This window comes from Chenopodium album, chromosome 7 (assembly GCF_948465745.1).
Source record: "Chenopodium album chromosome 7, dcCheAlbu1.1, whole genome shotgun sequence".
NCBI classification, from domain to species: Eukaryota; Viridiplantae; Streptophyta; class Magnoliopsida; order Caryophyllales; family Amaranthaceae; genus Chenopodium; species Chenopodium album.
In genome coordinates this window covers 1,720,462-2,008,072 of record NC_137840.1, presented here as the reverse complement: position 1 = coordinate 2,008,072, position 287,611 = coordinate 1,720,462, and the positions used below count along the sequence as shown (strand labels likewise).

Sequence of the window (287,611 nt, the reverse complement as noted above, 5' to 3'; positions counted from 1 at the left end):
CCTTATCAGATACGATATGACCTAGGACTACTCCCTTTGTCACCATAAAGTGACATTTTTCCCAATTAAGAACTAAGTTGCACTCTTCACATCTTTTCAAAATTTTAGCGAGGTTAATTAAGCATGAATCAAATGAAGAACCATATATGCTAAAATCATCCATAAAGACCTCCATAATAGATTCTATGAAATCATTAAAAATGCTCATCATACAACGTTGAAATGTAGCGGGTGCATTACATAAACTAAAGGGCATTCTACGATATGCAAAAGTGCCATAAGGGCATGTAAAAGTGGTCTTTTCCTGATCTTTAGGGTGAATCGGAATTTGGAAAAATCCCGAATACCTATCCAAATAGCAAAAGAATTTATGATTGGCTAACCTCTCAAGCATTTGATGTATAAAGGGAAGGGGTAAGTGGTCCTTTTTAGTGGCGATATTTAATCTACGATTGTCAATGCACATACGCCACCTTGTTACAGTTTTAGTGGGAATTAATTCATTCTTTTCATTTGTTATCACAGTCATCCCACCCTTCTTTGGCACTACCTGCACAGGACTTACCCATTTGGAGTCAGAAATAGGATAGATAATACCTGCATCAAGTAATTTCATAACCTCCTTCTTGACTACTTCCTGCATTTTGGGATTTAATCTTCGTTGGGGTTGAATGCAGGGTTTGTAATTTTCCTCTAGATGTATCCTGTGCATACAAAAGTCAGGGCTAATACCCTTGAGATCATCAATACTGTACCCAATAGCCTTCTTTTGGGTTTTGAGAACCCCTAGAAGTTGGGAAGTTTGTAGGTCAGTAAGTGCAGTACTGATGATCACGGGGTGTAGTTCCTGTTCATCCAGAAAAATATATTTTAAATGAGAAGGGAGAGTTTTTAGCTCAGGTTTCTTGACCTCTGCAGGTTTTGATTCCTGAACTAAATTTACTACCTTCATTGTTTCCTTGGGGCTTAACTCTTTTAAGGAAAGAGCCTTTTCAATATCTTGTACCTCATTACCCCAAACGCTTGCATTGTCTCTAGATAAATTCCCGCAGAGAACTTCCTCTAGGGGATCTTTCGCAACAACTTGTGGCAAGTTATCATCACAAATATCATCCATTATATCAATTATATCAATGTAGCAACAATTTTCCTCTAACATAGGCCCTTTCAAAACCTTCCCTAAATTAAAAGTAACATTATCGTCACCTACAAAAAGGGTTAGTTTACCATTTTTAACATCAATGATTGCTCCTGCAGTATGGAGGAAAGGCCTACCTAATATAATGGGTATTTGTGTGTCCTCTGCCATGTCTAAAACAACAAAATCAACAGGAATAAAAAATTTACCAACTCTGACAGGTACGTCCTCTAAAATACCTAAGGGGTATTTTACCGAACGGTCTGCCATTTGCAAAGTTATATTAGTAACTTTTAATTCTCCCATATTAAGTTTAGCGCAGACAGACGATGGCATGACACTGACAATAGCACCCAAATCACATAAAGCTTTATCAATAAAAACATTCCCAATATGACAAGGGATAGAAAAACTATCGGGATCCTTTAATTTAGGAGGGGATTTGTTTTGCAATAAAGCGCTACACTCCTCTGTGAAAGCTACAGTTTCTACTTCATTAAAGGCCCTTTTCCTAGTCAGAATGTCTTTCATAAATTTAGCATAAGTAGGAACTTGAGTGATTAAGTCAGTAAAAGGAACCGTTACCTGTAGGTTTTTCACAACCTCTAAAAACTTACCGAATTGTTTATCAAACTTACTCTTCAGTTGTCTATTAGGGAATGGAAGTTTGATAACCGGGCTATGCACATCTCCTCCCTTATCCTGCGATTTACCCTGCACAGAAACATTAGTAGGGTTAGTATCTATTTGTAGCCCTGCAGGGCTAGCAGGATTAGCGTTTGGTATAGAGGAATCTAGATCAGGAACTGGTCTATCTTCTTTTGTCATAGGAGGTCCATCATAGTGTGAACCACTCCTTAGAGTGATTGCATTGGCATGATCTATAGGATGGATAGGTTGTGATGGTAGAGCTCCCTGCTGACGGGATTGTAGGGTAGATGAAAGTTGTGCAATTTGATTGTCCATGATTTTATTATGGGCTAGGATAGAAACAATTTGCGCGTCCCTACTCTCCATGTGCTTTTTCATATTAGCAAGTATTGCTCTAATTTCTGTCATGGCAGGGTCGGAAGATGATGAGGGTGATGCTTGGCTTTTCTGGCCGGAATTAGGATGATAATATTTTTGCTGTGGTGGGGTTTGCTGTTGTGGTTGTTGTGGAGGTGGAGGGTTTTGTACATTGGTGCTCCGGTATGAAAGATAAGGATGATTTTTATAACCGGCATTGTAAGAATTAGAATAGGGGTTATTCTGCCTATAGGTTTGAAAGGCATTAACTTGTTCCATAGAGCTCCTACGATCTTGCTCCCAAAGACCTACAATTCCACAATTTTCACAAAAAGCTTCATTGTTAGCAACAGCAGAAACATTAGCTACAGAGTTAGGAGCAGCAGTAAGATTATCTAATTTTTAACAAATAGACGTTAATTGAGCTTGCAAAAAGGATACAGAATCGACATTATGTTTTCCTTTATTTGCAAACCCTCTCGGATTCCCATATTGGGAATTGTGTATTGCCATGTCTTCGATAACCTGTCCTGCATCGTCCACATTTAAATTCATGAACCTCCCACTAGCTGCAGAATCTAGCATTGATCTAGAAGAATTTCCAAGACCATTATAGAATGCTTGGATCAATTGCCATTGTGCTAGATTGTGGTGGGGGCACTTTCTCTGTAGATCCTTGAACCTCTCCCAAGCCTCATATAACGTTTCGTCGGCCTCTTGAGTGAAGTTCTGAATAGCACTCCTTAGCACCGCTGTTCTCTCTGCAGGATAGTATATATTATAGAAATTCAAAGCAAGAGTTTCCCAGTCAGTAATACCAAGTGCATTTCTATTCAAACCATTAAACCATAATTTAGCTTTGCCACATAATGAAAAAGGAAAAAGAATCTCCCTGATTTGGTCTTGCGTGACCTTGGCTTGTCTAATGGTGTTACAATATTGCGTGACCTCGGCAGGAAAAAGAATCTCTTCGACTGTTGTCCTCCTCAGAACCCGCCAGAATTTGTCTATAGAGTTTCCTTTGCCTATGAAAAGAGCGCTCGATCTCAGGGTCGAATGTGATGTAACCTGATCTGGAACACCTGGGCATAAACAAAGAACTAAAAGACAAATATGAGAATTGCCTCAAAGAACTAACGTTCTCTGAGGCAAAAGAGGATAATCTAGACTACAAAAATAAAATCAAAAAACAAAAATAGAACCGTTTCCCCGGCAACGACGCCAAATTTTGACGGGGTAAAGTCGTATCCCCTAATAAAAAATAATTACCTAAGTCCTCTAACTAAAGTAGATAGGGAAGTAGGGTCGAACTCCACAGGGAAACAGGTCTTTCTATTCCTAATTAATTATTATAGTCTAAATTATCTAAATAACCAATATTTTTGTGAATAAAATCTAAACTACGGAGAATAAGGTCGAAGGGAATAAAGTAGGGAGAAAATCAAATACTAAAAGGCCTAGGGAATAGGTTCACTAATAAACAATATTCCAGGTCAAATCATAATAAGCAATCATCAAGCATTGGTTAATCAGATTATAAAGGGCTTTCGCTACGTATTATAATCACAGAGTTAATTTACCGGTATTAAATCTCATCTGTCGAATCTCGACTTAACCATTTAAAAATTAATCCGCCTATTGAAACTAAGCCTAAACATCAATTCTCATCTGTCGAATCTCGAATTAATATTGCTAAACTCAAACAATTAAATCTGGCCAAACCTAATTGCATAGCATTAAATCAATCAATAGGAAATCAACCAAGCATTGATAATTAACAATCACAATTACCCCTTCATATCATTTATTAGATCCCCATAAACCCTAGAAATAAAACTACTCACGCATAATCATAACTAAACTAATCAAATAAATAAATAAAAGCATAAACTAAGAAGTAAGAAAAATAGCTGAAATTAAAAGAGAAGAAATTGTTACCAAAAAGAAATCTGGAATTAATGGAAATAATTAAGAACAAAAGTTGAGAGAGAATTAAAGAGAGAGAAATATTCTAAGTAGAGAGAGAAAGTCTAAGAAAGAAGGTAATCCAAAATTACGTAAAAAAATCGTACTTAAACGTTTCCTAAAACGAAGATTAAAACTAAACTAATCAGGCTTGATCGGGCCCGCCTTTTTCTTCGCGCTCCTTCTCCGCAGCATCGCCCGATCGTGCTAGATGCTCGCACGATCGGGCGCGCTATAAGCACGCACAGCACCAACGCCGCGCCGCGCCCGATCGTGCAACCTCTTGCCCGATCGGGCCCTTGCTCCACTTTGAGGCTCGGACTTCGATTGGGCTTGATTTCTCGGCCCAATCCGGATTTCCTCTTCGGGTCTTGAATACTCGGTCCAAATGCCTCGGGATTCCAATTACCGAGCCCTTAATCACCCGCTCGATGACTCTAACCGGCTTTGGGCTTCAAAGATGGTCGTGCACTTCTAATTCCCGTAGTCGCTCCATGAAAAACCCGAGAAAATGCTCCAAAGGCGCAATTTCCTACAAAACTCAACAAAGACTACGAAAACACTAGAAAACACAAATTAGTAATAAAAGTGGCTCGAAAGAGCCAAAAACACTACTAATTATGGCCAAGGGACGGGGGTAAATTACTATATAAAATGGACATATCATTGTGTGTGTCCTCAAGCCAAACAACATAGGGATAGTTTTCCAAATAGTGATAGTAAAGCTACTCATTTTTTTGAATTAATTCATTGTGATTTATGGGGGTCGTATAAAACTCCCTCTACTTGTGGTGCACATTATTTTTTGACTTTGGTTGATCATTATTCAATAGGTGTTTGGGTTTATTTATTAAATAATAAAACGGAGGTTTATTTCGCATTTTGTTCTTTCTTTGCATGATTGATCATCAATTTAGTGTGTCTGTCAAATTGGTGAGAAGTGACAATGGCACTTAGTTCAATTGCATGCTTCCATATTTTAGAGAACATGGCATTTCATTTCAAGTCCCAATTTGCCAATTTTTTATTTATTTAAGGTCACTTCTTTAAAACAAGTTACTATAAAAAGTCCTTTCTCGTAAATTTTCCATATTTTATCTAATCAAGATCCTTGATAGTAAATGCAAAATGCATTAGAAAGCCTGCTTAAGAGCCTATTATGTACACCTGAGGTCATTTGCTCATTCAATTAATAAATGAGTAAAATATATCGTATTGCTCATTTGTTGATTGAATGAGCAAATGACCCCGGGTATACGGTACATCTGAGTGTATATAACAAATTCTAAGCCTACTTCAATTGAGCAATGAGAGCTGGATCATAACTAGTAACTAATAAATCATTAACATGAGCTACTATGTGATTAAATTAAACTTAATTTTTTTTAAAGAATGATTAAACTTAAATTTTTTTATGTGACTACTTAAAACCAAACTCTATTACAAATTTGTACAATTCCTTTCTTAAACATGTCTATGTGCCACGTGTACTAGGGCTATCAAACGAGTCGTGTCGTGTCAGGTTCGTGTTCGTGTAGATATTAAACAGGTTGATAAACCTTCAACCCAAACCTAACTCGCTCATTTAATAAACGGGTTGAAAACTCTTGACCCAAACCTAACCCGCTTATTAAACGGATTACTGAGGAACTTTTTACCCACTTATATGTTATTAATTATAGAAGACTTTAAAGTGAAACGAACAGTAGTAAATTTGTCCACTTAAAACCAAAAAAAAATTCCCACAATTTGTTTTTACTAATATATATATACACACACACATACACTACCAAATTATGTATGTAGTTATGACTTAGGAGGGTTAGTAAGAGTGACTTACATTGATTCAATTATGTTGACTACTTCAATAGACGAGTTAAGCATGTCAGATTCAAGTTATCGGGTTTACGTTCAACCCATTAATATAATCAAGTTATGCGTGTCAGTTTCGGGTTGAAAATTCAAACCCAAACCAACCCATTAAATTTCGTGTCAGGTTCGTGTCAACCTAATTACTTAAAAGATTTGAGATTTCTTGACCCAGACCCGCTTATTTCGTGTCGCATTCGTGTCGGGTCATCGTGTCGTGACAACTTTTTCTGACAACCCCAATATGTACTCCTTTTCACACCAGTATCACGCCAAATCATCAATCAAACGACAATCTTTAGCATCACGCCACTTCATTTTTCAACAATCTTTATCCATGAGATCAAAATCTAAAAATGCATACAAAGTTTGAACACCAATCCTCATTGAAGAAAATCACATTTATTATTATTAAATAGATCATGTATTATTGAATGAAAATCACATTGAATGAAAAACACATTTATATATAAATATATACACTCAAGTATTATAATGTAGAATAGAGAAAAAAAATCCAAAATATAATTTATCATTGTCATTGTAATCTAATGTACTCAAAATTTAAAAAACCTCATAGTTCTTTCAAAGCGTCTAATATAAAAAGGAAAGTATTCGGAATATTACCTCGGAGCAAAACCAGCGTCAAACACTAGTTATTATTATTAAAAAATTCAATAAGCATTTTTTTTCCACTGAATTACATTTATCCAAAACGTAAACTCCTACACAGTTTCTATTGTTTAAATAAAGGAAATTTTGTCTAGAACTATTATAAAGATAGGGTCATTTGTGAACAACTACTCGTTTTTTTATTTATTTTATTTTTATTTCTGTAGAACTACCCCCAAGTTATGAAACGTTTGAGTAGCACTACCTAGTAACGTTTTCCGTCCAATAAACGCGTTTTGATCCTCTTTTTCCACCTAATTAACTCCCCCCAACTATCTTCTCGATCTCCTCCTCTTTCCTCCCTAATTAATAATTTTCTTCATCAACTAACAACCCACTGTCACTCATGTATTTCTTTATCAATCCATTTGAAAAATTTGCATCCTCTTCTACCAGATGCAACATCATAGAATTTATAAGCCAAGAATCCACGATGTGTCCAATTTTGGTGGAATGCCAAAATTGCACTTGTTTGGATGATATTGCAAAGTGGATTGACATCCTACCATTTACAATGGGCAATTAGTAATTAAAATGCAATTGAATTCAATCTCAAAACAAAAATAACTGAAACCCAGAACTCAATTGAACCCCAAAACCCTAGAAACCAAAACCCTCAAATTTATTTGAACTCATAAACCCTATCTAAATTACTAAATTTAAACCCTAATTATATTAATTGCATTTAATTAAAACTTGTAACATATTGAGCGCGGGGAAATTAGGTCGTTGATTAACTTCCTCACGGCTAAACAGAATTTATTATAATCCTAAACTAACCCCTAAACAAGTCTAGTGGTAAGTTCGGAGTCGAACCACAAGGAACAGTAATGTTAGATTGTTCTCGATCTAATGCTTAAGTTACGCCGAAGTCGGTTTATGGATAGTGGACACTACAACTACACTAACACACATATAAAGAACAAAATATTATAAAGTCTACTAGGGGTAAAAATCCACTTGAACAATTAAAAAGTTAATGAGAATCCATTTGAAAATCAATCATGCAAAGAAAGAATTAAAATGAGAATTAATTACACTCAAGAGCAATCTCTCAAATTCCTAGCCTAGATCCCTCATTGACTAGGTGCATAGAAGAAATTTACCCAATATGCAATCAAATATAACAATTCTAATTCACAATCCCTTGTCAAACTAGAACTAATATGCAATTAAGTTTGCTATCATGGGAGATCAATCCAATCTAAAACAAACAACATGCCATCATCAATTCAATCAATTTAATCACACAATTATCATCAAATTTATCTCAAATAACTCAATTAACCATTACAAAGCTTCACTCAACACCTAGTAGAAGGAAACCTACTCAAACATGATTAACAAAGCAATTAAAGAAAGCATAAAGAGTAAAGAGAGTAAGAATGCTCATTGATATAAGATGGAGATCTTCAAATCATCAAATTCCTCCTTTGATTGTCCAAAATCCATGAAAACCATTGTGTTTCTCACTTTCACTCTCTTAAATTTGAGAGTTTCTCTCTCTAAAAACCTAAAACTAATCTAAAAACTATTGAAGAAATGAATTCCTCCCTTTAAAATGAGCCAAAAAAATCTATTTATATCTCTTACTAAATTGCCTAGGAAGCTCCGCATAGGAGTGGGCGCTCCTAACTGTAGCAGTGGGAGGCAGAAACATCCAGACAGTTTGGAGCGAGTGGTCCTCACAGGGTGCGCGCCCGCTCCTTTCGGACTGGGGAAACCGCTCAGATTCAAATGAGCATGTCTCTCATGATTTACATCGGAATTGGGCATATGACCTGCCGTTGGAAAGCTCTCGAGATAAGATTTCATCTCCAATTGAAATAACCCCAAAATGTTTTGTAGATAAAAAGATATAGGCATTTGAAGTTTGATCTTTGCAAATCAAGTGCACATTTCTTCATTACTTGTTCTTTTATGTTTTATATTTCTTCAATCTTGAGCAATGAACTTATCCAAGTGTTCCTAAACATAAGATAAACCAATAAAGTTTAATCTAATGCCATAAGCAACCAAAATATGCAAGAAAAGCCAAAATTGAGCAATAACGACATTTCACACGCAAACATGACAAATGTAGTAAAACCTTATTAAAACCAAGTAAAAAGAAATAAAAACTATGAAAAACTAACTAGAAAACTCCTAAAAATAGCGACATAAATAACACTTGTCACATATACAAGAAACAATGAATTAAAAGAAAAGTGTGAATCATTACCTAAATTACTAAGAATTTGTATTCAATTGTTTGATTATCTTCTCTCGGATTTTTAGGGCGATAATGGAGGGAAAATTAATTAGGGAGGAGAGATGATGAGATAAAGTAGTTTGGGGGGGAGTTAATTAGGTGGGAAAGTGAAAAAGTGGGCCCCGATAACGTCTTAATTGGACAGAAAACATTATTGAGTAATGTTACCCAAACGTTTCCAAACTTGCGGGTAATTCTAAAAAAATAAAAAAAAGAGGGTTAAAAAATGATCCTATATTTGGGGTAGTTATAGACAAAATTTCCTTGAATAAATAGTACTTTGTTCAATTCATATTAGTTGACACATTATATATAGGCATGTTTTCCAACGCATACTTAATTGTAAATATATTTAACTATGTATTAGCAAACATAATAAAAAGTTGACATTTGGGAAGTTGATATTAATCTAACAAGACCCACATAATTATGTTTTTCTCAACACTGAATCACAAAATAGAAGTCAAAGTAAGTTACGTGAATACTGCACAAAAGTCCAAACGTGTCAATTAAAAGAAATAGAAGATATATTATTATCAATTATTAATGAAGTAACTAAATTTTATGGTCTATCTTTTCATATTTGGATACCATACATATTGACTCATTGAGTATTGATGTGGATATGATAGTTAGAGTTATTGATTACTAGATACGGAGTACTTGACTCGATAATCGCGATGGTTTGGATACCCGACCCATGCTCACCTTAGCACAGACCACCGATTGTTGGTTAACTTGTGTTAGCCAGCTTACCCTCCATGGCCTATTGGTTGCCAACTGAAAAAGTATAGGACTCCGTTGAGTGAACCCAACTGTGAAAAAGTGAGGTAAGTGAGGTAGCATTTGTTGCTTTTCCCTTTTCCCTTTTCTTGCATGACAAGATTTCAATTTTATTCTTAATTCCACAATTACTTAGTTTTTGGACACATTTTTGAAGCTCAAAATTAGTAGCTCAAGAACACTGAAGGGGGATTCTCACTAATTCAGCTCAACAATTTGCAATAAGATCGGTTCGTCCTCTAATCTTTCGCAGGTATAATCTGTTTTTCTCATTGTAATAGATTCAATTTCTGAAGAATTTTCGATTGATTTCTGATTCAAAATGATAAACCCTAACCCTAATTGTTCCTTACTTTATCGATTGATTAATTACCTAATGAATCTCGATTGATTCACAGGACATTTGTTTTTCTGCTATAATTAAGGATGTTTCTCACCAGGTAATTAAATTGAGTTTTGAAACATTGATTGATTTATGTTGTAATTCATTTCGAATCATTTATGGGTTTTGACAAATTCTCTTATTTGTTCATGTTGTTGCCAATGAAGGACTGAGTATGACAGAGGAGTCAACACCTTTTCTCCTGAAGGGAGATTGTTTCAAGTTGAATATGCAATTGAAGCTATCAAGGTATTTTTTTTGTTGGTTTTTTGTGTGTTAATGTGTCATTATTGTTGGATGGCGTGACCGGGATCATCCCCGGTGTATGCGATACGATTTTAGTGTTAACATATTCTCTAATCTTCATCTGAATACAGTTGGGTTCAACTGCAATTGGGATAAGGACTAATGAAGGTGTTGTGCTTGCTGTCGAAAAACGTATCACCTCTCCATTACTGGTATATTCAACTTACATGGTTACTAATATTTATCAAGAACAATGTTAATGTTAAACCCTCTTTCATGCCTATTTATTTTGACTGTGTCAGTATGCCCCTTTTGCTGAAGTAGAAAGTGGAAACTTTTGCTGCAAGGGATCTTCCTTTATGTGAATTTTTGTTGAATATAAGCGGTAATGAACTAGCATTCATAGATGGATCAAAGCATTCAAGAGATAGCAAGAATGCCAACACTTTACATGTTTCTAGCGATTCACATGGCATCAACAAAAGCCGAAGTGAACCAAGTTCTCCTAGCTTCTCCTCCAGATAGACTAAATAGGATTTGAATAGTTTGGTTTTTGCTTGATGAAAGAAGTTATAAGGGTGAATGCGTAGCTATTGGAAAATTGCTTCTTGAACTTAGTTCCCGATCAATAAATTCAAGTTAGATGTATACACGTAGGGTGTCGATAGGACTCTATACTTGAAGATGCTCTGGAGGAATTTTTGGGCATCATAAAGGCATAAATCAATAAATGTACTTCATTTTGTTTATATTTATTTATTTTTGGTAAAATGTTTTTGCAGAGTGAAAGAAATTATAAGGCGTGTGAGTGTATAGCTTTTGATTAAAAACGGCTACTTGAACTTGGTTCTTGGTCAATAATAATGAGGAAAACGTGTGTACTGTGTATGTAGGATGTCTTTAGGACTCTAGAGATGGAAGTTTATATTTTCATATACAAGTGACACTTCTTTGTTGAGAAAATTGGTGAATACTATTAATAATGTTGGTCTTCTGGAAGCAAAAGTGTATGCAGTAAAGACATTTTCTTCCCATAGTTAATTGTTTATTTGTTTGCTTTCTGGCTGCTTATTATAAAACTTGGGTTACTTCACATCAGTTCTACTGAGTAGTGAATCAATTTTAGGATTTAACAGATGGTTGAAGTTCCAAAATTTCTTTCTTTGTCAGTTTTTTTTGGGTCTGGCAAAACATCTTTATATTTAGGCCTTCCTCTTGTGCCCCATTCAAAAGCAAATTTATTTGGGATCGAATAATTAAGAGGCTAAAAAAAAGCCTCTTTTTGGAAATTGGGCTGCAAGATATTGTACATTAACCTTATTAAGAGGAACCCTTGTATGCTCAAGACAATAATGCAAGCAACATACTTATACTACCTCCGTTTTGTATTATGTGCAACAAAGTCCTTTACACGGACTCCTAGGCAATTTTTTTTTATGAGTATTAAATGGAGAGAGAAAGATAGGGATGCATGTGATGAAGAGAGAGAGAGAAATGATAACTTAAAAAGGGAATAAAACATTTGTTGCATTTAATGTGTAACATCCATTTTTAATAAAGCACATAATATGAAATAAAGATAGTAGAAAATTTGTAAAACATCTTTTCACGAAGAGAAAACTTGCTGGTGTAGTGTATTTATTTCCAAGAAGTTTGGTCTAATTGAAAATGAAAGCAACTTCAAAATTGAATTTAGTTTGTTGTTGATATTGAATGTAATTTTCCAGAATAGTAAACGTATTAGAGATCATTGATAAGGGTGGTTATTTTTCTGTTGCTAAAAAATTCATTTACTAAAATAGTTTCAAGGGGAAGATGGTTTTGGCATGACATTTGGTGTAGAATAGCCTTTATAGGCATTTGGTCCACAAGCTGCTATGTGTTTGGAATAAGGAATGAAACCATGGGGGTATTTGTTTGGACCTTGATACTTAATACCAAATGTTTGGTAAATATTTTGGAATGGTTTATTTTTTTTATTTTCTATTTATTTATGTATTTTTTATTTTAAGGTTTGGTATGAGCAAAATCCACTTCCCTCCTTGGTTTTCTAAACCCCACACCTTGAAGGTTTGAGGTATGGGTTCAAATTTACAAATTTCTCAAACACACACATGGTATGAGTTTTAGCCATTCTAAACCCATACCATATACCAAAATTCTGTGAACCAAACATCCCCTTAGAGGTTTAATTTCCAGATCTATTGAAAATTGTGTTGCTTAAGGAGGCAATTGCTTACAAGGTGGCAACATAAAAGATTAATCAAAAAGCATTGGCTGTTTATTTTCAAATATTCAATCTTAAGGATTCTGTATACTTTCTTTTGAGGGAGAACTTGATGGAAATAATTAAACTATGTTCGCTATATGATGGGAATGGTTCCTTTTCTGTCAAGAATTTTTGCAAAGTTTTTTTAAGAAATTTTTGTCTTGAATTTCTTGCCAATGAAATTTGAAAGATGAAGGCTTCTCAAATTTTTATGTATGGATAATAGGACTGTAGGAGTCAATAAGAAAAATAAAAGACCCCATAGATAATGTTCTGGAGTTCAATCTTGCTTGCCTTTGTTTTCTTAAATGAAGAGGAGAGTCTGTTGCTTAACCTCATCCCTTTCTATTCTTGGATTCTATTTCTTTGTCACTGATCCTTAATTTTGATTGGTATGAGTTGAGTCTCATTCTGTGAAAAGTGTTCTTGAGGAATGGAAAAGAAGGATGAAGAAAGGTTTGATGGCTGATGAGTGGATAATGTTTATGTTGGCAGTCTGGCGGTGGGCTTGGATTGAAAGAAACAGCAGATTATTGAGGGTAGAGGTTTCTTGCTTGGTTGACAGTTCAACTTTTCCTTTTGAGTCTATTGTGTTGCTAAAGACAAGTGTTAGGTTTTGGCTATACTTGACTTTAGTCAAAATTGTAGATAAAATACTATATGCTTGAGTTCATGATATTTTCGTTTTCTTCATGGATATATGCTGTCTTTATTTTTAGTCACCAAGTATTCTACACCATGTAAGCATGAATCCAGAATAAATATTACCTACACTATTAGACAACTATAACTTGCAAAGAGAATATAGACCTAAAATAGGATGAAGGACAGTGTTGGATTCATCATAGTGAAGGTTTAACTTCTACTTGTGAGGTTGTTGTCCTTTTGACTTTCCTTCCCTTAATGGCTGCGCGATGATATAGAGAGTGTTGATACAAAACAATAACAGCTCCACTGTCTTTGTTTGATGTTACACACCTTTCAATTATTCTGAGTTCCATGGGTTAATTATGGAAGAATATCTATTATAAATGCTAAGCAAAAAAGTAAGTTGGCTTCTGTTAGCCATCTTCTAGATTCTTAAGTGACAGAAAGAGGGCTTTGAGTCTTTTGACCATCATGAGAGCCTTTTGACCTTCGATATTCTCACAATAAGAGTAAAGCATTAATATCCTAGGCTCTTTACATCTCGGAAGAAGATTTAGGAAATCATAGAGATTGCTAGTTGCTTGAAAATTTTGTGAAATTCCAGCATAAATTTCTGGTTAAACATTTATAATTTTGATTGCTTAATGCCACTAGGTATCCTTGACATGGAACAATTAGGTAATATGCTAGTCCTGCCAATTATATTAACTTAGGAGGCAAAGATTTGATATTAATTATTTTTTTCTTGTTCACGTTGTGAATTATGGTGATTCAATTTTTTCATTGTGTGAAAGATTGATTCTTAGCGTTACTGTCTTTGAATTTCTTTCAGGAGCCTAGCAGTGTTGAAAAAATCATGGAAATTGATGAGCATATTGGGTGTGCTATGAGTGGATTGATTGCTGATGCTCGCACACTTGTTGAGCATGCAAGGGTGGAGACCCAGGTAATTTAACATCTTTAGTCATTGGTTTATTGTGAACTTATTTTATAAGTGCAATATGGGCAGAAATATTATTGTTTTGTTCCATTTCCTTGCAACAGAATCACAGATTCTCTTATGGTGAGCCAATGAATGTTGAATCTACCACACAAGCTTTGTGTGATCTAGCACTGCGCTTTGGAGAAGGAGACGAAGAATCAATGGTGAATTGCCTTTTCTTTAAAACTTTAGTTGACTTCCTTCATCCCTTGTATTTGCAGCTAGGAGGTAGGCTGTATTGTTTCATTATTGAATAAATCTATGGAACTAGGATGTAGTGCAAGTATTAAATATTCAAGCGGGCATTCAAAACGATTGTGTGTCATGGGTATGTGCGAATTGGGATCACTTCTCCCTATCTCCCCAACGTAAAGATAGGAAGTAATTGAAAAATTGAAGTAACTATAGAAATTGTAGTTGTTTCTCATTCTTGCCCCAAAACTACATAAATTATTTAAATAAACTGTGGAGAACTTGGGTTTTATTCCACCAATGATGCTAGATGCCACATAAATCATTATGTATCTTTTAGTTTTGTTGCTGAACAATTCACACAAATCAAGTTTTTTTTTTTTTTCATCTTAAATTTGGTGTTCGGGGGAGTTGGAAGATATGAGTATGTTTTAGTGCATTTACTGCAAAGACTAGATTATGAAACTCCTTTTGTCAAAAAAAAAAAAAAAAGAAAAGATTATGAAACTCCTGGATTTTGCAACAGGGTAGTGCTCTCTCAGGAGATGTTACCTACCCAGAATCTTACTTTAGTAAACTGTCATTTCTTGATTCTGTGTTTGTAGAGAGCAGTTCCAGCAAAGCTTTAACAAAAAAAGCTTCATCTTCTTGGTGCCAAGTGCTATTCTGAGTAGAACAATTGACTCCAGCTACACTAGCTATATAATCTTACTACTTCCAAAGAAGCCCATTTGCTGATTCCCTTCTTTCCCATTACCCTACTGCTTGTTTCTTTCACCCCCCTTCTATGGTGATATGAACTCCTATAATTGCGTTACAGAGAGTCAATGTTTCCTCTACTGTAGGGATCTTTCTGTCCCATTTGTTTCTAATGTAAAACTTTATGTATTTGCAGTCCCGTCCTTTTGGTGTATCTCTTCTCATTGCAGGTCATGATGAAAATGGACCCAGCTTGTAAGTGTACTTATTGGATATCTTGTATATGCAGAGGATATCTCTTAGTTTTTGGCATGTGATCTACTTGTTTTTTAGGGCTTTTTTTGATGTAAGATGAAACTCTTTCTCATACAGGTATCATACAGATCCATCTGGTACATTTTGGCAGTGCAGTGCTAAGGCTATTGGTTCTGGTTCTGAAGGTGCAGACAGCAATTTGCAGGAGCAATATAGAAAGGTATGTCCACTGCATGTTATGTGGTATCTCTCACATAGGAGTGAGGTGAACTGGTTACCTTACCATAGATGCTCTCGGTGTTGCTATTTAAACTTTGAATGTCAAGTTTTATTTTGATAAGGAAATGATATTATTGAAGTATAAATGACCAAAAAAAAAAGCGCACCCAAACTTGGCTAATATTACCGGCTAGGGTAATAGTAACACTACCAAACAAGAGTATCTCCTTTTAAGGTTTTCTCAATTGAGATGCCTTTTATAGAGTTAAACTCTTGCAAAAAAAAAAAAAAAAGAAAAAAAAAAAGAAAAAAAAAGAAGAAGAAGAAGACCTACAGAAATCCATGTGTACAAATTATTTCAGGCACCAATTAAAAAGTTACTAACAAGGCTCCAAAACTGGTTCTTAAAGGTAGCAATAAGATAATATCATTCTATGAGCTATAAATGACTCCCTCCAATCCTATTTGTTCATTTCATTTGGAATCGGGAAGAAAAGTAAAACTTAATGATAGAAACAATTTAAATAATACTCCCTCCATCACTTTTTTTGTCATGTTTATTTTGGGCTTTCCTTTGATGGTTACATTTCTAAAATTTTCTAAAGTAGAATATTAATTTTATACATTTCCCCCCATATTTTCACATTTCCAATACACTTATCCTCATATTACCTACTTCCAATGCAACTATTTCCAATTACCAAATATTAACATAACCCCAAAGTAACTATTCCATTTATGTAAATATTTATCTACTCCCTAAGCAAATATTTTCATTTACCAAAATGTTTATCTAATTCCACAACAAATATTCTCATTTACAGACATCCAAAGTTTTTTTTATTTTCTTAATATCCGCGTAAAAAAAAACAAATGTAACTGTAGAAAAGTAATGGAGGGAATAAAGACTACTTTTTACATTAAACTTAAATTAAGAAAAAAAAGGGACATGGTAGTTGATATGATGATTGGGAAGACCGAATGATGATTAAATAATTGGAATCATGCATGAGGAAATTAAGTTAGATGGAAATTGTTCTTAAAAGTTGTATGGAAAAGTGAAAAAGGTACTCTCCTTGTTCCTAAAAGACGATTACATTTGTTATTTTAAGCGCTCGTCTTTACTGATTATGTTTTAATTATTTCCTACTCCCTTTGTTCCTGAAGAAGGTTACGTTTGGTGGTTTTTCACGGTTAATAAAGAAAATAAGAAAGTGGAAAATAAGTTTGGTTGCGAACAATCTGAGTCGAGCTGAGTTTCAATCTGTTCATAAGCTTGATAAGAATTATTCGTGTTCGAACAATCCCGAGCTTGAACGAGCTTTTAAAAATCTTTTTCAAGCTTGGCTCGTTAACAATTTGGCTTGTTCGAGTTTTGTTCACGAACACACTCGTTTGCATTTCGAGTATAAATTCAAGCTTAAACAGGTTTAAATCGGGCTTGATTATATAAACGAGCCATAGTTTATCATCACAAAAAAGATTTCTTTTAAGTTTTATATAAGATGTTTCCTTCGTTCTATAGAAAAAGGTAATAAAAGAGTTTTCATGCCTATATGTAATGAAATAATAGGTACTCTTTACAAATATGTATGAGTAAAAGATATATAAATTGACCGAGTTTTATTTAGGCATGAAAAAGCTTTTAATTGAACTTAAACGAGTAGTTCATGAACATTATTGAGCCGAACATGATGTTGTTCGAGCTTTGTTCATCTGTTTGACGAGCTTAAGACTTTTGTTCAAGCTTGTTTGTTAGTTTAACAAACGAGTTTTGATCGAGTTTTGACTGAGCTTGTCCGCGAGTAGTTCATGAACGTATCAACTCATTTACACCCCTAAAAATAAGTGTTAAATTAATTTTGAAAATAGAAATATTTGTATTGGGAGTAGGTAAATATTTTTTGTAAATAAGAATTGATGCTTTGGGAATATGTAAATATTTTGATAAATGGGGATAGTTGCATGGAAAATATGTATGTATGTGGGAATTGTGTAAAAGATTAATTGGAACATAACCATTAAAGGGGAGCGCCAAAAAGGGCAAACGTTAACCCTCTTTTAGAATGGAGGGAGTAGATTAAAATAATTAATTTTTTTTACACATTTCGCATATACATACATTTTTTTCATGTAACTATTCCCGTTAATCAAATTATTCTTATAGTCCCGATGCGATTATTCCTATTTACAAAAATATTTACCTACTCCCAATGCAAATATTCCTATTTTCAAAGTTGATTTAATTCCTTAGTATTTGATATATGTGGCATCCAATTATTGCTTTCCACCATCTTATTTTCACCTTATTAACCGTGTAAAACCACCAAACGTGACCTTTCGGGAAGGAGGGAGTAATAGATTTTGGCACATTAACCAAATAATTATAGGGATGGGAGTATTTTGACCATATATTGAAAGATTTAATATGAGAACAACTTTTGATTCTTCCTATTTGGAAACGGGAAAAACAAATAGGATCGAAGGGAGTAAAAAATTTGTGTTGGAAATTGTCCTGTTTATTTCATGATACTAACCCAAATATTGAGCTTTGCCAGAGAACTATCTGATCTCCTTCTGCTCCTTAAATTAACATAGTTGTTAATGCTCTTAGATTGAGATTGGACAGGTGCTGTCTTCCAAATTTTCCTTAAACCTCTAAGAGTCTAAACTTTAAATCCCTTAAAGATAAAATCTCTTTGTTGTGAAACAAATAACTCCGTATCTCGGTACTTTAATTACAACAATAGCCAAGCATCTGACATTCTAAGTATTCCTTTTTCTGGCTGTTGGTTCTGCAAGTTATGACCAATGTTAAATTGTCTTTAGTTTTTGTTCCAGTGAAAGCATTTATCCTTTTTTGGGAGGCTCTGACCTTCAAATAAAATTTGGGACAGGAATATATTGAAAATTATTTGATAGGACCATCTATCAAATATAAGATAACACCTTCTATAATTGTATTTATGGGAAATCACCTTTTATGTCAAATTTATTAAAAAAGGTGCCTTTTCACCAAATTTTGGTAAATAGTCAATTCTGATCATTTTCTCCTCCTTTTTTGTACATGTACTCTTGTGCATGATTTGCTCTCACAATTAAAACTTAGTCTCTCTTAGGGGTTGCTCTGGAATAGGTGTTTATTGTAATGGGAGGGTGAAAAAAAAGTAATAATTCTGAAATTTTTTACAGTTGTGATCTGGGTAACCTATTCCCCTAAATAAGGGGGTCAATAATTACCCACCTCCCCTACTGTAACCGTTTCCCTAGTAAAAACAAAAAAAAGTTAACTCTCCTCTGCTATTATCTTCTATATACTATCTCCTCACCTCCATATCTCTCCGCCATTATAGCTGCCCAATAGAAGCAGCTGGCCACCATCATAGCTACATGACGAAGCTCACCAATGCCGGCGAATAACGAACAAGTACCTCAAATTGGAGCCATTGGTTGAACAGAGTTGATCTAAAGGTTAGGGCTTTTGATCCTTCCAGTGAGGCGATGCTCGTGGTGTACTTAATTATATCATTGACATGGTGGTTGCCGCCGATGGCCCTGAAGTGGTAGTCCTTATCCCAAGATTGTTGTCAAAACCTTAAAAAATGAAAAATTACCCCCTCAATCATCTAACCCATTAAATATTTCTTGTCTTCCCTATCTTTCTTGTTCAATTCCCAAATCTAACATATATTGAATTTCCAGCCCAATTAGCATTTTTTTTTTGGGTCAAGTCAGTTTACGGGTAACCTCCCTTTGCCATTCTGTCAATTCTCTTCCTTATATGGTCTGAAACTTGTTTCTGGTTAATCAACAGTCCACCATTTCATCTGTGCAAAATGAAGATTGCATCTGCATTGTACGAGTCCTAAAGGCTTGATGGTGCAGAGTTTGAAGGCATTATAAGTGAAACAAACGGTTACACATTGCAAAATTCAAGTCATCAAAATTTTTTAAGCCCAAATAAAACAATTGAAGAAATTTAACACTATTACTTGTCAGTCAAATGTCCTGCCCAAATTACTGGGATCCCTTCAATTAGATTTTTTTTCCCCCCGACTCTTGTGTTAAGATAAGGTGAATGATGAGAGGAAATGCTCTCTTGTGTTCAAATACAAGCAGCGGAGGGGTGGGAATTCAATGGTGTTGAAGTTAAATAGGGAAGAAAGAAGAGATTATAGCCAGATAGGCTAGTGATTGTGGGGGAAATGGGGTTTATATTGTGAGCGTATTTCATGTGCCAGTCATTATGTTTGACTTGTTTAATATATGGAGAAAAGGGAAGTCAAATGTCATATGTTAGACTTGTTCGCCGGAATCAGGTGAAATGGTGTCTTTTTTATTTTTAACAGAATTGACATAAAAGGTTTTCTCGTAAAACTAAACATAAAAGCTCTTGTTCAACAAACTTTGATTGGTGAAATAACTATGATTGGCTGCTAGAAACACTTAAACATACACGATTACACAGTATATATGCTTCTCCTAATAAGAGACTTTGAAAAGTCCAATAAAATTGAGAACCACCTCCTGGTATCCTACTTAGCCAACAATTTTTCTGCTTCCTTTGAAGATTCCAGTTATCAGAAAGCCTATTGACAAGAAACCTGAGATTCAGAAGATGGTCAAAAAGTTGTAAATAGGATTAATCCTATCTTCTTGTTTTCTTTGTTGCTTGGTTTCTCTAATTACCTTGCTATACCTGTGTTGGACATTTATGCAATACCTTGGATCTAGATAAGTGAACAAAGCTCTAAATTGTACAATCTGCTAAAGGAGGTAATCTACACAATATGGAATCCAGAAGGAATCCACAAAAATTCTATTAATATTATAAAACAGTAGTTATGGAGTTTGAAAGCCTTTCATTGTAGTATTTGTGAAACTATATCCACCAGGCTCTTTGTTTTTTCCACAACAGGATTTGACATTTCAAGAAGCTGAGACCATAGCTCTTTCGACCTTGAAGCAGGTTATGGAGGAAAAGGTATTTTTTCGCCCTTGATTATAGTTTAGTTGTGAGAAAGGGTTTGTGTCATTGGTGCTCTAACAGTCTAACACTCTAACCCTCCTTTTATATTGCAGGTGACACCAAACAATGTTGACATTGCTAAGGTTTCCCCAACCTACCACTTGTATACTCCTGCTGAAGTGGAAGCTGTCATTGCTCGCCTATGAGAAGCACCCTACTTTCAACTGCCGTTCCTATCTTGAATACTTCCTATTTGACCGGCATTGATATACTTTCTAGAGCTTAGATTGGGGAAATGATGTTTGCTTCCTTCTGAATTAGAGAAAACGTTGCCGGGGACTTATTCGAATTCTTATTTGAATGTATTCAAAGTTACTGTTAAAGAACTCAGTACTTCCTATATGGCCGGCATTAATATGCTATCTAGAGCTTAGTTCGGGGAAATGATGTTTGCTTCCTTCTGAATTAGATACGGTATGTTGCCGGGAACTTATTCGAATTCTTATTTGAATGTATTCAAAGTTGCTGTTAAAGAACTTGAGATAGGAACTTATTGCTAAATTTTTATGCTTCCAAGACCTGCTTGCCATTTTCAATTATTAAGTTTCATGTTGCTTGATTAGTAAAGAAGTTTCTGATCTCACTTTATCAACCGCGAGTTTATGAGGATTTTTTTAATGCATGATCTAGCAATCTACCAGCAACTTTTCCCAGATAAGTTGGTGATAATCTGTTTAGAGGGTCTCATGACTATCATCTCAAATGTTTTGGAAGCCTTGTGAAATACGTAGTACATCTTTCGTTCTTTTATGTTAAATCTTATTCATCTTGCTAGTATTAAAAGATGAGTTATGAAGTATTTCTTTTGTTCTTTTATGTTATCTTATTTATTAGTCAATCTAGATTCACGCATGACATGTATTGTGAAATGGATGAACTAGTAGGAGCATATTGCATTTTCGTACTGTTGGAAGTAACTGTTACTAGCAAATCTCCTATATAATTCTGACCAGCACATCTTGTAGCGAAAAACTAGTTATGAATCTCGAAAAAATTTCAAGGCACATATGGACGAGCATTACATTGTGGAGGCACATCACTCCTTTGGGTGTGTCCAATACCTTTCAGCTCACCAGGGCCATTGTTGTGGTTCTATAAGCTTGCATTTTCACGCACAAGCGCTGTAATTGGTTTTACCTAAACTATGAAGTCTGTGGAGCATGAATGGATATGTATATTGTTGCTTACCATTTCAATCTTTAATATGGAGGCAAAACAAATTATATCTTTTTGCGATGTTAATCGATTTTTATTGCAAAGCATATATAGATTTCTTTTCCATCTTATACATAAAAAAACTGCTCCATATCCTCTCCATTTTATGAATTTTTCTTGTCCTTGATTCTAAGCAAATTAAGGGATTAGATGAGCATACTAATCTGACGAAAATGCATTCATCTCATTTTAGTTCGACTGATTGTCCTCTCCTCATTTAATTGTGTGCTTGCTTGGAGAGTCCTCCTTTGAGGAGAGTTTCTTTGGAGAGTAGGGATTAGCCTGCTGTTCCGTTGTCAAAGTGCTCGAACGTGTCGGGGTACTTTGGGCAGTTGAAGATGCACTTGGGGGTGACTGGCATTCATTGGCTAAGTAGTCAAGTGCCACCACAATGTCGCTCATACAGGGTCGTAGGTTTGGTTCGTCGTTTAAACACATGGAGGTAACAGCAATCAGGTGACGGGCAGAGCGGGTAGGGAACTTCCCCCTCAGCCGAGGATCTACTATGTCAATGTACTTTCGTCGATCTTTCAAATAGGGACGAGACTGCAACCATTTGAAGATTAAAGAAGTTAATTTAATGATCAAAAGAGACTTATTCTTGCTTCACGTAATGAAAATTAAAATTTCAGCTTTTGAATCTTACCCAAACAACTATACTCTGATGGCCATGCCTCTTCGTAATGTCGAATGCCTTCCTTCCTGTAACAATTTCCAATAAGACTACGCCAAAACTGAAGATGTCAGATTTTAAGGTAAGTTTTCCAGTCATAGCATATTCCGGAGCACAATATCCAAATGTTCCCATCACCCTTGTTGACACATGAGTATTGTCATCCATAGGACCGAGCTTTGCAAGTCCAAAATCCGAGAGCTTTGGGTTGAACTCGTTATCCAACAAGATGTTGGCTGACTTGAGATCGCGATAGATTACAGGTGGCTTTGCAACACAGTGTAGATACTCTAGTCCGCGTGCAGCACCAGCAGCAATCTTTACCCGCGCATTCCAATCCAGGGCATCTTTGTCACTCTCAAGATCTAGGAAAAAATAACAATTAGAAAGCGAAATGACATTACATAATGATAATGATCCATGAAACAGCAGTAAGAAACTTAAATTGCTGTCTTGTTTGTGACAGGAAAACATGCAAATGGTTACCGAAAAGATGGTCAGCCAAGCTGCCCTTGGGCATGTACTCATAAACCAAGATTCTTTGATCGCCTTCAGCACAATAGCCAATCAGAGTGACCAGGTTTTCATGATGCAGCAAGCTTAACATCAAAACTTCAATGATGAACTCCTGATTGCCTTGAAGGCTGTCCAAATTAAGCCTTTTAGCAGCAATTAACTGTATAAAAAGCAGAACAAAAAAAGTAAAGGGGCGATGAGGTAAGAAAGCTGTTACTATATATATCAACACATCACATAATCACATTCCATAAAACTGGAGACGCCTTAAGCTAGATCTTTTTATCATAGAAACTTTTCCTGCAGAAAGTCGCAAACAGAGAGACGCCTTAAGCTAGATTTTTAGCTTAGCTTGAGGCTTATATATCAGCAGTGAGCTAACACTTTCTTTCCTCTCTTGAGGTTATGACTTCAAAGATATGTTCATCTAAAACTTTGATTTTCAGAATTTATTCAGCTTATTATTTCCCTTTTCGGATCATAGGAAGGGGTATGTACAAAATAATGTACAATTATTGAAACAGTTTATTTTTATAAAACTTGTTCTTTTTATCATTGCACAATGAATTATATTTGAACTTATAATCTTCCATAAGAAAATCAACAATAAAAATAACACTAAACGTACGAAAAAGTTGGTTCTGCTAGGTATCAGTTCAGATTCTTCAGAATTTTGCACATATAGCTAAGACTCCATAGCTTTTCCTCATTCTTTTCCTGTCATTAACAACTTCAAAGGATCCAAATTGAAAAGAAATCATTTATAATGAAAAGATCGAAATAAGCTAACTTCTTTCTCAGTTTGTAACAATTTCTTTGGGGAAATTCCCAGTTTCTCATGGTGAGAAACAAATTTTTTTCTCATGGCATTTTCGTGAATAAATTAACAACTTTTTCATTATTGTGGGCTCCACAATTGAATAAAGTTGAATAAAGTTGTTGGTTTATTTACGAAAATGCCATGTGAGAAACAAAATGATCACATCATTTCTTTGTAAGTCAATATCAGCAGACATCAGCTATATAAAAGACTGGTGTAACAACACATGATCACATCATAAAATTAAGCCTATGAACAAAGGTTGAATTCGAAATGCTTGAACCTGGTGTAAGAAATTTTAATATGGAAAGGTAATTTACCTGTCCATTATCCAAACGACCCTTATAAACCTTCCCAAAGCCACCTTCTCCGATCAAATTAGACTCCCTAAAGTTCTTTGTCGCGACTGCAAGGTCTCGGAAACTGAAGCTCTGAGCTGCAGTGGCATCTATTGTATCAACCACATTCTGCTTATCACCTAAGGACCCTGTTTTTCTATCATGATCTGCATCAATTTTTAAAGTAAGATAACACCAAAATTTAATTTGAATTTTAGAGTCATGACTAAGTTTTTATATAGGTCTCACCTGCATTTTCAAACTGTGAATTTTCCTTCCCATCTGCATCAAAATGCACTGGTTTGAAAAACAACTCCAAAAATGTTTTCAAAATTATTTTCAATCTTACACATCATAACATCTAATTTCACAAGGATTTAGGATATTCTACATTTTTACACTCAATTTTCTGATGGAAAAAACCCTGAAATTTCATAAAATTCTACAAACAAATAAACACTCACGTACAATGTTTTGTGTTACACTTATGATTTGTAAATAAATTAGATTAAAAAAAAAAAGTGCCCTTACAAAAACTTATCACTCATGTTAAACAATTTCTTTCCTAATCTAATGTTATACTACGTCCGTTACATATTATTTGTAACGATTTGACATAAAGTAGAGAGGAAAATGTCTAATCGTTGCAAATAATATGTAACGGAGGTAATATTAATTCTAAGTATGGGCATAACACATTGAAAGTGTGTCAACCACAAACCTTTCACACCCGGGTTCGAGGATCACTGCCCACTCGCTTAGAGCCCAAGGAAAGTCGCCTCCCTCCTCACCCATGTACATGACCCAGTCGCTTAGGGTCCAAGGAAAGTAACCCCCCACCCCTTCCCAACTGAATTCAACCTAGTGACCCGAATTGACACCTCAACCTAGGAACCTCCACATTGGGACGACTGGGTACCGTGACCCACAAACCCGAGTTCGAGTATCATAATCAACTCCCCTAGAACCCCTAAGTCCCCCCAAGATAAAAGTGCATGTATTTTCTTGATAAAAACAAATTCTATTGTTTTTTTCTTCTTATTATTAAGCAATTAAATGGCTTTAAAAAAAAAAATCAAATTATAAATTAATAATTCGCAATTACAACAAAATAAAATTAAAAAAAGGGAGAAGAAGAGAAACCTGGAGTGTAAGAATAAGAGGGAGAATCAGGATTAAAGAGCCTCTCATCTTCAAAAGGAAACCTCTTTTTGGGTATATTTATGCATGAAAAACAACTCATAATCATCTATTACAAGCCCAGAATTATTTGTTTAATTAATACTCTGTAATATCTGAATTAATTATTTATGAAGATGAAAATATTAATGTGTAAAGATGGAATTTTCCCCTTCAAGGGGAAGGGGAAGAAAAGAAAATTCAAATCCCCAGAATTCAAAAAGAAAAAAATTGATATAATTTCTTTTGCTCCCAAAATAATCAAAAAGAATGAACACTATTTCTGGGTATATTATTTTGAGAGGTAGACCATAAAATTTGGAATCAAAATAAGAAAATGAAAAATAAGGGTTTAAGAATATAAGAACAATTATTTAAGGTTTTTTTTTTTTTTTTTTTTTTTTTTTTTTTTTTTTTTTTTTTTTTTTAATTGAAACAAAGATTGTAAAGTTGGTAGATTTATTTAAATTAGGAAAATAATCATGATTATGATTATGAATATTGATTTGGAATCTACCAAATAATTAAGGAAAGATTAATTATTTTTTTTTTTGAAAGAAGGAAAGATTAATTATTTGAGTTAAGAGTACAATTAGGTACTCAATTCTTCCTTTTTTCACCTTTTAGGTACTCAATTTTTTTTGCTTTGCTTTTGGGTACTCAAAGTGATTTTCAGGTGAACTAACTCACCACTAACTCATCACTAACCATGCCTAATTAAAAAAATAATATTTTTTTTAAAAAAAAAAAATTCTTAACTTTGATTCATAAACTAGCCGTTATTACTCTATTTAAAGGGGCATGAACTTGGCCAAAAAATACCATAAAAACACCTGCAAAACACTAGCAACGCACCATGTTTTCTTAACAAAATTCATCCAAAACGATTTTCCCTGATTCAATTTCAATAAAAAAAAAAACAAAAACAGCAACGCAGAAGCTGTAGCAGTACACTAGCAACAAATATCATCAAAACAGGTTCATTCACCATGTCTATTTAGGCACAAATTCTTCAACAAGGTTTTCCCAGATTTTTTTAGAATATATATATATATATATATATATATATATATATATATATATATATATATATATATATATATATATATATATATATATATATATATATATATATATATATATATATATATATATATATATATATATATATATATATAACAGAAACAGAAGCTGCTGCTAGGTTCTTCCCTTGCTGCTGCTAGCTTAATCCAACAACAAACAACAACAAAGCAACAAATTTAACACAAGAAATCGACATCATCAATTTGTTCAAAAAAACCCCCCAAAAATCGAAAACCCTAGGTCGCAAATAACATCAAGAAATGGGCAAAAAATTCAAAATTTATATCAAAATATCAACATAATCCATGAGTAATTGAGCTTACCTCAAAAAAATGGCGGCTTTTGGTGTCGTTTTCCCCAGAGTCGAGCCTAAGCTTGCTCGTGTTCTTCGACAATGACGCAGCAAATTTCCAGAAAAGGAAAGAATAAAGGGAGCAAAAAGGGGGAATAAAGAATAAGAAAGGGAAAAAAATTAAGGGTGACCTGCGAATTTTTTTAATCGGGTGGGGCCCATTTTCTCTTAACAAGGTACTGAATTCTTTAACCAAAGGTACTGAATTCTTAGGCTGATTTATTTTTTTGGCCGGAATTCTTAACTCAGTACCCAAAAGCAAAGCAAAAAAAAATTAAGTACCTAAACGGTGAAAAAAGGAAGAATTGAGTACCTGAATTTGTGGTTAACTCTAATTATTTAATCAAAGATTACTACGCGGATAAAGAGTGCAATTTTTTTGTAATATTTTTTTTTCCTAATTTTGAAGTCATGTTTCTTTAATTCCTCTTTTTTACTCGCCACATATATGTCTTTAGCTAGCTCATGGGTGAGGAAATTTGAGTTGTCTTAGCTCAATATTCAAATGTTTTCCCTATAGTCTCTCTTTTGAGTTGGACCAAAAACAAACGAATTTAGGTTCAAATTATTTCGAACCATTTTATTTTAGAGGTAATAATGCGTTAAACTACAGACATACTAGCTTAATTATCCTTGTATATGCTTTCTTCGTTCTTTTATCATTACACCATAGACTTTTGACATACTTTTTTCTAGTAGTGGAAAAAAAAGAGGGGTAAAAAATACAAAATTAAGCATAGGATATAAATATAAACTAACGAATAAGTGTTAAATATATACTCCTAAAGTAAACATTATGGAGTATTAAAGTTATTTATTTGTTTCCCAAAATAAATATGGTGTTTTAAAAAAAAACTATTGGAAAAAAACATATGAGTTTTTTTTTTTATAGAAAATAAAATTTTCATAAATATTACTACACCATTTATATTTTTGGAAATACCATATTTATTTTACGAAACAAATAACTCTCTTCACGCTGTAAATACCTAGTACTCCAACACGTAGGGTGTTTATAGCATGAACAAAATTATTTGCCTCCTAAAATAAATATAGTGTTTCCAAAAAAAATATGGTGTAATATTTATGACAATTTTATTTTTTCCAAAAAAAATATGGTGCAATATTTATGAAATCTTTCTTAAAAAACTTGATGCAATAATTAAAAAAACAAAAAAAAAAGTACGAGTTATATCATAATTAAGTTGCATAATTGTATAGTTGTATGTGTCTTATTTAAATTTAACGTCAGTATCTACAGCTAGGAGTTATGCCAAAATACTGATGAAGATTCCAATACGTGGGATCCAACAACAACCACTACTTACAAGTCAACGGTAAAAAATACAGTAATTACGAAGAATTAGTATCATACATAAATTTACATAGCTTAAGTTTCCATAATTAAGGTAATATAATTTCATCCTTCCGGCTATTTGAAAAAACATAGATAAATATCCTAATTTCCACATCCTCTATTTGATGCCTTGATATTTACCTCTTAACCGATACTCCATTGTTTTATTATAAGGGGCAGGTTGGGGTTAATAATCAAAGGGAAAGGGAATGAATATGCCTCATTCTCTTTGTTGTTGTTTGTTTGTCATTTTTTTCATTCTCTTTTACCCATTTTTATTTTTGACTTTACCCAAAATCCTTCTATCTTGATTCCCCACCCCTCCTAGCCTTTTCCATTCCCTTTCCTAAGCCACCACTACACACACCAGCCACTACCTCACCCACTTACCCCCACCGCACAACCACCTCGCCGGAGCTCGCCTAGTCCTCGTCGGGTGTCGCCGGAGCTTGCCCAATCCTTGTCGGTAGGTGCCGCACCTTCCCATCTCCAAATCAGAACTCGTCGCACCTCCCTCTAAAGAATTCTCCCTTCCCGGAAAAACTTAACTCACCCACGAAAACCCATCCTCGTCCCCTTAAAACCGCCGGCCGTCACCTCCCTTACCCTCGAAACCCTAGCGGCTAGGGTTTCTAGGGCAAGGGAGGTGACGGCCGGCGGTTTTAAGGGGACGAGGATGGGTTTCTAGGGTTTATCGTGGGCAGGGGGAAGGTTTTTGTGGGCAGGGGAAGGTGGTTTTCCGGGCGGCGAGAGGTGGGGAAGGTGTGGTGACGGGCGGCGATGGTGGAGGAGGTACGACAACGAGCGGTGAGGTGGTGGTTGGGCAGTTGAGTGGTTGGAGAAGTCACTACCACCAATGCACAACCCCTCATTCCCATGCCTTTGATTTTTAAAAACAAACAACATAGTATAAAGAAAGGGTTTCATTCCATTCTCTTTGATTCCCTTTGTTCATTCCATTTTGTTTACCCCGTGTGAACCAAACGGCCCCTAAGTATTGTCAAAGAAATATTAATAAAGGGTAATAGCCTAATAGGATTTATATATATATATATATATATATATATATATACTCCATCCGTTACATATTACTCGCAACAAAGAGGTATTATTTGTGTCACAAGTAATACCCCTTTGTTGCGACTAATATGTAATGGAGGGAGTATAATAGATTATTAGGTTAAGTCCCGTGCCATCTACGGTCATAATTAAATTTTAGAACAAATAAATAATAAATAGTGGTGTTAATTCAACAATAATTTATCCAAAAAATTATTTGTAACAAAATAACTTGAATTTTAGTTTAAACCAATTAGGGGTGACAATTCGGGTCAGCCGGTCGAGTTCGAGTCAGATTTCGGGTTATGCTTAGAAGCTATCAAAAATAGTGTAAAATTTAATATAATTATGAAGTATGAAATTTAGGTCAAATTATGCTTAGAAACCATCAGTTTAAGGTTTTGGTTCAGGCCAAAAAAAAAAAATGTTTTATACTCTATCAAATAATTAGATTTAATTTTCCAATATTTGTTATGTACGTTTGTACGAAGCATACTGTAACAAAATGATTTTGTTTTTATAAACGTTATGTATAATTTTAAAATTTATACAAAGAATATATGCTACCAAAATGAATTTTCTTTTTTAATTAAAATAAATTTTTTTTATCACATGATAAAAGTTAGAGAATTTTTTTTATATAAATACGTAAAATTAAATTTTTTTACTCGTATCCATTGTCAATCATGCATAAATTTGATATTTAATGGTGAATTGAAACTATATGTAGATAGTATTGTGGAGTATAAGAATAATATTGGAAATTTTAAAAGATTTTATACTACTTTTCACATTATTTCTGTTTTGTGAACGATATGGTTGATGCGGTGTATTTTTTTTTTTTTTTTGACGGAAACTGAGCAAAGCTTTATTAAGCAATCAAAGTGTTTAAATCAGCAATTACAAAGTCAGAGATGCCCAAAGGGACCTCCTCCATCCATACTCTAAGCTCAGTAAAGGAAGAACTAATTTTAGCTAGTTCGTGAGCAACTCGATTTCCACCTCGTTTCACAAAGGAGAAAGAGTACTCCTGGCATTGAAGAGCAAGCCTCAAAATGTCATGTACAATCAGACCAAAAGCAGTGGCAGGGGCATTCTTCTTCTTCAGATGGTGATGAAGTTTCAAGCAATCTGTTTCCAAACACACTCTATTGAAGCCCGACTCCAAGGATATGGATAAGGCGTGTCTCATCGCCAATGCTTCAACAACATCGACATCATAATTACCTTTAAGACAAAGGCAAGTCGAGGCAACAACATCACCAACTCTGTCCCGCATTACAGCACCCATCCCCACCTGATTCGAGCCAAAAATTGCTGCGTCCGAATTGATTTTGATCACTCCTTCCACCGGTGGCTTCCATTGAGATTCAAACTGCTGGGGATTTGAGGACGAAGTAGAATTCTCCAATGCACTTTCATAATCACCCACCATTCCCACAGCCTTGTGGATGGTTTCGCTAGAATCTTTCTTTCTTCCATCAAAGACCCATGCGTTTCTCCTAAGCCAAACACCCCACAAGATACTCCAAAACAAGTTCCACCAATGGGGGTCTGTATAATGCTTTCTCACACCCACACACCACTAAAAAAAGGTGTCGCCCTCAAAATTTCCCACCTCCAGCCTCAACGGAGAACAATACCAGATTCGCTTCGCCTCTTCACATTTAATCAACATATGCAGGGCACTTTCGACACCGTTTCCACACATAGGACAAGTAGTATCGATAGGCATAGCGCGTTGGGCCAAACTGTACCTAGCAGCGACAGCATTCTTCATAGCACGCCAAGCAAAAAATTTTACTTTAGGCGGAAGCTCAGCATCCCAGACCATAGACCAGTCTACCTTGCTCACTGTAGTCCAATTCGAGGACGTATCATTTTTTTGCTCAACAGTGAGAAGGTTGTAAGCACTGCGAACTGAGTAATTCCCATCCTTCGTATGATGCCACACCCAAGAATCCTTTCTATCAAACATTGGGATCGGGATATTACATATTTCATTCACTTCCACCGAAGAAAACCGAGCCTCAAGAGTCTGAATATTCCAGCATTTGTCAGACCATAAGTCACGAACAAAAATGGGCTCCCCTTCTTCCAGCCTTTGGCTACTGCCTACCCTAAAATTCGGAAGGTTTGGGACCCAAGGATCCTTCCAAATGTGCACCGTAGATCCATTACCAACTGCTTTTCTCACCCCTTTAGCAAGAACCTCACGCGCACCTGTAGGGAATAATTTCAAGCCTTTAAATCCCACTAGCTTGAACCCCACTGTGATCATACACTAAAGTACGGTGGCGTCCAAAAGGGAAGAAGATAGAGCAAAAGAGTCGCCAACAAGTTTTTAAGGAACTTGTAAACCGTTCACGAGGTGAAGGTTACACCCCTTAACGATCCAAGAGATCGTCAACTCCATAAGGTCATGAACCAAATAAGGGTTCGGGGATGAAGGTACAAATCCAACCTAAAAGAGATTGAACCTGCCCTAATAATAGGCCTCTACTTTATTCTGATCGTATTCATGTGCGCTTTTCAATTAACATGCAATCAATAGGATTAACCCTAAACCTGTTTATCTATGTTGGTTGAATTTAATGCACAAATAAATCTATTATTGGCGATCACTTGAATTATAATCACATTAACCCAACAAGATTATTATTATCTTTTACAAGTACAAATTCTCTTTAAACATGCATAAAAGGTGTGATCAAGCAATAACAATAAATAAGCATCAAGCAACATAATAAATTATCAATATAATAATTATAACAATAATAAAATTATAATCATAATCAAAACAATTATAAAAATAATCATAGATCATGTTAAAGCATAATAATAATAGCAAGATCCTAGGCATGATACTAACAAGATTAATAACAAACCCTAGCATGTCACTAAGCAATAAAAATCAAATCTTTAGCCCTAACATGATACTAACAATCATAAATATTAGGAAGAACATAGGAGACATCGCAGGAATCATAACAAGCATATTTGATATTATAACCTTTTCCCTAAACATGATACTAGGAATATCATAATAATAATATAAACATGATTTCTACATCATAATATCAATGAAAACCATTAAAGCACTTACTTTGATGCTTCGTACCTCTTTCTAATAACAAAATACACACGTTAGTAACTTCAAGGAAAATAATAAAACAAAACAGTTAAATTAAATAATTGAAAGAGAGATTTGGGACCAAACCCTCAGAAATTAAACCTTTCACGTCTAGGGCGAAGGCAACTTCGAATATGGCTAGGTGTTTCTAGATCTTGCGAATGCGGAATTTTGTATGAAAAAACAGAGATTTAGAAAGAAAGAATTGAATGTTTTAAGAGAGATGAATGAATTAAAGAATGCTAAAGAATTAATGATTGTTGATGAGAATTGATGATGAATGGTGAATGAAAACGGAGTTTTTAATACGATATTTATAAAGAAAATCAGCCAAAAAGATAAATTAAACAAAACAGAGTCTGACGCTCAGAAAACAGAGCTGGCGCCAACCCTGGCTAGCTGGCGCCAGGCACCAACACTAGCGCCAGGCGCCAGGCCTGGTTCCAGGCGCCAAGGGCTGGGGTTAGGCGCCAAGACTGATTCCAACGCGTTTTTGAAATTCCGATAAGTTTACCGTACTGGAGGATAAAATAATATAATTTCCTCGAAAATGCTATTTGATTTTGATTAAAACTCTGAAAAGTCAACGAAAGTCAATTTATCAATGCTAATTGAATTAGGAATGAAAAGAACCTTCTAGAAGAATCTAGAAGACTAAAACCATTCCTAATTGCATTAGGAATGATAAATCATATTAGGCCCTCCCCTAGATCATTGGGCCGTACATAAAGCTCAAACCGGGCCCAGTTTGGTAAATTGGCCATAACTTCCTCAATATTCATCGGAATTGGGCTTATAATATATCGTTGGAAAGGTCTTTGCAAGCCCTATCCAACTACACTACTATTGGACCCATATTATGGACCAACCAAACTGGATTGGCTGTTTTCTTAAAATAAGTTTTCAAAAACAGAGAGAAGAGAAAAGAAATTAAAACTATCCGCAACACTAGACTTTCCACACTTTCACTTCATTCGATTATGATTCGACGTGAAAGGTACTCATCACTGGGTTTGGTTTTGGGGAGACACAAATGGGTGTCTACAACACCCATGATTGATCTCCAAGTATAGCTTGCATTCGCTTGTATCTTGGCTTCCATTAAGGTCGTATGGGGAAAGTACTTCCCTTTTAGTACTCTAGCCACGGAAGAGTCTTCATTCGACAAAATACGCCAGGCTTGCTTAGCAAGGAGAGCTTTATTAAAAATTTTCATGTTACGAAAACCCAAGCCCCCTTCCTTTTTTGACACATATAGCTTCTCCCAAGCCACCCAACACAGCTTCCTCTCTTCACCTTTTGACCCCAAAAAAATTGTCGACACATTTTTTCAATCCCATTTAGGATGCTATTTGGGATCGAAAAACACTACATTGCATATGTTGGAATCGCTTGGGCTATAGACTTGATCAAGACCTCCCTTCCTGCTTGTGACAGAAAATTCCCTTTCCACCCTTTTAGTTTCTTCCAAACTCTATCCTGAATATTATGGAAAACCTGTTTCTTCGAACTACCAATGTAAGTTGGAAGCCCGAGGTATTTTTCATGTCTTTCGACGGCCTTAAAAGATAACTTCATCTGAAGCATATTCTTCCGTTCTTGATCAATGTTTCGGCTGAAAGACACCTCTGATTTGTCCATATTCAGTTTCTGACCATAAGCCACTTCATAAGTAGAAAGGATTTACAACACACTCTCCACCTCCTCCTCCGAAGCTCTCACAAATAAAAGACTATCATCTGCGAAAAATAAATGAGAGATAGGATTGACATGTCTCCCAATTTTAATCCCATGAATGATCTTCCTATTCTCGGCATCCCTAAGCAATGATGACAATCCTTCGGCACACATGATAAAAAGGAACGGCGATAGGGGATCCCCTTGCCGTAGCCCCCTACTAGGTTTAAACCTCCTCGACGGTTGCCCATTCACCAAAACCTCAAATTCTGCAGAGCTTACACATTTCATTACCAGACTCACAAAAGATTTCGGCAGTCCCAATTTAGTCATCATTTTCTGCAGAAAAACCCACTCCACCCTGTCATAGGCCTTACTCATATCTAGCTTGAGACCCAGAAAGCCTTTCTTCCCTGTCTTTTTTTCCGGAGATAGTGAAAGCATTCATATGCAACCATAATATTATCTGTGATCAAACGCCCCGGAACAAACCCACTCTGCGACTCGTGTATAATGAGCGGGAGAACTAGCTTTAATCTATTAGCTAGAACTTTGGTGACTATTTTATATATAACATTACATAAACTTATAGGTCTATAATCAACAGGAGACTCACAATCATTTTTTTCGGAATTAAAACAATATGAGTCTGATTAATAGTACCTATATCACCATTATTGTTCAAAATCTCAAGCACTTTCTCAATCACATCAACACCAAACACATCCCAAAATTTCTGAAAAAAGATTGCAGACATACCATCCGGCCCAGGGGCCTTTGTCGGGTGCATTTGAAAAAGAGCCACACGAACCTCCTCAGCGTTGAAAGGGGCTGCCAGGTTGTTGCATTGCTGCTCGGTCACAATTGTTTCCACCTTTTCAATTACAGGCTCCGACTCCACTATACTATTCTCGGCAAAGAGTTATTCAAAATAATTCACAAAAACCTCCATGATCTGATCTTCCTCCTCGAACTCTATACCCGCAGCATTTTTTATTTTTTTTAATGTTGTTTCGAGCAACTCTCTGCTTGGCCTTCGAGTGAAAAAATGTGGTATTTTTGTCACCATTTTTGAGCCAATCTTGCCTACTCCGTTGCTTCCAGTACATTTCCTCCCTTCTTTCAAGCTCATCCATCCTATCATCAATTGCACGCATTTGGGCAATAATTTCCTCCGTTTGGGGTTCACCCATAAGATGCTCCATTTGCCCCCTACATGCTTGGAGTTCCTTCACAAAATCCCCAAATTTATCCCTACTCCACGCACTAAGGTTAGAAGAAGTGAAGGCAATTTTTGAACAAAGGTCACCTCCCCTATCCCAAGCATCGGACACTATTCTTGCACAGTTCTCATCACGGAGCCACATCTCTTCAAAACGGTACATTTTTTTCTTCTTCTTTTTTTTCTTTGGCATATGGAGATCTTCCTTGATACACAAGAGTATGGGCAGGTGGTCTGATCTTCGTTTGGTAAGATGAGTAACAAACAAAGCCGGGAACATGTCACACCAAGAACGATTTGCGAGGAACCTGTCAAGGCGTTCCTGGATATTTTCATCTCCTCCTCTATTGTTTGTCCATGTAAAATCATGGCCAAGGTACCCAAGGTCCTCCAACTGACAATAATCCACCGCTTCTCTAAGGATATCGGCTTCCTCATCACAAAAACTTCGCCCACCCATCTTCTCACTCGACTGCAACATTAAATTTAGGTCCCCTCCGCACAACCATGGGCTGTCATAACTATCCCACAGGATTTTGAGCAACAGCCCCGTTCTAAATTTGTTTTCATCATCCGGAAAACCATAGATACCAGAGAATCTCCACCTCTCTTGCTGGTTTGAGACAATTTCAGCATCAATATGGTTTTAGGAGTAGGACGTGACTGTGACATTCATCGAATTATTCCACATCAAAGCTAACCCACCCCGTCTCCTCCTTCCTTCACCTTCACAATCTACCACCAAAGCACACTCAAACTTCGTTTTTTGTTTTATTTTTTCAAACTCGAAAGATTTCAGTTTTGTTTCCGAAAGAAACACCATTTGGGGACATTCAAGAAACACTATACGTTTCAAAGCATTAATTGAAGGAGTGCCCCCCAACCCCCTACAATTCCACGAAATGATGTATCTCATTTATCACCGAGAGCCCATTGTGTGGGGCTCGCCACTTTGTCAATTGAAGTTCCTGTAACTCTCATTTTTTTACACACCACACTCTCATTAAGTATATTGTTCTCCTCAATACTACCCTCCTTTGACTCCTTCCTTTTTACTCCAGCTATGTTCAAGCTCTCCTTCATGTTATGATCATCCTCCCTCACCATACGCTTCCAACTCTTTCTATGACTCACCTCTTTTGTGGCATTGTTCTCCTCCCTCTCAAGGGTCTGACTACCCCCTTCTACAAATTCACCACTCTCAGAAGTGAAGAGCTCATCACTTCCCTTATTGTTTTGAAAGACTTCCTCTCCCTCCTTACTAGTTAATCCCACATCTTCCAACTTATTCAGAACTTCCTCTACATGAGCCGCCTCAACTCCCTTCTCCTTTGCAATTGTTTTTGGTTTAGTCACAAACAGATTTTTAGCACAGCTACCTCCCTTTCCTATGCTATCATCCCTCCTTCCTACATTATACTTCCAAGGAGACGCTTTCAACCAACTTCCAAATGGCAGAGCAGCTTCTTCGACCTCCCTATACTCCTCACAGTCCTTGATTCCATGACCCATCATTCCACAGTAAAAACAGAAAAGGGGTGGTTTTTCATATTTGACATCGAACGCTTCTTCGATCCCCCATCTCATCTTCAGCTTCACATATTTAACCAACGGCTTGCGCACATCCACCATGACACGAAGCCTAATGGATTTGTCTATCCCTACCTGGGCAGCAGCATCTAATTTAACAAAGACTCCCAATTTGTTCCCAATTTTTTCGACATTTGCTAAATTCAATCTACCCTTTAGAGGTAGATTATAAACTCGAACCCACATAGGGAGATGGAAGAGTTCAATGTCCGAAGGCTTCACCGAGTCAATAGTATCACCTAAGACTAAAGCATGTCTATCAAAGTGCCATGGTTGCTCATCCATAACACGTTGTTTGTCCCTCCAGTGATAAAATTGAAACAAGAATCGATTTTTACCAATGTTCGAAATATCAACTCCATGTTTAGGTTGCCAAACTCCTTTCATAGTTGCAATGAAAGCATTGACATTAACTGTGCGATTAGTCCAGAGATTACCTACAAGGGCGAGTTCAATTCGCGCTTCCTCATCCTCTTCCCCTGTATCGTCCCAGACAATTGCTTCATCAGAATCCTAGCTTTAATTGCAAATTTTCTGGATTTCCATCATCGTCTTGATCCTTCTCCACAATTGTTAGGGTTTGATTAATTTCCACCATAGTAACAGATGCACGAGCACAAAATTTGAGAAACAAAAAGCAAATCTCGACTGCAAATCGAGACAAACCTCAAAGAAAGAGGAAAACCTAGCCAAAAACGCTAGAACAAAACCCTCCCAAGGCACGACCTAGAGGGAACTCTCTTATTCACGATACGTACTTATAGGAATAACTTGTAAGTACTATTCCTCGTTGATACGGTGTATATATTTACTATGTATACATAAATATTACTCCTATGATAAGAATATTTAAGAATGTACGGAGTATTAAAATATAATAATTAAATAAGGAAACAATTATATAATAAAATTAAAATATAATATAATAATTAAGGAAATAATGAAATTGGCGGGAAAAAAATGAATGACATATTATAGGTTCGCTTTTAGTATAGGTTAATAGATAGATAGATAGATAGATATTTTTACTTTTTCAAAAAGGAAATTTTATCATTGTAAATTTTATCAATGTCCCTAATTTTTTTTTTCCCAAAACAAGTATTACGCTAACCTTACCTATTCTTATTTCTCTATAGCATCCTCTCCTCTCCAAAGCCAAACGTAAACTGCTATTATACTTTAGCTTATCGATCAATTTTTTTCTGAATAAAAATTCTCAAATTTTTTACCGATCTTTCCCAGCCATAATAATGACGACAGTTAGGTGTCCAAGAATTCGTTGCTCCCACCAACAATTTCGTGATGCTGTCAAGATTGAATGCAAATTGAAACTCCTAGAGTTTGAAAGATTGGTTACTTATCAAGTCGACGACGTCGGACAACTCTCCGCCGTACCAATCACATCATACCGTCCCACCGGCAATGGCACCGTATTGGATCCCTTTAACCCTTTTGTGCTCGTTGCCATTCTGATAATGTCAACTTAATTAAATCTTTGGGTCACACTGATGATTGGAGTAATAATTATTTGCAAGATATTAAAGATTATGTTAGTAATAAATTAAGTCTCTCCAAAGAATTTGATTATAATAAGGATTATCGGTATGTATGGGATATACCTGCCTATACTGATCGTGTTTGCGAAGATGATGAGGAATTAAGGGCGTGGGTGGAGCTAGAGTCGTTCGAGGATGAGGAGGTGAAGCCTACCCCGGCAAGCAAGGTGTCTATCGAGGCTTTAACAAGGTCGAGCATCAAGAATTGCGAGAGTACTAATTGTACTATATGTCTTGAACAACTTTATGATAACAAGAAAGAGGGAGTGTTAAAGGTCACAATGTCGTGTGAACATGAATTTCACGAGGGTTGTATTGTTGAGTGGCTTCACACTAGTCATTTTTGCCCTCTCTGCCGGTTTAAATTACCTACGCACGCAAGTTAGTTGTTGATGATGCAAAATTTTACAAAATTAAACACAACTTATGTAAAAAAATTACAAGATTGATCTCAAATATTATTACTTAAGTGTTAATGTGTTATTACTAAAGTCTAGAACTTTTGTTTTTAATTAGTTCGTAGTTTGTAAAATTGTAGGGGGGGGGGGGGGTTGGGGGAAATTAAATATTTGTCTTAAGAGCTTTTGTCTTAATTTTAGAGCTTTCGCACTTTTTAATTTGCCTTTTGTTCTTTGTAGAATTTTACATTTGTAGGAATTTCTTAAGTATCCTAGTATAGATGTCCTTTGCAAAATTTTATTTCAATTCGAGTGAATCTAATATTTAGGGGATTAGTTAAGTGGATCGAAAAAAAAAAAAAAAAAAAAAACTGGATTGTTTATAATAATTAATTAAATTTGCACATCGATTGTTTTTTTTTTCTTTGATTGAAAAAATTGAACTTTGTTTGTTAATTGTGTATTTAATCGTACATTATTTTGTACAAACTCTTTTTTTTTTTTTTGAAAAAATCGATCTTTGTTTCTTAATCGTTATCTTTTCACATTATTTAATTATCTTCTCGTAAAAAAAAACATGAATATTTGAACAATATAGATTTAAGGAAAATTTGTAAATTACCATCCATAGAGGTTCTGTTTTGAAATTACCACCCATTAAAACTTTTATTTTAAATAATCACCCCTTAAATTAAAAAAGTTTTCAGATTACCACCTTTTTTGTAATTCCGGTGGTAAATCCGTTTGAGGGCCCCACATAACGGCTAAAAACGGCGAATTTGACTCTTTTGAATGTTTCCCTCCTCGATTTTTTTTCTTTATAAATTATCCAACATCAATTCACAACTTTTGCCCCAGATTTCATCCAAACTTCCTCAAATTGCAGCTGGTACATGTCTGAAATTTTGGAATTAGGGTTTCTAGGCAATAAAAATGGGGGTTTTCTGCAATTATGGAATTAGGGTTCCCAGGGCTTTAAAATTGGGGGTTTTTTGCAATTAGGCTACATGTCTGAAATTGTAAAGGGTCCCAATTGCTTACTGTAGACACCCATTTGTGTCTCCCCAAAACCAAACCCGGTGATGAGTACCTTTCACGTCGAATCATAATCGAATGAAGCGAAAGTGTGAAAAGTCTCGTGTTGCGGAAAGTTTTATTTCTTTTCTCTTCTCTCTGTTTGTGAAAACTTTATTTTAAGAAAACAGTCAATCCAGTTTGGTTGGTCCATGATATGGGTCCAATAGTGGTGTAGTTGGATGGGGTTTGCAAAGACCTTTCCAACGATATATTATAAGCCCAATTCCGATGAATATTGAGGAAGTTATGGCCAATTTACTAAACTGGGCCTGGTTTGAGTTTTAAGTACGACCCTATGATCTAGGGGAGGGCCTAATATAATTTATCATTCCTAATGTAATTAGGAATGGTTTTAGTCTTCTAGAACATTCTAGAAGGTCTTATCATTCTTAATTCAATTAGGACTCTTTAGAGTTTTAATCAGATCAAATAGCATTTTCGATTGAAATTATATTATTTTATCTTCCAGTACGGTAAAATTATCAGATTTTCGAAAACGCGTTAAAAGCCGGTTTGGCGTCCAGCCCCAGGCCTTGGCGCCTGGAATCAGGATTAGCGCCAGACGCCAGCATTGGCGCCTGGCACTAGCTACTGTTCCTGGCGCCAATGAGCCAGGTCTGGCGCCAAGGTGGTTTTGTGGTCTTCAGACTCTGTTTTGATAAATTATCTTTTTTGGATGATTTTCTCTATAAATATCGTATTAAAAACTCCGGTTTCATTCACCAAGATTCACCAAGATTCACGAATTATCAATATTCATTCATCAATTCTCTTATTCATCAAATTTCCTCATTCACAAATCCTTCATCTCTTTTTTTTATTCTTTTCTCTTTTCTTCAAATTCTTTCTTTCAAATACAAAATTCCGCATTCACAAGATCTTGATACACCTAGCCATATTCGAAGTTGCCTTCGCCCTAGACGTGAAAGGTTTTAATTTCTGAGGGTTTGGTCCCAAATTTCTCTTTCAATTATTTAATTTAATTGCTTTGTTTATTATTTTCCTTGAAGTTACTAACGTGTGTATTTCGTTATTAGAAAGAGGTACGAGGCATCCAAGTAAGTACTTTAATTGGTTTAATTGATATTATGATGTAGAAACCATGCTTAGATTGTTATTATGATTCCTAATGTTATGTTAGGGCGTTTTGATCTCCCTGGTATCATGTCTAGGGTAACTTTAATATCAAGTATGATTAAAAGTATGATGCTTCCTATTTTCTTCCTAATATTAATTCATGTTAGTATCATGTTAGGGCTAAAGATTTGATTTTTATTGTTTAGTGACATGCTAGGATTTGTTATTAATCTCGTTAGTATCATGCCTAGGATCTTGCTATTATTATTATGCTTTAACATGATCTATGATTATATTTATAATTGTCATGATTAATTATGAATATTGATATTATTATTATTATTATTATTATTATTATTATTATTATTATTATTATTATTATTTTTATGATGATTATAATTATTATTAATTATTTATTATGTTGCTTGATATGCATATTATTATTATTTATTGCTTGATCACCTTTATTGCATGTTTAAAGGGAATTTGTACTTGTAACCACGCTTAATAAGATAATTAATAATCTTGTTAGGTTAATTGTGATTATAATTCAAGTGATCGCCAATAATAGTTTATTTGTGCATTAATATTCAACCAACATAGATTAAACAGGTTTAGGGTTAACCTATTGATTGTATGTTAGTCAGAAAGCGCACATGAATACGAGCAGAATAAAGTAGAGGCCTATTATTAGGGCAGGTTCAATCTCTTTTAGGTTGGATTTGTACCATCATCCCCGAACCCTTATTTGGTTCATGACCTTATGGAGTTGACGATCTCTTGGATCGTTAAGGGGTGTAACCTTCACCTCGTGAACGGTTTACAAGTTCCTAAAAAAACTTGTTGGCGACTCTTTTGCTCTATCTTCTTCCCTTTTGGACGCCACCGTACTTTAGTGTATGATCACAGTGGGGTTCAAGCTAGTGGGATTTTAAAGGCTTGAAACTATTCCCTACAGTTTTTTGGCGACTCCACTGGGGAGGATTTCTATTTTAATTCTTGAATTTATTTCGGCAATGATTTAGAATGAGTGGATGAGACTCGAAAAGTTCTAAGTATTTCATGTGCGTAATTTTGATTTAACATTGTGTCATATGCATAAAAAGGTTCTCATTGGAAAGACCATCCGTAATGAGTCAAAAACATAGGATTTTACACGTAGGAAATTTGAGAAATGTCTTTCACAACTAGGACTGAAATAACACCGCGTGAAACTGGATGATTTTATTGAGCACAGAAAGCTGCTGAGGCATGTGGGAAGTAGCGTCAGGGGCCAGAGCTTGGCGCCAAACTTTTAGCCGTAGCGGACGCCAGTATTGGCGCCAAGCGCTACAGTTAAAAGTTGGCGCCAGTCTCTGTTTGCTGGTGCCAATTTCCCCCAATACCGAGCCAGAAATATGCGTTCTAATTTCGACCGGTTTTTCGCGTTGTTTGCTCGATCCTGCTTCCTGATTGAATTTTTTCTCACTTTTCTGAAACCCATATGTGTTCTACATATGGACATAACCCTCTGGGAACTCATGCTCTATCTACCCGATTGAACGCTCCTGGCAACAAAGGGTACATCTGAGAGGTTGAATTCACCAAACCATGGAAGCGAGTTTTTCTAAAAAACTCGCGGTGTTCTATCCACACGCGTTAACCCTTCACGGTTAGGCTTCTACGCGGTGCATCTGGACAATTAACCATGGACCTTGTTTGACTAAACCATATCCCGAACTTTAGAGAACTAGAGCCATGGTTAGGTTGCGAACTCATTGCATCATATTGTGCCTACTTGACTAATTGTGCATTATTTGTTGTGCATATATATTCTATGCTCCTCTTAACCGTTTGTTGATTTGTGTTGAGATTAAAATTAATGACTTACAGAACTTTGCCTAATTAATTAATTAATTAATTAATTTGAGTCAATAAAGTCTTTTTTTTCTCTTCTTTTAATCGGAATCGACCTAGTACGACTTTAGGCATACCCCAGTTGACTAATAATATCGAAAACAGTCTCAAACCGAGGCTCCAATATTGGTGCTAAAATCTGAGCTGTAGCGCCACTGTATGGTGCGTAGCGCCAGACATTTACTAAAAAGTCTGGCGCCAAGCACCATATTGTGACGCCAGTTCTGTCGCTTGGCCGACAGTTTGAATTATTTGTCGAGTCATCACCTACTGTTTATTTAGTCAATTTTCTGTTTAACTCGACTAATTTTGCTGTTATAATGCTTAATTAAATTAATATTCGAGTTTAGGCACTAAGTCCCATGGTCTTACACAAGAGTCCAAGCATGTCACTTACACTCAATACACACACCAATACACATGTTTTGACCATGATTAAGAGAGTCTTGTGTGCGCGCGTCATTTTTCGTCATTTTTTTAGGGGAGTAAGTTGGATATTAATCCTCCAATAAATAATAATATTTGAGTTCCCTAAACACATATACATTATTGCTCCCTAAAAATATGCATACTTTTTTTTCTTTTTTTTACTTTTCTTTTTTAAAAAAAAAAAAAAAAAAAAACCATAAAGTCAAATTGATTCGAGTCAAGTAATTAAAACGCAAATTGGCTTAATTTACAGCGCGTGGTCAAGAAAAGAAGGACGATTAGTCAAAGATAATCTCTTCGTACAAGTCCAACTTTTCGACAAACCTATAGCCCGCAAGAGGAAAGCAAGAGTCATAATGGCAACCCAGGAAGAAGTCAACGATCTCAAGAACCAACTGGCTACTGTAACTGAGACACTGAAGCTTCTCGCACTTAAGATCGAGGATCCCGCGAAGCAACAACAAATGAACCTCATGCAAGAAAACCTAAACAAGTTGTCCAGCGACTACAAGTTTCAAGAACTCACATCCCAAGGGGTCTCGGTGGATAAAGATCTTCTTCCGCAGAAGTTCAGTGCAAACGACATCCCAAAGTTTAGGGCAATCGACAACCCATACTTCCATCTAAGAGCGTTTGAGTCTATAATTCAGCACTTCTTATGGAAAGCTTGTAAAGGAACACCTCTTCTATCGCCATATTACCCCTGATAAGACTTGCTCAATTTGTAATAACCACGAGGAGTCTATAATTCACGCCACTTTTGAGTGTGTTGCAGCAACGGAAATATGGGTTGTCAGCCCCTTTGTTGATCGCATTAGTGATGCCCCTACATGTAGCTTCTGCAAAAGGATGTTGTCGCTGTCTTCAAAGGTGTATGTCGAAAGAGGAGTTTATTACAATGGATGCTCTTGCTTGGGCTTCGTGGCATTGCAGGAACATGAACATTTCCGAGCAGGCCACATTAAATGCTGTAGAGGTGGTGAAAGGATGGGTAAACTTGGTGAGGGGAAACAACAAATATGGTGCGAAGGTAGGTAAGTCTGCCCCCAAGTGTGCAGGTCCCCTAGCAACTAGAGTTGTCTAAATGAAGTTGTGGTGAAAATAAATTGTTATGCTCATTTGGGTGCTGCAACAAGGCTTGGTGTAGTGCTGAGAAACGACCAAGGGGGTCTCCTAGCTGTTGTTGTACGTGCTAAAGGTGCCGGATTTGGAGTTGATTTGGCAGAGGCTGCTGCGTGCCGTTTTGGGTTGCTATTAGCAAGGAGGTTGGGGTATACAAGGGTACATCTCAAGTGTGATGCTGAGTCCGTGGTGAAGGCTATTGTGTCTAAGTCTGAAAGGTTTTTCTCCTATTATTCTGCTTTTTTGATGATATTTTAAGTTAGCGTCTAGCTTTGTTTCATTTTTGTTATCTCGTATTAAGTGTGCGGGTAATACTCTAGCCCATAGTGTTGCAAGATGGGATGTTAGAGATTGTAATGAACGTGTACTTCTTAGTCCTTTTCCCCAAAGCTTGATTACTTTGGCGGAAGTTGATCTACTATAATGAAATTCTCACAGCTTGGTTTCAAAAAAAAAAATAACAACATAAATTTAGGGTTTGTCATTATAAAAATAAGACTTTACTCAATTCCCTTTTTCTATAGTGTCCTCTCCTTTAAGGCTGACATAAATCAAGAATACACGAAGCTTTTCAGTCAATTAATAAAAAAAAGGTTGAATTATTTGGTTGATCTTTTGATTCTTTTCGCATAATAATAATGACAACATTTAAGTTCCTCAATTTTCAATACATGTCAACTCTTCAGTACGTTCAGTTTTACCATTAAAACTAGCTATATTAATCTTAATACGAGGAACTAGAAATGGAGGAAAGTTATGCATTTACTAATGCATAACATTGATTAAAATATTATAAAAGCACATGGTAGATAGAGAAAAGAGGAGAGAGATAGGAAGAGAAAGGCATGTAGGTGGACCATACCTATTTTTTGGTCGGATTGTATCACGTGATGGGGGACCACATGCTGATTGTTCCACTGAAAGTTTATATAGTACCATTGAATCCTCAGTGGTACAATTTACGCATAAATTTAGTACAACTGAATGCATATATAATACCATTATGTGCACATATAGTATCACTGTATATTCAATGGTACCATTTGATCATCCAATGATATCAGAATATTTATTCGTTTGTACATATACATAATTACATGAATACCCTTTGTTATGCATTTCTAAATGCCTAACATTCCTCCCTTTAAAATTCCTCATCTTAATACTAGCCAAATCTTTCTTGCTCTTACCAATTTTATGAAAAACAGAGACATTAGATTTATAGTGGCCCAATTATCGAGACTACTACTTTTCCTAGCTAGCTCAAACCCTTCGAATTTCACACTCACTAAACCAGGTTTGTTATTAATTGGGTGAGTAAGCGAAGAAGTAGGCCCCATTAATGTAAAATTGTTTGAAAAACGTTATTTGGTAGTATTAGACAAACGTTTGCTAACTTACGGGTAGTTCTAAATTTTTTTTTTTTTAAAAAAAGGTATTTAATTAAAAAGCAACCTATCTTTAAGCTAGTTCAGTTCAGCTCCAATCAGTTTAGTTCAGTTTAGTTCGAACCCTTAATAGTTAACTTGTTTATCTAAGCTAATTACATAGTAATAATTATTCCTTGGGTTTCTTGATTATTGATAATATTATTGGTTGTTATTATTGGATACAACATAACCTAAAATAGTTTTATTTTTTTATGTTTTACAAATATTTAATAAATAGCCTGATAAAGATAAATTAACACATTAATTTCCATATTTACAAAATATAAACGTGGAGCTTAAGCTATAAACGTCCCCACCCTTCTAACCCAAAGGTATTTAACAATTTAGCTTTCAATCAAATAAAAATTAATCCCGTCCATTAAAAAAAAAAGTTCGAATTTTTTTATCGTTCTTTTCTTATAATAATAATAATGACTACATTTGAGTTTCCTCAATTTCCTTGTTCTCACGTAAATTCTTGTGATTGTATCAAGCCTGAATGTAGATTGAATCTGAAAGAGTTTGAACGATTGGTTGTCTATGAAGAAGACGAAGTCGGCCAACTTTCCGTCGTACCAATCACATCATACCGTATCTCCGGCAACAACACATTATTGGATCCCTTTAACCCTTTTTGTGGTGAATGCTACTTTGAGAATGTCAACCTAATGTTGTCTTTGGGTTACAGTGAAACGTATTCCAATAAAAACTTGCGAGGGATAAAAGATCATGTTTGTAATGAGATAATTAACTCTAAAGAATTTGATTATGATGGGGATTGTTGGTATGAATGGGACATATCTACTTATACTGATCGTATTTGCGAGGATGATGAGATGTTGACGGCATGGGTGGAGTTAGAGTCGTTTGAGGATGACGAGGTCAAGCCTACTCCGGCAAGCAAGGTGTCAATCGAGGCGTTAGCAAGGTCAATAATCAAGAAATACGAGTGTGCTAATTGTGTGGTATGTCTTGAAGAACTTTATGATAACAAGAAAGAGGGAACACTTAAGGTAACAATGCCGTGTAAACACGAGTTTCATGAGGGTTGTATCGTTGAATGGCTTCATACTAGTAATTTTTGCCCTCTTTGTCGGTTTGAATTGCCAACATCAGTAGCTGATAATTAAAATTGGCTAAGACCAAACACAACTTATGTATATGAGACGACGAGATTGGTTTCGCTCAAAAGTTTGTCACGGTTTACTGGTTTATAATTAGTGTTTATTAGTACTCATCAATTAAGATCTTTACTGTTTAATTAGTTATCTTAATTAAATATTTTCATAGCTACCTATCTTGTTATTTTAGATAATTCTTTGTTGAAAATTTATTCTTTGGAGTATCTATTCCGTATTAATTTCCACAAAATTCTATCTTGATCTTGGTCTATACTTTACAAAATTTAATCTTAACTCGAGTTAGGCTCCGTTCTCTTCAACTTATTTTTGCTGAACTGTAATTATTTACTGGAACAAAATTATATTTGCTGAACTTAAATTATTTTTACTGAAACAAAATTATATTTGCTGAACTTAAATTATTTATACTGAACTTAAATTAATTTTACTCAACTGAAATTATTTTTGCTGAACTGAAATTATTTTTACTGATTTTCAATTATAATTCTTCTTTAAGAAAACTGAAATTATTAAACTGAACTTATTTTTACTGAACTGAAATTATTTTTACTCAACTGAACTTAATTTTACTAAAGTGAACTTATTTTTAGTGAACTGAAATTATTTTTACTTAATATTATTTTTTTAAAGGTGAAGAGAACAGGGTCTTAATCCAAGATTAATTAAGTTTATTGTAATAATGTAAATCTGCAAATATTTGTTATTTGCGTAAATAATTGATGCGTGTACTATCTCTGTTTAACAGCTTATACAAATATTTAGTCTAAATAGTATCATAATCAAGTTTTGTTTTTAATCCTCCTCCAAAAAAAAATGTTTTATTTTTTAATGAGTATAATTATTTCATCCTCCATTTCAATCGCCAGTTGCGCCAGATTGTGTGGGATCTTTTACCAAAACGGCTAATTATTAAATTTAATTCCCAAACTAGCTAATTTATTAACTTGGAAGGAATTTATCTATTTCTTATTTCCTTTGAACCGGTTTGGTTCTCTTTTTTTATTTTTTTTATTTTTATTTCCTTAAAGTTTTTTTTAGTTAAGTTAGAAAATTTAACCAATACACAAAACTACGAAGAACGCAAACAGTTGCAGACTCGCAGAACCCTTATTTCGATCAAAAAAAAAAAAAAAATTAAAACCCCTAATTTGTCATCTTGATCATATCAATCTCAAATATTTGGAATTTCAAGTAGTACTGTTCTATCAAGACTACCGCAAATTTATTCGACGATAAGGGATTTTAAGGTATTATTCATCTTTTTCATGTCTATTAATTGTATACTCGTACTCTTTGTTAATGTCGGCTAATATAAACATTTTGTGTGACTGTTTATTTTGTGTAACTTTTGTAAAAATTGAGAATTGTTGCATATATATATTATGTTGATTGTTATTGTTCAAATTAATGGGATATTTTAAACCACGACATTATAATTTATATAAAATCAAAAATTAAAAAAAAAGAAACTAATTCTTTTTAAATAAAATTAAAAAAAAAAAAAAACATCAAGTGAACCGGTTCAAAGGAATATAAATATAAATAATATCCTTTCAAATCAATAAATTTAGCTAGTTTGGGAATTAAAATTTAAAATTAGCCGTTTTGGTAAATACTTATGTTAAATTAGCCATTTTCGTAAAAGATCCGATTGTGTGTCACTTCGTTGGCTTCCATTCTAACATAGCTAAACTCGAATAATAGGTTTACGACAGATCTGGTGGCTATCTTTAATATTTTATAACTTGAACAAATTAAAAATTTATAACCCTAGCGAATGAACATTCCAAAATAACAACCATATTAAACTAAAATAAAAGTAAGAGTAATATAAACAATCAAATAAACTAACATGAACAACTTTTGAGAATTTGAGATTAATTTCCTAACATATGTTGTGTTTGATTCTTAATTTAACGTGTCGAATCATCAACTTTGCTTGCCGGAGTAGGCCGCTTGACCTCCTCCTCGAACGACTCCCTCTTCACCCACGCCCTTAACACCTCCGTATTATCGCAAACACGATCAGTATAAGCAGGTATATCCCACCAATGCTCCTGACTATAATCTAATTCCTTAGATATAAGACTACTTAACTCATTATAAACATAATCTTTTACTTCTTGCCACAACTTTTCAGAACTTCCATCACAATGACCAAAAGACTTCATCAAGTCAACAATATTAGAGTGACAATAATCACAAAAAGGGCTAAAGGAATCTGTTGCTGTGCTGTTAGAGAGACGGTATGGTGTGATTGGTACGACGGAGAGTTGGTCAATGTCGTCAACACGATAAGTTATCAATCGTTCAAACTCTTGTAAGTTCAATTTACATTCAATCTTGACACGATAATGATGATAGGATGATGGGAGCGAGCTTCTTTTTTGTTGGTGGGAACAAGGAAATTGAAGTAATTGAAATTTAGTCATTATTATTGTTGTTATTAAAATGGAAACGATAGCTCCACAAAATCAAGTTTTATTTTATTTGATTGAAAAATTTGTTACCGATAATGTATTGTGGTTAGAGAGGGGCTGAGGATACTGAATAGGATAAAAAAAATTATCCTCTAACTTGAGTACTAGACAAACTAACTGATAGATATTATATTTACGATAATATTTGTCACAGATTAGGATAATATTGTATATATTTGTGATATTCTTCGTATCGTAAACCCTTATATATATTATTCAATGGTACACACTCCAACCCAAGGAGTTTTCCCGAAATCTAACATGGTATCACAGCTCTAGGTTACGATCTAGCTTCCGCATGTTAGATAATAGATTTATATATTATCTTGTTAATATTCTGTAAAGATATATCGTGTGTAATTATCCTCTCATAATTAGGTTGTAAATACCTATATATATTGATTAATGAGAAACACTCCAATTAAGGAGAATTACACAATTCTACATGGTATCAGATTCTCTCTAGGGTTTTCTATCTTTTTCCTCTAAACCCTATTCGATCCATAGCCGTCATCAATCATCATCACCGTTCTGCCTCCTTCCCTACCGTTCAATGGCCGGTGATGATACCCCCCTCCTCCCCCTCCTCCTCCTCCATCACAACCCCCTACTTTCCATCCGGCTTTCGCCGTCCCCAACATCAAAACCCACATCTGCGTGACCCTTGACCATGACGATTCACAATATGCAACGTGGGTTGAACTCTTTCATATCACAGCTGTTGCTTTCAATGTTTTAGACCACATTGATGCTAAAGTCGCTCGTCCGAGGGAGGTGGATGATGTTACATGGAAACGTTTGGATGCTATAGTGAAAAATTGGATCTATGGAACTATTTCTAGATATCTTGTTACCACAATCATGAAACCGGGTGCAACGGCTCTCGAATTATGGACCCGGCTTGAGGAGATGTTTCATGATAATAAGCATACTAGGGCTGTGTACTTGGAAGAACAATTTGCAAAAACAAAGCTTGAAAATTTTGCGAATATGTCTGATTATTGTAAACAACTAAAGCTTCTCGCGGATAAACTAGCTAACTTTGATTGCCCCGTCTCTGACCGCAAGATGGTTATGCAACTCATCGCGGGACTCACCCTTGGGCGAGTACGACACCGTCGCTGCCATTGTCTCTCAGTCCGAACCAACCCCAAGTTTCAATAAGGCTCGGTCGATGTATATTTTGGAGGAAACTCGTCAGAACAAGCAATCCGACACACCTCAGCACGCCTTAGTGGCCCAGACCTCACCGGCGCCGAACGCAACTACCGCTTCACCGGCGTCTCATCCCTCCTCCGATCAGCAACATGGTGGTCAAGGTCGGGGACGGGGGAAGGGTCGCAACACAGGAAAGGGGAAGGGACGTGGGAAAGGACGGGGAAACAACTCCAGCAACAGCAACAATAATCAACAACAACAAGCTGGGCCCAATAATGGCTCGGCCCAGCAGGCCCCTCAATGGGGAAACCAGCAATGGGCGCCCCCTCAACAAGGCCAGTGGGCTTCTCCCCCTTGCCCATATCCCACTGGCCCGCAATATGCTTACCGTGGACAACATCAGTCCCTTTTGGGCCCACGCCCAACCCAAAATCAGGCATATTACGCCGGACCACCAGGTTACGGTCTACCTATGTCTCCAACTGATTTGGGCCAAGCATATAGTTCAATGAGTCTTCAACCTCCTGAAAACGGTTGGTATATGGACACCGGGGCGACATCTCACATGACTCGTGAGTCGGGTAATTTTTCTAAACTGTTTAATTTGAGCATTCCTCAATATATTTATGTTGGTGATGGCAAACAAATTCCTGTTTATGGTTATGGCTCTACCACTACTCCTTCCCCTAACCCACCTTTCCACCTTAAGAATGTCCTATATGTTCCTAACATTATTAAAAATTTAATATCTGTTAGAAAATTTTCTTGTGACAATTCTGTCTCTGTAGAGTTTGACCCTCTCGGTTTTTCTGTGAAGGACCTTCATTCGGGGACAACTCTAGCTCGGTGCAATAGTGTGGGGGACCTATATCCATTCTCAACTTCTTCCGCTCCATATGGCAATAGTCATCTTTCTCTAGCTGCAATCTCTCCTTCAATTTGGCATCATAGACTTGGCCACCCCGGCGAACCAGTTTTTTATCTTCTTAGAAACAAAAATTTAATTCGTTGTAATAAGAGAAATAGTTCTCATTTTTGCTATTCTTGTCCTTTGGGTAAACATGTACGACTTCCTTTTAAGTCATCAAATACTGTTACTTTTGCTCCTTTTGATATTATTCATATGGATTTATGGACATCTCCTATTTCTAGCAAATTAGGTCATAAATACTATCTTGTGTTGCTTGATGATTTCTCTCATTATCTTTGGGTGTTTCCTCTAAAATTAAAATCTCAAGTCTTTGATTTTTTGCTAAATTTCCGAGCATATGTTAAAACTCAATTTGAAAGGGACATTAAAACCTTTCAAAGTGACAATGGTCGCGAATTTGATAACTCCCCATTTCACAAATTTTGTGCTACTAATGGCATGGTCTTTCGCTTTTCTTGCCCAAACACTTCATCCCAAAATGGAAAAGCCGAACGAATTATTCGCACAATAAATAACATGTCTCGAACTATGCTCTTTCATGCCTCTCTCCCTCCTTCCTTTTGGGTTTATTCGATACACATGGTTGCTTACATTCTCAACATTCTTCCCTCCACAACCATTCAAAATCGAACCCCAACCGAAATCCTTTTTCGTAGATTTCCAACATATGACCATCTACGTATTTTCGGTTGTCTATGCTACCCAAATTTGATTGCCACGGCACCTCATAAGCTTGCCCCTAGGTCTACTCCGTGTGTTTTCTTGGGATTTCCGTCAAATCATAGAGGATATTTGTGTTATGATCTTTCCAACAATAAAATTATAATTTCTCGGCATGTCTTTTTTGTTGAAGACCTTTTCCCATTCTCTAACCTTCAACAATTTAGGAAAAACGATTATGATTTTTTGGAGTCAGCCACACATTCTGATTTTGACACAATGACCTTGCAGCAACTCACCAATGCTGGCCCAAACACACTTCAACCCAATCAGCCCGCAAGCCCAACTCCTCTCTCTACCCCGCCACACTCACCTCCCACAACTCCCTCCTCACAGACTACTCCGCAACTGGGCCGCGGCTTAGCCCAAATTCCCACAACCCAGTTGCGGACCCCCCTGCCCACTCCTCCCATTTCACCTACAAGCTCAGCTTCTCCAAATTCGATCCAATTTGGATCGTTGCCTTCACCTACTCCAATCCAATCCCCTTCCATGCACACTCTCCAACCTAAACACACTATGGTCACTCGTGCTCAAAGTGGAGTATTCAAGCCGAACCCCAAATATCAAGCAAATATTACGGTTCATGCTATTTCCCCTTTGCCCAAAAACCCAAAATTAGCCATGCTTGACCATAATTGGAATTGTGCCATGAATGAGGAATTTGATGCTATAACTAAACAACACATTTGGGACCTTGTTCCTCGACCGGAAGGGGCGAATGTAATTCGTTGTATGTGGTTGTTTAAACACAAGTACAAAGAAAATGGTGAATTGGAGAGACATAAGGCAAGGCTTGTTGTCAATGGGAAGTCCCAACAGGTTGGGGTTGATTGTGATGAGACTTTCAGTCTGGTGGTAAAACCGGCGACTATTCGCACGGTTTTGAGTATAGCTTTGGGTAGAGATTGGCCCATTCATCAGCTAGATGTGAAAAACGCGTTTCTTCATGGTGATCTCAAAGAAACGGTTTATATGCATCAACCTCCGGGGTTTGTAAATCCCGATGCTCCGACTCATGTGTGTCGACTTAATAGGTCTCTATATGGTTTTAAATAAGCCCCACGAGCGTGGTACCAACGGTTTGCTAATTTTCTCTTGCAGATTGGTTTTGTATGCAGCAAAAGTGATAATTCTCTCTTTATTTTGCGACATGGTGCTAATGTTGCATATCTCTTACTCTATGTTGATGACATTGTACTCACCGCTTCCTCAGACAAACTGAAGAGTGATATAATTGCTCTTCTCAAGTCTGAATTCTCCATGACTGATTTAGGGAAGTTGAGTTATTTTTTGGGAATTTCTGTCACCCGCACAAAGGACTCCATGATTCTTTGTCAGAGTAAGTATGCAGAGGAGATTATTCACAGGGCTAAGATGGATAATTGCAAACCGGTTGTTACTCCAGTCGACACTAAGTCGAAGCTCAGTGCTCACGATGGTGAGCCAATGCAGGATCCCTCTCTCTACAGGAGCCTCGCAGGTGCCCTTCAGTACCTCACTTTCACGAGACCTGACATTGCTTATGCTGTTCAGCAGGTCTGTCTGTTTATGCATGCTCCTAGGGAACCTCATTTTAACGCTCTTAAGCGTATTATCAGATATATCAAAGGCACTTATGATCATGGCCTACATTTGTACCGTTCTGCGCCTACGAGACTTACTTCTTACACAGATGCCGATTGGGCAGGCTGCCCGGACACTCGGCGCTCTACTTCAGGGTATTGTGTTTATTTGGGTGATAATATGGTCTCCTAGTCCGCAAAACGACAAGCTACATTGTCCAAATCAAGTGCCGAAGCAGAATATAGAGGTGTTGCTAATGTTGTTTCTGAATTATGTTGGCTCCGGAATCTCCTTCTCGAGTTACATTGCCCCGTTCGACGGGCATCCTTGGTTTATTGTGATAATATTTCTGCTGTTTACTTGTCTTGCAACCCGGTACAACACCATCGTACCAAGCACATTGAGATCGACATTCATTTTGTACGTGATAAGGTTGCACTTGGTGAGGTCAAGGTCTTACACGTTCCTTCTTCTTCACAGTACGCAGATATTTTCACAAAAGGTCTACCTTGCCAACTGTTCTTAGATTTCAGAGACAGTCTTAGCGTTCGTCCTCCTCCCGCTTCGACTGCGGGGGTGTGTTAGATAATAGATTTATATATTATCTTGTTAATATTCTGTAAAGATATATCGTGTGTAATTAGCCTCTCATAATTAGGTTGTAAATACCTATATATATTGATTAATGAGAAACACTCCAATTAAGGAGAATTACACAATTCTACACCGCAAAATTTATTCTTTTCTTCTTTCTGCTTTTTTTTTTCCTTTCCACATCGCACCTGCTTCTGTGTGCTCTTTAGCGGCACTTTACCACCAGTTGCTCTGTTCGCAAACACCCTTCCATGACTAAGGACAGTGAACAACCTCCGTCACCTCCGTCCTCCGAATTTCATCCCGCTCTTGGCGTTAACAACATCAAGAATGCAATTCCTCTCATCCTTGACCGTGAGAAGGTACATTATTCTAATTGGGTTGAACTTTTCGAATGTCATGCCCATGATTTCGGTGTGCTCGATCACATTGATCCTAAAGCCCCTAGACCTGCGGACATCTCCGACGCTTTGTGGAAGCGGCTTGACTCGGTTGTCAAAAATTGGATATACGGCACCATCTCCTCCGACTTGCTCGAGACCGTCCTCTGTAGAGGAGATACTGCTCAACAGATTTGGGATAAGCTCCAAGGTATCTTGCAAGATAACAAGAACACTCGAGCGGTTTATCTTGAGAATCAATTTAATTCGTTGCATTTATCCAATTTCCCTGATATTTCTTCTTATTGCCGCCTACTCAAGATCCTCAAAGACCAATTAGCTAATGTGGATCAGCCTGACTCCGAGAGCAAATTGGTTATTCGTCTTGTTTTGGGTCTTGTTAACACCGACTTCGATACTGTTGCTGCTATGATTCAACAAACCACCCCTCTTCCGACGTTTGAAATGGCCAGGTCGCGACTCCTTCTTGAGGAATCACGGCGTGCAAACGACTCTTCGTCCTCCCCTCAATCGTTTCTTGCTCACCAAGGAGATTCGGGGTCGTCGGCTTCAAACCAACAACCTGCACCGACATGATACTCCGCATCTTTTTAATCTAAATTTATTTATTTATTTATTTATTTATTTATTTATTTATTATTATTATTATTATTATTATTATTTATTATTATTATTATTATTATTATTATTATTATTATTTAAATAAATAAATTATATGTTACTCCGTACAATATAACAGATCAACAGACCCCTTGCCGATGAAAGTTGTATATCACAGCGATATAACTTTGCTTATGGAATGTTTTTAGTTGATTCAATTATTATGTATTCATTAGATTTAAATCTCTTTGTAGATGTCGTATGACTTTATTTATGAATCAATTTATTTCAAAAAAAATATAACATAGATTTTCAGTAATAATAATAATAATAATAATAATAATAAATCAACATAAATAACATTGTTTTACAAATATCTAATAGCATGATAAGGATAAATCAACACATTAATTATTTTCCATATTTGCAAAATATAAACGTGGAGATTAAGCTATCTTAATTATGTCTTAACCTAATGCCTTTTGTTTTCCTATATAAACGTCCACACACTTGAAAGCCAAATGTAAATCACGATAGATTAAGGCCATTTATTAGCTTTCAATCAAATTCTTTTCCCATAATAATAATAATAATAATGACTACCTTTCGATTTCCTGAATTTCCTTGTTCTCACCAACAAGTTTCCAATCGTTGTGATTGTGTCAAGATTGAATGCAAATTGAAGCTCCAACAGTATGAAAGATTGGTTACTTATGAAGCCGACGACGCCGGCCAACTCTCCGTGGTTCCAATCACACCATACCGTCCCACCAGCACTAATAGCGGCGTGTTGGATCCCTTTAGCCCCTTTTGTCGTCGTTGCCACTTTGATAATGTCAGCTTAATCAAGTCTTTGGGTCATAGTGAGGAAAGTTCCGTCGAATATTTGCAAGATATTAAAAATTATGTTCATCGTCAATTAATTCTCTCTAAGGATTTCGATTATAATCGGGATTATTGGTATGTATGGGACGTACCTATTTATATCGATCGTGTTTGCGAAGATGATGAGGAGGTAAGGGCGTGGGTGGAGTCAGAGTCGTTCGAGGATGATGAGGTGAAGCCTACTCCGGCAAACAAGGTGTCAATCAAGGCGTTGGCGAGGTCGATCATCAAGAATTACGAGTGTGCTAATTGTGCTATATGTCTCGAAGAACTGTATGATAACAAGAATGAGGGAGCATTCAAGGTAACAATGCCGTGTAAACACGACTTTCACGAGGGTTGTATCGTTGAGTGGCTTCATACCAGTCATCTTTGCCCTCTTTGTCGGTTCGAATTACCAACTTCAATGGCTGATTATTGAATAACACAATGATCTTTTCTTTGTCATGGTTTAAGTGTTTTACTAATTAATACTCAAGAACTTTTCTTTGTACTTAGTTATTTTAGTTAAATATATTCATATTGACCTGTCTTGTTATTTTAGATAGATTTGGCAATTTGTTCTTCGGTGTATAAATTCTGTATTAATGTCAACGCAATTATATCTTAATCTTTGTCTATCCTTTACAAAATCTGATTTTTACTCGAGTAAATCACATATTCATTAAGTACAAAGAATTGCGTGGATTGTAATAGACATTTGTTAATAATTGCGTGCATAATTCATGCGTGCATTGTCACTCAGGGGCGGATCAACCCACAGTTTTTTTAAAAAAAAAATTATAAGTTTTAATTTATTTTTTTTTAAAAAAAAACAAATGGTTAAAACGAATTTTTGTGAGATAAATAATCACATGTGTAAGTTTGGTGCATTGGTAAGGCTCTGAATAATAGAGCAGCGCGCCCCTCTTATAGGTTCGACTCCTACTGCCCTTATATTGTCAAATTTGTGTTCCCCGGGAAATAATCAAATGACTTCTCCTTTAATTAGTTTACTTGTTGATAAGACTAGCACTGATCCTTCCGGTGGCGTCATCAATGACTTATGTAGAAAATAAGCTGCGAATAGTATGGGTAATCAACTATTGAATGATAATTTAGTTACTTATCTTGAGAGATTGTAGGTTTTTTTTTTTTTTTTTTTTTTTTTTTTTTTTTTTTTTTTTTTTTTTTTTTTTTTTTTTATGTAATCCATCTATTTGTAATAATTAACTTGAATTTATGTATTGAATATTCAATCAATATATGATCATCGTTTTCTTTTATAAGATTTCGAACCCACAGTTCGGAATTCCTGGATACGCCACTGTTGTCACTCAAATTTGGATATTTTCTTTTACAAAAAATAAATGGTGTAATCAGCCTAAATGGATAATGTTCATTTGTCAAAAAGATATTACGGACTAAAAGTTACAATTACAATGGTGATTTGTTAGTAATATAATGATCACAAAAAAGTTAAACCTAAAATTAAATAAAACCCAATTATTGTATAAGAATTAGCGCAAAAATGATCAGTATAAGCACGTATAGCCCAACAATGGCGTACCGACCAGTGGCGGAAATAGAACTTTTTTTATAAAGGGGCATGCGTATCATATGTAGTAATATGTCTCATATAAAAATAGTATGAAGTTTATTGAAAAAAAAAATGAGACTAAAAAAAATGTTAGGGGGAAGCTGAGAACAAAATGTCTATATTTTCAATTAAAATTAGTGCATCTATTGTACAACTAACATAAATTAATGCAATCAATCAATAATCAATAATCTATGGGGGTGTTAAATACCGCCATCCAAAATGATCAAAACCGCCCTTATTTCAAGCAAAATGTCGTTATTATCCTTACTAAACCCTAATTCTTTTTTTAGTTTATTTTTTACTGCCCCATCAAACACCACAACCACCACTTTCTTTCTACACAACCACCACAATCACACAGTAAGTGGCGACAGTCAGCGGAAGGCGACAGCATGCGGCGGCAGGATTTAACAGGCGGCGGTGGTCTGGTGGTTTCATGACCGGAAATTCGAAAAAAGAGGTTAGTTTATCTGTTTTTAAGCAAAATGCCGTTATTAACCTTACTAAACCCTAATTATTTTTATAGTTTATTATTTACCCTTTTATTTTTTACTGTCCCATCAAACACCACAACCACCACTTTCTTTCTACACAACCACCACAATCACACAGTAAGTGGCGACAGTCAGCAGAAGGCGGCGGCAGACACCAGTAGGATTTAACAGGCGGCGGTGGTCTGTGGTTTCATGGCCTGATATTTGAAAAAAGAGGTTAGTTTCTCTATTTTTTAAAAAAAAATTCGATCGTCGTCAACCGGCGTTTAAAATAAAACCGATTGGCCAATTGCGGTTACCGGCGATCAAAACTGGTTAACGGTAGCGGCAAACCGGTTTACCACGCCGGTTAGGTACATACCAGCCACCGTGTTAGTCGTTTTTTAATAGTCAACTGTTTTTAAAACAAAAACTTTGATCTGGATTATGTATGTTTCTTAGAGAGGGGAGGGGGATTATAAGGTTTATGTAGATAATAAATGAATAGGGTAGATGCTGACATAGAGTAAAAGATTTCAAAATTAATTAAGATAATAATATTGATTTATCATTTTGGCTATTTCAAAGACATAAATAAAATATTTTCCCAACTTTCATATCCTCAAACTTATAATTTAAAATCTTAAATAGGCTCAGTTCATATTAATTTATTGTGAAACACTAATATTTAATTTGAGTCACTAATAATCATGGATAAGTTTAGATCAAATATTTAATAGCCTGATATTTCAAAAAAAAAAATAAAAACAAATAAATAAATAAAAACCCTAATAGCTTGATAAGGATAAGCCAACACATTAATTTCCATATTTGCAAAGTATAAACGTGGAGCCAAGCAAATATCATTACTTAAACCTATTCCTATTTTCTATATACTTGTAAATTACTCTCTAAATTATATATCCACCAAAAAAGGCAGCCAAGCATGTTCATCACGCCGTAATTAAGAGTTATGGTAAAACACCATACTAGCTAATTAATAACATGAAAGAAAGCATGAAAAGAAAATGAAATTCTTTACTGTTACTATTACTACAACATACATTATATTATTATTATTATTATTATTATTATTATTATTATTATTTGACAAGATTATTGTCATACAACCAATAGAAAATTAGTGAAAAGTCGAGATATAAGCAGGCCCTCACCCTCTAGTTATAGAAAGCTGATTATTATAATTATTATTGTTATTATTATTATACAATTTGGGCCCCACTCCTCCATGCTTTTTTATTAGGATTTAGAACATAACATAGCTTTTTATATTCAATCTAAAAACAAAAGCAAGTTATTTATTTATGTTATTAAATATCTCAAACAGATAAATCAACGAACACGATTTTATAATTACAATTTGGGCCCCCACTCCTCCAGCCTTTTTCATTAGGATTTAGAACATAACATAGCATTTTTATTCAATCTAAAACCAAAGCAAGTTATTTTTTTTATGTTATTAAATATCTCAAACGGATAAAACAACGAACACGATTTTATTATTACAAAATCCAAACGTGTTTACCCTATTCCTCTATTTCTATTTAAGTAAGCATCCTCTCCTATCTTAAGCCAAACTTAAAAACCTCCTCACATTACACAATCGATCTTCTAGTGATCATAATAATAATGACTACATTTCAATATCCTCACTATCCTTGTTCCCACCAACAAATCAGAAGCTTGCTTCCATTGTCTTCCCTTGGTAATCGTATGAAGATTGAATGTAAATTTCAACTTCAAGAGTATCAAAGATTGGTCACTTATCATGTCGACGACATCGGCCAACTCTCCGTCGTACCAATCACACCGTACCGCCTTGTCGAAACCATAGTAAAGGAACCCTTTAACTCTTTTTGCCCTCATTGTCAATCGGATAACATCAACTTCATCAAGTCTTTGGGCCACTCTGATGAATTTTCCATTGATTTTTTGGAAAGACTGGCAAATGATGTTTTACACAGGATTGAACTCTATACAAAATTAGACTTTGCTCGGAATCATCGGTATTTATGGAGCATACCTAGTTTTACTGATCGTGTTTTCGAGGAGGCGGAGGTCAAGCATACTCCGGCAAGCAAGGTGTCAATCGAGGCGTTAGCGAGATCGACCATCAAGAATAACGAGTATAGTAATTGTGCTATATGTCTCGAAGAACTGTATGATAAAAAGAAAGAGGGAGCGTTGAAGGTAACAATGCCGTGTAAACACGAATTTCACGAGGGTTGCATCGTTGAATGGCTTCATACTAATCATCTTTGCCCTCTTTGCCGCTTTCAATTACCTGCGCAAATTGCTCATTATTCAATCGGACCCAACTTAAGTATATGAGACTACAAAAGTTTGTAATGATTTAGTTATTCTGTATCAAAAGTTTGTAATAATTTAGTTTGTACCCAACAACTATTCTTTTTAATTACTTATTTTAATTATTAAATATTTTCATATTGGCCTGTCTTGATATTTTAGATAGATTATGTTTGCCAATTTGTTTTTCCACGCACTTCTTGATCTTAATTTAACAACTCCAGTAAATTCATATTAAGGAGATTTATTCGGAGTGTACTTTTTTTATTACTCTATCTCTCGACTTTTTTTTCATACCTAATGTAAATTTACACTGCCAATATACTTTTACTACTTATTTATGTTCATTAATTTTCGTGAAAATTTTCTATAAGAGACTGTCATTAAGGGACGGAGGAAGTAGTAAATTTTGTTTCTACAGGAGTATCATTAAGTTGCACTAACACTACAAGAAAAATGGAAATTAGCAACTGATTTTTGTGACTTCCATAATATTCCAATTGCAAAAATTATATTTGCGACTGAAAAAGACGAGTAGTCGCAAATTTTGCAACCGATTTTGCAGTAGTTGCTATGCGGTTAGGGATGTCAATGGGGCGGGGCGGGTCGGATGTTGGTCTTCCCATCCCCATCCCCACCTAACATTTTCATACCCATCCCCATCCCCATCCCCGCGACGGGTCCAATATTCATCCCCATCCCCGCCCCAGCGGGTACAACTCCCAAAACATCCCCGCCCCACCCCCCACTTGGTATCCATCCCCACCTTATCCCCACCAAAGACCCGCCTAATCCCCACCCAAGACCCACCTAATCTTCGTCTCTCAAATATACAATCCTACATAATTAATACGGATTATAATAATAAAAAAAAATTCTCAAAATTACACACCTTTTTAATTATAATATAAGTATAATACAAAGTATTAAAATTAATATTTTATTTCACGTAATTATTTTATAAGGAAAAATGGAATCTAAAAATCCAACCTTTGCACGGTTTGACAATAAAAATCCAACCTTTCATTAATCTCAAAAAAATCCAACCTTTACACCCTACCTTCACCTAAAGATCTATTACCTGTTGATGACCGGTATTTGTAAGTTATATGCCACGTGTCAGCCAATAATAGGTCAATTAACTTTTTAATTGTTAAAAAACAAAAATAATTAAAAGAAAAAGAAAAAAAATCAGAAACCCTTTCCACCACCACCACCTTCCCCTGCCACCACTCCCTCTCCCCCTCCCTCCCTCCCCTGCGTGCCCACAACACCAATCAGCTCACCAGCTACACCAATTAACAACACCAATCACCCGATGAACAACCACACCACTCCGATGAACTCACGCACAACAACATCCCCACAATCACCGAACACGGTATCCCGGAATCTTCATCGACCACTTGACCAGCTCACCACATTGCCACCACAACACCAATCAGCTCACGCACATCCCACACCAACCACCTGACTAGTCTGCAACAACAATGTAATCACCAGCTACACCAATCAATAACACCAATCACCCCCTTACCCTCATCACAAAATCACAATTGTCGCCCAATAATAGCCAAATTAAAAAAATTAATATCATTAATTAAGATCGAACGGTGGTTATTTGATAATTTTGATTTTCGGTGATGATGAGCGGTGGTTGTTCATTTAATGATGAAGATTGATGATGTATTTTGATGGTGTTTGAAAAAGGGAATCAAAGCCCAAGTTGGAGCAGCCAATTCAGATGGAAGAAGAAATAGGGGGCGAGTTTAGGGGTCGAGTTTTGTTGGTGGCTCAGGTGGTCGGGATTTTGGGGTGGTTGGTGTTAGGGCCGGGGTTTTGTGGGTGGTTGGTGTTAGGGCTGGGGTTTTGCGGGTTTCGGGGCGGCAGGAGGTGGGTTGTTTCCGTTTTGTGGTTGGTTGTTGGGGTTGTTTCTGGTTTTTTTGGTGGGTTGTTGGGGTGGTAGAATTGGTGGATTGGTGGGTTGTTTATTAGGAGAGGAGAGAGAAAGAGGAGGAGGAGTGAGAAGGGAAATTAAGAGAATTATAAAAAAAAAAAAAATCCCTTTTTAACTTGTTTAACAGGTTCAAGGTCAAATGGACCTGTCAAAGAAGGTGGGGGGCAAAAGTTGGATTTTTGTGAGATTAATGAAAGGTTAGATTTTTATTGTCAGACCGGCCAAAGGTTGGATTTTTAGATTCCATTTTTCCATTTTATAAAATAGTATAAAAGTATATAATTTTGCTTTTAAAAATATATAGACGTGGGTATGAGGTGGGGATGGGGGCGGGTATGAAGTGGGGCGGAGCGGGTACAACTTAAAATCCACCCCCGCCCCATAACCCATGGCGGGTATGGTTTTTATCCCCATCCCTGCCCAACTACCCACCAAACCAAGACTCATCCCCGCCCCATTGGGGCGGGGATGGGGCAAGTCTCCCACTTAACCCGCCCCACTGACATCCTTATATGCGGTCGCTAATTTGCAATTGATTTTTGCAACTAACATAATATCAGTTGCAAAAATAATTTTTGCGACGGAAAAAGACTAAAAGTCGCAAATTTTACAACTGATCTTGTAATAGTTGCTTTGCGGTCGCTAATTTGCGACGGTCTTATAATTTTTTGCGATTAAATTGTAATTGCTAAGGTTAATAATTTTGAAACCATTTTTTAAAATAAATTTGCGACTACTATTGCAACTAACATGGTTGTCGCTACCATTGTTTTTAAATTTTATTTAAAAAGAAATGAAAAAAAAAAAAACCCTTCGTGTAATAAGTTGTTGCCAAAAAAAAAACCCTTAGTGTAATCAACCCAACCTTTAACCTCCCTTAGAATGCTACCTGGCCCTTGATTCTTTGGAAGCTGTGGTATAGAAGAAATGTCTGTGTGATTAAACAGACCTTTGTTCCTAAACCCTAGTGGCTTAATTCTAAATTTTCTACCCATCCCGTCATTTGTTGCTGCCTTCAAATTTGATATACCCACCAAAAAAAAAAAAAAAAAAAAAAAAAAAAAAAACTCTTGTTACCCCATTCGTTGCTACCTTCAACAACTGCATTTAACACAACAAATTGACCAAACCAAAACCCCAGATTAATAGAAAGATCCAAGCCAAAAATCTCCCATTTTCGAGCACAAAATCGAACCAAAACCCCCCAGCAAAATCGAACACTAAAAACCCCAAAAAAATCGAGCAAAAACCCCCCAATTTGAGCAGAAGTTCGGTGTATAAACCCCCAGCAAATTCGAACCTTGCAAACCCTAGAAAAATCGAACATTTTCCAGCCAAAAACCCCCCAATTTGAGCATAAATTCCAACCTCAACCCCAGCAATTTCGAACCTGAAAACCCCAGAAAAATCGAACATTTTTGAGCCAAAAACCCCCCAATTCGAGCAGAGATTCGAACCTAAAACCCCAACAAATTTGAACCCTTTTTTTCTTTATGAATTTTGTTGATTTAATGGTTGAATTTTGCCACAATCCCAGATTTTGTTTTTTTTTTGTATAATTATTGAGTGAAATTGCTTTAATTAATGAGTTTTTTCTATGAATGATCAATTTTTATTTGATGTTATTGCGGGTATGATGGTTCAAGAGCATGCCGGGAATGAAAAATCTTGTATATGGGTTGTTAGTGATTATGCCGGTGGAGAGTTGAGGGAGTAAATTTTCTGTAAATTAAATGTTATTATATGTGTTGCTGGTCCAATATCCTTGTGTTTTTGCAATTTGCCAATTAAACGAATTTTAGGGTTATCTTTGAGTTTGTTGTCCAATTTTTTGATTAAGTTGGTTTCTATCGCGAATTGCTAATTGATTTAATCTCGATATTAATCTCGAATTTTTGCTTGAAGAACCCCAAACATTGAATTTGTTGCCCTTTTGCTGAATTTGATCTTAAAATTTGCTTAATTCTTCAAGTCTATTTGTGAATTTCATTCAACCCATACGATTTGCTGAATTTCCTCATCCTTAGAGAAGGTCTTTCTCATTAATCTTTTAGTTTTGCTAATTTCCCCTTTTAATTTTGCTTAATTTTTATCTACTTTGCTATAATCCATACGGTTTAACGAATGTTTTGGGTTTTGTCAATATCTCATTACTATATGTTTACTTATTTCGTCAATTTCGATTTTGTTTTGCCTTATTAATCTGGTTTTTTCTTTCTATTCATTCAATAATTGAATCTATAACTCCATTATATAGTGGATGATGTCATTTCCAATCGCTTAGGCCACAACATTACTCGGTCGGGATCAATTCTTACATTGCTGGGTTTGAAAACATCCCACTACCGGTGCCTATCGTGGATGATGGGATTACTCTTCTTTGGGAAGCAAAGGGTAGCTATGTGCAATGGCCACGTGCTTGGGTGAGGTTGATCAACGAGGTAATATTTATTTTGATGTTGTGCAAAATAACAAATCTGCATGCGTACTTACTAGCTTAAACCTCGGCCAAAAATTTTTGAACTCTAATTATCTTTGTTTTGATCAGATTTCGAAAAAAAATCAACCATCAAAGAGAAGGAAGGTGGAGAAGCCTAAAAGCGTTGATCAACCTACAAAGAAGATGAGTGAACAAGGGTCGAAGAGTGAACAAGTGTCGAAAAAGAATTCTTCGAAAGGTTCAGCCATGCAACCTACTCCACTTGTTGGAGACAATGTCCTTCAATCGCTCACTAAGGATTTAACTTTCCTACACAATCGTTTTAGTCATTTGCCTAGTGACGATCCCATTGAAATTGCACTTCCTAAGGCAATGTTCCATTATGATGAGGATGCAAGTGCATGGTTAAACAAACAAGATGTGAAGGAATTTTTAAGAGGTTCAATGCTTAACATTTCTCTCATTCAAATATTCATGAGGTACGGGCACATGCCACTTAAATTAATTATGTTATTCATATTAGTGTTGTTTATCCTTCATATATATATGTCAATTAATTTTTCATTGTAATGCACGTAGAGCACTACGGGAGCACTTAAGTGACACTGATTCCCCTAGTAAAGTTGGGTGGTTATGCCCCAAACAGACATCCGAGACTAGAATCTTACACAACTCCCCCGAGGTGATGTATTATGTTAATCATAGTATTAGGGAATCAATGCGTGCGGGAGACAAGTTCATATTCGCCCCATGTTATGAGGAGTACGTTTAACCATGTGTAATTCAATTCTTTCTACATTTGAATTATTTGTTGTACCCTAATTATTGATTTGTTTGTGTATTGTGAATTTATGTAGGTTTCATTGGTTCCTCATGGTGATTTGTCCTGCTAATAACACAATCTTTCACCTTGATTCAGCTCGATCAACAAAGAAGTACCTCGTGATGTCTGTACTACAAAAGTAAATATAGCTACCTAGTGTTGATTATCTTAACCTAACTCATTTAGTAGTCAAACTAATCAAATTTGAATTTACTTTCCTATAGTATTATGAAGAAGATACATGGTCGTGCTCAACGGGGTCCTACATGGAAATCATCTATGGTAATGCCACATCATATTGTGATTATCTTAATAAACATTGCTAAAACAATTGTGGATTTTATGTGACGTTTAATTCATTTGATTTGTTCCTATGCTAGTGCCCACAACAACATAATGGAGTTGATTGTGGATTATACGTGATGAGATTCATGCTTGACATAGCGACTCATTGTATCAAAACCATACATCTTGATGAGGTACGACCTTAAACTTGGTCATTAGTTAAAAAATGTAGAAAATGGGCAAGTAGAAGTCATTTAGGCCTTGTTTAGGCTATTTTGGATGAAAATGCGACCTTAAACTTAGTAAAATGTTCTTTTTCTGTGATTTCAAGGCTTAGCCACCTATAACTAAGTATAATTGACATGTTATGAGAAAGAACTTGGTCATTTGTTTAAAAATGTAGAAAATGGGCAAGTAGAAGTCAAATAGACCTTATTTAGGCTATTTTGGATGAAAATGCGACCTTAAACTTAGTAAAATGCCCTTTTTCTGTGATTTCAAGGTTTAGCCACCTATAACTAAGTATAATTGACATGTTATGAGAAAGAACTTGGTCATTTGTTTAAAAATGTAGAAAATGGGCAAGTAGAAGTCATTTAGGCCTTATTTAGGCTATTTTGAATGAAAATGCGACCTTAAACTTAGTAAAATGCTCTTTTCCTGTGATTTCAAGGCTTAGACACCTATAACTAAGTATAATTGACATGTTATGAGAAAGAACTTGGTCATTTGTTTAAAAATGTAGAAAAATGGGCTTGTAGAAGTCTTTTAGGCCTTATTTAGGCTATTTTGGATGAAAATGCGACCTTAAACTTAGTAAAATGCTCTTTTTCTGTGATTTCAAGGCTTAGCCACCTATAACTAAGTATAATTGACATGTTATGAGAAAGAACTTGGTCATTTGTTTAAAAATGTAGAAAATGGGCAAGTAGAAGTCAAATAGACCTTATTTAGGCTATTTTGATGAAAATGCGACCTTAAACTTAGTAAAATGCCCTTTTTCTGTGATTTCAAGGTTTAGCCACCTATAACTAAGTATAATTGACATGTTATGAGAAAGAACTTGGTCATTTGTTTAAAAATGTAGAAAATGGGCAAGTAGAAGTCATTTAGGCCTTATTTAGGCTATTTTGGATGAAAATGCGACCTTAAACTTAGTAAAATGCTCTTTTTCTGTGATTTCAAGGCTTAGCCACCTATAACTAAGTATAATTGACATGTTATGAGAAATAACTTGGTCATTTGTTTAAAAATGTAGAAAATGGGCAAGTAGAAGTCATTTAGGCCTTATTTAGCCCATTTTAGATGAAAATGCGACCTTAAACTTAGTAAAATGCTCTTTTTCTGTGATTTCAAGGCTTAGCCACCTATAACTAAGTATAATTGACATGTTATGAGAAAGAACTTTGTTATTAGTTAAAAAAATGTAGAAAATGGGCAAGTAGAAGTCAAATAGGCCTTATTTAGGCTATTTTGGATGAAAATGCGACCTTAAACTTAGTAAAATGCTCTTTTTCTGTGATTTCAAGGCTTATCCACCTATAACTAAGTATAATTGACATTTTATGAGAAAGAACTTGGTCATTAGTTAAAAAATGTAGAAAATGGGCAAGTAGAAGTCATTTAGGCCTTATTTAGGCTATTTAGGATGAAAATGCGACCTTAAACTTAGTAAAATGCTCTTTTTCTTTGATTTCAAGGCTTAGCCACCTATAACTAAATATAATTGACATATTATGAGAAACAACATGGTCATTAGTTAAAAAATGTAGAAAATGGGCAAGTAGAAGTCTTTTAGGCCTTCTTTTTGACCGTTTTGACCTAAGTATTTAATTTTTTACATATTTATTACTCACATGTTTAACTTAACTAATTAATTTAATTTATTCTAACATAATTTATATATATTCCAAGTTTTGCAAGGTGCAAAAGGGAGATCCGTTAACAAGCAAGGACCTTAATGAAGTTCGAGACATGTTGGCATCTTTCATCACCTTCAATTTGTAAATGTGGCATCATTTTGAATTTATACTTTGTTAATTATTAACTTTTAGACTACAATATTGACTAGTTATTAGTATTGTTTGTATTTATGTATATATCACACTTTATTTGTTGTATTGCATTTGGTTTTTAATTATAAAAGTCTAAATATATATTTTTAATTCTTGTTATGATTATTAATAATAATTATATTATGGCAGAATTTATAGCAATAATATGGCAGAATATTATAGCAGGATCAGTTGCAGGAATAATTGCAGGCAAAAAAAAAAAAAAAAAAAAATAGATCCCTATTATTGCCACCGGTTTACCGGTTCAAACCGGTGGCAATAGTCAGTCTTCCCCTCCAAAAAAAAAACCGCGCCATTATTATTGCCACCGGTTAACCGGTGGCCATGAGGACTTTTGCCACCGGTTTTGAATCGGTGGCCATGCGTTGCTTTATTGTCACCCCCCAAATGACCACCGGTTCAAAACCGGTGGCAATGAGGGGTTTTCAACCGGTGGCCATTACATATTTTCGCCTAGTGTTCTCCCCTATTATACCTACCTTTGTATTTTTTCATATCTTTGTGCCATCTCTCTAGGTAATAATTGCAAATTATTGTTGACTTGTGTTTTCCCATACATTTGTACCTGCAAATTAAGTTTCTTAATACCCGCAAAATCAACCCAAACGAGTCGTTATTTCGGGGACAGAGGGAGTGAGTGCTTATATATTTCATGCGTGCATTATCTCTGTTTAATGCTTATGTAAATACTTACTTTGAATTAATAAACAGTCATAGATACATACTCCTTCTGTCGCTTATTGATAGTTCCTTTTAGCCAAATTTTACTCCCAAAATGTTCACCCCATTTGCCTTTTCCAACAACCATCTATACTATATACTAAAGTAATCACTAAGACCGACTATTGGGCTGTGCAAACAGCCCAACAGCACAGGGCCTCATGTTACTTGGGGCCCCAAAATCTGTAAAATCTATTTAAGTATAAAAACAATATACAATGAATAAATGCAAATTATAACAAAGTGGCTGAGTTGATTTTTGTAGCTATTCATTGATTAAGAGCCTCGGTCGGTGGATTCGTGTTCGACTCTCCCCATACGCACCTAAACTCTTTTTTGTCCCCTTTGGTTAAATTTTCTATATTATTTTTGAAAAAAACAAAGTAGTATTATTTACAATGTTTGTATATAGCTTTTAATATGAAGTTTAATTACTTATATTAATTTCTAAATAATTTTATTTTTAAGCTAACAAATTTCATTCTAAATAATTTAAGTTCATGGCAACCGGCAGGTTGAAGGTGTTGATTATAATGAGATGTTTGCTCCAGTTGCAAAGATGGCTACGGTACGTATTTTATTAGTTGTTGATGTGTCATTGAATTGGGAGTTACATCATATGGATGTCCATAATGCTTTTCTTCATGGTGATTTGGATGAAGAAGTGTATATGCAGTTTCCTCCGGGGTATGGTACTCCGACACCTGACAAAGTTTGCAGGTTGTGAAAATCTTTATATGGCTTGAGACAAGCCCCGAGACAGTGGTTTTCAAAGTTGTCGAGTGCTCTGCAATGCAAGATTTTGGGTTTAAAAACTCATATGTTGATTACTCCCATTTTAGTTATGTACAAGGCAGTGTCTCTTTGCATGTTCTTGTACTGTATATGTCGATGACTTGATTATTGCAGGCTCCTCTCATGATGCTATTGTTAGGTTCAAAGCCTATTTATGCAAATGCTTCTATATGAAGGATTTGGGTTTGCTTAAGTATTTTTTAGGCATCGAGGTTGCTCGGAGTCCGGAGGGCATCTTTCTTTCTCAACGAAAGTATGCTCTAGATATTTTGACTGAGGCAGGAATGTTGGGTTGTAAACCTATTGATACTTCAATGGAAAAAAATCATTGTCTTGCACATGCTTCCGGTGAGCCGTTCGCTCATCCGGAACAGTATCGTCGTTTGGTTGGCCGTTTGATATATTTGTCGGTCACTCGAGCGGAGTTGAGTTATTCAGCGCATGTTTTGGCAAAGTTTTTGAGTCACAGGTTTCTCATTGGGATGCGGCCATTCGTGTCTTGCGCTATCATAAAGGTAGTCCGGGACAAGGTATTTTATTGCGACCTATGTCGGATTTACGCTTGACGGTGTTTTGTGATAATGATTGGGCGGCGTGCCCGTTGTCTCGGCGTTCTTTGTCGGGTTACTTTGTTTTCTTAGTTCGTTCCTGTAATCCCCCGTTTTTTAAATATTTTATAAATGAAAATTTATTTTATTTATAATATTTATTTGTTATTTTTCATAATTTAATTTCAAAAGTTTCAAATTATTAATCTGGGTCGAAAATTATTTGAACAAATTATTTTATGCACCTTTATTCTACAATTTATGTCTAATCACACAAGCCTAACCCATTTGTTTACTTAAGAGACTGTCATTAAGGGACGGAGGAAGTAGTAAATTTTGTTTCTACAGGAGTATCATTAAGTTGCACTAATTTAACTAGCCAGCTAGATAATTGTAATTTAATAATGTGAAAAACATAAAACAAGTATAGACAATATTGGACGCACACAATTAATTAAGAAAATTTGGATGAACTTAAGTAAAACTGTGAATGTACATACATGAGGAATTTTTTCTGATGTATGTAAAGAAGAAGAAGAAAAAAAAAGCCTAGTCAGCTATCTAACCGCCAATATTGCACACAATTAATTAATACTTGTTTTTTAAAAAATAAAATAAAAAAAAAATACTTCATATAATATAATGTGATACTTGTTATGGCCTCTGGTCTTGATATGGTTTTAGGTGATTCGCTTGCTTTGTGTTTAGATTTTATCTCGGTTATTTGGTCTCATGTAAAACGAGATGGCACTAGTGTTGCTCATTATCTCGCTAAGCTAGTACCGTTCGGTGCATGTTGAACAAATTTGGGAAAATCGTTATTCCCAAGATGTAGCTCCGTACATTTTGATGGAGATTTTGTCCCTTGATTAATGAATTGCTTTTCTTTTGTTTTAAAAAAATGTGCTACTTGTCAGTTCCTCAAAAAAAAAAAATGTGATACTTGTCAGTTCCTCAAAAAAAAAAATGTGATACTTATTCTAATGCCTAAAAAATATTTCCTTAGATAATTACTTTTTGGTAATGTATGCAATTAGTTTTTGGTATTTGTTCTATATCTAAGTAGCTAAGTTCGGCCAACTTATAACTTATACTCATTACTCATAACTTAAGTGCTTTGACTTACACGCATAAATACATAATTAATCGAGATTTGTAATTTTATATTACTTCAATTCAAAATCACCCTTTTTTTATTGTTAAAAAGGATAGTAATAAGATTATTACAATCCATTTACTCCGTTGAATTTAGTAATTGCTTTCTCAACTAAGATCAAGTTAAGGATAGATTTAGATCAGGATAAAGATCAAGATCAAAGTTGACTAGAATAAATATCAAAATATATAAAATATATAAACAAGTCTTTATTGAAGATATTTAAATTTCTCCCTTCAAAGTAACTAGTAGAATATTATTCAAATAAAAAAATAAAAATAAATAAAAAAATCTTGAACAAACTAAAATTTATAACCCTGGCGAATGAACACTCCAAAATAACAACCATATTAAACTAAAATAAAACTAAAATAAACTAACATGAACAACTTTTGAGAATTTGATATTAATTTCTTAACACTCCAAAATATTGTGTTTGATTCTTGATTTAACATGTCGAATCATCAACTTTGCTTGCCGGAGTAGGCAGCTTGACCTCCTCCTCGAACGACTCCCTCTTCACCCACGCCCTTAACACCTCCGAATTATTGCAAACACGATCAGTATAAGCAGGTATATCCCACCAATGCTCCTCACTATAATCCAATTCCTTAGAGATAACACTATTTAACTCATTATTAACATAATCTTTTACTTCTTGCCACAACTTTTTGGAACTTTCATCACAATGACCAAAAGACTTCATCAAGTCAACAATATTAGAGTGACAATAATCACAAAAAGGGCTAAAGGAATCTGTTGCGGTGCTTTTAGCGAGACGATATGGTGTGATTGGTACGACGGAGAGTTGGTCAAAGTCGCCAACACGATAAGTAACCAATCGTTCAAACTCTTGGAAGTTCAATTTACATTCAATCTTGACATGATAATGATGATAGGATGATGGGAGCGAGCTTCTTTTTTGTTGGTGGGAACAAGGAAATTGAACTAATTGAAATTTAGTCATTATTATTACTGTTGTTATTAAAATGGAAAATCAAGTTTTATTTTATTTGATTGAAAAATTTGTTACGGAGAATATATAGTGCTTAGAGAGGGGATAGGGTTTATATAGATACTGAATAGGATAAAAAAATTATCCCATCTTCCATACATCCTCTAACTTGACAAACTAACAAATGCTTCACCGACATTGTTTTAAAAGATACTCCGTATTTTTTTAATCTAAATTGGTAACAAATCAGTTTATTTATTTATTTATTTTATTATTATTATTATTATTATTATTATTATTATTATTATTATTATTATTATTATTATTATTATTATTATTATTATTATTATTTATTTTTTTAAAAAAAAAACCTACATGTTACTCCGTACAATATTACACAGATTTTCCATAATAATAATAAATAATAAAAAAAAACTTATATAACATTATTTTACAAATATCTAATAGCATGATAAGGATAATTTCCATATTTGCAAAATATAAACGTGGAGATTAAGCTATCTTAATTATGTCTTAACCTAATGCCTTTTGTTTTCCTATATAAACGTCCACACACTTGAAAGCCAAATGTAAATCACGATAGATTAAGGCCATTTATTAGCTTTCAATCAAATTCTTTTCCCATAATAATAATAATAATAATGACTACCTTTCGATTTCCTGAATTTCCTTGTTCTCACCAACAAGTTTCCAATCGTTGTGATTGTGTCAAGATTGAATGCAAATTGAAGCTCCAACAGTATGAAAGATTGGTTACTTATGAAGCCGACGACGCCGGCCAACTCTCCGTGGTTCCAATCACACCATACCGTCCCACCAGCACTAATAGCGGCGTGTTGGATCCCTTTAGCCCCTTTTGTCGTCGTTGCCACTTTGATAATGTCAGCTTAATCAAGTCTTTGGGTCATAGTGAGGAAAGTTCCGTCGAATATTTGCAAGATATTAAAAATTATGTTCATCGTCAATTAATTCTCTCTAAGGATTTCGATTATAATCGGGATTATTGGTATGTATGGGACGTACCTATTTATATCGATCGTGTTTGCGAAGATGATGAGGAGGTAAGGGCGTGGGTGGAGTCAGAGTCGTTCGAGGATGATGAGGTGAAGCCTACTCCGGCAAACAAGGTGTCAATCAAGGCGTTGGCGAGGTCGATCATCAAGAATTACGAGTGTGCTAATTGTGCTATATGTCTCGAAGAACTGTATGATAACAAGAATGAGGGAGCATTCAAGGTAACAATGCCGTGTAAACACGACTTTCACGAGGGTTGTATCGTTGAGTGGCTTCATACCAGTCATCTTTGCCCTCTTTGTCGGTTCAAATTGCCAACCACGGAAGTTGTTGATGACGCAAATTTTTATTGAATTAAACACAAGTTATGTATGTAGTAAATGATATTACGAGGTTGGCTCTCTCAAAAGTTTGTCATGTTTTAGTAATAAAACTCAAGAACTTTGATTTATATGTAGTCATTAGTCACAAATTTTTATACAGATCAGCCATGTCTCATCATTATAGATGTTTGGCTAGTTGTTTCTCAAAGTATTAGATATGTAATTTTAATTGCACGCAATCTTGGTCCTGGTTTGTCTTTTGCAAAACTTTATCTTAACTGGAGTAAATTAAATCCCAAAAGGGATTAAGTAAGGCCTTATTAGTTCACCTTATATTTACTTATTTGAACTGATCTGATCTGATCTGTATGTCAGATTTAACCAAACTTTGACAATAAATATACTATAATCTATACGGAAAAAATCTATCAAGTGAGGTCTTGTTAGAATCGTAATAATGTGCATTTTATTAATATGTGATTTTTATAATTTTTTTCATCATTATGAAATTAAAGATATTTAGCGATAAAAAACTGCACATAAAACGATGATCTGATCTGAACATATTTTTTCTGATTTAAACTTATTTTTTCTGAAATAAGTAAAAATAAGGTGAATTAAACCAGGCCTAAGTGGATTGTAAATTATATACGTAGTATTATTTTTTTTTCAGCTAACTTGACAAATTCCTAATGATTCACATCTTCACCAATATGGTTTTCTTTATAATCGTTAATACGGAGTAAGATAGACCAAAAAAAAAAAAAAAAAAAAAAAAAAAAAAAGGTAATTTTATCATATTGAATTAGTTACTAGTAAATACAATATTAACAACTACATCTTCTGTCTTAAGCTCCCTGGAAGAACAAGGTCATATAACAATGGTTGTTCGATAACAGCTATAAAAATAATCGCAAACTCTAAAATCTACAAAGGTTTTTTATTTCTTTTTATTGACACAATACAAAGGTTAAGTAAACGTTTTAGCGTCACAATGACGGTTAAATTGTAATAATTATAATTAAATTACAGCGTCACAAAATGATGACAATTTAATTGTAATCCTTTTATTAAATTTAAGAGATTTTGTATATTTCCTTTGGATCTCATTTGTCGGATATAATATAATTACTTGTGTAGATTTATTGAAAATTAAATTGCAAAACTAAAGAAAATTAACGAAAAAGGGTCGAAAATAGTCTAATTTCCGAAGAAGTTACACTATTTTCGGCTTAACCAGGAATTTGGAAAAAATAAAACCCTAGAAGAAAGGAAGAGAGAAGAGGAGAAGAGAAACTAGGTTTTTTAGGAGTGGTTTCATATCCCTTTTAATTAACTTGTAGTATACTATTATACTCCGGATTAATCATTTAAAAATAAAAAATGTTATCTAGCTAATTTGATAATGGTCTTGTTTAATAATTACTTAATTAGCTAATGTGATGTAAAAAAACAGGTATATATTTAACAGCTTACAATTAAGTAAGTAATAATATTGCAACTCTATAATTATAATTACCCTGAGCATGATTTATTTGGGTGCGCTCTTTGAAATAACATAAAATAAAAAATCACACATTAGCCGTAGACCGTAGTCCCTAACGACATTATATGGAGTAGCTAACAAAAGTTGTTACTGTAATATCTGAATAACCTGAACCGGCCACTGGACGACTTCTTTACATTCCAAAATACATCAATTATTTTATACTACCAGAAGTTGATTTAGATTTACATCATAAGTCTACGCTTATCATATACTTTGTAGGTAAGTAATTGGGTTGTTCTGTACGATTGGAGAAATGTGGGTAGGCCTGGAGGCACATAGAGCTAAGTCTGGTCTGGTGATCTGCATACTTTACCAAATCAGATATAAATAGAGGGTCATAGCTATTGTAATCCATTCTTGAAGGAGGCATTACAAGTTACAACAAATCGATCTAGAGTCTGCTTCAACTTCCTTCGATTCTGAAGGGAGCTGTAGCATATACAGAAATAAGTAAGAGTAAAGACTAAATACGGTCCCTAAACTATCGTATTTGTGCTGTTTTAGTCCCTCTCTAACTATTTGTGCCCTTTTAGTCCCTCAACCACCTTCTTTGGTGTTTGTCAGCCAAAAGTTGAGGGACTTTAATGACTAAGCAAAAGTTTAGGGACTATGACTCATTTTATTTTTTGTTTTATTATATTTTTTTTCTTAAGAATTTATTAAAAAATAAATCTTTTAATTATTTGTTTAAAAAATATTAATAAAAAATCAGCCACTCTTAAAAAGCTCAGCCACCTTCCCCCTCCCGCTGCCGGCAGCCAGCGCCGGCGACAGCGACCAACACCACCAGCCACACCCACCACACGCACCACCAACAACATAAAAATTCAACAAACTCCACTAATCAATCGATCATAAATCAAAACACCTAATTTATCACAAAATCATGAATTCTACACAAATTATTCAACAAATTGGGCAAAATCATACTTCCTCTACTTCTAAATCATAATAATTAAATAGTAAAATAAATTGATCAAACATTATCAGTTGCCAAACCCACCAGTCCACCACCAACACCACCTTAACACTTTTCCATCACGATAAACTTCACAGACCACCATCACCGTCGTCGATCCTGCTGCCCTCATCTCAACTACCCCTCGACACTCGTCGTCGTCGTTGCTGCCACGGCCCCCATCTAAACCACCACCATAGCCGCCCTCTTCTAAACCACCCCCGCTACCGCTCAACCCTCTTCTAAATTAAACTACCACCCCGCTGCCATTGTCCAAACCACCACCACCACTGTACCACCCATATTTAGCCCTTAAAAATGGCTTAAAATTTTGAGATCTGAAGAAAGAAAATCAAGAAATCCCCACCCTAACCCTAAACCCGCCTAAGCCTACAACCACCACAAACCCAGCCTAAGCCACGCACCACCACCAGCACCACCACCACCACCAGCACCATCACACACGCACAGCCACACCCACCACACGCACCACCAGCACCATCACTACCTAAAAAATTAAAAAAAAAAATCCTCAACGTACTTTATGAAATCTTCAACGTTTGGTTTATATGGTTAAATTCGACCATGAAAACCCCAGATCTGGAGTTTTCATGGTCGAATTCGACCTAAAAACCATTAATTGATAATGGTCGAATCCGATCAAAAGCCCTGGGGGTGGTGGCGCTGGACTTCAAAAACCAAGGACAGAGAATGAGAAGGGGGGGAGGCGGATCGGAGATGATAGAGAAAGAGGGAGGCGGAGATCAGACAGAAAGAAACTTAGGAGATGGAGATGAGAGAGAATTAGAATGAGAAGAGGAGGCTGGGTTTAAAAAAATATTAAAAGATTAATTTTTTAATAAATTCTTAAGAAACAAAAAATGAGTCATGGTCCCTAAACTCTTGCTTAGTCATCAAAGTCCCTCAACTTTTGGCTGACAAACACCAAAAAAGGTGGTTGAGGGACTAAAAGGGCACAAATAGTTTTTGAGGGACTAAAAGTGAGCGTAATATGAAAGTTCAGGGACTGTATTTAGTCTTAATTCAAATAAGTAAGGCTACTTACTCGATAGCAAGAAAGCTGCTACATTAAGTAAAACAGAAGCTGCAAAAAGTACTGGTATAGTCATAGGAATCAGGATATTCTAAGCCATATATACTAAACTAATAAAAAAAATTAGCTAAATAAAACACTTTTTAATATAAATACATAATCTTCCTATACTACAACCATAATTACACTGATCTACGCGTGTTTTTATCATGAATTCCTAATTTTATACAAATTTCAAGAGTGTTTTTAATGTTTATATATAGCCCTCATGGCTATATATAGTATTACCCTTTTTTAATTAATTAAAAATATACATACTATATAGTTAGGCAGGTGAGAATCTTTGCTATGTAACACTTTTGTTTATTTAATCTTCTTAAATATAGTTAATGTATGGCATGAGATTTTTTTTTTTTTTTTTTTTTTACAAATTATTTTATTCAAATAAATAATAAAGTATTTAAAAATACTATAATACAAGAAAACTATAATTCAAAATAGAGAACATTTAAGGTATAGACTCTGAGATAAACACTAGTTTACAATCAAAAATTTGCATCACCAAATTTACTGTGAGCCGAAGACAGGAGCAGAGCTAGAGAGGGACATAGGGGACAACTATCCCCCACTTTTAAAAAAAAACAGAAGTTAGTTTAAATAAAAAATGCTGTAAAGATGTCTTCAAATGTACATGGTGTAGCGGTTAAAGACTTGTATGCAAAAGTTGTAGACGCCAGATAGTTTCATACAAGCGTTTTACTATATTTTTTTAAAAAATTTAATCTATTAGATAGTATCCCTTCCCTTTTTTCTTAATAATTACTCCATATATTTGCATTTTACTATCATAATTTTTTAATCTATAAGATAGTATTCCTTCCCTAATTGTAATTGTAGATTTGCATTTTATTAAGAAAAGTGCATTCAATTATTTGATGTTCAAATTCTCCAATGACCCATAAGCCAATAAATGGTAAATAGGCTTTTTGTTTTTACTAAGGGCTTGTTTGGCATCATTTTTGGTTTTCAGTTTCCTGTTTTTTTAAAAACTAAAAACCAAAAACAGGAAACAAGAAAAAGGTATTTCCACTTTTCTGTTGTCAGTTTTCAAAATTATCATGATTTTAATAAGCCTAAATAACTTTTGATTCATTATGTGACATATATAATATATTTTTAAAAAACAAAAAACAAAAAACCACAGTGATGTCAAACGAACCCTAAGTTATTCGTTTTTTTTTATTATTATTATTTTTTAAAGTTATACTCCCTCCATCCCTTAATTAAATGCCTATTAATTTCTTCACTTATTATTCACATAATAAAGAGAAGTAGACATCTAATTAAGGGACGGAAAAAGTAAAACTTTTACAATTTAAATATTTGTGCGTTACACCATTTTTGTCAAATTAAGTGATGTCCCCCCAGTTGGAAATTCCTGGCTCCGCTACTTGGACAAAGGGAGTAATTGAGTACTTAGGAGTTTGTACACATACTATATGGTTTTTATATTTTTATTGGAGGGAGGACACTGTTTTCATATGGTTAGTGCAACGATTCCAGGTAAAGTGGATTTTACTATTTAAAAGAAAAGACTATATTTTAAATCCACAGAAGAAACAAACAAAGATACTACAGTAGTACAGTACCTTCTTTACCAACTGGCAAAATTTTGGAGAGTTGAAGGCAAAATTTGGTTAACCAAGAGTGTTTCGTACATAGTACATCACCAACTGATCGAAATACCACATTCCCAACCTTTCATCTTCCACCAAAAACATACTTCAAAGGACCAAACTTTAATCTTGTATGGTTAGCTAATAGTATTATTTCATACATCATCAGCTGATTGAAATACTGCATGCCTAAGTTAGTTCTGGAGAGAACAATGAATACTTATGCAATTGATGTTATTTTAAATAAATAAAAAATAAAACAATAAATATCCTTGCTCATGGAATCTTCCACTAAAAAAAGGTTCAAGCAGTAGATGCCTGTCATCATGGCTTGGTAGCTAAGCTGGCAGAACGTACGTACCATAAACATCGAGGACATCTGGCCATGAAAACCTACGTTAATTAAACCCGTTATAGCCTGCAGCTGCTGTTCAAAGATAATTTAGCAGTGCTCAGATCATGTCGCCAAACAAGTCACAGCTTCAGCAACATGAGATTTCCTGGAAATTCCAGAGCACTGCTAGTCTTATCTTTTTCTTAGATTTTAGCAGATGCTTGGAAACAGGATGCTACAACAAACAGTTAATAGGAAACGACAAAAATTCTGCTGCTTTAGATTGTTTAAATACTGATCACGTAGCAAAAACATGCATGCTATTGTGTAGCAAGTCAGATTAAACCAGGATTTTGCAAAACATTAATAACATCATTAATAACATCAAAATAATAGTCAACGCTTTCATCTCAACAAACAAATTTCCATAATGTAATGTCTAACATTGTAACAGGGCAAGAGAAATGAACAGACGAGACTAAACACTGTATAAAAAAAAATTTAACAAAAAAAAAGTAATCTTATTCAGCTCAACATTATTTGATTTATTTCACAATTCACATAAACCTGATCCCGGGCATGAATCTTATCGAGCGACACTTTAGAAATTATATTAATTAAAGCTAACCTGGCTGTCTTACAAAATTGTTGTCACAGAAGATGCTTGCTTTGAAGTCTGTCCACTTGCCAAGTAAACGAATGCAGACCCTGTGATGGAAGAAACATTAGCTAAATGGAAAAGAACACCAGCATATCACATTGATCAGGTTCATCTACCATTACATAATACTGACACAAATATTGACAAAGGGAAAATCTAGCATCACTTTATTCAATTCTTAGCATTCCCTTGCATCTAGCTGGTGTTGACTGATCATTGTAACAACTTCCAGATATAATTCATATAAATTTATTTCAATGGCATTAGATATTTCTGATCAACTTGCATAAGATACAGGAGCTTATTTATTATTATTTTTTTAGAGTTAATCTATTTTGATTTCAGCTGAATAGCACTGATAAGAGAGTATAATCACAAAGCATGCACAAACATTAAGCAGTTTCAAAACTTCAGCACAAATACTTGATACAGATTGAACTATACAGTTACCCTGCAAAGTGGGGCAATGAGCTGTCTTCTACCCTGATTTCTCCTTAGATGAGGGTCTGGTTCCACTGGATTTATGGGCTGTCCTATACCCTTACCCCCCCCCCCCCCCTCTCTCTCCTTTGTCCATTCTGTATGTGGATTATACGCGCCTACCAGACCACTACCCAACCCCTTAATATAATACAGAGCTAACTTAGAATCCTCCCTTATAGTCGTGGTAAGCAGTATGTGTACATTTCCACCACCAGCAAAAGAAAAAAATTAGAAAGTAAAATTATACAAGTAACTAAGCTCACATCACATCTAATCAGATTCAACAGTAAAAAAAATAAAAAAAAAAAACAGATAAAGGGAAAAAAAAAATGTTCCATAAGGAAAACTAAAGCCCACCAAATGTAACTCTAGATTTGCAGGGTAAAAATGGTACAATTATCTAACCCGACATAATATGTTCGTCACATGAACATGAAAAACACATAAGTGCACCCCACGTAAGCAACTAATGTCGCAACTAAAGTAACAAAACCCAAGGAAACGTCTACTAGACTAAGAAAGCAGCAATAAGCTATTCCCATCTGGAATGAATGTGATCACAAAACCCAAAATGATTGATCCTGCTAGACCTTCTAACACTTATTTAGAACAAATGCGATCTAACAAACTAAGGGCCTATTCCAATTTACTGAAAACAACTGAACTGAACTGATTGGGGCTGAGCTGAATTGAACTGATTTGAGCTGAGGTGAGCTGAACTGATTTGAACTGAACTATACTGAAATTAAGCTGAACAAAACAGGCCCTAAGGAACCATAATCAATAAAGCATAAAAATGCTGATTTTTAAAAAATGACATCGATTTCATGCCCGGAAATATTTTCAAATAATCATCATCCTGAAAAATATTGTTGTATGCTGGTATGCTTTACTAAGATGCCATATTGCCCATAAACAGACAGCAGACATAACTAATCATGCAAATACAAATAAAGCTATGCGAGGGAGCTTAGCCCGGTTCAGGAAAAAAGAAAAAAGGACGTTAAGACAATATTTGCATTACAAGTTCAGGTAGGTGCCCCCTTCATAAACACCACTGACTAAAAGTTCAAAACAATTATGCAAGACTGTTCACCATTATACAGATGTTATAGAAGCAGCAGCGCAACATAGTAACATTGCCACGGTTTGGAAGAAGTTACAAATTATTAAACCTTGTCTTAGTTGAGGAAAACCCACTCTTTTGCCTCTACTGATATGGATAGAGTTTTAAAAGGAAAATAACTTCAGAGATCTAAGCATATAATTTTGAGGGAAAATTTATACAAATTTCTTCCAACTTCCAAGTAACCCAATCCAGTTAATTCTTTTAGTAGTACAGTAGTACATAGAGACAGATCATACAGGACAGAATTAACAGGGTTAAGAAGTAACGAATAAAAACAAACTTATTCTATCAAGACAAAACTAGTACATAGGTGGTTCATATAGATCAAACAGGAAAAATTTGCAGCAAAAGAAAATTGCATGCCCTCATACTAAGATATCAACAGAATAGCAGTATAAATAGAGTTTAAAGTTTAGAATTCAAATAATCCTAGAAATAAGACACATTAAAAGCCACTAACATGCATTCAACAAGCACAACAACATCATAATAACAAACTAATTGTCAGAGAAAAATATGTAATTGAAACTGAGAGAAGAGCAAAATGTGAAGGCATGGCATCCTCACAAAGTAAACATAAATTATTATTTTAAAAAAATAAAAGTAAAAAATTAATCAAGCCCAATTCCTCTGTATCTCCCTAACTGACTAATAACTGAAAGTCCCCATCCACTTTAAGACATACATTCATTCAAAAGAAATATCAACTCAACATCAACAACCAAAATAGCCCAGATTTCAACAAATACATACACATATATCTTTCCCTACCTTACATATATTATCAAGACAAAAGCGCACGGCATGATGAAGCAAGGAGAAAACAAGCTAACTATACTACATAATAACCAAACGTAATAAACGATTTACCATGAAACTAATTATTATATTTTTAAAAATAATGAATTAATATTCAAAACAATTCAACAAAGCTAAAGCCTTCATCCCAAGAGGATGGGGTAGACAATATGAACCAAAAATTTATCTCCAACGGAGTATACTAATTTCACATAAAGTACTGAAATTATGCGGAAATCACAGTAGCTTAGCAATTAGATAAGTTACCGCACATTACAATGTAAGAGAAGTGCACACGCTGGAAAAAGAGGAACTTTTTAATTTTGCAGCACTTCAATCACAAAGAAAATTAGGGCATATTGCCAGTGGAGCTGCAACACATAAAATAAATTAGGGCACAAAACAAAGTAACAACAAATTCTGACTTAAAACATCAGCAAATATAAGGAAGTAGGAAAGACAGAAGAGAACTAGCCTTAAGGAAGCATGCATGTTAGCGACTGGATGATGGAAGTTTAGAAACAAGACGAGCCGCACTATAGAGAGGAGAGTAAAGCTGATGTACAGAGAAGGATGAGGTATCTCATTGATAGAGCCTATTCGCCAGATCAAAGACTCGTATTTCACCAAGCTATACTGACAGTGGCTAATCCTCATTTTCAAAAATTTCTACAGTGTAATTTAATCAAAAAGATCTTGAAGCATGCTTTGCTTTTGCAGTTTCCTTGAGGATGGCACCAACAAATCCTGCCTGTTCAAGACAATCAGCACGGTGCAATGCATCTAAAAGAACAACACAAGTTTTGGAATGAATATCAAATCCTTTCTGACGGGCCTCTTCAAAAAGCATGTAGGCATCTAAAGCCCTATTTGCAATGCTTAGCCCTTCTATTGTAGCATTATAACAGGCTGAATCAAGTCTACCTCCCTTTTCTTTAAACTTCTTGAAAAGTGCATAAGCTTCTGTTACATTGCCAGCCTTTGCAAGTCCACAAATCATGGTAGTGTAGGTCACTGCATTGGGCTCTAGTCCTAGTTTCTTCATATCTTGAAGAAATACAAAGGCCTTGTTGAATTTGCGAACACGACAAAGACCATCAATGAGAATGCTATAAGTGAAAGCATTTGGAGTGCATTTCAAATCTTTCATTGACTGAAAGCAGACAAGGGCTTCATTGATCTCCTCTGCCTTGGTCAGCGCATTAAGCAGAGAATTCCATGTGTACACATTAGGTGTCAGGCCATTTTGCATCATTTCTTCCATAATCAGATATGCTTCATCAATTCTACCAACTTTCCCAAAGCCATCAATAAGGCTACTATAAACAGTCACATTCAGAATGATTCCAATTGATTTGGCTTCCTCAAAGAGCATATATGCTTCATCAAGCCTGTCAATCTTTGCAAGCCCGTCAATAACAGCACCATAAGTGACTACAGTGGGCACAGCACCTTTAGCTCTCATTTCCTCCAGTAATTGGTAGGCCTTGTTCACCTTACCTGACTTGCAAAATCCATCAATAATAATATTATATGCACGAGTGTCCAATACATAGCCTTGTTCCTTCATCGAGTAATATATTTGATAGGTTTCACGTGCAAATCCTGCCTTGACAAGACCATTTATCAATATTGAATAGCTCTGTACATCTGGAGCAAACCCTCTAGTCTTAATTTCCTCAAACAATGCTCTGCCTTTATCAACGTCACCAGCTTTAAAAACACAATCCATGTAAGTATTAAGGAGTCTCAGGTCAGGAGAACAGGCATTACGAAGCATTTCCTTGTAAACCTTGTGACCATCTGCTGGCCTGCCAACATTAAAGAAATTCTGGATAAGAGATGTAAATACAACAGCGTTAGGAACATGGCCAGAATCCAACATCTTTTCGTACAATCTGTATGCATCATCAACTCTACCATTGCGACCTAAACCATCAATTAAGGTACAAAATGTTACAGCATCTGGGGTGCAGAATTTATGGTCTAGCCCTTCAAATATGGAACAAGCTTCATCAAGTTTACGGGCTTTACACAAACGATTGATCATAATGTTTACAGTCATAACATGAGGAAATAATCCAGCTTCTCTCATGGCATCTTGCAATTTAAGAGCGGCATCAACATTCCCTAAACTGCATAGCATGTCCATAAGAATATTATATGTTAGAAGGTTGGGTGCTGCATCTTTCTTCATGTCATCAAATAATTTTAAAGCCTCTTCTACTTTCCCTTTCCTACCGAGGCAAGTAAGAATGCAGTTGTAAGCAATCACATTTGGAATTGACCCTTTTTCCTTTTGCCTCTCCAGTAGCATATAGGCTTTTTCAAACATCCCAGCTGAGCCGTAACCCATTATCATGGTGCTATATGCATATGCGCATGGTACTTCACGTCCATCTTCCATCTGATTAAAAAGCTCTTCTGCTTCATCAAGCCTATTAGCTTTGCATAGAACCCCGATCATGCTAGTATATGTCACATCATCGGGCATAAAACCCTGTGCTTTCATTTCGTGAAAGAATTTCCAGGCCATATCCACCTTGCCAAGCTTCCCAAAACAGTCAATGCATACATTATAAAGTACAATGTCTGCCACAAAAGCATTGTTTCTCATCTCATCTAGCAGAGAGAGAACAACATCAATATTCCCTTCCCGGGCAAAAGCGCGAATGACAGTGGTAAACAGATGTACATTTACCTCATAACCTAGCTCTTGCATCTGTTGAAAGAGAGTAAGCAGAAGGTCAGGCTTGTTAACCACAGAAAGAGAGCCTATAAGAGTTGTATAAGCTGAGAACGCAGGTCGGAACTTGAATTTCCTCATAATTTGTATAAAATTGAAAGCCTGATCCAACATATGCGACTTTACACAGCATAAAACAAACTCAACACATGTGCTGTTTGATGGCCCAAAACCAGCATGACTCATCTCCTCTAATATCTCTTCAAGATTATGGAACTGTCTACTTCTAGCCATGATCATGAGGAGAATATTATATGCCTCAGGGCAATGCACTTGGTTAGTGCTCCTCTCAGTCCATCGAAAATATTTTATGGCTGTATTAGCATCCTTCATCTTCTTTAAGACTGCAATGATTAGTTCTTGCTGAGGCTTTTCACTGATCCCACGTAAAGCAGTCTCTACGCCAGGGCCCCAAGGTCCACTCTCCAAGATTTTGCACACATCTTCAACACTTTGGTTTGATAGCCGGACATATCTAGAGCTTCCATTGCTATCCCGACCAGGAGATGTAAGACCCCTGAGCTCCTGCTCGGGATGTTTACCATGCAAGGATGTAAATCTACTATGAATGACGTAGGATAGACCATGCCTATAATCCAAATGATGGATAATTCCTGTGTAGAAAGTAGCATATTAATAGTTGTGGAACACAAGCCTAGTAAAAAATTGGAGACAAATTCAAATTCTAAATAGATATCTCATCATTTAATATACTTCCTCTGCTCAACTTTAGTGGCAACATTAGGTTTCTAACACTATTTATACTCTCCCTTGTGTGATCTATGCAAAAGATAAAATATAGTCTTGTGGGATCTATTTTAATACGTAGTAGTTTAAATTGTGCAATAGCAAGCATGAAACTCGTATTGTTGCAAGTAATATGGAGCGGAGGAAACATTAATTTTGTGTCTAAAAATACTTGCAGAACACCAAAAAAGTGGGAGCAACGAAAAGGGAGGGCTGTACTACACAATTAAGAAATCGATTACAAGTAGCCTTAACAAGTCCAAGCACCAAATTATGTGTGCAACTTTATATAACAGTAATAATACTACATAACTTCCGAAAAGATAGAATAAATGCACAACATAAATCCAGAACATATAAGATCTATTGTGCTTAAACAAAAAAAAAAATTAAAATTGAATTCTCAAGATTTTACCTGAAATACGGCATAGCATGGTTCCTCTTACAAGTATCTGCTGCCACATATATTCCAACCTAAACCATTTTCATAGTTCTGCATTAAAATTGAAGAGTTCTGCTACACTTTAGCAACCAAATTTGGCTCAATTATCAAATTAGAGTCCATAAATCAAATTAAATTCATAACTTGAGTAATTATAACCTATACTTCAATAATCCAGCTGAAAGGAACCTTAATTTGACTCTACTGAATATTTAATTTACAATAAACCCTAGATTGATAAATGACATTTGATTATTAAATAATAAACATTTTACCTGAAAAGATGCTTCAATGGAAGACGGAAATCTCAGAAGACGCTTCAATGGAGAATTAGGAGTACGCTTCAATGGAGGGGAGAGAGGGAGGGAGAAGGATTTGACAACAATGGTGGAAACTCGAAAGAAATTAAGAGAGTGTAAGTGTAGAAGTAATTTATGGCCAGAAGATCGCAGGTTCGATTCCTGTCCCAGGCAGCTGTGCTAATACTTTTGCAAAATTAAATTGAAATATGAGACTTGGTAACACTGACTCAAAATACATGACAACTCGACCCAAAAACCACATTATCATTTTTCCTTAGTCCTAACCGGCTTATAAGAGCAACTCCAACGGCCAAATTAGCTTGACATGCCACCTAGGATTGCAAAGCTATTTTCCTTCGGGCTAATTTATGCCACAACGGTTAAGCTAATTAGCATTTAGATTTTTCAGCTTTATTTTTTAAATAATTAGTATTTTATTAGAGACAATTAATTTCTAAGCTAATTAGCCTAGCTAAGCTAATTTGCTTGGCATTAGCTTGGCCAAGCTAATTATTAAACTATCCTCCAATGGTTTGGCTATTAGCTTGAAAATTATTAAAATTGCAAGCTAGTCCCTAAAAGGAACCATTGGAGTTGCTCTAAGAGCAACTCCAATGGTTGGGAAAATGGACTAGCTTGCAAATATTAAAAATCTTAAGCTAGTAGCTACACCATTGTTGCACATCTTGTTGATTAGCTTTGGCAAGCAAATTAACTTTGTAGAGCTAATTAGCTTGGAAAATATTTATTAGATAAAAAATATTATTAATTTAAAAATAAATTAATTTACAACTTGCTTACCCATTGGAATTAATTTACAACTTGCTTACCCATTGGAGCAACAAATAGCTTGAATTGTTGAAGGTTAAGAAGATGATGTGGCATGCCAAGCTATTAAATAAATTGGCCAACCATTGTAATAATAATAATGAAGGTTAAGAAGATAATAATAATAATAATAATAATAATAATAATAATAATAATAATAATAATAATAATAATATTATTATTATTATTATTATTATTATTATTATTATTATTATTACTACTACTACTACAACTACTACTACTACTACTACTACTACTACTACTACTACTATTATTATTATTATTATTATTATTAGGAAATTTTAGAAAATAACACCTCAAAAAAACCCAAATTTTGATTATAACACCACAATTTTTTTTTTTTCATTATAACACCACATAAAAATCCTAAAATTTTATTTCACCACCACATAACGGATTTGTAGATGAAATCCGTTAGTGGAGCCCATAACAGACACATGTCAATAACTTATTGGTTTTAAAAAAATTATAATAAAAAGAAAAATCAAAAATTAAAAAGAAAAAACCCTAAACAACCTAACCCAGCCCACTGCACCACCGGCAGCACCTGTACGTCCCCCACCACCAACATCCTAACACAAGCCATCGGCACCCCTGCCCCACCTAAACCGGCGAAACCCTCTCCTCCCCCTCCCCGAAAACCACCGCAGCTTCGCCTTGCCTCATAGCTCCAACAACACCAAGTCGAATTCGCACTTCCCAGCCACTGGAATAGCTACTAGCGGTCGAGATCGGCTACTTTAGGGTCGAATTTGACCACTTCCGCCCTAAACCGGCCGATTTCAACTGGAAGTGGCCGTTTTCGGTGGTAGCTAGGCTAAGGGGAGTTGTGGGCTGGGTTAATCGGTGCGTCTGGTGGAAGATAGGCTTTTCAGGGTTGGTTAAGGAGGATGGGGGTGAACGCCAGTGGTGGGCTTGGTGGCTAGGCTGGGGTTGGGTACAGTGTGGTGCGTCGTTGTTCAGGTGGTCGGCTTGGCAGATTTCGTCAATCGAGAGTGGTCGAATGGGGGAGCCGGCAGTGGGTGTTAGGGTGACGGTGGTGGGGCTAGGGGGAATCGGCGCCGGTGGTGAAGGTGGTGGCTGGGTTAGGGTTTTTGGGTTTTTTTTTTCATTTTTTTAATCCAATAGATTACTGCCACGTGTATAATATGGGGTCCATTAACGGTTTTTTGGATGGCGTTAGCAATAAGTGGTGAAATCAAAAATTTGAGGTTTTTTGTGGTGTTATTACAAAAGTTTTTTTTGTTGTGGTGTTATAATCAAAATTTGGGTTTTTTTGTGGTGTTATTTTCTAAAATTTCCTTATTATTATTATTATTATTATTATTATTATTATTATTATTATTATTATTATTATTATTATTATTATTATTATTATTAAAAACAAAACCTACAAAGTCAATCAAATTACAAGAAATTAATGGGGAGCCAAGATACAATTTGGGCCCCCACTCCTCTAGCTATAGCGAATCCAATCCTGTTGAAGATGTGAGCAGCTGCACGAGCACCAATATTTTGAGTCTTTGCGAACGCCTGAATCCTCTTCAGCAACGCAACAGCATCCTTCTCTAATTCCCCCAAAGAAGAAAAGGAGAAAGGAAGAAACCCATAGCCAATAGCCCTGCAACACGTGCCATACTTGTCCCGCTTCCGCTGAGCCGCAACCGACACAACACGACCAGGAACGAAGTCAGACAATCCTGATTGTGTCAATGGAGAAGACCCCGTCAAATCAACACATACAACAAGGCCTATGTCCCAGGAATAAAGCAACACATCTGCTGGTCGAAGAGCCCCGTCATTTCCTCTCGTTAACCTAACGTTAACCTCCTTTCTCGCAGAAATCCCAGAGCGAAAACAAATATCAACAAGGGTATCACGAACAACATTGTGCCGATGTTTAATACCCACCATTCTAGCACAGGACACTACATGATCCCCAAAAATATCCCCGTCGAAAACCCTTGAGCAAGCAGAACACGGTGCCGAAACGGAGAACAATGGAACGCCCAATCTATAACAAAGAACAGAACGGTAAGTCTTACCGTTCATAGTCTAACCCAACCCCGATATTGGGATGACTCGCAACCAGGCCGAAGTTTGATCCCTCTGCTGGGACTTCCATAAGGAAACCTGACGCAGAGATAAGGAGAAAGTGGATGTTGCAGAAGCAGTAACCTTCGTAAAATATATACCTGCCAATTTCTTCATGAGTTTGGGGGCAGAAATCTCACTAGGTTTACGCATAAGGTCAGTCTCCACGGTTCCATTAAAAAGACATAGAGCACCATTGAAGGCTGATCCTGAACCTACAATACCAGAATCACAAAGAAGGGTAGCCTGGAGACCAGAAGACTGCAAACGCAACGCAAAAAAAGCATAGTGTCGAACATCACCTGTTGAATAAACACCCAATCCACCATAAGCAAAGGGCAAGGTGGCAAGTCGCCATTGCCAATCACCAAAACTAGGCCCCGAAGCAATCACAATGCGCACTAAAGATGCCCGAAGAGCCACATCAAAATAAATTTGGGTCGCTTCAAAAAGACGAGGGGGACAAGTGCGCATAGCAAAGTAGAGTTTGGAAACCCCAGTACACGCACGAAGAAGTAACAACTCACATTGGGGATCATCGAGCTTAGCAACAGTATCCATTAGCACAGTAGTCTTCGATACTCTCTTCGAAACAAGCTCACCACAGAAAGTGGAGTCTGCACTGACAGGACCACCAAGCAGCTTAACACCATGCACAAGACGAGCAATATCCGGAGGAAAGACACCTACGAGATGGCTACGAGGGTCCTCCGTGGGCCAGAAAACTTCCGTTTTCTCAACGTTGACATAACCTTACCTACCACCAAGGTATGGTATTATTATTATTATTATTGTTGTTGTTGTTGTTGTTGTTGTTGTTGTTGTTGTTGTTGTTGTTGTTGTTCTTATTATTATTACTGTTCTTATTATTATTATTACTGTTCTTATTATTATTATTACTGTTCTTATTATTATTGTTGTTCTTGTTATTATTATTATTGTTATTATTATTACTGTTATTATTATTATTGTTCTTATTATTATTACTGTTCTTATTATTATTATTATTGTTCTTATTATTACTGCTCTTATTATTATTACTGTTCTTATTATTACTGTTCTTATTCTTACTATTATTGTTCTTACTATTACTATTATTATTATTACTGTTTTATTATTATTGTTCTTATTATTACTGTTCTTATTCTTACTATAAATGTTCTTACTATTACTGTTATTATTATTATTGTTATTATTATTACTGTTACTGTTACTGTTAGTATTATTATTAGTATTATTATTTTTACTATTAATGTTATTATTATTATTATTATTATTATTATTATTATTATTATTATTATTATTATTATTATTATTATTATTATTATTATTATTATCAAAAAACAAAACCTACAGAGTCAATCAATTTACAAGAAATTGGTAGGGAGCCGAGATACAATCTGGGCCCCCACCCCTCTAGCTATAGCGAACCCGATCCTGCTGAAGATGTGAGCAGCTGCACGAGCACCAATATCCTGAGTCTTAGCGAACGCCTGAACCCGCTTCAGCAACGCAATAGCATCCTTCTCTAATTCTCCCAACGAAGAAAAGGAGAAAGGAAGAAAACCATAGCCAATAGCCCTGCAACGCGCCCCATACTTGTCCCGCTTCCGCTGAGCCGCCGCCGACACAACACGACCAGGAACGAAGTCAGACAACCCCGATTGTGTCAAAGGTGAAGACCCCGTCAAATCAACACATACATCAAGGCCTCTTTCCCAGGAATAAAGCAGCACATCTGCAAGTCGTAGAGCCCCGTCGTTTCCTCCAATCAACCCAATGTTATTATTATTATTATTATTACTATTATTACTATTATTACTATTATTACTATTATTACTATTATTATTATTATTATTATTATTATTATTATTATTATTATTATTATTATTATTATTATTATTGTTATTGTTATTCTTATTATTGTTATTATTTTTATTATTGTTATTATTGTTATTTTTATTGTTATTGTTATTTTTATTATTATTATTATTATTATTATTATTATTATTATTGTTATTATTATTATTATTATTATTATTACTATTATTATTATTATTATTATATCCAAATGAGGATATAAAGACTCGGAGAAAAGAAAAAGAAAACAAGAAAAATAAAGCAATAAAAAAAAACCAACTACTTAACTAGCTAGGGAGGAATTAGACGAGGCATAGCCACGCCCCTAATATCCTATTCTAAAATACGACCAAGCTTCGTCGAAGCATTATTAAAAACTACTAATTGAGAATCCGGGACGACTCCACGGTTGGCCAACCAATTCGCCGTGCGGTTGCCTTCTCGATAAACATGTATGACTTTTGTTAGAATATGATAAATATTCTAAAAAATATTTTGTATCGAAGGATATAGTTTGTGAATATTCTGTAAATATCTTTTGAGAATTCCTAATGTGATTAGGTTTCATCGTTGTAACCCTATATATACGAATCAATGGAATACACTCCGATATGAGGATTTCATAAAATCTAACATGGTATCACAACTTTAGGTTTTTCGATCTAGCTCCCGCAATTTTTTATTTTCTCTTTTGAGTTCTTTTTCACTCAGTTTCTTTATTTTTCCATTTTGGTTTCCAAATTCCTTTTATTTATTTTTTCATGGCAACAATTTGATTCAGTCCACGTACTCACTACAATTAATTGGTTTACCAATTAGTTCTTTGTTCTTTATTCCCCTTTTACGATTAATTTGGTGTGTACCTAATTTCTTGTTGCCATCATGAATAAAGATGGAGAATCTTTTTCTTCTGACTTCCATCCTGCTCTAGGTGTTAATATTATCAAGAATCTCATTCCTCTTATTCTTGACCGAGAAAAGGTACAATATTCAAATTGGGTCAAACTGTTTGAATATCATACACACGCCTATAATGTGCTTGATCATATTTACCCTAAAACGCCTAAGCCGACGGACTTATCGGATGATATGTGGAAGTACGTCTTGATTCCATTCTCAAGAACTGGATTTATGGTACAATTTATAAGGATTTGCTTGAAACAATTCTGTGCAAAGGAGCTACAGCTCAACAGGTTTGGGACAAACTCAAGGCCACATTTCAAGATAATAAATCAACTAGAGCCGTTTATCTTGAAAATTAATTTAATGCCCTGCATCTCTCTAATTTTATAGATATATCTTCATATTGTCGACAATTGAAAATCTTAAAGGATCAACGTGCGAATATTGATCAACCCGTATCAGAACAAAAGTTGGTTAGTTATTCGTTTGGTTTCAAGGCTCGCAAACATCGACTTCGATACCGTGGCTGCTATGATTCAACAAATAGAGCCCTTACCTTCGTTTAAAACAGGCCAATCCCGGCTCTTACTTGAGGAATCTCGTCGTGCCAAACACACTAGTGTTGTACCTTCATCGTTTGTGGCACAAACCGGCAACCCTGCTCAACTTGCTACCGCACCTTCCACTCAACATCAGCAGACCCAGCCAGTAGGTCATGGTGGTGACCTTGCTGGTCGTGGTCGCGGGCGTGGCAAAGACCGTGGTAGAGGACAGCAACAACAGCAACCCCAACAGCAAGGAGCACCACAATGGGTTAACTCGCAGCCTCCATGGGCAGCACCGCCACAGCAACCTCAAGCCATATAAGGGGCACCTCAATGGGGTCGAGCCCCGTGTCCATATCCTCAGCAGCAATGGGTCAGTCAACGTCCCTCATATCCTTCTCCACAAGGCAGTAGGTCTCCTGCCCGCATATTTTGCAAGGTCAAGCCCATCTGCTTATCAATACCAGCAAGCGCAATCACAGTCATACTACAATTTGGGCCCAGATTACAACTCGGCGATGACACCTGCTGATCTCGAGAACGCTTTTGCTACAATGGGCCTTCAAAATTATAATCCATCATGGTATATGGACTCCGGTGCTTCTTCCCACATGACTAATAATGTTGATAATCTCTTACCCCTTTTTAATTTGAGCACTAATAATTATATTCAAGTGGGAAACGATCATCGCATTCCAATAACGGGTTATGGTCATTCTAACATTGCAAATAAATCCCTTTCCCTTCGTGATGTTTATTTAGCTCCCCAAATTATAAAAAATTTAATATATGTTCGTAAATTTACCAATGATAATTCTGTGTCTATAGAATTTGATCATAGTGGTTTTTTTGTGAAGGATCTTCGAACGGGGAGAATTCTAACCAGATGAAATAGTACAGGGGATCTCTATCCAGTCACAACCACACCACCAACTTGTCTAGCTACATCTCTCACAGCCCTGTCTTCATCTACATGGAACAACCGCTTAGGACATCCCGGAGCACCCATTTTAAGCTTTATTAGGAGTAATAATTTGATTGATTGTAATAAGGAGCAAGACTCTAATATCTACGTCGGTTGTCAATTGGGAAAACATGTTCGTTTGCCTTTTTATAATTCTAATGGTACTACCTTTTCTGTGTTTGACATAATTCATGCTGATTTTTAGACTTCTCCCATTCGTAGTGATAAAGGTCATAAATACTATTTAGCTTTATTAGATGATTATACTCATTATGTGTTGACTATACCCCTTGCTTACAAGTCTCAAGCCTATCAAACCTTTCTTAATTTTCGACAATATGTTCTTACTCAATTTGAACGTCCTATTAAGTCATTTCAAAGTGATCATGGTTGTGAATTTTTTAATAACCCATTCAAACTTTTTTGTGTCAAAAATGGATTGGTTTTTCGGTTCTCTTGCCCACATACATCATCGCAAAACTGCAAAGTTGAATGCATGATTCGTACGATTAATAATATTAAACGTACTCTTTTATTTCATGCTTCTCTCCCACTTTCATTTTGGAGTCATTCCCTTGAAACGGTTACTTATTTATTGAACATCTTGCCCACTAAAAATCTCAATCATATTACTCTGGCCCAAGCTATTTTTGGTGTCATTCCTTCATATAGTCATCGTTGGGTCTTTGGGTGTCTCAGCTTTCCTAATCTTTCGGCCCCCGCCAAACACAAATTAGCTCCCCAATCCACACCATGTGTTTTCCTAGGCTATCCATCCGAACATAGGGGATATAAGTGTTTAGATCTCTCTACCAATAAAATCATAATCTTGCGTCATGTCACTTTTGACGAAAGCACACTTCCATATCAAAATATCTCTGACTTTCGATCCTCTTATTATGCTTTTTAGGCCAACAATGATCCCTCCCCTTTGTTTCAACGCCAAAATATGTTACATTTACCACCTATTACTCATGAGCAGCCCACTCCACAAGAGACCCGTGGCCATGTCAACTCCCTTACATCCAACCTGCGACCCACTTCACACCAACCAAGCCTAGCGCCAGATGGGAATTCAGCGGCCACACCAGAAGCTGAAAAGCCTCCCCAATCGTAGTCCCAGCGCTTGTTGGCACACAACAGGCCCAACCGCAACCTGCTCATCCCATAACACACATTACCCATTCCCCGAGCCAATCTTCTAGCCCAACTACATACACTCCACCTCTATTAAGAGGAATCACGCTAATCTCCCCAACCAGGCCCATTCCCAGCTCACCACAAATGCAAACCAGATCCAAACATGGGATTTACAAACCCAACCCCAAATTCAGACTAATTGTATCCCTACCCAGCACCTATATAACCCGTTCTCCTTTACCTAAAAATCACAGACAAGCTCTTTCTGACCCAAATTGGAATGTGGCAATGCGTGATGAATATAGTGCTTTAATTGAAACGGAGACTTGGGATTTGGTTCCTAGGCCTACGGGGGTGAACATTATTAATTGCATGTGGTTGTTTTGTCATAAATTAAATGCTAATGGTGATCTTGAAAGATACAAAGCTTGTTTAGTTTGTGATGGAAGGTCTCAGGTCGAAGGTGTTGAATGTGATGAAACTTTCAGTCTGGTTGTTAAAGTGGCCACTATTCGAACTGTGTTGAGTTTGGCTATGGCTCGTAAATGGTCAATTCACCAACTTGATGTTAAAAATGCCTTTTTGCATGGTGATTGGAATGAGTGTGTGTACATGCATCAACCCCCCGGGTTTGTTAACAAGAGGTTCCCAGGTTATGTTTGCAGACTGACAGGGTAAAGTCGTATCCCCAAATCAAAAGTAATACCTAAATCCTCTAACTAATGTAGATAGGGAAGTAGGGTCGTTCTCCACAGGGAAACAAGTCTTTCTATTCCTAATTAACTAAAATAATCTAGATTATGAAGTAACCAATATTTCTGTTTAAATATGAAACTAAACTACTAAGATTGAGAATAGGGAGAAAACAATATATAAAAGGATCTAGGGTATAGGTTCACCAATAAATAATACTACAGGGTAAAACATAGTAATCAATCATTAACATTGCATAAATAACATGATTAACAAACTCTCGCAATTTATTAATCTCCATAGATCTAACAGGCTTTCGCAATTTACTAGATCTAAGTTCTTATTGAAAATAGCCTTTAATATCAAATTAACATCTGCTCGATTCATCAATTTAATATTGCTATACTTTTACAAGCCGCAATTGTAAAGCGTTAAAACAATTCAATAAGAAATTATCATGCAATACCAATAATCAATAATAGTCAATCATCAATGCATCAATTAACCAGATTATAAAGGGCTTTCGCTACGTATTACAATCACACAATTAATTTACCGGTATTAAATCTCATCTCTCGAATCTCGACTTAACCATTTATAAATTAATCTGCCTATTGAAACTAGACCTAAACATTAATTCTCATCTGTCGAATCTCGAATCTCGAATCAATGTTGTCAAACTCATGCATAAAAGACAGGCCTAATCTAGTCACAGAGCATTAAATCAATCAATAGGAAATTAATCTAGCATTGATAATTAACAACAATAAATTACCCCTTCATATTATTTATTAGATCCCCATAAACCCTAGAAATTAAACTACTCACAAATCATCTTGACTAAACTAATCAAATAAATAAATAAAAGCATAATCAAGGGAGCAAATAAAATAACTGAAATTAAAGGGGAAGAAATTGTTACCAAAAAGTAATCTAGAATTAATGGAAGAATTAAGAACAAAAGTTGAGAAAGAATTTAAAAGAGAGAAAAATACTAAGTAGAGAGAGAAAGTCTAAGGAAGAAGGTCCTCTAATAATTCCGTACAAAATCGTATTTAAACGTTTTCTAAAACAATAATTAAAACTAAACTTAATCAGGTCTTCCAAAAACGCGCGCCCGATCGGGCGAAGGGCCGCCTGATCGGGCGCGCCTTTTTCTTCGCGTTCTTCCCAAGCAGCATCGCCCGATCGTGCTAGCAGCTCGCACGATCGGGCGCGCCTCAGCACGCTCAGCCTAATAGTCTTGCCGCTCCCGATCGTGCTAGAGGTAGCCCGATCGGGCGGTTGCTTCTCCTTGAGCTTGGACTTCGATTGGGCTTGATTTCTCGGCCCAATCCGGATTTCCTCCTCGGGTCTTGAGTACTTGGTCCAAATGCCTCGGGATCCCAATTACCGAGCCCTTAATCACCGGCTCTCACCGATCCTGGGCTCCAAAAGTGGTCGTGTCCTTCTAGCGTCCGTAGTTGATCCATAAAGCCCGGGAAAATGCTCCAAGAGTGCAATTTCCTGTAGAATACAACTAAAACTACGAAAACACTAGAACACACAAATTAGTAATAAAAGTGGCTCTAAAGAGCCAAAAACACTACTAATAACGACCAAGGGACGGGGGTAAAACACTATATAAAATGGACATATCACAGACTCCGCAAGGCTTTGTATGGTCTTAAAAAGCTCCGAGAGCTTGGTATCAGCAATTTGCTAACTATCTCTTGCAGATGGGTTTTGTCATTGCAAAGATGGATAATTTATTATTTATCTTCCGCCATGGGAATGATATGGCATATTTGTTATTATATGTTTATGATATTGTGTTGGTTACATCTTCTGATCTGTTACGGGACCGCATCATCTCTCACTTACTGGGTTTTCTATGACTGACTTAGGTCCTTTGAATTTTTTTCTGGGTATTGTTGTCACTCGTACTCCTTCGTATATGCTCTTATCTCAGCAGAAGTATGCTCAGGTTATTTTAGAGCGCGCAAGCATGGGCAGTTGTAAGCCTGCGGTGACTCCAGTGGATACTCAATCCAAGCTCAGTGCAACGTTCGGTCCTAAATTTCATGATCCAACACTTTATCGCAGTCTTGTAGGTGCATTACAGTATCTCACTTTCACTCGCCCTTATATAGCCTATGCAGTTCAGCAGGTTTGTTTATTCATCATGCACGATCCCAGAGAGGCACATAATGATGCATTGAAACGCATCCTGCGATATATTCAAGGTACCATTGATCACGGGTTACATTTATATCCTTCATCTCCTACAAACTTGATTACTTATACTGATGCACATTGGAGCGGGTGCCCAGACACTCGTCGATCGACCTCGGGTTATTGTTGCTTTCTAAGGGACAATCTCGTTTCCTTGTCTTCTAAGCATCAACCTACTCTTTCAAAATCAAGTGCAGTGGCAGAATACAGGGGAGTCGCAAATGTTGTTGCCGAGGCATGTTGGCTTTGTAATCTTCTTTTGGAGTTACATTGTCCTCTTCGCAAGGCCATTGTTGTTTATTGTGATAATGTCAGTGCAATTTATTTATCTCATAACCCCGTCCAGCACCAATGCACCAAGCACATCAAAATAAAAATTCATTTCGTGCGAGAAAAGGTGACATTGGGGCATGTACGGGTATTGCACATTCCATCATGTTATCAGTTTGTAGACATTTTCACGAAAGGCTTACCTCGACAACTATTTTTGGTGTTCAGATTAAGTCTCAGCGTTCGCCCTCCTCCCGCTATGACTGCGGGGGTGTGTTAGAATATGATAAATATTCTAGATAATATTCTGTATAGAAGGATATAGTTTGTGAATATTCTGTAAATATCTTTTGAGATTTCCTAATGTGATTAGGTCTCATCGTTCCAACCCTATATATACGAGTCAATGGAATACACTCCGATCTGAGGAGTTTCAAAAAATTTAACAACTTTAACTTCCCATCGATCGTCCTCTATAAGCTTCTGGCAGTATATGATATCATGCACATATTCCCCTCGCACTACATTCTTCTTCAGAAGAGCTTGCACACAGGTTGCATTGTCCATTTGGACTTCCAGCTTTTCAATTTGTAAATTGCGGGCTATTTCAAGACCTCTAGTGTGCGCAAGAACCTCTGCTCTAAAAGCAGAGCAGTTCCGAAATTGGAAGCAAATGCAGTGATCAAACTACCCGTATAGTCTCTAATTATTGCTCCACCACCTGCCGGACCTGGATTACCTTTCACTGCTCCGTCACAATTCTATTATTATTTTTTGTTGTTGTTGTTACTTGACCCGCTTTGACTTTAACACTATTCACCCCCCCTCCTTTGACCCTCTACTGTGAACAATATGTAAGGAAAAACATATTCATATCGAATCTTTTTGAATTCCCCTCAATAAGTACTATCATAATATATATAACTTTTATAATTTTTACTTATGAAGCATTAAAGCTATTGATCGTTAAACTTTTACATTGACAAGCGTGATAAAAGAAATAGGTCAAGTAAAATAGAACAGAGGAAGTATATTGCTAGCTATGTTTAGACTTTTCCAAAACCTAGGACAGCCAAAGCGCGTGTTGTGCGCGGTATGGCCAATCTTTCGGCTTATTTTTTCTTGGCTTGTGTTTGCACTTGACATGGATCGGAGTTATTGGACTAATTAAGAAAATATATCTCTCTATTGCTTAGCCTTAATTTTTTTTGGCTTGTGTTTGCACTTCACATGGAGTTAATTGTCTGCTATCGAGGGCTCTAATCTTTGAAGTTGTAGGATATTCTGGGGAACCTGATACAACAAGTTGCACCGGTACCCTTATTTAAGTAGTGAAAAAAACAACGTGCTGACACTTTATATAGGAACTTATGATACTAATATAACTTTTGCGCTCATTGACCTGATTGGAAACAACAAGCTACAACATATAGTAGTACAGGGCACATCATCACAATACATAGTAGTTGCATTAATATATTATAGTATTCAAATACACATGATTTCACAATCCTCAAAAGTTAACAAACAATCAGAAAATGAACTCGGACTTAATGCTTCTAACAATTTGGTTTGCTGTAAAATAAACTCTATGTAGCCCCATAATTCCCTTGAATCCTGCTTTCTTCCCCTTTTCACCGTAATTAGTTTGGTTTCCTTTCTTCCAAGTACATCTAGTTTGGCACAATCATAGATTAATATTTTCCACTAGTGGTTTCATCAATGTCCTTTAAACACAATTATGTATGTGTAAGTCATTAATTTTGACCTTCACAAAATTGATTAAAAAAACCCCTCCTACATAAAGCTAGCAACAACCTTTCGTTGTCCAGTGACAAATGTTGTCATGTAATTAAACCAATAAATTACATAAAAAAATTTTAAACTTTATTATTCTATTTTCCATTTGATTTCTAATAAATTGATGGGTTTTAGGAAAAATTACAAAATTACAATAGGGTAAGAAGTTAAACAAACATTTTAAGGGATATAATGATCCATGCACTATTTAATATAAGAATAATCTCCTACTTTTTATAAGGTAGGGAGGGAAGAGGGATTAATTGTGTAATCTTAAGCTTGAGATATACCATATCAGCCCTTTTCCTAAACTTTCGACAGAAGTAAAGGGCTAACATTCTTTTTTTTTTTTTTTTAATAAAAAAAATAAGCACCAAAAGAATTCAAGTAATCACCGTATCATTATTCTAATTTTAAATTACGTGCATGGATTTATACATCAAAGTATCATACTACTACGTATGATTCAAGGGACTGAGTGTTGAGATACTGGGATTATAAATGAATAATAAATTAATTTACTAATGATAGAATATTAGAATCTTATAATGGAGTGCATGAAAATCAAATTGCGCACTTTGTGGTTTATTATAGCATTAAACCATTAAGTATAGTTGTAAAGGCATTAGCCTTTGATAATTGCTTATCTTGTGTCCAAATATATCTTTTGGAATTTGGACCTAATCCCTCTTGTTATAACAAAATCAAACCTCTTTTGTTCCTAAATAATCCTTCATATAAAATAGGATACATCTGTCGATCTTTGAATAATGTTTAGAAATTTGAATTAAGATACCATATGTTTTAATTTTACTGTCAATATAAATTCTTAAATTATTTTTAAAATTATCATGCATCTTCATATACTCTATTGTATAAACATTTTTTTTAGGAAAAATTGATTTTTGCTACCTATCAAACACATCAAATTGAATTTTGCTACCTATCAAAACTTTTATTGAATTTTGCTACCTAACATATGCCCTTTTTTTTAAATTTTGCTACCACTGAACGGAATCCGTTAAGTGGGTCCATAACGACACGTATCGTGTTATTATTGGCCAAAAAAATTAAAAAAATAAATAAATAAAAAAATAAAATAAAAATAAAAAGAAAAACCTAAACTACCCAGCCACCACCCCCGTGCCACCACCCCCTTCCCCCAACTCACCGCACCCCTTGCCGAAACCACCACCCGCGTCGCACCACCAGCCCCAACCCACCTGAACCCTCCCCCTCCCTTTCACGCAACCGCGTCGCCCCCAAAACCGCTAAACCCAAAACCCTCGTCCCCAAAAACGGCCAAGAACCTGGCCTTAAAAGGCCGAAATCGGCCGGTTAAGGCCACTGAGCCCCAAAACCGGATGATTTCGGCCATTTGTGGCCAGATTCGTGGTCGTGGTGGGATCTAGGGTTTTAGTTTTGGTGGTTTTTGGGGGCGACGCGGTTGCGGGAAAGGGAGGGGGAGGGTTCAGGTGGGTTGGGGCTGGTGGTGCGACGCGGGTGGTGGTTTCGGGGAGGGGTGCGGTGAGTTGGGGGGAAGGGGGTGGTGGCTGGGTAGTTTAGTTTTTTTTTAATTTTTTTTAAAAAATTTTTTATTTATTTTTTTAATTTTTTTGGCCAATAATAACACGACACGTGTCGTTATGGACCCACTTAACGGATTCCGTTTAGTGGTAGCAAAATTTAAAAAAAGGGCATATGTTAGGTAGCAAAATAAAATAAAAGTTTTGATAGGTAGCAAAATTCAATTTGATGTGTTTGATAGGTAGCAAAAATCAATTTTTCCTTTTTTTTATACGAGTATTTCTTTAATCTAATTTAATCTTTTATGGGTTGTTCTCTTCACCTTATAAAAATAAGTTAGATAAGGTCTAAGGTCTAATAAGTTCCAATTTTAAATGAGGTGTAATAAGTTTTAATCAATTCCAATAATAAGGTCCAATAAGTTTTATTAAGTTTTAATAAGTTCAATCAGGTCTAATAAGTTCAATAAGCTAAGGTTTGACCTTATACAAATTTGTAGGGAGTTTTGGAATTTTGCCAAACATTTTGGTATAATATTTCCTTCAATTTGGTAATTGAGAAGATTTAGGGCCTGTTTTATTCGGCTTAATTTCAATTTAGTTCAGCTCCAATCAGTTCAATTTAGTCCAGTTCCTAATTTCTTTCTCTCATAAACATGACAAACTTTTAAATAAACGGATGTTCAGTAAATTACTGAACATCCATTATAAAGTGACAATAAAATGTGCAAAAGTTACACTAAAACACACAAAAGTTACCCTAACATATATAAGAGTTATTTATGCTTTATTGATATATTTGACAAAAGTGACACTAAATTTGACAAAAGTGACACTAAATCTGACAAAAGTGTACCCGATGTACAGTGAATTACTGAAAACCGGGTGTATACAAAAGTTTTCCCATAAACAATTCATTCCAGCTCTATTCAGTTCAGTTCAGTTCACTTCACTTCAATTGTTTTCAGTAAATCAGAACAGACCCTTATTCTATTACAATTTTACAACATTGCACAATTCAACACGACCAAGTTGAACATGATAGTGTGACATAAAAATAAGCGGAGATTGGCAGGTAAGTGTTGTGCTCATAAAATGGCTTGATAAAGTTTGGGCCTAACAACTGGTCGGGCAAAAGTTAATATGCACCCAAACTCGTCCCGAACTCATTTGAGTTGTTCAGCTTATAACGTATATTGTATAATTTATATTATTAATAGATTAGTAATTCTAACAAGTCAAAATAAGTTTAAATCGACTACATTGTTATTAATATCCTTGAAAAAAAAAAAAAAAAGTCAAAATAAGTTTAAATCGACTACATTGTTATTAATGATTCAAATAAAGTAAAGATATAGTCATGCCATTTTCTAAAATATTGTTCCAAATTTCTAATTAAAATCTTTTCCAGTTTCAAGTTCTCAATGAAAGAAATAATAGAGACATTTTCTCTTTCCTCCAAAAGTTCTGTTCTCTCTCCTCTAAAATAACCCCCCCCGAAACCTAGAACTCACCGGAGTTCTGGCACTGCCCGCGGCCGGTTCTCCGACGGGTTCCTCTTCCATGTTTTAATTTTTCTTTAGCTCGTGTTCTAGCGTTGAAGTTGAAGTGGAACGAGGCTGCGTCCACAATGGGCTTCAAACTCCGCTTAGTACTAACCTCTTCTCGCCGGAAAAGTTCTCTAGTTGATTTTCTGAGTTTTGTAGTTTTAAAGTATAGTTGCTTTGTGAATTGGGTACTAGAGGATAGCAAGGCTTTTTCAATTTGGGTTTAAGGTTTTGGTTGACGAAACAAGATTCAACGGCTAGCTCTAACGCCGCCGACTACGTGCGATCGGAAAGATCGAGTTGGTAAAGCTCGTTAATATGTTTGCCGAAATTTGTTTGATCGTTGTCCTCCAAAGCATTCTCCAAGTTCAAAGGAAAGTGAAATACATAAACATAATGGTGTGTTCCACGTCGCATTCTCAAAGAAAAGTGGCAGATTATTCAAACCAGCAAGATCAAGTGTAGAAGGTTTTTTTTTTTTTTTTGAAATAAAATTGATTCATAAATTAGTCATACGACATCTACAAAGAGATTTAGATCTAACAAATACATAATAATTGAATCAAATAAAAACATTATGTAAGCAAAGCTACGATCGTTGTTGCAAATTGTACATTCTTCATACCCTCTTTCATATCGCTGTGATTTACAGCCTTCTTTGGCGAGGGGGTCTAACGATCTGTTGTAGCCGTGCAGAAAAATTCCGTCTGATTCATTAGATTGTTGTTGAAATATTAATCTCTTTTTCGATCCCGCACAAAATTTTACCCATGAAACAACTCTATAGAAATCCATGAAATAAAAAAGCAAATCCTCCCTCAAAAGAGAGAAGAAAAACCCGGTCTTTTGAAGGAGCCAAATCTTGCTAAAGGGGAAGAAAAACCTTGTCTTTCGAGGGAGAAATATTCCTCCTAGAAGAGGAAGAGCTATTATAAACCTAAAACAAGAGAAAAAGCACAAAAGAAACAACAATTGAGGCTTTCCACCGGTAAATCCGATGGAAGCCCCTTCAAAATTCAACAATGGAGGCTAGGGTTTTAGAGAGAGAAGAGAGGAAAGAGAGGCTAGAAGAGAGGAAAGAGATACGTAACTCTTTACTCCCTCTGTAGAAGTTTTTTTTTAATTTAATGTATCTTCGTTGTAATAGAGGAGCTAGTAAGGCTCGTAGTTTGTAATACTTTTATTTTAATTTAAACTGTTGTTAAATAATAATAATAATAATAATAATAATAATAATAATAATAATAATAATAATAATAATAATAATAATAATAATAATAATAATAATAATAATAATTCCTGGACGGGTTGTGGCTGATGCAGCTTATCGAAAGCGGGTTAAATATGAGGCTCGTTGTCAGGCGGTTGTTTATGGGTTCATTCCCTTCTCCTTTTCTTCATTTGGTGAATTAGAGAAGGAGTCTGTTGCGTTGCTTAAGCGAATTCAGATGTTCTCGACGACAAAAGACATTGGAGCACGTGCTGCAGCTCATATTTTTAGTAGGGTAGGCTTTTCTATAGCTAGAGGAGTGGGGGCCCAAATTGTATCTCGGCTTCCCACTAATTTATTGTAGGTTGTATGACTTTTTTTTATTAATCTCAATAAAAAAAATAAGCCTAAAGTTTAAAACAATGAATGAATTTTATTTTTAGACAATGAGGGAGTTTTTTTTTTTTAATTTTTATTTATTTAATGGGAGGGAGTATTCTGTAATATTTTTTTTTTTTGAGACAGTACTCCGTAATATTTAAGAAATTATAATAAAATATTTTTTTTTTACTAATAAAATATTATCTTTGTTAAAATAGTCAAATGATAATAAATGCTAAACAGAATAAAATTCAGCCAAAATTTATCTTTACAAAGTTTGGTTCAGAAAATATATTTATTCATTTATTTATTTATAATTACAAATATTCTCCCGCACACCCAAAAACCAATAACGAACACCCCTTTTTCCTATTCGCCCTCAACCTCCTTCTTCTTCTTCGTACTCCTCTGTTCTTCTCACAATTTCAAACCCAGAAAATCCAAAACACCCAGAAAATCATGAATTAAACCCAGAAAAATTCCTTATTCTTCCTTAATTCTTTAATTCACCCAGAAAAATTCTCAAAAATAATAGAACAATGGTAAGAAAATCAAGGAAGAACATCTTCCTAATCATCCTCGCCGTTATCACATTCTTCGCCGTTCTCTCTCATCACATCTACCGTTTCGCCAATCAATCCCTTTCTCTCTCCTCCACCTGCATCTTCCGCCGCCAATCCCTCGATTTTCTCTCTCCACCACCATCACCGCCGCCCCCGCCGTCGAAACCACTTCTTCCATTACAACCACCGCCATCACCAACCTCAAAAGTTTTATCAACCGAAGCAATTTTAATCCCGGATTGGGAAGTCCTCGTAATCTTACCACCCGAAACACCATTAATTCCGCCATTAGAGAACAATTACCTCTGCATTTACCCAGATAAATCCTCAACTCCGGCAAAATTCGCCGGAAAACTCCCTTTCAACGGTGGTTTTTCCTTCAAGTGCAATTTCCCGGCGAGTAATCGGCGCCGTTTACCGTTTTTTCAACCGGCGTTAGTCCGTACAGAGGAGAGAGAAATTCTTGCTGGTGTTCTTCCTCCGCCGAAACTCCTGTTACGGTGGAACTTCATCGTATACGATTCCTTCACCACCGAAAACGACGTCGTTTTGCTCGTCAAAGGGGTCAATAACCGTCAAGGAAGCAGCAGACCTCCGTCAAATTTCCGTTGTGTTTTTGGACATGATTCTTTAACGCCCGTTAAAACTAACGTTACTTCTTCTAGTCAAGAGGTTTTCCGTTGCAATCGTCCGGGAATTACGGGGAGCCGTCCGATTAGTGTAACGATTGAAATTGTGGAGGATGATCGGACGGCTGTGATTATCCCATCGTTGGCTAAGTATGTACCGGATAATCAGCGCACGATAATGCAGTTTGAGAGGAAGTCGCTAATATGCGCCTGTACTATGGTTAATAATGTGGGCGAGTTTTTGAGAGAGTGGGTTATGTTTCATGCTAAAATTGGGGTTGAGAAGTTTATTCTTTATGACAATGATAGTGAGGATGATTTGGGAGCTCAAGTTGAGGGGCTTAGGAATGAAGGGTTTGATGTGAGGACGGTTTATTGGGTTTGGCCTAAGGCGCAAGAGGCCGGGTTTTCCCATTGCGCGCTTTACTCGGCCCGGATATGTGATTGGGCCGCGTTTGTGGATATCGATGAGTTTTTTCTCTCTCCTTCGTGGCTCGAGTCGCCGCGTCCGAGGGCGGATATGCTGAGGGAGTTGTTGCCGGAGAGGCCGGAGGTGGATCGAGTTGGGCAAGTGTCGATTCGGTGTAACGAGTTTGGGCCGTCCAATCAGACGGCACATCCGATTGATGGGGTGACTCAAGGGTATACTTGTCGTAGTCGAGCGGATCAAAGACATAAGTCTATTGTTTACCTTCCGGCGTTGGATCACTCCCTTTTGAATGTGGTCCACCACTTTCAAGTCAAAGATGGGTATAAATCGCTCCAAATTGGAACAAATCGGGCTATTGTGAACCACTACAAGTACCAAGCTTGGCCCGAGTTTCAAGCCAAGTTCCGAAGGCGTGTGTCGGCTTATGTTATTGATTGGCGAGTGACTATAAACCCTAGTTCAAATGATAGGGCACCCGGTTTAGGCTTTGAGCCTATTGAACCTCCCGGGTGGGCCCAAAAGTTTTGTGAAGTAATAGATGACCGGATGAAAGTGTTGACTATGAGGTGGTTTGGGAATAGTGAGTCCACTATGGCTTGGCAAAGTTCATAGTGTTGGGCTATCTATTCTTTTTGGTCACATACAAAGTCTAGATTTTTTTTGCGATACATACATGGATGTGCATAAGAGATACTTCTATCAAATCTCATAATCTAGGAGTATATAGTATTAGCTGATAAATGGTTGCATGTCCCAAAAAATACAACAAGAAAACGTCATAATTAGTTGTATATATTAGTCTCTTTAAGACTGATCTCATAGCTAGATTAAAGGGAGAGAATAGGAGTAGGGAGTTAACTCACTTTTTTGCTTAATTGTTTTGTAAAGAGTTGATTCTTCAACAAGGCTAATTAAGATTAAAGCTTTATCATAGTTTCCTGTTTTTGTCATTGTTCAATTGGTTTTTGATTATTTAATCCATCATTTCAACATTATTAATCATTTAAATGTTAGAAATGTTGAAAACAATAATGAACGTGATATATTGCGTTGTAGTTAAACTTGGTTAGTAGTACTTTTTTGGTTTTTGAGGTAGAAAATAAAGTAAACTTCATTTATATAATAGTCCGTAATAACTTTGGTTCTAAGCTTCATTTAGCTTTTGGCCTTTTTAAGGTGTTTGAGATTCAAACACGAATTAACCTTCTAATTAATTATGTTTTTTTTTTTTAATTTTATTTTTATGTGTGTTCTTTTTCTTTGGGTGATACACAAGCCAATAAAAGTAAATGTTACATAACCAACCGTTTAAAAACGCATAATTCTTTTTGTCAAAGAGGCTTCTGGTGTTTTTTCATGTGGTAAAAATAGGTTTGTAATTGGCTTTTCAACAAGCTTTTTGCTCCTTTATAGTCAAAAAATCTGAAAAGGTGGGGTCTATATCATTTTACATAGCCAATTTTCCATGTTCACCGTAATTTATAAACAATCAATACGACAATATAATTTTATCAAAAGAAATAAAAAACTACGACAATATAATATAATCAAGCATTTTGCTAAATAAATTACATATCTATGTCTGATGTTTAATTCTTGCAACATTTGGCTTTTTTATTTCTCTTTTGATTATTCAAATGCTAATTTCATTATTAATATATGTATTTATTATAACACAGACCAATTGACCAGATTGGTAAATAAAAAAGAGCCTTAGCGACAATTTGGAAAAAAAAAATAATTCTTATGACAATTTGGAAAAAAAAAATAACCCTAAGCGACAATTTGGTACATAAAATAATCTCAGGTGACAATTAACCCAAAAAATACAAAAATTTCCGACAAAGTACTCGAGAATGCTTAATTTAGTTCGTTTTTCATGTTTTTTTTATCAACCCTTTTAATGGAAATAACAATTTCAAGAAAAAAAAAATGTTGAAGAATTTCACTTAAGTTTCATACCCTTTATTAATGAAATTCTTTTAAAAAGGGGTTAAAAAAATTGGTATTGGGATTTAGCAAAAATAAAAAGGGGATGGCATAGTAATTCAAAATCTTAAATGGAAAAAATAAATTTAAAAACACAAAAAACAAATTAAATTAAGATTTTTAAAGAGTCTGTCGACAAAAATAAGATTTTTTGGGCTAAATGTCGCCGGAGTTTATTTTTTTTACCAAATTGTCGCATATAGTTAGTTTTTTTTACCAAATTGTCACCGAAGTAAGTTTTTTTTACCAATTTGTCACTAAGGGTCTTTTTTATTTACCAATCTAGTCAATGATGACGTAAATTCGTAATAAAATGATTTTAGGTCAAAACTATTAATACGAAGTATATCTCCTATTCCTTTCTAGTAGATCAATATGGAGTGTTATTATAGCCATTCATTACATTTTTTTTTTTCCAATTCCTGTCACTAAGTATATATAATACATGATTAGTTGATGATAACCTCACAAATTATTATTAACATTGTTATAAGATTGGAGGCTTGGAGCATTGAATTGAATGGTGTGAAAGTTTTTCCTTTATTTTCTATTTTGACATCTTTGTTGTCATGAGTGAATTGAGTGGGAAAAAAAAAAGCTTGTGTCGAAGTTCAAGATATTGGTATTATTGCATGTGCATGAGTTATACTAACGTACCATACACAAAATTATTAAATAAAGTAGAAATATTCAGTGGAATACAAACTATATTATTGGTAAAGTAACTAGACTAGGCTTAGGTAGTTAGGTGGATATCAGATGATCAGTTTGTTAACTGCTTCTTCTGTATTGAATTGGCTGTTAATTAACTAATTGTATCATGAAAAGCTCTATTATTCTTTCCTTATATTCATTCAAGTATAAATTAATGGACAATCTAGCATTGGTTATGAATTTATGATGTATTATGAATAATTAAGTTCTACGAGTAGTAGTTTGACCAAAAAAACCGTGAGGGTTGAGGTACAGTTAGGGTTCTTTTTTTTACTAAAAAGATGATTATTTTCTTCTATTTGCCTTTTGGGATAAAGATTAAAGGCTATGTTGTTTTGGTATTAGGGAAAAAATGGAATAAACAAATTGGTTGAGAATTTTCTAAATTTAATTAATTCTAGCCTTATATCGATTGATTAATTGATGGGACGATATGATGCTTAAAAATTATTAATTAAAAATTAATGATATGTATGCAAAAGGAAAGAAGTTATATTGATACAACTTTGTATACCTTTCAATGACTCAATCACAAGGCAAATCCTTATTTCTAAATTATTTAATAGTGTAAATTTTCTCATAGTTAGAAGAGCATCGAGCGTAATACTTTTAATGAACTATACATCGCGTATCGCCACACATACTCAAGTGACATAAAATGCACGGGCTGACATGAAGAATACGGTGCAGTGTTCTATGACTTGACGCGCAGCCTGAACCATGGAACACAACCAGGCTAGTAGAACCGCTGAAAAGGATACATCAAAACAAATAAATATACACACCATATATAGTGAGTTGGGGATAATGTCTAAGGCACTAGAATGTGCAATCAATTCAGAACAAGACATACTTATGCGGCGTAAATTAAGGCAACATATATAGTTAGGTGATACTTACCTTTAACCCTATATCCACCTGCTGTTATTAGTGCTGTAAATCTCATTATATCATTGCATCCGTCTTTATCACAACTGATTTGGTCATTATATCCTAACACATTAACAGTTCACAGTTTTGAATGCGTTTACTTGATTTAAAAGTGCAGACCCTGCTATTTGAAAAGCAAAAAAACAAATAAATAAGTTTAAGAGATAATACACCGCGAATTTGGCACCAAGGAAAAATATAATTACGACTTTATTAGCAAGCTCCTTGAATCTGCTACTGTAAATTCAAGATACCTGTATTAACCTTTAACACAATTACTTGGTACAAATTACAACGAATGTAACTCTCTCTCTTTCTATTTCTTTCTACATTTCTTCCTCAAAAGAGTCCTTAAGAAGTTTGTGTTCTTTCCAAAAAAGGGAAACAAAATATAAATATGCGAAAGGAGAAGAGCTTCCTAAATCACCAGAACTGTATAGTTTTCCCCAATTTAACTCAATAGTTGGTGAACCAATCTGTACAGCGTTTCACCCGTTTCTACTACCACTGTGACTGTACCAGCCAAGAGACTAGAGAGAATTTCCATAATATACCTACAACTAAAGAAAAGCCTAACATTGATATTTTAAAGCTGCAGGACTAAGTCTAGTTGCGGTGGAGAACCAATGGGCAAATTTGTACTTTTCGAACCAGATGCCTGAAATCCCTTATTGAGCTCCGCCGGATATGGGCGATCCCAACTTTCTTGTATGGATAGATTCTGCCAATATGGCATCCCATGGGTGACCATATCATTTTCGGAGTTTATCACGCCATTGAAGCTTCTTGAGGGATCAAATGAGCTTGAATCCAAACCATGAGGATTAAAGAATGATGATGATGTCTGCCTACCCATTGCTTCCTGAAAATGAGAACCTGGAGCAAAACTGCCACTGAAACCATTCATGCGCGGTTGAACAGAACCCTGATGTTGAATCTGCAACAAAGGGCCAGGTCCCACCACCCCATTACCACCTTTCAGTGAAGACCATTCAAAATTGGAACTTAATTCTCGAGAATCCATTGGTTTTTCAGGGCAAGATGTAGTGGGTTTACCAGCCAAATTAGAATTTCTGAAGCCTGATGTCGACAGATGGTGTGATTCACTATTGAAGGAATCTTGTGACTGTAATGAGTTCTCTGGCAAACAAGGTAGTTGCGCTGATGACACCTTGCTTTCGCCAACCCATCCAGGACCAAACTCTACACCTGGCGGCAGAACACTTCTGATCTTTTTCGAGGCAACCTTCCAAACTTCAGGCCCAAGTTTCGCAGCAAATTGAGCCAGGCTTCTTGCATAGCTATTAGAATCTGAGGCAAGACCTACCTGCTTGAGTTTTCACAAGAAAGCATATTAGCTTAAAAGGTACTTAAACCAGGGAAAGTCAATATAACAAGAAAAAGTGTCTAAGATGATCTTAAATACACATACTGGAATTAATTGCCTCTCAAAGCCTCCAAAAGTAGCCATTTGTTGATCCTGTCCAGAATCAGGCTCACCAGAAAAGTAGTAAGTGTCACGCCTACTTTCATCTGAACCAAATGACTTTTTTCCATACCTGGATGACATTGATTTAGAAGAAGATCCTGAAAGCCAGTTGAGAAAAGAATCAGACATCAGTAATCTTTAAGATGATGAGAAAAGAAGGTGTGAAAGAAGCTGTTTAACATAATAAACAAGAGACAGAATAAATAATGAGTATGAAGCAGCAAAAAACACACTTCATTGGATTACCTGAAAAATCAAAACAATTTTCAAGATAGCGAGGGAACCGGTATAAACTAGGTCCTTTCCTCAGATTGTAAGACCCTGATCTCCCCACATCCTCCTCCAGAGAAGCAGGAGTGGCTACTCGAGAAGCAGGTGTAGCACCTCGAGAAGCAGGTGTAACATCCCGAGAAGCAGGAGTAGCGTCTGATGATGACTCACGAACATTGCGATCTGGGGGTGAGCTTTGAAGGAGCTTTTTCAAATTTCTACTACCTGGTGGTCTACCTCTCCTGGGTTTGGCAGGTAGCTCAATAACACCACCATCTTGTTTCAATATTTCAAATTCCTTCTTTGCAAGTTCTTGGATAGCTCGGGCCTGAGACAATAACCAGCTTTAAACTAATGAACAAGATGGCCCAAAGAAACACGGAATTATGAGAGCTCTTACCTGTCGATGGAATACAGTTGAAGGTGAATTGTACTTCATTGCATTTGAACATATTAAATTTATGTCATCCTGTACAAAAATTCAAAGAGCTTAGTAACCAAACCAGTGGCTGGTAATGAATCCTTGAATACAAATCAATGCAGCCACAATCAATAGAAAGAACAGCATTATTTTCTTAACCAAATCTATCAGACTCTATTATAAATCAGGCCAACACAGCCTATATCATGCCAAATCATGAGCATCAAACTCAGGAAGGCATAGGGAACAGAGATTTATTCATCTAGAAGCTAATATGATAAAACATCATGCCTCTGGTTGTGCATATGTAGTACAGAAAAAAGGATCCCTGCACACCCTGCCCACACTGAGATTTAACTTAAGAGATGATAGAGCAAATAAAACTACACGATACAGATGCCCTCCCCAGTACAGCAACTACATATCAGGAGACAGAAGGCAGGATACAGATTTAGCAGAAAGAGATGCAATTCAAATAACAGTAAAGGATTAGCAAGGGTCCAAAGTAGATTGGCCTAAATGCGGGCTTCTTCTTCTATCCATAAACAGATGTGAAAAGGTTGTCATACATTATAATCAACTTAAGGCGAACATCTCAGATAATCAACTTAAGGCGAAAATCTCAGAGCAACACTAAGCACCAACTAAATGCAGTATATTCTTCCCATAAATGACAAATGCAATAACAGAGATGTTTACTTTAATGCTTCCTGCTTCAATAAGACGGTGTTGAATTGTATACCAATTTAAACCTCTAACTACAGTAAGTCTGTAAGAGTAAAGCATTTTCAAATTCCTTATCAGGAGACAGATAGATAATTCAAAAAGTCCAACCCCGCCAAAATATTATGCTGATTTATCAGTCACACAGGTAAGAAGAATGAGTATAAAGTCTCAAAAGAACATTGAAACCATTCAACTAACCTCAAGCTGCTGCAAAATCACATATAAGCCACCCAAGAGTTTCTTTCTCACTGTTTCAAAATCCATGGGATTCTCAATAATCTCATGGTAGTCCGGAAGCTGAAATCAAAACAACATTTCCACAATCAAAAAACACGCATGACGACAACTAGTCAAATACCACCAACACGAGAATAACTACGTCCTGCTTAACATTACCTCCTCTGGATCAACCGGCTCTGCAAACACGCCTCGAGTATCCTTCCTACAACGAGCAGCAATCACAGAACATCCCATAGTCAATAACAATCATCCAACAATAAAGAAACTTAAATGAATAAAAAGTACAGTACTCCATACATAAATAAATGAAAGGAAAAAAAAATTAAATTTAAAAATACCCACTTTTGGAGTTTATCAAGAATGAGGAGCAGCAACTTTTTATCAGGCAAAGGTGTACTTGTTGAAGTTGCTGTAGCAGTAGCAGAAGTTGAAGGAGTGGGGCCACTTTCCAAAGCACCACCTAACATCCTCCTTGTCCCTGTCCTCTCACACAAGATTCAATTTACCCATTTTAGTATTCTCAATTATATTTTTCACTAAATTCTTTCAACTTTTTTTTTAATTAAAAATTAAAAAAAAAAATTAAAGATTTTGAAAACCCCAAAAAAACCAAAAAGAAGAATGAAGAAGATTGAATAACCATTATCGTTGTCAGTCGCTTTCGAACGCTTTACGTCCTGCAAAGATTCATTCACTCAATTATTTATTCAATTATTTATATATTCAAATTTATATTTTCTACAACATCAAAATGAACAGTAAATAACAATAAAATCAAAAACAATCTTAAATTAAACTGATTTCGAGTACGGAATATTCAATTCTTCGAATTCTATAACACGACAAAATTCATACATTCCGAATAATTCGTTAAACGAAAAAAATAATTGCAGTAATAATAAAGTAAGAGAAAAAATAATGCTTTAAATGGAATGAAGGCGAACAAAATTCAATATTATCCGACAATTGCAGATAATATGGTGGGGCGACAAGAATAGAAAATTTAACAACAACAACAACACCAACATCAACACTCAGTCAAAGAAGAAAAAAAAAGGGGAAAAAGCCCTCTTCTAGAATGTTCGAAAAAAGCGCGAAATCCGAGGAAATTATCTGGGGAAAGAAACAAAATTCGATTCCAGAAACGATATAAGTAGAAGTAGAACAAGTAGTAGGTGATTAATTAATTGATTGATTAATTAATCAATTAAATAAATTAGTTGATTAATTAATTAATTACCAAAACTAATTGGGTATTTAAGAAATCGCAAAATTCACCTGAGAAGCAACGGCATTGATGAATTTGTTGGTAGAAGAATTTGGGAATTGAACGACGAGTTTAACCTTTTTCTCAGCCCTTTCATCATCATCATCATCAACAACATCATCATCATCATCATTCTCATTATCATCATCATCATCATTTTGAACTAAATTATCGGAATCAATTGAATGATCGTCGGAATCAGAACCGTCGATAAAACGGGCGGGTAAATTAGGGATCCGACGAGCGGATCGAGAACGACGATTAGGGTTTGATTGAGGAAAATGGGATTGGGAATTAGGGTTTTGTTGTTGTTGTTGTTGAAGAAGAAGAGCACGATTTTGAAGATCTGCTAATGAAGGCCGACCTTTCTTCTTCTTGAGAGGTGCGCCGGAGTTGAGTGTTGCGACGGCGGTTGTGGCGGCGGCGGTTCGTCGCACCATTGTTGGTTGTGATTGTGTAGACGGGTGGATGGAATTGTGTTGGGATGCTTTTACCCAACTTCGTCTTTCTCTTTTCTTTTTTTAGTTTTCTCTCTTTTTTTCTCTCTCCTCTCTCTTCTTTCTCTAATTGTTTTACTTTTTTTTTTTTTTTTTTTTGTGATTTTTTTTAAAAAAAAATAAATAAATAAGTTTTCATTTGATTGGCATTTGGCATGTGTAGTGTAAGTGTAACTTTTAAACTTCCTCTCAAGCCTTGTATTGGGTTTTCTATGTTATGTCTCATCTTGTGTCTCAGTTTTATTAAAAGAATTAAGGGTAAAAAATGTGACATTTCTTGTTCAAGCTGTATATTAGAAAGTGAAATTGTATTTTCACTTTATGTCTCATCTTGTGTCTTGGCTTTGTTAAAAGAATTAAGGGATTGAAAACGTGATAATGTAATGATTTGGGTAGTAGTTGAATTGTTGTGACCTGGTCTAAATTAAGTAGTGAAATGGCATTTCCATTTATATATGTCTCATCTTGTGTCTTGGATTTGTTATATTACAAAGTCTTGAGGATTAAATTGTTACATTATTAAAATTTCATTTTAATAGTTGAATTGTTGTCATTGGCCTAGGGAAAGTAACGATGTGCGTAGTATTCGCAACAATTAACTGAACTTGATCTGTATTTTGTTACAAGTGAATCCAAACGTTATCTATTGTTTCCATGTTATAGAGGATCAGAGTGTTGGATTGTGAAATTATCGTGGATCTGATTAATTAAATAGTTGAATCCATTCAGATAATATGTGTTTTTATAATATATTACTCAATAATTAGGTCTCTTAAGTAAAAATCCTGTATAAGGGTCTGTTCTCATTGACTGAACACAGCTGAACTGAACTGAACTGAACTGAAATGAGTTGAACTGAACTTAAATGAGCTGAATTTCAACGTATGAGAATAGGCCCTAAACCTTAACAAGATAATTAATAATAATCTTAGGGATTAAAGCAATTAGAATAACATTTAGATTGAAACCTTATCCACTGCATTTTATACTTGGACTATTTTTTAATCATGTTCAAACTAGAATTTGATTTTTATTTGGGAGACAGAGGATGCATGAATAGATAAAGAGTCTTATATATAGGAATATAATCAAGTTCTCATGACAATTAACAAAGTCTTTTTTTTCAACAAATATTAACTCTTGTTTTCTTAAGATTTCCTAGTTCATTCTAAATTGTTTTATTGTGTTTATTGTTTTAGGAGCATTAAACTTTACATGCATATTTTTACTTATTTTGATTCATTTTTCTACCCATCTATATGTAACCACAAGAAGGCATGGAAGAAGAAATCAACACTACGCTCCTCAAGGTCACCTACAAGTTACAACTCACTCTATCCTTCTAAGCACAACAAGAAAACACATTTTTTTTTTTTTTTCGACTGCCTTTATCATTTAATGTTAAAATCAATCGGTAAACCCATTTTGACGATGGTATATTATGCCGTCACAAATTAATGACATATTTAGTTGATTTTTACACGCTACTTTTAAACATTAATGATTGTTATTCGATTAGTAACATTCTAAAATTATTTGTAATTGTTATGAAATACCAACCTCATTTTACTATTTATCCTCTATATATCCTAACCATCAATAAAAATTCACACAAAAAGTTCACGTTCACAATTTAGTCACAAAGAGAGCTAGAGAGAAAGAAAAAGAATAGCTAACGTACAAGATCGCGACCAACATCAATAATAACATATTATGTCTTATATCTCATTTTATGTCCCATCTCGTGTCTTGGGTTTATTTAAAAAATCTTGGGGTTAATAACAAGAGATAGTAATGATTTATATCGTTTAATAATTGACTAGTCTAAAGTAATTGTGTGTGTGGTTAGTGTTATTAACCCAACTCTATGTTATAAGGGATTCTAAAATGACACAATTTACATTATTTCATTTTGTAGTATAGACCTACAGAATCGTGGATTGCAAAATGATCTTCGATCAAATCAATTGAATATTGACACCAAATCGTGTACCACACGCTCTTCCCTAGGGCTGTGCACGGTGCGGTTTGGTCCGATTTGGATCTCAAACCGCACCAAATCACAAAATTGGAGTTTATGATTTTTTCAAGCCGCACCGCAAAATACGGTTTAGTGAGATGTGGTTTGCGGTTTTTCTACAATTTTTTTACCTCGCAAATAATGATTAAAAAAAAGTAGTTTTATTTTGTGATTATGAAGTTATAATCTATAATAGTATTATTAAAACACAAGAAACAATATGCTAGTGCCATGTGTCACCGATCACTCAATATGGTTTAATTTGGCGCCACATCATTGGCTCATTGCTATGTGTCATCCTTATGTGTCGTCTTATAAGTCATCAGTCTAAAACTCTTCATATGTGTAACTGTTGCATTTAATTTTTCGTAAAATATAACTTCGAAGTAATTGCATAATAAATTACAATTAAATTGTAAAAAATTAATCACATACTAATGGTTATTGATTTCTTGAATGCTAATTTTCTTGATTCAATACCAGTTAAGCAATTATACACAAAAATACTTACAAGTATACTACTACAACATCTCTCTTTCTATTCCCATATATTTTTTTTCATTTATTTAATTTTATGTTAAACTTCAAGGTGATGTTTTCAAATTTTATCTAAACTTAAGATAATTTTTTCCATTTTGTATGTAAACAAAACCGGGGAAAATCGCCCGAGCCACAAAGGGCACAAACTAATGCAAATGTTAAAACTCATTTTTTTAATTATTAATCAACTTATACTCAAATATTATGTCATATTACTCTAAGTCTCTAAGAAGAAACAGAACTTGACCAACTTCAAATGTGATTAACAGTTCTAGTAAAGTCAAAGTCCTACTCACATCCAACATCAAAATCTAATATATATATATAAATAAAGTAGACATTTTTCAGGAGCATTTGGCGCGCCACATAAGAAAAGGTATTATTTTGTCCAATGAAAAATTAGATTAATAATTTATTTTAGAAATAAAAAATTTACTCGCCACCTAAGCAAAAGTGACGAATAAGATTTAAGAATTTTGACACATAGGTAAAAACAACGAATGAGAATAATTAAAATTTAAATTAATTTTTAAAACCAATAATTATCTTCTCTAAAAAAACAAAAAAAAAACTGAGTAATAATTATCTTTTTTACATTTATGATGCAAATTTTTAATCGCAAATATCTTTAATCTCTCCATAGAAAATATTGTAAAAGTTTGATTTTAATACTGTACTCATCGAAACGAATAAAACTAAATCTCATATGACTAATTTCCCATAATATTTTATAGTTAAACGAGTATAAATGAGACTAACATTTTAAATAGAACGAGTATATTAAATAAACGCACAGACTTATTTTGATCAATAAGAAAACGAGATTTGTTATTTCTTTTTTGAATTAAAAATTTGAATTGTCACATAAGCAAAATTAGTGAATAAGGTTTGGGATTTTAAATTCAAGCGTCATATAAAATAAATAAATAAAACAACAAAAGATAACTTTAGTGTTAAAATTAAAAAATTATCTTATGATATTAGGAATTTTATCCATATATTTAATTAATGATCTTCATAAATATACACAATTTTAAATTAAATAAAATAAAATCTAGAACCGTGCATCGCACGGGATTATATCTAGTAAACTAATAATGGAGGCCAAAAATTAGCAATATGGTTGCATGTGGTGGTGGAATGTCTGAATTTCAATGGTCTTGATCTCCAAGAAATTAAGTTAAAAGGAGAAAGAGAAGTAGAAATTGATAGAGAGAGGAAGAAGAATGAGGGAGTGGATGAAGTAGAGAATTAGAGATGATGTCGGCTACTAAGATAATTGAATAAATTGAATTGAACTATACTGAGAGAGCGAAATTAGGAACTGAATTGAACTGAAATAAGTTGAAGAGAATATACCTTAAATAAAGTCTCTTTTATTTGCATGCATTTAAGCCCACTCAAAATAAAATTTAAGCCCACGCAATCTGTCTAAGCCCAAGTAAGTAAAGCCCAATCCAGGGAAAGCAACGAATTAACTAAAAAAGAACATTAAAACCAATGCATCACTCCTACAACTTCACTCATTTGCTCCAAGACTTCCAACACATCCAGTTAGGCTCATTTAGGATAAGAAGTCAAGAAGTCATGTAGTTTTGGACATTCTAGATGCTTTTTAGGATAATTCTTGCATTAAATTTCCCTCGTTTTTTACGAGTATTTTTTGGGGGGAAACTTCTCTTTTGCTATGAAGTAAGATTCAGGTTCAATTCAATAAAAAGAGGTCACAATTTCCCTTGCATTGGTTATCTTTGTTAATGATCAAAGTTACTCTATAGATAGTTAAAGTGTAAAAATTGTTTTTTTAAAAAAAAAAAAATCAATGCAAATCTAACAATACCTCATTTGACTACGTTTTTTTCTTTTAATTATGAATCATGAAAGCTACTAATCAGAGTGGTATATGTGAATAGTGCATAAGTCAAAGTGCTGCAAACAATAAAACAGAAGTACTTTGCAGCTCGGATTCTTGTGTCCAAGGTACATTTTGATCTCATGCTACCTCATTCAATAGTGTAGTGTAGGCCTGTAGCTCGAAAGGAGGGCCCATATTGTCCCATGGTATTTTTTCACTTTTGACTTAATGTGCGTGAATGTGACTTAAGAAAGCCCTTAAAGCCCAACTCAATTATCTGGCGGAATTATAAAGCCCAATGCAAATTGGGCTTACTATAGAAAGAGCCTAATTAATCTTTATACTTTGTATATTTACGAAACATTTTATACACCTGGGTGTGTCGTACCGTCCAACTAATCTAAAGTTAGTTTTTTACTCTTTATTTAATGATTAAATGAAAAAAATCATCAAAATGAGAATAAAATGCTCATAGTTATACCGTGCATTCGGATGTATATAATAAAATTTCTCGTACATCTATACCTTCTATATTAAAATAGAAAGAAAATTTGGCTCTAAAAAATCTCAACTATTAAACCTGAAATAAGTGAAAATGAAATGAACATACCCTAAACTCCACAACATTACGGTATTACATTTTTTGGTTTTTTTTTTTCTCCCTATCATATTTTCCAATGTGAAACTCATACTTAATTTCTCTCACTATTTTTTTTCTTAAACCTATTCCAAAATCCCTCTTCGTATTTATTACTTGCTTCATTTCTTTTTTTGAAAACTTTTAACAATATTTTACTACTTTTCTTCCCATTAGTGGTCCTTTGGACTCCTCTCATATCGTACTTAAATATTTTTCATATTCCCTCTCATCTCCATTTTATTCACTTTTGTTTTTTTCAAATATTTTTTTAATTCTTTAACTAACTCCATTTACATCATGAAATAATATTTTCTACTATTCCTCTTAAAAGCTTCGTGTCCAAAGAATTAAAGCGAGTAATAAAATATGGAGGAAGTATGTCACAATGGAAACGAGACGTGAGGTCGTGAGGACTGAGGAGTAATATCGGTCGACTCCAACAACTTTTACAACTTGTTAAGTGTTGAGAAATCTCTTCCGTATAAAATAAAACCAACAACATTTGTAGCCAGGCGCAAAGCTTATGCAAACTCAGCAACCCAAATTGGATTATAGGCATTTCATCAATGTGTAACAAAAGTTGGCAAATAACAAATTTGGATGGCATCTTTACAAATGCAACGAGTATTAATCAATTTGAAAGGCCTATTAAAAGTATTTACGTGACCATGATGCTTCCTACACCGTACATCCATCTTTGATCTTTCCCAATAGTGCTAAGGAGGCGCAACAATTCATTCATTGCAACTACAAGAATACATAGGCAATTTCGTATACATTTAAAATGACAACACGAAATATTTAAGCAGTTTTAAGCTTGACATGACATGAGGTCGCATGACACAAATTGGAATCAATTTAAACTCATTCCAACCAAATACTTTTCATGCAATTATCTTGATTTATTTGGTAATCAAAAATAACTAGACACTATGTATAAAACAAATACGAGATGTTTACTTCTTTTACCAAGAATGAAGTAGTGAATTTGGCTCAATCTTAATTTTGAGCATCTTTCTTAGAATATATAATTTCTATTGTGACCTCCCAATTAATCTCTAGAATTGAGGAGGACAAATCAAGAAAATTTGGGATCTTTTATCAAAACGACTAATTTAATAAAAGTATTTACCAAAACGGTTAATTTTTTAATTTTAATTCCAAAACTAGCTATTTCTTTTTTTCTTTTGAACCAATTTTGTTCAGGGTTCACTTTATTGATTTATTTTTTGAAAAATTTTGTTTTCTGGTTTTATTTTAATTTTGTTTTTAGGATTTTTTTTTAAGTTGGAAATATTAACGATATACGGAGTACAAATATAATTTTTTTTTGGTCTAGATCGTATCCAGGGCCGTAGCAAGGGGAGGGCAGCTGGGGCGGCTGCCCTGGGCCCCTTGTTAAAAAGCCCAGCTTCAATACAATACAAGGCCCCAGAAAAATTACTTCGCACTAAGTAATACTATGTATATATATTTTTAAGAAAAAAGAAAGAAAGAAAACAAGAAGTGTATACTGTACAACACTACAATAGTACCGTAGAACTCCAAAATATCAAATGACATTTTTTGTCAACGTATTTCTTCCCTAATTTTTTTCCCAAATTATTCACTTTCCTAAGTGAATTTGATTAACAAAAAAAATGTCATTAATTTTAATTATATCCCCGTTTTTGATAATTTTATTTTTCAAAATGTATCTCATAACAATTTTCAATTAGTTAAATTCCTTCTCTTTCTTGATTCAATTGAAGATGAAAACTAAAATAAACGGTCTTTTTACTCTTCAATTTTCAACGGGAATTTATCTAATTATATATAATTCTCTTTGCATACCCTACTTTTTTTTTAATGGTGCATACATGACTTTATTCATCAACTTCTCTTATTTGTATTAAATTATATTTTTCTTAAATTGTATGACTACTTTCATTCAAATATTACAAAATTTTGGGGAAAAAAATCTAATTGATTGGTTGGGTACTTGGTTTGAATGGTTCGGCTGGTGTAATTACTTCAACGAGAGTTAGGGAATGTAATTTCAATGTTTTATGAAATTTGATGTTTTTAAAAATTATTAATCATAATAAAATATGTTTTTTCATTTTACATACCCAATTTTTTTAAAATTTTATATAGTATATGTGAATTAGGGCCCCAATTTATGTTTTTGCCCCAGGCCACCGAAATCATAATAAATTTGGAATTTCAATTAGTATTGTTCTATCAATACTATCGCAAATTTATACAATGATAAGGGTTTTTAAGGTATTGTCATCTTTTCATGCCTATTAATTGTATAGTTTTGTTAATGTAAGCTAATTTGAATTTTTTTTATTTTAATGTGTATAATAAATAAAATTTACACACATTTATGTGATATATAATGGTAGACAATGAATATGTTCTCAGTTGTTATTTATCTATTTATTTATTTTTATTTTCTTGTTAATTGGAAGTTGGAACAATTTTTTGATTTTTTTTTCTAATTTATTTTTAAATGTTGATGCTTGCACCTCTTAACAAAGTAGAGTCTCCAGAGAATTGTTGCAAGTATATATTATGTTGAATGTTATTTTTCAAGTTAATGGGATTTTTTTTTGGTGCAAAAGAGGGGAGAACTCCTAAGAAAAGAAAAACACACTAACAGAAATTAAAACAAAGAAAAGAAAACAAACAAAATAGAAAACAAAAGCACACCCAACGAAAAACAGGCTAGTTGCCCTCTCATCATTGAATATCTTAAACTATGACATTAGAATTTTTCCCCAAAAAAAAAAAAAAAAAAAAAAAAAAAAAAAAAAAAAAAAACTTTAACAAACCCAATAAAGTGAACCAAACTAATTCAAAGGAAAATAAGAAATAAATAATTTCCTTCCAAGTATTAATATTGATAAGTAGCCGTTTTGGTAAATAGTTTTATAAAAGTAGCCATTTTGGTAAAAGATCCGAAAATTTGCTTATTATGAATTTTATACCGAGTACTCCCTCCAATCCATATATAGTATAAATTTCATTTCAACTTACTTGATCTTTAAGATGTATATTTTTTACATCAACATCTTACTAAGGCCCTGTTCACTTCACCTTAAAAAAGAATATTCTTGATCTTTAAGATATATATTTGTACATCAACATCTTACTAAGGCCCTGTTCACTTTATCTTACAAACATAATATTCAATAAAATTAATTTCAGTTCAGTAAAATTAATGTCACTTCAATAAAAATAATTTCAGTTCAGCAAAAATAATTTCAGTTCAGTAAAAATTAGTAAACTTAAAGAAGAAATATAATAGAAAATCAGTAATAATAATTTCTGTTTAGCAAAAATAATTTCACTTTAGTAAAATTAATTTCAGTTCAATAAAAATAATTTAAATTCAGCAAAAATAAGGGGAAGTGAACGGGGCTTAAATACAAGTTTTAAATTTATACTTATAAAAATTGTAAAAAAGTAATATTATTAAATTATACATTAAGAAAAATCTGACAACATTACATATGACCATATATTTAGTATATATTAATGTGAACTAGGTTAACTCATTTTGTTACAACACAAATTTTTACATGTAAGTAGCAGGTCTAGCAATGCCTTATTATGACCATTTCACATTCAAACAATTTATTGGGCACATGGGTTAATTGTCAAATAGAGTTATCATTATAAATAAGTGAAATTAATTTTATTTATTTTATTTTGAGTTTTGGTATCTCGAATATGACCCTAATTGAATTTTCGCACCCGTTTAAATTTTTTTTTATTTTTTTTATTTTGGTACCCATCAAAGTTACAAAATATAGGTTTTGGTACCTCCGTCTAACTTTCGTTAATCTTTCCGTTAGTGGGGCCCATTATCTAATTATTTAATAATTTAATTTATTAAAAATAAAAAAAGAAAAAACTTTAAAAATAAAAAATAAAATAAAATAACCAGCCATTGCCACCCCTTCCCCTCCCTGTCAACCACCCTTCCCCCTCCCCGTGTCGGTTTTCGGTGCCCAAATATTCCCCGACACCGTCAAGCCCACCTCCTTCCTTTCCCTCCTCCGATTTCTGCCGCAATAACTGCTAAACCACCACACACCGCCGCACAGCTGCCCTCCAAAAGTCCAAAACAACCCCCTTCCCCTGTTCGCCGACCTCCTCCCTCCCCTGAAACAACACCCTCCCCTTTTTGTCGCTCCTTGAAATCCTAAAACCCACATGAAGCAACCCGAAAAACAAAACTCGTTTAAGGTTTTTAAACAACCCAGAAAACCGTTGAGGTTGGTTTTGGCGGGCCGGGGGATGACGAATTGGAGGTGAATGGGAGTTTCGAGTGGTGGTGGTGGCAGCTGGAGTAGGGGTGTCCATTCGGTTTTTGGTTTGGATTTAGCTCAAATCCAATCCTATCCGAATTTAAATTTCGATTTTAAATTTTCAACTCCAATTCGATTCAAATTACTTACCAAATACAATTTGATCCAATTCGAATTATATTTCGATTATTTGGAGCCAATCCGAAAATCCGGATTAAAATACATTGCTAATTTTTTTTGGGTCTAATACGATTATAAAAGTAAAAATTGCAATAATAAAATTTCAATTCTTGAAAGTATAGTAGTACATGCATGATTTATAATCATAAACATAGGTTTACATGATTATTATTTTATTATTACTTTTGAAAGAAGTCCCAAAGGACATTAAATTTCATTAAATAAAGTCATACGACATCTACAATTGACAATTAACGATAATGAAAACAGATTTAACAAAATCAAACAAGAATTAATCTGGGAAGGGCTAAGAATCCAAATACATAGATATAACACTTCGGCACATTCTCGATTCGTTGTCTCGTACAATTTTTTGAGTGGATCCGTCGCCGCTTCATAATTTTGTGAGGAAGAAATTTCTTGTGTTGAATTCATAACCCGAATCCGAGCCATAATCAATTGAAGCCCCGCACAACTAGAGACTCTATTAAGCACAAATAAAACAACCTTGTCTTTTGAAGGAATTCGAAAAACCTTGTCTTTAGAAGGAGATCAAAAAAATCTTGTCTTTCGAAGAAGATAAACCCTTTCTTTCGAGGAAACATTATTATAATCTAAAAAACAAAGAAAACGTAAAAGAAATAAAGATTGGAGCTTTCCACCGGTGAAATCCGATGGAAGCCCCTTCAAAGTTAATAATGGAGGCCAAAGTTTAGGAGAGAGGACGGAGGCTAGGGTTTTTTTTAAAAAATCTTTTACATGATTATTATTATTATAATCATAAACATTGTTTAACATGATTAATATTAACAATATTTTTTGTAAAATAACGCTTTCATATATAATTTGGTTATTTCGGTTTTTTGGATCCGAATAAGGTCAATCAAATCCGATCGGAAAATCCGAATTTTCAAAAAAAATTCAATCTGTTCCTATACGATTTAAGTTTGGATCCGATCCAAATTGATAATTCGATTTGGATTAGATTGGATTTCGGTTTTTATCCGAATAATGGACACCCCTAGGCTGGAGTATTTTCGGCAGCTTTGGTGACTAGGGCTGCGTGCTTGACCGCGGCGGTAGACTATTGTGGCTGGGCTTCGGCCTGGACGCGGCAGGAGGCTGCTGTGGGTGGTTGCGCACCTAATAATTGGTGTTTTGGTGGCGATGGTGTGGTGGCGAGATGAGGTGGCTACGTGCCTGGTTGCTGCGTGGCTAAGGGGTGGCTGGAAGGTGACAGGACCCAATTAACGGAAAAATTAACGGAAGTTAGACGGAGATACCAAAACCTATATTTTGTGACTTTGATGGGTACCAAAATAAAAAATAAAAAATAAAATGTTTTAAACGGGTGCGAAAATTCAATTAGGGTTATTTTCAAGGTACCAAAATTCAAATTTTTCTTTTTCAACAAATAAAGTTACTTTATTTCTAATTAAGAATTGATGTTACTCAAATAAGGTGACCCTTATAAATATTTGAGATAACGCATTAATAATAAGGAAATAACAAGTTTGCTTTATTTTTTCCGAGTATTTTTTTGGATAGATTCTTTCAAAACTTGTTGGAAATAGACCAGTTGCAATGCCAAGTGTTAAACCAATCTTTTTTTTTTTGAGAGTAAAGTGTTAAACCAATCTTAAACAAGTGTAAGCATAATGAAAATGTTATGCATAAAATGCTCAAAATGGTCAAAGACATGCAACATGCAAGACATATAATTGGTCAAATTTCATAATTTTCCTAAATATATATTCCCAATTAAGCCGTTACCAATATCAAGGCAATTCAATCTTGAGTCTTGACGTAGCAAACTTATCTTTTAAGCACCAATATGCTATGCATGCACATGAACAATTAGGCTACGGAGTTGTAAATCTTGTAATACGTTATGCGTAGTATCTTAACATGCAAAACGTACAATTGTCATTACTTATCTGATTTTTTTTTTTTTTTTTTAAAAATAATAATTTCTCCCTTATATTAGTTGATATTTTTTAGTCATCAATCCTTTTTTTTTTTTTTTTTTTAATTATTTATATCATTATATAATAATAACAAAAAATTACTAATATTTGTTACTCCCACCGTCCCCGAATGATAGTAACTATTTCCATTTTTAGACACCCAAAATGTTAGGGTCTGTTCTCATTGACTGAACTCAGCTGAACTGAACTGAACTAAATTGAGCTGAACTGAACTGAACTGGACTGAACTGAGCTGAACTGAACTGAACTGAAATGAATATTTTATAAGAGAAGGAAATTAGGAGCTGAGCTGAGCTGAACTGAACTGAGCTGAGCTGAGCTGAACTAAGCTGAACTGAACTAAATTGAATTTCAACGTAAGAGAATAGTCACATTTCACAATTTTAGATCCCATATAATAACACAAAATGATCTATATACCCTCATTTTTTTGGCTGTATTATCTGTGCTTCCCAAAATACCCTCATATTTGCCTTTGTACTTGTGCCTTAATTGAATGAGTTGTCTCCCTTTTTAATGACAATCACTTTCTCTCTCTTCTTTTTGTTTTGCAAATGATTGGATTTTAGTTCCCATGTACTTTATTTATTTCTCCTTAATTCCTGTGATTTTCACCCAAAAGTGACTATCATTCGGGGACGGAGGGAGTATCTATCTATAATATATATTAAAAGGTGTTTCTAAGTACGTCGAAGTACCATGTAATCCCTTTTTTGTTGAAGATCGAACCCTCGATCAACCTCTTATAACAAAGATAAGAATTTCACCATCTAATTCATCAAGTATGTTATTAATATATATATATATATATATATATATATATATATATATATATATATATATATATATATATATATATATATATATATATATATATATATATATATATATATATATATATATATATATATATATATATATATATATATAAGCGCAAACCACAAAGTTCAATTGAAAAAAAAAATACTAAAAAAATAACTCGATTTTGGTTTGACAATGATAATTACAATTTTGAAAAGCCTTTAAAAAAATTTATCAATTACACATCTATAACAGAAGCATCACGTGAGCAACACCCGACCTACTCACTAGTTGATAAATTACAAATGGAAACAATTCTAACAAATTAAGCTACTTCATTGTGTTCCTAATCGTTCTTGATGCTTCTTATCTTCATGCAAATTTTGACAATTTGAAAAGAGTGTTGAATAAGTTGATAAGGTGAGTAGTGTAACAAACAAGTGAATAAAGTATTCCATCTATCCCATAATATAGTTCTTATTTTCTTATTTTGGAGATCCAAAATACTGTTCCTATTTCTATTTTTGGATAGTGTGTAAATTTAAAGACTATTGTACCCTTATTTTTTAACTTTATTTATTATACTTTTTAATTTATCCTTGAATTTTGCACATGCTTTGTATTTTTTTTTCACTTTCTCTCTCAAAATTTTGTCTATGATTGTACTTTATTTACTTATATTGATATACTTCATCCACTTTCTCTTCGAGCTATACCCAGTTAATTCCCCAGATAAACAACATGCGTCTTTTCAAGTACTAATTGAGGGGTACATGCGTCTTTTCATGTACTAGTTGAGGGGTACATGTGTAATTTCCTCACCAAACAGTAAAAGCAAAAGACAAACAGTAATTGGACAGCTCACCAAAAGTACTGAATAAATGACCCTGCTTTTTCAATATATTTACAAAAATGTCATCAAATTAACAAAATTCGTTTATCTGGCAGATTAACTTGTATTTTCCCTTTCTCTTCCTATTTCTTAAATACCGTGAAAAAACAGAAACATAAACTATATTATGAGATGGGGGAGTATGTAAGAAAAAGTAAGGGAGTAAAAGGTAAGGAAACTAAGAACTTAGGGCTTGTTTGGCATCATTTTTGGTTTTTAGTTTCCTTTTTTTTTTTTTAAACTAAGAACCAAAAACAGGAAACAAGAAAAAGGTGTTTCCACTTTTTTGTTATCAATTTTCAAAATTATTATGATTTTAATAAGTTTAAATAATTTTTGATTCATTATGTGACATATATCATATACTTTTATACAACAAAAAAACTAAAAAAAAGAAAACCACAGCAATGCCAAACGAACCCTTAGAAAGTAAATAAGGATTGTCAATAACATAATTAAACACCATTAGGGGTTCTTTTAATTAATTAAATATCTTACTTCCAAGTGAGTTTTATAGAAAAGTATAGAACTGCTAATGGTGTTTGCGGTTTTAATATATAGAACCGCTATCATCGATAGCGGTTCTTTGCTGAACAATAATTTAAAAATATATAACGAAGCTTCCACCAATCTTACGTAGACAATATGGTGGAATAAGTTTTTATAACGATACAAATAGGAAATTGATTTATATTTTAAGCAATTTTTAGGAAAAACGTTTGAAGACTTCTAGTTTGCTAACAAGTTGCCTATAATGATAGTTGAGACAAATTCACAAAACAAGACCAGAAAAATAAAATATACGAACCACAACAAAATTACAAAATAATTCAAAAGGTACTCCTATAATCAAGAGGCCTAGCAAAATAAACTGTCAAACACGTTAAAACACCCAGAGACAAATATATGAACAAAAGGAGAGAATTTTAAAGAGTTACAATCAAACATATAGTCCAAATTAAGAGAACATACTAAAATTCTAGAAAAAAAGAAAAAAAATAATCATAACTATAGTCTAAAATTTGGAACAATTGATATCCAACAAATACATTGGATTAAATTGTCATAATTTACTCCAACTTAATAATCTCATTATCTCAACAAGAAATACAACTTGTCAATTCAAAATTTATTGTCAAAATTGACAAATAATTAAAGTCATCAATATTACTAATCTCTATTATAGCATGACACCCCGATTAATTTGACTAAACCCATATAACAACTAATGATAGTGGTACAGGTATGATAATTAATAAAGACTTCTTGTAAACCACATTTGTTTTTTTTTTTTTTTTTTTTTTATTAACAAGATATCACGTGATTATGTTTTCTCTTACACTCTCTAGTCGGTACAATATATAGCCTCAAAAGGGAGCCATGCACATAATGTTTATAAAAGGGAAGGAGCCACTCCTTGACTAACATCCAAAGTAGTGCAAAGTATAATTTTAGTCCATAGCCAATAAGAAAAACAGCATAAATGTGCATCAAGTTGTCAATAAAACCAGCAACAATGCCCACTTGATAGTTGATATTCAAGCAATTAAAACAGCAATTTTTTCATACAAAAAGGCTAATAACAAAGTTTCTGTATCAAACACCTTAAAGAAAACAAAAGCAAAGAAGAGAAAAAATGTGCATAACAGCATTTGCTTGGCAAGCACTCTCCCTCCACCCTTTCGTTTTGTTGCTCAACCGAGACGAAGATCTCAACAGGCAAGTGTACACATTATATTTACATTTAATATACGTTAATTAAGATACATGATTATTGATATATTTTCATGCAATGTGTATAACGGGACTATGACATTGCTAAACAGGCCGACGAAGCCACTAGGGTGGTGGGAAGGAGGAGAGATTCTAGGAGGTCGAGATGAAGTAGGTGGAGGTACCTGGCTTGCGTGTACTAAAAAGGGAAAGGTAGCCTTCATTACCAACGTTTTGGAGCTTCATACTCTTGCTGATGCAAAATCACGAGGAGAGTTACCTGTTCGTTTCCTGAAGGTAAGTTGCTCGTAAGGCTTCTTAGTTTCAATCACCATTGAACTGGAAGGAATAGGATGTACATGAGCTTCAGCCATTTGGACGAGCAATGTGTAAATAAAAGCATTAAGGAATAGAAAATACGAGTTGTTAACTTTAGATACATGATGAGCATTATACTTAATTATTCATGAAATTTGCTGCTTAAGTCCACTATAAAGTTTCCCAATAAGCCAAAAATGAAGTCATACCTTGGGTTATAAGGTTTGGACTATATTATTTGAATTCTTCATTTCTCCATTTCACCTACCTATGTTACTATGCCAGACACAACTCATAAGTAACTGAGTCTGAGTAACATAGCTTCTGAAATATTTTGCGCTTTCCTCTAATGATAGTATGATACAATAATGTAGTCATAGATCAGTTCATCTATAAGGGTATTGTTGCAGGGTAAACAAAGTCCGAGAGAATATGCAGAGATGGTAGCAGAAGAGGCTCACGAATACAACGGCTTCAACCTGATAGTAGCTGATCTTCTCTCGAAAAGCATGATTTACATAACCAACAGACCAAAAGGGGAATCTGCCAGAATTCAAGAGGTTCCACCAGGAATCCATGTCCTCACAAATGGCAGGCTGGATTCTCCATGGCCAAAGGTCAGAAGCTAAGAAATGCACTGGTAGTTTTCGTTGCTGAATACAGGAAAGCACTTTCCATATCTAGCTCATACAGCTAACATGGCCTGTGAATGAAGAAGAAATTGGAAAAGCATTAATTTTACTAGTGGGATTGCATTTAAGGAAATGGTTGGAAAAAGAAAGTTAAGAATTAGACAAAAAAAAATTCTAAGCATTTAGGATCTTTTAGTTCATGACAATAGTTAAAAATATAAGGAAATTGGAAATGCATTAGTTTAACTAGTAGGATTGCATTTAAGGAAATGGCACAAAAAAAAAAAGACAAAAAAAGCTTAAGCATTTAAGACCATCTAGTTCATGACAGAGTTTAAAAAGAAAAGGAAAGTTAAGAGGGGGCTACCTCATACTTTGATCAGTAGTTTAGTACAAGTTAAGAACGAAGTAGACAAGGATTTCAGTTACGTATAACTGTTTTAGGGAAACAAGATGGATACTACAGAAGAATTTTGCTTTTGCAATAGTATATCGTACTCGTAACAAACTAACAAACCACATGCAAATGCATATCTAGCAGACCCCAGATCTTCAATGTAACCAATTAAGTACATTTGCATGTCTAGCCTTAAACCATATTCTTTTTTTCTTTTTTGAAAATTATCACCACTAATATGGATGGTCAGGCAATCTTCCAAATTAATTTAACTTCTACATTATATTGCATTCTAATAACTGGGGAGATTGGGGACCCCTTCTCAAAATAGTCCATGTGACCAACCTTACTAGAATACTCCACAGAAGCTTAAAAGAGTCAAAAACACTCTCATCCCCACATATTCAAGCTGTAGATCATCAGTAGCCTCGCTCTCTCACCTTGACTCACTACAAACGCCATCAGAAACTCACCGGCTTGTTGCACAACCATCTGGCACCTCCACACACTCCAGCTCGGTAAACTAGGTGCCATGACACCAGTCTCCCTCCTAACTCTTCCATCGATCACCCCACTAAAACCATTTTTACTCCCTCTCTCGCTTGTATTGTAGCAATAAAGACCAAATTAGGGAAGGGGATGCCCAGCAGAAGGTTGGGGAGGGGGCAGCAAACCTAGCAAATATGGCTACGTTTTTGGTTGAATACTATTCTTCAATGTTTATACACAAACCCTTGCTTTAAATCAATACTGACTTGTCTGTTGCAAAAATTCCTGCTATTTTCTCTGCAGAAGTATATAAATTAATTATCACATATTCACTCAACTATACAATAATTCTGTGAACCTGCCCCTTCTTCCAAACTTACAGGCAGAGCGCTTGGCACTAAAGTTCAAGAAATTACTGTACAGATATGATGAGGGTGAAATACCAGTCAAAGATATGGTTAACAAAGTCATGAGGGACACAAAAAAAGCTGATGAAAGCAAGCTGCCTCATATTTGCTCACTTGACTGGGAATTCAGACTGAGCTCTATCTTTGTGAAAGCGGATTCAACCTCGGTAAGAAATTTTGTAAACCTCTGCTCTTTCACTAAACAATAGGCCATCAAAATAAGTGATTAATTGTATTGTATGGCACAGCGATATTCATATTATTGCACAAGAAGCACCGCAGCAGTAACAGTGTCAGGAAATGGAGAAGTAAACTTCTATGAAACATATCTGGAGAAAGAAGTGTGGAAAGAGCACATAATTAATTACTGCATTGAAAAGCCAAAACATGTATAATTCATGGTAGCACAACCTAAACAGGAGAAAAGATCCAGATATCATTGTTTATATGATGGTTTATAATGACTGATGCGTAAGAGCATGAATATACTCTCCTGCAAGATCAATTACAACTTCTGTAGCCTTTATGCTGAAATTGTTGAATGATTCCTGTTTTTTTCTTCTTTCCTTCCCCCTCTGGAGGGTTGTTCCAGCAATGGCAGCATATATGCTGCAATTTTCCCTTATTCTAAGTGATGTAGTTGGGATGATGATTTAGTTCTTCGTTTCTATTTAAACTAAAATTTAAAACTTTCGTCTTTGTGTCAAAAAAAAAAAAAAAAAATTGTCTATTTTCCATTAGTATTATTTCCAGAGACAGGTGCTCTTCTCTCTTTTCTCCCTAGTTTTCCAGGTGCAAATTTTATGGTCCAAAGTCCAAAATCAAGTATCAGTGAAAGAAAACACAACAAAAGCAGCATTATATAAGTTGAGGTCTTACTCAAAATCCAGGTAGAAAAGGCCATCAAAAGGCAGGTCAGCACCCCTTTGGACGAAGTATTTTATACAATCTAGACTCTAAAATATAGAAAAGATGAGGCAACATACTCCATTGATATCTAATTACAAATGGGGGAAAAGAAACTGCATCACTTGCATGTGTATAACCAAAAGCGATAAACTAAATTTAACGTGTTTAGGAGTCTCAGCTTTTAACTCACATAACCATCATAATTGTTGGTTCATTAGGAGTCCCAGCTTTTAAGTCACATAACCATCATAATTGTTGGCCCATGACTCATGTCGCAGACTTGCAATGACATGAATTCACTCAATCATAGTTTATGAATGTGAATATGATAAAGACAACATCAAAAGATCAGGAGAGTCATTATTCATTGAGCTTATTTATAGACAGAAGGTATGTTTAGTTGTTGATGGCTCGTCCTAAAAATCTCCCTTAATAATCTAGAGAAGGAAAAGTGAAAGAATCGGCACAAAATTAGCCAGTAGACAGCCTAGCTATATCATTTAATAGTTAATAATAAAGCCATTCATTAACCAATTACTACAAATATTAAAACAAACCTGACAAGCTTTATACATCAAGTTGCACCAAATGGGACCTCAATTCAGCATCCAATTTGTATCCAGCCAACTCTAACTCCTTGCATACCTCCTTGCACTTAGCAAACCTCCCAGAGAGCAGGTACATACTGATCATGTCCCGGTAAATATCATAAGTTGGAGAAAAACCTGCCTCCTTAATCTTAGAAAAATATCTAACTGCCCTTGGGAGGTCATTTAGAGCAACAAATAGCTTAATCACCACCCTATATGCTGGCAAGTCAAAGTGACAATTTATGCGCTCCATTTCCCAAACTACAGCCAATGCCTCCCTATACTTCATAGCGAACAAGCGGCTATAAATCACAGTAGTATACATAACAACACTTGGTTGATTTCCATTCTGTTGAAACCAGTCAAACAAGGACTCTACATAATCAAAGTTCCCAAGCCTAATACAAACTTTCATAATGGCAGTGCAGTCCTGCAGGTTTAAGTTCAGATTGTCTCGCTGCCCAAGCTCTTCCAGTAAGACTACAACAAGGTTATTTTTATCAGGGTTTTTCCCCAGCTCCGATAATAACTTGACATAGATGCTGGAGTCCAACATTCTTTTACCACGTCTAGCTGCAGATAGAAGCTTCCATGCCAGATTCAAGCTTCCTCCCTTGATAAAACCCTTAGCAATTGCTTCTAGAACACCACGACTAGCCAAATTAACAAATTTATCAAGATCAAAGGGTAATTTAAGGTCATGGGTCCTTGCCAAAATTTCTACAGTACTTGCCAAAACCCGGTCATCTGGAAAAAGGTGGGTCTGTTTCTGTGCCCAACAGAATGTCTGCAATGCTCGGTCAGGAAAACCCATGTGACCCAATTCCCGGATGGTCAAAGACAAAGACCCCTTACGCAGAAATCTACCCCATTTGTTGAGAGCACAGGAAACATCTGCCTCTTCAGGAAGGTTTCTAATTTCTCTTGCCAAATTGAGTAAGAAAACGGGATCCTTGTAGACTTGCTTTGATATCGATATTCTGGAGAGTGCTGCTGGTGAAGAGGACCTGACATGCTTCTTTGTCGTTGGGAGTCCCAATGGTCGGATTTTATGTGGAAGAGGTAGTGGAAGTGGCCTTCTCCTATTCAACTTCCCGGGTTTTTGAGGTATTCTTCCTTGAAATAGAGCTGATATTGCCTCAATTTCATCAGCTTCCCAAACATCACGTTCATCCTCATCTTTGTCTTCATCATTCTCGTCATCACTGAAAGCAACCCTTTCAACATGATCATCAGAACTCCACTCAATTTGAGCATCCATTTCAAGGTGATCCTCAACCTCATTCCCTGATTTTATGAATGTATCAATCCCAAAATCAGGAGGAAGCTTGGTACGTCGTGGATAACGTAGATATTTAGGAGGTTTTCTAAGGTGAATTGCTGAATCAAAATGCACCTTGGCATATACCTTAGACAAGTTTACGCGTTTTATGTTTCGAATTAACTTGTGGGTGAAAATTTGAACAGCGGGTAGGGGTTGATGTAATCTAGACCTCAAAAAACCAGAATCCATGTTATCACACTAACATTCATCAACCCAACACAACAAAATTAGCAGTGCACTCTACAGTGTGATGATGAAGCTCAAAGAACACTTCTAAGCATCATCAACACCCTTTCTCAATCAAATTTAATTCAACCTGCAAAAGAAACCATTTAACCATTGCTAAATCCCTATAAAATCAACCATAAATTTGGATTTCAATATAATTCAACCAAACCCATTTCACAGTTCAATTCTAACATTAAAGGGTTCTGCAACACATTAACAACCAAATTTGATTCAATCATCACATAAATAATTTTGGGTAGGAAAGGCATATTTGATTCAAATTATCAATCATATAATCTTAGAACTGTAATTAGAACCAATAGTTAAAGTTTTCAAACAATAAACTACAAGTAAAATAACTTAAATTAAACCTTAAATTGTGAAATTGAAATGATGATTACAAATAAAAACAACAAATTACCTCAGTAGCTGCTTCAATGGAGGATAATACAACTCATACAAGTAGGGGTGCTTATTGAGCAGTCGAGCTCGCGAGCAGCTCGTGACCGGCTCGGTCAAAGCTCGGTCAAAGCTCGGCTCGCGGGAGATCGGCTCGAGCTCGAGCTCGACTCGGTACGTTAACGAGTCAAGTCGAGCAAGTCCCTACTCGACTCGTTAAGCTCGTGAGCAGCTCGTTAATATTTTTTTTAATTAATATTTTATAATAAATAATATTTCACTTTACATTAAAAATAAAAACAAAAATACACACAAAAAAATAACTTTACCCATGCAACATTATTTGGGCCAGCCCATTTTCAATCATAAATCATTAATCCGCCGTTCGTGTTCTGCTGCTGCCGACGTTCGCGTTCTGCTGCCGCTGTTTCAGGTATGTTTCTTATTTTTTTTTTTTTTTTTTTTGCTTTTTTAATTTCAGATTTAATTTCAGATTGATGTGAATATGTGATATTCTGTATTTCTCTAATCTCTTAATTGCAAATGATGTGAATATATGATCTGCTGTGAGCCCTGTGAATGTATGTCTCTTATTTTTTTTATTTTATTTTTTTGCTTTTTTAATTTCAGATTTTAAATTTCAGATTTTTTGATGTGAATATATGATCTGCTAATGTATTGTTAATTTCAGATTTTTTGCAATTATGTATTGCTAATGTATTGATCTGCCCTTGTATTGCTAATGTATTGATCTGCCCTTGTATCTGCTAATGTATTGTTAATTTCAGATTTTTTTAATTTCAGATTTTAATTTCAGATTTTAAACACCTTAAGTATTGTGAATTATTGTTGATAATGTATTGTTTATTGAAGTATTGTGAATTATTGTTGATAATGTATTGTTTATTGAAGTATTGAAGTACTTAGATATAATGTATTATTTAATCTTGTAATATTTGTGATACACTATAATATTTATGAGAAAATCTATAATATTTGCAGTAATGACTTCTAATATGGAGAAAGACTCTACAAATGAACCTTCTTCCAATGTACCACCTATTGTTGAGGAATTCTATGTGAATTATGATGATGAAATGCAACATGTGGAGGATGTGGAGGAAGGTGTGGAGCAAGAAGAAGGAGATAAAGATGCAAATAACAATGAAGAAGAGGGTGATGATGTTCAAGCAAATCAACCAAAGGGTCCTTTTAAGAGGAAAAGACAATCTGAGGTTTGGAAAGACTTAACGGAACCTTTCAAAGTTAAAAACAAATGGAAAGTCAAATGTAAGCATTGCAATGTTTTATTATCTTGCTTGGAATCCGGTAGTACTACTCATTACAAGCGTCACCTTGACAAGTGTCCTCAAAAAAAAGCAAACCTAAAACAACAAACCATGATTAATTTTCTACCATCTAAATCCACAACTCCCACTCCTTGTTCATCTTTTGTTAGTGCTTTACATGATGGTCACTTGGATATGAGTAGTATGAGGGAAGGTATTGCACATTGGCTTGTCATGCACGAAAAACCTTTCACGATTGTTGAAGAAGAGGGTTTCAACTTGATGTTGAAGAGAGGAATTCCACAATGGAAAGGAGTGTCTCGTCACACTATAAGACAAGATGCTTTCAAAACTTATGAGAGTGAAAAGAAAAAGTTAAAGGATGCCTTAAAGAATGTTGAAAAGATATCCTTGACCACTGATTTGTGGCGTTCAAAGCCACAAAAAATTGAGTACATGGTTGTCACTGCTCACTTTGTCGATCAACAATGGAAACTCCAAAAGCGAATTTTGAGCTTTGTCCACCTACCACCTCCTCGAAAGGGAAGGGACATAGCTAATTGTTTATTTAAGTGCTTAAAGGAGTGGGAAATTGAGAATAAAGTAAGTAGCCTTAATGACTCTTGCTTATTTGTCTTAATTCTTAAATTAATTTATGTTTAATTGTTTATTTGTCTTAATTCTTAATTTATATAATTTGTTTCTTTCTCATTTTGCTAGGTTTTCACAATTTCGGTTGACAATGCAACGGCAAATGACTCTTGCTTAACTATCTTGAAGGATACTTTCTCATTAACCAAGAGGTTGATTTGTGGAGGAAAGTTGTTTCATGTTCGGTGTTGTGCTCATATATTGAACATTATGGTTCAACATGGGCTAAAGCAAGTGAAGTCGATCATAAAGAATGTGCATGAGTCCGTTGACTATCTCAATGATAGTGAAGCTCGAATGCTCAAGTTTGTGGACATTGTCAACCAATTCAACCTAAAAGAAAGAAGATTGGTTCTTGAGTGCAAGACTAGGTGGAATACAACGTATGACATGTTGTCTTGCGCGATTAAATTCAAAGAGGTATTTGCTAGACTTGCTTTAGAGGATAAAGATTATGTAAATTGTCCTGGTGGTGATGATTGGTTGAAAATTGAGAAATTGAATGAACTTTTGAAAGTGTTTAGTGATGTCACTAATATCATATCGGGATCGGAATATCCAACTTCAAATAGATTTCTAAGTGTGGTTTTTAAAATTAAAGTGATGTTGGATGCAAATTCTAATTCGGAGGATGCTTTTGTTAAAAATATGGTGAAAAACATGAAAGAAAGATTTGACAAGTATTGGGGGGAATGTAATTTACTTATGGCTATGGGAACTTTGTTAGACCCTCGCATGAAATTAAAAGCCATAGAATATGCATTTGAGCGCATGTTTCCTCCCGAAGAGGTAAGAGAGAATGTGCGAAAAGTTAAAGAGACTTTGTATGAACTTTATGATGAGTATGTTTCATTGTATTATCCTCCTAGTAAGGAACAAAGTGGTGAAAGTGGAAGTACTTCGAATGCTCCCTCACTTGGAAAAGGTAATCCTGAATTATTTGATCTCATAAGGGCGGCTAGAATTTCGGAAAGTATTAGTGTTCGAAAATCAGAAGTTGATGATTATTTTGATGAGGGGTGCTATTATGTGGAAGAAGGGGATACATTTGATCCTATTGAATGGTGGAAAGAAAAGTCAATGAAGTATAGAGTGTTATCTAGAGTGGCGGTGGACATCTTAGCGGTTCCGGTAACTACAGTAGCTTCGGAGGCTACATTTAGTGCGGGGAGTCGTATAATTGACCCATATAGAGCTAGGCTTACTCCGGAAACCGTTCAAATGTTAATTTGTGGTGAAGATTGGTGTAGAGCTCTTTATGGAGTAAAGAGAAAGAACAAGGTTAGGCAAAATTATTTATGTTTTTTTTTTATTATTATTTTCATTAATTATATTATTCTAATGTTGTTAACTTGTTATTATATTATGTCTTTGTAGAATAATATTGAAGATGAGCCAAAAGAAATCATCCTTCCAAATCTCTAGACTTGGCACGATTGAAGTGGTAAATGTAGATTTGAAGATTTGAAGTGAAGACTTGATATTTGTTGTTGAGACTTGAAAACTTGTATTTTCTTTGTTTTTGTTTGTATTGTATGCTTTGTTGGATATTATTGTGTATTTGTTGTTGAATACTTGCATTTGAGGTGTTTGATGGATTGTATGACTTGTAATTGAGGTGTTTGATGGATTGTTTAGGTGTAAAAGACTTGTATTTTTAATTGTTGATTTGAAGCTTTTAGTTATCGAGCTTAAATTAACGAGCTCGAGTCAAGTTCACGAGTCGAGTTCACGAGTCGAGTTGACGAGTCGAGTTTTTTTTACTTGAAATCATTATTTTTAAACGAGTTTCGAGTCGAGTCGAGTTCGAGTCGAGCAGGTTAAAAAATTAACGATCACGAGTCGAGCAAAACCTTAACGAGCTTGGCGAGTAACGAGTCGAGTCGAGCAGACGAGAAATTTTAACGAGTCGAGTCGAGTAGTACCCTGCTCGCGATCGGCTCGCTCGATAAGCACCCCTACATACAAGTATCAGAAGGCGCTTCATTTGTTTTTTTTTTTTTTTCCTTTATCACAATTAGAGGTGTTCAACCCGCCCCCAGCTATAAATGGGTCAGGTCCGTCCAACATATAAATGGGACGAGTCTTTAAGTCCAATTAGAAGAATATACAAACCAACCAAATTGGGCTTTATTTTATTTTATTTTATTTTATTTTAACTATTAGGCTATTACACCAATTTATTTGAACTTATTTTTACTAACCTAAAATTATACGGGCTTTTATATCGAGTGATTTTGAAATTTAAGACTTTTTTTATCGAGTGATTTTGAAATTTAAGACTTTTTTTGTTTACAACGACTCTTGATTTAAGGATTTTGAGTTACAGTTGTACTATGATTCTTCCCTAAATTTATCGTTTCTGGATTGGCTATTGTGAATAGCAGATATAGATTAAACAATGATAGAATTGAAAATTAAAGCATACTTGTATTAGATATAACTAAGCATATACGAGTACCAAAAAAATTAAGTATCCCACAAATAATATTCAAATTATTTTATCCACATTTTCGGAGAGAGCAAGAGAGGAAGATGTACAGTACTTACCAAGTTACTAATTAAAGAAGACGAGCCTTCGAGGACTTTTAAAGGGAGGAATGTATATTCTATAAAAAAAAATGGTAGAGAGAGAAAAAAAGGAGAGAGATAGAAAGAGATAGGTCTCTAGGTGGACCCTACCTTTTTTTGGTTAAATTGTATCACATGATGGGAGGCCACATACTGATTGCTCCAGTGTAAGCTTATACGACTAAATGTATATATAATGCTGCTATATGCATATATACCATCCCCATGTTTAGTGGTATGTTTTTATCATCCAATGATACCACTCTTGTACATATATGTAACTACATGAATGTCCCTTATCATGCATTTTTACATGCATAACATTCCTTCATTACTATTACTCCCGAATAGTTAACCAACAGTTAAAGGATAATAATTTGTTTTCAAACTATTTAATCTATTATCCTGGTTTAAAAATGGATCTTGCTAACGAACGCCCCCAGGGCATTGGATAAGCATTTAAAATATTGACTAAAAAATGGTATTAATTTGGAAAAGCATGACAAAATCACGCGTCGATTGGTGTAATTAATGTTCATTTTAATTTAATCTTTCTACTTTTACCTAGCTTAGCTTTTGCCTTAAAAATAAATAATTAAACTATTGTTCTATTTGGGCTTTTTTTTTATTGAAAACATATTTGGGCCTTACTTGGAAGATGGGGTTGTTTAATTCAGAATTAGGTCATGTCATGTTTAAGCAACGTTTGGGCCGTGAAATAGGTCAACATTAGACCCGGTAAATGCTAACAGGTCTAACACGATACAACAATACAATACGAATCGAATATGAAAAGAAAAAAAAGGGTTTGTGTAATGAGTTTACAATCTATCTAATAGGGTCTACACAACACGACACATTTAATTAAATTAGTCGGGTAAGTGTTGCGATTCTTAATATGAAACTAACAGGACTCAATTCTTCTAAAAAAAAATGACCAATGATTTAGAATTGATGATTAAGTAAATAAAGGATACTCTTTTTAAATTAATACAATACAAACTAAACTTGGAAAAAACAAGTAAGTGTTAAGGACTTCCAATTCCAACTCTTATAATTAAACGAGTCAATGCGACATGTCACTTTTTTTTTTTTTTTGAATAGCAAAAATATTTCATTAATTAAAAGTCATACGACATCTACAATAGAGATTCGACGTTAACAAATACATAACATATTGAATCAAATAGAATTTTCCTTCATAAAAACTACGATCGTCGAGTAGATCTTGCACTGTGGAGCATCTCCCGCTTATATCGCTGAAAATTACAGTCTTATTGAAGAGACAATCTAACGATTCTTTGTAGCCGTGAGGATGTTTTCCTTCTGATTCATCTGTTTGTATTCGAAAACTTGATAACTTTTTCACCAACGAAATAATTTCACGACAATCCATTAGATCTGCTACCATGGATTCAAAACTAAGAAATTTCTCCCTCGAAAGGAGGAGATAAACCTTGTCTTTCGAAAAGAGATCGGAAACCCTTTCTTTCGAGGGAGAAAAGTTCCTCCCAAAAGGAGGAAGCATTATTATAAACCTAAAAAAACAATAAAGAAACAAGGGGGCTTTCCACCGATTAAAATCGATGGAAGCCCCTTCAAAATTCAACAATAGAGGCTAGGGTTTTGGAGAGAGAAAGGAGGAAAAAAAAAGGAGAATGCGACATGTCACTTTAAGTTAAACAAGTTAGGTTAGTGTTAAGGTTTTGACAACACTAATCATGATAGTTGATATTTTAGTGTAAATTTACATGACTTTTATACTAGTCGGGTATTTCTAATTGCTACCAATATACTAAAATAAATTCAAATAAAGTTAACAATATGAGTGGTATTATTCTAAAGGTTTGTTCTATTAACTGTATTTTTACTTAATTAAGACTAAAATAATTTCAAATAAAGTTAACAAGTTTAGATAATAAGCAATGTTGAATAATAGATGGTGAGGCTAGACCCAAGATAGAATGGGCCTATGTAACAAGGCATGGGGCCCAATATCCAAATGAATAAGGTTGAGCCCAATATCCAAATGAATAAAGTTGAGCCCAATAACCAAAGTTCTCTTGATATTTTGTTTGCATAGGAGATAAGAAGATGCTTCTCAAATTCCTCTTTCTCTTTCCTACGTCTAGCATTATCTCTTTATTTAGGTAGGGGGGCAAAATAGGCATTTTAGAAACCCACTTCATTGACGGTCCAAATTTATTATTTTAATTTAATTTTTTATGAGTGGGTTTATTTGGATGATAAAATGGTCATTTTAAGGAGGTTAGGCAATGTGAGCAAGGAAACGCGTATAGTAGGTTTTACAAAGGCAACTTGGGGAGGTGGGGTATATTAATTTTTGAAAGGCCAAGGGTATTTTCGTCACAATCACAGTTTATTATTGTATGCCTTTAATATCTTCCACTCAAATCTGATTCCATCGGAATATTAATCTCACAATAAATTTTATATTAAGATCTCTTTTTTTGTAAATTACTTTTCCAACTAACTTTCACAAGCTTTCTTCCTCTACCCACATGTTGTGACTAGTAGTGAGTACAATTTTGTTTTAAAGTTTTGTTACTATTAACACATTATTAATTTCCTAAAGGTCACTTTAAAGCCTATGAAATTCCTTTTTTTGGAAATGTGTTTTGCTTAACTTCTTTCGGATGATATAAATTCTAAGTAAATACGGAGTATATGTCATTTTCAAACTAATTAAGTTTAAATAAATTCATACTATATATTCCGTACAAAATACAGTGTAAAACTGTAAATTAAAGAAAAAATACAGAGTAATTGGCAAAATAAGCTTTTTTTTGGAAATGTGTTTTGCTTAACTTCTTTCGGATGATATAAATTCTAAATAAATATATGTCATTTTCAAACTAATTAAGTTTAAATAAATTCATACTATATACTCCGTACAAAATACAGTGTAAAATTGTAAATTAAAGAAAAAATACAGAGTAATTGGCAAAATAAGCTTAGATAAGTCTATATAAATATGACTATTCAAAAAATTAAAGAAAAAATACGGAGTAATGTTACATAACTTAGGATATGATCTGTGCATAAAATTTCTTGATTTGACTAACACAATTATTAAGCACAGTGTAGACTTTATTTACTTGACCTTATTTGAATAATAAGCAGTAAAAATTTCGGTTCATTTGATAAAAATAAGTTCATTCCAATACAAATAATTTTAATTCAGTAAAATATTAGTAACTTCAAACAAAAAAGAGGTACTATACATCAGTTTAAATATGTTTTAGGTCTTGTTCTCTTCACTTTATTATTTTTGCTGAACTGATATTATTTATACTAAATTGAAATTATTTCTGTTAGATTTAAATTTATTTTTACCGACCTAAAATTAATTTAACTAAATCCTTATAATTTTTCTTATTTAAAATCATCAATTTTTACTAAACTAACATTATTTTTATTGTAGTGAACTTTTTTTTATTGTAATGCTCCATCCGTTTTAAAATACTTGTTCCAATTCTTCATACGCGGAGTTTTAGGAGAAATTGGAGAAAGTAATAAAATATGGAGGTAGTGGGGTAGTTGAGAAAATAAAAAATTATAAAAAGTAAAAGTAGTGGAAGAATAGGAGGAGAGAGAGTATTATGTTGGGTCCACTAGGTGTGAGAAATAAATTAAATATTGTAAAAGCTTTCCATAAAAGAAAATGGAGCAGGTATTTAAAAACGGCCGGAAAAGAAAAGTGGAGCAAGTATTTAAAAACGGAGGGAGTAATTTTTATGTTGAACTAAATTTATATAAACTGAATGTTATTTTCTTAAGGTGAAGAGAATAGGGATTTAGTCAATAAAAATAATTTAAGTTTAGATAATATAATTTTGGAAAAATTGCTCCCATTAATTTGAACTTTGCCTCGTCCGCCGAAAATAATCCCAACTTTCGTTTATTATCTATTGCACCCAACTTTAGGGGGTATTAATTTTCGTTGCACCCAACAGGTCATCTAACCTGATGTAGTAGGTTACCTAGCCACGTGTCAGCGTATGATTGGCTTAATTTTTTTTTTTTTAAAAAAAAAACAAAAAATAAAAAAATAAAAACCCCACAAACCCACCCATACCCAGCGGCTGCCACCACACCCCCACCCCCACCCGCCGGAAAACACCCCCACCCCCGAAAAAACCCTCCCCTGGTGCCGGAAACCAATCAAACCCCAGCCACCAGCAACCCCAAAAACCAATCAAACCCCAGCCACCAGCAACCCCAAAAACCACCGGCCAACCCCAACAATCACTAGTCTAACCCCAAACGGTGGCGCTAATTCCCCTCCCCCTGCGTCGGTTTCCTCTCCCCCTTCCCCGGCGACGGTTTCCCACTCGCCGCTTTCCCCTTCCCCTCCCCCTGAGGCGGTTTCCCACTCTGCCATTTTTAGCACAAGGCCACCTCCGACCATTCCTCCACCTCGCTCACCGCCTTCTCTCCCAAACACCCTTCACTCTCTCTCTCCTTACCACCCCTTTAAATGCCGCAAATCTCCGCCGTCAATCCGACAACCTCAACATCATCGAACTCCCCTTCACCAGCACCGACCACGGTCTCCCTCCTAAACCCGAAAACCCCCAAAAACTCCTCCCTTGAATTTCCGATTTAGGGTATCGGTTGCTGCGAATTTAGGATTTTGGTGGCTACTCTAACGGGTTTTGGTGGCTGCGAAAAACCACCACCACTCGAAACTCTTTTTGGTAGCTGGGGTTTTGGTGGCTGGGGTTTGATTGGTTGGCTGGTGGTGATGGTGGTGTTGGTGGCTGGTGGAGAAGCTAAGGGTGGCTGTTGGGGTTTTTTTTTTTAATTATGTTTTTAATTTTTTTTTTTCCTATTTTTTTTCAACCAATTACATGTTGACACGTGTGCAAAAAAAAAAATCAGAAATATTTACCTGATTTACCGGTTGCAGGTCATTTGGGTGCAATAGAAATTAATACCCCCCAAAGTTGGGTGCAATAGATAATAAACGAAAGTTGGGATTATTTTCGGCGGACGAAGCAAAGTTCAGATTAATGGGAGCAATTTTTCCTATAATTTTAATTTAGTGAAAATAATTTAATTTCACTTTAGTAAAAATAATTTCAATTTTACAAAAATAATTCTTGTCTGGGCAAAAATAAGGTGAATGGAAAAAGGCCTAAAGCTCTATTCTACGCTACTCTCTTTAGGGTCATTTAAAAAACAAACACAAAGTATTACAGAGAACTTAAGATAATCAAATAATGAAAGGTTTAATTAGGAAAAGGCAATTTAGAATTTGTGAAAAAGTATGAAAATATGATAAAGGATGGGTGTTGTGTTTTGTGAACTTCTGAAATTATTAATCCTAAAGACCCAAAGGTAGAACAAGTTACTACCTCCGTTAATTGTTATCTGCAACTTTGGGGTATTATTTGAGAGATATAAAATATTCCAAAGTTGCAAATAACAATTAACGGAGTTAGTATTTTAAAAAAGGTAAAGAGGTTAGAATTCACAGAGGGAAAGGGGACATCTAAAACGGATGTATAGTCAAATGATAGGATAGAAACTATTTTTGATCACCAACTCATCACTAATATATGAGGAAGTTCAAATTACACAATTTAATAAACCAAAAAAGTTATGCTCCTAATATATATACGGGTATTTGTTATTCTCTTGACTTGAATGTGCTCTTTATATATAAGAATACTTTATTTACAAAGTTTTATGGTTTCTAATTTCTTAAAAGTTATTTGAAATGGTTGTGCTTTTTAGTTGAATTTTATTTATACGGAGTAAATTGGTTTAGCTATTAGGTTGTGTTAAGCGCATAGCTAATTAGGGTAAAAATAATCGATTAATTCAATATCAGCTGAATGACCCTATAATAAGCTAATTGGAAAGTTTGGTGGTGACTCTAATGAGCAGATGGGGCTACTAAAGGGTCACAAAGGCTGCTAGTAGGAGGAAGTGGCATGGGGTTCGTCAAATCGTCGTGACTACCATATAAATTTTGTGAGAGCTTTTGTTGCAAATTTTGGCATATGTAATGCCTATAAGGCTGAAGCTGAACTAATGGTTGCGGGATTAGGACTTGGTACATCGCAGTGATTGGGCATATATAAACTAATCTATCTTACCAACGGACATCAATGCAAATGCGTGCGTATAGGTAGGGGTGAAAGTTCGGTTTGCGGTTTGGATTATAGCCAAAATCGAATTCAATCCGAATTAATTCGGTTTCGAAAATCTCAATCCGAATCCAAACCGAATTAAGATTCGATCCAATCCAATCCAAACCAAATTAATTCTGTTTTTCAAATTAAAATCCAATCCAAACCGAAATTTGTTCCCTTCTTTTGCAACATTCAAACCCGAAACTCGAACTTCACCCTGAAAATTCATACAATCATTTCTGGTTAACTATATTCTTTGTGAGAGAGTAAGATATTGAGAAAGGAGAATTGAGATTTAGGTTTTTTTTTCAAGTTTATATATGAAAGGGGAAAGTGGTTGGATACTTTGAAAAAGAAAGTGGGCTTAAAGTATTAGGTCGAAATTCAGTTTGTAATTCGGTTTTTAGTATTTTAAAACCCCAAATCGAATCCAATCCGTAATCCATATTTTTTTATTTTCTCAATCCGAATTAAAAAAAATAAAATAAAATCCAAACCGAATTACTAATTCGGTTTGGTTTTCGGTTTAGTTCGGTTTTAATCCGAATTACTTTCAGCCCTACGTATAGGCCACTTAAGATGAAGATCACCGGGGGTGAATGCGTGCATATTCTCAATAATTGTGGTTCTTTAATTCGTGCTTTTAGTTGTAAATTTAATGCAGTTCAATTTAATTAACAACTAGTGTGTAGTCCGGGTGTTGCACTGGTTGCTACTTTAATTAGACTTTGTGATTATCAATTATATACATTTATTTTCATGTTTATAACATAGCTTATGATTGGCTTAGATGGTTAAGTAACTACTTTTCTTATAAAAGGTTGGGCGTTCGAATCCCCTTGAAGTAATATTCTAGTTGATTGAGTAGTGATGATGTGGCATAATGAGAAATGGCACAGAAACGTCCTTAGTAAAGCCTTTTAATATATTAGTATAGATGAAGCTAATAAGATATTTATATGTAATTTATGTGATCTATATATAATGGAAAAACGTAAGGAAAGACAATGGGGCTAAACTAACTAAGGAAGTAATGTGAATGTTTTTTAAGTGGAAAAAAAAGTGTACTCATTAACAATTATTGTTCTTTTGTTAAACTATGAAGTTCTTTGACGTCCCTTATTAAACTAAATATATTCACAAAGGTTTCACTATGAACAACCTTAAACTAAGTTAAAACCAACTTGGAGGGAGGGGATCTCTGTCCTTTGTAGGAAGTAGAAAGTTTGATCACTTCATAATCAACTCGTGATTTGCTAGCTTAAATGGATTGAGCCTTATTAATAATATATTTGTAGTCGTGTAGATAGGGAAAAAGTGCTTTAGTAATCAGCACCTATTAAGAATTTTTTTCCCACAAAAAAAAAAAAAAAAAAAAAGATTAATATTAAATTAATTACAATTTAACGCTTAAGAATTACGGAAAAAATAATTTTAGATAGAATGAAATTCAAAATTGTTATGTGTTGTATATGAAGCAGATTTATGTATTGTATGTTAAATCTTTCAAATGAGCTTCATCAAATTTGATCCCTAGATCACATAAATCATCATGAATCGAGGTGGAAAGCGATATCACTACTCCACTATCTATTCTTGAAACAGTTGAATTAGCTAATAATAGTATAGGAATGGTTCCATGTGTGTTTTAAAATAATCTTGAAGTCACATATATATCAAACTCTTCCTTGAACCTTGTCCTACAAATTGAGGATTTTAGTGATAAATAGATAATTATGTATGATGGAAATATACAAGGTAATGTAAATAAATAAATAATAGAAGTATCATGTCATTCATCATATATATAGGCCAGGGTTATGTATAATTGTTTTCGTACAATATATTATACAGTTTTGATGCAATGATTAGTGTACGTATGCATGTATCTTACTTACATATATGATGAGTATCCTTATAAATTAAACATGGTTACGTGGGACAATGTATTGATGGTTGTTTAATTATTTTAGGAGTGTATATGCACCCATGACACCAAATTCATATACTAGCTTGGGTTAAGATGGATTTGACATACAATGTTTTACTTGGGTTAAGATGAATTGACACATAATGTTTGAACAGAGATGTATCCCAAATCTAGTTGTAATAAAATCAGTGGCTTGATCAATACTAAAGAACTATATATAATAAAAATCTAGTTTATGCATAATATATTGAATCAACCAATTGGTTGTTGGTGTAGTGGTGATTGAGACTACACTTGGTAGGGAGGACCCGTGTTTGATCCCCCACAACAACAATTGGGAGGGGACTGAAACCTAACCACCCAGAATTGATCCTCGAATCCGGATTAGCCCAAAGGGTGAACCGGGTAGAACACCAAAAAAAAAAAAAAATATATATATATATATATATATATATATATATATATATATATATATATATATATATATATATATATATATATATATATATATATTGAATCAACATTGGCGTGTCAAAATGTGACATATTTTTATCATGAGCTTATACAGTTATACTACTATACATGCGTGTGTTCTATCTATTCACCTTATTTTCACTTATCTAAACTTTTTTTTTTAATCTTCTTATATGAACTTATCTATTTTTTTTATTATTTTTTTTTATCTTCTTATTTTAACTTATCTAAACTTTTTAGACCTTATTAATAAAACTTATTTTAATTATAATATAATTTGTATTTGGGTAGAACATATTCTTCTTAAACTGAACTTATTAAACTATAAATAAGTGAAATAAGATGGTTGAAAAGTGCGGGATCTAATATTACTTAGCTAGGTTTGCTTTCTTTTAGTGTGTGTTACAAGTGTATTTATTTTATTTGGTGCTATACAAATATTTTAGTGATTTGGATAAACAAAAGTTAGTCAATAATATAATGCTAGCTTGTTTTTTTGAGTTAACTAGCTTGAAAAGTTTTGTTGAGTGTATGAATGTCCATTTCTTTAACCATACAGCCTATTCAATAATAAGAATGGACTGAAGCAGTTTGCAAGACAATGGCACAAGAGGTTTGAGGACTATTGACCTATTGTGATATAGTGATTGTGCTTGACTCTATGATTCGGTATGATTGTTGTACCCACTACAATTAGTCTTGTACGTAAATGATATGTTGGTTTGTAGAGAAAAGTTGTGATATTAAGAAATTGAATTGAAGTATCTCTCAAATGCTAAATTTAATTTGAGATAGCTGATATATATATGCAAGGATAAAGGTTAGAAAATAAATAAGTAATTATCACATAAACGTGTATTATTGTTAAGTATTGGTAAGTCTAAAAATTTAAATACTCTCCAATAATTGCAACTATTCAATTTTCTACTATGTTTCCATTTTAAATCATGGAGACGACATCCCCCATTGATCTTATTAATAAACATTTGGTATTGATTTGATGGCGAATTTGTAAATAAAAGAAATAATACGTGGAACATACAATTCATATTTGTGGTGTTCATGTTTCACGCATTGATAGACTAATGTGTTGGGGTAGACCTCATTTTTTCCTTTCCACGATTTCTACTAACACTTTCATCGACAATCCCACCATTTTCTAGCGGCTTTGCTGCCATATTAAACGAAAATTCTATGAAAAAGTTGAAATTCAAGGCATTGTTAATCCCAAAGGATATGAGTGACCGTGTCACGAAGCGACATTTTAGGATATGCTTCATGGTTGATCGACAAATTGTTGGAGAGATGGTAGTGGTGGCGATGATGGGTTTAGGCGAGCAAGTAAGAATATCGATGATGGCGGTGATGGGTTTCAAAGAGGAAAGGGGAGCATCGAAGGAAATAGTTCTTCATTGGCAGGAAGATGGAGGTGGCGGTGGTTAGTTATATAGGAAATATAAGCTTGTTTTCACCGGGAAGAAAAAAGGGGAATGATCTAGCTCAATATATAAGAGCAACTCCAATGGTTGAAAAAATGGACTACCTTGCAAATATTAAAACTCTTAAACTAATAGCTATACCATTGTTGCACATCTTGCTGATTAGCTTTGTAGAGCTAATTGGCTTTGTAGAGCTAATTAGCTTGGTAAATATTTATTAGATAAAAAATATTTTAAATTTAAAAATAAATTAAATTATAACTAGCTTAACCATTGGAGCAACAAATAACTAGAATTGTTGTAACTTAAAAAGATGATGTGGCATAACAAACTATTATATAAATTAGCCAACTATTGTAGTGGCTCTAAGCTTGCAGTTTAATGAACAGTCAGCAGTCCATTGTTGCTTCGACCACTGGATTAACAAATTTCATTGATAAAAAAGAACTTCTTGTACTTCCTCATAATCATGTATGGAATACCTAGCAAGAGCCTAATTGTTAGGGATAGAAAAATTGGGTAGATGAAATTTGAATTGAACATGGGTCTCTTAATACCAATAACTAAGTCAAGACCTTGAAAAAAAAAATTGGTTTAATAATTTGTTAATCAAATAAATAATTGTAGTTATCCTTTTTAAAATTTAACTTTAATCAATAGTATTCATTCTACCATAATTCTTTTTATCTAATAATAGAGAACATGAGTAGGAGAGATTCGGACTTGTGTCACACAGTTTTATACACTAGACTGACATCTCATATACATTCTACTTTTTTCAGTTGTGTAGGACTAGTCATATATTTACCGGATAAATAAGTTCAATTGGATTTTTTTTAAAATTCAAATTTAGTTATGATATCCACTTTATATTCATTTTTTAAAATCCTGTATTTTAAAAAAAGAAATACGCGACACATTTATCAAGAAACAGAGAAAATCATTGATGCATTATCTAATCGTATATCCCATCCCATACAAAATAATAAAATATCTAAAACTTGGCACACTGTAGTTTTCATAAACCACAGCTAGATTAAAAAAAATTCAAAAGCATCAAAAACTCAAACACAAGGGTCGAAAAAAAATGAACAAATCAACTCAATGAAGAAAAAATTCCGTTAGGCAACAAGCACAATAGAAAACACAACAGAAAAAAAAAAAAAATTTAAAAATAAAAAAAAAAACAAAAAGAAGAGATCGATGAATCCGAAAAATATCTCCGAAAACCAATCCAAAACCGAGCACACGGATCAGTGACGTGTCAAGAAACAATAATAAAAAAAAAAAATCCCGCCTAAAAATCCTAAGCTTTAATGAAATTGTATTCCACTTAAGAAAGGGAAAACTGAAAAACACTCGCGTAGGAATATCAATTCAAATTCCCACAAAACCCCTCCTCTTCTCCCCTTTTATCCCTCCGCTCCTTTCAACTTCTCTTCTTATCATTCTCTCTCTCAATTTCGCATTTCTCTCCTCAAACCGCATATCTCTCTCTCTCTCTCTCTCTCTCTCTCTCTGTTTTCTCTCTCTTCCTTCAAACCCTAACCCTAGCCTCCAGGTACCTCTTTCTTCTCAGATTTTCTCCTTTTTTTGCTTTTTTTCGTCGTTTTTCTGCTTGTTTTTCGCTGATCTTTCGATTTTTTGATGTTTTTTATTTTTTGTTTTTGATTTTGTTGTTGTTGTTGTTGCAGATATGAAGGGAGGAAAAGCTAAGGCTGATACCAGGAGAGGCGGCGATGCTAAGTATGTTAATAAATTATTTTTCAATTTTTTTGGTTTTTAAATTTTTGTTAAAATTGATTGTTTGTGCTTTGCTTCTGGTTGTTGATCTTTCGGTATTGATGCGTTTCGGTTTGAGATAGTTTTCCTGATTATTCAGCATATTTGAGATTTATTCCCCGATTTCTGAGCATATTTGTGATGTTTTTCGGTTTGTTGAGCATATTTGAGAATTTTTTTGGACTATTGTGTATATTTGTGATTTTTTTCGGACTATTGAGCATATTTGTGGTATTTGATTTGTTTGAATTGTTTCGTAATGAGATTTGTAGCGTGTTTAATTTTTTAATTTATTTCCGCCTAATTTTTGAGCATATTTGTGGTTATTATTGATCTGTTGTTTCTCAATTATATTCTAAAATTTCTACATGATTTTTGAGCATATTTTGAGGCTTTAGTATGATGTTTACGTAGATTTGTTGATATTCTGATGTGCGGTGAATTTGTTTTGATTTTTTGTTTATGTTTATAATTATGAGCATGTTTGTGTTGGTTATCAACCTTGAGATGGGAGGATATGTAATTTTTTTGGTAGTTTTTGCTTTCCAGATCTGAGATCTTCATATAATGTGTCTGTTATATTGTTTGTTTACCCGATTTCAGCGATTAAATTGAGTTTTTACTTTAATATTCAGGCTTTCTGTGAAGAAAGGAGCTGCGGCTAAGAAAGGGAAGCCAGCAAAGGACCCTAACAAGCCAAAGAGGCCCCCAAGTGCCTTCTTTGTTTTCATGTATAACTCTAATTCTCGCTCATTTTTCAGTTTTTCTGTTTGTTGATTCTGGAAATATGCTTTGTTTGCTCATATTGACATGTTGATTGTGAATTATAGGGAGGAGTTTAGAGTGACATACAAGCAGAAGCACCCCAACAACAAATCTGTTGCTGCTGTGAGTCTCGATTTTACGATTTGCTTTTTGAATTGTTTGATTTTGCTAGTTTGTCGTTTGATGGAATTTGATTTTATGTTTAGGTTGGGAAAGCTGGTGGTGAGAAGTGGAAATCATTGACTGATGCTGTAAGTTTGATCTTTCATTGTTCTGTGCTGGGTTGACTTTTGGATGTGATTCGAAATTATTGAACTAATTATTGTTGTTTTGTAATTGATTGCAGGAAAAGGCTCCCTACATCCAGAAGGCAGAGAAGAGGAAGGCTGATTATGAAAAGAGCATGAACGTATACAACAAGAAATTGGTATAGTCTAATTAAACTCTATTTTACTTTTGAAATTTTGATATTCGTGCTGTTATCATTAGAATTGATATTGGAGAATCAAAGTGTTAATCACTGGTATGTAAATGAAATGCAGGCTGAAGGTAAAGATGCTGAGGAAGAAGAGGAGTCAGACAAGTCTAGGTCTGAGGTGAATGATGAGGATGATGAAGAAGGCAGTGGCGAGGTATATTGATCTTTAGTGATCTGTGTTCTTAGTTTATGGATTGGGTTTCATTGCTTTTAAAATTTGCTGATTGTGTGTTTTTTGCTTTGATCAAATATATAGGAGGAAGAAGATGATGATTAGTGTTCCACTGAGTGGGGATGATGAAGGCGTTTTGTGGTGTTGGAGCGTCTCATCTTGATTGGAAGTATAAACTGTTGGTAGTTTTAATATAAGGAATCAAGGAAAAAAATCATCACTCTGTATTTTAAGTCTTAACTTTGACTTGATTTAGCTTTTGGCATCTTTGCCCTGTAGAGCAGTACTGATTTACTTTCGTTCTTAGTTTAAACATGATTAAGATCGCGTTGGGTTAGCTGAATGGTAATCTTAAATACAGTAGTTGTTTTTCTGTGCCCAATTCTCTCGAGTAAATTGAATGTCATCTATCTTTTTCATTATCTGTTTGTTGTTTGGCTGCTGGTAATTTATTGTTGTGGAACTTATTGCTCTTTTGGCCTTTTGCCTTCCTTATCCCTTTGCTCATGAGCATTTTGCGAAAGCTGATCACATTTAACTCTTAAATTGGCAAATTTGCTGCAACTGTTTTCGAAACCAACGGATAGTCAAATACCAGTACTAGTTTAAATTACATTGCGTGATCCGGGTACACAGATGCTTATCTAGCTGTTTTAGCAACTTTGATTCTGTTAAGTGTGCTGTGTTTCAGTTATTTTAGTGAAGTGTCGTTGTGCCTGAGTTCTGGTATGTGGGATTTTTGAAGTATTGGTATTTTGCAAGCTTTGTCGCAAGTACAAAGAACTAAAGAAAGCCAAATGCATTTCAACGATTGTTTCCTTCGTGTTATTCTTATTTAGGAAACTCAATTTTAACTGTGGAAACTCTAAACGTTTGATCGTATAGGCAATTAGGCAGGGCAACATTAGTACTCCATTACTGTAATATTTAATTACTCCAAGTCAAAGTTAGTAATTGATCATTTGATTGTTGATTTAAATATGATTTGATAGTTTAATGTCTTAAGTAGGGAGTATTATTCTGTGAATATTAAAGATAATCGTTCCATTATTCCATTGAAGTTTAATATACTTGAAAGTTGAAAGTCAATGTAATTAGACAGGACAATCTTTGAACAGTGATTGGATAATAAGACTTCTATTTCATATTACTCTCTGTAGTTGACAAGTTATATTAAATCACATTTGCCTATGCTGCTATACATGAAATGGATAAAACTATATTTTTAGATGAATCAATAGAGAAAACTATACTTTTAGATGAATTAATAGTTTGTCATGTATATAAACCAAAGTAGCCTATATAAATACTGTTAAAGTCCAAAAATACTGTTAAAGTCAAAATGCATAAATTAAACTACAGAGTAAAAACAAATGGAATATGTCTACTTCACGGCCCCAAAACAAGTATAACTTGCTGGTTTGCTCAGCATTGTAATTTTTGTTGTTTTTATTTTTGACATATGCATTGTTATGGTTAAGAAGGCTATGTTCAATTCATGTGTATTTTTTTATAACTTAAAAGGGTATTTTAGAAATGACTAATTAAATAAGATCATACTTAATTTTTTTGTTAGTTCCAAGTCTTGTAACTATTTGGCTTATGTACCATAAGTCCATAACCTTTTTTTTTTTTTTTTTTTTTTTTTTTTTTTTTTTTTAAATAAGATAGTCGTATGAGTTTTTTTAGATTGCTTTGTGTTGCTATTGTGTAAAGCGGTCGAGAAATACTTTAGCTCATTTTGTGGCTAGATGGGATACTAGCGGTTGTGATGAGTTTGTAAGTTTGGTCCATTCCCAAGGCCTATTGTCTTTGGCAAACATTGAACTTTATTAATATATTCCTGAGCTATTTTGCAAAAAATATTGACATGTTATTTTGGTAATCCATATATGGAGTAATTTTTTTCAACAAAAATCAATAACATAATATTAAAACAGACATTAGGAATGACACATGTTACTTCGTGGTGCTGTTTTTTCCCTTCAAAACTCCTTCTCCCTTTTTAGCAAAACAAATCTTCTATTTTTGTAATATTTATTATATATTATTCCTAATCTTATATATTATCTTTATAAGAATTGTATTCCTTTTTAGTTTGTGTTCAATTTATAAATAGTTACTACAGATTTTGAGAACTTTTAACTTTTTTTTTGAGGAAAAGTCAGCCGGAAATATTATTGCAAATCAAGTTCCGCCGAAGTTATGATACTTTGGGGGAAGGAGTTCATACACAAACGTTCCGAACAATCATTAGTGTCCCACCTAGCTACTAAGTGAGCCACGGCATTTCTGGCCCTTTTAACATGAGTAATAATAAAAAAGCTAAACAAGTTTGACAGCTTTTTGATGTCTTCATACAAGAGGTAAGTTGGAGCTCTTCCAGTATCATCTTGCTTGACGTTCTTTACAACTGACAACGCATCACACTCAACCCATACATCCATGAAGCCAAGTCTGTGTAAGGTCTGTAGTCCATACCGTACTGCTGCTGCTTCAGCCAACTCTGCAGGCCAATCAACACTTAGGCGTTTCACTGCAGCGAGAACAATCTCACTCTTGTAGCCCCACATACCCATTTCCAGTCACATGTGCATCAACATTGAGCTTAATAATGCCTTCAGGGGGTGATGGGGAATAGCAACGTTGTGTACTGGGGTAGCAGCTTCGAACCTTCTGATTATACTCTCTATAATCCTCAACAAGTTGGACAAAGCCTCTTGTAATCATTCCCATGTCCAAACTCACCTGTTCATGCACCACATCACAGCTAGGATTTTCCTTACCTCCTTTTCATATTTGTCAGCCCACCAGAGTAACATTGCAGCAAAAGTATCCCTCGGTGCATCTATAACTGCATTGGAAAGCTCATACCCTTCCCAAATCAATCTTACCTCTTCACATTCAAAAAAGGCATGATCAATAGTTTCTGCTTCAATACCACATCGAGGACAAAGTTCGTCATTAGCAATGTGTCTCCTGAACATTTCAGCTTTGACAGCCACAGTACCTCTGCAAATTTGCCACACAAAATGTGAGAACTTTTAATTAATGTAGAACTAGATTAACCCTGTGTGATGCACGGTTTAAAAATAAGAATTGAATTATAGACTTTTAACACATACTGAAAGAAAAATATACATCCTCAGTTTTCCTAACTAATTTCTAATTAAATATGAATATACAATTCCCAAAAGTGCGTTATTTTCATATTTAATTAGGAAATTTCAATTAAATTATATTATTAACAATTGTTAACAACTTGTAAATAACTAAATAGCATAATATGTGTAGAATACCCAAAATTTAAAATTTAAAAATTCAAATGGAATATATTTTCAAAGCTATGTTAAATAGGGTAGCTTAATGCCTTAAAAAAGGATTAAAAAATATGACATCATCCTTGCATTTTGGAGGGAAAAAATAAAAATAAAAAAGTGACACGTAGGCAGTGATGACATCAGCGGTTGTTATTTTAGTATAAATTAACGGAGCCAAAAAACTTGAAGCTTGATATATAGATAAATTATAATTTAGAAGCTTGATATATGGTGGAGATCAAGTATAAAACTAACGGAGCCAAAAAACTACAATATTAATATATACTACCTCCGTTTCTTTTTAGTTGACACGTATTCCTTTTTAGAAAGTTTCTTTTTAGTTGACACGTTTCCTTTTTGGGTAAATTTTTTACCTTGCAAGCTACCCCACTTGCTTTTTCATTCTCTATCACTCTCTCTCCTCTCCTTAATATGTGTGCCTAAATCAAACGCGTCAACTAAATAGAAACGGAGGAAGTATTAATCAATCAATAACATTATACTAAAACAGACACCAGAAATGACACGTGTCATTTCCCGGTGCTATTTTTTTTCCCTCCAAAACTCCCTCTCCCTTTTTAGCTAAACAAATCTTCTATTTTTGTATTATTTGTATTATACAATTATAATTATATATTATTCCTAATCTTATATATTATCTTTCTAATAATTGTATTCCTTTTTAGTTTGTGTTCTATTTATTTAAAATAGTTACAACAGATTTTGAGACCTTTTAATTAATAGAGAATAAATTATAATTCAGAAGCTTGATATATGGTGGAGATTAAGCCCTTGTCAAAAAAAAAAAAAAAAAAAAAAAAAAAAAGATCGGAGATCAAGTATAAACTAACGGAGCCAAAAAACTACAATATTAACATTTAAATTATCATTATATTTTTAAGAAAAAAATTACCATTATATAGTTGTAAAATCTTATGAAATAATAATAATTGAGTTAGTTTTCGTTCCTGTGATAATTTTTTTTTGTAACTTATAACTTTTTTTCCTTAAATCAATTAACTATTATTAAAGCAGGTCTTGCTTACATCGATCGATTTATAGTCGCTATCCTTAAAAAATTTCTCGCTAATAAAAAATATGATGTCAGCTTTAATTTTTTTTTTAGTTATTCTACTTAGCTTATTTATTGGAAGTACTATAGTGTATTTTTTTTTAAAACTAAATTAATTTATTATTAAAAAGATACAACATCTACATTATTTAGTTTTATTGGGAATAACATACTTCATTAATGTAACATAATGTATACTATTTATAAATACGTACTTTCAACACGACTAATAAAAAATAATTTTTTTTTCTCAATTGTAGTTTTAATAATTATTGCCTCGTAATTTAATTTGTTAATAATTCCACATGAGTTGCTTCATTTTCATATTATATCAGAAATTAATTAATGGAAAAAAGGCTATTACTACCGTGCATCGCACGGGCACTAATCTAGTGTTAAAAATAAAGTTAAAGCTTAATTATGTCAGGAAAATAAATATTCGTAAAATGGCCACACTAATATGGATATATTGACATGATTTATTTGGTACTTCACATATGAAGTAATTTTTTTCAACAAAAATTAGTGTAAAACTAAGGTCAAAGCTTAATTATGTCAGGAAATTAGATTAGTTATATAAAAAATCAGTGTGTCTTGTGTGCGGCCGGCCACATGGTGTGGCCACTTATACAAAAACAAAGTAACCCCTATAACACTAATCCGGTAACCTATGTAATACTGACCAAGTAACCCCTACAACACTGACGAACTAACTCTTGTAAAACTGAATGAGTAACCCCTATAACACTAATGAAGTAATCCTCATGATGGATGTCCACCACACCGTGTGGCCAGCCACATATAAGACTTTGTGTAAAAAATTCAATGCAATTGATATCAATCAAATCAATAGAGATAAATATAGCTATATATTTATTACAAATTAATCATGGTTCAAGAATTGAATTAGCTACCTATCACATAACTCTTGTAGTTAGGTCCTATGTTAAGGCCTGTTCTCTTTGATTGAACTGAACTGAACTTAACTGAGCTGAACTGAACTGAATTGAATTTCAACGTAAGAGAACAGACCCTTAGTAATCAAAATCAATAGTATCTCTACTTTGTGGGTGAGTTTATCTTTAGTTGTGAAAATGTGAATTTTTGATGTTTGCAGACTGGACACAGGCCCAACAAACTATAGGCTTTGTGCAATTACTTAAAAAGTCTCGAGGCCGTGTTTATAGGCCGTGCAAAGTTGCCTAATTATATGATTCGTAAGTTAGTTAGTTAGGGTTTCTTTCCCTCATTTTCCAATCTCAATTTCTCTCTCTTATCTTCTCTTTCATCAATCCTCTCAACAATCGACAATAGCCAAACAAAAATTTACAATAGATAATTAACAAATAACAATCAAAATTAATCTCAAATTGATGATTTGTTTTGTTGTTGTTTTTTAATTATATATTTATTTTTAAAATTCATCGCATGATTAATTGTTTTGATGGCTATATCCGTGATTAATCGAAGTCTTCTATACATTTTGTCAATCTTAATTTTATTTTCTAAATAAATTACATAATCTATCTGCTGTTAATTGTTTAGGTTGATTGCAAACGTGCAATGTGGCTCAAAGTCGATTGCTATTATTTTCAATTATCTTTAAAAATTGGAGTTAAAATCATAATCAAGAAATTAGAAAATATTAATTAATTTCTCACTCTTTCTTCCTTGCAATCTGTTACCTGTTCTTACATTTATATACGTTTATTGTGTTATTTTCCGAGTTCACTGTGATTGGCACACCTTAATCCATAGGAGTTATGATACTCCCAAAATGGCAACCCACCACCTTCTCGAACCCCGTGCCCAGTTACAACCACACAATGAGATTCAGCCTTTCAATCTCTGTCTTCAAATCTTCATGATTTATCCAAATAAAGGTTAATAAATCTTTCACTCCTCTTCCTTTTCAAATATAGGCTCTGTTTGTTTGGTTGAGTGTAAGATATTTTCAATGTAAAACAATTTACAATGGAAAAAAGAAGTGTAAGATTAGTTTTCCATTATTTTAATTTGTTCCATATAAGAAATATGATGAAAAATGAAAGAGAAATCGAGAAGATCGTGAAAAGAGTGTACAAGGAAGGTAGGGAAAATGAAAGAAAATAATTTTGAGGGGAAAATAGTTTTCTTTTATTTTAAGTGACAATTTACTAGGGTAAACTTCTTTGCCAGCCTATCAAACAGAGTTAGTGTAACTATGTCCCTTAAAGGGTGTGCTTAGGTTGATAATATTGTATTAAAGGGTATTTAAGTCATAATTGAGAAATATGAAAGTGAACAAATTAAGGGGGCTTGGCCAGTTGATCTGCATGGTTAACATATTTTGTCAATCTAGTGCTTACTCATACTAGCCAACTCATACTAATGCTTCGTCAGCCGCTTAATCACCAAGAATGCAAGCCTATCCTAACTCTGTTTACTAACGGTAACAATAGTGGTGTTCAAGCTGCTTCCTCCATTGAAGCTACCACACCACCATCTTCATCATGTCCAAGATTCATCCAATAAACCGACCACCGACACCATCATTTTCGCGCTGAATCAAACGAAAACCCTAGGAAGAAAAGGTGAAATTAAGGGCTTAAATGCTTAATCAACTCCAAAGGGTAAGGGTGATCATTTTTCCTTGAATTTACTAACTTAGGGAGCTTTGTTAGGAAATAATTCTTGCCGACGCGCGGATGTGAGATTGATTTAAGTACAGACACCACCACCACCCGTTGCCGGAGTCATAGCTAGTTGTCGCCAAGTACTAATTTCAGTTTCATTGTCACCGCTACACCTACCCTCCATCGCCGGAGGTACTACACACTTGCCATTGTTGAGACTTTGATAAAGAGGAGAGAGGAGAGATGATAGGGATGTCAATGGGGCGGGGCAGGGCGGGGCGGATGTTGGCCTTCCCATCCCCATCCCCACCTAGAATTTCCATCCCCATCCTCATCCCCATTCCCGCGGCGGGTCCAATGTTCATCCCCATCCCCGCCCCGGCGGGTACAACTCCAAAACCATCCCCGCCCCACCCTCCACTTGGATATCCATCCCCACCAAAGACCCGCCTAATCCCTACCTAAAACCCACCTAATCTCCGTCTCTCAAATACACAATCCTACGTAATTAATACGGATTATGATAAAAAAAAACATTTTTAATATTACACACATTTTTGTTTATAATATAAGTGTAGTACAAAGTATTATAACTAATATTTTATTTCACATTATTATTTTATAAATTAGTATTAAGTATATAATTTTGCTTGTTAAGATATATAGACGTGGGTATGAGGTGGGGATGGAGCGGGTACGAAGTAGGGCGGGCGGGGCGATGCGGGTACAACTTAAAATTCACCCCCGCCCCATCACCCATGACGGATATGGTTTTTATCCCCATCCTCGCCCCACCACCTGCCAAGCCGAGACCCATCCCCGAGCAGAGGTTATTTAACTCCCTTGGATCTTTTTGCTTTCTTTCTTCGAGAGTGAAGACGTGCCCTGGGTCGAGTGATAGAAGGATCTCCCTTGCATTTCTTCTCTTAGCCTTTCTATTGTCTTTCCAGAGAGGGTGATATCGGCTCGCAAGGATGGATGTTATTTAGTAAACCGCAACGAACATAGGCATTCTCAAAACCTATCCTATAACGTTAGCTCAGCTGGTATAGATAGAATCATCCCATTACGGTACTTTGATCTTTCCTCCCTCACCTTAGTCATTTCCAGTGGAGCAGGTCCATTAGAAAGAGGAGGGTGCGCTTAAAGGAAAAGGTTCAAGAAGGTATTCAGAGTAGTAAACTTTGAAAGGAAAGGATGGGACGGGTCTCCTACTTGACCTGCCCCACTGACATCTCTAAGAGAGGAGGAGGGTGGGGATTTGGGGCTTTGACCCTAACTTTGTTGTTAACGCCATCAAACCTCAACTAACACAATATTGCATAGCTAGCAATATGAACATGTCAGCACATGTGCAATGACATTACTATCCTTCACTTAATGAATGAAAAGACACCATCACCCCTATGATTGACAAATTATGTTGATCATGAAGATCAACCAGTATTTTCCCCAAATTAAGATGGAAAGAGGGAAACTGAAAGTAAATAATGAAATGACCTTGTGATGAGAATACAAAGATGGAGGAGATATCCCAAATGAGAGTATTAAGGCCTGTTCTGATGGATTGAACTAAACTTATTGGAGCCGAGCTGAATAGAATATTTTATGAGAGAGAAAAATTAAGATAAGAACTTAACTGAACTTATTGAAGCTGAATTGAACTGTTGAAATTAAGATGACGAGAACATGCCCTTAGTTACCCACTTTTTATAAGGTGGAATATATTCCTCTTCCTTTCCTTTTTCCTCACCCATACTATTTTTGTCCCCTCCACATATAATAACCTCATGCTCTTTATCACCACTTTAATCTACCTTCGTTTTAGTTATAGTCTAATATAACAGGGTAATATAGCAAATATAAAACAGTTTGAGAAGGTATATATTTTAACACTTTGACCAGGTGAGTATGATTTTCTGTACTCTTAGCACACCAAGGAGTGCCAAAATCCCAATATCATATCGGAAGGCATGAATATTGAATACCACATCCCTTTAGAATAATGTTGACTTCGTTTGGCAGAATGTAAAATGAATATTCATGTTCAACATTTTACAATACAATGGGAAAACAAGTTGAAGGGAAAGGGAAAGGATGAATAAGAACACTTTTGCTTTCGATGGAAAATTGTTTTACATCAAGTGAAAAATGATGTTAATTCAAATTTCTAATTTTGCAAATTAAATTAAAATGAGATGATAATGATAAAATGAGATAAAATGAAAACTCTTGTAATTTTGCAAATTTCTACTGACGTATTATACTAGTATTAGATTTTCCTTCTCTTTGATTGTATGTTTTTCTATCCTCTTTGTTGGACATGAGTATTTTATATCCTAAGTACATACCAATGTTCCCATTCCACATATTTGATGCTCCCTCTGAATCATACCTACTCTATCGGGCTGAAGTTTAAAGTTTATCCTAAGTACTTTGATGATGATGCTACTCCTTTACTTACGCTGCCATGGCACCACCACTGTCACCATCATGATGCCCACCCATCTGTGCTACGACTAGCCTTGATAGCACCACTAGAAAGACGCATTGCTGTCACCTAAGACAACATGAGCAACAGGTGATCTTTTTAACCAATTTTTTGCCCAAAGCCCCATATGGTATTGGTATTGGGAAATTTCACTGCCGATCATGGTCAATTTTTGAATTTTGACACGCCACGGCCATGGTAATGGTAGTATTTCCACATGTCACTACTATTTTCTTACTTTCTCTGTTTTTTTAGATACAACACTTAATCAAAATTGTGCATTTTGATCATAATGTAGCACCTTAAAAAAGAATGGAGGAAATAATTGTTTCCTTAACTTTCTAGTTATCTTTGTTTTTCCACTTATACTAATTGTTATCCTCTTTATCCATTACTTTTGCTACAAACAACAATAAAGATACAATTTTTAAAAGGCACACAATTTAACAACATATTTGATTGTCTTGCATCCTTTAATTAACTAGGTATATATTTACAAGAGATGCTCTCAAGTTATGGTTGGTAATATATTATACTCCCTCTGTTTTATTGTGATTAGTGGAGCTTTTATTGTGATTAGTGGAGCTACTATTTAAGGGGAAAATTTAGGAATAATGCATTATTATAATGGGAGTGAAGTTAAAAAGTAAGAATAAATTTGAGAGAAAAATGTGTAAATGGGGAAAAGTGAGGAAAATGGTAGGCAAATCTTAATAAAAACATAGTAAAACGCGGAGTATATACTACCTCTGATTTTTTGTAGTTACAACTTTAGAATATTTTACTGTATATCTCTCAAATAATACCCCAAAGTTGCAACTTAGAAAAATCGGAGGTAGTACATGTTAATTGCATAATTTGATTGCATATAGTATTTAGTAGGGATCTATTGTAGAAAACCAATAAAAAAGGGCTTGTTTGGCACCATTTTTGGTTTTCAGTTTCCTGTTTTTTTGAAAACTAAAAACCAAAACAGAAAACAAGAAAAAGTTGTTTCCACTTTTTTGTTGTCAGTTTTCAAAATTATTATGATTTTAATAAGTTTAAATAATTTTTTATTCATTATGTGACATATATCATATACTTTTAATAAACAAAAAACCAAAAAAAGAAAATCACAGCAATGCCAAACGAGCCTGAAGTTATAAGTTACCATTTACGTAAGTAAAATACAAGTAAAAGTTATCGTTGTATTGCATGAGCTAGCTAATTCAACTTATGAGTTGTGAAGGATTGTATGGTGAGGCAGTGGCGTATCCAGGAATTCCGAACTGTGGGTTCGGAATCTTAAAAAACAAACGATGCTCATATATTAATTAAACTAGAGTGTACCCGTGCAAAATGCACGGGGTATATATTTTACAGAAAGACATTACAAAAATATAATAACAAAAATATATTTTAAATACATGAAGTTGTTTGTGCTATAGCAACTGACTCTTTTATGTGTCTGGATACTCCGTGTAGCTAGATATTATAGAAGTTACTTTATCAGTGTTATAGGGGTTACTCTGTCAATGTTATAAGGGTTACCCGTTCAATTATTGTTGTTATCCCGCCAATGTTATAAGGGTTATGTGTTTTGTGTTATAGAGGGTTACTTCGTCAATATTATAGGGGTTACTCCAGTCTGTTTGTCGGAAAAAAAAAAACCATGTTGTCACATAAAAAACATTATGTATGTATCTTTTGTTTCGATGATTATTGAATTAATAATAAGGTAGTTAACTGATTTTAAAAAATATAAATAAACAATTGGAAGAATTTCTAAAGAGGTAAATAGTGAAACTTATAGTAGCGATATTACTTAAAAAAAAAAAGTACACATAATTTTGAAAAAACATGCGCCAATGTTATAAGGGTTATGTGTTTTGTATTATAGAGGGTTACTCCATCAATATTATAGGGGTAACTCCAGTCTGTTTGTCGCCAAAAAAAAAAAAAAAAAAATAAAAAATTTGTTGTCACATAAAAAAATTATGTATGTATCTTTTGTTTCGATGATTATTGAATTAATAATAAGGTAGTTAACTGATTTTAAATCATATAAATAAACAATTGGAAGATTTTTTAAAGAGGTAAATAGTGGAACTTATAGTAGCGATATTACTAAAAAAAAAAGTACACATAATTTTGGAAAATAATGTGCAATTATTGTAATATTGGTGTTTTTAAAAAGAAATTGGGTAATATAATAAAATACTACGTTGGTAGTTTTTTTTTTAGTAGTGTGTGTTATTAGGAAAAATAACAGTGGAAGTTTTTTGAGGGTTTTTTTAATTTATTTTTTAAAAAATGACATGTGGAAGTTATTTGTAGGGGCAAAAAAAAAAAAAAAAGGAAAACAAAAAGGGATTGAATGAGATTTGAGGAATTGGGTTTTGAAGTGATGTGGTGAGAAGTTGTTAAAATAACTCTTAAATTATATATTAGATATTCAATATATAAGTTCAAATTTTTTATTACAAATGGATGGATTAAACAGTGACAAAATAATAAATAAAAATAAAATTAAAAAAAAAAAAAACCTACAAAAGCATTATTTGAGTTTTATACTTTGAAAGCGTGCTAAAACATTACTATTTCTTTGATTAAAAAAAAAAAAAAAACATTACTATTTCTATAAATGATAAATCTATAATTATATAGCAAAAAAATCGAAGTTCCCAATAAACACAAATTTGACAATGTAAAATTTTTCTAATTATCAATTAAAAGACCAAGTAAAAATTTTAAATTCTAAGTTTCTAAATTCAATTTGTACGTCAACAATATATCAAAACTAATTAAACAAATCAATAATTAATCTAATTGTCACTAATTTGCAAACAAATAAAGATTTAAGAATTAAGAGGAGCAGAGGAATAAGAGGACTGTTGAAACTAATACGTACTAAAGGATAAAAACAATAATAATATTAGATAAGTATAAAGCAAGTAAAATAAAGAACTCAATAATATTTCTTCATGCTTAATTCACCGAATACAAGAGCCATATTGGCCCATATATGTAGGCTAACAAACAACAAATAATAAGCTAGAAAACTGAAAGTATAATGCCATGATTAAACCCACTAAATAAACTCATTAACTTCTAAATTCATTTGACTCTCTAACTTAACAAAATGACCAACATATTACTCCTAAAATTATTGACCCAACTATGGACTAACTCATGAAGAACAACGGAAGAAATCGAAAGGAAAAAAAAAAAAAAAAAAAACCAAAAAAATGAGGGTGGTTGGTCTCGAACCCATGATCAAGAGGAGCCTCACTACTCTATTAGTTACTCCCTTACCAATGTGCCAAAGTTACATATTTGTTTATTTACTTCACAAAAATTTATTTTAAACTCATTTTTTTTTTCTTTTTTTTTTTAAAAAAAATTAAAAAAAAAAAATCAAAACTTATAATTTTTTTTCAAAAAATCTGGGGGTTCAATGAACCCCCTTGAACCCCCCCTAGATCCGCCCATGTGGTGAGGATAAATTTACTTTTTGGGTGGCTGTGGCTTATAAATCACTACCTTGATCGTAAGTAAAATGCCCAATTCTTTTCAACTCATTTTTCGTTTACTTTAGCTTAATTCAATTTTTTGTTAGTTCATTTTTACAATACATTTTAGTACAGCTCTATTCAATTCTTTTAGCTCTAAAGAACACAACCTTAATTTTAAAAGTAGGTACTTGTATAGTTGTATGTATTTGAATTTATAATTGTGAATTTAGAACTACTAGTATAGATATATAATAAATAACTATAATATTACTCTTAGTATAATTTTGTCTAAATTGTTGTGGTTGGCTAGTGTGTTTCCAATTTAACTCTACATCAAACATATTGAAATTTTAGTGAGGTAACTATAGTGATTTAAGTGAGGGTTTAAAGTCTTATATAATTGAACCAAATTAAAATGTAGTGTAAAAATGAATTGAACTTGTCTAAACTAAAACAAACACTGTAAACTTCATACCAAAAATTCAAGCCTAAATTTACACTACTATGTAATAGCCCAAGTAACAATAGCATTCCCCAAACTTTAGGCACATATTAGAGAAGAAGAGAAGAACTAAGCTAAAACCCTAAACCTCATCCTCAGATTTTTCACATATCATATATCAGGTAAATATTCTTTGTTAATTTCCTTATTATGTCTTCTTCTTGAATTTTACTAAAGTTCTTCTTTCTCATATTATCATGTAATGTTTATTACCATTTAATCAACAGTCTTATCTTTCTAAATCTGATTTAATCACCCCAAAATTTTTAACTTATGAATTTAATTGATTAACATTTTTGTAAATAAAGGTGAAATTTACACAATCTCATTTCTACAAAGGGAAAAAGGCGCTAGCTTTAGGCCTATAGCACAATTACCAAGCTGAAAAATCTACTTTCCTCTCTTTATTACTGCTTGTATCTCTATTTTTCTTACATTGATTTTTGACGATGAAGGGAGAAGAGAAGATTAAGTCGTTGGTTGGAATTGTGGGTGTTACTATTAGGGTTTTGCCTTTGGAGGAGCATTCTCTTTGTGCTGATATTTCTGGTGATTTGATTCAGGTATATGTTTTTCATCTTTTTGTTTTGTTTGATTGATTTTTTTATTTGAAGTGGAATTAGTGAGATTAGGAATAATATTATAATCCTTGCTTATTATTGTTGTGATCCACGTCTGAATTTTAGTTGATATAGTTCATTAAATTTTGGTTATTCTTGGATTATAATTCATGTAGCCAACCCCGTCGTTAGGATTAAGATTTTCAGGCTGATAATGTTGTTTTTTAAAGAATGATTTATGTTTTCAAGGTATAATTAATCTGATTAGCCGAGTTTATTTTTGGAATTGGGAAGTGGGGACTTGGATGTTGGTCCCAAATTCCCAATTGTCTTCCCTACCTTTTACTTTTTTTTTGAAGGCTCCCTACCTTTTACTTAATTATGTAGAGTAGTAAAAATTTAAAGATTTGATATTCCAAAAATATACAATAATGTAAATCTAACAACTTACTTTTTATCGCTTTGCGTCATAAATAAAAAAAAAGAGGGTCAAAGTTATAAAATAGTCTATAGGTGTCAATTATTATGAAACGAATGGATTAATTAAAATTTGCAGTTAGATGTGATACTAATTTTAGATTTTTTCAATGAAATGTGATTGTAGAGTTTATTCTAGTTGCAGTGCATCATGTTGTTTAGGTTTTGGGTTATTTATTTGAACAAATATGTATAATATCGGTTGTAGTAGATGATATGTGTAAAGCTGTAAACTCATATATTGGCAACATTGCTTTGTTGTCAAACACATAGCAAACCATTTTGGGAAATGTTAAGTAGAGTGTTTGTTGTCAAACACATTGCTTCTATTGTTGTTGTTTGAGAGGGAAAAACAATTGTTTTCAGCTCAAAAAAGTCACAAGTCTCACAACCATTGCATTTAGACTTCAGTTAGGGACAGAAAATGCTGGCCCATATCAACCTTTAATGGTATCAACATGTCATCTTTGGACCTTCATGGCTAAATAGTTATTCAAATGAATATTCTTACTGTGCTTTCTCCCAACTTTCTGTTGGTGGTTCCCTTGAATTCGATTATGTACTTTTAGATTTTTATCTTTGTTAATCCTTTATTTTCAGACGATCTACTGCCCTTTTCTTTCCAAAACTGACCAAATGACTCTCAAAAGTTATATTCTGGTTTGTATGGTTGTCTGTACTCTAGTTCTATCTTGGTTCTTTGTTTTATCAAGACTTCATGGTTTAAACTTGTGGGTTATTGGATATAGTTTGGATTTTAAATGCTTTCTCCCACAGTGGGTTGTTGTTCACATCTTAGGTTTGTATGGTTGCTCTAATTGATTAAATTTATTCTGATTAAAGTGTGCATTTTATAAAAAGTATGCTAACTAGAGCAAAAAGGAAGAGGGTGGAGGGTCAATTGTGGAGCTATTCAACAATTGACCCTAGAAACAAGAGAAGAAGGAAGTCCATCGTTTCTTGTAGTCTTCTTGAACCTGCCCTAAATCAGGGAAGAGGTATGATAATCTTTTTATGGAGTATTTTTAATCAATTTTTGAAATCTTTTGCTATTTGAATAATCATTTTGTTTTTACAAATTTTGATTGATTCATTATGTTGCTCAATTAATGCAGAGGGAACTTGCATTAATCATTCGTATACTCGAGCTATGTATTATCGTGCAAAATTGAACAAATGTCTTGAAACAAAGAAGTGTTGGTCAAGGGAGCATATTGTTTCTACCGCTAGACACAATATTCCTAAAGGTCAAAAAGATCAATCTCTTCGTATAATGCAACAAATATTTGAAAAAACTAATGAGCAAGGCATTATATATATTGAGGGAAAGTAATGGAGTTGTGAAGGCTACAAAAGCAAGTTTTATTAGTCGTCTTGACGAGTCTGATAGGGCTGATGTTGATAGGAAATTGGTTACTGAGTTAGAAGATAATGGGCCCTTTGTGATTAGGTTCGCCATGCGGGATCATTTCTATCAAACAAGACTTCAAGAGAGCCGGGATTTTGTGTATGTGTCAAGTCCACCAGGATTTGAAGACAGAGATCGGAAGGTTGAATCTCATTGTGTGGTTGTAACTGGGCATGGGGTTCAAGAAGGTGATGGGTTGCCATTTTGGGAGTATCAAAACTCCTATGGAACTTCATTTCGCAATATTTCTACTCTTCCAGAAGAGAAAGGCTTAGGTCTTGGTCGGGTTGCCATGGATTCCGTAGTGGTTGCTGTTGTTCCACATGATTGTCGTGTGAGCGGTGAAGGAGAATCTAGTCTTGTTCAACAAGAAGTGAGCAGCCATGGAGGGGAAGAAGCAGGCAATTGATAATACTTTTTAGTGTTATAAATTATTGTGGGATTATATAGTGGATATGCCAAGTGTTTTGATCTTCTAATTGGGAATTGAGTACTTCTGTTAAAAAACTTTCAGAATATTTTGTAATGATACAACATTGTGTACCAATTCCTTAGTTATTCAAGCGGTTTAGGTTTCTGCGCTTCTTCCTTTTGTGGGTATCAAACATCAGAGATTATCTGCAATGGTGGCCTTTTCTTCTCTCTTTTTAATCCCTGTTTTTCTTCTTGCCTCATGTTTCATATGTTAGATGAGGTTTCTTCCTGAGGTTTCTTCCTGTGATTGAAGTTTTCATGTTTTCATTGATGCCTGTTCAATTATTATACGAAGTAGTTAGTTATGTGTTGCAGTCATCTAGCATGTTGAGACAACAATTCTGGAGTAAACTAACATAATTCAGGACGAGTTTGATAAAATAAGGGACCTTTATCTCATGCAATCATCACTAATATGAGAACCTGTGAAGACATCATTTGCCAAAGCACCTCAATTGATTTAGGAAAATATAAATGGAAATGTAGGATTAAACTAGAATATAAATGACCTCTCTTACAGCTGAAACCACCACACAAACATTCCCGCTCACAATAGTGTACCAATTGCACAAGCTATGTGGACAACATGAAACATCATTAATGGCTGGATTTAGCACTTTAGCTAAACACGTCTGATGCATAATATTGCCAATGAATTAAATTTCTACTAGGTATGAATGTCTCTTCTTCAACAGATTTCATACTCTTATTGAAGAATTACTGCATTGGATCATTAGATAGGTGTCAGCAAGAGCGTAGAGCCTAAGCCTAGCATGTTCATGAAATCTGTTAACATACAGGGGCTTTTCCTCTGATTTTCTGTACCATTGGTAATTATAAACATGCTAGGTCATGTAGACTCATTTACTTGGACTAGTCGGACATTCCCTCAGATAACACATCTCTTGTGCAGAACAAGCCATAAAATTACTGCAATGGCACCAAAATCCTGCATATAGTAGTATTCTTGTATTGCTTAAATCAGTCAGGAAGTCAGCCAATAACCTATTTTGGATATCACTATACAACTAAACTGACAATGAGCTTCTTCAGAAATTTGCAGGATCAACTAGTTTGTCTCTAGGAAGTCTTACAGATTCACTTAAAAGGCAACGATGTGCTCGTAGAATTCAGGTATTGATCACATTTCAATAATATCTACTTATGTGTGATCTGACATCATGACATGGAATAAAGAACTCAAGATCAAGAGCTTCTTGAGCACTGATCCTTAATCTCGGAAAGTAGATCAAAAAGCAAATCAGGGAAAACATCAAGGAGATATGGTCTCCTTGTGTTTGTTATACACCAATCCCTTACTGTCATTGAGCATAAGAAACCTATAATCAGAAGTTCCTGCAATGAAATTTGGCCATTAAAAGTGTAAGTATTCATATGCTTGAACAACCAAATTTATCTCATTATTAAAACTATGGAATTGATTCAAGAATAGATATGATTAATTTACCTCTTGTAAGAAAGATTCGCAGTAACTTCGCCACTTCCCACAGCTCCTCATTGCCCAATAGGTTTACTATGTCCTCCATGTTTCTACAATGATTAACACAAACGAGACAAAGCTTATTGGTGACCTACAAATACATGCTTGGACAACAAAGAAAGAAAATGCTTTACTGTTCTGGGTCATCGTGAAAGGCATTTCTCCACTTGTCAAGTAAGGGTACACCGGCTGACTAAACATCAAACTTAGGACCTTGATGCAAAGATCTAAGCAAGACCTGTAAATATATAGAGAATTAAGTATCTAGTTCAATGATTTATGGTGTAATAGATGCATGTATACTAACGATCCTCACAGCATAAAAAAATTGAGCCTAGCCTATAATTATATATGTTATGTATACCTGCTGATAGAATAAATAATCATTACATGCAACTCATTTAACCGAAGGATGTATATTTAGTACGTATAATTAATTTGGCATTTCCCACCATACCTTTGCAAGCAAAAATTTACTTCCAAGAACATATTGACAGAATAGGAACACTTAATTATTTCGAAAGGTACTCCTTGTCTAACTCGCTAACGCACACAGTGACATTACGGAAAGTCTTGGAGAGCTACATAATACAGAAGCGCGCACCATAGACAGTACAACATTATAAATTTAGTAGTCTTACCTCTGGAGCATGAAAGCCTTTTTTTCCAGTGCATGGGCCATCTTTAATTTGCTTGACATCTACTATATATGAGAGTAGAGATAAACACATCAGATATTATAGCAAGCAGAAGAATATTGCAAAATTTCATGCAGCAAACCTCTGTTATTCAGTGTCCCAGCGCTAGGAATCGCAATGCCAGAAGAGTGAAGTGGAGTTGGAGAGGGATATATGTGTTTTCTGTTTAAGATCATAGGTGAAGCAGCAACCCTTTCACGATCAGATGCTGGAGCTTTTTAGCGCTCCGAGATTTAGGTTTTGCATTGCTTCCTGAGCCAGGATGATCAATGCCTTACGACCTTTACACCGGAGAGGTTAGCGATCCCTGCATCTTTCTATTGAAGGAGTTCGAGTACTGGTCATGTCCCTCATAGAAGTTAAGCCAGACCCATCTGAACCTTGGCTTGTCAGAGAATTGCAACGACCTAAATCTTCATAGGTCTTTAATTTATCAACTGCCTTCTTGTAAAGCATCTTGCTCTTCAGAACACAGTGGAAACCACAAATTGCTGCTTCCTTGAATGATGAGAATTTTAGCACCCTGATTCTGTAATAGGAGGTATTAGTTAGTTGTAAGCTATGTTGAGTCAGCAAAGTTAGTTTTAACATGTTATTAGTATGACAGGTTGTTAGATTTATGTCGATGATTACAAGGAATAATTAAATTTGGTTCATGTTAGCCGACCCCACTTATGGGATTAAGGCTTAGATTGATTGATTGATTCTAAGTCTTTTACAAGGTATAAATACCTGTAATCATTGTATTAAACTCATTCAATCATTTTTGACTTGTCAAATAAAAATCCCTTTCTTCTTCCGCAACATTCTCTCTGTAAAACCTTGTATTCTTCTCAGCTCATCAATGGAGTTCCTTCATTGATTTCACTTGTTCTTAGTGAATTTAGAGTGAGATTCCAGTTCACACCTTGTGTACTGTTACATTGGTATCAAGCAAACTCATTTCAAGAGCTCCAATCTCTTGAAAATACCCAAATCGATTGAAATTCGTTTTTCATTCAAAAGTTTTAGATTCTTGAAATCGAATTCTGGCACTGATTACTGTCAAAAGAATGGTGTTTGTTGAGCAGCAAGTTAAGGAGCTTGAATTGCGACTGGGTGAGCAGCATAAAGTTAGCTCGATTTTTCAAGAACGCGTGTTGAAGATGATGCATGATTTGAGTGCGAAACTGGATGAAGTTGGGGGCAGAAATCACCTCCAGTGAGAGCTGCTGATGCAGGGTCCAATCCAACAGGACTCTTGGGTATGTTCCTAAACTCGAGTTTCCTAAGTTTGATGGCATGAATTGTAGAATGTGGATCAAGAAATGCAACAAGTATTTAAAGTTGTGCAAGATTTGTGATGAACAGAAAGTAGATCTAGCTAGCTTGAATATGATTGAAAAGGCTGAAGTATGGGTAGCTAGTTATTTGGCTGGGAGGAGTAATGTTGATTGGACTGAATTTGTGGTTGACTTAGCTGCTAGATTTAAAGATTCTAAATCTGATAATGCAATAGAGAATTTTAATAAATTGCAGCAAGTGGGTACAATAGAATCTTATGTTGATGATTTTGAGGAGTTGACATCTTTTGATGTTGCACAGAATCATGGGTTAACTATTCTTACTTGCAAGTTTTATTGGGGTCTAAATTTAATGTTAAGCCCTTTTTAAGCCTCAGACTCTAGCAGAAGCTGTTGAGTTTGCTAAATTATAGGAGGAAAGTTTAGAGGCAGCTAAGAATGTGGATAAACCTTACAATTCATACAGTTCTAAGACTTCCTTTCCTGCTACTTTCACCTCAAAACCCAGCACTGTAAACTCTGGAGCTATGGTTCCTTTTCAACCTAGCAAAACTTCTCAGAAACCCCATACCACCCTTACTGCAGCAGAAAGGAGGGAAAAATAACTCAAGGGGTTGTGTTATTTTTGTGATCAGCCCTATGAGAGGAATCACAATTCACAAATGCCCACTTAAACAAACCCAATTGTTTTTAGTTGAGATACTTAGAGAAGATGAAAGTGATGGGGAAGATATGGCAGAAGTTGATCATACCTTGGGTAATGATTTGGAGAATATGGAACCTCATATCTCCATGAATTCTTTGAGTGGAAATCACAATTTTCAGACTATGAGAGTTATTGGATTTGTTTGGAAGAAACCTTTACATATACTTGTTGATTCAGGAGTACACAATTTTTTTGATTTGGAAGTAGCAAAACATTTGGGGTTACAGACTGAAAGAATTTCTCCCTAAGTTGTCACTGTTGCAGATGGGAATCATTTGGCATGTTAGAGTGTATGTAAGGATTTTGTATGGTCACTAGTCTGATATGCTTCTTATTTCCTTAGGAAATTGTGATATGGTGCTTGAAGTAAAATGGCTTAGTACACTTGGAACTGTAAATTAGAATTTCAAGAAGTTGATCATGGAATTTGATTATCATGGTGAACACCATGTTTAACAGGGTGAGAAACCTAAAAGACCTTGTTTCTATGAGTCAGAATACTGAAAAGTTACTCAATCAACCTGTACAACTATATATCCTATGAACAGGACACTTCTGGAATTTTTTGCTGTAATACTGAGGTTTCTAGTGATCCTGCTGTTGTGGCTGAACTTTTGCAAGAATATAAGGACATTTTTTAGGAACCTAAGTCTCTGCCACCACTAGGGGAGTTTTTGATCATAGAATTCCTTTAGAATTTGCGACAAATCCAGTAAGTACAGTCCCTACAAGTATCCTTTAGCTCAAAGTGATATCATTGAAAAATTGGAGCAGGAAGCCAAGAAATGCTTGATCAAGGCATAATTCAGCTGCACCGTTTTGCCTCTCCAGTTATTTTGGTGGGGAAGAAAGATAGGACTTGGAGGCTATGTGTGGATTATAGGGAGCTTAATAAGAAGACAGTGAAGGACAAGTTTTGAATTCCTGTAGTAGATGAGCTTACTGTCACGGTCCGAGTGTTTTAACACCAGATCGTGCGGCGCGCTCTTGTCTAATGGCGACAAGGACGCAAGCCTAAAGCGAGGGAGGTTCGTGAGCATACAGCAACACGGACCAAGGGTGAGAAAGTAACTCGCCGCGGTGTTGTCTGTGCGGACGGTGAACTTTGATCCCAACAAGTAGTGCCTCCATCCCCTTAGGCAGTGCACAATGGCTAGTAGCTCCTTTTCCTTTGCCGCATACCTCCTCTCAGCATTATTCAGCTTCCTGCTTTCGAATGCAATATGATGCCCTTCTTGGAGGAGCACTCCTCCTATTGCAAAATCTGAAGCATCCGTCTCGACCACAAATGGTTTGGTGATGTCTGGAAGGGCAAGGACCGGCTCCTTCACCACTGCTTCTTTCAACTTCTGGAAAGCTTCCTTCTGTGGCCCTGACCATTCCCAACGACTTTCTTTCCTCAATAGGTCGGTGAGGGGACTTGCGATCTCTGAGTATCCCTTGATAAATCTTCTATAATAGTTCGCCAGTCGTAGAAAGGATCGCAATTCAGAGGGGTTCTTGGGATCTTTCCAATCGCGAACAGCACATATCTTCTTTGGGTCCATCCTCAATCGACCCTTCCCCACAAAGTGTCCAAGAAATCCGACTTCTTTCAGCGCAAAGGCACACTTTTCTCGTTTCACAAACAGGTGATGTTCTCTCAACTTCTCGAAGACCAATCTTAGGTGATCGAGGTGCTCTTCAAAAGTCTTGTTGTAGACGACAATATCATCAAGGTACACCACTAGTAGAAAATAGCATTAGGCACCCCCCATATGGCACCGGTTCAGGCCAAACCGGTGCCAAAAATCGGCCCAATATTGGGCGGGTTTTTTCACAAATGGAAAAGGCACCGGTTCAGCCCAAACCGGTGCCAATAATAAAAAGGGCACCGGTTTGAACCGGTGCCTTTACGAACCGGTTCATTTACATATTAAAAAAAAAACCGCCCTTATATCTACCCCAAACCCTAAATATTTCATTCGGCCTCCTCTCCTCTTTCTCTCTCTTTCTCTCTCCTCCTCTTTCTCTCTCCTCTCCTCTCCTCTTTCACGTCGCCGTTCTCCTCTCCTCTCCTTCATTTATCTTTCTGGATCTCTTCCTCCTTTCTATCATCACTCGAAAACCACTAAAAAATTCGAAGACAACAACATGCAACACGGATTTTGAGGTTTTTCAATCGATTTTGAGGTTTTTCAATCGAATTTAATAGTTTGTTTTTCGATTTTGATTTTCTTAATTTCAAACTCTTCTTTCAATTGATTTTGATTTTTTTTTCAGCGATTTCTCGGTTTTTTGTTACGTTTTTATTTATTTATTTTTTCTGGGTTTTTTATTTTTCTTTCGATTTCAATTTTTTTCCGAGTTCAACTATTTCGATTTCTGGGTGTTTTCGATTTGTGAATTTTTCTGGGTTAATTTTTTTGATTTCGTTTTTGTTTTTTTTTTCTATTTCAGGGTTTTTTTTTTTTCAATTTCGATTGTTTTTTTTTTTTATTTTGATTTGTTTTTCGATTTCTGGGTTAATGCATGCGTTTTTGGGTTTGTTGATTTTTTTTTACTTGATTTAGATCCGTTAAAGATGCAAGATTTGTTCTGGGTTTGTTTTGGGATTTTCTTTTTTAATTTTCGATTTAAATTCGAAATTTTTTTATTTTCTGAGTTTTTTTTTTTTTTTTTTTTTTTTTTTTTTTTTTTTTTTTTTCAGATTTTCGATTTTGGTTTTTAATTTCTGGGTTCAATTTTGGTTTTTAAATGATGTTCTGGGTTTTTTTTTCTTACCAACTGATTTTCTTTTTTATTTTTCGATTTTTTTTTATTTTATTCGATTTTATTTTTTATATTTATTTTATTCGATTTTATTTTTTATTTTTTCTGGATTTTATTTTTTAAATGATGTTCTGGGTTAATCGTTTTTTTTTTGCTTTAATTGGTGCAGGTATCTTGAGTTAGATCTTAAATGGAAGAAGCAAGAATATTATGTTTATTTTTTTATTTATATTGTAATTTTTTTATATGTTGTAATTATATTAATCGTTTGAATTTTTTTTTTATATTGAGCAAGATGGAAGCTTAATTATATTAATTGTTCGATATTTTTTTTTCCTTGTTGTAATTGAACTACTACTGTATTGATCTATATTGTAAAATTGTTTTGATTATATATTGTAAATTTTTTATTATGTTGATTGAAATTCAATCTATATTTTGATGTTCTAAATAATTTAAGTCAGATTTTTAATTTTTTGCTGTTCTAAAAAAAAAAAAAAAAAAAAAAAATTATAATATTTGGCACTTTTGGCACCGGTTAACCGGTGCCAAAAACAATTCCACATTTTTTAAAATCTAGTTTTGGCACCGGTTAACCGGTGCCAATTTCAAGTTTTGGCACCGGTTTGAACCGGTGCCTTTTTAAACCCCTTTTTGGCACCCCCCAAATAGGCACCGGTTCAAACCGGTGCCTTAGGCCGGGTTTGAACCGGTGCCAAATACATTTTTTCACGTAGTGCATGACCATAAAATTTTCTAAGTATTATCGGAATACTTGGTTCATCAGAGTACACAGAAAGTAGCAGGTGCATTCGTCAATCCGAAAGGCATGAGTAGCCATTCGTATGCCCTGTATCTCGTCACACAAGCAGTTTTTAGTTCATCTCCTTTGGCAATGCGAACTTGGTGGTAGCCAGACTTCAAGTCTAGCTTGGTAAAATACACTGCATCCCCTAACTGATCGAACAGATCCGCCACCAAAGGAATAGGGTACTACTGGCCAGGAATGAAGGAAGATGTGATGAGATACTAACAGAGTTCCAGGATCTCCTCCCGAAAGATCTACCAAAAGTTCTCCCACCTAGAAGGATGGTGGACCATGAGATCGAGCTGGTTCAGGGGCGAAACCCCCAACACGAAGCCCTTATCGCATGGCTCCCCCGGAAATGGTCGAACTCCAGAGACAATTGGAGGATTTGCTTGAGGCATACTTCATCCTCCCATCAAAGGCCCCTTACGGAGCCCCTGAGCTAGCTGGGTCATGGGTGTTTAGTAAGATTGATCTAAGGGCTCGTTATCATCAGTTGAGAGTTCATGATGGTGATGTGTTCAATACTGCATTTAAAACCCAGAATGGTCATTATGAGTTTTAAGTAATGCCATTTGGGCTTACAAATGCCCCAGCTTCCTTTCAAAGTTGGATGAATCACATTTCCAGACCACTTCTAAGAAAATGTGTGTTAGTCTTCTTTGATGATATATTGATCTATAGTAGGTCTCTCAAGGAGAATTTGATTCACCTTAAAGTTGTTTTTGATTTGATGAACCAGCATACTTTGTATGCAAAGATGCGTAAATGTTGTTTTGCTATCGACAAGGTTGAATATTTAGGTCACTTTGATCCTAGGAAGATTGAAGCTATTAGGAATTGGCCTATTCCTAAGAATGTTAAGGAATTGAGAAGTTTCTTGGGTTGGCTGGTTACCTATAGAAAGTTTACTAGAGGTTATGGCTATATCAACAAACCTTTGACTTAATTATTGAAGAAGAGAGTGTTCAAATGGAATGATATACAACAGCAAGCTTTTGAAGAATTAAAGTTGGCTTTGAGTTCAGGGCTAGATTTTTCAAAAGCATTTAAGGTTGAAACTGATGCTTCTTTTTTTTTGGAAGGTAAGAAAGTATATTGATTAAAGAAATTGTACAAAAATATAGTGTACAATCCTGGCCAGCAGGAAACTTAAGCTACACAAGCCTTTAACAACAAAGGCAAACAACCTCCATGGTTTGAAGTTCAGCTTTACCACCTTCTAGGAAGGGTTTAAAGCAGGAACAAAAAACCAGAACCAAGTCAAGGAGTCCCCTGGTACCTTCTAGGAAAGGCTCAGGGAAACCTAGACCTGCAAAAACAAAAAAGAAAACTTACACCCAACTCCCCATACAACCAGACTAACCAACAAACAGGCACAAAAAGCAACTAGATACAAGACTTGAGGTGCTGCAGCCACTTATAGTCTTCAATCTTCCAAGTATGGTTTATCATTTGCTGGCATCTAATCATCACTTCTCTCTTAACACCCTTTGAAAGCAAATCTGGCCTTAGAATAGCTTTAGACCAAAAAGCATGGTTTCTAGCCATCCAGATATTATAAACAGCAGCAAACAAGCAAGCCATGATCATTTTTTGCTGGATACAGTTTTTACCTCTCATTTTCCAGCTCTTCCAGCTGTTAAGAGACTGCAAAAGACCACAAGGGAAACCAAGCCATTGAGCAACATCATCAATAACCTTTGTACTATAACTGCACCCAAAGAAAAGGTGCTTGCTGTTTTCAGTATCCTCACCACACAAAAGACAGTCAATAGAGGTAGAAGCCCCAAACTGAGCAAGCCTATCTCTAGTTCTGAGCCTATCCAGAGCAGAAAGCCAATTAATAAAAGTATGTTTAGGAATGTTGAAAGGATTCCAAACCCAATCATACCAGTCAACTTTATCCATGTTACCCTGGAGCCATTTGTAGCCATCTTTGATTCTGTACTTTTTATTTAACCAACCCTCAGTTTCAAAGCCCTCTCTAAGCTCATCTTTGACCTTACATAATAGCTTCCATGCCCAACCAGCATCTTTCTTAGGTTTATAATCCCACCAATCTTCATCCTTGATATAAACAGAGTGAACCCATCTCACCCATAAAGAGTCAGATTTTTTTGCAATTTTCCACACATAGCTTCCCAGAGCAGCTATATTCCAGTTTCTGCAATGCCTAATACCTAACCCACCACATCTCTTAGGCCTGCAAATCCAATCCCAGGCAACTGGGGGGGACTTAGCCAACACAGCATTTCCACTCCATAAGAAAGCCCTACATAATTGAGTGATTCTATCCACCACTTTCTTAGGTAGAAGAACACACTGAACCCAATAAGTATGTAAGCTCATAAGAACAGAATTAACAAGGGTGACTCTAGCAGTATAGGACAGGTTTCTGCTACTCCAGCATTGAAGTCTCATCAGCATTTTATCAATCAGACTATCATAATCATTTACTTTCAAATACTTAGCATTGAGAGTGATACCAAGGTACCTGAAAGGCATATCACCCATGACAAAGCCAGAACTCATCAAAATGCTATCCTGCACCTGCTGCTGAACATTCCCAAAATAAATTGCAGTTTTGTCAAGGTTAGCTTGAAGCCCTGATCTTGCCTCAAAGGTTTTCAAAGCTCTAATGAGGAGATTCACAGATTCAGTGTTCCCATAAGAGAAAAGCATCAAGTCATCAGCAAAGATCAAATGATTAAGAGCTAAGGAAGTACACCTTTGATGAAACTTGAACTCTCTCTTTTTACCAACTTTCCTGAGAAGTCTGGTTAGATACTCCATCACAATAACAAACAAAAGAGGAGACATAGGATCACCCTGCCTCACCCCCTTTTTCCCTTTGAAAAAACCATAAGAACCCCCATTAAAGCAGGAGTGGTCACACACTGCATTATCCAGGCAATGAACTTGGTGGGGAACTTGAGAGCATTCAACATCTCCTGGATAAACCTCCAATTGACAGAATCATAAGCCTTCCTTAGATCAACCTTAATAGTACATCTAGGAGGCTTCCTCTTATTATTATAGGCTTTAAGCATATCCTGGCATATCAAAATGTTATCCAAGATAGATCTCCCAGAAACAAAGGCACCTTGACACCCAACAATTACATCAGGAAGCACTTCCTTTAGTCTATCACAAATCATTTTGGAAATGATCTTGTAAACCACATTGCAACAAGCAATTGGTCTAAATTGAGTGACCCTATTAGCATGCTCAACCTTAGGGATCAAAGTGAGGGTGGTAGCATTAATCTGCTTCAGGAGCTTGCCTGAACTAAAGAAATCCAGGACAACTTTAGTGATATCAGGACCAACCAAACTCCATGTAGCCTTGAAAAATTTGCTGGAAAACCCATCAGGACCAGGAGCTTTGTTATCCTCAATGCTCCACAAAGCTTTCTTAACATCTTGTTCACAAAACTCCCTGCACAAACTAATACTCTGATCTTCAGAGAGAGTTTTACCTTCAGAAATAACTCCCTGATGGATATTGCCACTCATATGAGACTCAGTACCAAGTAAACCTTGATAATACTGAAGGAAAGCTTCACATACTTGCCCAGGATCAGAAATAACCATCCCCTCATCATTCACAATAGAATAAATGTTGTTCTGAAGTCTTCTCTTCCTGATCATAGCATGAAAGAAAGCAGTGTTCATATCCCCATACTTGAGCCAATGAACCTTTGCCTTTTGTTTTAAGAAGTTAAATCTATCAGCATGAGTTTTGGCAAACTGGATTCTAGCCTGTCTTTCTTGACTGATAAGATCTTCATTACCAGGATCACTTTGCAATTTAACCTGGATATCTTCAAGGTGCTTTTCAGCAACTGCATCATCAACCTCCACACAAGAAAATCTACCTATCTTAGGCCCTTTTAACAACTGTTTTACCTCCTTCAGTTTCCTCACACATTGATACATAAGGGTACCAGAAACCTTCTTATTCCAGGCTTCCTTCACCCCAGGTAGAAAATCTGGAGAGTCCACCCAAATATTCACAAACCTAAAAGGTTTTTTAGTTTGATTACCAGAATCAAACAACTTAATCACACAAGGGCAATGGTCCATTAATCCCTCTGGGAAGAAAGTAGCTTGCATATCAGCAAATTTCACCATCCACTCATTATTAACAATAACCCTATCAATCTTTGAGCAAACTCTATCCTTGCCCTCTTGCTTATTATTCCAAGTATAGAACATTCCACCTGTAGCCCAATCAGTGAGACCAACATCCCTTAGACAAGTTCTGAAAGGCTCAACCTCAGCTAAGGACACAGTGCTCCTTATTCTGTCATTCAGATTCAGAACACTATTGAAATCACCTTGCAAGATCCAAGGGCCACTAACTTTATTACTGAGCTCAACAATTTTCTCCCACGGCTGCACCCTGTCACCGGCAGTATTCAGACCATAGACCATAGTACACTCAAAATTCACACTAGTAGCTTTGTGAACTACACATATGTGAATCAACTGAGTTTCACATCTAACCACAGTCACATCAAAAAACTGAGATAACCAAACCACCCAAATTCTACCCCCTTTATGGTAGGAATAGTTAGCATAGACAGACCATTCACTTCCAAACCTATTAAAGACATCACCAAACTTCACAGCCTTCACCTTTGTTTCAAGAAGTCCAAATAATCCCACTCCATGGTGTCTAATAAACCATAAGACATCACAAAGCTTACTGGCTTTATTTAGACCTCTTATATTCCAGAATCCAAACTTATCCATGGTAAGAGTGAGAACATTCCCCCTCTTCTAGAACACTGAATTTGTTTCCACTACTACTAACTAAAAACACACCTGACTGCACTAGATGAGGTCTTTGACAAATATCATCAGTTTGCACCCCACCATTCAAGGTGTTTGTCCTGCTCCCATCATTCTGGTTCTGAATAACAGGCTTTGAAATTGGCTTCCAAACTCTTTGTGACTTTTCCTTTTGTTTATTGATCTGTTGATTTTTCCCAGCCTGCAGCCTCTCCCTTTTCCTAGCTTGTACTTTATGGTTAGGACATTGAGCATCATCATGTCCAATCCCACCACACACCCTACAAACCCTAGGCTTCCATTCATACTTCACCTCCTGTTTGACTGTGTTACCCAGCTCATCCAGGAACTCAATGCACTCTGGTAATTCAGCATTGAATTTAACCTCCACCATAATCTGGGCATACTCCAGTCTTTCCTTAGTAGCAGTAGCCTTATCAGTCTTAATAGGCTTCCCAATCAGAGAGGCCAGTTTCATAAGAGCCTTTTGTCCCCAGTATTTCAGGTTCAGGCCAGGCACCCTTACCCAAATAGGTACTAGATCCACTGGATCAGCAGACAGATCCATTCCCACCACCCATTTTCTCATTATTACAGGCTTATTATCAAACCATACAGGTCCTAAACCCAGAACTCGGTCCCTTACATCAACAGACTTGAAACAAACAAGGAATATCCCATTTGCCATTAATGAAACCTTATCTATACCAAATTTACCCCAAAGTCTTCTTACAAACCCATTGATAACAGACAATGGTGGTTTGATCCCAATCACATGACAAACAATTGCTGAATTCCAGAAATCAATCTCTGGTTGCACATCCTCAAAACTGATTTGGATCTTATCACAACTATCTCTTATAGGCTCATTCCTCCCCTCAGAAATATTTACACCCTCAGAGAGGTCTACCCCCTCATCCCTAGTCCCCTGGAACAACTTCTCCCTCCAATTCAAACGAGCACCAGAATTAGAGCTTGGGGATTGAAAAGCAGGGGATTGCAAATCGGGTTTCTCATAAATTGGGGAAAACACATTCAAATTACTTCTAGAGTTCTCAAGCATCAAAATAGGAGTTGGGTTGTCAAAATTTAAGACACTATCACAACAAGCAGCAGTACGAAGCTCATCATCAATGGCGGATGAGGAAGAACGAATTACCTGAAGCCAGCTATTAAACTCCTGCTTATGCTCACCATAGTCTTCTGGAATTACTTCCTTCATAGGGCTAGCATTCTCCATTACTTCATCAAGCCAGCTCTCAACTGAAACGTCCCCAGAAGCAATGCTCTGTTCTTTCTTCTTCGTATAGTTCCTTGTTTTGGGTCCAGAATTCTGCCTTGCTTTTTGCTTTTTCTTCGATTTGGATCCTGAGCTCTTGCTTCCCTTACCCTTCTTCCTCTTTGCCATTGAAATCGGGTTGAAAATTGAAGCTCAAATTTGTGGGTTTCAATCGATTTTTCAACTTTCTCTCTCTAGTTCTTGAGACTTTCTCTCTCTAGTTCTTACTTTCATTTGTTTGAATAAAATGATGCTTCAAATAAAGGTATTGGAGCAGTTCAGATGCAAACTTATCAGAAGAGTCTCAAGTGGCTTTTACAACAAAAGATCTCAACCCCATTTCAGCAGCTATGGTTTTCTAAGCTTATGGGATTCAGTTATGAGATTGTATACAAGAAAGGAAGTGAGAATGTGGTAGCAGATGCCTTGTCAAGGGTAACTGGTGCAGAATTATTGTGCATGGCATTGACAGTGGGCAAAAGCTGAGGGTCAGTTATGAGCTAGACTTGAATACTGTTACTTTGTTTCAGTCTCTTTCTTAGGGTATTGCAGCTCATAACTATGCTATATAAGATGGGTAGTTAAGAAGAAAAGGCAAGTTAGTGGTGGGACCAGATGATGAGCTGAAAGTGGCAATACTTTAATGGTTACAAAGACAAGATGGACATTCTGGTAGAGATGCTACTTTAGTGAAAGATTCTATTGGAAGGGAATGACCACTTTTGTCACTCACTTTGTGAGAAATTGTTTAGTCTGTCAGGCTAATCAGGCTAATAAAACTTAGAATGCTTTTAGTCCTGGATTATTACAACCCTTTCCAATTCCTCAAGAAGTGTGGGTTGATATTTCCATGGACTTTATTGGAGGGCTACCTGTCTCTTTTGGAAAGAATGTCATTTTTGTTGTGGTTGACAGATTAGCAAGTATGCTCATTTTATGGCTTTGTCTCATCCTTATACAATAGTGAGTAGCCAAAGCTTATTTGGATGGGTTGTTCAAGCTACGTATCTGGCCTAGATCAATAGTCAATGATAGGGATGCAGTATTTTTAAGCAATTTTTGGAAAGCTTTGTTTGAGTTGCAGGGCACTAATTTGCTATTATCTTCAGCTTACCATACAGATGGTCAAACTAAAGGGTGAATAGATGTTTGGAGACCTATTTGACCAGTGAATGCCCTAAGAATTGGAGTAAATGGCTACCATTGGCTGAGTGGTGGTACAAAACAAATTTTCACACATCATCTTAGATGACTCCATATGAGATTGTGTACAGTCAACCACCTCCTTTGAATTTGTCATATCTGCCAGGAGAATCTAAAGTTGCTGTTGTTGATAGGTCTTTACAAAAATGGGAAGAAGATGAAGGCTCAAGCTAATAAAAAGAGAAGTGACAAAGAGATTATTGTAGGAAGTTGGGTTTGGCTGAAACGACAAGCTTACAAACAGAAAACTCTTAGGCGAGGATCACATGATAAGCTGTCTTCGAAATTTTATGGTCCTTTTCAGGTTGCTGAAGTTATTGGGAAGGTGACTTATAAACTGAAGTTACCTCAGGACATCCAATCTTCTATGTTTCTCAACTGAAGAAATTTAAAGGAGTGATCCCTGCAGTTGCTCACATTCCATCATGGTTGCATGGTATGGATGAAGAAGAAGAGTAGACTATTCTAGATAGAAGAACTGTTAAGCACCAAAATCAAGCTGCTGTACAATATTTGGTCAAATGGAAGAACTGTCCTACTTCAGAGGCTACTTGGGAGTTTGCTGAAATTTTTGAGGCTAAATTTCCTGATTTTGTAGTTCAAACTTGAGGGCAAGTTTGTTTTCAACAGGGGAGCATTGTAATAGGAGGTATTAGTTATTTGTAAGCTTTGCTGAATCAGCAAAGTTAACATATGACAGGTTGTTAGAGATATTTTTAGATATGTCTAAGTCTTTTACAGGGTATAAATACCTATAATCATTGTATTAAACTCATTCAATCAAATTTGTGAAATAAAAATCCCTTTCTTCTTCCTCAACATTCTCTCTGTAAAACCTTGTATTCTTCTCAGCTCATCAATGGAGTTCCTTCATTGATTTCGCTTGTTCTTAGTGAATTTAGAGTGAGATTCCAGTTCACACCTTGTGTACCAATACAGATTCTTCGTTAGTTTGTCAGGGGAAGTGGATTTAAAATGTACTGATGGAATTTGTTGAATAGCTATAGGCTATAGCACCTTTGTGCTGTAATTTCTCTGACATAACAAATATATGTTTCATGAATAGAAAGTCTTATGTGTCCAATGTCATTACAATTTGCAAGTACCAAACTGAACAGTCAGGAATTATGTACTGCAAGCAGTCAAGCACTTAATGAGACACTTTTTATTTATTTATTTATTTATTTTTAATTTTTGGGCAACAAATGAATCACTTGAATGAGTTACCTTTCAGACACATAAAGGACCAAATTCGAAGGGCAACAGGGTTGTACAAACTTTTTATGCAGATAAGTGTCATCTCTTCCTTATTGAAAGATCTAAAAAGGGCAGATATTGAATGTAGCTTCATGAGCAAATCAAGTAAGGATATCAATATCAATCACCTTCAAGTTTAACAACGCACAAAAGAGAGAGTAAATGAGGTATGCATATAAAGAAACACTGGGAATTTTTTTTGGAGTTTTTGGTTTGGATCAACTCACCAATATTCCCATCCATCTGATTTAAATCCTGTAATTAGAGGAGGAGGAATTGGTAAACAAATGCTAGTTTTACAAAAGATCCTGGTAAATAAAAAATGTGCAGATCACACTGAAAAGCTTTAACATATACTAAGTGCTCACCTTAGCGAGATTGAAGTCAATCAGATACACATTTACGGATTTTGATGAGAATAAAAAATTTCTTGGTTTTCTGTCTCTGTGAAACACACCCTGCAACTCCTCCTCCAAAAAAAAATAATAAATAAATAAAAAAAAAAGGGGAAGAAACACACCCTGCAAACATGTATCTGTACTTATACATAAGAATTTGCAAAGTAATAAATCTAAACAGCAACATTATCCCGTACCCACCAGGGCCGTCTCCGGTAATTTGGTGGCCCTGTTCTAATTATAAAAATTGGGCCCTTAAATTTTTAAAGGACTATTTATAAAAGGTTTAAAATATTATTATTATAAAATGATTTTTTTTTTTTGGTTTTTCACAACAAGAATCATATTTCTAGATTGAGTCAATTCTTTATTTTTTTTTGACGTTTTTCACAACCAAAATCATATTTCCTAATTTTAGGAGCCATAATTAAAAAAAACAACAATTTATATTTCAGAAATAAAAAAATTATGCATAAATTAAGATAACAAATATATATAGATAGATACAACCTGCTCTTTAATCAAGTAATCAACCTCTGCCCACTCCAGATCCACCGAACAAGAACAGTTCGCCAGAATATTGAGTGCTTCCATTAACGTTTTTTCCACCTTTTGAATTGAGTTAAAATTGAAAGAAAACTGAATTGTGTGTATTGCTTGATCTAGTATTTTGTGTGTATTGCTTGATCTAGAAATTAGTATAAATTAATAAAATTTTGACCGTTAATATCTGTTGAATCGTCATTGATTTTGATAAGAGTATAAATTGTTCTTCAATTTTGCCAAAAAAAAGAGAAAAAATTAAGTGAATTGGAGATAATTAGGCAAAATAGGCGTTTATGAGTGATAATTATTGAGTGAATTTAATTTTGTTTTGGAAATCAAAAGACAAAAGAGATTGAATTTTGGATAGGAAGATTTTTTGGGTTTTGGTTTCAAAATGGAGGTTTTTACAAGGAAGAAGATGAATAGGTAAAGTAGATTTTTTTTTTTTTTAAGTCAATGATTTTTTTTTTTTTTAAATTGTGGGCCCCTGATTTTTGGGGGCCCTGTTACGTGTGTGAGGAAAAACCTCCTTAAAGCCGGGTCTGGTACCCACTTATGGAGTCCAAAGAGTGCTTTGAACGTGCAGTAACCATACCATTGAAGCTGAAATATGCCAATCTCCTGTTTTGAAACCTGCAGCAGAATCATATTATGCATGGGTCAAAATCATAATTTTTAAGATACTACACAAATGAAAAAAAACTCTAAAAGGATTAACTTACTTCAGGCCTGTCATGCTCAACATGCTGTAGAATAAAGAAGTCAGAATTTTCACTCTTGAGAGAACAGTCCAGATTTATCACATAATTCTTCCCCCTGATAAACCAAATTTCCAAAATATTACTCGGACCACATGAATTATATCTCATAACAGTGAACTTTAAAGTCAAGACCACACTTACCCAAATCGTTGAAGCATCATAAGCTCATTCTTGACATGATGTATTTGTGTGAGGACCTACATTTCCACAAACAAAATTCCATCAGTCAGCATAGTCGCTGCAGTTAAGAGACATATCAATGGTAACCTTATAAAAGCAAAAGCAGTGTGTGAAATATGAGCAGCTACATGAATTATAAAGTATGTCATCTATTATTCCTGAACGTCAGATTTTGCTCATGTGTTTTGTTCAATTTCTCCAGAACCAAACCCTATGCAGAATAACTAGTGACTTATAAAAACATAGATTATGTCCAATACTAGCAAAGCAACCACAAAATTGTTTTCCCGTTACCCTGCCAAAAGGCTCAAAACAGCAGATATCTGTAATTTAGGACAGTCTGTTGACTTTATAGGCTGAGCATTAATAGACAGCTAATTTTCCTGCTACTCTAGGAAAACCTCATCCTCTCTTTTTGCTGTGAAACCTGAAATAGATTGAATATTGTACTCTTATGCTTTTTAACTTTGATATATGAGTTGCAGTTAATTCTGGAGTATTTTTGCAAGATATAATTAAGCTAATGTAGAAATTTTATAGATGTATATATAAGGGCAGACATAACAAAATGGTTACGGTACTACGGGAGGCCTAACTCCTATGCTTATAGACTTATAAATAGTTTAAGTGATGGGTCAAACTCTCCTTGGGTTCCAAGCACCAGTAAGATAAAGAATGGAATACTTGTTAGTGTACAGTCACACCAAAGAAAGGAAAGGAACAGTAGAAATAATCTACACAGAGTAAATAGATTTCAAAGTAAAGCTTCATAACTTGAATGGGATAAAACCAAAATACACATTACAGGTCAAATTGCACAGAAAGAGGCCTACCTTGGAAGGCTTGTGAACATTGTCACATCTTTCTTGCATTGACGCATTGTTCTTAACAATGTGGTTGGAATTGTCCATTGGAACAATAGCTTTCTGATGCTTTAGAACATTCCGTTCTTTATGGATAATAATTGGGTTATCCTGTATTAGCTTGGAAGGAGTTTGCTGCTTTTTTGTTGAACATTTTTCAGATCCAAATATTTTCTCCTTGACTTTTGAGCACTAAATGTGGATCTCCATAAAGGTTTGATATTTATTAGCTCCTCCTTCGCAGTATTTGTCCTATCCCCTGAAATTTTTCTATTTGCCTCACATAATTTGTCCACGGAAGTAAAAATTCTTGCTGCATGAGCCAAAGAAGACACTCTCGACCTTTTCTTCAGGACTAGCATTATCTAACAATGGCTGTTCACTCATTACTCCAATTTTATTTCTTGCATCTGAATGGTTACTTAAGTTGCTAGAGACATTTATAACAGCAGTAGAATCCACTGATAACTTTTCACCAGGTTGATTATGTTCTACAAGCAGAGGCCCTTCAATAGTCATTCCACCCACCAAACTTGACGACTCCTCTTTATTTTCCTTTTATCAGGGGTTTACATTCTGCCATTGTTTGTGAAAGAAGAGTGTTAGATATTCCCCCATGATAAGTTGGACAATCTAAATATTCTTCCACAATGATATTAACCAAATCATTGCCCACATTTGATTTTTCATTGTTTTTACCCCTTTCCTGATCTTCATTGATCTTTAACTGATGATCCAACAGCCCAACAAATTAGGCCACAACCATGTCACCAATGTTTAACTGCTTCGAAAGATCTGTCGTATGTAAGATGATTTGAGACTCTGTCAATGTTTAGATCGATTTCCCGCATGAAATCACAAAGAGCAGCATAAAAATTTACAGAAAAGAGATTTGAACACAGTGAAAAGAGAAAAACAATGATTGTAAGATTTGTAACTAATTATCTTCAGTGAACACGTCAAATGCCTTTATAACATGACTAGGCATAAAAAGATTAGATGTAGTAGTGTGCCTGGAGTGTTTGTAACCGATGAGCTTTGAGAGGGTCTTCCTACACTCCATGAATAAGAGTGAGAAAACGAGAGGAAAAGAACAATGGTGACAGAGATATGCAATGTCACTAAATCTATATGACTAGATTGACTACTGAAGAATGAAGGTTCAAGTCCGTAATTAGGTCATAGACGGCGTCTTAACTTCTTACTCCGTATTATGTCCTTCGTACCACCTAGGGAAGCTCTCCGGCCTCTTGATTGCAGTCACTTATAGATACTCATTGTCTATAAATTTTCAATGACCAGTCTCAAATTCTAACTGAAAATTTTGGACCAGGTTCGGATTGGTTCTTCTTAATTCAGCAATCACCATGGTTAAAGAATAGCTGGTTAAAAAGATAGATCCTAGACTAATGATACAATAACTTCAATGATCCAATTGTTCAATCAATTGCGACCTGTAATAACCTAGTGTTCTAACATCAGAACAAAGCTCTTGGAGATCAGTTAGCAGCTCAGCCATTTCAATAAATAGTCTTTAAATCATAAGCTTATCAAGTTATCAGTTTGCAGTATGCAGACACACTATTATTTAATAACTCAAAATCAATCTTCATACTTCGCGAATCACATAGCATCAGCCAAATTGAGAAAAACCTAAACTTGTATAGATATCATTATATCATAAAATCTAACATCTTAACAGCAAAATTAATCTCAAACAAACAATTAAATTAGTACCTTCACACAACAGCAATCGAGGTAGTTGATTCCTCTTAATTGCAACAAAGACAAAAAAAATTATTTCAAAAAAAAAAACTAAAAAACCAATATCCCTTTGATGCAGTTAATAAGACCCTTTGATGTAGCTAAATGGAAACGAAGGACCCTATAAAAAAATATAAAAAAAAAAGGAAACAAAGGAAAGGAAATTATATTCTGAGATATAATAACAAAAGGCTAAAACATAATATATCATCTCTTTTCATGGCTATAAATTTTTAATTGAGTAGTATAGAAGTATAACACGAATAAAATTTCCATCAAAACGTTTATAAAGACTACTCTATGTGCTGCTCTTTTTTGTGGTAATGAAGACGTTGCGACCTTTTTGGTAAAAAGGGATGGTGGCTTAGCTCGTATTGTCAATAACTCACAGGAAACACCCATTATCAGTAAATTAACATTTATGCAATCGCATGCCTATACTCATATACTCACCAAAAAAGACCTCCACTGTGAAGAGCTAAAGTTGAACACTTCCCACAAACTCGTTCTAACAAACTACACAAATTTCACATAAATAGCTCCCATTTTCCTACAACACAAATGTCATATAATAACTTTCATTGCCCTAAACATGTCCAAGACTAGTACAACACCTCCAACATAGAAACAAACTTGGCAAATGGCACAAAATATATTAGCTTCCATTGCCCTAAAACAAGTCCAAGATAGTTACAAATGTAGGGGTTGCAACTAGAATGAATATCATCAACTAAAGCAACAAGCTGAGGATGGCCAAGAAGCATCTGCAGGATGAGCAATCTCTTTGGGACAGAAATCACAATGGCCAGAAAGGTGCGACTGATCCAGAATCCTGCAGACAGAGACTTCAGGATCCTGCAAACCTATGACTTCAGCAAAAAACAACTCAAGCTTTTGATCCATCGTGCATTCGGCAATGAAATTGCAGTGGGATGTGTACTTTTGAATAATTTTTGAGTCGTGTCCAAGACATTTCACAAGCTTATATTCGGCACCCTGCGAGATTTAGAATTCATCCAAATTCAGAGGACAAGAATACAAACATATTGAAAAATAAGACAGGAAATAAAATAAAGAAAAAGAAACTGATGGTGGCAGAAAGACCTTTGTGATGCTATTGTAGTGTTCCAAAGCAGTTTTAGCAAGAAAAAAAATCCTTCTCATGAAGCAAATCCTCCTCACGCCCTTCTATAGATTGTAACTCCTTTGCCTTCATGCCGTACTCAGTAAAATAATCAACATTTTTGAGTTTCTTTCTACCAACGTATGAGCAATGCATAAGAACTATTGCAGAAACTGTGAATACAATTCCTATAATGTACAATTTCTATAATATCAAGCACAACTCTAGGAAGGTAATCGTAGCTTGTTGCAAGTAAACAATAAGAAAAGCAGGTAAAATGTGTAAGATAAAGCCTGATTTGCAGCTACTTGGTGTATTCAGATATGTGTAAATAAGATTGTTTGACTAACTGAGGCTCAGCTTCCCTTGCTAATTCCTATTGCTACTAAACCTGCCACAACACTTTAAGCCAACAACCAAGCTAGGCGCCTCAAGCCTACCAATTCACTGCATCCCGAAAACTCCAAAAATGTTATTTGTTTCTGATCTCTCCCTACCATCAGCCAACCCTTGCAGCATCACTGACCCGGTGACACAAACTGACACTGTAACACAGTTACAGACCTTACAGCCAAGCCAAACCAACTCACCACGCCAAATGTGTACGCGTACTAGCAACTACAAAAGTACCAAGCGGCCGGCCAGAAAGTTTTGGTGGTTTGACACAGTTAGTAGACTCAACACAAGGTAGAAATAAACAAACCAACTGCATCACCATCAGCAACGAATCAAACAATATAACCAACACGTACCACTGCCTCTACTCTAGCGCACTTAGAGAATACAGTATACAACACTTGGAAGCAAATTCCAAAAAGCTAAACAAGTTACTCTTTGTAATTATACCCCCTCAAAATTCAATTAGAAATTATCCAATCTTTATTTCAACGTAGCGTAGTACTCAACAATAACAATCAACAATAACAAACAACAATAATAATCCGCTTAATTTAGTAAGCTGATAATCACAATCAATCAAGTACTCCGTATAATATAAGTAAAAAAAAAAAAAAAATATGCAACTACTTGTTGAATATACAAAACAATAAAATTATACTATTTCATGAATTTGATGAATAGATTTATGAATTATGAATTTAAAATTCGAAACAGAATTAGAAATAATATTTACCCTGTCATCTTTGTGTAATAGCTCTGCTCTCCTTTATCTCGCAATCTACGAGACAAAGACAAACAAACATTTAATCAATTGAATATTACGATTAATTGAAACATATAGAATATTCAGTTGAGTTGAATTCAATTCGATTCGATTCAACTGAATTGAAGTTGAAACCCTAACAAAAAAAAAAAAAAAAAAAAAAAACTTACAAATATTTGTCCTTTTTCTTACGAATAAGAGAAACACGAGGATCTCTGAAGTCACGTAAATCAGTCAAAAGACGTAAATCCGTCAAAAAGGCTGGTTCGCGAGGTACTCCATAACCGAATTTTACTCCTCCATAATCGCTCTTCATCCTTGGCTCTTCTTCTTCCTTCGTCTTCGTCTGCGTCTTCCTTTTCATGTTCTCTCTCTTAGAACCTCCATAACCATAATCGATCGACCTTCGCTCTTCTTCTTCCTTCGTCTTCGTCTTCATTTTCTCTCTCTTCTTTTCTGTAAATAGTATAGAAACCCTAGATATTATACCATACAAGTATATTTTTATATATTCGACAGTAATGTACAGTATATTTATTTTTATTTTTATTCTTATTTTATGGATTGGATGGATATTGATTATATACGAACTGGGCCAGCCCAAAACAACTATGGGCTTCTTTCCCATTTACACTCTTTCTATTATTTTTTTTGGTGTTCCACCCGATTTACCATTTGGGCTAATCCGAATTCGGGATCAGTTTTGGGTGGTTAGTTTGAGTCCCCTCCCAATTGTTGTTGCGGGGGATCGAACACAGGTCCTCCCTACCAAGTGTAGTCTCAATCACCACTACATCAACATCCAATTAATACACTCTTTCTATTATAGATGACAAATCAAGTCGATTTCGATCTGTCATGAATCAAGACTCATGACGGGTTCCAGGTCTAATTTTAGGTTATTTAACGGATTTCAGGTTGATTATTCTTGTTCATGATCCACTTTTCCGGGTCGATTTCCGAACAACAAATAGGTCGAGTTTATTCTTGCTATAGGCCTACTTTCTGTGGTACAAACTTTATGTTGGAACAACTTCAAACACCTGAACAGGGATCGAACATTCGAACCTCCTATCTTTAGAATATGAGGTACCGCTTGCTGAAATCTAGTAATGCATTCAAATGAGTTAGTTCATGATCCTTGCACTTAGCCATGTTTAATCTTGTTAATACCTTGCTTAATATCACCATCATGAACATCTACGCGTCAAGAGACCCGAACCTCGCTGCATCACTCCGTTTATAAGTGTGTGTGGGCTGCTGCGGGCGCGGGCCCAAACTGCGGGTAGGTAGTGGCAGCAGCTCATAATGAAGGTTGCGGGTCAGACCCGCGGGTTTGATCCTTCGGTCGCGGGATTTGTCGAGTGGTGAAGGCGGTGAGTGGGTTTGTTTCTTTGACTTTTTCTTTAAGTAACTCTCACGAATTACTTTCTTTTTGTTTGGTTTCTTGGGCCCACGTATATACATGCTTGTATATATGTATTTGCTGACCAAAAATAAGAGCAGAATACTTTTTCAATTATTCATTCATTATTTATTATTTTAATCATTCACCCAAAACAATTTCGGAGAGGAAAATAAGAAAACCCTAAACACAAAAACCACAAACCTACCCTTTGAGATCCGAACAGTTCTTGAGCAATTCCAACCTTCGAGTTCGGGTACAAGAATTACGAAGGTCGTTGTGTAAATCTTGGGGGGCATGCGTCACTAGGATATCTGTACCGGTGGTGGCGTATTTCGCTTCTAAGACAGTGGGTCCAAAACCACGGCACAACCGAAGGAGGACAGGTCTTTGATTAGGAAAGTACTTTAATTTATTATAGTCTTTGATTTCAACAGGTAATTTTTCCAACAATTTAGAAGCGAAATAATATTTGGATCTGTTGATATCATGGCTAGCAACTCTCAATCTCGTTTATACCTAGATCTGTCCAAACTTGAGTCTCTTGATGGAACTAATTACAAGAGATGGTCACAAAGAATGTTGATTGCTTTTGAACAAGTTGAAGTTGATTATGTTCTGTTTAATGATGCCCCAAAACCTATTAAACAAACCAATGTTGTTGTGGATGTACCTAGTACCCCCGTTACTGGTGAAAAACAAATTACTTCTTCTAGTCAGGATTCAACCACGACTATTATTGTTAACGAATCTGAAATAAAAAAATATGATCGTGATAATAAGTTTATTAGGGGTCATCTTTTAAATCAGATGAAGAACAATATTTTTGATCTGTATGTGAAAATCAAGTCTGCTAAGGCTATGTGGGAAGCCCTAGAAAAGAAATATGGGGCTGATGATGCTGGGAAGAAGAAATATGTGACAGGGAATTGGTTGAATTTTAAGATGGTTGATTCAAAGCCTATCATGGATCAAGTCCATGTCTATGAAAATCTTGTAACTGAAATTCTTGCTGAAGGCATGAAGATGTGTGAAATCCTGCAGGCAAATGTTTTGATTGAAAAGTTACCTGACTCATGGTCTGATTATCGCAATAGTCTCAAGCATAAGAAAAGGGATTTGACCCTCGAAGAACTTGTGAGCCACATGAAGGTCGAGGAGGCAAATCGGCTTAAGGACTCCGCATCTAAGCCGAAAAATGAATTATCTGTGAAAGCTAATCTCGTTGAATCTAATTCTGACTCTGACAGGAAGACAAGTGAGAACCGTGCCGGCAAAGGGAAACTTGAAACGAAGAAGGGTAACCTTAAGCCAAAGGGAAAGATTGAAAAGAAATAGACTACAGTTAGATGTTATAACTGTAACAAAGTTGGGCACTTTTCTTCAAACTGCAGACAGAAAGGAAAATCCAAAAATCAGGCTCATTTGGCTGAGGATGAGGATAATGATGTGATTGTTGCGGTTGTTTCTGAGGTAAACTTGGTTGAGAATAATACTGAGTGGATTGTTGATATAGGAGCATCCAAACACTTCTGTGCCAACAAGGATTTGTTTGCAAATATGGAAGAGGCCAAAGAAGGTGAACAAGTTTACATGGGAAATTCTAGTAGCTTGGCTGTGCTTGGAAGAGGAAAGGTGGTCCTGAAACTAACTTCAGGAAAGACTCTGGCTCTACATAATGTACTGTATGTTCCTTCTCTTCGTAGGAACTTAATCTCTGGTGCTTTGTTAAACAAAGTAGGTGTTAAGTTAGTTTTTGATGCTAATAAACTTGTGTTGACCCGTAATGGGGAGTATGTAGGAAAAGGTTACCTTAGTGGGGGTCTGTTTGTCCTTGACATTGTAACCGAATCTTTTATGAATAAGAATTCTTCTTCTGCTTATATTGTTGAGTCTTTTGAATTATGGCATGCTAGATTGGGTCATGTTGGTGCTACAAAATTAAAACGAATGAAAAGTTTAAACTTGCTCCCAACCATGTCATTAGATGGACTAGATAAATGTCAAGTTTGTGCAGAATCTAAATTTGTGAAGAAACCATACAAATCTGTCACTAAGAGGGAGACTGCACCACTTGAGCTAATTCACTCTGATTTAGCCGACTTTAAGAACTTGGAAAGTAGGGGAGGAAAACGTTACTATGTTACTTTCGTTGATGATTACTCCAGATACAGCAGGGTTTAACTCTTAAGGTCAAAGGACGAAGCCGAGTCCAAGTTTCTTGTTTATAAGGCAGAAGTTGAAAATCAGTTGGATCGGAAAATTCAAAGGGTTCGATCAGACAGGGGAGGAGAGTATGGCTCCGGTTTCCTAAAGGGTCTATGTGAGACTGAAGGAATTATTCATGAAGTCTCAGCACCATACACGCCACAACAAAATGGGATCGCAGAACGGAAAAATAGGACTCTCAAGGAGATGATGAATGCAATGCTCTTGAGTTCCGGGTTGCCAGACAACATGTGGGGGGAAGCTGTACTGTCAGCAAATTTTATTCAGAACAGAGTTACTCACAAGAAGTTAGACAAGACTCCATAAGAGCTATGGAAAGGTTATTCCCCAAATCTGAGTTACTTGAAAGTGTGGGGGTGTCTAGCAAAGGTGGGATATCCTTCCTTCAAACGGTCGACAATTGGTTCAGGAACGTTTGATACAGTGTTTATTAGATATGCTGAGAACAGTGCTGCTTACAGGTTTATGAGTCTGGGTGACAATGTCATTAGCGAGTCTCGTGATGCAGAGTTCTTCGAACAAGTGTTTCCTTTGAAGAAAATTGATGTTACTAACAATATTTCTTCAATTCCTTTGTCTACAAAGCAGGTTGAAACTTATCCCAAGACTGAGGAGTTAACTCAGCCTAAGAGAAGTAAACGACAGAGAACAGAAGCAACTTATGGCCCTGATTTCCTTACAGTGTTCCTAACAGAGATGGAAGGTGAAGGAGATCTGGATGAGGTCATGGTTTGTCTTCAGGTTGTAGATGAAGATCCCAAAACTTTCGAAGAAGCAATGAGCTCGGTTGATGCAAGCCTTTGGAAGGAAGCAGTTGACAGTGAACTTGAGTCCATCATGCAGAATGGTACTTAGGAACTTGTTGATTTACCAAAGGGAAGCAAACCTATAGGGTGCAAGTGGATTTTCAAGAAGAAAATGAGGACAGACGGCACCGTGGAAAGATTCAAGGCCAGATTGGTAATAAGAGGTTTCACTCAGAAATATGGCATTGATTATTTTTATACTTATTCTCCGGTGACCAAGATAGCAACTATTCGTACGTTGTTTGCCTTGGCATCGTCGTTTAACCTGTTTGTGCATCAAATGGATGTTAAGACAGCCTTTTTGAATGGCGATCTGGAAGAGGAAATTTATATGGAGCAACCTCCAGGGTTCGTAGTACCTGGGATGGAGAATAAGGTATGTAGACTCAAAAAGTCCCTGTATGGACTGAAGTAGGCACCAAAGCAGTGGTATGAAAAATTTCATAGTACCATTCTTAGTTTCGGTTTTATTGTCAATGGTAGTGATGCATGTGTTTACTCTAAAATGTTTGGTAATCATTGTGTGATCATATGCCTGTATGTGGATGACATGTTGCTGTTTAGTGCTGATTTGAATGCTATAACTGAAACTAAGAAATTGCTTTCTTCTAAGTTTGAGATGAAATATTTGGGAGAAGTAGATGTAATTCTTGGAGTTAAGGTGTTAAAAACCAAGAAAGGCTATTTTTTGACTCAATCTCATTATGTGGAGAAAGTGTTGAAAAAGTTTGATTGCTTTGATCTTGTGCCTCTGAAGACTCCGTATGATCAAAACACTATTCTAGTGAAGAATGTGGGCGCGGCAGTTTCTCATGGAGAATATGCTAAGGTAATCGGTAGTTTGATGTTTTTGATGAATTGTACTCGCCCAGATATTGCATTTGCTGTAAGCAGGCTTAGCAGGTATACACATTGCCCTAGTGTTGAACATTGGAGTGCATTAAAGCGTGTACTTAGGTACCTTCGAGGGACCATGAATTGGGGTTTGGATTTTGTTGGTCATCCTTTGGTTCTTGAAGGGTTTTGTGATGCAAATTGGGTAAGTTCTAGTGATGAAGTGAGCTCCACTAGTGGGTTTGTATTTACTCTATGTGGGAGTGCAATTTCATGGAAATCTGCAAAGCAATCATGTATAGCTAGATCTACCATAGAATCAGAGTTCATAGCCTTAGATCTTGCTACCCAAGAAGCTGATTGGTTAAGAAACCTATTAGCGGATATCCCATTGTGGGGGAAACCAACACCACCGGTCTCTATGCATTGTGATTCACAAGCGGCGATTTGTGTTGCAAAGAACAGTGTCTACAATGGCAAAAAGCGGCACATACATGTCAGACAGAAGTCGAAAAGACAGTATATTGTGAATGGGGTTGTTTTTTTGGACTATATTCGGACAGAGAAAAACCTAGCTGACCCTTTTACAAAAGGATTATGCAAGAGAAAGGTAGTTGAGTCATCATATGGAATGGGTTTAAGAACTTGTGATGGCACAATTTAATTGTAAGTAATAATTAATGTTTGGTCTAAATAAATCCTTTATCTATTGATGATTGTCTAATTGTTAAATTAGTTGGATTTATTGTGTATTAATTATGCTTATAATGCTTGAATCTAATGTCTCCTTTGAGTGGTTGTTAACCAGGTTGATTCAAGATAGGTTGAGTGTGGCTCTTAATGTCACTTGTCCAGATATTCTTTCAGTAGGGAGAAAACAGTGATTCTTAAATGTACCTAGAATCTCTAACCCAAATACTCCAAGAATAGGACTGATATTGAAACCGAATGTACAGGTTGAGCATACTCTTAATATCTCTAGCCCAGTGGCTCAAGAGTTGGGAATGATAGTGATTCTTAAATGCACCTAGAATCACTAGCCCGGATACTACTTGAGTAGGGAATGATAGAGGTACCGAAGAGATGAGGTTGGGTTGAGCCCTTAATGCATCTAGCCTAAGAGCTGGTTGAGTAGTGGCGAGATAGATGCACCGTTGAGTTGATGGAGGTTGAACTTAAGTGTTCTTAATGTTCCAGTTCCATTGCATGTATAGTCCTAGATTTGCAAGGTGCATGTGAGGTACACATGTCGGCATGAATAGTCTGGATTTGCTGGGAATGTAAGGAACACCTACGTGAGTACAAAGAGTGACGCTCTTCTAGGGAGGACAAGTGTGGTTCTTCTGAAGTACTCATTAGTACCCAAGTGTAGCCAAGAATCGCGGAGTTGCTCAAGCTCTAAGGTCAAGGTATGTGTTCCCAAGGTCCCTTCCTCGCTCCTAGGAGTTCAAACCTTTAGATACTCGCTAGGGAAGTGTTGAAAACCTTGTGCACTAATGTGTTAGTTCAAACCTTTGATACTACCATTTAAGTACTAAGACTCTCTTTTACTGTTCAGATCTCAATTAATAGCATTTGTATGCATTAGTGGGGGATTGTTGAAATCTAGTAATGCATTCAAATGAGTTAGTTCATGATCCTTGCACTTAGTCATGTTTAATCTTGTTAATACCTTGCTTAATATCACCATCATGAACATCTACGCGTCAAGAGACCCGAACCTCGCTGCATCACTCCGTTTAAAAGTGTGTGTGGGCTGCTGCGGGTAGGCAGTGGCAGCAGCTCATAATGAAGGTCGCGGGTCAGACCCGCGGGTTTGGAGCTGCGGGCGCGGGTTTGATCCTTCGGTCGCGGGATTTGTCGAGTGGTGAAGGCGGTGAGTGGGTTTGTTTCTTTGACTTTTTCTTTAAGTAACTCTCACGAATTACTTTCTTTTTGTTTGGTTTCTTGGGCCCACGTATATACATGCTTGTATATATGTATTTGCTGACCAAAAATAAGAGCAGAATACTTTTTCAATTATTCATTCATTATTTATTATTTTAATCATTCACCCAAAACAATTTCGGAGAGGAAAATAAGAAAACCACAAACCTACCCTTTGAGATCCGAACAGTTCTTGAGAAATTCCAACCTTCGAGTTCGGGTACAAGAATTAAGAAGGTCGTTGTGTAAATCTTGGGGGGCGTGCGTCACTAGGATATCTGTACCGGTGGTGGCGTATTTCGCTTCTAAGATAGTGGGTCCAAAACCACGGCACAACCGAAGGAGGACAGGTCTTTGATTAGGAAAGTACTTTAATTTATTATAGTCTTTGATTTCAACAGGTAATTTTTCCAACACCGCTTGAACCACCGTTCCAAGGGTCAGACTCCCACCATAACAACTTTACTTAGAACCCCAGGGGTGATTCATAAAAATTATTACTACACTTGTATTCCAAGTTCATTCCCCTTTGTTCTGTTTTGTTGTGTTCAGCTTTATAATGTTTTGTGAATTGTGCATTGTGCTTTATTCCATATTTAGATATAATTATACTTTTTTTTCGTATTAGAGGTCTACAACCATCCTTGTGAGGAGATGGTCTATAAAAAATACATAAGAGGAGGGAGGGGATGGATAGTCCCTCCATCTCCCCCTTTGTGATGGGCTTCGACTCCTCACAGCCCCCATGTATTCCTGTGATAGGTTGGGGGCCCCTTCCCCGTAGATTATCGGTAAAAATAAAAATAATAATAATTACATAATTTTTAAACGGAAGGAGTATTACTTGATTCATAATTTATTGACATAAAATGATAAAATAAACATGTTTTAATACAGAGTATGTTGTTATTTTATCGCAATATATACAAGGCAACATTGGTCAGGGATAAAATGCTTGATTCAGCATTAATATATATACAACTATACAAGGCAACCTTTTTCTTTTTGGAGGGGAAAATTAGATTGGTGATTTTATTGCAAATCAAGCTCCACAAATATTGCAACCTAAATAATTTTTACTACAATACAAATAAATATATTGGTGTTCAAATGCAATCTATGTGACCTTAAATAAGTCTTTTAATTGATATTTGGCATGAACTTGTTCAGTTCTACCTTTGACACCATTGTACACAACATGTCCACTTAAATTGCAATTTCACCTATCAGATTCTCAACTTAGATTCGCATTCGCAAGCAATTGATCGGATAAAAGGGTAGATCATGTTTTAATAGAGACTGTCTATTTAAGAAAGCAAATCCAACTATTTCAGAAGTAACATTAAAGACAAGTTTACCAATTAGTTTCAACTTAACCTTCCTACAATATCAACTAGGTCAAAATGGCGCTCCCTAGAGAGCTTCCTCAAAATACAGATTGATTAACAACAACCAAATTGAGAACATTAAACCAACAGACATATATACAAATTAAAAGAGGGGTTACCAATCACTGAGAGGGGAAAGCAACTTGGGTTCTTGACAAAGAACAAGGCTTGAAAAAATTAATCATCTGCTTCATTCCCTGATTCAATCTCTTGAACTCAAATAACTCAATGCTAACAATATTTTCTTTCTTGGACCCTGAAACAAACAAAAGAACACTATTTCGCAGGCAGACTTTATGGATATGTGCAACAAGAGAGAAGGAATATTGCTGATGAGAAGTATCTATGCCACTATTTAGCCCAATGATTTTCCCTCATTTGTCACTTGTTTGCGCCTTCGATCTCTAGCCGTTTTTACCTTTATTTTAGTTAATTTTGCTTCCTCTCGTGTTTTTCCTCATCTTTTATCTCTTCTTGTGTTTCCAGCATTTTAGTCTTTGTTTTGTAGGTTTTTATTGCCTTTGGAGGAAAGATGGCGAGCTATGAAGGCCAAGGAAAGGGAGAGATGACACTTTAGAGAGGGCGCGCAGCAGTCCAAGAAGCTGCGGGCGTGGAGTTTAAGTACTTTAAGTTTGGCTCAAGCAACCTGGAGATGGAACAAAGATGGCGTGGAGAGGGCACGACCCCAGCCGCCTTGGGAGCGACATTTCGAAGACCTATTTTCCCATGTTCCGTTGTCGCGGTTGCTCCTCAGCTTGGAGAGGCCTCTCCACTAGCCACTGCGGGCGCAACCTCTTGGGTTCAGCAATTCCATACCCAGTTGAGAGAGTGCGCGACTTAGCTAAAGAGGGTTCTCCTTAATTAGTTGGATTTTGATGCACTATAAATAGACTTTCTCTTGAACTTATGAATTAACCTATTTTTTCCAATTATAATTAGAACTTTGTAGAGAGAGAAACTCTTAGTATTTTAGAGAGAAAATTGCTTAATCTTCAAGTTTCATCATTGTAATCAAGATTTCTTCAAGATTTTTTCAAGTTTTCTTAATCTTCAATGCAAGAATTTCATGTTTTCTTGATCAAACAAACTTCATAGTAGTAATCTCCTCACTCTTTCCTTGATTTTACTTGTTTGATAGCTTTTCTTTGAATTTGAATCCTGTTTAGCTTTGCTAAGATTGAATCCATGCTTAGTGTAGTTGTGATGGCTATTTTCTCGTCTCTAGCTTAGATTTCTAGCTAGGGAAGGGGATGAAGATCATGATTGGTTGAGATTATATTGATGATTGATTGGATTTAGCTTTGATTTGATGATTTTGTGCTTAAATTACTTTGGATTATTGTTGTGCACCTTTAATTCCAACACTTGAGTTCTAAATTAGATGCATGGCGATGAATGATCTAGTTTAGTTTTGATCTATTTCTTCAATTTGCTTGAGTAATTGCATGAGAATGAATTATTGAGTAGAATTTGTATTCTTTGGCATGAATCCATGTTGATTATCATTGTTGTCTTAGTTGATTATGATTGGAACCCCCTTTCCCTAGTGTTTTAATCATATTTCTCTCAAATCTAGTTTTACAACCTTATTTTAGTGTTTTCAGTTTGAACTTTCTTAATTTGCTTGCTTTTATCATTTGTAATACTTTATTTGATCGTTGAAAGTCACAATACCTACCCCTTGTAACTTGCAATAGATTCTTATTTCCACTTAAATCGTGCATTACCCCGTTTCCTTGTGGTTCAACCCTAAGCTAGCTTGCTACTATCTAGTGCGAACTTGATAGAGTAAGATTAGGAATATAAATTGTTGATTTGATTTAGGATAATAGTCATGACCTATTGTCCGACGATCAAATTATTGGCGTCGTTGTCGGGGAAACGACTAGTTTTGCACTCTTATTGTATTATTATTGGATTTGTTGCTTTTGCTGTTGTTCATTTACTCTCTTGCTAGTCATTCCTAATTGTTTGCTTAGCTTTGGTGGATTCTAAGGAGGTCTCAAGGACACCCACACATTAAACTGACCACGAGATCGACTGTACTTTGAGACAAGTCCGTAGGCTTTATCAAGCAGAGGCGTGAGGTCTTGGTGAAATTGTTGAGAGTGGGAGTGATTCTTGGTCTTCAAGTTCTCAAAGTGAGGCAATAGTGGCACAAGAAGATGATGTTTTGTTTCGTGAGTTTGGAAATCCAGAAGATTATGAACTCACGGGAGGGATTTTGCTACCCGTCACGAAGACCAATTTTACCATTCATCCCCATTACATAAGGATATATATGGTACAAGCAGAGCAATTTTCGGGGTCTCCAAGTGAAGATCTTATTGAGCACCTTGATAGATTCCTTGAGCTTTATTTGTACCATGATTCAGTTTCTCAAGAGTACATCCGAATGCACCTATTTAAACAATCTCTTTCAGGTAGAGCAAAGAAGTGGCTCAAGCAAGTCAAGCCAAATTCTTTCACAGCATGGAGGGAGATAGTCAAGCCATTCTTGAAGAGGTTCATTTCCGAGGAAAAGACCGCCGAAATGAGAAGGAAGATTGCATCATTTGAACAAAAAGCGGATGGGAGTCTTAGCGAAGTTTGGGAAAGGTTCAAAGAGTTGGTTCAAGCATGTCCTCATCATGAATACAATCAAAGTTTGCTCATGCGATTCTTCTTTGATGGATTGGAACCTATGTCTAGAGCTAATTTGGATGCAGGGGCGGGTGGACAATTGATCAAGATTCCCCAAAATTAAGTCAAGACAACAATTGAAGAGGTAACAAAGAACTACTCTTGGGGTGGTAGAAGGAGGAATGCACCAAAAGAAGGTGAAATATATTAATTGGAGAAGGTTGATCAATTGCAACATCAAATTGAGCTTTTGACAAAAGGGAAATGGATGAAGGTTATATAGATGAATTGAATGATTGATTGTGATTAGTATGCAATTGATTCTTGATTATTGTGTATGGATGATGTTTTCATTGATTAGAATCTTTTTAGCTAATTGATTCTAGGTTTTTAATTGTGCTTTCAATCAATTGTGCGGAAGTGAGTTGATCGAGAGTCTAGATTCTTCCATACCTATGCTAGGTTAGTTGCACGGGAGTGAATTAGCTTAGTAGAATAATTAGCATGCTTAATTGTGCGGGAGTGAGTTGAGTGTGTTGATCGTTCCTAATTGAGATCATGATCATCTAATTGCAATTTGTTGTTGAATTCTTTAATGTAATTGGATTTCTCTTTCCCTAATATTTTGTTGATTGCTTATAGTTGTTCCTCTCTCTATCTCACAACCTTTCCTACTAGTGTAATTAGTTCAAATTGATACACTTAGTCCTCGTGGTTCGACTCCGGACTTACCTCTATGCTTGCTTAGTGGTTAGTTAGGAATTTACTAATATTGTTTAATATTAGGAGGTTAGTCAACGACCTAACCCTCACCTACTTATCAAAATGGCGCCGTATACTGTAATACAAATCGAATACTCCGTATAAACCAATAAGGGCGGCGTTTAAATTGCGGAATATATGTATGAAGTATAAAATAAAAAAAAAAACTATGGGAGAGCTGCGTTTGGCTCATTTCATTCCCTTATGTATCAAATCAAATAAAAGGAGAAAATAGCGAGATATTCCGGAGCCAGACCCAGGCAATCAAGCTGATTGGCAAAATTTTGTCAATCAGTCGTCCTTGTGGGACCCACAGTGTACCAGATATTGCTTTTATATTCATTTGCACTTCTCTTGCTAACTGAAGGAATATTACCGTTAATGTGGGCCAACCAAAGTCGCAAGAAACGTCGTTACATCCAAAGCAAACGGTTAATTTAATATTTCAATCCAAAATACGTGTTCATTGGGTTTAGCCTCTGACGACATTTTCATCCCAAATTGCCATCTTCATTCATATTTACTGGCAGATCCTCGTGAGTTCGAAAGATGACATAGGAGAAGGTTCATCGTGTCCACACAATTATAATTGCGTATACGTAATCCCAGGTATTAGGATTTTGGTATTTGTTGTTAAATTAGGTTTGTTTGTACATATTAGTGTTGTTTAGATCTGTTTTGGGGATGTTGGGGTTATCTGATTTGCTTAAAGTAAGATTATGTGTTTGTAATTTATAGTCAGTATTCATAATCTTGTGTTACGATCTTTGGGCACCAATTATGGCATTTTGTAGAATTATATGGCATTTTGTGATTGCAATAAAATTGTGATTGTAATTTTTAGTCATTATTCAGGTTACCAAATTTAATTTTTTGAGTTCAATTATGGTGTGTGGTTAAAGGTGTTGGTTCAACATCATTTACGTTAGTTCATTACGAAGTTCTACACAGTGGGACTATGGTACCGAAATCGGAGAAGGTTACTGTTAGATACTGTAAACTCCTTAGATTGGAGTGTATTCCATTGATTCAATATATAGGGTTACAAACATGAGTCCTAATCTTGTTAGGAAATCTCAAAAGATATTTACAAAATATTCACAAAAAGTATCCTTCTAAACAGAATATTAACAGAATAATTATCATATTCTATCACACCCCCGCAGTCATAGCGGTAGGAGGACGTACGCTGAGACTGGATCTGAATTCCAGAAATAGTTGCCGAGGTAGGCCTTTGGTGAAAATGTCTGCAAACTGATAACGTGAAGGAACGTGCAAGACCCGTACATGCCCCAACGCCACCTTTTCACGAACGAAATGAATATCCATTTCAATGTGCTTGGTGCATTGGTGCTGTACGGGATTATGAGATAGGTAAATTGCACTGACATTATCACAATAAACAATAGTGGCCCGCCGAAGAGGACAATGTAACTCTAAAAGAAGGTTACGAAGCCAACATGACTCGGCAACAACATTTGCTACGCCCCTGTATTCTGCCTCTGCACTTGATTTCGAAAGTGTAGGCTGACGCTTAGATGACTAGGAAATAAGGTTGTCCCCTAAAAAACAACAATAACCTGAGGTCGATCGACGAGTGTCCGGGCATCCGCCCCAATCTGTATCAGTATAAGTAATCAAGTCTGTAGGAGTTGAAGGATATAAATGTAACCCATAATCAATGGTACCCTGAACATATCGCAGAATGCGCTTCAATGCATCATAATGAGCCTCTCTGGGATCGTGCATAAATAAGCAAACCTGCTGAACCGCATAGGCTATTTCAGGGCGAGTAAAAGTGAGGTACTGTAATGCACATGCAAGGCTACGATAAAATGTTGGATCATGAAATTTAGGTCCACAGTCAGCACTAAGCTTGGATTGTGTATCCACTGGAGTCGCCGCAGGCTTACAACTAGCCATACCTGCACGCTCTAAGATTTCCCTTGCATATTTCTGCTGTGACAAAAACAAAAATGAAGGAGTACGAGTGACAGCAATGCCTAGAAAAAAATTTAAAGGACCCAAATCAGTCATTGGAAACCCTGTGCGCAAGTGAGAAATGATGCGCTCACGGAGAAAATCTGAGGATGTAACCAACACAATATCGTCTACATATAGTAGTAAATATGCCATATCTTTCCCATGTCGGAAAATGAATAAAGAGTTATCACTCTTCGAAATAACAAACCCCATTTGCAACAGATAGTTAGCAAAACACTGATACCAGGCCCTTGGAGCCTGTTTAAGACCATATAGAGCCTTGCGTAGCCTGCAAACATAGCCTGGGAACCTCTTGTCAACAAACCCAGGGGGTTGATGCATATACACACACTCATTCAAATCACCATGTAAAAAGGCATTTTTTACATCTAATTGATGAATAGACCACTTACGAGCCATAACTAAGCTCAAGACTGTGCGAATGGTGGCCAGTTTAACGACCGGACTGAAGGTTTCATCACAATTAACACCTTCGACCTGAGACCTGCCATCACAAACTAAACGGGCTTTGTGTCTTTCAAGATCACCATTAGCATTTAATTTATGACGAAACAACCACATGCAATTAACAATGTTCACCCCCGTAGGTCTAGGAACCAATTCCCATGTCCCCGTTTCAATTAAAGCACTATATTCATCACGCATCACAACATTCCAATTTGGGTCGGAAAGGGCTTGTTTGTGATTTTTCGGGAGTGGGGAACGGATAGACACGGTTAAGCCATATTTGGGGTTGGGTTTAACAATGCCGTGTTTTGACCGAGTTTGCATAGGGGGAGACATAGGTGGAGGTCGGGTTGGAGTGATTGGAGGGTGGCCACGAAGTGGAGGTGGTGTGTAGGGTGCAGCAAGAGTGGGGCTGTTAGCAGGGGAGGCCGAGTGGTGCGGGCTGCTAGCACGGGGGCTGGCTGGGCTATGCAGGGCCGCATCTGCTGGACTGTGCGTGGCAGCAGCACCTGGCAGAATGCTCCGCAGGCTGCATGCGGTATGCTGCTGTGTGCCGCGGCTTGCCTGCGGAGGGCTGTGCTGGGCTGGTTGGCCTAGCAGTCCACTCCGCGGGCTGCCTGCGGTGTGCAGCTGTGTGCCGCGGCCTGCCTGCGGAGTGGGCTGCCCTGCACAATTTGAAGCTAACAAGTGCTGAAAAATGGGGGAGGGGTCATCGACACCAAGAAAATCATAATCGGTGGCACGAAACTGACCAATATTTCGGTGAGGAAGAGTGTTTTCATCAAAGGTGACATGTCTAGAGATGATGATCTTGTTAGTGGTAATGTAACACCCCAATAATTCTCTCTTAAAAACCTGTGAATAACCTGTGTATAACCTGAACAATTTCAAGAGAATTACTGGCATGCTACCGCCACGTGTTCAAACGTTAAGGCTTTATCAGAAAATAGCAGCGGAGAAACTAACTCAGTTATAAATAAGTTTCAAAACCATCAAACAAAACCGGATGAGTTTAGAACCTGATCGAGATTAAAACGGGATTAATATTAACAAACCGAAATCTAAAAATTAAAACACGAATTTACGTGTTCCAAATAATCTGGAATTAAGTTAAACTAATTAGTAGTTATAATCACCAAAATTTCAAAACATCATTACTATAAAAGCCCTAAATCAATTGTTCATAAAAACCCTAAAATCATGATTTTCAATAATTAAAAACCCTAGGTTATAAAATTTACAAAATCTGAAAATTATAACATTTATAAAATCTGAAATTATAAAGTTTAATCATCAAAATACAATTTAATACTAATTAAATTAATTTCAAACAATAAAATCAAAGCCCAAAATCGATAAATATAATTACACAAATTAATAAAACAAAGGAGAAAGAAAATAAGACTAACCTTTTGTGTGGGAAATTTTTTGGGGATGTATTGGGTATTTATAGGAGAGAGGGTAGTAGGGTAAGTAGGGATATTGGGCCTCATAAAATTAATGGGTCAATTAAGAAAGTAAAGTGGGTTTGGCTTGTTTGTTGGACATAAATTACAGAAGGAAGGTTCATAAAAGGTTCTTTGTAATAAAATCGTTTATGATCCAAAAAATAATTCGAAACTTTTGAAATTAAATCCGAAAAAAATACAAATAAATATTATGAATAAAATATAATTTCATTAATAATATATTTAAAAATACGGGGGATTACAGGTAATATCTAAACAACGATAACCCCTATGATCGGCCGGACAGCCTAAGAAAATGCACGGTGTGGATCTAGGTGCAAGTTTGTGAGCCATGGTGGCCGATAGGTTCGGAAAACAAAGACACCCAAACACTCTAAGATGACTATAGGACGGAACTACCCCAAACAAAGCTTGAGCCGGAGTTATATGTTTGAGAGTTTTGGTAGGAAGGATATTTAGGAGATATGTGGCCGTCTCTAAGGCAAAGTGCCAAAAAGACGGTGGTAGTGAAGCATGAAAGAGTAGAGTACGCTTAACATTATTAAGTGTACGAATCATGCGTTCGGCTTTGCCATTTTGAGATGAGGTGTGGGGACAAGAGAAGCGGAAAACCTAACCATTTTTCACACAAAATAATTTGAACGGATCATTAACAAACTCACGACCATGGTCACTTTGAAAAGACTTTATGGGACGTTCAAATTGAGTGTGAACATATTGACGAAAATTAAGAAAGGTTTGGAAAGCTTGAGACTTGTAAACAAGAGGAATAGTCCACACATAATGAGTAAAATCATCCAGTAGAACTAAATAATATTTGTGACCTTTTGCACTACGAATAGGAGAAGTCCACAAATCAGCATGAATAATGTCAAAAGCAGAAAAAGTAGTACTATTGGAATTATAAAACGGCAAGCGAGTATGTTTTCCTAATTGACAACCTATGCAAAACTTGGAGTCATGCTCCTTATTACAATCAATGAAACTTTTACTTCTAAGATAATTGAAAGTAGGTGCTCCGGGATGTCCTAAACGGTTGTGCCATGTGGAAGGAGATAAAGCTGTGAGAGAAGTGGCCAGACAAGTTGACGGTGGTGCTCTTTGGTCACAGGATAGAGATCCCTGCTACTATTGCATCTGGTTATTATTTTCCCCGTTCGAAGATCCTTCACAGAAAAACCACTAGGATCAAACTCTATTGACACAGAATTATCAGAAGTGAACTTTCTAATAGAAATTAAATTCTTGATAATTTGAGGGGCTAAATACACATCACGCAAAGACAAAGATTTATTAGCAACAGTAGAATGACCATAACCCGTAATTGGAATGAGTTGACCGTTTCCCACTTGAATAAAATTATTAGTGCTTAAATTAAAAAGGGGTAAGAGAGTACCGGCATTATTTGTCATGTGGGAAGTGGCTCCGGAATCCATGTACCAAGCCGGATCATAATTCTGGAATCCCATGGTCGCAAACACATTGCCTAACTCAGTCGGAGTCATAGCTGGGCCGTACTCCGTGCCTTGGGGTGAGGGCTGCTATTGCGGGGGAGCTGAGTAGAAAGCCTGCTGAGGATGGCCTTGGTAGTGTTGCGGGGGAGCAGGTCTGGCAGCCCACTGCTGTGGGTGCGGGTAAGGGGGATAGCCCCATTGTGGGGCTTGTTGATTTGCAGGGGGGTAAGCACCTGCCCACTGCTGTGGCTGCTGACCCCAGGCAGGTGCACCCTCCTGCTGCTGGTTGGGTTGTGGCTGCTGTGGTTGTGCGCGGCCTCGGCCCGTGCCACGTCCCCTGCCACGGCCCCTGCCACGGTTGCTAGTACCACCACCCCTGCCCGCTGCTTGTTGCTGCTGTTGCGACGAGGGTGGTGCTTGGGCACTTGATGCTGCTGCGTTCCCTGATTGAGCCACTAAAGACGAGGCCGAGTTGCTGGAATCATGAGCACGGCGTGACTCTTCAAGCAAAAGATGAGACCTAGCAGTTTCAAACAAAGGCAAGGGCTCCGTTTGTTGTATCATTGCAGCAACTGTGTCAAAATCCGTACCCACAAGACCCGAGACTAATTCGAACCCGTGACCTTTGTATCACGCTGGCTCTGATACCATGTTAGGTACTGTAAACTCCTTAGATTGGAGTGTATTGCATTGATTAAATATATAGGGTTACTGTAGACACCCTATTGTGTCTCCCCAAAACCAAACCCAGTGATGAATACCTTTCACGTCGAAACATAATCGAATGAGGTGAAAGTGTTGAAAGTCAAGTGTTGCGGTTTAGTTTTATTAAAATTCTCTTCTCTCTGTTTAAAAAAAAACAACCTTATTTTTATTAAAAATAGCCAATCCAGTTTAGTTTGGTCCATGATAAGGGTCCAATAATAGTGTAGTTGGATAGGGCTCGAAAAGACCTTTCCAACGATATATTATAAGCCTGATTCCGATGAATATTGAGGAAGTTATGGCCAAAATACTAAACTAGGCCCGGTTCATCATTTACATACGGCCTAATGATCTAGAGGAGGGCCCAATGTTAATAATTATCATTCCTAAAATTATTAGGATTAATTATAATTTTCTAGAAGTTTCTAGAAAGTTCTTTTAAATTCTAATAGAGTTAGGATTAATAATTATTTTAAGATGGATTTTTATTTGGAATAAAATATTATTATTTTTAAATATATGTTTTTAGCTTCTGTACGGATTCCGTAGATCAAATTTGGTTAAAGATCGGATTTCGTGTGGAAAGCGCGTGAAAGCCAGGCTGTCGCCAAACGACAAGTCTGTCGCCTTGCGACAGACCCTGTCGCCTCGCGACATAGTGTATTTCTGGCGACAACGTGTAGTTTTATTCCTTGTCAAATTCTGTCAATTTCAGGACTATTTATCTTATAAATAAGGTCTCAAAACTCCGTTTTTATTCATCAATTCTCTCTATTCTTTCTCTAAGCAATATAGCTTATTCTCTCTCTTTCTAAACCATCCCTTTTAAACACAATACCGCATACACAAGATTTAGAAGCATCTAGCCAAGTTCGAAGTTGCCTTCGCCCTAGACGTGCAAGGTTGATAATTTCTGAGGGTTTGGTCTGAAATCCAGTTTAAACTTTATCTAATTTGATTCTTTAATTCTTTAATTATTCTTTATTATTTTCATTGAAGTTTACTAACGCGTGTATTTTGTTATTAGAAAGAGGTACGAGGCTTCAAAATAAGTTATTAGTTCACTCTCTTTCAATGTAGAAAGCATGCTTAGATTTGTTTAATTCCTAGTATCATGTTAGGATGTTATTTATTGCTTTCTAGTATCATGTTTAGGTGCCTTTTACTCCTTTCTAATAGCATGTTAGTACTGTTTAGGGTATTTTTACCCTAGACACGTGGACCAGTGAGAGGTCGCCACGTGTCAAGCTCAGGATGGCCCATGCGGCCCAACATCCTCTTGACACGTGGACCAATGAGAGGCTGCCACGTGTCGAGCTCAGGATGGCCCATGTGGCTCAACATCCTCTTGACACTTGGCATCCTCAGATATGTTTCTGAAATGGCGGCTTTCAAAGGCCCAAACTCTTAGGAGCGCCGTAAAACGGCGCAGCCCACTAAACTCTAGGTCAAGTGACCTAGGTAAGGGCACATTTTCCAACGACCCTATAAATAGGGAGATATTTCCCCATTTTGGGGACACATTGAATCATTTATTACACCCTTATTCTCTTACATCAGAGAAAGACCTGAGCTTGGAATCCGAGCGGATACCCACCTAAATTTCCGTTCTCTCTATTCTGTTTCAAGTTACTAACTTGTGCGTCGGAGGCGGAGCACCACCCAACCGGTGTCTCCGTTTGTTTTGCAGGTACAACTCACAGCGGATCAGTCTTCGTGTTGTAACTCTCCCAAGGGACAAAAACACCCAAAACATTTGGCGCCGTCTGTGGGGAGAGTACCTCGAAGATGGTTCAAGAGTCTGTACCACCCTCTAACCGTCTGGGCGATGACCCAGAAGTTTTTACAGACCAGGAGGATGAAGATCCTCAGGTTGAAACCTTTACAGCCGAAGACGGCTCTCTCAGAATCAAGCGCATCCGGCCCAGAGAGACTCTGGAGCGGGGTGCCTCCCAGGCGGGTCCGAGCAGACCCACTAGGCAGCCGAAAGGGGAAACCCAAACGGCACCTGGATCAGCCCCTGTCACTCGAGACGAACTCATGAAATTCATGACAAGTTTCAAGGGTGAAATTAAAGAGCTGATCACCAAAAGCCGGGCTGGCCCAAGTAAAGGTCAGTCGGCGAAGAAGACTCCTCCAGAGAAGGGGAAGTCAGTCAGAAACCGGCAGCCCACTCCTCATCCAAAGGAGAAGGCAGCCGGGACCATTGATTGGTCAAGGATTCTCCTTCCTGGGAAGAATACCAACAACACTCGCCGAACTAAGCAGCCGGTGAGAAGTAAATTAAAAATCAACTCTTGATGCCCGGGAGATCATTAACCGGAAGAGAAACCAGTCGCTGTCTGAGTCGGCTTCAACGTCGAACTTTCCAGACAATACCTCTGCCGGGAATGCATCTTCTTTGCATGAGGGTCAGACAGGCGGTAATACCGTCCATTCTGGTCCTCATATGATTGGAGCTGTCCCGTATGTGCCTACTCAGGCTTACGGACAGTATCCCCCTCACTTCATGCAGCCGACCTTCTTTAGGGGTCAGGCGGCATATCCAAATGTCCAGCCATTGGACTGGCAGCTTCGTCTGCTACGCCTGGTTGAACAGCCTTCTGCGTTCACCCGGGAGATAACCGAGGCGGCTCAGCCGGCCAAGGTTAAGAACGTGTTGGTTGGTACCTATGATGGTACCACCAATCCGGAAGACCACCTCATGGCTTACACCAACCTCATGTATCTGCAGGGGTTGGATGATGCCACTTGGTGTCGATGCTTCCCGGCTACATTGAAGGGCATTGCCCAACAATGGTTTGACAATCTGCCAGCCGGGTCCATCGATAGTTTCAGGAAGCTTGCCTTCCTGTTTGCTTCCAACTTCTCAATGAACATCCCTGCTAAGAAAACAAGCCTTGATTTGAGCACTGTTAAGCAGGGAGAGAGAGAAGGGATGCGCTCATATGTCAGGCGGTTCAACCTGATCAGAATTCAGATTCAGGGGCTGTCTGATGAGGTAGCTTTTACAGACTTTTTCAAAGGTCTGAGAGACGGGTCGACCTTTAAGTTCAACCTAGTCAGAAAAGGGGCCTTCACCCTGCAGGCGGCCCTGAGGGAGGCGAAAAGCTACATTCAAGCTACCGACCTCTGCTCGCCTGGAGGCCAGTCGGACTCTAAGAAGTCTGACAAGCAGAAAGACAACCGGCCTGCTCAGCCGGCTAAAAAGAAAGAGGAGAGCAAGAAGAGAAAAGAAGTCTGGGCGGTTAGTGACTCTGACCAACCGTCCCAGAAGAAGAAGAAAGAATTTAAACCGTACGTCCCAAAGTACGAGTTTAACAAGGACTGCAACTCCATCCTCATGGAGATAAAGGATCGGCTGTCCCTAGAGAAGCCGAATCCAATGAAAAGTTCCATTCAATCCAGGAACAAAAATAAATTTTGTCAATACCATGAGGAAGTTGGCCATGACACCAACGACTGCTTCAGCCTTCAACGGACGTTGGACCGTCTGGCTGACAAGGGGATGCTGAAGTCCTATATTTCTAAGTCCCCAGCCGGGGCAAAAAATAAAAACAAGGGTCAGTCCTCCAAGACTACCCCCCCCAGCCTGCTAGTAGTTCGGATACCGACAAGGAGCCGGTTTACACTATAGCAGGCGGGTTCTCATGTGGTGGCCCTACCATCCGGGGCACCAAGAGCCATCTTCGAAAGATGGACAAAGATGATGATGAGCAGGCGTTTGCCAGCTCTTCCTTTCCAGAAGTCTTGATCACTGAGAAGGATAGGGGCAGCGTCCGCCGCCCTTATGATGACCCGGTGGTCATTGAATGTAAGGTTGCCAACCAGCTGGTTGGACGGATCCTTATAGACACCGGCAGCTCATCAGACATCATCAGCCTCCGGTGCCTACAAAAGCTGAAATACAATGTCAGCAGCATGCATCCGGTCACCCACTCCTTGGTTGGTTTTGGGGGTGGGATGGTCTACCCAGCCGGTAGAATTGACTTACCCATCCGGCTGGGGGAGAAAGGCCAAGGACGACATATTGTCGTCAGATTCTTGGTCGTTGAGGAGTTGACTGCCTACAACATCATCCTTGGCCGGCCAACTCTCAACGTAGCCAAGGCAGTGATCATCCCATCTCTCATGCTCATCAAGTATGAGAGGGATGACGGCACTGTGGGTTCCCTAAATGGGGATCAGAAGACGGCCCGAGAGTGTTATCTCTCAGCCGTCCGAGATACAGTGGCCCCAGGCGGTCAGGAACCCATAGACCTTGACAATGTCAAGGATGCCGACCCAGCCCCTGCCCCACCAGCAGCCGGTAAGAAAAGAAAAGCACCTCTGCTGGTGGAGGTGAAGAAAGAGAAAAAATAGCAATCACTGGCCGGTGAACGGTCAGATGAGCTCCGTCCCCAACCGGCTGGCGAAAGCATTGATCTCGTTCTGGATGACAGCCGTCCATAACGTACTGTAAAGGTTGGGACGGTTGCTCATGCTACTTTGGGTGCAGACTTGCACCTTCTGCTAAAAGAATTCAAAGACATTTTTGCCTTTGAAGTGGAAGAGATGCCAGGCGTCAGCCCGGATCTTGTTGTCCACAAGGTCGCCGTGGATCCTAAAAAGAAGCCCATCCGGCAAAAGAAAAGAAACCACGGCGAGGAAAGAAGTCAGGCGGCAGCTGCCGAAGTCAAAAAGCTGCTAGACGCCAGGTTCATTCGGCCTTGTAATTTTCCCGATTGGTTGGCCAATGTGGTCCTTGTTAAGAAACCGAATGGGACCTGGCGCATGTGTGTTGATTACACGGACCTCAACAAGGCGTGTCCAAAGGACAGTTATCCGCTTCCAAAGATCGATAGTCTGGTCGACTTTACAGCCGGTCACGCCTTGATGAGTTTTATGGATGCCTACTCCGGCTTCCATCAGATACCCCTATGGAAGAAAGATCAAGAAAAGACGACCTTCGTCACTGATCAGGGGCTATTCTGTTACACGGTGATGCCGTTTGGCTTAAAAAATGCGTCGGCTACGTTCCAACGAATGATTAATACTGTCTTTGTTAATCAAATTGGGAGGAATGTAGAGGCATACATTGATGACATGATAGTCAAATCCAAACAGCAGGCGGATCACCTTGCTGATCTCCGAGAAACCTTCACCACACTCAGGTGGCATAAGGTCATGTTAAATCCTAAGAAATGCGTCTTTGGTGTTGAGTCTGGGAAGTTTCTCGGATTCTTGATTGATCAAAGGGGGATAGAGGCTAACCGTGAGAAGATACAAGCGGTGATTGACATGAAGTCACCCCGCACTGTCAAGGAAGCACAGAGACTAACCGGTTGCCTGGCTGCTCTGGGGAGATTCCTCAGCCGGTCAGGCGACAAATGCCTTTATTTCTTCCAAGCAATCAGGAAGAAGACCAGGTTCGAATGGGGAGATGAGGCTGAGGCGGCCTTTCAACGGCTGAAAGAACACCTCCACTCTTTGCCAAGACTTGTTAGTCCATTGCCTAGGGAGGTGTTATACATGTACTTAGCCGTCTCAGATCATGCTCTCAGTGCCGTTCTCCTTCCTGAGAGAGACGGTGTTCAGCTTCCGGTCTATTTCATTAGCCATGTCTTAAAAAATGCTGAGCTCCGGTACCCCATGGTAGAAAAATTTGGCCTTGCTCTGTATATGGATTTCAAAAAATTGAAGCCATACTTCCTGGCTCATCCGGTGGTAATCTACACCGACCAGCCCCTCAAGCGACCAATGTCTACTTTGGAGTCATCCGGAAGAATGTTGAAATGGGCTATTGAAATGCAAAGTCTTGAAATCACTTTTGAACCTAGAAAAGCAGTGAAAGGTCAGGCGTTTGCCGACTTCATTGTTGAAATGACTCGACCGGTGCAACCGGATAATCTTGACCAGGTTTGGAAAGTGTATGTAGACGGAAGCTCAACAAAGAGCGGCTGTGGTGCAGGAATTATATATGAGTCCCCAGAGGGGGACAAATTTGAATATGCACTGCGGTTTAAGTTTCAAGCCTCAAATAATGAGGCGGAATATGAAGCCCTGCTAGCCGGAATCCGCATGTGTAAGGCAGCAGGGGCAACAAAGATTGACGCCTATTCTGATTCACAGTTGGTCGTTAGCCAGTATGAGGGAGCATATGAGGCAACCCATCCGGCTATGATCAAATATCTTCAGGCGGTCAAGGAAGAGACTGGGGCACTTGAGGAATTCCGTCTGAATCAAGTGCCCAGGTCAGATAACAACCAGGCGGATGCATTGTCCAAATTGGCTTCATCCGCCTGCTGTGATACTCCTCGGTCGGTCTTTTGGGAAGTTCTAGAAAAGCGAAGCATACACGAAGAACCCATTGGAACCTTAAACCGAAGCTCCACCTGGATGGATGCCATCCGGGCTCATCTTTCAAACGGCACACTTCCTGATTCACCACAGGAAGCAGCCGTCCTGAAGAAGCGAGCTGCAAGCTTCGAGTTGAAAAATGGAGAACTCTTCAAGGCAGGATTTCTTAAGCCCCTGTTGAAGTGTGTAACCCCAGAAAAGGGGAAGGAAGTTCTCGAAGACTTGCACTCGGGATTCTGCGCCTCTCATATAGGCGACAGGTCCCTAGCCGTCAGAGCCAGACGACATTTCTTTTGGCCCACACTTGAGGCAGACGCTAAGGAATTGCTGAAGAAATGTGACAAGTGCCAAAAGTTTGGTAAACTCATTCACCGTCCGGCTACTGATCTGACGGCCATCCACAGCCCAATCCCGTTTGCAAAATGGGGCATGGACATTCTAGGTCCTTACACGCCTGCACCAGGCGGAAAGCGCTACATCTTGGTGGCTGTGGATTATTTCATCAAGTGGGTGGAGGCTGAGGCGGTTAAAAACATCAAGACCTCAGACGTAATTTCCTTCATTTGGAAGAACATTATCACCCGATATGGGGTACCTATGTCTATGGTGTTTGATAATGGTCCTCAGTTTGAGACGCCTCAGCTAAAAACTTGGTTAGGAGATCAGGGGATCTCAAGCTATTTTGCATCTGTTGGCCGGCCCCAAGCAAACGGCCAAGTTGAAGCCTTCAATAAACTCATCTCAGACGGCATTAAAAAGAAAATAGAAAGAGCCGGTGGCTTATGGGCAGAAGAATTAATCCATGTCCTATGGGCCATCCGGACAACAACAAAAGGGGCAACCGGTGAAACCCCATTCCTCATGGTTTACGGTGCTGAAGCCGTCTTGCCCATCGAACATTACGAGCCGACTCTCAGAGTCATGCTGTATGATGAAGAGGCAAACTGGGAAGCAATGCGCCTGGCATTGGATTCACTCCCAGAACGCAGGGGCAATGCCGCCTTGCGTCATGAGATTTACCGTCTGAGAATGACTAGATCCTACAACAAAAAAGTACACAAGCGTCCTTTGAAAGTTGACGACTTAGTGTTACGGAAAATGGAGGCAAACGGTAGGACCAATGAGCTGGGAAAGCTAACTCCAAATTGGGAAGGCCCCTACCAGATCTATGAAGAAGTAAGGGATGACACCTACCGTCTGGAAACCCCAGACGGCAGGCGTCTGCCCAGAACTTGGAATGTAGACAACCTAAAAAAGTACTACTTCTGAGATTGTAAACTTTTTGTAAACAGTGAGTCAATTAATGAAGATTCAAACTTTGTTTGCAAAATCGAGTTATTGTTTAATTATCCATCCGGGTAATACCTTGGTGGATTCTTCTTTTCCTAACTGAGTTTGACACTCAGTAAAGGTTATATTTGTTGGACCGCCTGGGTACTACTCGGATCCCTTGTTTATTTAAGTTTGATACTTTGTTTATTCAACTGCCTGATTATCTGTCTGGGTAATACCAGACTGACCCGCTTGTTTAAAAAAACTAAGTTTGATACTTAGTGTAAATTCAATACTAACTAAAAACTAAGCACAAAAATGTTTAGTGGCTATACAACCGGTCCCAAACAAGAACAGAGGCTAAAATAGCCGGATGGTTGCTCATTTTATAAAATCGCCTGTCCCAGCATGGACAAAGGCGTCCGGCGACACCCCTCCGGGTGCAATCGTTGCAGAGAACTGACTATTTGTCGATTCTACGTACCCATGCAGACGGCAAAAATTGAATGACCAAACTGGCCAACTCATAGCCGTCTGACCAAAATAACCTACGAAGAACAAATAAGTTTCCAGATACCGGATGACCATAGGCATCAGTCGGTCATTGGTAGAAATTCTTACTTGGGTTATTTATTCCATAGTTGCACTCCCTCCCCCTATTGGGGCAAAGGATTGTGTAATGGCTACGCGTTAACCCCAGACGGAATATAACCGCCTGGGTAAGAAGCTCAAAGCACCCGCTTTTATGGCCGGCTGTGCACTTGGTTTGGGGCAATCACCATTGTGATTGATTGGCCTAAAAACACTCCATACTTCTCCAAGTATCAAGTGTTTTCAAGCCAATCAATCAGCTTGGCACTAAACCAACCACACAGCTGCCCAGGGGCAAGAGCACCCGGATTGCAAATTGCCGCATGCTTTTTTAAGTTGGGCAAAATACTAAAGAATTGCATACACATGTAAAATTCAAATTGAAAAAACTCAAAACAGACATATATAAAATCCGACTGAGTCGGAATACTTCATTTATATTTGAAATGGCACAAAGGCCAGAATAATTGTTAACCGGACACATCTGGTGAAGAAAGAAAGTGGAAATGTTAATCCAACCCCATGGTTGGTAAAAAGATACAACAAAACACGGCATGCAAGCCGGTAAATAACATTGATTGGCATACTGCCGCAGAAAGGTGGGAGGCTCGCCTAAGGCTGAGGCGGAGTCTTCTCCGGCTGAGTTTGGCTGGCTTGGCCCTCTTGATGATCATCCGCCTGCTCCTCATCATCAGAGACTTCATATCCCTGTTCAGCAGCCCAGTCTTTGAAGCGAGGCGGAGGAGCATCACCTAGTTGCTGGGCATCATACACCTCAGTGGCGTAATCATACCTCAGCTTATAGACCTCAAAGTCTATTTCTGGGTAGAGGAGGCCCCAGGTGATCTTCAGCCGGGCCAAGTTGTCCCGTTCATTCTCCTCAGTCAGCCGGGTCTGCTCCCGGGCCAGCTCATCCGACTGCTTGTTGCGCAGGGTCATGAGCTCGAGCTTCAGGCGGTCATTGTCAATCCGGAGTTGGGCATTCTCCTTGTCAGCATCTTCTAATGCCTTAAGATCAGATTTGGCATCTTTCAGCTGCTTGTCAAGGTCATCAGCCCGGCTGTTAGCTTCATCGTTTGCAGCCGTCAAACTTCGGATCAGCTCCTCCTATTTCAACTCTACTGCTTTAATCTTTAAATTACACATATAATCAGAATGTTCAGCAAAGTTGAGGTTTTCTAGGGCCCTCCGTTTGGCGTCATTTACCTGTTCTTGCTTCCGCCTGAAGGGGCCCCGGAGACTGTCCACTCTCACCATAACCTGAGTCAATAACAGCCGGTTTATGAGTTACTTAGTCAAAATAAAGATTAAAGACATCAAGTTAGAGGAATCATGTACCTCAGCAAGAGAACCCATTATCCGGTCAAAGTCCACGACCTGCAGATCAGGTATGGAGGCCATCTCAGACCGGGTGAGGGTCCTCACCATCCGCTTTGCGAAGCCTTCAAGATCCGGCGGGTTAGGAGTCAGATCTGCATCAAAAGTAGTTCTTTGTGAGATAGAAGCAGCGTAGCTGGCATTCATTCGTTGCCGGCTGCTGACTGACCCTTTTGAAGAATCAACCTTAGTCTTGATTCTCATAAAATCAAGTGGCCAAGGTATTTCAGTTCGTTCCTTACCGTGAATTTCCGGATGGGTCTCCGGCTTGTTCTCCTCCCCAGTGGTTGCCGCACCGCCTGCAACCTTAGGTGGCTCGCCACCCTTCGAAGCCGTAGAGACTTCCGGCGCTTTCTGCTGTTCTAAGCTTTCACTCAGTTTCTTCAGAACAGCAGGGGATTTGCCCCCAGTCGTTGGACGACCGGATTGGGCAGAACTTTGCTTCTGGGGGGGATCCTTCCTTGCGGCTTTGGCAGCCGGAGCCTTCTCCAGATCATCTCCCTGCCTTTTGAGAAGCTTGGAGAATGATCGAGGGATTCTCTTGGCGGACTCCTGAGAAAGAAGCAAAATATAAGTATACCCAATCGGTATGTATAAAAAAAAAATGCAAGCATAAAGTCAGGCGGTCTTACCCCGCCTTTCTTCATAGCCTCGACGGCTGCCTTTTTGACAAGGGCCGCCTCCTTGCGCAGTTGCGCCGCAGATTTAGCAGGAGTCTTGTCCTGGTCAACCATCCTCAGGGCTTCTTCTGCAAAAACAAGAATGTCAAGTTAGAAAGAATTAAGGCAAGTTTGCAATAAAAATAAAATGACAATCATTCCGGATGAGAAGTATTCTACCCTTGGGAAACATCGTACTCAGTCCGCAGGCGGACAAGAAGCACTCATCTTTGAAGAAGTCCGGATGGGGGATCCAGTTCTTGGGAACTATGATGTGAGTCCCATCCCCCATGGGCTCAGTTGTTGTCTTAAAAAATTCCGGCTCCATGATCTGCTCCCGGGCTTTAGTAGATAGTGTCGGGAGAGGGCATTTACGTCCAAGAAGAGCCGGCTCAGTGTTGAACCGGCGTAGTGTCCGGTTGTGTCTTAGGGTTGGAGAGGAAATCAAATAGAACTTGTCCTTCCACCCGGACCATTTGGACACTTTGTCCAAAGTCATCAAGTATTGGGGCAAGGTAGTCAGTGTATACCATGCCCCATGGCCGCCTGGAGCCTTGCTCAAGTAGTGCATGTGAGCGAAGGCGGAGAAACTGGGGTTCAAGTTTTGGAATTCACAGGCGGCGATGTAACTTAATATGTTCACCCACGAGTTAGGGGTGAGCTGCCAAACCCCCAGATCATAACCCTTGAGGATTTTCCTAATCCCGGGGTGGAGGGGGAACCGGAGGCCGGCTTCTATTACCGCCTCGTAGCAGATGAAGTAGTCATCTGCATGGTCAATGTCGTCCCCCCAGGCCATCACAACATCAGCCGGAGGGACAATAACTTCCCAACCCCTTCCAAATGGATGTTTCTCTTTAAAACCCTGAACCCGCTATTAAGAAGGGCAATGTTACTCGGCAGCATCCGGGTTCTTTTGGGGTTGGGATGGTCAGCAACTTTGGGCGGCTGCTGATAGTCAGCCGCAAAATCTCCCTGGTCAGAGCCGAAGGATTCCGCTCTTGATCCCTGGCCAGCTCCAGCGTCGCCGGCTTCATTTGAGGAGGCGGCTCCTTCGCCGTCCACCTCTCTTACTCCAGAGCTCCCGGAGGTAGAGGGAGCCTCTTCGTCAGATCCGGTCTCCTCCCAATTCCTCGGATCCCCTTTTGGGAAAACCTCATCGGCTGGCACTCTCATGGTGCGCCGACTTTTAGTCCGCCTGGCCGTTTGTTTCGTTCTGGCCATTGTGTCTTGCACAGACACAGAGAGGGAGGAATTCGGAGATGAGCATATTGGTTCCGACAGTCCAGAAGAGGCACCCCCTGTTCTAGATTCAGCCGTTCCGGGGGATCGGTTGAGTGTCCTAGGCAGTGCCGAGTGGTTGGATTGGGAACTCATTTATATTTTCTATTGTCTAAAGAAAGCCGGGCATACAGGCGGAGAAAATGGAATGTAAATTGAAGGGGAGAAAAGCTAAAATGGTACAGGCGGTTACCTTGCTTTGACTCTGGAAAATTTGAAAACCGCTACAGCCGGTGAGCCAAGTGATGTACTGCTAGCACTCGGAAGCTTGAAACTTGTTGTTATGCAGGCGAGAGCAGAGGAAACTCTCTCTAGAAATCTCTCTTTTTCTCTCTCTAAAAAGTCAATATGAACGTAAGGTGTGAAAAGGAGGGGGGGTAACTTTCTATTTATAGAAAGTAAAAGTGGGGGGAAAATTTTGGTTTGAAATTCAAAATTTTACCCGTTACTGTTCACCTATGAAAGGTGGACACGTGTCACAGGCCCCACGTGACATGCACGTGCGACCTGTGAGGGGCAAATGTTTAGGGTATTTTTACCCTAGACACGTGGACCAGTGAGAGGTCGCCACATGTCAAGCTCAGGATGGCCCATGTGGCCCAACATCCTCTTGACACGTGGACCAATGAGAGGCTGCCACGTGTCGAGCTCAGGATGGCCCATGGGGCTCAACATCCTCTTGACACTTGGCATCCTCAGATATGTTTCTGAAATGGCGGCTTTCAAAGGCCCAAACTCTTAGGAGCGCCGTAAAACGGCGCAGCCCACTAAACTCTAGGTCAAGTGACCTAGGTAGGGGCACATTTTCCAACGACCCTATAAATAGGGAGATATTTCCCCATTTTGGGGACACATTGAATCATTTATTACACCCTTATTCTCTTACATCAGAGAAAGACCTGCGCTTGGAATCCGAGCAGATACCCACCTAAATTTCCGTTATCTCTATTCCGTTTCAAGTTACTAACTTGTGCGTCGGAGGCGGAGCACCACCCAACCGGTGTCTCCGTTTGTTTTGCAGGTACAGCTCACAGCGGATCAGTCTTCGTGTTGTAACTCTCCCAAGGGACAAAAACACCCAAAACAAGTACCATGTTAGGTTTAAAGCTTTGATCTTTATTGTTTAGTGACATGCTATGATTTGTTATTAATCTTGTTAGTATCATGCCTAGGATCTTGCTATTATTATTAAGCTTTATTATCAACATGATTGTTATAATGATTATTGTTATGATTCTTATTATTATGTTGCTTGATATTATTGATATTATTTATATTTATTATTATTGCTTGATCACGCCTTTTATGCATGTTTAAAGGGAATTTGTACTTGAAATCACGCTTAATAAGATAATTAATAATTTGATTTAGGCTAATGTGATTTTAATTCAAGTGATCGCCAATAATAGTTTTATTTGTGCATTAATATTCAACCAACATAGATAAACAGGTTTAGGGTTAACCTATTGTTTGCATGTTAGTCAAAAAGCGCACATGAATACGAGTAGAATAAAGTAGAGGCCTATTTTATAGGGCGAGTCCTCTCTTTTGTAGATTGGATTCGTACCCTCATACCCGAACCATATTTGGTTCAAGACCTTATGGAGTTGACGATCTCATGGTGTAACCTTCACCTCGTGAACGGTTTACAAGTTCCTAAAACTTATTGGCGACTCTTTTGCTCTCTTTTCTTTCCCTTTGGACGCCACCATACTTAAGTGTATGATCAGAGTGGGGTTCAAGCTTGGGGTTATGATGCTTGAAATATTCCCTACAGTTACAAATATGAGTCCTAATCTTGTTAGGAAATCTCAAAAGATATTTACAAAATATTCACAAAATATATCCTTCTAAACAGAATATTAACAGAATAATTATCATATTCTATCAGTTACAATTCGAAGACGAGTCGTGACGAAATCAGCTCGGAGAATGCCGTGACATCATAATTGGTCGTGGAATACAAATAAATTCAAGACCAGAGGGTTGCAAAGGATGATGTCACAGTAAAATTCAATTACAAAAAATCAACACCATAGGTTGGAGAAGATGAAGTAGTAGTATGATAGAATATCTTCCTGTAAAATATTGTATATTAGCCTCAGTTAGTTAGTTATTGTTAGAATTCTGTTTTAGCCTAACAGAATTTAGTCACGCATATTGCGTGAGTTGTATTTGTTATTTAAAGGCTCTTATGAGCTGTTATTGTTGTAAGATCATAATTCCACATAATAAAGTTTCTACCTAACTTTCTCTCTCTAAGATTCTCTCTCTCTCTCACTTCCCCTTTTCTTCTATTCTTCTTCTTCTTCTGTATTTTCTGGAATCAAACTGCAGATAATTGCAATTTGTTCATGGTATCAGAGCCCGGGAGCTCGAATTCTTCCTGATTTCTTGACGATTCTTCGTCTTTTCTTCTTGATTATGATTTTCTACTTCTGTTTGTGTAGACACCCATTTGTGTCTCCCCAAAACCAAACCCAGTGATGAGTGTCTTTCACGTCGAATCATAATCGAATGAAACGAAAGTGTGGAAAGGTCTAGTGTTGCGGAAAGTTTTATTTCTTTTCTTTTCTCTTCTCTCTGTTTTTTGAAAACTTTATTTTAAGAAAACAGCCAATCCAGTTTTTTTGGTCCATGATATGGGTCCAATAGTGGTGTAGTTGGATGGGGCTTGCAAAGACCTTTCCAACGATATATTATAAGCCCAATTCCGATGAATATTGAGGAATTTATGGCCAATTTACTAAACTGGGCCCGGTTTGAGTTTTAAGTACGGCCCAATGATCTAGGGGAGGGCCTAATATGATTTATCATTCCTAATGAAATTAGGAATGGTTTTGGTCTTCTAGAACATTCTAGAAGGTCTTATCATTCTTAATTCAATTAGGATTCTTCAGAGTTTTAATCAAGATCAAATAGCATTTTCGACTGAAATTATATTATTTTATCTTCCAGTACAGTAAAATTATCAGATTTTTGAAAACGCGTTAAAAGTCGGTTTGGCGTCCAACCCCAGGCCTTGGCACCTGGAATCGGGATTGGCGCCAGACGCCAGCCACTGGTCCTGGCGCCAATGAGCCAGGGCTGGCGCCAAGGTGGTTCTGTGATCTTCAGACTCTGTTTTGATAAATTATCTTTTTTGGCTGATTTTCTCTATAAATATCGTATCAAAAACTCCGTTTTGAGGGACGGATTACCATCTATCTTCACCATCTACAATCATCATTCATCAACAATCTCTTTACAAAATTATTCATCAACTCTCTTCATCTTCATCATTCATTCATCAATTTTCAATAACATTAATCTTTTAACATTCTCTTCTTTCTTTTCTAAACCTTGTTTTTACACAAAATTCCGCATTCACAAGATCTAGAAACACCTAGCCATATTCGAAGTTGCCTTCGCCCTAGACGTGAAAGGTTTTAATTTCTGAGGGTTTGGTCCCAAATCTCTATTTCAATTATTTAATTTAATTGCTTTGTTTATTATTTTCCTTGAAGTTACTAACGTGTGTATTTTGTTATTAGAAAGAGGTACGAGGCATCCAAGTAAGTATCTTATTTAATTGATTTTATGATGTAGATATCACGCTTAGATTGTTATTTATGATTCCTAGTATCATGTCTAAGGTAACTTTAATATCAAGTATGTTTAAAAGTATGATGCTTCCTATATTCTCCCTAATATTTATATTTATTATGATTATGATTGATTATTATTATTTATTATGTTGCTTGATATGCTATTTATTATTTATTGTTTGATCACCTTTTATTGCAGGTTAAAGGGAATTGGTATTTGCAATCACGCTTAATAAGATAATTAATAATCTTGTTAGGTTAATTGTGATTATAATTCAAGTGATCGCCAATAATAGTTTATTTGTGCATTATATTCAACCAACATAGATTAAACAGGTTTAGGGTTAAATCTATTGATTGTATGTTAGTCAGAAAGCGCACATGAATACGAGCAGAATAAAGTAGAGGCCTATTATTAGGGCAGGTTCAATCTCTTTTAGGTTGGATTTGTACCATCATCCCCGGACCCTTATTTGGTTCATGACCTTATGGAGTTGACGATCTCTTGGATCGTTAAGGGGTGTAACCTTCACCTCGTGAACGGTTTACAAGTTCCTTAAAAACTTGTTGGCGACTCTTTTGCTCTATCTTCTTCCCTTTTGGACGCCACCGTACTTTAGTGTATGATCATAGTGGGGTTCAAGCTAGTGGGATTTTTAAGGCTTGAAATTATTCCCTACAGTTTTTGGCGACTTCACTGGGGAGGATTTCTATTTTAATTCCTTAATTTGTTTCGGCAATGATTTAGAATGAGTGGATGAGACTCGAAAAGTTCTAAGTATTTCATGTGCGTAATTTTGATTAACATTGTGTCATATGCATAAAAAGGTTCTCATTGGAAAGACCATCCGTAATGAGTAAAAAACATAAGGATTTTACACGTAGGAAATTTGAGAAATGTCTTTCACAACTAGGACTGAAATAACACCGCGCGAAACTGGATGATTTTATTGAGCACAGAAAGCTGCTGAGGCATGTGGGAAGTAGCGTCAGGGGCCAGAGCTTGGAGCCACACTTTTTGCCGTAGCGCCAGACGCCGGTATTGGCCCCAGGCGCTACAGTTAAAAGTTGGCGCCAGTCTCTGTTTGCTGGCGCCAATTTCCCCCAATACTGAGCCAGAAATATGCGTTCTAGTTTCGACCGGTTTTTCGCATTGTTTGCTCGATCCTACTTCCTGATTGAATTTTTTTCTCACTTTTCTGAAACCCATATGTGTTCTACATATGGACATAACCCTCTGGGAATTCATGCTCTATCTACCCGATTGAACGCTCCTGGAAACAAAGGGTACATCTGAGAGGTTGAATTCACCAAACCATGGAAGTGAGTTTTTTCTAAAAACTCGCGGTGTTCTATCCACACGCGTTAACCCTTCACGGTTAGGCTTCTACGCGGTGCATCTGGACAATTAACATTGGACCCTGTTTGACTAAACCATATCCCGAACTTTAGAGAACTAGAGCCATGGTCAGGTTGCGAACTCATTGCATCATATTGTGCTTACTTGCCTAATTGTGCATTATTTGTTGTGCATATATATTCTATGTTCCTCTTAACCGTTTGTTGATTTGTGTTGAGATTATAATTAATGACTTAAAGAACTTTGCCTAATTAATTAATTAATTAATTAATTCGAGTCAATAAAGTTTTTTCTTCTTTTAATCGGAATTGACCTAATACGACTTTAGGCATACCCCAGTTGACTAATAATATCGAAAACAGTCCCAGACCGAGGCTCCAATATTGGTGCCAAAATCTGACCTGTAGCGCCACTGTATGGTGTGTAGCGCCAGACATTTACTAAAAAGTCTGGCGCCAACCACCATATTGTGACGCCAGTCCTGTCGCTTGGCGGATAGTTCGGATTATTTGTCGAGTCGTCACCTAATGTCTAATTAACCAGTTTTCTAATTAATTCGGTTAATTTTCGCTGTCAATAACACCTTGTCAGGTCATTAATCGAGTCTTGGTCACATAGTCTAGCCACATGGTCATGACACGAGTCTCAAAATGTCACCTACACTCACTAGTCTTAGCACACACTTTGAGTATACATCACCATGGCCATGTCTTAGGTTCATGCATGAGTCGGTCTTTTCCGTCATTTGAGTTGGGGTACATTCTACTCCTAATCCTTCATATCCCTTCATCTAAATCCTCTTCACATTCTATTCCATTTTTTCTTCACTTCCTCCATCCATTGCATGTTGAATAAAGTTTGAGTCAAATAATTAACAATAAGTATCCCCAAATTCCTTTTCACAGTACTTGGTCGAGGAGAGAAGGGCGATTAATCAAGGACAACCTCTTTATTCAAGTCTCGCTTTTTGATAAACCGATTCGTCAAAAGAGGAAAACTAAGAAGATAATGGCAACTCAAGAAGAAGTCAATGAGCTTAGGAACCAATTGGTTACCATGACTGAAACACTGAAGCTACTCACCCTCAAGGTTGATGATCCCGTGAAGCTACAACAGATGGACCTCATGCAAGAGAGCCTAAGAAAGTTGTCTAGAGATTACAAGTTTCAAGAGCTTACATCACAAGGGGTCTCGCTGGACAAGGAACTTCTTCCGCATAAGTTCAACGCCAATGACATCCCAAAATTCAAGGTAACAGATAACCCTTACTTCCATCTAAGAGCTTTTGAAACTATAATGACCATTAAGAGTATCGATAAGAAGGTTTTCCCTTCTCTGTTCCCACTATCTCTTAAAACCGTTTGCCAACAATGGTTCTTCTCCCTTGACAAGGAGAAAACCTCTACCTAGGAATCAATCGTGAACGCTTTCGTTGATAGGTACAAGTGCAATATCCAAGTTGAAACCGACCATAGACAACTTGAGATGTTAAGACAAAAAGAAAATGAAGGCTTTACTTCTTTCTTTAATAAGTGGAGGGAAACTTCCGCCAAGATGATTGAAGTCCCCACCGAAAAGGAATCTGTGAGGATGTTTATCAAGAATCTCCAAGAAAAGTATTCGAAGCACCTAAAATATCAACACAATTTGAATACTTTCAAGGCCGTTTATGACATCGGAATTGAAATCGAAGATGACCTTGCAAAGCAAAAAGCTACTAACAATAGTAACCACGGTGGCTGGAAAGGAAAGAAGAACGACAATCCTTCTTCTTCCGAAAACGCCCACTCTAGTAACAATGTTAGTACCTTTGATCTCAGTGAAGTTTTAGCCATGGATAACCAAGGATCTAAGAAGCAACTAAGGAAAGACTTCACCCCCATTGGGATGAGTTACGATACTGCCTTCGATCGACTCCATGCCAAAGGACTTATTACTCCCATTGGACCTATTCAAGATCCCGCACCTGAAAAGAGATTGCCTAGTTGGAATCCAGACGAACACTGCAAGTACCATCAAGGTAGGGGTCATACTACTGAGAGCTGTTGGAAACTAAAGGAGGCTATCCAAAATTTGATTGATAATAACAAGCTTCCCATGCCTCCAGTTAACAAGAAGACTGGGTGATGATGAAGCAAATGACACAAGACAAGAGGCGAGCTGCAACGACAAGATTTCGTGACCTCTTTTTCTATTTCTTCTTCATTTTTTTCCTTTCCCCAATAAGTCTAGCATAGGCACCTTTTCTTTTCTTTTAGATTAATTTTATAGGTTTTTTCCTTTTTCCCTTTTTAATAAAATGAGCATTTATTTCCTTGAATATGATCATTTCATTACATTGCATTCAAAAAACAAAAAAAAAAAAAAAAAAAAAAAAAAATCCATGTCGAGCTAAGCACAAAGTATACCAATGATTTGAGGCACCCCTTGTAGCCACATCATATCTCCTTTCGCCTTTCAATTTACACATCCTTTCTTCATAAACCACTTTGAGCCTCGTCTAACGATAGACCCTTCTTTTTTCAACCTACATCTACCTAACCTCGGGATGGGATGGCGTGCAACTTATGCAATTCTAAAGAGAGCTTGAGCAAATTCAAAAGAAAGCAATAGCAAAAAATAAGCAATAATAAAAAAAACCAAAACAAGTGCACAAAAGGGTAAGTGTTCCAATGTCTTTGATATGAAAATATCTTCGATAAGAACACGTCCCAGATTGCGTCTCTTATCGAGTGCTCGGTACCGTGCCTGAGAAACATGAATGCCAAGTGAGTGATAGACCGCATGATCGGGATTGCCCACACTTATAAAAATAAAATAAATGCTAAAGCAAAAAGAGCTAAAAAAGAATAGAAATTCAAGCATGAAAATACAAAGATTCAAAAGCGAGGTTGCACACCTTGGGGGCTTATCTAGGGTCTTGAGCCTTTATCCCCTTCTTCTTCAATCCTTTAGCCTAACCACGTTACAACCCTTAAAAAGACCTTTTTGAGGTATACACACTTGTGCGAGGTTTGGCTAGAGCTACGTTCGGCCTGATTCCTAACGGATACGTAGGCAACCTCACATCAAGGTGCGGCCGTAATAAACATGCATTCATATTCACATTCACACACTTACACCATGATCATATCAAGGGATCCCCTGTGCTCATCCCTATTCATTTAGAGCTAGACTTGGGGGCTTGATCCCTACATCATTAGCTTACCTAGCCTAAGAGTCACCATTATTTGGCTCTTCTAACAATAATATTTTTCCACACACTTAGCTCTTGCGGCCTAGCTTTAGTGTCACAATCACACACTGCACAGATACATGACCAAATATACTTCCCTTAGGAACCCTTTGTCATGAAATCTCAACGCTGAAGCATGCCTTGTCATATCAAAATCACTCATAATTGTCATTGCATCACGAAGCATGAAGTGCTTAGCCTCCGTGCCTAAGTTACCCAAATACTTTCATCATTGAGTCAACCATTGAGATAGCCTAGGATGAATTAATCCTTGAACCTTGAGAGATAGTATCAAATGACATTTGACTAAGCTCATTCAACATGCATCTTCACTTTCGATTCTTTTTCGCGTCTTTCTTTTTCGGGAGAAAGTCAGTACCCTCCACAAAATGACGGAAAATTTTTGCTTTTTTGCTTTTTTCGAGTCGTACGATCACATTACAATGCACACACAAGTCATGTACACACTGAGTCATGTCGTGTCATATCATTTTGATTTGAGTCTAATACATGTGTCAAACACTTTGAGTCGAGTCAACCTCGAGTCGGTCAATCACATCGAGTCAAGCTTATACCTTGAGTCGTGTCAAGTCAATGAGCCAAGCAATGCTAAACCTTAGGTCAACCCTAAGATGATTAAAGAGATTGGCAAAGTTCTATAGTCAAAATAAACACAGGTGCAGCAGAACAGGGAGGACCCTATCACAACATTCGGCGACAGGGTCAATTCTTGGCTCCAGAGATATCTCAGCAACAACAGAGCTCGAAGCATCTCAGGAAGGTGATTTCGACCTCATGCAGCAATTTCGGGTTCCTTGGTACGCCAGTTAGCCCCTCTAAGCGATTTGACATGATTAAGTAGTCAGTTTGATTACAATTGCAATAAGTGATCGACCTGATGAAAGATCGTCTCACTTAGCTTAAAGCGCCTAGGCATTGGCTCAAAAGCAGAAAAGGCACCGACGTATGGGTTCAAAGCAACGAAAGCGCCGACGTACAGGCATAGCAAAAGCAAAGTTCAGGTGAACTTTTAAAGATCGACAAGTGTTGGTCTTCGGTAATTTTTTTCCTTTGGGAAAATTATCGCATCGAATGAGGATGACTTCAAGTAAAGTTATTTTCGACAGCGTTCGCTAAGATTGTGAAAGTTGTCACCAAAGATTTGAGAAGATAGCACAAGATGGGCGGTCTTCGACAGCGTTCGCTAAGATTGTGGAAGTTGTCACCAAAGATTTGAGAAGATAGCACGAGATGGGCGGTCTTCGACAGCGTTCGCTAAGATTGTGGAAGTTGTCACCAAAGATTTGAGAAGATAGCACGAGATGGGCGGTCTTCGACGGCATTCACTAAGATTGTGGAGGTTGTCACCCAAGATTTGAGAAGATAGCATGAGATGGGTAGTCTTCGACGACTTTTGCTATGATTGGAAAGGTTGTCACTATGATTCAAGAAAAGGCTCAAGATGTAGCAACATTGATCGACGGCGTTCCCTAGATTGCGGAAGATCGTCAAAACAAACAGCAAGACGGCGTTCCCTAGATTGTGGAGAGTTGTCACAAACAACTGACGATTGTTTCAAGGGAAGCAATTTTCGATAGTATTCCCTTGGACGTGGAATATTATCAATGCGGATGAGGATTGTTTCAAGAGAAACAATATTTGGTGGTATTCCCTTGGACGTGGAATATTATCAATGCAGAGGAGGATAGTTTCAGGCGAAGCAATCTTCTAAATTGGAAGCAGTTACAAGGCGTAGCGGTTTTCAAGCGGGATGGCATTCTCTAGCTTGCAGGAGGTCATCAAAGCAATCGGTTACTTTCAGAGACGTGTGCTCGACGATGCAAGATACGCGTTTCTTAACTCTTCTATCTGTTTAACTAACGCTAGTTTTGCAGGTATCGGCGTTACAAGATTGATTTAGGATCGCAGAACGTTCTGAATCATTCTCCGTCCCTATCGATACTTTGGCTTTCGTTTTTCGAAACTTGCGTTTCTCCAAACCCAGTCAAAGTGGGGGCTTCTGTAGACACCCATTTGTGTCTCCCCAAAACCAAACCCAGTGATGAGTGCCTTTCACGTCGAATCATAATCGAATGAAACGAAAGTGTGGAAAGGTCTAGTGTTGCGGAAAGTTTTATTTCTTTTCTTTTCTCTTCTCTCTGTTTTTGAAAACTTTATTTTAAGAAAACAGCCAATCCAGTTTGTTTGGTCCATGATATGGGTCCAATAGTGGTGTAGTTTGATGGGTCTTGCAAAGACCTTTCCAACGATATATAATAAGCCCAATTCCGATGAATATTGAGGAATTTATGGCCAATTTACTAAACTGGGCCCGGTTTGAGTTTTAAGTACGGCCCAATGATCTAGGGGAGGGCCTAATATGATTTATCATTCCTAATGAAATTAGGAATGGTTTTGGTCTTCTAGAAAATTCTAGAAGGTCTTATCATTCTTAATTCAATTAGGATTCTTCAGAGTTTTAATCAAGATCAAATAGCATTTTCGACTGAAATTATATTATTTTATCTTCCAGTACAGTAAAATTATCAGATTTTCAAAAACGCGTTAAAAGTTGGTTTGGCGTCCAACCCCAGGCCTTGGCACCTGGAATCGGGATTGGCGCCAGACGCCAGCCACTGGTCCTGGCGCCAATGAGCCAGGGCTGGCGCCAAGGTGGTTCTGTGATCTTCAGACTCTGTTTTGATAAATTATCTTTTTTGGCTGATTTTCTCTATAAATATCGTATCAAAAACTCCGTTTTGAGGGACGGATTACCATCTATCTTCACCATCTACAATCATCATTCATCAACAATCTCTTTACAAAATTATTCATCAACTCTCTTCATCTTCATCATTCATTCATCAATTTTCAATAACATTAATCTTTTAACATTCTCTTCTTTCTTTTCTAAACCTTGTTTTTACACAAAATTCCGCATTCACAAGATCTAGAAACACCTAGCCATATTCGAAGTTGCCTTCGCCCTAGACGTGAAAGGTTTTAATTTCTGAGGGTTTGGTCCCAAATCTCTATTTCAATTATTTAATTTAATTGCTTTGTTTATTATTTTCCTTGAAGTTACTAACGTGTGTATTTTGTTATTAGAAAGAGGTACGAGGCATCCAAGTAAGTATCTTATTTAATTGATTTTATGATGTAGATATCACGCTTAGATTGTTATTTATGATTCCTAGTATCATGTCTAAGGTAACTTTAATATCAAGTATGTTTAAAAATATGATGCTTCCTATATTCTCCCTAATATTTATATTTATTATGATTATGATTGGTTATTATTATTTATTATGTTGCTTGATATGCTATTTATTATTTATTGCTTGATCACCTTTTATTGCAGGTTAAAGGGAATTGGTATTTGCAATCACGCTTAATAAGATAATTAATAATCTTGTTAGGTTAATTGTGATTATAATTCAAGTGATCGCCAATAATAGTTTATTTGTGCATTATATTCAACCAACATAGATTAAACAGGTTTAGGGTTAAATCTATTGATTGTATGTTAGTCAGAAAGCGCACATGAATACGAGCAGAATAAAGTAGAGGCCTATTATTAGGGCAGGTTCAATCTCTTTTAGGTTGGATTTGTACCATCATCCCTGGACCCTTATTTGGTTCATGACCTTATGGAGTTGACGATCTCTTGGATCGTTAAGGGGTGTAACCTTCACCTCGTGAACGGTTTACAAGTTCCTTAAAAACTTGTTGGCGACTCTTTTGCTCTATCTTCTTCCCTTTTGGACGCCACCGTACTTTAGTGTATGATCACAATGGGGTTCAAGCTAGTGGGATTTTTAAGGCTTGAAATTATTCCCTACAGTTTGATTCATTTTTTGCGTATTTTTTGCATATTTTCTGGTCGAATTCGAGCGATCGATTGCATGCAATGGCGACTTCTTCTCAGAGCATTAGTTCTTCTTCTGGAATCAATTTCAATGATCCTTATTACTTGAGCAATAGAGATCATCCAGGAATGCAATTAGGTAATCATATTCTTACTGGTTCTAACTTCTTGAATTGGAGTCGAACTGTAAAAATGGCGTTAATCGCTAGAAATAAACTGCAAATTGTTGATGGAACTCTTCCAATTCCTGCTGAAGATTCTGATGATCGTCAGAAATGGATACGTAATGATTACATGGTAATGTCTTGGTTATTGAATTCAATGGATAAGAATTTGGCCGAGAGTTTTATGTTTGTTAATTCTTCTACTCAATTGTGGAATGAACTTGTTGAGCGATTTGGTCATACTACTGCTCCTAGATTGTTTGAGTTGCATCGGTCTTTGACTTCAACTCAACAGGATTTTTCTTCAATTGCTGAGTATTTTGGTAGATTGAAGGCAATTTGGGATCAATTACATATTCTTGAAGGTTTTCCAGATTGTACTTGTGGTGCAATGAGGAATTATACTTGTGGTATGCTCAAGAAGATTCTTGAGAATGATCAACGACAGAAGTTGATGCAATTGTTGTCTGGATTGAACAGTTCTTATGATCAGGTCATTACTAATATGCTGAGTGCTGATTCTTTGCCTCATGTGCATAAGGTCTATCATACTTTACAGCAGGTGGAGCAACAGAACAAGTTGAATGATGTGAAGGTTGCTATTCCTGAGATGAGTGCTCTTCAGGTTGCTAAGACTTTTACTAAGCCTGTTTATCAGAATTTTAAGAAAGATTTCAAGAAACAGAAGAGTGATGCTATTTGCAATTATTGCAAGAAGAAAGGACATTCAATTGATCAGTGCTTCAAGTTGAATGGTTTTCCAGATTGGTGGAATAAGGAGCGTGGCAATTCTGGTATTCAAACTGGTTCAAGATTTGCTGCAAATGCTTCTTCTGATGGTGATGGTCTTTTAGGAAAAGCTCCTGGTGAATCAAGTGTTTATGTTCCAGCTATGACTTCTGGTGTTGCTAATGGAGTGGATCCAGTTATGTTTTCAGCTCTTTACAATGAGGTTATGAGGATGATGCAGATGTCAGGCACTTCTTCTGCTCCTGATAATCCTCTTTCTGCCGCTGTGAACTTTGATGGTATAACTTCTGTCTCTAATGTTGATGCTTTGAATCATAATTTTGCTCATAGTTCTTGGATTATAGACACTGGAGCAACAGATCATATGGTTTCCAATTTGGACTTATTTGCTTCTATTAAACAGCTTGAAAATCCTATAAAAGTATCTTTACCTGATGGGACTGTTAATTTGGTCAAACACATAGGAGATGTAGTTTTGAACCAACATATAACACTGAAGAATGTCTTTTATATTCCTCAGTTCAAACACAATCTTTTATCTGTTGGAAAGTTGCTTGATAATCACAGATTACTTGCAATTTTTGAGTCAGATTCCTGTTGTTTTCAGGACCTTACAACTAGTCAAGTGATAGCTGGTGGTACAAGGTACTCAGGCTTATATAGGTTTTCTCATTCTTTCCCTGCTTCAGTTAAATCTGATTTTTTTCCTGTTTCTGTCAATAATACTATAACATCTTCTGTAAAACCTAGTCCTGAAATTGTTCATGCTAGGTTAGGTCATGCTTCTCTTAATACTTTGAAGCATTTAACAGTTCCATCTCTTGGTAATAATACTTCTGATTTTAGCTGTGAAGCTTGTGTGTTTGGAAAACATCACAAATTTTCCTATTCTTTGTCTGAATCTCATGCTGCTGAGGTGTTTGATTTGGTTCATATTGATCTATGGGGAAAATATTCAAGACCTTCCTTGACTGGTGCTTTCTATTTTCTTACTATTTTGAATGACCACTCTAGGACTACTTGGACTTTTTTGTTACAAACTAAAACTCAGGTTTATTCTACTATTGCTGATTTCTTGGAGTATGTATTTACTCAGTTTAATAAGAAAGTAAAAGTCATTAGAAGTGACAATGGTACAGAGATCATACAAGAACAGTGTAGGACTTTGTTTGCTATGAAAGGCATAGTACATCAAAAGAGTTTGCCTGGAAATCCTCAGAAAAATGGTAGAGTGGAAAGAAAACACAAACATTTGTTGGAAACTGCTAGGACCTTAAGGTTTCATGCTAGATTACCTTATAAATTTTGGGGAGATTGCTTGTTAGCTGCTACTTATCTTATCAACATGTTGCCTAGTTCTGTATTGGGTTGGAAGTCACCTCATGAAGTTTTGTTGAAGAAACAACCTGACTATGGTTCTTTGAGGGTGTTTGGATGTTTGTGTTACCCTTCTCAGAAATTGCCTGATAAGTTTGCAGCAAGATCTAAGAAATGTATCTTCATTGGTTATCCATATGCTCAAAAAGGTTACAAGCTTTATGACCTTGATACTCACAAGGTAGTTTTGAGTAGGGATGTTCATTTTGTGGAAAATGAATTTCCTTACAAGGGGCAGTCTGTTTCTGTTCCTGATGTCACTCATTCTCTTCCTCTTGTGAATCCTGCTTTGGATTCTAATAATTTTCCACATCCAGCTCCACAACCTCCTCCTTTATTTGTTCCAAATTCTACTTCTTCTTCTTCTTTTTCTTCTCCAAATTCTGCAGATCCTGTTTCTGATGTTCCCTTGGTTTCTGATGTTCCTTCTTCTCATTCTGATAATAATTCTTCTGAATCTTTTTCAGAATCTTCTGAGGTTCCTATCCCTACTAGAATTTCTACTAGACCTACTTCTATTCCTTCAAAATACAAAGATTTTGTTTTAACCCTTCCTAAACACAAAACCATTGATCAAACCTGTTCTGATCCATCTCTTTCTTTTAATGTTTACAGTGAGCCATCTTTAGCTCATTTAAACTCAGTTTTTCTACATAGTCTGTCTAATGTCTTGACAGCTTTTGAACCTTCATCTTATAAGCAAGCTAAGGATCACCCAGAATGGGTGGAGGCTATGGAAAAGGAACTTCAAGCTTTGGAACTCAATGATACTTGGGAGCTTACTGAATTACCTCTTGGAAAAAGGGCAATAGGATGCAAATGGGTTTATAAAACTAAATTTAAACCCAATGGTGATATTGAGAGATGTAAAGGCAGGGTTGTAGCAAGGGGTGACAGGCAGATTTCTGGTAAGGACTATAAGCATACTTTTAGTCCTGTTGCTAAGCTTACTACAGTGAGAGTGGTTATGGCTATTGCTGCTGTTAACAGTTGGGATATTCAGCAACTTGACATCAATAATGCTTTTTTGCATGGTTTTCTTGATGAGGAAGTGTACATGAATCCTCCTCCTGGTTATACTAAAGCTAAACCAGGTCAGGTTTGCAAGCTTAAGAGATCTATATATGGTCTTAAACAGGCATCTAGATGCTAGAATAAGGAATTAAGCAAGTATTTGGTGAATTGGGGTTTTACTCAATCTAAGCAAGACTATTCTTTGTTTGTTTTGAAGAAAAACAGCTCTTTTTTTGTTGTTGTGGCTTATGTTGTTGACCTTCTTATTACTGGAAATGATACTCAGTTAATATGTGATTTGAAGGCTGGTCTTCACAGTGCTTTCACTATCAAAGATTTAGGTGCATTGAAGTATTTTTTGGGAATTGAAGTTTCAAGGTCTGCTTCTGGTATTCTTTTAAACCAGAGAAAATATATTTTGGATCTTTTAAGGGATCAAAATATAGAAAACTGTACTCCAGCTTCCTTTCCTATGTCTAAAGGCCTGAAGTTGAGCAAGGATGATGGTGAGTTGCTTGTTGATCCTGAGATATATAGAAGATTGATTGGTAAACTTCTATATCTCAATATGACCAGGCCTGATATATCTTATGTTGTTCAACAATTAAGTCAGTTTCTTTGTGCTCCAAGGGTTCCACATTTTGATGCTGCAATTCATGTCTTGAAATATCTCAAAGGAACTCTTAATTTGGGATTGTTTTATCCTGCAAATTCCAGTTTCACTCTGACAGGATACAGTGATGCTGATTGGGGTACTTGTTCTGATTCTGGTAGATCTCTTACAGGTTACTGTGTTTTCTTGGGTAACTCTCTTGTTTCTTGGAAGACTAAGAAACAGAAAGTGGTTTCTAAAAGCTCTACAGAGGCTGAATATCGCAGCATGAGTCACACTGCAGATGAGCTAGTTTGGTTGGAAAGGCTACTTTCTGAGCTGCACATTCCTGTTCCTACTCCTATCACATTATATTGTGATAATGTTTCTGCAATACATATTGCAGAGAACCCATGTTTTCATGAGAAAACAAAGCATATGAGAAGTAAAAGTCAGAAAATTGATGTTCATTACATCAGGGAGAATGTGCAATCAGGATTTCTTCAGTTGAAACATGTTAAATCTGCTTTACAGTTAGCTGATATCATGACAAAGCCACTTGGGTCTGATCAACACAGGTTTTTAACCTCCAAGATTGGCTTAGTCAATCATGCTCCAGCTCAAGAATGGCCTTGTGTTTCTTCCCCAAGTCATTCTTGAAGGGGGGGGGGGGTGGGGGTGTTAGAATATCTTCCTGTAAAATATTGTATATTAGCCTCAGTTAGTTAGTTATTGTTAGAATTCTGTTTTAGCCTAACAGAATTTAGTCACGCATATTGCGTGAGTTGTATTTGTTATTTAAAGGCTCTTATGAGCTGTTATTGTTGTAAGATCATAATTCCACATAATAAAGTTTCTACCTAACTTTCTCTCTCTAAGATTCTCTCTCTCTCTCACTTCCCCTGTTCTTCTATTCTTCTTCTTCTGTATTTTCTGGAATCAAACTGCAGATAATTGCAGTTTGTTCATAGTACAAATAAATTAAGGCTTCAGATTGGGAAAGTGAAATAAACGATGTGAAATGGTTTGACTGACGAAGCCGTGAGTCAAGAAAATGAACTAGAATTTACCGTTTGCTAACCTTCTTTGTGGTTACGTTTTTACTCTCTACTAAATATGTGAAAAGACGAAAGCACCCCCTGATGTACAAAATATGTAAATCAGGCTGATGAAAAAAAAAAAAAAAAAAAAAAGGCTGATGAACTAGTATTTCCCTGGATTCCGTTCAACCAAACACATTATATTTCATTCCTGATTTAATTTTCTCATATTATTGATTAAATTCTGCGAATTCTCAATCGATTTTGGCGAATTACAATATAATTCAGCAATTTCAATCAAAGCAACCATTTGATTATTCTTATGCCATTTTTAAACGATTTTGTGAGACCATTTTCCAAACAAAACAACATCTTGAGGATTTCAAGGGCAATTGTTTTTGACATTCGATAAAAATTGCTACAAAATTCATCAATTTGATCGTTGCAATTGTTATTTCAAACTTCTAGCTGTTGGTTTACAACTGATCAATTGAAGAAGCAATAAAGGTGTTTGACGAAATGTCTAGCTTGGTGTACTCAGTATGTTCGATGAAATGCTTGAACCAGTTGCACTATCAGAAGGAGCTTAATTTGGCAGAAAATGGAGGAGTTTTTTTTGGAGGTGCTTGGTAAGTTCCTGAAACTCAAATAATTCCTGTCTTATGATTCTTAATTGTTAAATTCTGCCATTCTGATTCTTTATTGCTTGAAACTGATGAATAATTTGAACTTAAATTCCGCTTTTCAATACTTCAGTGTGAGATATTGTTTTTGGACACAGCACATCTGGTAATGTTTTAGTGGATATGTTAGAGATATGAGATATCGGAAAATATATATTTCATATCTCGGGGGGGGGGGGGGGCGTGGAGGGAGGAGGGCATGAATTCATTCTGAGGCTGTAATTAGTTAAAGGAAGAGTCAAAGAGCTAAGAACTAGTCTTTAAATACTGTCATGAGTCCTCATGACTCAGGATTCTAATGCAAAAACAATGTGGGATATTGAAACCCAATTGGTGTAATTAGATAAGTCTAACCTTGGAACTACATGACGACACTTGAGAGTTGAGACCGAAGGACAAAAAGCTGTTTTTATTGTTTCTTCACATGTTTTTATATCTTGGAAAAACGCTTCAAAGAGTCTTGTAGGCCAAATATTGGGATAGATGGGGCATATTTTGTGTTTTAAAGGGGAGAAGTCAAAACAAATTCATTACGAGTATAATAGTTGCTTTAGCTGTGGTAGAGGAAATAGAGGAGTTGATTGGATACTTTATGAAGTCAATTAGTGAAGACTTACAAATGTGAGATGGAGGAAGGGTCGACAATTGTGTCGGATAGAAAAAGACAAGTACATTCTTTATTTTCCATGGAGCTATTATGTATAAATGTATTGCCTAAAATATGAAATATTACCTAATAAATGAGAAAGTATTTGATGAGAAAAATTGGTGTGGGTTAATGTTGTTAGTTCATGGGTGTTTTAGGACCAAATGAATGAATTAGCAAACTCCTTGTTGTATAACTCTCAGGTCGGTGCAATTGTAGTGGTTGCTTTACAAATTCATTAATGTACACTACTTTTATTTTGGAGGGCTTCATGAGAACTCCTAAGGTTCTTTTATTTTATTTCAAGATTTTTTTTTTTTTTTTTTTTTTTAATTTTATTTCAGGCAATAAGTATAATGACGTTCTAAGTTCAACTAAGTTAAAATAAGTGCTTGTAAGTTTAGACAGAGAAGGTTTAGATAAATTTAGACAAAACAAGTTCTAGCACACTCACATATAGCTATACAAGCTATGCTACTCTGAAAATTATTTCTGATACATAAGTTTAGATAATTTAAGTTCAGATCATATAATTTCTACCAAATATAGTTGAACCAAACAGAGATTTAATTAAATCAATCAAACACATTCTAGAATGATCAAAGTGTACCGATTAATGAATGCTGCTTGCTACATGTTAATGTTTGTTAATACCGTGCAGCTTTTACTCAAGCTTAGTGAATTTTCTTTTGACTGAGTTGTATAGAGAGTTAGGATCATTATTTTGTCAGAATTATGACTATCAGAATTATGACTAGTTAGTCATCTGTCTATCCTGATATTCTTTAAAATTCTATTCATCGGTCTTTTTTCTCCATCTGTAAATGACATCTCAAACACAAAACTTGTCCATCAGCTGGGCCAGTAATTAAACTTTTTTTTTGAGATGACTAGATGTTATAAATGGCTAATGACCACCTGTAGCCTTTTTCACTATATTTGGGTGCTCTAGCTTGACATGAATGCTAGGATTTTCCAGAATTGGTACTTTCTTTTTCAATACTTATGGATCAAGTGGTTAATCTTGCTCACGTACATAACTGGTTCATAAGCTGGGTCAGGATCAAACTTATCTGGATGACTAGATGGTATAGTTTTCCTATCACTACTACAAAAACAGTCTATTAAGGCGCATTGGTAGCCGCGCAACATGTTAATAGTGCTGAAATATGCACTTTCCGTGTAAAATTAGAGCACTTATTAAAAAGCACTGCAATATAGCGTTGTTACAGCTAAAAAAACCGCGCCACTTAGTTTTTTTTATTTTGTGAAATATTTCAAAACTCCCACGACTCCCACTATACTTCTGCAAATCCCTAACCTATCACTACTGAAAATATGGAATTGCCCCAATTGTGCGCTCATCAATCTCCCTAATCTCTCTGAATATCATCCTCAAATTTTTACTTGAAGAACCATAAACATTTAATTCGTTTTCTTTTTGCTGAATTTTCCCTTTTAATTTGCCCAATTCGTCAATTTTGTTTGAGAATTTTAATCGACCCATACAAATTCAAAATTCTCATTCTAAGGTAAAGTTTTTCTCATAATTTTTTGTTTTTCTATTGAATTTCCCCTTTTAATTTACTTAAATTCTCTGTTTTGCAAATTAATTTACACGATTTGCTGATTTTTTTGCCGGGTTTTGTCAATTTCTAATCTTTATATGTTTATTTCGCCAATTCCAATTGCAATTTGCTGAATTAAGCTCAGTTTTGCCCATCAATTTCGGCTATAATTGCAGATCTAATTTCAATATTCTCGAAAAAATTCTTGTCAAAAAGAAAGAGATCCAGAAAAGAGGCTACTTTCAGGTATGTTTATTGCATGTTTATTTAGATGTAATTTCGTCTATGTAATGCATATTTTCTCAGCAATTTTTCATCAATAGAAGTGTTTAATGTTTCATGTTGCTCATCATGTGCTGTGTTTAATTTCTTTGGCTATCAATTTTGTAATTATGTATTCTTGAGTGTTTAATTCAATCTTTAGTATATACCCTGATTACTCATGTCTCATAATTCTGTATAAGTAATGAAATTAATAAGGCCCAATGATATATCTCAATCAAATTGAATATGAATTAAACCAGTATGATTAGATTATCAAAACATCATGTCAATGAAATTAAACTTGGTTGTTTGACACCTTTAAGCCATTAGACATATTGTTTCTATCATAGTTACTTAACCAAATAATTATTAGCAATGTTTGGAGGCAGTAGTGGTGGGATTAAGGGGGTCGGGGCATTGGCATTGAACGCGGTTCCCCTGAATTTTTCAGGGGTGAATTCGGTTGGGGGTAGTGGTGGGGATGTAATGGATGACAAGTGGAGAAAACAGCAAATATTGGAGCTTGAGGTGTATTCAAAGCGTTTGGAATTGGTTCAAGATCAAATTAAGTTGTCATTGGATGAGCTCAGATCAATGGGGAGTTAAAATTATGTATCAGGGTGATCGGAGTAGGTTAGTTGATGTGGATTTGTGAGTTTCTCTAATTTATTTTTCCTGTTTGATCAATGATCGAATATCGATTTGGCTGATTATATATGTGTAGGTAGCAACTTCGAGATCATAGATTTTTTCTGTTTTTTTTTTATCCCCTTCTTTTAGTTTGACATAAAAGAGAGCTGTTGAATAATGTTAATTCAATGTGTGTAGCTCTTTGCTCAACTCAATTTTATGTATAGCAATGATTTGAATAGAGAAGGCGGGATTCATATTGACGTATTCTGCAAGTGCTGGTTTGCTTGAGGGTTTGTTTTAAGCTTTCTGTATAGTTATTTATTGCACAATTTCATACATAATACTACAGTTAGTCAATAATTATTATTTTCTGAATTCTGGATTTTGCCTCTTTTTCATGATGTTTATTTAGCATTGCTAATAATTATTTGGTTAAGTAACTTCAAGCATTATATAATATGTCTAATGGCTTAAAGGTGTCATGTCAATAATTACGATTGGATTTGTGGAGTTTGTGATATGTATCTTCTAGCCTATCCTCTAGCCTATTTTAATTATGTGTCAGTTGGTTATATAATATTGGTTGGTATCCTAATTGCCTATACACAACTATATAAGATATGTTATTGGAGATAATCCAACAAAACTAGATGCAAAGAATAAAAGGGTAAGAAAAAAGATTACATGGAATAGATTGTTGACTAGGGTTCACCAAAATCTAGTGTTGATTGTGTTGTTTTTGGTTCACAAAAATCTTATTCAAGTTTCTTTTATTGTTAGGGTATGGCGTTGCGCAAGAACAAGAGATTGCGATTAACTACCAATCCTCAACAAGATAATGGCAGTATTGTGCATCAAACAAACAACTCCGTTAATGGGTCACATGCTCAAAGATCTACAAACGAAAGAGATCAAAGGGTACAAAGAGAACAACCTTCAAATGAAAGGAATCGTAGAGACCAAACTTCTACAAATGGAATGCAACAAAGGAGACGAAGAGATCAAATTTCTAATCATGAATTAAGGGAGCAAAGGGAACAAAGAAACCAAAATCCTTCAAATGAAATGCATCAAAGTAGTCAAAGGGATCAGATTTTTCCAAATGAAAGAAGTGAGCACAGGCAGCAAGGGAGACAAACAAATCAACAATCTTCAAACTTAAGGCACAACAATTCTAGTGAAGAATCAGGTGGTTCTAGTCACAGAAATGATGTTTATGAATACACAATTGAAGGTAATGTGAATGATGCAAAAACATGGATTTTTTTTTTTCTTATTTTCATTTGCTTAAATTTAGTGGAACTATATTGTTCTATTTATTAAAACAGATACAAATGGAAATAGAAGACGTGGAAAGACTGTTCTAGCAGGAATTTACCAGATGGGCAAAGAATTGTAGTTGAAGTTAATAAAGAGAATCAACCAATTGGTGATGAAGGAGGAGTATTAGGCTACTTTTGTGGAACAGTTGCTAGGAATGGGTCACTTTGCTCTCTAACTTATACAAGATGGGATTTATTGAAAAAAGGTTGTAATAAAAACAACCAAAAATTGATATTACAAGAAGTTGAGGTAATATGAGTTTATTTTATTTTATTTTATTTTTTGTATGAAAAATGTACATATTTTATATTGTTATAATATTTCTTTGTTTTAGAGACGATTTCTTTACCCAAAAGCACTTGAGAAGTGGATATTGAAGTCAATTGGGCATAAATGGAGAGATTACAAATGCTACTTAAAAGGAAAAGGCTATGATGATGATACAGATGTCAACACTCTTTATGATAATTGTCCGGATGATGATGTTGATTATGATCAATGGGTTAGTCTTGTCAATTTCTGGAGGTCAGAAGAAGGACAAGTCTGTTTTATATATAACTTTGGTTTATATTAAACTTGCTAGTTACTTTGAACATTATATAGGCAGCTTTGCTAGTTACTTTGCTTTTGGTTGCCCTATGTATTTTTATATATAATGTAAATGTATATATAAATTTATTTTGCATTGTGGCAGAAAAGAAGCAAGCGCAGTAAAGAATCACATGCAAAGGCCAAAGTGAAGCCAATTCATACTACTGGTACTAAGAGTCATGCACGTGTTCGTGAAGAGATGGTATCTTTTTTTAACCATGTATAATTTAACTTTTCGTACACACTTTATCTTTGTTGATTATTAGCTAATTTGTAACATCTCTTTGATGAAAATCTTAGAAAAAAAATTTAAACAAGAGCCCATCACGTACTCAAGTTTATTTACAATGTCACCAACATGAAAGTGAAGCGGATATAACGGTGAGTAATATTTTCCTTCCTAGAATCCTCATTTAGTTCAATTATTTTCTCATAAATTATTATGAATTTGTGCATGCTCTATAGAATCAAATAAAAAAAGTTGCAACTGAGCAAGGAGACCAAGAAGACTTGGATGATGATCCTGTTTCAAAAGTTCTGGGAAAAGATCAATATGGTCGTGTCCGTGGTTTAGGATTAGGTGTTAAGCCATCGGATGTGGGCGAATCCTCTTACCCTAGATTTTGCAATGGTTTGAAAATGTCCTCTGATAATGAAGCAGCAATTATACACTATTTTCGACGACTGAAGGATAAAGTGAATAGATTGAGACATCGTGTCAGAAAGCAAGCGTATAATATGACAAAGGTGAAAAGGACGCTAGAAGATCATGACATTCTTGTGACTCTTGCCTCAGAAACTGAATCTGAAACTGATTCTCTTGCTTCCGAATCTGATGAGTATTCAGAGGCAGATGATGATGATCAGGTGATTAATTATAATACTATATTACAGCTCCTATTTTGTGTCTTTATAGCTATGGCATGGTCTTGATATGGTTGTCGATATGCAACACCAATCTGATGGGCACCTTACTTTTTTTTTTTTTTTTTTTTTTTTTTTTTTTTTTTAATGCCCATATAACTGTAAAATATTTGTTTGGCAGTTAGCTTGTAGGTAGAGTAATTGTAATAAGTAGAAAATGGTTCCGTCTCATAGTTACATAAGTTGCTTATTTTTAATTGTATGATTACTTACTAGAATCATATAAAAGAAATATGTTGTGTGAACTTGGAACACTTAATTAAGGATCATACTAATTTGGTTACAATTTTTTGTCATTACTTTTAAGTGAAATTGGTTGAACATTGTCATTTGCAAAATTCTAAATTAACACTTTTGCATATTACATTGACGATAATGTTAGTAATGTAGGAACTATTAATTAATACTTTGTTTAATGTTAGGAATGTCTCTTTCATCTTTGAGTGTTTAATGTTGGGAATGTTAGTAATATGTATGTAGTAATTTCCAGGTTTGATTTCTTATTATTGATTGGTACATTTGCGCCTTTTAACTTGATGATATAAAGTTGATAACTTTTCTCCTTTGTTATTTTTCTAGGATGTTGAAGCTTCTCCCTGAGCTAACAATGACATTAATCGTAGAGATTAGTTATTGCGTTACCAAGGTTAGATTGGTTATTAAATGTCTAACATATATTTTTTACTTTTTTTTATTTTTTTATCATCATATAATAATTTTAAATATAGTAGTTGACTATTTGTTTTCACTCATGCAGGTTATGCTTTGGCAACTTCAAAGTTGGAACATGAAGACAATTTAAAGCATCAATGTTTAGTCTTATAAAATAAATCTTCTATTGGCATAGTTTTGGTTTACTTATTAAGTACATTCTAGCTGCTGAACGGTTTTTTTTTTTTTTTTTTTTTTTTTTTTTTTTTTTTTTTTAATTTTATATATATATATATATATATGTGTGTGTGTGTGTGTGTGTGTGTGTGTGTGTGTGTGTGTGTGTGTGTGTGTGTGTGTGTGTAGGAATTTAGATGGTTATTTGTTTAAATGATTTTAGGTACTTTATTTCATGTTTCTTGTTCGATGACATTTATGACCATAATTTATTTTAATAAAATTTTTGGTGTTTAGAATTTTATCATGTAAAAAACAGGTAATTTAGCAACGCTCTAAATGTTATTATAAATGCTATTACAGAACCACACCATTGTACATCTTGCGACGTTAAAAAGGGCATGTGTAAGATAGTGTGGTAGTTTACTTCTTACGACGCTTAAAAGTGCCTTTATAGGCTATAGGTAAGTGCGTTACATAAATTATGCCGGCGCTTAAAAGTGACGCTAAAAGTATAGAAAAACACTCCTAACAAGCTATGGCAGCGCTTACAAGTGCCTTGGTAGGCTGTGTACAATGCGGGTTCCAAGGAATTGGCGACGCTTACAAGTGCCTCTATAAGATGCCGAAAAGCGCGTCAAGGTCGCGACGCTTTTTTAAACACTATACCGACGTTATTAAATAGTGTCGCTATAGGGTCTTGCGGCACCAGCTTACACGTCACTTTTCGTGGCGTCGGTAAAGGGTGTAGCAGCGCTTTTTTGCATCGCAGGAACCCATTTCTTAGCGTCGCAATATCCCTTTCCTGTACTAGTGTATCAACGGTCTAGTGACCAGTATGATACCAGTAACATTTTTCACTATATCTGTGTGCTTTAGCTTGATAGGAATGATGGGATATTCCTTGATTTGGTATTTTCTTTATTAATGCTTATGGATCAAGCTGTTACTCTTGCTTTTCTTAGGGGGTTTCTCTGGTGTGGCCCCTTTTTTTTTTTTTTTTTTTTTTCCCTCAAAATTTCTTCTTTATATACACTTAATAATATATACTTCAACTATGTTCTTCTTTTGAAATATAGTAACAAATACTATGTATTGGCTAACTACTCTCAGTCAAACTATTATTACTAACAATTATATAATATGGAGTATGTGTTGTACTTCCAAAATAGAAGCCTCCCTGATGTGGGAGCTCATTGTAATACAAGGGTGGCATACTGGAATGGGATCTGAATTTCTGATACCATAAATGCAAGGCTTAAAATCTTTTGGGATGATATGTTTGGTTTTGATGTCCAAAGACTTATGACATTTGGGGGTAGGGGGTTTGACCAGATAAGACACTTGAAAAGCATATAAAATTATTGAAAAATGTGATAACAATTATTCTTGCCCGAGAAATTAGTATCTTCTCTTAAATGCAAATAAATATCTTCAACAGCATCCAGTAGCATGACTGAAATCTGTAAGAATAGGTGCACTGGTGATCAGACTTCTGATCCACTTTTTTCCAAGAAACATGAAAGAATAATATGGAAACAAGAAAAGTAAGTAATTCACACGAGTATGAAGTGGTACATTGGTACATGTCTTTTTGTGTCAGTTCGGCTCACAGGACACGAGAACTCTTCTAGTATGAAATTCCTGAATTGACATGGTGCTCTTGTGGGCAGTCTGCTTGCTAAAGATTAATGCCACCATCAGTTTGCCACAGTTCAGGGTTTTTTTCCCACTGGAATCAGGAAATTATGTTAATTAGGGAAACTGATTAGAAAAGAATAAAGAAAAACACATGCAAAAACTTAAGGTCAGCCAACTTAAGTATTGGAGCTGCTAATCTGAAGAAAAACTGATGAGCGAAGCTAATGATTCAATTATATAAAGAAAGATGTTATTGTTTAGGTAAATGTATCTCCTCGGGTATAGTAAAGGGCCAAAGGGGCACATTGGAAATTGTCATTTTTACTCAGTTAGAGGGTAGCTTGAACAAGAAGAAGAGGGAAATCAGTTAGAGGGCATTAGTGACTATTGATAGTGGATGTAAAAGGGAGGGAGATACTATCTTGGAATTTGTTAAGAATTATTTGCTTCAGCTTGTTAGCTTTGGAGTGTCTCAAGCCACTTGAACACATGATAACTGTCTTTAGCTTTCTGTGATTCTTATATCATCAACCAAAGTTCAAATTGTTTTTATTTTGATTTCCTGCCCCATCCCAGTTTATTATAGTAAGTTAGTAACATAGACTTACCGGCAAAGGATTAAACTCGTAGTGGTTGGTTTGGAGATTTGTATGCTTGGGAATAATCTTGCGAACCTTTTGCTCAAAATCCTCTGGCATGTTGGTTAGAATCAGTTCCTTTAAGGTGGTTCGTTTTAGAAACTCATCAAAGGGCGTCAGTTTCAACTGCTGGCAAGATCTGATTTCTAACTCCTTGATATTGGGCATTCCTCCCGGCTGCACTTCCCATTTTTCCAGGTTATTCAGCATCCACAACTTCAATACACGAAGATTAGCAAAGCCATTTTCTGGGCATTGCATTGTTTTTCCACAATAGGATTCAGCCAGGAGCCTGAGGACAGATAAGTGTTGAAGCTGTGACAAAACTCCCATTGGGTCTTCATCTAGGTTTGAAACAGACAGTGTGAGAACTCGTATATATGGCGGAAACTCATCCTTAATGAGTAGACGGCTCAGCTTTCCAAGCAATTTTAAGTGAGTTATTTTACGTAACTCTGACAAGGATTCCAATTCAAGTCTTGATGGGCAACCCATTTCATTCTTTGATGTCAAGCTTAAAAACTGAAGATGAGTTTGGCTTTTAATCCATATCAGAAGATTCTTAAAGTTTGTTAATTCGCGGCAAGTAATGCCTAACTCTCGTAGATCATTCAATTGCTCCAGCCCATTCTTCATATTGCATCCATCATCAATAATTATTCCCCAAAGTGTCAGAAGTTTTTTACTAGGCTGCTGCATTTTCATGTCTAGACGAACCTGAGGGAGATTAAGATGTCGGAGATGCTTCAGTTTCCAAACAGAACTTGGCAAATTGTAGATATGTGTGCGCTTTAGGTCCAGAGTTTCAAGGTAGGGAAGATCACCCACAGATTCAGGAAGGTTATCAAGAAATGTCCACCTAAGCCCCAAGTATCTTAATTGAAATAGATGCTTCAATGTTGTAGGCAATATTGGCTTATATACTCCTTCCAGATCAAGCACCCTTAGCAGTCCAAAACCTTTACTGCCGATGATTCGACGTAATAAGTTCCCTACTCCTTTAGCTGGAGTGTCATATCTTGTACAGCTGAATGAAAAGTAGGACCGCAAATTCTCTAAGTCAGAATTAAAATCTTTGTCTGTGATATCAGCATACTCTACTATTCTACGCACCTGTGGAATGCTTGGTTCTGCTGGTGATGTCTGTATGGGATTTGCAGACTTCTGGTGGATATGAAAAAGCTTGATTTCCTCAGCTTTAGGCGATAACTGTTCATGTAGAAACCCAGGCAAACGGCATTTCTTGGGGCCTCCATCTGATCTAAACTTGGATATTTTAACTAAGTTTCTCCTGACCAAATCATCGAAACACTTCTCAGCTAAGTCTTCCCCCAATCCTGATGAGCGTTGTAGAAATCCCTCTGCAAGCCATAGCCGAAGAATTCTTCTTACCGAGAGATCAAATTCTTTTGGAAAGAGTGTCAGGTAGAGCAAGCAGAGCTTAAAGTGTGCAGGAAGATCAGCGTAGCTCAACAACCAGACATCCGTGTTATCCCAGGTAGCCTGGCTGAACAGTCGGGTCCATTCTGCAGAGTTCTTTCCAGAACCTACAGGACCGACAACATCAATTCGCTCTCCATGATTTCTAATCAATCTGCTCTCCAGTAATTCCTCGTAATACTTGAAGCCAACAAAATCTGAATCATCTTCTTCACAAACGCTGCTGAGCATTGGCTTTGTTGGCAAGGAACTACCTGTACTGAGGTTATCTAAATTTTGCTCAGGGGAGATGTCGAGTACAAGCTGCTGCTTCTGTTCTCTGCGAAGGGATAATCTTCTCAAGCTTGCATCTTCAATATTCTTTGGCCTCATCATATTTAGCCGTTTTACCTCCTCCTCAATATGCTTCAATTTTCTTCGAAGCTTCCAGCAGGCTGTTATGGTTGAATCCTTCATCTTCTTGTGTACTAATTTGAGGACATAGGATTCAACCATATCCTCCACCATATATAATGTTTTTAGATACTCCCCAACCCATTTCTTGGCATCATCATCATCCTTTTGACGCTCCTCTGCATCTGTTAGGAATCCTCGCATCTGCCGAAGCTCTAGTCTGATGTCTTCAACTTGGTCGACGACCTTGTCGAATATTTTGGATTCCTGAATTAGCAGGTCTGTGACTTTCTGGATAACCACAGAAACAACTGCTTCAACAGCCATAGTTAGAATAGAAGGTCTAGCTATGGCTGTTATTTAGAATTTGTGATAAGAGTGGTGTCTGTGATTTGAGGTAGAATTACAGAAGTTAGCACTTAGCATTGTAGAAAAGTCTTGACAGGGTGGGGTTGATGCACTTAACTTTGTTTCTGTAGTTATGCTCTTTACTGAGTCACTCAATGCGCCCACACAGAAGAAGACAATTAACAGAATTAAAATAAGTTTAAGATTGGTGGAACTGCGAAATTTAACTCTGTAATTTACAGTCATGTGTTTTTTTTTTTTTTTTTTTTTTTTTTTTTAATTTTTTTTTTTATAATATTTTTTTTTTATAATTTTTAATTTTTTTTTTTTTTTTTTTTTAAAACATTAGTCATGTACAATTGTACAGTACACTGAAACAGTTATATCGCTCGCAAAAAACTAATCTCAGATTCTAAAAGCAATAGCCCTTTATTACGAAATGACTAGAATCATTAACTATTACTACTTTACTAGACACTGGATGTGAATCATGTGATCAGAGTTGTAAACTATATTTTGAAAATGGAAGTTTTACCTTGAATAAGATAGGATTTTGTATTACTTGAACCCTTTATGTCACCTCAAGTACTCGTGTTGGAATTTCGACACTTAGACATGAGTAAGATATGTTGGCCCTTAATTTTGTGCAGAAGGCCCAAAGCCGTGGGCAATTTTTTTCAAAATAATTGAGTTAGACACTAGAACATACCTTTCCCAGCTTGAGCAACATAGATAGGATCGAGATGACTTGTTGACAGGCTTAGCTTCCATGGGAATAAGCTTCTTGGAAGTTTCTTTTTCATTTCACATTTTCTTTGAAACCTACTTCGTACCAATTGCCAATAAGTAACAGTCTTTCCATTGGCGCGCAGCTTGACTAGTTAATAATCGGGACCTTTTCAACTTACTCTCTTAGTTAAGTTTCCTCGGTTTTGTGACAAACAGGGGGAGTCATCGTTTAACGTTCCTATTCAATTTATTGTCTCTCAATTTCTCTTTAAATTTTTTTTTTTTTTTTTTTTGACACAACAATTTCTCTTTGATTTTCAAAACCCTTGTTGCCCACTAGTAAGTAATGTCCCCATGTGTTTGTTACTTTTGCAAAAGTTTTCAATTTGTTTTTGCTATTATTATTATGATCCTACTAACAAACGTCCTCGGGACGTTGGATAAACATTTAAAATATTACTTAAAGTGGTATTAATTTGGGAAAGCGTGACAAAATCACTCGTTGATAAATGTAATCAATGCTCATTTTAATTTAATCTTTCTACTTTTAACTAACTTATCTAACGTTTCCGCGACATTCATTAGCTTTTGCCTTATTATTATAGTCTTTATGCTAGTAGTGTTGCTGTTGTATTTAATTTGCTATATTTGAATATGCATGGTCTCCAAGGCACTGCTTTGATTATAAGTCTATAACTACTAGGAATATTTTATTTTTCTTCGTATTTGATTGGAGTTAAGCTAATAAAAGGACCTTAATTTTTGCAATTTTTACCTTTAAGGACCTTATGTCTTTTTTTTTTTTCACCTTTAAAGACCCGAGTTAAGGTTTTTGGTCACTTAACTCACCTTTAACTATGGGTTGACTTTTCAAATGTTAATGTGTAGTAATATTTTTTGTATTTTTTTTTATTTAAAAAAGGAAAAAAAACACATTAAATTCAAAAGTAAATATTGCATCGAAGTATAATTTTAAGCTATTATAATATTAATAATTTAGCTATTTTACTTAAAAGAAAAAAAAATATATTACCTACAAATGTACTCTATCTCTTGCAATTTTTTTGACAAAGTATTATGTTATTCTAATAAGGAGCCCCTCTTGATTTATTGGTTATTAAATATATTTCTAGTTAAATAATTTGACTTATTTATTGAAGTATATATAATAAAATTTTAAAGGAAAATTTGTAATTATTAATCCCAACTTTGAGCCATTTACTTTCATTAATCCTAACTATCGATTATTCCTGAATAATCCCAACTTTAGGGGGTGTTTTATTTTATTAGGTCCAAATTACCGGTTACCTAAAGAAAAGGTAAACTCTTTTTTTTTTTTTTTTTTTTTTTTTATATTGCCACGTGTAAGCTTTTAAATGGTCAAAATAATAAAAAATCTTTTAACAAAAAAAATCTGAAAACTCCTCCCTCCCTCCCAGCCCGCAAACACCGCCACCGGCACCACCTCTCTTAGTCGGCGACCTACCTCCTCATCCCGATGAACCACCCAACCCAAACCCTTGCCCAAGAACCTGAAACCCCTTCAACCCACAACCACCAAGTTATCCCTCCCAACCACCAACCCGCATACTTTCGCAACCGCCATTGTTGAACCTTCTTCTTCTTCTTCAGCTTAATTTTTCAGTAGTTCTGAATTTCTAGGGTTAGAAATGATTGAATTGAAATGGGGTTGAAATGAATTGAATTGGGTTGGTTTAATTTGGGGGAGAATTGAAATGGGGTTGAACTAATGGTTGGTGGTTGGTGATTGGTGCGGGCTGGTGGTGATTGGAGGTGAAATGCGGTAACAGGGGAATTAATTGGTGGGCTGCAGTTTGTTGTGGATTGGAGCTGGTTGGTTTGAGTTGTTGGCAGCAGTGCTGCAGATGGTGTTATCAGTGGTGATGGCTGCTGGTTTTTGTGGGGTGAAGATATGCGTGTGAGGTGGAGTGGTGGCAGGGAGTAGGGGAGTTGTTGTTTTTGTGTGGACTGCTTTGGGTGAATTGGTGGTGGGAAATCAGTGAACCCGGGGAGGGGGGGGGGGGGGGGGGGGGAGGCAGCCTTCCGGCATCAAAGCTTGGGTGGCACTGTGGCAGTCTGGCAGATCGGTGGTTGGGGGGTGTTTGGCTAGGTTTGTTTAGATTTTTTTTTCCTTCATTTTTTTAACCTATAGAATGTTGACACGTGGCAAATGACTTGCTATTACAGGTTTGGTAACCTGTAAGGCCCGATAAAAGTCAATACCCCCTAAAGTTGGGATTATTCAGGAATAATCGATAGTTGGGATTAATGAAAGTAAATAGCGTAAAGTTGGGATTAATAGTTACAAGTTTTCCAATTTTAAAACTTCTTTATTTATATAATTACGTTGATTAATAATTAATTTAAACTCACTATTTCAATAAAGGAAGTAAAAGGAATGGGGGATTTTTGTGATTGATAAAAATATATTTTAGCATAGAATTTTAAAACCAACATAACACTTGTATCAATGTTAAAATGGACTCTTATAAATTTAAAATCAACATTTGTAGGAATACTCAACACTTAATAGCAAGTTATATATCTCCATGAATTTTTTTTGCTTTTATCTAAAGTGTATGAAGTAATAACAAAAGAATTCTTGACCATTATTCTGTATCTTTTTTAATTCAAAAAATACCGACCCCTTTAGTTTATTCATCCAAGAAATCAATATACTATGAAACTTAAATGGTTAAGTCCTTATAACTAAAAATTATAGAAGTTTAACTTTTGTTCTTTCTTATAATTATTTTTTAAACTAAAGAACTCACTAATCTAACTAGTGTAGTTAACTTTTGACCAATGAGGTCCTTAAAGGTGAAAAAAAAAAAATTATGAGGTCCTTAACGGTGAAAAATCAAAAACTTTAGGTCCTTCCATGTATGCTTAACTCTATTTGATTATGTTAAAATTATACGGAGTATTATTGCAAATCAACATATTATTTTACATTGTGTATTAGTTAAATAATATGACCAAAAGTTATGGACTTAGTAGCAACTATCTTGGGATGAAGGGGGTATTATTTTTCCTAGACAAATTAGAAATAGTTTATTCAACATGTTTGTGACCAGTTTCTACTGGTAAGGAAATTAGGCTACTACGCCTAGGCGGTGGTGGTTCTTGTTGGTATTTTCATTCTGCGATGCTCCTTGTGTACCATGTATAGACAATAACAATTTTAATAATTAAGTATTACATTTGAACACTTTCCTAAAAAAAATATTACATTTGAACACACGGATGTGTAAAACTTTTCCTTGCTCTTTTGGCCAATAGTCGAAGAAGAGTGCAGAACTTCATCCTTCCCTGAGAATCGTTGCAGCCTCTGCGAGTTCCTGTCATTCTGTTCCATTCTCCTTGATATTCTCCTTGATTAATTTTGCCACCTGACTCAAGTAATCTGGAGCTGTTTCCAAAATATCAGCATTGCATTTTTTGATGAAGAAACATTTTACACATTGCATTGCCCCTTTTCCCATTATCCAGTTCTTCACAGTCAATTCTTCAACGTACAAAACTTCAAGCTGCAGGAATCCTCCCTCACTGCATGCAATTTCTTCTCCGCTAATAGCCTTTTTAAGTAATTTAAGGATCCTTAGATTAGGGAGTTTCTCTAGTGTCTTGATACATTTTGGTTGTAGTTCAGTCTCCAAGAAGGTTAGCTTGGTAAGGCTCAAGGGGAATGCATTTAGGTCTGGTGGAAGTTTTGTGCTTTTTTCTTCGACCCTTAGAGATTGAAGATGGTATAAATGGTCGAGGCTATTTAGAAAATTACATGTGAGATCTGAGTTGATACTGCATATTCTCAATTTTCTAACATTAGGGAACTTGGCCCTGACCATTAGCCACTTCAGATTCTTGTCTGAATATACACCAGAGATAGTCTGTAGATTTGAAAGGACACTACCACTAGTTTTTGGTAGATAAGTAAAGGCCCCAAGGTAAAGATGTCTGAGAAACCGCATCTTCCATATTCCATGGGGTAAGTTAATGGGACGACAAGATTCTCTCATGTCTAATGTCTCCAATTGTTGAAGGTTGACAATAAAAGATGGCAGGTGTTTGGCATTTGGAACCCTCAACCTTAAATACCTCAAATGTTTCAGTTTGCCTAGCTCTTTAGGCACCTTATCTAACTCCAGAAAACCCAAATTTAATACCCTGAGTTTGGGAAACTTGTGAAGTAGAGTTTCCCAAAAGTCTTCTGAGCGGATAGGGGTAGGATGAGTATTCTTTCCGAAGCAATGAAGAGACTGAGCAGAGCAGTTCTCAAAGCTTTTCAAAACATCTGTGACTGATTCACTATGAATCGCCTTTGTTGTAATACCTGTATTAGGCTTGGGATTGTTATTCACGTGAACCTCTAAAAAATGTTTAGCTCCTCCATATATTAAGAATTGGGAGAAGTTACTGGATACACGGCATGTTTTCACACTTTCATCAGCCCTTCTTGTGTCTATTTGGATGAGGGATTGGTCAATGAGTTTCTTCAAGTATTCCTCTCCAATTTCTTCTGCTTCTTTGCTGCCCTTTTTCTTCAGTAGCCCTTCAGCCATCCACATTTGGATCATTTGCTTGGCAGATATACTAACATCTTCCGGAAAAAGACCAAAGTATAACAAGCATAACTGTAGGTCTTCAGGAAGATCATAATAATCTAGAATTTTTGACCACATCTCTTCTGTTTTTTCTGCATCGTTCAAGATTCTTGCCAAAGCCACAATTGCCCTGGGTGAGCCCTTGCACTTCTTTGCCAAACTTTTACCGAGGCTCTCTAGTTCTGAATGAGTTTCCCCTTCAAGTACTTTCCTTGATAAGAGCTGCCAGCTCTGGTTTGCATCTAGTGGTTTGACTTCATATGAAAAAGAAATTATTTGCTGTACATCTGCTTGTAGCACTCGACTGGTTATCAATATTCGACTTCCATTTGACTCCTCTGGAAATAAGGACATAAGCCCATCCAATTCATCACCGTTTTTCACTCTGTCAATGACTACGAGGTACCTCTTGTCTTTTAAACTTTCCTGTAATCTGTTCTTCAACTCATCCTTGGAAAGGCAATCGGTTTGGTTAGTTGTTGAGCCGGTGCATTTCAAAATTTTACATAACAATTCTTCAAGTCGGAGTTCTTGTGGAAAGGACATCCACTCTGGGTCGCCAAAATGTTCCTTGATACGACCATCATTGCAGATCATCTTGGCCAAAGTTGTTTTGCCAGAGCCTGCCTTTCCATGGATCAAAAGTACCTCAAGCTGTGTTTTGGCATCACCAATAAGCTGAGACACCAAAGTCTCCTTGGCATCTCCGAATCCTACTACCTCATCGTTCTTGAAGCTGATTGAACGGTGTCTATGATGAGACTCTTCGTTTGATCTGGCAACATCCTTAAAGAAATTGATGCTCTTGATCTGCTCCTCTATATTCTCTATCTCCTCGTCGTAATGTTTGTTTACCTTTTCTCTCGAGAGCAACCTTCCCAGCTTACTCTTCTGCCTTTTGTAATTAGTCTCCACAACAATGGAATCAAGTACTTCCTGTGTCTTGTAAGCAACGTCTCTGACTTTCTCTAACAAACCAGGTACATCTGGGTCGTACTCTTGGCCATCATACTCTTCGAGTAGAGTGCTAAGTGTACTAAACCCTGTTTTGACTCTTCTGAGAGATTGTTTTTGTGTCTCTTTAACTATGGCTGGTACTTGCTCTAGCTGTTCAACAACATTTTCTACGGCTAAAGAAGTAACTTTTTCGGCCATCTCTAGCCGTGGTTGGTTGTTGATTGGCTAAAGCACTCGGTGAAAAATCAAAGAGCAAAGCAAAATTATTGATACCAATCACCGAAGTGTTCCAATGGAAGGGAAAAAGAGAGTTGGCTAGTAGAGTAGTGGTACCTGCTCAATTATTGAGCTTGTCATTTGCAAAAGCATTTGCATTAGATTAGCTGTGATATTTTGAACAATGGATACAAATTTCTGGCCTCAGCGCATACTTAACAATGGATACAATGAGAGGTTGGTTTTAGAGGTTCAAGTTAATTATGGGTCCTATCTATTCTGGTTATAATTTAGCCAACGGTTTATTTTTCCTTCATACGATTATACAAATAACACAAAGGCCAAACTAAGCTGACCAAACAAACTGGTGTTTAAGGCCATTCCACACACAGGATCAAATTTAGGTCAATCTCCCTTATCCGTAAATAAACTTGCTATTGTTTTTTTTTTTTTTTCTTCTTCTTGTGTTAAGGTAATGTTGGGGTTTTAATTCGAATTCCTTAAATGTGGATTAGGTAAGGTTAGGTCGATTTTTTTTTTTTAAATAATTTATTTTTGGGTAAAGTTTGGTTCAATTGTCTTAAAAAATCACTTTTGAGCATTAAAAAAATTTGACATCATTGACTCATTGTATTGTGCTTTGTGCCTCAGCGAAGTTGACTACAAGTCTTCTATGTTTATAGTTGGGGCCTTGGAGGACCTCGTTTACTTTTTTTTGACTCATCTGAGAGAGTTTACTTTTTTTGTCTCTTTTAACTATTTGCTGGTACTTGCTCTAGCTGTTCAACAACGTTTTCTACGGCTAAAGAAGTACTCTCTCTGTCCCTAATTGTTTGCCCCAAACCATAAATTCACTTTATTAAGGCTTTGGGCAAAAATAGTGCACATGGGTTGACATAAATATCAATGAGGAGAGAGATAGAGAGAGTGCAAGTGGGAAAACATACCAAAAATAGTATGGGACAATCTTTTGGTGACACCTTAAAAAGAAAAGTTGAGCAAACAATTAGGAACATCTCTAGCTGTAATTGGTTGTTGATCGGATAAAGCACTAGGTGAAAAATCAAAGAGCACAAGGGATTTTTTTTAATTATATTTTATTTTTATGATTTTCCCATACAGAAGCTAAGGCTACTGCAAATTTGTGGATACCGATCACCGAAGTTTTCCAATGGAAGGGAAAGATGCTGCTTCTGTCAAAATCAACGCAGAGCACATCAAGGAGGGGCCTGGAGTGAGGACAGTAAGACAGCCTGGTTGAAAGAGCAAAAGAGGGTTGGCTAATACTGCTCTGCTATTACTTGTCAAATATTGAGCTTGTTATTTGCAAAAGGATCTGCATTTGATTAGCTGTGATATTTTGAACAATGTGTGTTTGGTTTTAAAGTATTAATTAAACTATGGGTCCTATCTATTCTGGTTTTTGATTAAGCCAAGGGGTTATTTTTCCTTCATATGATTATTAAGTTAAAGGAACAAAAGCTAGCTCTTGATGTCATGTTAATAGACCAACTCAACTAAAAGTTTATGCTGATGGTTAAGGCTCACGATTTGACTTTATACTCTATCATATACAAATAGTCCGCTTAAGCTAGCTGCCCATATTTGGTGTGGTTGGCCAAACCAAGATGACCAAGCAAAGTAGTGGTTAAGGTTATTCCACATCCCTCTCCTAATGGGAAACTATTCAAGGTCCTTCCCTTGGAAGATGATGAATCTATCCTGTATTTCTCTTTTCATCGGTTTTGTTAACAAGTAAATATTTGACATTTATATGATTATCTGATGAAGTCCTAGTCTTTACAAGTTTAAGTTGTTTCATTATTGTTTTGCATTTGTTTTACTAATTTATTGGGAAAGTGGTAAAATGTTACCTATCAAAATAATACAAGGGGCAAGGAAATACCGGTACAATACTTATCATTCGATATGTACGTTACAGTAGATGATTGTTATGGTGTAAATAATTTAATTGATTATAAAGTGAGTCACATATTTATTGATATTAACAAACGAGATTAAATTTAGGTCAATAGTCAACTTGCCTTATCAATTAATAAACTTGGGCAATGTTTTGTTTCCTCCCCCCAAATTCCTTGAATATGAATTGGTTTGATTGTTTACAAGCACACCTTTGAGTATTAAAAAATTTGACATCATTGTATTGTGCACTAACGAAGTTGACCCAAGTCTTCTATCTAATTGGGACCCTTACTCTTCACACGCTGCCAAAGTCCAAAAATAATCCAATCACCCTTTCTCCTCTTTATGAGAATTGCTGGGGGGACCTCTGTAGTCTGTCCCTCATGTGAGGTTATATTTGACCATAGACCATGTCCCACAAGGCGGCCTTTGGTTGATTTTAACATTGGATATCAGTAAAGGATAGGAGAAAAGTGCCAAGTTTTTAGAGGCATACTCCGTGTTACCCAGGTAATTTTGCTCTAGATAGGCGTTTTCAAGTGTTTGCCATAAGTGTGTTCTAATGAAGGGTCTAATATGAAGGGTCAAAGTGTCCTATCCATGCTCGAGTGTGAGGATCTGATACTTGAGGTAAAATAAAAATGAAGAGTATATGTAACATAAGTATGCTTGATGCATGTTGTTTTTGTCTGGATCTGATAACCCGAGAACCCGAATCCGAGATCCTGACATTCCTATCGGCAGCCCGAGAACCTACACAATTGAACAGAAGTTAGCTAACCCCGGGGTGTTCCGGGGATAACCACTCCGATGATAAAGTTAGAATGTGTTTAAGAGAAGGTAAATAAGAAAGAGAGAGAGAGAGAGAGAGAGAGAGAGAGAGAGAGAGAGAGAGTAATTAATACCTCATTAATGACTCCCAACCTACTATTTATAATAAGTACCATGACAGGTGTCTACAAAGCATGCAAAGCCTTTTCTGCCAAGTGTCAAGCTGCTCTTGCCGCATGCCAAGTATCGACAGGCCGATATGTCTGCTTTACCAAACATATCTGCCCATTTATCAGCTCTACCGGGTTTAGATCCGAATTTGTAAAAAATGTCGGCCCATCCTACATATCCTCCCATACAACTAGTCCCCCAAGTGTGGACGTCCGACAATTCGTCGACGTTCACACTCTTGTAGCAGTCCCAGAAGTGTTTACCGTAAAACCGTTAATGATATGTTCAGGCTTTTATTTCTTGCTCTCTGTCGAGCATTTTATTAAGATCATGTATTTGGGTTTTGAAGAAATTATTTTGGATTGTGTTATGTAATAATTTATTGTTGTTCTTTGGTGCGTATATCGATTACGTTATATATTACTTTACCGAGCGCAGTGAAACTCCGTTTTCTCCCCCAAGTGGCCTTGTGTGCCGTAAGCAGACAAGGTCGACTTTAGAAAAATAAATCGGGAGCAGAAAAAACTCCGTTTTCTCCCCCAAGTGACCTTGTGTGCCGTAAGCAGACAAGGTCTACTTTAGAAAAATAAATCGGGAGCAGAAAAAACTCCGTTTTCTCCCCCAAGTGACCTTGTGTGCCGTAAGCAGACAAGGTCTACTTTAGAAAAAATAAATCGGGTCAGTTAAGTATATGAATCGTTTACTAGTAAAATAAGCGGGAAACAACTATTGAAGGCAAACACGTGTCGTTAATCTGTGAATCTGCAATTTTAATTTTTAAATTTTTGAACCGTTAGATTTCTGACACGGTTGTCACTTCAACCGTTTTTTTTTTTTTTTTTTTTTCTTTTATGTATTTAACAATTAATTCGCAACCTTTACTATTCATTTTACTTACTTTTCTCGCCATTTCCTGATAAACAAGATAATTTCTTGGGATATTTCTTCGACAAAAAGGATTTACGATTTAGGATACCTTCTTGCCATCATCTGTCTTCTGCGCTAGTCCTATCGACACCACAGATAATTGTTGGAGCGTTCCATTGTTGGCGAATAGTTTAAGGTACTCACGAAACTTTAATCCCAATTGACTAATTTTGATTTCGAGTTCTTGGTTAATTTCATAGTTATTTCCTTTCTTTCATTTTTTTTTTTAAAAAAAAGAGACCAAATTGCATGTTTTAAATTTTGTTTCCTTTCACTTTGAGGTCTGTAAACCAAGAATTAGATGTCCAACAGTAGTATTGAAGAAGAACAATCTACCCTTATTACTACAAGGCGCCGACTTATTAGACAATCTTTAGGAAAAGACCTTGGTCGAACTGGAGAAACCACATCTTCACTTTCTGACAACATTGACGACCCTTTTCAGCCGTTATCTGTAGAAGAACAAAAGAAGGCCTTTTACCGTCATAAATTGCTAGCCGAGTGTGAAAAAGCTAACCGTCCCGTTAACCCTAACATACCGGAAGACACTGAAATCCTTGAGGTTGAACCGGTTAGTGTTCGTTATCATTTGAGGAGTTTTGCTAATACTCAATTTGACCAATACGGCTCAAACGTGGGGCATATAGGTATAAGTACTATGCCAAGAGTTAGGAGTACCAGTTATCAGCCTGAGGTTGCTGCTCGTGATGTTGCTGAAGAGGCCGAGTCGAGCAAAAAGGCTAAAGAAGATCAAGTTGCTAGCTCTTCCGAATCTGATGATACGGATACCCCTTCAAATGCTGAGAGAGACCAATCTTCTCCAGTCCATGAATCGGCCATTATTTCTATCTTGGGTGATGACGACGCTCAAGAGGATAGTGTCAATACTGATAATAGGAATGACATAATCGATATGACGGCTGAAATTATTCAAGAAGAGAATCTTGACGAAGGATATAACTCCGAGACCGACGGGGCTGAATTCCGACAACCTATTGTCTTAGCTGCTAAAGGCAAAGTTGCAGGAGCTAAGATAAGCTAAAAGTTTAGGCAAATGACTTTGGAAAAGGATTATTGCCAGCGCGCCAAGCGATTTTATAAGCTTCCAGACGGGTATGACCTTTGTGTTCCACCTTCTGGATCTTCAGTGCTCGATTGCCCAGATGGCCATGTTGCCATTTACCTTAAGCACTTTGATTTCGGTCTCCGTTTCCCCCTTCATCCTTTTGTGGCCAAAATTTTGAAGGCCTGGAACGTTTGTCTTGTACAGCTTACCCCTCCCACCATCCGTGCCGTTATTGCCCTTATTTGGGTTCTGCTTCATAGGAACTATCCGTTAACCCTTAACGCATTTAGACGGCTGTTAACTTTAAAGAGAGATGGGAAGTCAGATGGGTGGTGGTCTTTATATACCCAACCTCACAAGTATACCGTTCACCCTAAATTATCAAGCTGCAAAGGGTGGCAAGACAAGTTCTTTTTTATGTCAGTTCCTGATTATTTCCCACCAAGAAGGACATTCTTTCGGCCCCATCCAAGGTTTGAATCTATTCCTGAGAGAAACCTTGGCAAACATGAGCGCAGGGCCGTCAACCATTTTAACATTATCGAATCTGATAATGGCGACGGTCGGGTTCGTATTACTCCTAAGGTGTGGGTGCCGAATGCTGGATATATTCTCGGCAACGCCCCTTTATCTCATGTTGGTCTTTGCTGGACTGACCAATATGGTAATAACTTACTTATCAGTAAATATCTCCTTCCATTGTGCTGTCTGTTTGTCAAGCCTTTTGTTTTATATATATATTATTTTTTTTTGTATTTGTCTATTCATAATATGATTCTGACGTTATGTAAATATTCTTTGCAGGTGTTGATAAGTTAGATAACAAATTGCTAGGGCTTTTTCTGACGGCAAGAGAGTTATCAGACGCTGCCCTAAGGCTACAAAGCCTTTGTACGATACTCTCACTACCCATTGTAGCCGTACTCCGACCGTCAGCGCTAAAAGAAAAGCCGAGAGTATGGCCGATGAAAACGCCAAGAAAAGGAAAATAACCTCCCTGACCAATCGACGGGGTACTTTTCCCAGATCAGGCATTACTCGACAACCTGAAGATCGCAGCAAAAAGAATCAGGCCGAGAATAAGGATAAACCTCCTTCCCCCAAGGTTCAGGTGAAAACGGTTGTTCAGAGTTCTGATGCAGTCGTCAAAAAAGTGATTGACAGAATTGACGTCGAGGATCTTACCAACGTTGAATCTCCTACCCTACCTCAACCTAACATACCGGACCAAGCAGCTGGTCAAACCGTTACCACTGCCGCTGGCCGTTCCGATACAAGCGCCCCTGGTCTTATCTACCAATCTAATCAATGGATCGAGCGCCCCAACGAGAGGATACCTGAGGTTGTTCTCCGCGGATTTTCTGTCCCTCCTGGCCATTCTGGGGATAAATGGCAACCTGCCATTGATGCATGTCGGAATGAGTCAATGATCACTGATGACCCTATGCTAGGTGGGACTCTGGGTTATCGTCTTTTAAGCAACTTGACCCTCCCAATGGATAGGCCTGCTGGTGTCATCGGCCCTTTGGCTGCTATGCATATGCATAACATGATGAAGGTTCTCGCCCTCTAACTTATAATTTTTGTTATGCCTTGATATATATATCTTTCTGCCGTTAGGTATATACCTTCTACTAACTTTTGTTTTTTATTACTTCACAGGCCGTTATGTCTGGCACTGAGCTTGTTGAAATGTACCGTTATTACCAAGAACAGCACCATCAAGCTTCAGCCAGCCAAAATGCACTTCAAACGGCCCTGGACAACGCTGATAAGGCTCTGCAAAACTTAAAGGAAGCAAAAGAAAGAGATGATCTTGAGGTGTCATCCCTCTGGGAAACAGCTTCTAAGGCTAAAGATCTCGAGCTAGAAGTGCAGCAACTAAAGACTCAAATTACTGAGAAAAACAAAATTATCAGCCGCGTTTCTACTCTTAAGAAGGATCTCGAGGCCGCCAGGGGCTCTGTTCATGATCTTCAAGAAAAAGTAAAAAAATTGGAAGCAGATAAGCCTGGAGTCCGCCAAAGGGCTGTTAGACGTTTCTTGACATCTCGAGAGTTTTGTACGCGGCTTCAGAACCGCTTTGACGGAGGATGGACCGCTGCCCAAAGATGCATTGCCCATACCGTCGGCTGGAAGAAAGAGGACTGGACTGCCATTGAAAAGGCCTTTAACGAGGAAGTTTTCAAGATCCCATCCGGCTTTGAGGAGCAAGAGTTTGCAGGCGAAGATCTTTTTAATCTTGCTCTAGCAGAAGATGAGGGTATTTCAGATCCCAACATCTTGGACTCTCCAGCTTCCGACGGTACACAAGCTTAATGGGGCGGGCAGTCATCATCGACATCTTCTTGCGGGTCTTGCGTTTTTTGGCCTTATCAGCTTTGATTTAAACCCTGTATTTATTTGTTTTTGTTGGACTTTGTATTCATAATGCTGTTACATCGGCATATGCCCTTTTTTGTGGTGATGCCTGTCGACTATTGCGTCTAACTACTTATTCTGAACATGTCATATTTACTTTGAAACTTTTAATATGTCATGCACTTTTACATTTGCCTTATCGTCTTAAAATAATTTTATCAGCTATCAGCTTTTTTATTTTTTTTTATATATATCCGTTCTATTGCCTCAATTTTATCGGCTAACAGCTTTTTTTTATATATATATATATCCGCTCTATTGTCTTACGACTGCCAGACTTTACTATTGACTTTATTAGTTATCAACAACTTCACCATAGCTGAAGAAAACTTATTTAAAAACAATTCGAACACAAATTTATATACAGATGCCTTATCCGTTCCACCCCCGCAGTGTATATGGTTAAGAAATAACTATATACACTTCTTGCTGGTTCATTGCATAGCCCTGATCACTTACTGCGCTATAACTGTAGCCAGTTAGGTATCCTCTCGGCGATCGTATTCAAAGCTACGCTTCAATTCAGCATATACTTGAACCGATTTAACCGGTATTATACAGTGAACCAGCAACCTCGCGAACCAATGTTTATAACTGATCAGGTTATAAACTCATTGGATTCACGGAAGCAGTTTTTAGCTGTCCATCCTACATAACAATATTACGTTAAGTAGAGGATGCCTATATCAAGAAAATATTTCCTCAGATTCGCTTGTATTTATTGTTGACATTTTTCTTGAACACTTAACATTGCTTACATTTCCAAGTACAACGTACTACTCAAAATATTTCTTTAATACAGCTGTGTTCCAAACATTTTTTAACGGCTTTCCATCCATTGCTTCTAAGTAATATGAACCTTGCATTACCATTTCCCTAATACGATAAGGACCTTCCCAATTTGCCGTTAACTTTCCATCTTCATTCCCTTTTTCCGGTTGCAGCTGTTCTTCGTAGTACAAGATCTCCTACAGCAAGAGGTCGATGATTGGCACGCTTGTTGTAAGCCTTTGTCATTCTTTTCTTATAGGCAGCTGACCTAATTGCTGCCTTTTCACGTAATTCCGGTAGGAAACCTAGTTGCTGCCGTAATAAAAGATCGTTTTGCTCTTGACAATAGTGTTGAATTCTAAATGTCGGCAACCCTACCTCTGCCGGCACTACTGCCTCTGTCCCAAAAACTAATGTAAAAGGTGATTCACTTGTTGCTTCCTTGGCCGTTGTTCTGTTAGCCCACAATATTTCTGGGACTAAGTCAGCCCATAACCCCTTTACATCTTCTATCTTCTTTTTAATTGCCGTTACTATCTGTTTGTTAGCTTCTTCCGCCTGTCCATTTGATTGTGGGTGACATACCGCCGCATAAGCAAACTTGACTTTGTACATTGATAAGAGCTCTTTTACCGGCTTACAATCAAATTGAGACCCATGGTCGAAAACCATAGCCATCGGCAATCCGAATCTTGTGAAAATGGTTTTCCAGATAAACTTTTTTACCTCTGCTGTTGTTATCTTTGCAACCGGCTCAGCTTCAATCCATTTTGTGAAATAATCAACAGCTATTAATAAAAATTTTCTGCTGCCTGTTGCTGATGGAAACGGCCCTACTATATCCATTCCCCATTGTGCAAAAGGAATTTGATTTAATATCGGTGTTAAATCATTTGGGGGAAGGTTGATAACTGGTGCAAACTTTTGGCACTTGTCACATGCTTTCACATATCAAACCGCATCTTCATTCATGGTCGGCAAGTAGTAGCCTCTCCTCATTGCTTCTCTTGATATAACTCTCGGCCCGAGGTGATTGCCACATGTACCTTCATGTATTTCTTCTATCAACCTTTTTGACTCAAGAACACCTATGAACCTCATCAGCGGCAATGAGAAGCTTCTTTTATACAGCTGCCCTTGATGCATAACGAACCATACACTATCCTTCCGTAATTTTCGTGATTCCTCTTTATCTGCCGGTAACACCCTATGGATGAGATACGCTAGTATGTCGTCATACCATTGGGTTGTCCTTTCAACAGAGAGTATTTGCTCTGGTGCTTCATTTATGCTCTTCTCCTCTAGAATTTCCACCATCACAATTCTTTCTAAGCTATTCAAGCTCGAACTTGCCAGCCTTGCCAAAGCATCTGCCTGCACATTTTGAGTTCTCGGCACCAGCTTTACTTCAAAAATGTTGCAGCTGTGCCGATAACTGCTTTACCTTTTCCAGGTATTTAATCATTGCTGGATCCCGTGTTTCATACTCTCCGTTCTATTGACTCGAAACAAGTTGGGAATCGGTTATAAGCGTTAGACGCTTTGCATCAGCGGCAAGAGATAACTAGATTCCTACTATCGCTGCCTCATATTCAGCTTCATTGTTCGTTGCTCTGAATTTGAATTTTATTGCATATTCAAATACCTGCCCATCTGGTGACGTTATGACTATGCCAGCCCCTGATCCCATTGATGTTGCAGATCCATCCACAGATACCTATGTCATTATATGTTGGCCACAATAAATATGTCATAAGATAGATATGCATTTGATTATTCTTTACATAAAAGGAAGTGAAAACACCAAAAACTTTATTAAACTTTGATCATTAAATTACAAACTATTGAAACCTGCCAAGTGCCTATATCTTCTTCTTCATCCGTATATGAAGCTTCTACTATGAAGTCAGATAAGGCCTGTGCTTTTATCGAAACTCTCGGCTTGTAATGTATCTCATACTCCGATAATTCTAATTCCCATTTTAGCAATCTTCCTGATGTGTCCATCTTGTGTAATGATTTTTCCAATGGATAATTCGTTAGTACATCTATCGGATGCGCATCAAAATAAGGCCTTAATTTCCTTGCAGCAACCACCACTGCCATAGCCATTTTCTCAATTATTGGATACCGGCGCTCTGCCGCATTCAGTACATGACTAACAAAATATATCGGCATTTGCTTCTTTTTCCTTTCTACCAGCAGCATTGCCGCTATTGTTTTTGGAGACGTTGAGATGTACAACTGCAACTGTTCTCCCCTTTCTGGCCTTGCAACCGTCGGTAGAGATTTCAAGTGGTTTCGTACCACCTCTAGCGCGTCCCGCTGTTATTTTCCCCATTCAAACACCTTGTTCTTCCGTAGAACCACAAAAAAGGGAAGTGCCTTATCAGCTGATTTGCTAATAAAACGAGTTAACCCTGCCATCCGGCCAGTCAATCTCTGTATATCTCGGATTGTCTTGGGCTGCTTCATCTCAAGCACCGCATTCACCTTATTTGGATTTGCATCTATTCCCCGTTCACTAACCATGAAGCCTAAAAACTTCCCTGATCGGACTCCGAATACATACTTTTCGGGGTTCAATTTCATCTGGTACTTTCGTAAAGTTTCAAATGTCTCCCTCAAGTCCGCTATGTGATCCTATTTTTTCTTCATTTTAACAATTGTGTCATCTACATACACCTCTACATTCCGGCCCTTTTGTCTCTCGAAAACTTTGTCAACCAACTTCTGGTATGTTGCCCCAGCATTCTTTAACCCAAACGGCATGGCTTTATAGCAAAATACACCAGCATCCGTTATGAAGGCCGTTTTCAGTCTATCGGCCTTATGAAGGCTGACCTGATGTTACCCTGAAAACGCATCTAAGAAGCTAAGCATTTCATGACCGGCAGTAGAATCCACCAGTCTGTCTATCCGGGGTAACGGGTAACAATCCTTAGGACATGCCCTATTCAAATCGGTAAAGTCGACACACATTCGCCATTTTTCTGTCGGCTTTCTTACCATAACAACATCTTCCAACCACTCCGAATATGTGCACGGCTCAATAAAATCCGCCGCTAAGAGTTTGTTAACCTCAGCCTGAATAGCTTCCATCTTCTCAGTAGAGAAGTTCCGCTTTTTCTATCTAATCAGCCTGAATCCCCTGTTGACATTCAATTTATGTTCCATCACCCCTGGGTGTATTCCTGGCATTTCACTTGCTGAGAAAGCAAAGACATCTGCATTTTCACGCAGCAGGCTTATCAGATTACACCTCATGTCAACATCCATGTCGGCTCCAACCCTAACCGTTCTGCTGGAATCACCCGGCTGCAACTCAATCTGCACCGTTTCCCCTCCCGGTAACGGTCTCGGAGCCGTTTCCGGCCTTGTGTCAAAGTTACCCATGGATAAATCACGTACTGTAGGCTCCAGTTCTTTTTTAGGATTACTCGGTACTGACCCATCTCCGACTGGATTCTTCAAAGCCGTTAAATAACAAGACTTTGACATAACCTGCCCTCCATGAACCTTTTCCACAGCTCCCAAATTTGACACATACGCTATTGTCAAATGGTATGTTGATACAACAGCTTGTACATCATGAATTATCGGCCTTCCGATAATAGCATTATAGGCCGATGGAACGTTGACCACCAAAAACTCTGCCATCACATCTCTTGCTGTAGGTCCATCACCCAGCCTTACCGGCAAGACTATGCTCCCTTCTGGCCGTACTGAAGATCCATTAAACCCAATAATTGGGTAGGATATCGGCGTCAGGTATTGCCTCCCTATCATCATCTCATTAAAGGCTTTCATAAAAAGGACATTAGCTGAACTTTCTCCATCTACCAGAACTCTTTTTATGTCAGCCCCATTAATCTTTGTTATCAGAACCAGCGGGTCATCATGTGGAAAGACTATCCCCCTTGTATCCTCTTCAGTGAACACAACATCTGGGATTGAAGTTGGTCTTGGGCGACTATCTGTATCCAGGGCATTAATTATATGGCGATGCTCCGATAAATGCTTCTTTGCCCCACTGATTGTCCCTCCATGCACCGGCCCTCCGGTTATCACATCAACCCCTCTCCCTGTTGATAAAGGCGGCATTCCTCCAGCCCCCTGTTGGATCACACTACCCTGCGGCCTTTCTGGCTTTACATCAAGCTGCTGCCTTTCAAATTGCCGGGGTGGGGGCTGGCTTCCACTCTGATTTAGCCGGTACTGAGATAAATGACCCTTTCTTATCAGCTCTTCTATGTTATCCTTTAGCTGTGTACATTCCTCTGTATAGTGACCCACATCTCTATGGAACATGCAATACTTTTTAGCATCCCTTGGCCTGGCTTTCATAGGAATCGGCCTTGTCCATTCTTCTCTGTTCTGATTCACCGAGAAGATCGCCGCTCTAGGTGTATTCAGCGGTGTATATGAACTGTACCGCATCGGCGGTTTTGCAGCCCTAACCTCCTGCCGACTTCCCCCTCCTCTGTTTTGGGTCGAGGTTCCCGACCTTCCACTTCCTGAAGCTGCACTTTCAAATTGGAACTGACCCTTACCAGCGGTCACACTCTTGTTGCTTGTCTTCATTAGCTCCTCGCTCTTGATGTAATCATGAGCTTTGTTGAAGGCTGCTGCCAGCGTTGAGAAGTTCTTTCGCGTCAGATACCGCTTGAACTCAGAATCATTCAGGCCATTCATAAGGGCCATTACTGCTATCTCTTGTTGCAACTTTGGGATCGTGTTTGCCTCGTTATTGAACCGCCTGATATAGTCCCTCAAAGACTCATCTGCCCTCTGTTCGACTGCCATCAACTCTCCTGATGTTCTCTGCCGCACACTGTTGCTAACATACTGCCCGATGAACATCTCAGTCAACCTTTCAAAACTATCTACCACCCCATTCTCCAGATTATTAAACCAATCAGCTGTAGCCCCAATCAATGTAGTCGGAAAGACCTTACACCATACAGCATCTGAATTTGTGTAAAGCATCATATGCCCCTCGTATGACGTTATAAACCTTCCCGGACCTCCTCTTTCATCATACCTACATGTCGGCATCTTGATCTTCTCCATCGGCTAATCCAAGATGCTTTGCGCAAACGGTGACGCTCTTAATTGTACCACAGCTCGCGGTACCTGCCCTTCAACCTGGGAACTTCTCTGCTGATAGGTTCTTGTGATAACAGTTCGGCTTGATGACTCCCCCTCTGCGTGACGCGGTGTGGTATGCGTCCTTACCGGTTTTTCTTCTCGGTGGTTCCTTGGTGAGCTTGTTACTCGATTGGACTGTTCACCTTGATTAGCTAGCGGCACCCCCCCTTCCGCCTGAGCCATTTTGGCATCTTTTCTCTTTTTGCTCATTGTAGTCATTACCCTTGCTGCTACCTGCAATTCTTCTGGCGTAAACTCCGCCATGGGATCTACTGCTGTTCCCCTTTGCCTTTCTGGGGTTAACGACATGTGAAACTGATTTTCCTCCAATGTATGCGTTTCATCTTCTATCTCAATTTCTGGCTGCGTTGTGACTGGTCGATTTACTATTTTACTTATTATCGGTGTCATATTGTTTCTGGCCATAATTATTGTTATTTTTATGTGTGTGGTTCTTAGGCGATAGAAGTAATCACTGGTCCCCTCCTTCTAGCGCCAAATTGTTTCTGTCTGGATCCGATAGCCCGAGAACCCGAATCCGAGATCCTGACACTCCTATCGGCAACCCGAGAACCTACACAATTGAACAGAAGTTAGCTAACCCCGGGGTGTTCCGGGGATAACCACTCCGATGATAAAGTTAGAATGTGTTTAAGAGAAGGTAAATAAGAAAGAGAAAGAAGAGAGAGAGAGAGTAATTAATACCTCATTAATGACTCCCAACCTACTATTTATAATAAGTACCATGACAGGTGTCTACAAAGCATGCAAAACCTTTTCTGCCAAGTGTCAAGCTGCTCTTGCCACATGCCAAGTATCGACAGACCGATATGTCTGCTTTACCAAACATATCTGCCCATTTATCAGCTCTACCGGGTTTAGATCCGAATTTGTAAAAGATGTCGGCCCATCCTACATATCCTCCCATACACATGTGATTATGGTTTACATTAATCATTTCTTTGCTGTAATGTGAAGAATGTGTTGTGAAAATTATGTATTGTTTTTATGACGATTTATTCAAATATGGACATTTAAAATCGGACTGATTCAGAATATGAAATAAGCCAATTGAACACTTGTAACTGTACTAATTAGTCATATAGGTTAAAATTTCTAAAATTTTACTGCACAGTATCATGCCAGAAGCTGGCTAAACTCCTCTTCAGGTAAAACAGAAGTTGACTTGAACAAAAAGTCGACGGAAACTGATGTATGCAACTTTGTTGGAAAATTTTACCATGTCCTTCATAACTATTTGTAACATCTCTAAATTTTCATATTGGCAACACATTGTGTGTTTTCAACTTTCAAGCATCTTGCAACGCTGCTGTATCTACAGGTTAGCATTACTACACTGCTACAGCTGCCCATTATTGATCTCATTGTTATTGGTGCTTATTACAATTCTCTGGACTACTTGTGCAGATTTCTGAGATTGTTTGGTATTTAACAAGTTTCTTGCTTGAAGCCATGCCCCGTCCAGGTAAAATTTACCTGTTTTATTTCTCCTTTTTCGTTATGGCTGGGTTGTTTGTCATCATTGAAAGGAGGGGTCAGATGAAGTTGTTTCTAGAAAAGGTTAGAAAATTTTGGATGGTTTGTCAGCTGAGGTTTCTGGTTTCTTTCAGCCTTTTCTTGCAAATTGCATTGATATTTTTGGGCAAGCTCAGAAAGCGCAATGGAAAGCCTTGGCTGAGATTTTTGATTTGGTCTGCATATTTATTGGCAGACTGGGTGGCAACAGTTGCACTTGGGGTTATCCTCAACAGTGTCCAAGCACACCCAAAAGAAGATGTTCTTATATCATTTTGGGCACCTTTCTTGCTGCTCCATCTGGGTGGTCCTGATACAATCACCGCCTACTCGTTAGAGGACAACCAGCTTTGGCAGAGGCGAGTGCTTGAGCTGGTGACCCAATTTCTTGTGGCTGTTTACATATTATTTATAGCCTGGCCAGTTAAATTCTTTATCTCTCTCCTGACTATCCCAATGCTGCTAGCTGGTGTAATCAAGTTCGGAGAGAGAATATATTCGCTAAGATCTGCTAGCACTGATCAGTTCCGCTTTTCACAAATGACAGAACCTGATCCGGGACCGAATTATTCCAAGTTTATGGAGGAATTCACTCTGAAAAAGGCAGAGGGTTTCCACGTGAAAGCAATTGAGATTATTGAGACCCCTCTTCCTACTAGTAATCCAATTGTCATTGAGAATAAAGACTTGGTTTTAAAAGCGTATGAGCTATTCCAAACCTTCAAGTGCCTTTTTGTAGACCTCATTCTTAGTTTCAAAGATCGAGATGAGAGTCAGCGAGTCTTCCACAGTTTCGATTATGAAAAAGCCTTTGAGGTGATTGAGATTGAGCTTGGATTTGCGTATGATGTGTTTTACACCAAGGCGCCTGCTGCTTATAATCGAAGGGGGCTCATTCACCGCCTAATTACCTTTCTTGCAACCTTGTTTTCGTTGGTAACCTTTTTCATTTTCCACAGGATCAAGAAAGATAATTACCACTTATCTGACCTCATAATAACCTATATACTGCTTGTGGTGGCTATAATATTGGAGATTTGTTCGTTTCTCGCTCTTTTACTCTCAGACTGGTCAGATCAGTGGCTGAAGAAGCACTACAAAAAGAGGAAGCGATGGTCTAACTCGATTTCCCAGTATAGCATACAAAATTTTTGTCGAGAACAAAAGGCAAGCAAATTTCCTCGATTCTTGAAGCTCTTGATGGCTGAAAACAAGGTAGATGAACTTTACTACCTTACCTATACCGGTGTGTCTAATGATTTAAAGGATTTGATCTTCAAATATTTTTCAAAGATCTCAAAAAGTGGTGATAAGAGCCAATTTACTGCTTTATGCACCTCTAGAGGCAAGCATGTCCTGGAAGAAATGGATTGTAGCGACTTGATTTGGTCTACCACTGAAGTGGAATTCGACCAAAGTATTCTTCTGTGGCACATTGCAACTGATCTGTGTTACCACACAGATGATGGTAGTGAAAAGTTAGGAATAGAAACAAAAAAAGAGCATACAGAAAGCAATGGTAGTACAAAGTTGGGAGAAGAAATAAATTCAGAGCGTACAGAAAGCAAACACATGTCAGAGTACATGATGTATCTTTTGGCATTGTGTCCTTTCATGTTGCCTATGGGGATTGGGATGATAAGGCTCAGAGATACTTGTGCAGAGGCTAGAGAATTCTTCAAAGAGCAACGACAGCAACCTTATAAAGCCGAAGCATGTAGGATGTTGCTTCGGGTAAATACTGAAATCCAACCAGGTACCTTTCTTTTCTCCATTTTTGGGAACCAGAATTGACTGTTAAATCAATTGGAAGCTACTTGTATCTGTTTGTGACATCTAATGTGAAACTTAAATTTTATCACATTAGACTTTTATCAATTGTGCAAGTTGCCCCTTAACCTTTCAGTGAAGCAAACTAACCCCAAAACTTGTACTAGTATAAATCGACAAACCATGCAATTAATCCCCCAACACCCAGCCAATTTCTTTCCAGAATGAAGACATGGCACCATTCTAGTCCTTTCTAATTTAAGTACACCGAAAGTAATTTCCTGTTGGGGGTATGATACAACTATGATATGGTAGACAGTTATATACACTGTTAGATTTTTTGTTGTCGGGGTATGAATGTATGATAAAACTGGAAAATGGAAGTATTTGTGAAAGAAGAGAGTCGACTGCCCCTATCTAATCTTTCTCCCTCTTTTTTCCGTTCTTCCGTTAAAAATATCTTTGTTTTATTTTATTATTATTTTTAATTAGTATTAAATCTTGCAATTCTAACAAGTGAATATACTTATCTCCATAGATCAAGTGCTCTGTCTATTTGCAAACTAATACTTGCTGTTAGTTTAATGCACAGGAAAGGCCAACTTTCAAATTTCTTGAGATTTGATATACCATTATGCTTATTTTCAAGGCTTCAGCATAATAGCAGTATCACTGAAACATATGACTAATATGGTATACAAGTTTAGTTTATAATTAATCTTCTCATTCTTTTGATTTACTCTGTAAAATTAACCCCACTCCAAACAAAATGACATTCTTCATTTTCCTTTGATTCCCTATTTGATGTGAAAAGATCAGCTCCTGTGTTTCAAATCAGATAATGTGTATTTGATATTGGAAGAATTTTATACATGAATGACAAACATGAAGCTTCATAGAGCATGTGAGAATTATCAATGGAGGACAAATGTGCCTTTTCGGTTTGTGTATATGGCTTAATCATGGGTGGCATTTAATTGTATGTGAAGAACATATACATGTAATGAATATGAAAAAAAAAATTAATTTCTGTTGCTGCATCAATTAAGGGCGGATTTAGTTGCGTGATACTATGATCTATACAAGTTTTGGGGAGGACTGGCACAATAGGTAAAAGTCTTGGTGACAGTTTGCCACTTTGCCATTAATATTTAATACTTCCCAAGTTCGCATCTTTGTTCCTTGTTTGAACTATAACAATTTGCGTGACTCCATCCTTTTAAATGACAAAGTTGCAAACTTGGGAGTTTCTTAGGTGGATTAAAGGGTGGACAATATTAGTTATAGGGCACAAACTTGGAAATTTTTCCATCCAAATCCAATCTAAATTTGTAGTACACGAATTTTTTTTCTGCTATAAAGACTACTTAGTACTACATATTAAATCATCTTCTGTTATGTACCAGGTAAAGTTAAAGGGGATAGAAGCAAATCTGTTCTGTTTGATGCTTGTAGGCTAGCCACTGAATTGCTATCCAAGAAAGATAAAGTATGGGAGATTATAAGCCAAGTTTGGGTAGAGATCTTGGCTTATGCTGCATGCCATTGTCGTGGAACTCACCATGCTCAACAGCTTAGAAAAGGGGGAGAGTTCCTTACCCATGTCTGGCTTCTGATGGCGCATTTAGGCATCACTGAACAGTTTCAGATATCTCAGGGTCATGCTAGAGCTAAGCTAGGTGCAAAATAAATCCTTGTACAGTCAGCTTATGCAGCTAAGTCCTCTTAGTCTGAGCAGATGGCGATTATTTTCAAGGCAGTTTTCTTATGCTATTAGTAATGTATGGTGATCTGTAGCATTTCAATTTTCTTATGCTACTAGTAACGGATAGGGAAGTTGTTAAAGTTTCAAATTGTTTAGTTGGAATCTCAAATAGTTTTAGTTTTATCCTTTTTAAGTTGATGCCTTTTTTGTGGGTTATATTTGTCCATTATAATTATATATTGTGACCGATTAATGATCTTGAATGCAGAAACTTCTTGCAGGGATATATGTTTACACGAATGATATATACTCCTGTATGTAACGGTCTTGGCATCAATCACGTACTCTTCTTTTTGGTATTCATGACTTGCTCAAATTAATTTCGATCTCAAAAAAAAAAAAAAAAGTAAACGATTTTTGGAGTGGGCAAGGTGGTTGATTAGTTACTTGATTATTACTGTATTTAATAGCAGGGGAGAAAGGAGTAAATACAAGTTGGTCTAATAGATCAACTAGGCACGACTCAGACTTACTCCGTTTATTTTAGCAATGACAATCATGAGGTAAATGGTACTCCGTAATTTGAATTTCAAATGAGAAAATACCATTATGCATGCACCATATGTTTGGACGTCACGTAAATTAGCATAAAATTTATACGTCATAAATAAGTTATAATTACATTCAGTTTGGGCAATATATAAGAGTTATTATAAAAAGTGGGTAAGAGTTATTATAAAAAGTGGGTATTAAACTTTGCACTTTGTTGCAGATTGGGTACTGAACTTTGCATTGTTGCAAGTTGGGTACTGAACTTGGGTACTGCCTGAGAATTCACATGTTGCAACCGGTTACCAAGCATTGAACAACTAAATACTTAAAAAAAAGCTATTGTCCTTTAGTTTACATCAATGTCAGATCTTTTAAAAGTAGCCGTTACACTTAGAAGCTGCTGTGCATAAATACTACAACTGAACTTAGAAATTTTTGGCAGCATAATTGTTTTCTTCATACAAAAAATTTGATCAGGTTCTTCAAAAAACTAAGCTCCTTCTCCTGAAACTGCAAGAAGGTTTAAAAAAAAATAGAGTAGGGGTTTAGCAGTGTCATAACAGAAAGAGTATGTCAAGGCTAAGTCATGTCTATGTTCCTGGGAGTCCTTTTAGGTGTCATTGTGGATTGCTAGTGTCCAAGATCAGGGCTTGGACTAAAGACAATCCTGGAAGAAGGTTCATAGCCTGCTCAGATTATGATGCAGAAACTGAGAGAAGGGGATGTAAATTCTTTAGGTGGCTGGATAGGGAAGAGCCAACAGATTGGCAAACTCAAGTAATTCTAGGCTTGATGGAGGATAAAGAGAAGTTAAAAAATGAATTGATTGCAATGAAAAGGGAATTTACTGAAGCAAACCATGTCTCTAGGAAAGCAAAGGCTGATTACACTATGTTGAAGATGAAAAAGGGTTGCAAAAATGAAAGTTGGGTTTACTTGTCAAATGTGGGTAGTTGTTCTAGTCCTGCTTGAAGGAGTTGTGTCTTAGATAAGTGCAATTACTAGATATATCAAGGATCACTATTATGGAGATAATAAGTTCATTTTCTTTGGGCGTCATCATCTGTTGCTAAACTATGAGAGATGATCTTTGGGCTAGTCAAATGGTCCAAAGCCCGCTAGAATGGATCCTATGAGGTCACACACAAGGGTATTGGGTTAAGCAAGTTAGAGGCCCATTAATGGGCCTCATGAGCATTTAACTAATCATGAAATGGATTGGGCTAGCATAGTGAGATTGGAAATAAGTTTTGGGTTTTTGACATGGGCTCTTATTTAGAGATAAGATCTATAAATAAGATCCATGGTTGCATGCAAGCAGTCATAATTCACACACAGTGAATTTTGACATCAAGGCAACCAATCCCAAAAGACCCTAATTCCTCTCTCTAACTCACGGCTTTCTCTCTCCTCCCCTCGTCCGTACGGCCGGCCACCTTGGTGGCGCGTGTGGTGGTTCGTGGTGGTTCATGGTGGTTCGTTGCTCGCACTTCTCCATAGAAGGTCAATTGAAGGGTTCAATTGCAACTAACTAGCATTAGTGGAGGTCTTAATCTGTGCCCGTGGACCAAGTAGAGGAATCACGCTTGAGGTTCTTTATCTCCCAATGTTCTTGCTCGATCGCACGTGGAATCACGCTTCAAAGATACGATTATATGTTCTTTATGTGTTATGCATTAGATCTTGGGATTAGGTACTATATGAATATGATTCATGTTTATTTCCGCTGCGTAGTACCTATATTTCCCTACACTGCTAACTTTGTTGGTTATCTACTATGTAAGGAAGTAGTTGTATGTGTAAATATGCTACCTGTATTAGCTATTTCTTTGCATTTCTTCCTTTCCTTTATGTAGTTGCTAGATCCTGTAATGGTCAAATTATTATCAATGAAATGGTAGTAGAAATTTTATTCTTGAATTTGGTTAGTAATATGTTTACGTGAAGTGCTTTAGTTGAAATGGTGTTGTGTTGACTTGTCTGACTTTCTTGAGTAGATGGAAAGTCTTGACTGCTGAAAGAGTGAACTGTTAGTTCTCCACAACCATAATCTGAGTAGTAGGCTCTCTGTACATTAGTAGTTTTTGGTGGTCCCTGTCATGATTAGCAGCAAGATGCAGATTATTGGCCTTTTAAAGGAAAAAAACCCAAAAAAATTACAGAGGACTTACAGTTGCTACTCTTTGATATCCATTTGGGTATGTATAAACTCCAACACCCCTCATGTGCATTGGTAGATCATTTGCTGGGGGTTGTTGTTGCTGTTATTGCCTGTGTTGCTGTGCTGGTCTGTCTGGTGCAACACTTTTGCACCCTTTCTTGTTGTGGTCCGGCACACCACACAAGCTGCAGGTCATGACAACCCCCTTTCTCTTAAGTTTCCCTGCAGCTGTGACTTCTCCTGCTTGGAGTCTTCTTTTTGTTTTTAGTCTTCCCTGTATTTTCTTGATGGTGGGAAGATGTACAATTCCATCAGAAATGGGCCATTGCTGGGGTCCATTTAAAGGCTCAAGTAGATAATCATGAAGTACTCATTCACTCACTACTAGAAAACAAGCAATACGACGGACTGGTTCTGACGGACCCGAAATTCCGTCGAAAAAAGTGAAATTTCCGACGGATTTCCTACGGATATAAATTCCATCAAAAATTTCCGAAGAATTCAATATTTCCGTCGGAAATCCGTCGAAAATTTCAACGGAATTTATATCCGACGGAATATATGTGCTTTCCGACGGAAAATTCCGTCGGAATTTACAATTTCCGACGGAATTATAGTCCGTCGGAAAATTCCGACGGAAAGTAATTAAAAAAAATTAAAATAAATTCCCCAAACCCTAAAGCAACCCCTTCCCCCTTTCTTATTTTTGCCTCTCTTTCTCTCTCTCCCCTCCTTCGTTCTCCCTTTCTCATTCCTCCTTCCTCCTTCATTCTCCTTCATTCTCCTTCTTCTCCTTCCCTCTTCTCCTTCGTTCTCTTCTCTTCTCCTTCGTTCTCCCCTCTACTCTTCTTTTCTCCTTCCTTTCTTCTTCTCTTCATCGCCCTTTCTCTCTCCTTCGTTTCTTTTCTCTTCACCTACATCAAACACCGACAACAACAACGATACAACACCAACCGCAACATGAAGCTCCTTCAACCACCACCAACATCAACCGCAACAGCGACGCAACACCAACAACCGGCGGGCATCAACATCAAACCCAACAACCACAGTCTTTTTTTGGTAGACCTTGTTTTAATTTAGGATAGATTCGTAGATCTAGTTAATTTTATATGTAATTGTAATGATATATTGTAAATTTAAATAGATAATTGTATATTTATATATTTGATTTAATTTTTGTTGATTAATCATCGTTTTATTTTATGAAATTTTGATTAAATATGTAGATCTACTGGTTTTGAGTTTTTGTGTGTTATTTCTTGCTTTTGTTGTGTAAATTTTTGTTTTTTGGGTTAATTTACGGTTTTTTGGGGTTAATTTACGGTTTTTTGGGCTTATTTTTGGTTGTGGTGGTGTCGGTGGTGGTGTATGGTGGTAGGATAGGGTCGGTGGTGGTGTGTGGGTCTAGATGGGGGGGGCTGGTGGTGTGTGGTTGTGGTTGGGTCTGGATGGGGGGGGGACTGGTGGTGTGAGGTGGTGGGAGGCTTTTTTTTGTTTTTTTTAAAGAATTTTCCGACGGATTTTCCGACAGATTTTCTCTGGCCTGAAAATCGCTGCCGACAGATTGAATTCTGTCAGAATTTCCGTCAGAATAGTGTTTCCGACGGAAAAGCCGGTTTCCATACAACATGTATTCCGACAACTCGTTACGACGGAAATTCCGTTGGAAACCCCATTTCGGACGAAATTTAGGGTGTTTCCGACGGAAAAATTCCGTCGTTATTTACATGTTTTCTAGTAGTGACTAAAGGTTCAGGATGGTCCCCTTTGTTCCAAACTGCCACAGCCACATGTTTGTAGAGAATCCTACTTACTTGCCATGCCCTGCAACTACATGTTCTTTCTTGCATATTCACAACAAATATATCTTGTGTAGCACCTTCCCTCACACCATAACAACACCCACCATCCCAGTAAGCATTCCAGCCCCTAGCCCAAATCTTATGCTTTTTAGTTTTTGTTGAATTCTAGGGCATAACACCATGTCTTTGTTCTTTATTTGGTCCCTCTTTTTATGCAGCCTGTCCATAATCCCTTCCCTAATGTCCTCAAGCTTGGTTAAAATTGGCTTATGTCTAGAATTTAGGATGAATGCATTAAAGACCTCACTCATGTTGTTGTCAACACTGTCACAACATGAGAGAGGACTGTAAAAGGCCCCGCACCACTTTTGATAGTTTCTTTTCAATAAATCCTCTGCTGCATCATCACTAATGTCCCTTATAATCTGAAGGTTGGCATTGAAATCAGCCTCTGTATTACTTTTTGCAATTTTCCAGAATTGTTTCCTGTACTCTAAGCCTCCCCCAAAGACTGTTATGAAGTTACAGTAGACATGTCTAGCACAGACTCTGGTTTCAGCTTCAGGAAAGACTTGTGCAATTGAGGCCAACAGACCCTTCTGCTGGTCTGACATGAATGTGAACCCTGCACCTTGAGTAAGGCCCAAATCTGAACCCAACAACTCCAAAAACCATGTCCATGAGGCTATTGATTCAACCTCAACTACAGCCCATGCAAGGGGGAACATTTGGTTGTTCCCATCCTTACCCACATCAACTAGGAATTGTCCACCAAAAGGGCCTTTTAGAAAACAACCATCCAAAGATATGAATGGTCTGCAGCCAGCTAAGAAACCTTTTTTCAATGCCTCAAAACAAACATACAATCTCTCAAACATATTTCCATTCATTTTTAATTTCACTGTATTATTTCTGTTTGTTCTAAGTATCTCAGTAGCATACCTAGGTATTAGAGCATATTGCTCCTCATACTCACCAATGATCAACTTTTATCCTAACTTTCTTGCCCTGTATGCCATATATCTACTTACTTTCAACCTCTTCTCCAACCACACTGTCTCAATTATGTCATGAACTTTCATATAAGGGTTCACTTTGAATTTGGACTGGAAATTAGATGCCACCCAAGAAGTTGTTACATGTTTGACCTTTGCTGCTCTTCCACATGTGTGCTCTCCTGTGAAAGTTTTCACTAAAAAGTTTCTTTTACCTCGCTCCCAAGAACCTCAAATCCTCCAACCACAACCTTTGTCTTTATTTTTACAGTGTGCTCCTACTTTGTCATGTGAGTTCCTAGAGAACACTATGTCTCTACCCATGTGAATGGCATAATCTATGACTGCCTTCTTAATGTCCCACTATTCTTATAACACTTCCCCACAAAGAACTTGGAATCATTTCTTAGAGTTGGATCCCCATCCAATGTGCTGCTGACCTTAGTTTTCTTAGTTTCTGGTGCAACAAGATACCCAAAATCCCGATCATCATCAGATTCATCATCTGATTCTGCATCAGTAAGCCCCTCTAAGTCACTGGTGTATCTATTAGTGTGCTTGCCCTTTGACTGTTCTACCCTTTTAAGCATTTCCAATTCATCATCATAAGACTTTTGTTTTATTGTATCTTCCTTTATCTTAGTTCTAGCTTCCACACATTCAATGTCATCTTCATCTGACCTTTCACTATCATAATCAATAAAGGGTTCTTCAATATTCCAGTCCACCAGATAACAAGTCAGTAAAAGATCCACCCCTACCACCCAAACCAAAACTGTTGTCAAAGTGCATTGTATGACCAATCTCATGTTCAGTGTACACATGAATGGCCTTATACTCTAACAGCAAAGAAAGAAAGGGGTCACAACTGTTATTCTCAAAACCCAAATATCTAATGCCAGTTTTGAAGTCCTTCCTTGGGTCTAAAAAGTGAACTTTTACAATATCAGTGTGTCCCAAACTATCCACTATTTCTTTGATGTATTTACCATCAACACACTATGGTATAACTTCAAATATACTAACTCTGCCCCCATATAACTCATGTCATCATCAAGCACCCATTCCCCTCCATGATGAACAATGACACAAGGTTTCAAGTCCATTTTTGTCAACATACAACAGTAGCAAATAAGGATTATGTTTGCATACTCTATTTATGTTCAAGAGTGTTTGCATATTTATGTTCAAGAGTCTTTGCATATTTATGTCCTGTTCAAGAGTGTATGGTCCACATTTTATTTGCATAATACTTAAATACAATATATGATCATTTGATCAACATAAACATCAATATATGATCATTTGCACATATATTAAACATCAATATTTGATCATTTGCACAGATAATAGACATAAATCATAACATAATAATAATAAGCTTCACTCATATTATATATTCAAATTAGATAATTACATCCATTTGTTCAAAAGGGTAAGCTTCATCCTATAGCTTACCAAAACACCTACCAAATATACTCACTGTCAAGGGAGTGACAAGTCCAAAAACCAACCTAGAAACCTTGTCACAACACCCTAATTCCCTTGACAGTGGAAAGGCCTACCATAAGTACAACTTAAATAAACTTAAAACATAAACATCAAAAGCTTAAACTAGCAGCATCATCCCCCCAAAAAAGCCTAAGTCTGCTGCATCCAGCCCCTTGCACCCACGCCCCTATGGCATCTCATCACCATACAACAAGGGGAAACCGTCAAAGTAGACAGCCATGTCCTTGTTTAGCCATGCGTGGAGGTCACAACCATTGTTTTACATCAAATCCCTGAGCACCCACTCTTGAATTTGAGCCCTAGGACCATATAAAGGGTAATGAAAGTGCAGGTAGCGCAGGCGCCACCACATCCTCCATCTCTTGCAGGTCTGCTCGATGCCTATCCTGCTAACGAAGTCCACCTTGAGGAAGATGTGAGTGACCAAGATCTCGTGCTGCCTCATGAGTGGGTGGGCCTCAGCAAGTGCGTCCATATCTAGGTTGGTCAAGAATTCCATTAGAAATGGTTCAGGTTTCATACTACATACTTAAGCACTAGTTCATGGTTTAATTAAGATAATAATAACAACATAATCGATGTTAATTAAACTAATCAACAAAGCACACCAAGCTTTACACCTTTAACCATTTAAGATCCCCAACATAAACATAAAAAAGTCAATTTTACAACACTCCACACACATTATCTCACTTTCACCAACAAAAGACAAGCTTCAACTTTTCTAAAAAAAGACAAGTTTCCTTTTTTAAGTATAAACTACAAAAACGTGTAAAAACAAGCAATCAACAGCACAAAACCATAAGCATTTATCAGTATGAGACAAAGTCAAGGAAGATACCTTCTCCAGAAGCAAGTCTTTGTGTTTTTCCAGCGTATCCCTCAGCTAATTTGCAGTTAGGCCAAGACATTAATGGCGTCCTCTGTTCTTCTTCTTACTTAAAGTGTTTTTTTTGGAAAGTTGTTGTAGTACAAGTTGAAGTACACTACTTCCCTTAAATAGACAAAAGAGGCTTCTTGGAGAAGCTTCTGGGAAGTTAATCCTAATCTCTCATTTCTCTCGCTCAATTTACTCTGTTTTAGGAGAAGTGCAGCCTCGGGTGTTGTTCCCTAGAATCCATCATTACATACCTGCAACAAATTTTAATTTTTTTTTCCTCTTAACTTGCTAATTACCTGCTACAATAAGTCACCCACCGGAATAACCTCCGGCCGGTTTCAGTACCCAATTTGCAACAAAGGCAAAAGTTCAGTACCCACTTTTTATAATAACTCTAATATATAAATAGAAAGTAGTTAAATTCAAGTACCATTACCACCAAAATTAGTATCATGAACATCAAGTGACATCTTTCTTTTCTTTTGTTTTTTTTTTTTTGGTTTGACAACAGGCAAGTGACATCTATCAACAATAAAAAAAAAAAAGTTCAAATTGGTGCAAGATTGATGAAGATGGTCACAATGAAGCTAAAATTAACAATCTCAACTATCTTCTTGCTCACCTCGTTATGTTTGTCTCTAAATTTTTCTTGTGTGTTTTTGTCCTTGGTAGTCATGGTAATGACTAATGAGTTAGTACAATATGAGATCGAAGTCTCAACACACAATGTGCTAACAAGTTTTATAGGGTCAACATGGAACAACATGGGTGACTCGCAATCCATTGTGGCATTGTGCTAAATGCTCAATCATGCCCTTATTAATTGCTTCATAAGCGTAGTAAATTAATTTGAATAAGCTACGGTAGTCATTACCGTTTTACTAAATTTTATTGTCTGATTTTTAATGTCAAAATTAATTATAAAGGTTTTTTTCTTCATATTTCCTTAATTGATTTTTGAGTTATTTTATAAATTTAAGTAATAATAAAAAACTGAAAATTCATTAGGAAAATTATAAAAAAAAAATTCAAAAATTATTTCAATATTAATAAATGAATTTTAAAAATTAGATAAATAATTTTTAATTAATTTTGACATTAAAATGTAAATTAAATTAAGCCAATTAAAAATAAATATAATGTTGATCATTTTAATAGCAAATTAATTGCACTACTTTTCCACAAAGTCGTCTTAAATTACTTGCATTGCTATTACTATTCTTAATGGGTTTTTATTAGAGAGAGAGAGAGAGTCCACTTCACAAGTTCAAGGAGGTTCCATCCCAAAACCATATGGCAATAGGAGGAGTAGCCCCTTAGCCTTATAAAGTGTTTAATTCTCTCTTCTTCAATCAATGTGGAACACTTACATGTGGTGACACTTGAGAGGTTTATTCTTCAACACTCTCCCTCACATGTAAGGTCCCTTTAACTCAAGGATCACTTGATCTAATTCAATTTGGCCTAGAATACTTAATGCCATTAAAGGTCCCAAACTTTAGGCCTGGAAATATACTCAAACCATTAAAGGTTCCATAACGTGAACCTGGCTCTGATACCATATTAAATTTCGAAACAATATGAAATGGGCCTGGGCAACCCGAACAAGGAGGAGGAGAGTTTGGTCCACAAACAAGGCTTTGGAGCTTCCATACTAAAACCAATTGGCAATAGTAGGAGTAACTCCTCTACCTTATAAAGTGGAACCACCTCTCCTCTTTCTCCAATGTGGGACACTCACAAGTGGGCTACAATGTGTTTCAACACTCCCCCTCACTTGTGAGTGTCCTTAGAACTTAGAGCACACCATAAGGTACAATATAAATCCCCTTTGGGAATGAACATCCAGTAGAGGCCCCTTAACCAGTGGCTTGACAAATGCCCAGTTATAAACGGCCCAACAAACCTGGGCTTTAATTCTCGAAGTCGGCGTTGTATTTTTGTCGGTTATCCTCACGGAAATAAGGGTTGGCGTCTTTATGATTTAGAGACGAATGAATTTTTTGTAAGTCGGGATGTACACTTTTTTGAGGATAAATTCCCGTACCTTGAGTCACTTCCGGATGAACGGAGATTGTTGTGGGAAAAATACTTCTCAAATCCGCCGATTTGGGATGAAGATACCAAGTTTATTGATGGGTCTTTTAATGTGCAAGGGGGAGGAGCCGCGGCCGACACAGCCCGCACCGTAGCCCAGCCGCGGCAGCTATCGCCCAGCCATAACCAGGCTGCGACACGACCTGCTCGACCCCCTCTTTCGCCCGCTGGCAGTGGGCAGCAGCACCCCAGCCAGCATTCTGCCAGGCACGATGGAAACCCATCGGCTGCTGGCAGCAGCTTCTCCCAGCCGCAGCAAGACTGCCAGCCCCAGCCAGCCACGGTTGGGCAGTCCCCACCCAAGCCTGGTTTAGCTGGGCAGTCCGACACAACCACCACTGCGGGCCAGCCCGTGGTGGTTCTCTAGCAGCCCGTGGTGGCCGATGAAAGTGGTTCGTCATCTCGTGGTGGTTTTGGTAGTCATGAGCAACCGAGTACTATTGTTGAGCAAGAAATCGTCGACGACAATATTTTTATAAATTCGGACTACTTGAGGGGGAGTTTGTCGGATAATTTGGGTCGTGGTCATCGTGAAAAACGACCTCCTTCGTTGCATCGGAATTATGTCACTCACACTATCATAACTGAAAATATAGACTCATCTACATCAACTGTCGTCCCTCCTCAATCACATTCCTCAGGTAAACCTTTCCCTATAGCTTGTCATGTTGTATATAATCGTTTTTCTATGAGACATAGGTGTTTTCTGGCGACGATCACTAAGGGAAAGGAACCGTCTTCGTTTAAAGAGGCGGTTAAGGACGTCGGTTGGCGCAAGGCAATGCAAGATGAGATTGACGCCCTAGAGCGTAATGGTACATGGACTGTTGAGGATCTTCCTCCCGGTAAGAAGGCTATTAGTAGGGGTTGGGTGTATAAAATCAAGTACACCGACAAATCTAAGGTGGAACGTCTTAAAGCTCGTTTGGTGGTTCATGGCAACCGGCAGGTTGAAGGCGTTGATTATAATGAGACGTTTGCTCCAGTTGCAAAGATGGCTATGGTACGCATTTTATTAGCTGTTGCTGTGTCATTGAATTGGGAGTTACATCAGATGGATGTCCATAATGATTTTCTTCATGGTGATTTGGATGAAGAAGTGTATATGCAGTTTCCTCCAGGGTATGGTACTCCGACACCTGGCAAAGTTTGCAGGTTGCGGAAATCTTTATATGGATTGAGACAAGCCCCGAGAGTGGTTTTCAAAGTTGTCCAGTGCTCTGCAAGATTTTGGGTTTACAAACTCATATGCTGATTACTCCCTATTTAGTTATGTACAAGGCAGTGTCTCTTTGCATGTTCTTGTATATGTCGATGACTTGATTATTGCAGGCTCTTCTCATGATGCTATTGTTAGGTTCAAAGCCTATTTATGCAAATGCTTCTATATGAAGGATTTGGGTTTGCTTAAGTATTTCTTAGGCATCGAGCTCGCTCAGAGTCCGGCGGTGTAGGGAATAATTTCAAGCTTTTAAAATCCCACTAGCTTGAACCCCACTGTGATCATACACTAAAGTACGGTGGCGTCCAAAAGGGAAGAAGATAGAGCAAAAGAGTCGCCAACAAGTTTTTTTAGGAACTTGTAAACCGTTCACGAGGTGAAGGTTACACCCCTTAACGATCCAAGAGATCGTCAACTCCATAAGGTCATGAACCAAATAAGGGTTCGGGGATGAAGGTACAAATCCAACCTAAAAGAGATTGAACTTGCCCTAATAATAGGCCTCTACTTTATTCTG

At 36.4% G+C, this 287,611-nt stretch overlaps 21 protein-coding genes, 1 long non-coding RNA gene, 1 other non-coding gene and 1 pseudogene across 48 annotated transcripts; 10 read left to right on the top strand and 14 right to left on the bottom strand.

Annotated features, from left to right (window-relative positions):
- Positions 1 to 9,762: 9,762 nt before the first annotated feature.
- LOC145638785 (proteasome subunit alpha type-5-like) lies at positions 9,763 to 21,123 on the top strand. Of its 2 annotated transcripts, none has more exons than XM_081689815.1 (10): positions 9,763 to 9,916; positions 10,085 to 10,126; positions 10,236 to 10,317; positions 10,446 to 10,526; positions 14,064 to 14,177; positions 14,276 to 14,377; positions 15,301 to 15,359; positions 15,477 to 15,579; positions 20,497 to 20,562; positions 20,661 to 21,123. In XM_081689815.1, the coding sequence occupies exons 2-10, from the start codon at positions 10,113 to 10,115 to the stop codon at positions 20,751 to 20,753; spliced, it is 714 nt and encodes a 237-aa protein (XP_081545941.1). In that variant the 5' UTR covers positions 9,763 to 9,916; positions 10,085 to 10,112; the 3' UTR covers positions 20,754 to 21,123. The 2 variants fall into 2 exon arrangements, with proteins under 2 accessions (XP_081545941.1, XP_081545940.1); XM_081689814.1 differs by having other exon boundaries at positions 9,763 to 9,939.
- A 721-nt stretch (positions 21,124 to 21,844) lies between these two features.
- LOC145640776 (putative serine/threonine-protein kinase PBL21) lies at positions 21,845 to 25,657 on the bottom strand. Its single transcript, XM_081692008.1, has 6 exons — positions 25,313 to 25,657; positions 24,419 to 24,451; positions 24,152 to 24,336; positions 22,982 to 23,171; positions 22,469 to 22,860; positions 21,845 to 22,368 (listed from the first exon to the last, which is right to left on the bottom strand). Exons 1-6 carry the CDS (start codon positions 25,416 to 25,418, stop codon positions 22,036 to 22,038), a joined length of 1,239 nt encoding a protein of 412 aa, XP_081548134.1. The 5' UTR covers positions 25,419 to 25,657; the 3' UTR covers positions 21,845 to 22,035.
- A 4,413-nt stretch (positions 25,658 to 30,070) lies between these two features.
- LOC145639849 (uncharacterized) lies at positions 30,071 to 33,973 on the bottom strand. The gene is made up of 3 exons (XM_081691178.1): positions 33,847 to 33,973; positions 30,843 to 31,422; positions 30,071 to 30,701 (listed from the first exon to the last, which is right to left on the bottom strand). Exons 1-3 carry the CDS (start codon positions 33,971 to 33,973, stop codon positions 30,071 to 30,073), a joined length of 1,338 nt encoding a protein of 445 aa, XP_081547304.1.
- A 42-nt stretch (positions 33,974 to 34,015) lies between these two features.
- LOC145639848 (uncharacterized) lies at positions 34,016 to 38,289 on the bottom strand. Its single transcript, XM_081691176.1, has 5 exons — positions 38,217 to 38,289; positions 36,225 to 37,300; positions 35,117 to 35,844; positions 34,673 to 34,914; positions 34,016 to 34,422 (listed from the first exon to the last, which is right to left on the bottom strand). The coding sequence occupies exons 1-5, from the start codon at positions 38,287 to 38,289 to the stop codon at positions 34,016 to 34,018; spliced, it is 2,526 nt and encodes an 841-aa protein (XP_081547302.1).
- Positions 38,290 to 49,463: 11,174 nt separating this feature from the next.
- LOC145639847 (uncharacterized) lies at positions 49,464 to 50,592 on the top strand. Its single transcript, XM_081691175.1, has 2 exons — positions 49,464 to 49,473; positions 50,168 to 50,592. Exons 1-2 carry the CDS (start codon positions 49,464 to 49,466, stop codon positions 50,590 to 50,592), a joined length of 435 nt encoding a protein of 144 aa, XP_081547301.1.
- A 28,426-nt stretch (positions 50,593 to 79,018) lies between these two features.
- Positions 79,019 to 86,769, bottom strand: LOC145638784 (uncharacterized). 7 transcript variants are annotated; one of them, XM_081689810.1, is made up of 6 exons: positions 86,631 to 86,769; positions 86,329 to 86,387; positions 82,896 to 85,780; positions 82,688 to 82,791; positions 79,978 to 80,057; positions 79,019 to 79,515 (listed from the first exon to the last, which is right to left on the bottom strand). In XM_081689810.1, exons 2-3 carry the CDS (start codon positions 86,375 to 86,377, stop codon positions 83,106 to 83,108), a joined length of 2,724 nt encoding a protein of 907 aa, XP_081545936.1. In that variant the 5' UTR covers positions 86,378 to 86,387; positions 86,631 to 86,769; the 3' UTR covers positions 79,019 to 79,515; positions 79,978 to 80,057; positions 82,688 to 82,791; positions 82,896 to 83,105. The 7 variants fall into 7 exon arrangements, with proteins under 7 accessions (XP_081545936.1, XP_081545937.1, XP_081545938.1 ...); XM_081689811.1 differs by having other exon boundaries at positions 79,019 to 79,442; XM_081689812.1 differs by having other exon boundaries at positions 79,019 to 79,408; positions 82,698 to 82,791.
- An 18,423-nt stretch (positions 86,770 to 105,192) lies between these two features.
- Positions 105,193 to 106,937, top strand: LOC145640775 (glycosyltransferase family 92 protein At1g27200-like). Its single transcript, XM_081692007.1, has one exon. The coding sequence runs from the start codon at positions 105,193 to 105,195 to the stop codon at positions 106,885 to 106,887; it is 1,695 nt and encodes a 564-aa protein (XP_081548133.1). The 3' UTR covers positions 106,888 to 106,937.
- A 3,161-nt stretch (positions 106,938 to 110,098) lies between these two features.
- Positions 110,099 to 114,898, bottom strand: LOC145638783 (uncharacterized). 3 transcript variants are annotated; one of them, XM_081689806.1, is made up of 10 exons: positions 114,333 to 114,898; positions 113,695 to 113,731; positions 113,397 to 113,532; positions 113,211 to 113,256; positions 113,013 to 113,111; positions 112,068 to 112,136; positions 111,644 to 111,995; positions 111,341 to 111,495; positions 110,965 to 111,238; positions 110,628 to 110,845 (listed from the first exon to the last, which is right to left on the bottom strand). In XM_081689806.1, exons 1-10 carry the CDS (start codon positions 114,759 to 114,761, stop codon positions 110,757 to 110,759), a joined length of 1,686 nt encoding a protein of 561 aa, XP_081545932.1. In that variant the 5' UTR covers positions 114,762 to 114,898; the 3' UTR covers positions 110,628 to 110,756. The 3 variants fall into 3 exon arrangements, with proteins under 3 accessions (XP_081545929.1, XP_081545930.1, XP_081545932.1); XM_081689803.1 differs by having other exon boundaries at positions 110,099 to 111,238; XM_081689804.1 differs by having other exon boundaries at positions 110,099 to 111,235.
- Positions 114,899 to 129,563: 14,665 nt separating this feature from the next.
- On the bottom strand, positions 129,564 to 135,517 carry LOC145638780 (pentatricopeptide repeat-containing protein At2g01860-like). Of its 2 annotated transcripts, XR_014114703.1 has the most exons (4): positions 135,464 to 135,517; positions 133,458 to 135,130; positions 130,276 to 130,769; positions 129,564 to 130,087 (listed from the first exon to the last, which is right to left on the bottom strand). XR_014114703.1 is itself a non-coding variant. In XM_081689801.1 (3 exons), the coding sequence occupies exon 2, from the start codon at positions 135,001 to 135,003 to the stop codon at positions 133,468 to 133,470; it is 1,536 nt and encodes a 511-aa protein (XP_081545927.1). In that variant the 5' UTR covers positions 135,004 to 135,130; positions 135,464 to 135,517; the 3' UTR covers positions 132,034 to 132,320; positions 133,458 to 133,467. The 2 variants fall into 2 exon arrangements, 1 of the variants encoding a protein (XP_081545927.1); XM_081689801.1 differs by lacking the exons at positions 129,564 to 130,087; positions 130,276 to 130,769 and adding an exon at positions 132,034 to 132,320.
- On the top strand, positions 129,619 to 132,684 carry LOC145638782 (uncharacterized). Its single transcript, XM_081689802.1, has 5 exons — positions 129,619 to 129,754; positions 129,862 to 130,045; positions 130,477 to 130,683; positions 131,967 to 132,158; positions 132,240 to 132,684. Exons 1-5 carry the CDS (start codon positions 129,672 to 129,674, stop codon positions 132,384 to 132,386), a joined length of 813 nt encoding a protein of 270 aa, XP_081545928.1. The 5' UTR covers positions 129,619 to 129,671; the 3' UTR covers positions 132,387 to 132,684.
- A 928-nt stretch (positions 135,518 to 136,445) lies between the features above and the next one.
- On the top strand, positions 136,446 to 138,004 carry LOC145639845 (zinc finger BED domain-containing protein RICESLEEPER 2-like). Its single transcript, XM_081691174.1, has 3 exons — positions 136,446 to 137,333; positions 137,451 to 137,863; positions 137,983 to 138,004. The coding sequence occupies exons 1-3, from the start codon at positions 136,446 to 136,448 to the stop codon at positions 138,002 to 138,004; spliced, it is 1,323 nt and encodes a 440-aa protein (XP_081547300.1).
- A 70-nt stretch (positions 138,005 to 138,074) lies between these two features.
- LOC145640773 (zinc finger BED domain-containing protein RICESLEEPER 2-like) lies at positions 138,075 to 139,011 on the top strand. Its single transcript, XM_081692006.1, has 2 exons — positions 138,075 to 138,662; positions 138,759 to 139,011. The coding sequence occupies exons 1-2, from the start codon at positions 138,087 to 138,089 to the stop codon at positions 138,804 to 138,806; spliced, it is 624 nt and encodes a 207-aa protein (XP_081548132.1). The 5' UTR covers positions 138,075 to 138,086; the 3' UTR covers positions 138,807 to 139,011.
- A 12,314-nt stretch (positions 139,012 to 151,325) lies between these two features.
- Positions 151,326 to 153,578, top strand: LOC145638779 (high mobility group B protein 3-like). The gene is made up of 8 exons (XM_081689800.1): positions 151,326 to 151,520; positions 151,654 to 151,705; positions 152,377 to 152,472; positions 152,572 to 152,629; positions 152,713 to 152,757; positions 152,853 to 152,933; positions 153,049 to 153,138; positions 153,241 to 153,578. The coding sequence occupies exons 2-8, from the start codon at positions 151,656 to 151,658 to the stop codon at positions 153,259 to 153,261; spliced, it is 441 nt and encodes a 146-aa protein (XP_081545926.1). The 5' UTR covers positions 151,326 to 151,520; positions 151,654 to 151,655; the 3' UTR covers positions 153,262 to 153,578.
- A 13,014-nt stretch (positions 153,579 to 166,592) lies between these two features.
- Positions 166,593 to 169,782, top strand: LOC145640772 (uncharacterized). The gene is made up of 4 exons (XR_014114971.1): positions 166,593 to 166,775; positions 167,109 to 167,216; positions 168,552 to 168,688; positions 168,806 to 169,782. It is a non-coding gene; the product is annotated as an uncharacterized LOC145640772 (long non-coding RNA).
- Positions 169,783 to 170,087: 305 nt separating this feature from the next.
- LOC145639844 (uncharacterized) lies at positions 170,088 to 172,362 on the bottom strand (annotated as a pseudogene). The gene is made up of 5 exons (XR_014114936.1): positions 171,854 to 172,362; positions 171,715 to 171,776; positions 171,208 to 171,311; positions 171,041 to 171,123; positions 170,088 to 170,928 (listed from the first exon to the last, which is right to left on the bottom strand). The product of XR_014114936.1 is annotated as an uncharacterized LOC145639844 (transcript).
- A 13,445-nt stretch (positions 172,363 to 185,807) lies between these two features.
- On the bottom strand, positions 185,808 to 193,142 carry LOC145638778 (uncharacterized). 4 transcript variants are annotated; one of them, XM_081689797.1, is made up of 12 exons: positions 192,825 to 193,142; positions 192,625 to 192,669; positions 191,474 to 191,625; positions 190,343 to 191,365; positions 189,267 to 189,400; positions 188,576 to 189,181; positions 187,704 to 187,759; positions 187,524 to 187,617; positions 187,351 to 187,434; positions 186,226 to 186,327; positions 186,085 to 186,112; positions 185,808 to 185,919 (listed from the first exon to the last, which is right to left on the bottom strand). In XM_081689797.1, the coding sequence occupies exons 6-12, from the start codon at positions 188,651 to 188,653 to the stop codon at positions 185,897 to 185,899; spliced, it is 465 nt and encodes a 154-aa protein (XP_081545923.1). In that variant the 5' UTR covers positions 188,654 to 189,181; positions 189,267 to 189,400; positions 190,343 to 191,365; positions 191,474 to 191,625; positions 192,625 to 192,669; positions 192,825 to 193,142; the 3' UTR covers positions 185,808 to 185,896. The 4 variants fall into 4 exon arrangements, with proteins under 4 accessions (XP_081545923.1, XP_081545924.1, XP_081545922.1 ...); XM_081689798.1 differs by having other exon boundaries at positions 189,282 to 189,400; XM_081689796.1 differs by having other exon boundaries at positions 189,305 to 189,400.
- A 10,630-nt stretch (positions 193,143 to 203,772) lies between these two features.
- Positions 203,773 to 203,879, bottom strand: LOC145641146 (small nucleolar RNA R71). Its single transcript, XR_014115212.1, has one exon. It is a non-coding gene; the product is annotated as a small nucleolar RNA R71 (small nucleolar RNA).
- Positions 203,880 to 241,656: 37,777 nt separating this feature from the next.
- Positions 241,657 to 246,778, top strand: LOC145638776 (uncharacterized). 10 transcript variants are annotated; one of them, XM_081689791.1, is made up of 10 exons: positions 241,661 to 242,072; positions 242,285 to 242,354; positions 243,786 to 244,239; positions 244,334 to 244,577; positions 244,663 to 244,869; positions 245,028 to 245,121; positions 245,220 to 245,300; positions 245,385 to 245,786; positions 246,423 to 246,489; positions 246,601 to 246,778. In XM_081689791.1, the coding sequence occupies exons 5-9, from the start codon at positions 244,760 to 244,762 to the stop codon at positions 246,441 to 246,443; spliced, it is 708 nt and encodes a 235-aa protein (XP_081545917.1). In that variant the 5' UTR covers positions 241,661 to 242,072; positions 242,285 to 242,354; positions 243,786 to 244,239; positions 244,334 to 244,577; positions 244,663 to 244,759; the 3' UTR covers positions 246,444 to 246,489; positions 246,601 to 246,778. The 10 variants fall into 10 exon arrangements, 7 of the variants coding, with proteins under 7 accessions (XP_081545916.1, XP_081545915.1, XP_081545921.1 ...); XM_081689790.1 differs by lacking the exons at positions 246,423 to 246,489; positions 246,601 to 246,778 and having other exon boundaries at positions 241,657 to 242,072; positions 242,254 to 242,354; positions 245,385 to 246,219; XM_081689795.1 differs by lacking the exons at positions 246,423 to 246,489; positions 246,601 to 246,778 and having other exon boundaries at positions 241,660 to 242,072; positions 244,663 to 244,830; positions 245,023 to 245,121; positions 245,385 to 246,219.
- A 1,276-nt stretch (positions 246,779 to 248,054) lies between these two features.
- LOC145638775 (putative disease resistance protein At1g58390) lies at positions 248,055 to 251,276 on the bottom strand. 2 transcript variants are annotated; one of them, XR_014114699.1, is made up of 3 exons: positions 248,921 to 251,276; positions 248,250 to 248,403; positions 248,055 to 248,134 (listed from the first exon to the last, which is right to left on the bottom strand). XR_014114699.1 is itself a non-coding variant. In XM_081689787.1 (2 exons), exons 1-2 carry the CDS (start codon positions 251,108 to 251,110, stop codon positions 248,353 to 248,355), a joined length of 2,241 nt encoding a protein of 746 aa, XP_081545913.1. In that variant the 5' UTR covers positions 251,111 to 251,275; the 3' UTR covers positions 248,055 to 248,352. The 2 variants fall into 2 exon arrangements, 1 of the variants encoding a protein (XP_081545913.1); XM_081689787.1 differs by having other exon boundaries at positions 248,055 to 248,403; positions 248,921 to 251,275.
- Positions 251,277 to 255,046: 3,770 nt separating this feature from the next.
- LOC145638774 (putative late blight resistance protein homolog R1B-23) lies at positions 255,047 to 258,269 on the bottom strand. The gene has a single exon (XM_081689786.1). It carries the CDS (start codon positions 257,638 to 257,640, stop codon positions 255,226 to 255,228), a length of 2,415 nt encoding a protein of 804 aa, XP_081545912.1. The 5' UTR covers positions 257,641 to 258,269; the 3' UTR covers positions 255,047 to 255,225.
- An 8,390-nt stretch (positions 258,270 to 266,659) lies between these two features.
- On the bottom strand, positions 266,660 to 267,916 carry LOC145639843 (uncharacterized). Its single transcript, XM_081691170.1, has 3 exons — positions 267,560 to 267,916; positions 267,354 to 267,425; positions 266,660 to 267,082 (listed from the first exon to the last, which is right to left on the bottom strand). Exons 1-3 carry the CDS (start codon positions 267,914 to 267,916, stop codon positions 266,660 to 266,662), a joined length of 852 nt encoding a protein of 283 aa, XP_081547296.1.
- A 921-nt stretch (positions 267,917 to 268,837) lies between these two features.
- LOC145639842 (uncharacterized) lies at positions 268,838 to 270,781 on the bottom strand. The gene has a single exon (XM_081691169.1). It carries the CDS (start codon positions 270,779 to 270,781, stop codon positions 268,838 to 268,840), a length of 1,944 nt encoding a protein of 647 aa, XP_081547295.1.
- Positions 270,782 to 272,096: 1,315 nt separating this feature from the next.
- LOC145638773 (uncharacterized) lies at positions 272,097 to 276,086 on the top strand. 2 transcript variants are annotated; one of them, XM_081689785.1, is made up of 4 exons: positions 272,097 to 272,201; positions 272,288 to 273,863; positions 273,936 to 274,151; positions 275,572 to 276,086. In XM_081689785.1, the coding sequence occupies exons 2-4, from the start codon at positions 272,333 to 272,335 to the stop codon at positions 275,853 to 275,855; spliced, it is 2,031 nt and encodes a 676-aa protein (XP_081545911.1). In that variant the 5' UTR covers positions 272,097 to 272,201; positions 272,288 to 272,332; the 3' UTR covers positions 275,856 to 276,086. The 2 variants fall into 2 exon arrangements, with proteins under 2 accessions (XP_081545911.1, XP_081545910.1); XM_081689784.1 differs by having other exon boundaries at positions 272,288 to 274,151.
- A 4,385-nt stretch (positions 276,087 to 280,471) lies between these two features.
- LOC145639841 (uncharacterized) lies at positions 280,472 to 281,278 on the bottom strand. The gene has a single exon (XM_081691168.1). It carries the CDS (start codon positions 281,276 to 281,278, stop codon positions 280,472 to 280,474), a length of 807 nt encoding a protein of 268 aa, XP_081547294.1.
- Positions 281,279 to 287,611: the final 6,333 nt, after the last annotated feature.

Bases quoted from the DNA above. Each gene is read 5' to 3' on its own strand.
- LOC145638782 (XM_081689802.1), top strand. From the start codon at position 129,672: ATGTGCATAACAGCATTTGCTTGGCAAGCACTCTCCCTCCACCCTTTC. The intron at 129,755-129,861 runs GCAAGTGTACAC...ATTGCTAAACAG, and splicing joins CGAGACGAAGATCTCAACAG to GCCGACGAAGCCACTAGGGT. The intron at 130,046-130,476 runs GTAAGTTGCTCG...GTATTGTTGCAG, and splicing joins TACCTGTTCGTTTCCTGAAG to GGTAAACAAAGTCCGAGAGA.
- LOC145639843 (XM_081691170.1), bottom strand. From the start codon at position 267,916: ATGCTGCTGGTAGAAAGGAAAAAGAAGCAAATGCCGATATATTTTGTT. The intron at 267,426-267,559 runs GTTTCAATAGTT...ATAATGACATAG, and splicing joins AAGATATAGGCACTTGGCAG to GTATCTGTGGATGGATCTGC. The intron at 267,083-267,353 runs GTATTTGAATAT...CAAAATGTGCAG, and splicing joins TAACGTCACCAGATGGGCAG to GCAGATGCTTTGGCAAGGCT.
- LOC145639842 (XM_081691169.1), bottom strand. From the start codon at position 270,781: ATGGAGAAGATCAAGATGCCGACATGTAGGTATGATGAAAGAGGAGGT.
- LOC145638784 (XM_081689810.1), bottom strand. From the start codon at position 86,377: ATGTGGCAGCAGATACTTGTAAGAGGAACCATGCTATGCCGTATTTCA. The intron at 85,781-86,328 runs GTAAAATCTTGA...CTTTCTACACAG, and splicing joins CATGCTATGCCGTATTTCAG to GAATTATCCATCATTTGGAT.
- LOC145638776 (XM_081689790.1), top strand. From the start codon at position 244,760: ATGATGATGATACAGATGTCAACACTCTTTATGATAATTGTCCGGATG. The intron at 244,870-245,027 runs GTCTGTTTTATA...GTGGCAGAAAAG, and splicing joins GGAGGTCAGAAGAAGGACAA to AAGCAAGCGCAGTAAAGAAT. The intron at 245,301-245,384 runs GTGAGTAATATT...CATGCTCTATAG, and splicing joins AAAGTGAAGCGGATATAACG to AATCAAATAAAAAAAGTTGC.
- LOC145638775 (XM_081689787.1), bottom strand. From the start codon at position 251,110: ATGGCTGTTGAAGCAGTTGTTTCTGTGGTTATCCAGAAAGTCACAGAC. The intron at 248,404-248,920 runs GTAAGTCTATGT...TCCTGATTCCAG, and splicing joins ACGAGTTTAATCCTTTGCCG to TGGGAAAAAAACCCTGAACT.
- LOC145639849 (XM_081691178.1), bottom strand. From the start codon at position 33,973: ATGGACAAATCAGAGGTGTCTTTCAGCCGAAACATTGATCAAGAACGG. The intron at 31,423-33,846 runs GTAGTTCGAAGA...TATTCCCTACAG, and splicing joins CGGGCTTCCAACTTACATTG to GTGCGCGTGAGGTTCTTGCT. The intron at 30,702-30,842 runs GTATTGTTCTCC...TGTTTGGCTTAG, and splicing joins GAAGAGGCGAAGCGAATCTG to GAGAAACGCATGGGTCTTTG.
- LOC145640775 (XM_081692007.1), top strand. From the start codon at position 105,193: ATGGTAAGAAAATCAAGGAAGAACATCTTCCTAATCATCCTCGCCGTT.
- LOC145640776 (XM_081692008.1), bottom strand. From the start codon at position 25,418: ATGATTATGAGTTGTTTTTCATGCATAAATATACCCAAAAAGAGGTTT. The intron at 24,452-25,312 runs GTTTCTCTTCTT...ATTTTGATGCAG, and splicing joins CTCTTATTCTTACACTCCAG to ATGGGAAGGAAAATTCACAG. The intron at 22,861-22,981 runs GTAACCATTTGC...ATTTTTTCCTAG, and splicing joins CTTGGCTGACCATCTTTTCG to ATCTTGAGAGTGACAAAGAT.
- LOC145638783 (XM_081689803.1), bottom strand. From the start codon at position 114,761: ATGGTGCGACGAACCGCCGCCGCCACAACCGCCGTCGCAACACTCAAC. The intron at 113,533-113,694 runs GTTATTCAATCT...GTGAGAGGACAG, and splicing joins AGCGACTGACAACGATAATG to GGACAAGGAGGATGTTAGGT. The intron at 113,112-113,210 runs GTAATGTTAAGC...TTTTGATTTCAG, and splicing joins AGCCGGTTGATCCAGAGGAG to CTTCCGGACTACCATGAGAT.
- LOC145639845 (XM_081691174.1), top strand. From the start codon at position 136,446: ATGACTTCTAATATGGAGAAAGACTCTACAAATGAACCTTCTTCCAAT. The intron at 137,334-137,450 runs GTAAGTAGCCTT...TCATTTTGCTAG, and splicing joins AGTGGGAAATTGAGAATAAA to GTTTTCACAATTTCGGTTGA. The intron at 137,864-137,982 runs GTTGAAAATTGA...TTAAAATTAAAG, and splicing joins TGTCCTGGTGGTGATGATTG to TGATGTTGGATGCAAATTCT.
- LOC145638780 (XM_081689801.1), bottom strand. From the start codon at position 135,003: ATGGATTCTGGTTTTTTGAGGTCTAGATTACATCAACCCCTACCCGCT.
- LOC145638779 (XM_081689800.1), top strand. From the start codon at position 151,656: ATGAAGGGAGGAAAAGCTAAGGCTGATACCAGGAGAGGCGGCGATGCT. The intron at 152,630-152,712 runs GTGAGTCTCGAT...TTTTATGTTTAG, and splicing joins ACAACAAATCTGTTGCTGCT to GTTGGGAAAGCTGGTGGTGA. The intron at 152,758-152,852 runs GTAAGTTTGATC...AATTGATTGCAG, and splicing joins GGAAATCATTGACTGATGCT to GAAAAGGCTCCCTACATCCA.
- LOC145638773 (XM_081689784.1), top strand. From the start codon at position 272,333: ATGCCCCGTCCAGGTAAAATTTACCTGTTTTATTTCTCCTTTTTCGTT. The intron at 274,152-275,571 runs GTACCTTTCTTT...GTTATGTACCAG, and splicing joins AAATACTGAAATCCAACCAG to GTAAAGTTAAAGGGGATAGA.
- LOC145639841 (XM_081691168.1), bottom strand. From the start codon at position 281,278: ATGAATGGAAATATGTTTGAGAGATTGTATGTTTGTTTTGAGGCATTG.
- LOC145638778 (XM_081689797.1), bottom strand. From the start codon at position 188,653: ATGGACAATTCCAACCACATTGTTAAGAACAATGCGTCAATGCAAGAA. The intron at 187,760-188,575 runs GTAGGCCTCTTT...GTGGAAATGTAG, and splicing joins ATGTTCACAAGCCTTCCAAG to GTCCTCACACAAATACATCA. The intron at 186,113-186,225 runs GTGAGCACTTAG...CTCTAATTACAG, and splicing joins TTGACTTCAATCTCGCTAAG to GATTTAAATCAGATGGATGG.
- LOC145639848 (XM_081691176.1), bottom strand. From the start codon at position 38,289: ATGGCAACGAGCACAAAAGGGTTAAAGGGATCCAATACGGTGCCATTG. The intron at 37,301-38,216 runs GTACGGCGGAGA...GGGACGATACAG, and splicing joins GGGACGGTATGATGTGATTG to GGGAAGAGGATGAGGAAGCG. The intron at 35,845-36,224 runs GTGTGTAAAAAA...GTCTCAAACCAG, and splicing joins ATATACTTAATGAGAGTGTG to CAAGAGAGGTGGAGATTCTC.
- LOC145638785 (XM_081689815.1), top strand. The intron at 10,527-14,063 runs GTATATTCAACT...AATTTCTTTCAG, and splicing joins GTATCACCTCTCCATTACTG to GAGCCTAGCAGTGTTGAAAA. The intron at 20,563-20,660 runs GTATTTTTTCGC...TTTATATTGCAG, and splicing joins AGCAGGTTATGGAGGAAAAG to GTGACACCAAACAATGTTGA.
- LOC145638774 (XM_081689786.1), bottom strand. From the start codon at position 257,640: ATGGCCGAAAAAGTTACTTCTTTAGCCGTAGAAAATGTTGTTGAACAG.
- LOC145640773 (XM_081692006.1), top strand. From the start codon at position 138,087: ATGGCTATGGGAACTTTGTTAGACCCTCGCATGAAATTAAAAGCCATA. The intron at 138,663-138,758 runs GTTAGGCAAAAT...ATGTCTTTGTAG, and splicing joins GAGTAAAGAGAAAGAACAAG to AATAATATTGAAGATGAGCC.